General features: G+C 38.9%; 1 protein-coding gene and 1 pseudogene across 1 annotated transcript; one reads left to right on the top strand and one right to left on the bottom strand.

The window, feature by feature from the left end:
- Positions 1-28,078: 28,078 nt before the first annotated feature.
- Positions 28,079-28,715, top strand: LOC128108897 (myosin regulatory light polypeptide 9-like; annotated as a pseudogene).
- A 130,371-nt stretch (positions 28,716-159,086) lies between these two features.
- On the bottom strand, positions 159,087-273,615 carry Grxcr1 (glutaredoxin and cysteine rich domain containing 1). The gene is made up of 4 exons (XM_052735907.1): positions 273,232-273,615; positions 202,853-203,095; positions 166,357-166,422; positions 159,087-159,285 (listed from the first exon to the last, which is right to left on the bottom strand). Exons 1-4 carry the CDS (start codon positions 273,613-273,615, stop codon positions 159,106-159,108), a joined length of 873 nt encoding a protein of 290 aa, XP_052591867.1. The 3' UTR covers positions 159,087-159,105.
- Positions 273,616-288,358: the final 14,743 nt, after the last annotated feature.

Here is a 288,358-nt window from a genome sequence, read left to right as displayed (position 1 = left end):
AATGAAAATGCATGCTTTCATTTTTTAGCAATAAGCTTCTTCTCCAAAACATGTCCTAACCCACAGACACATTATTCTGGAATCCACAAAGAGAACCCTTCTGGGTCTTGGATTACACATCTCCATTCTCCCCAAACCCTACTTCCCACAACAAATCCATGAAATGTGCAATAGAACCTTCTCCTGCCTTCATCAAGCTCAAACCAAGCACCAGGCATTTTCACCCTTGAAACTCAGCAAGACTTTAATATCTGTAAATGTGCTCAGGCAAGCCTTCTTCACAGGGATTGACAGACCACTTTTCTAGCCTCCAAGAGACATGGAGCAAACTCTTGGTTCTGTTATTAACACTGCCCTTGATAACCTGGTACTTTTCTCTAAAATGTCACATACGTGTTACATAATTTTTCACAGTAGTAACTTAGCTATCAACTGATATGCAGACTTCACACTCTGCCATCAGATAGTTTTTGACACCTCTGCTTCTGAGCAAGGTCAAGATCTCATATTTTTATAACCTTCCTATATGACTTGAAAATGACTTAACAAAAGATCAAATGGAAGTTTAAATGGTTCATAATGAGTAACTGGTGATAAACGCACTATAGGAAATTTGCTGATCTACTTGTGATACCTAGTTCCTGTACCAGGTTACATAGATCCACTGGATCTGCCATGACCATGGCCTAATAAAACCCAAGTGGTTACTTCTCCTTACACCCACAGAGTTCACCCTTCTATGTCATCAACTGGATAAATCGCAAAAGAAAACACCCAGTGCGTTAAGGACACTACATGAACAAAACAACATTTAGGGCTGAAATTTCCAGGCAGTGTGTTACCTGGTAAAAGAAATATATTTGTCTAGAAATTTCTGGTATTATAAGATCTTTTCTTCCTTTTTATTTCCTACATAGCAAAAATTAATTATGAGATTCTATATCTGGAAACTTAAATTGTCTGAATTTTTCTAGTAGTAGTCCCATTTGCAGGATGTTATAATACATTTGGTGAATTCTTACTTCAATAATTACTTATTAAATATATATCATGTGTGAGACACTATCTTAAACATTTGGGTATAGATATCAAAGACACAAAATATTATAGAAAATGTCTGTACACTGGGTTGGATGGAATAAAATTACAGTACTTAAGTAATGGTAAATGAATACATAGATGAACTAGGGAAGAGAAAGAGAAACTTTATGTGTAATATTGAAGAAGAGATTGAAGAAAATAGAAGAAAGATGTTCCAGGCATGAAAGTATCATGAGTCAAAACATGGGTTTTAAAATATAGCCTGGTTGTTTTCAAAGATTCCATAGACAGTAAGAAAGGATATCGGACATAGTGGTCTTTATGGAAAGGATATGGAAGTTGTGGAGCTGGTTTGTATATGTTTCTTGCATTGTGCAAAGGCACATGCATTTGCCTGTGAGTGGTCTAGAGATAAAAGAAGTTTCAAGAGTGAGAATGATAAGATCAGAAGTGTTGTCCTAAAAGTTTACGCTGTGACATGAGAAAGGAAGTTCTGACAATGCAGAGCAACCAATGCTTTAAGCAGCATTCTTAATCACTCACTCATTCATGAAGTATTTATTGAGTGCCTCTGTAGATGCTCATGGTGGAGTCATGTTCAAACAGACCCACTGCAAGTTAAAATACTTATAATACACACAATCTACTGAACATTATGTAGCTCAGCAACAGCCCACTCCAGCTACCATATATTAGCTTTCATGATTTTGTGGATGATGTGGATATACCAATAATCTGTAAAAGAGCAAAATTCAAGGTATGTTTTGTACTGAATCTATGTTTTTCCACAGCGTATCATATTCAAAGTTCATGAGTGAAAGTATGGCGAGTTGGACACTTTATGTCTATTCCAGCATATATTAGGAACACAGGTACAAGGGTGAATCAAACATTAAGATTATCCTACTAGCAACACATAGTTTAACAGAAAACCCAATGAGTATATTGTGGTAGATAATCAGAGCAATGGAATGAAAGTAGCTCTAGTAGAAGTTGATAAGAGGAAGTGTCATGCTGGCTTAGGCAAGTGAGGAAAGTGTTTCTTGGAATTCCATACATGAACTACTTACTTCAGAGTCAGCCTGGAGCTTATGAAAAAGTAAATTCCCAGAGTCCAGTCTCAACTCAATGGATGAGATGATAGGATTTTAGGAAAGTGAGATCTGTGATTCAGTGTGTGTGTGTCTCTCTGTGTGTGTACGTGTGTGTGTGTGTGTGTGTGTGTGTGTGTGTGTGTGTGTGTGTGTGTTATGCATATATGTGTGTGCATCTGTGCCTGTCTATATACATCTGTGTGTGTATCTGTGTGTGTATGTTGTGTGTGTATGTGCATGCCTTTGTGTGTGTGTGTGTGTATGTGTGTGTGTGTGTGTGTGTGTGTGTGTGTGTGTGTGTGTGTGTCTTTCTGTTACTTTGAAGGGTCTTATAGTAGAATAGGGTCCAGTCCAGTCACTATGGCAGTATGGTAGTGGAGAGAGACTGGCAAACTAATAATGAGTTCACGATTTAGCCAGAACAGAGAGAATGGTCTATCAAAGGACAGCGTGATAGGCAGTAACCACAATACTACCTATAGACAAGTCTGTTTATTTTAGCACGCACCCAAGAAAGTCTTAGGCAAGCAGAAGTTTGAAGACTCTGGAGTGAAGATGAGGTGCTTAACTGGAAGGATACTGGACAGGCGAAAGATCATCTGGGCAATGAGGATAGCAAGAATGGGAATATTTAAAGGCTTTTAGGATGTAGCAACAAAAAGACAGCAGTATGATGCATCTTATGAACTTGATTTTATGCTCCATTGCCAAATAATAATTTAATATACAAGATAAACAAATTCATGGAAGAATTTAACAATTTATAATGCCTGGATTTATTACTTTTACTCACATAAAAACATTTTACATCCCAACTGAAGATTTCTTAGGAATAAATCAGCGAATGCAGAAATTGAAGTTCATGACAGGTGGAGAAAAAGATATTTTAGGTTGGTGCAAACAATTATGATGAAAGTGAGACATAATGCAGATGTACCCAGATGAAACACCAGTAAGATAGTTTAATTCCAGGGGGGAAATTACAGCTTTCATATTTCAGACCAAATGCTACTCCAATAGAACGGATATTTTTTATACTAAATATTTGAATTCTCCTGGGAATGCAGCAAATGTTGAAAGAAAACTAATGAAAAACACATGCCTCTAGCAGAGCCTTCATTAATCCCAACATTCAAGTATCTAATTTTAAAATGCAGAGAGTTAGTATAAAGGGCTTTATGATGATCACTCAAAAACAAGTTTCTTTGACAAGGTTATGTAAGACTTCCCTGAAAAGACACTGAAACTGTTTGTTTTTTACATGCCCCAACTGAGTTTACCACTCCCAACTAAGCTTATAAATGCTAACTAAATTCGTTCTTCTTCTGTATACCACACTGCAGTGGTTTCTCCAGTGCCAGTGGCTCCAGTTTCTAATTCCTAATGGCAAATCTCATTTCATACCATTAGTATGCCATATTTCCTTAGATACTATCCCTCCACTTAACTTCAACTTCATACTAAATAATTACTTAATATTAAAAATATCAAGTATGACAGCACATTAATTAGTAATTCTGGGTAGTGATGTGTAGTATTGCTTGCAATATTCAATGTATTTTCCCACATTTTAAAATAGAAACAAATAATTTTAGCAACCCTTTCTTCACCAAATCTCACAGTCCTGTGTTGCAGCCATTTAACATATAACCTACCCCTTCTTCTTCAACCTATACACTTACAGTTTTCACCATAACTCTCTCTTTCTGCAGTGATAAATTATTATAGACTGAAGTATTTCTGTTTGAACACATCCTAATACAGTTCCCAGGAATAATACTTTGATCAAAAGGAATAAAGTTCAGTGTTAGATGATCAGACCCCCACCCTCTGTAGCTCAGTCTTTCAAAGTAGGTCATTTGCCAAGAATCAATATATGAGCAGCCGTGTCTTTTCAAAATCAAGGATGAGAAACACAGGTGAATTTTGCTCTGTGGTTGGGGATTTGCTTTCCTCCCTCAACTGGACAGCTAAGGACTGCCTGAACTCCTCATATGGGCAAACTGCTTTGCTCCCTGACTCTACCTGGACATAAACTGCCCATTGCCACATTTGCATACAAGCCATTTTTGTAGACGCATCTGTGGAATCCTCGGTCTATAACAAGCTGTCTGTGCCCTGTGATTCTCTTTTAATTGTAGTTACTCATTCAGCGTCTGTCTACCATGAGAAGAATGCTCATGGAGATGGGGCCAGTCCAACTTACCAACTGATCAACACAACATCTATTGTCAGGCATATGGTATTCATCACATTTTTGTTAAATGAAAGAAGCAATATTAAAGGGGGGGAGAGTAAAACAATTACCACCTTTCAGCAGCATCTGTGAATCAGCCAAACATCCTTGAACATTTAGTTTCCTCTTATCAGCCTGCATATTTAATTTTGCCATCTTTATTCCTGAGCTAAGACTTTAAGTGATAAGCATCAAGGGAAATATTCACAAAAGGTTGATTGTGACTTACAGATATTAATAACTTAGGGCTTTGCAACACGAGAAGCAATACCTTTTCTGAAGCTGGAGAAGACATTTAATTCTAAGAAGTGTCTTCCTAATAAATCAGAGCTTCAACAAAGTTAATTAACTGGAAAACATGTGCCTTAGAAAACCCCATTAAATCTCCCCTAGATTAAATGCTGATGAGGGGCTGGACCAATCCATGCATTTAATCTCTGACTTTGCATTCAATACTCTGGAACAGAAGAAGTTTGCCACCACTGGAACCACCTGGGTACACAGCGCTAAGAAAGATGTTAGAAAAAATTCTCACACAAACGGATATGAGCTCCTGTCAAGGCTTTATTTCTAATGTGCTCTGGGGAAAGAAACTTAAGAAGGCCTTCTTGATAATAATAATTCAATAGAGATTTTATACTAAGGCAGATAAAAAAGGAGGAGTCTGATCAGGGATAATTCTGAAATGAGGTTGGAGATGTTTAGTTAAAGTTTAGTATACTGTTCACGGATGAAAAGTAGGATTGTGACAAAACTAGGTCCCCATAAAGATGTTAATCCCTTCAAACTTAACAGAAAGCTATCCAAAGATTTTACCACAAAGCCTACTTAGGAGAAGAACCTGTAAATTACATTATACAGAAAAAAATGTAGTGTTCATGTGATGCCTATATAATATATACATATGTAAATATATAGCAGTATGTATATGTGTGTATGTATATTCATGTAAGTATGTATGTACATAGATTTATAGCTTTAGAAACAGTGTAACCAGAATGCTCATTCTCTTTACTATCTAAAGAAGTGAAATAAAGTTGGGTTGGAGATGACTATCACTGACTACAGTGAAATGCTGTATTAAAAAAATGCATCAATTTCATTGTTTTAACAGAAAGATATGTCGACTTACTTTTTTTCAATAATGTGTATGAGTTTTCCCTTCCTGTAACTTCTTGAAAAGGTACAATAAAAACCCAAAACAAAACAAGTTCTAGTCCCAGTTGTACTACTAACCACTTACCTACGCACAGGTAATCTTCTAGAGTCTCTTTTGAACAGAACACAGTTCTGTTTTGCTCTGCTTGTCTGCTGGGATATCATCTGCTCCAACTTTTCCTTCTATTGTCCATCTTCCTTCCTCAGTGTGGTAGAATTACAGACATGCACCATCACATACAATTCAGAGCTCTAATATTACATCTGAATCTCCTGTTCATATCTAAATCTTTAATAGTAAAAATTAAAGTTACATTTATGTTCCTTAAGTCTTGGAAAGAGGAACATAAAGAATAAATACCATACATTTCTTTTCCTATCTCTCCCTCAACTTCCCCCATGGACATCAGTCATCACCTTAAGTCCATGCGGGGGAGCCCAGGGTTCTGGGAATCTTTGTCCTGGCTGCATAACTCATTATGCCTTCATCTCTTCTCAAGTGACTTAGATTCTGTGAGAAAGGCAGAGAGGATACTGGAATGGGTAAACTTAATGTCTTGCCAATATAAAAATTCAGTGGCAGACCTAGATTTGGGAGCCAGGTGTCCAATTTTCCTTCACATTATAATTTCATTGTACAATAAACCTATGGTAGATGACTCAAGGCATTAGCAAATAAAATGAACCACAGGAGAGAACCAGAAGAACACAACATCACTCACAATTCTAAAAGGCACATGTTTGTGGGACAAACTCACTATCACAGTCATTTTGTAAAATAAGACCAAAGCTATGCGGGGTGCTGAACTTGAACCATGCACTAGGCTAAGTGTTTTACATGCATATTCATTTCTTTTAATCTTCTATAAACTTTCTTATTTTATAAAAAAATAGTAAACAAAAGTCTAGGCTAGGCTTTATATTAGACTCACCTGCTGTGGGATGGTCTGTATGTCAAATGTGTTGCTGATTGGTCAATAAATAAACCACTGATTGGTCAGTGGCCAGGCAGGAAGTATAGACGGGACAAGGAGGAAAAAAACTGGGAAGTGGAAGGCTGAGTCAGAGAGACACTGCCAGCCGCCATGATGAGAAACAGCATGTGAAGATGCCGGTAAGCCACGAGCCATGTGGCAAGGTATAGATTAATAGAAATGGATTAATTTAAGCTGTAAGAACAGTTAGCAAGAAGCCTGCCACGGCCATACAGTTTGTAACCAATATAAGTCTCTGTGTTTACTTGGTCGGGTCTGAGCAGCTGTGGGACTGGCAGGTGAGAGAGATTTGTCCTGACTGTGGGCCAGGCAGGAAACCTTTATCTACAAATGGCATCCAACGTGGTGGCAAGAGTTTCCACCTAAAAACTGAGAAAAAAGATTCTAAAACGGAGCTATAAACAGCTTCCTAATTGTCTCTCTCAAATGAGCGGCAGCTGCCGGTTTGAGCTACTGGCGGGTTCCTAGCGTGTGCGCTCGATCTGCAGTATGGCGGGAATGAGACCTTTGCAAGTGGCACATTAAGCTGCATGGTGGATTTAGACTTTGCTAGCACAAAACAAAAAAAAAGAGTATTTTGGGCTACACACTGCTTGGATAAAAGCATAGAGACCCACAATAGCTCCCAGAGCTGGTGGTAAACTACTGCCGCCATGTTGGGAAGCTGAGGTGGGCGGAGCCAGCAGCCACAGCTGCTGCAGCTTAAAGCAATAGATTCACAATAAGACAGATTCAGATGTAATAGTTTAAAATGTGTGTAAAATATACGTAGGCTTGAAAGATACAAAAAAGGTGATATATACAGTTATATAAACAAATACATAGTTTTAAAAAATAAAGTCTTTAAAGAGACAGTAAAATTAATATAAAAAATAAGCCACGTGAAGATGAATATTACACAGAGAATCTGGATTGTGTTGTCTTTGGGATTTTTAACTGCAGAAAAACATTTGATTGTAAAAGCTGTTGAGTTATGCCGAAATGTATATTTTAAAGGTACCTTGACTTCAAAATTTGGATATAAGGATATGTTGCTTTGGAAAGGAGATTCTGCTTTTGTTCCCACAGAAAGCCAGAGGCTATGGATTTGTTCCAGATTAAGATACATCAGGTTTGACCAGCCAAGACCCCCTGAAAGGTCTCCGATGACACCATGGCCCAGATGATCCAACATCCAGAATGGTTTCAAGGCAACTGGCTCAGATGATACAGCCTCACGGACTACTCCATGATCCTAAAATTTTCTTTGTTTCCCCAGAAGATACAGCGCCCCCCTCCAGCAGGAAGTAGTAAGAGAAGCTACGCCCAAATTCCCAAATATGCCAAGCTGACTTTGGAGATGTGTAAAGGTTAAAACCTTCCTTTTTAAGAAAAGAAAAGGGGAAGTGCTGTGGGATGGTCTGTATGTCAAATGTGTTGCTGATTGGTCAATAAATAAATCACTGATTGGTCAGTGGCCAGGCAGGAAGTATAGGCAGGACAAGGAGGAGAATAGAGCTGGGAAGTGGAAGGCTGAGTCAGAGAGACACTGCCAGCCGTCATGATGAGAAACAGCATGTGAAGATGCCGGTAAGCCACAAGCCATGTGGCAAGGTATAGATTAATAGAAATGGATTATTTTAAGCTGTAAGAACAGTTAGCAAGAAGCCTGCCACGGCCATACAGTTTGTAACCAATATAAGTCTCTGTGTTTACTTGGTCGGGTCTGAGAGGCTGTGGGACTGGCGGGTGAGAGAGATTTGTCCTGACTATGGGCCAGGCAGGAAAACTCTAGCTACACTCACCCAATGGAGTGGGGTGGTGGTAAGAAAATGTCAGTGTATTAACATTATCTGTCAGTTTTCTCTTCTAGCTTATGTAAGGTTAGGACTGTGCGCCAGGAATTTTATCTCCCGAGTGGTTCTATAACATAGCACAGTGTTTGAGCCACCGAATGGAGTTATTAACCCAGGGTTAACCATGTAAAACCACACAGCTGAAATATCTCCACCTAGGCAGCCTGTCTAGAATACCTACATCTTCCAGAATTTACCCTGCCTCTATTTTCTGTGCGCTTGAAATGTATTTAACACTCATAGAGTCTGGTAGTTTCACAGGTGATCACACATAGCAGAAGCAATTCTACTAATGTATCAAAAAATACAGTCCAGTCATTTGTACAGACAGGAGCTATACCCTGGACTTTCTGGCTGTACATCCGGGGACCGTCATTCCTGGTTAGACTACCTGGAGTGTAATATGTGCCAGTTAGAGTACTTAATGTACACAGGCAAAAGGCAGAAATGACAGAGCGATGGTAGATGCCCCTGCTCACAATTCAATATTGTTGCCCACAGGTTGTTGTTTTATAGGAAGAAGTAAATTTATGCTGTGGCAATAGATTTTCTCAGGCAGACATAGAAACTGATACATAATAGTGATTTGGACACTGAAGAAAATTCTGTTTATAAAGCTTTAGATAATGCTCTAGGCTACAATTCCAGGGCAGCCTGTTTACGTAACACATGCAAGGCCTGGGTTTGTTCTCCGGTATAGGGGGTGAAATAAATAAATAATAAAAAATAAATCTTCAAGCTCATTATGCATAAAATAATTTTTAAAGTCTGCATGGTGGTCTGGAAATCATTCACACTATTATTCCTGTGGGAAAATAAATTCACAAATTATCTTTTGGGTGACAGCACCAAAGTGAGAAATTGTCTACATTGTCTAAACACCAGATGTTAACATTATAAATGCTAATTTCTATGTATATAAGAGAGATGTCTTTGAAAGTGTAAATGTAAACTGAATTTATCTGTTTAAAACAAACAGATGAGTGTATATCTATTTTTTATCCTCAGAGTCCAACAGAATGGCTTTTAGATCTGTCCTGTAGCATTAAAAATTATTTCTTGGAGTAAATAGTCCCCTACTCCAAGCAGATATCATCTGTTATGTTGGCCACATATGGTGCTTGGTTAGTGAAAGGAGCGTGAATTACATAGGTAGCTACTGTCTGAATCAATTAGTCATCAACCATTCAAGCACGTCAAGCCCTGTTTGGACTTCCGGGGCCTTTGCACTAAGTCAGCAAGCAGCTGTTGTTCCCTGCTAGGCTTAAAGACTACAGATGTTCTCACTTTTTTCTCTTTTTTTTTTGTTTTTGTTTTTGGGTTTTCAAAACAGGGTTTCTCTGTGTAGCCCTGGTTGTCCAGGAACTGGCTCTGTAGACCAGGCTGGTCTAGAACTCACAGAGATCTGAATGCCTCTTACCCCTGAGTGCTGGGATTAAAGGTGTGCACCACCACCACCCTGCTGTTCTCACTCTTCTAACTGTTGTTCTCTCCCTTCTAGCATACCTGCTGAGCCATTCCATTCTGCCCCATCAAAGTTCCAGAAGATTCTCTGCACTACTGTACCTGTAACACCACAGGCAAGCTCCTATATGTAACTTTAGCTTGCTGAGAGGGACCAGCACAAAGAGCAGATCTTCCTAGAACACCTCCTAAAAGCCCATTTAGAACTTCACCTTCAGAAATCTGTTGAGCACATCTTGCTGTGTCTTCCTCTTTAGAGAGGTCTATGGTGATATTTTATTTGTATTAAAATGTTATTTGTATGTTAATAAATAAAGTTGCCCGGGGGTCAGAGCTATTAGCAAGCCATAGGAAAGCAGGGCAGTGGTAGCGTATGCTTGTAATTCCAGCACTTGGTAGGCAGAGCTGGGTAAGTCTCTGTGTGTTCAGGGATACAGCCATTATTGGATACACATGCCTTTAATCTTAATACCAATCATGGAAAACCTGGAGGCCTATACAGACAGGCTGTGAGGAGGCGGTCATGTGGTTGGGTTTACAAACAATGAGAAGGCAGGACAGGAACTCTATATAAAGACTTTAACACAGGGGTAGCTCTGGTTCGGAGAGGTAGGACCACCGCAGGAGGAAGGGTAAGGTTTTAGCTCTTAGCTCTGACCTCTTGGCTTTCTTCTTTGCATTGGTTCTGTGTTTCTTATTTAATAAGAAGGTTGGATACATCTACATTTGGCGCCCAACGTGACAAGAATTCATTAAAAACCGCTTGGCTTGGCTTGGCAGCAGGTCCGGTTTCCAGCCTGGGCGGCCAGCTGCCTAGCTTGGGCCCAGGCCTGACTGACCCGCAGCTGGAGCTACTTGCAACTGCTACAAACAACTCAGACCTGCCCTGCTGAACAGGGCCCCTGCCTGTAAAGCCAAGGCTTGACTGGGCTCAAGCGGCTACTCTCTCTCTCTCTCTCTCTCTCTCTCTCTCTCTCTCTCTCTCTCTCTCGCTGGATTCACACCTCGAACACCAGGTGGCTGTGAAATTCCCTGGGATTCTACTGTTCTACCCAGACTTGGTAAGTCAATTAACATATCTATTTAAAAGAGAATTTTTTTCTACATTAAAAAAAATGGGCTTTATGTGTACATTGGAAGAAAATTGGGCTTTGTTTGAAATTTTAGGCACTCTGACAATGGAACAACTATATGAAAAGATTAATATTGATCGAATTATTCAGTTTATTACTTTTCTTATCCTCATTTTACTATTTAAAAAGATCGTCAACTTAAGTGCCAGGATAACAGTCTTAGAAAAACTTGTTAAACCAGTAAAAATGAATTATAGAGAAATCCAAATTCAGACAGAAGAAATAAATAGTGAAGTTGTTTCAAAATTGGATCATAAGGTTACAGAAAGAAAGCCAGTTTTCACACAATCACCCTTAATTTATCCAGTAGCCGTACACCAGCTACCTGATGAAGAGAATGAACAAAATACTTGGGTTCCAGTTGAAATGTTAGACTTACGAAGATTTAAGGAGGCAATAGCATCTTATGGCATGCACTCCCCATATGTAAAGCAAATGTTAAACACCTGGTCAACTTGTAATAGGATTCTACCAAAGGAATTGGCACAGGCTGTTCTTGAACCCGGACAAAATCTCCAGTGGAAAATGTGGTTCAGTAATGAGGCTGAAAATATAGAAAGACAATGGAGGGATAGCGGAATACAAGTCTGCCAGGATCAGCTTATTGGCGAAGGCCAATATGCTTCAGTACAAACACAATGTTCATATGATGTCCAAACCCTAGTTCTATGTAAAACGGCAGCTTTGAATGCATGGGACAGAGTTGAAGAACCAGGAAAAAAAACTGAGTCATTTACAAAGGTTATACAGGGCCCCAAAGAATCTTTCACAGATTTCTTACAAAGATTGACTTCAGCAGTACAAAAAATGGTCCCGAATTCAGAGGCTAGTCAGATAATAATTGAATCTTTAGCCTTTGAGAATGCAAATGCAGCGTGCAAAAGAATAATTAGGCCGTTAAAGGCAAGATCTGCACCTTTGGAAGATTGGATTAGAGATACAGTTAATGTAGAGGCTTATGACCATGATGATATGTGGGTAGGAAAAGCAATTTCAAAAGGTTTGAGCAATGTTAGATGTTTTGGATGTGGAAAGCAAGGACATTTGAAAAGGGATTGTAAACAGGTCATTCCTAGAAATAATGTTTCTTCAAGGAACACTGGCAACAGAATGCCCCTTCCTTCTGGAGTATGCAGAAGGTGTGGTAAGGGAAAACACTGGACCAACGAATGTAGATCAACAAGGGACAGACAGGGTAACCCTCTGCCTCAAGCTTCGGGAAACTCCCAGAGGGGCCTCAGGCAGGCCTCCACAGTAAATCCAGTTCAAACCTTTCCTGCAGTTGTAGAGGAAACCCCTACTCAAAGCAACTAAATAACCAAATGTCTATTGGAATAAATCATGTTAGTCGAGATGATGAAACAGAGAAAATAGGAAAAACAGGAAAAAACATAAAGAAAATTTTTTGGCAAACTTCTATTAATGAACAAAGACCAAAACTAACAATAAAAATAAATGGTGTTTTGTTGTCTGGTCTGGTAGACACAGGTGCTGACATTACCATAATTGCACCAGAATTTTGGCATCCAACTTGGCCTCTTCAGGAGGTAAACATTCAACTCTTAGGAATTGGGACATTATCTAGAGTGAAACAAAGTGTAAGATGGCTTGAATGTATAGGTCCAGAAGGACAGAAAGGAAAATTAAAACCATATATGGCTAACATAGCTATGAACCTGTGGGGTTGAGACTTGTTACAACAATGGAATACTCAGATTAATATCCCTCCAATCTCAGAAACAAATCATAAATTAGTACATGTTTCTGAGAGAAATATTAAAAGATATTATTCTAATGAGTGCTCACCAGCCATCCATGTCATACAAGAACAGGGCACAACAACTGATAATCTTCCAAAAACATTAACAGCTCTACCTTTAAAATGGTCAACAGACAAGCCTGTATGGGTTCAGCAATGGCCTTTAACAACAGAGAAACTCCAGGCTTTACAAGAGCTGGTGGAAGAACAGTTAAATGCTCATCATATTGAAGAATCAACCAGCCCTTGGAATTCTCCTGTATTTGTTATAAAAAAAAATCTGGTAAATGGAGAATGGTAACAGACCTTAGAGCAATTAACAAAGTAATTCAGCCAATGGGCTCTTTACAATCTGGAATTCCTTTACCTACTCTGTTACCAAAAGGCTGGCCTCTCACAGTTATTGATTTAAAAGACTGTTTCTTTTCAATACCCTTACAAGAAAAAGACAGAGAAAGATTTGCTTTCACAGTGCCTACTTATAATAATTCTCAACCAGTTAAAAGATTTCAATGGAGGGTTCTCCCACAGGGAATGTTGAATAGCCCAACTTTGTGTCAATATTTTGTAAAACAGCCATTAGAAGTGGTACGTAAAAAATTTCCTAAATCTATAATTTATCATTATATGGATGACATTTTATTAGCTGATTCAAATGCAGATACTTTAGAAAGAATGTTTGAAAAAGTAAAGAAAATTTTGCCTTGCTGGGGATTACTAATTGCTTTAGAAAAGGTACAAAGAGGAGATTCTATTAATTATTTAAGATATAAAATAGAACTTCAAAAAATTAGACCTCAAAAAGTGCAAATTAGGAGAGATCGACTACAGACTCTTAATGACTTTCAAAGATTATTTGGAGACATTTCTCATCTAAGAACTATTGTTGGGGTAAAAAATGATGAACTGAATAATTTGTTTAAAACCTTAGAAGGTGATAAGGACTTAAATAGTCCAAGAGAATTATCACCTGAAGCTGAGAAAGAATTGGCCTTGGTAGAAAAGAAAGTACATGAAGGGCACGTAGATTGTATTGATCCAAAGCTGGATTGCATTTTGGTTATTTTACCTTCTAGGCATTCCCCAACAGGAATATTAATGCAAAGGGAAGATATTATATTGGAATGGATATTTTTACCAAATAAACCAAATAAAAAATTAAAAACTTATGTGGAAAAAATCTCTGACTTGATTTGGAAAGGAAAATTGAGACTTCGTCAGTTAGCAGGAATAGACCCAGCAGAAATTGTTGTACCTTTAACTAAGGAGGACATTGAAAAATTATGGATAGAAAATGAAGCTTGGCAAAAAGCTTGTAGTAATTTTTTGGGAGAAATTAACAGCAAATATCCCAAAAGCAATAGAATTGATCTTATAAAGAGAGCTGATTGGATCTTGCCTCGAATTGTGAGGAAAAAACCCATATCTGGAGTTCGTACATTTTATACAGATGCCAACAAACAAGGAAAGGCAGGTTACAAATCAGAAAATTTAAGTAAAGTGGTTCAAAGTCCTTATAATTCAGTTCAAAAATCAGAATTGTATGCTATTCTTTTGGTATTAATGGATTTTTCAGAACCTCTCAATATAGTAACTGACTCTCAGTATGCTGAAAGAGTAGTATTACATATTGAGACTGCAGAATTTATCCACGATGCTTCAGAATTAACTTCATTATTTATTCAATTACAAGATACAATCAGAAAAAGGAGTCATCTTTTATATATAACTCACATCCGATCCCATACTGGTCTGCCAGGCCCTCTAGCACAAGGCAATGATGAGATTGATAAATTATTGATAGGAAATGTGCTGGAGGCCTCAGAATTTCATAAAAAACATCATGTAAATAGTAAAGGTTTAAAAAAGGATTTTTCCATAACCTGGCAACAAGCCAAAGAAATAGTAAAGAAATGTCCTACTTGTTCCTTCTACAATCAAACACCATTACCAGCAGGATGTAACCCAAAGGGTACTCAGAGGAATGAAATCTGGCAGATGGACGTGTTTCACTTTGCAGAATTTGGAAAACTGAAATATGTACACCACACTATCGATACTTATTCAGGATTTCAATGGGCAACTGCTTTGAGTTCTGAAAAAGCTGATTCTGTAATCACTCATTTGCTAGAAGTTATGGCCATTATGGGTATACCTGCACAAATCAAAACTGATAATGCTCCATCATATGTCTCTGTTAAAATGAAACAGTTTTTTGCTTATTATAATATAAACCATGTTACAGGTATACCACATAATCCTACAGGTCAAGCAGTTATAGAAAGATCAAACAGAACTCTAAAGGATATGCTAAATAAACAAAAAGGAGTAACAAAAACCCCCAGAAATAGACTACATAATGCTCTATTAACTTTGAATTTTCTCAATGCCAATGAGAAAGGAACAACAGCTGCAGAGAGACATTGGATAATAGAAAAAACTACAGAACTAAATCAACCTATATACTTTAAGGATGTGCTGACCTCAGAATGGAAACCAGGGTATGTGTTACGTTGGGGACGAGGTTTTGCTTTTATTTCTACAGGAGAAGATAAGCTGTGGGTACCATCAAAATTGATAAAGGTGCGATTTGAACAAGAGAGACCTCTTAATTAGAGGAGGTGATAGTTCATCAACTATCGTAAACATCCAATTTAAACTAACTTACACCAGTAACACATGCCTTTTCATTTAATCAGATAACTTGTCAAAAAGGAACATCCCCAAAAAACCTTGGGGAAAGGTTTTTGTTTTTGTCTTTTAGGAGAATGAAGGTTAAGGAATTTGAAGAACACTGGACAAATGAGACAACTGAAGAAAAGGAACAAATCATCTATCCTAAGAAACAGAGTGAAATGGCGTATGGGTATGTTATCTAAAAAAATTTTATGTCTTCCTAAATGTTTGTTTCTGCTTTTCTTTAAAGATTTAACACTATTTAACTTCTAATAGTCCCAGTTCAATTAAAATTTAAAGCTGACTTTGGAGTTGGAGAATGGCTCTCTCCTTCTTTAAACTCAAGCATGTTGTTAAAAGGAAAATGCAAACTCCCTGTATCATGCCAGAGGAAAAGAGCCATCTTCTGCTATGGGACAGGAGAAAAGCCAAATTAATTAAGGGACTATTCTATTACGAATCTCAACTCTTTGATTCTATTCTGATTCTTTAAACTTTTCTTAAAGTATGAATTTTATATCAAAATTTACAAGATCAATATATATAGATATATATACATTTTAAACTTTGTTAAGATATAAATGGTCATATAGAGTACTAACTAATTCTAAAAAGTCGCATATATAGTCTTTGTGTTCGAGTCTCTTATCAGTTTTTTGCAGGAAATCACGGTTAGGCCTAACATCAACTGAAGTCTCCAGGAAGAAGATGGGGCCCCACAACAACAACAATTCCACGTGGACAATAATAACATCACTAAGCTGACAAACATCATCTACAGATCAGCTTTGAACTACAAAGTGCTCAGAGCAATTTTGAGAAGAGCTAGCTGAGATGATCCAGTCTCAAAGACTACTTGAATAAGGATTTGAGATAAACCCTGAATTTTGGCATTATACACAGACTGGATAACGAAGGATATATTTACCTTTCCTAGAATTTGACAATTAACCTAAAATTTTTCTTTCAGGATAAAGATACCTTCGCCCATACCCAGCAGGAAGCAATTTCAAGAATACGACGCCCACATTCCCAAAGAGGTGGTGTGGGGCGGTTGGTTTTTTTGGTCTTTTAATGGGTTTTGGGTCTGGGATAATTTTCATTGATTAGGGGGGTTGGTTACAAGTTGTTGTCAAGGGTTAGGAAAAAGGCTAAGCAAAGGAGATTAGATTTAAGGTTCTTATTAAAAAAAAAAAAAGAAAGAAAAGAAAAATGTAAATACTTTACATTGGATTGGATTGTTTTATATTGTATACAAATTATATATATTGAAATTGATATTGTTAGAAAATGTTATATATATTTTTCTAATTGTACCGTTCATCTAACAATGTAATTCAATTTTCTGATCCTTGAATGTTATTACCAACTATTAGGATATAAAGAAATGAAAGTTAGTAGTTAGATATTATAATAGAACTTGTAGTTATATTAGGTATGTTTTCAAGATTGAGTAGATATATTTTAGATAGACAGGTTATCTTCAAACCCTTCAGAGATCTACAGAATATGGCATTTAAAATGTTTTAATAACTTAGAAAATTTTTCTTTTTTGTTATGACTATGAGACATGTCGGCTCCTGGCAGTACCAATCTACTTCAGAGAAAATATGGGCATTGAAGAAACTGCATATGGAGTTAACTTTCACTGTGGCAAAAGTTAGCCACTGGACAACCAAGTATCCTCGAATCAATAGGACAAAATGGACAGACAGGACATAAAACAAAGGATTACTGATTCTTGCCAAAACAAGTGTGGTTATGGCTTTATCAAAAGGCATCTTCAGAGGCCAGGACAATATGGCACCATCCCTGAAGTGGCCTTCACAATTTGAAAAAGGTACAGTGCCCTTTTCTTCGAAGGCAGCTGAACAGGCAGTGGGCCGATGGCCTCTGATGTGCAATGGAACAGCAGCTGAAACAGTTATTCTTGAAGAGTAACTAAGCTCACGCCTCTCAATAGTAGACTGGCATTTGATAGAGGGATATGGAGAAGAATGGGATGCTGAGATGAAGCCATATATACACAGCCAAGAAGAATGGACAGCTGAATTAAAAAACCATCAACAATTTCCAGAATTTAAAATCCTGAATCATGACATGACACTAGTGGAATTCAGGTGTTTCTGGTACATGGACTACTCTCACTCAATGTGAGGTTGAACTGTTGACCTTGTGTACATCCTACTTCACAAATGAGTCTGTCAGATATGCTAAGCCTATAGGCTGAAGATGATGCCCCAGCACTTCGGAGAAACCTCAGGTGACTGTCCAGACAGCTGTCTGTTTCTGTCAACTCACAAATTTTTTGGAAGTTGCTTATGTGCACTTCCTGTTTTTATTTTTGTTAGCTAATATTATTTCCTTCTTGGGTCTCTGAGGGAGTTGAAGATTAGTTAGTTATAGTTGAAGGTTAGTTAGTTATAGTTGAAGATTAATTAGGATACATTTTGGACTTACCAAAATAGGATAGATAATGAAATTATTTTCTTTGAATTTGTCAAATACAAATGGACTAGACATTGTTTAGGTATTTATTACTTGTATATATTATATATAGTTATTGTCCTTTTGTATATAGTTTTTCTTATATTAGTTATAAGCTTTTTCTTTTTTTTTCCTTTTTATTAAAATAGAAAAGGGGAAATATGGTGATATTTTATTTGTATTAAAATGTTATTTGTATGTTAATAAATAAAGTTGCCCGGGGGTCAGAGCTATTAGCAAGCCATAGGAAAGCAGGGCAGTGGTAGCGTACGCTTGTAATTCCAGCACTTGGTAGGCAGAGCTGGGTAAGTCTCTGTGTGTTCAGGGATACAGCCATTATTGGATACACATGCCTTTAATCTTAATACCAATCATGGAAAACCTGGAGGCCTATACAGACAGGCTGTGAGGAGGTGGTCATGTGGTTGGGTTTACAACCAATGAGAAGGCAGGACAGGAACTCTATATAAAGACTTTAACACAGGGGTAGCTCTGGTTCGGAGAGGTAGGACCACCGCAGGAGGAAGGGTAAGGTTTTAGCTCTTAGCTCTGACCTCTTGGCTTTCTTCTTTGCATTGGTTCTGTGTTTCTTATTTAATAAGAAGGTTGGATACATCTACAGAGGTCCCTCTACCTTCTTTCTAGAAAGTACCTAGTGTTACTTTATGCTGAGCACTGTAGGCAAGCATCAGGAATATCCAAGGATGGTTCCAGCATGTCAGTAAGGTACAGATCCATAGAAAATCACACACCACAGTTGGATCTAGAATCCTTGCATTTTAACAACTTATTTTGAAATAGAAAACACATTCATACCCTCTAAGAGTAACAAAAAATGTAATAGTCAAAATTTTTTCTACTTTCTCTCTCACACATTTAGTTCTCTCAAGAAGAAACTAGTGCAAACAGGTATTGTATAGCCTTCCAAGGATAAATATAGGAATACATGAAAAAAATTACCCAAGTAACCTGAAAATAGCTATTTTTAGGAAGTATTATTCCTGATGTTTCACATATCAGTTGATTGTTGCATGAAGAACTTTATATTTTTTTTTACTTTGGCAATACATTATTTCACTATGAAGATATAACATAATTTATATAACCAATACTCAAACGCAAAATATTTTGGTTGTTCCCAAACTTTCTCCATTATAAACAATGTTATTTAGATAACCTTATATATACTTCATATGTATTTATACACATTGTGTATGCATAATTGTGTGTTTAAAATTGTTCTAATCTGAGTGACCTGGAAAAAATACATCTATTTCCTCAATCTTTCATCAACATAGATCAGTTACCAAACTTTTTTTGGCAATCCAATGTAGGATAATGTGAAATATCAATATCTGAGTTTAATTTACATTTTTAAATTAGGAGCAAGATTAGATCTCTTCATTTTTAAAATCATTTTTAGTTGACATAGCATTTCCTTTTTTTGTGAGTTTTCTGAACTTATCTGTTACCAGTTTTTCTTTCAGATAGTTGTTGTATTGATTTGTAGAAGCACTATCAACCTAGAAGGCTGGTTCTCTGTGAAATGCTTGCAGATTTTCCCTACCGTTAATTATACATCTTTTGAATTTCCCTGGCAAAATGTGAGCATTAGGAAACCAAATTTATCAATCTCAGCATGAGTAAAACCTTTCAAATGACAATCCAAAACAGAATACATAGCTGAAGAGAAAAAGAACACACACCTGACTCTGCACAGAGAAGAGAGAAACTACAACTTGCTGGTTTGCATATTCCACATGTATTAATTAATAAAGGAGTAGATGCTGAAACAATAATACTAATTTATGAAGTAGTTGGCTGTTACTCTTATCAATAATCTATATGTTGATTAGTGTTTCACTGCTATGATAAAATACCTGAGGCATTGAATGCATGGAGGAAAGGTTTACTTTACTTCATGGTGTCAGAAATTTAAAAAGTTACTTAGCTGTACTATTTCAAACCTATGAAGAGATAGAACATCATCGTTGTGTGTGCATGTGTTGGAGAAGAATGCTAACAAGCTGGTCAGGAAGCAAACGAGGAAGTGGAAGAGAGGAAGGAGAGGGTACACATTATGCATGCTTCAAAGGCACAACCGTAATGAAACTTCTTCCACACTGCTCCTGTTAAAGATTATTAAAGTTTAAACCATTCCCAACACCCCATTAATCATGAATCTATTAATCGACTAAACTACTCATGGGATTGAAGCCCTATCCAAAATGTTGTACCTTCAAAAAATGACAGAAAATGACCCTGACAGAGAGTTTGGATAGGGTTTTTGAACTGAAGTGCTTTATGTGGGGTCCTGAGGTTGCTTGTCCTTCTTCATAACATGAGAGTTGTCTTAAGGATTTATCATGGAAAGAGAGTTTCATAAGAAACAGCTGATTCTAACATAAGTGGGATGGAATCCTGCCTGATTCACTTTGGGAAAGCTGTCAAGTGACTACCCATATTCAAAGGGAGACAAAAGAGGTTCTGCTTCTTGATTATGTATGAGAAGGCCCTGGAAGATCATGTGTTACCAAAAGATTTGGACTACCAGAAATTACATTCTTGCCTGATCTGTTCATGTAAACCTTTGATACACAGCAGGCAGAGTCTGCAGTCAAGACTCACAGGCAGGGGAGGGGTTGATTAGATGGGGTACTTGTGTGGTTTTATTCGTTAACAGTTAAGAATTATCCCATCTCCAACATACAGAGCAGGTTTTTGAGCCTTGTTTGTCAATCACCTTGGGGTGACACCAGAAGAAATAATATTTACCTATAAATATTACTTCCCACACAACTTCTGCTGATGATATTTGTCTATTACTTTTTCCTTTATCAATAACAGGAAATACTAAATTGGAAAGGAAATCCTCTCATCCTACCTGATGATGCCCTTCTGGGGTGTAATCAGTGCTTAGTTGAAAAATAAAATAACTTAAATGAAAAATAACAATCAACGTGAAAGAATACTTCCAGGTTTCAATAGCCATACATTGTTTCTTTTGGCATGATTAGCATCTTTGACTAATTCCATTTTTGAGAGCTTTGTATAAAGATTCAATTATGTTATATGAAACATATGTTACTCAAGGAGAGCTTCCTTGAGCTGGATATGTTACCTAGGAGCAGACAAGGCTGCTTATTGATAATTGTAGCTTTTAGAGCATCAGAAGCAGCATATTAAAAATAATAAAAAAAATCACACCCATCCTAAATTAAGTAGTGAAAGTTGAAGGTCTATTTGTAATTTTTCTTATTCTAGGTCAGAATATGGAGTAAAGAAAATTGTATGGGGCAAGGAAAATTACTGCAAAAGAACATGATTTTAGAAGAGACATTTAGATGGTCTAAAAGCATTAAGGTGCCAATAACCTATGCATGTATCTTTTTAAATAAACATGGGAAATCAGGTAAAAGGACAGGCCACGCTGGGAATTTATAAAAGATAATTATTACAATCATCCTAGTCAATGTCTGCAGTGAAAAGGTCTCCAAAAGACTGGCCAGGTATGGTAAAGCAGCCTTGGCCAAACTGCTCTTTATTTTCTGTTTCTTTTGGTGAAAGTGTTCTGGTTGTACTAGCAGGTGTAACGGCCTCAATAGAAAGCACCTAAAAAAAGGAATAGATTCTGATCACTGAACAAGTAGGTCATTGAACTCACACTCTGAATTTATGAAAGTCTGTGACATAGATTTGCAAGATCTGGGTCAAACACAATAAAAAAGAGACTCTAGTGGGTAGACCTAGTGAAGCAAGAAAAGAGTTTTGGACCGTAGACTTCTAGACTCATGTGTGATTTAATTTCAAGCTTTCTCCATTATTTAGAAAAGATTATTTTCACACTGATTCCTACACTTCTTCTTTCCAGATTAACTTTAAAAGATCCAAGCCTGTCTAAGAAAAATAAAAATGATTCCATAGAAACAATAAAAGATAGAAGAAGAAAAATGAGGTCAGGATACAACAGCATGTTTCAAAAGATGTTTTAGCACATTGAATGGAATTGATATCCAATGCACCCTTGCTTCCCTTCCAATAGTGATCCCAGCCATCAAGGCCTCAAAAAGATTCAGCTATTCCTGAATTCTTGAAATATCTGAGTGCTTGCTGGAAGGGCAATGGCAGTATGACTCTCTGACAAGACTGTCACTTTGGATGTTGCAAGTTGCCACCTCACCTTATAATGTTTTACACCAGCATCTGAGTAATGGGGGAAAGATAATTGGAAACTGTTCTTGAGCAAAAGAGTACCATGTCATCTGATTTTACATTTTATGCCCTTTTCATAACAAAAGAGACCATTACTAAATCCCTCATGCTGCCGAGAGCATGTTTTAAATCTACTGGAAAACTTAACTAAATTACAGCTCTTATACTGATTTTTTTTGTGTGTGTGTGCCCTATATAATGCAAGTCAACCCACGTTTCAGTTTTATTTTGAGATTTATACTCAGGTCAGCTTTTTCTGCAATTTCATTCCATTTTCTAGATGCATTTCTTCCCAACAGCAAGAAGGTTGCTGTTTCCAAATGATTATTATAGCATGAGAGGAAAATACAGAAGTGCATTGTTTCTCTAGATTAACTACACAGAATAGAGCAACTTCCTAATTTTCATGAAGCAGAGGCATATAACAAGCTCCATCAAATTCCATGATATTCCCAGCAAGCACCTAGTTTCAATCTAGAGATGCAGTAACCTAGCAACTGTACTACAGAAGCCTCATTCATGGAACCCAATGTGGAGATGTAGCTACAGGACTTTGAACCTAAGTCATCTCATCAGCCATAAAGGAATGAAACCCTTGGGAGATTTGACCCCCAAGATGAGTGCATTTTTCATGATGAAGAAACAGAAAGCTGCCAAGCCATAGCTAGTGGTGGTCAGTTTTATAAATGGGTCTTGTATTCAAACTCTTTCCTAGTCATCTCCAAATTATTTGATCACTCCCCAAGACTAAAAGGAATCCTGCACAGATTCCATCTCCTTGTTTCAGGAAATCTGGCAAGTTCAGCTTCATATGAATTAGACTTTGTAGCTGCCATTAAAAAAATGTCTAGTGAGCCTAACGGAGAGATTGAGACAACATGTAGAAAGTGAGAGGAAGCCGGGTGGTGGTGGCACACGCCTTTAATCCCAGCACTCGGGAGGCAGAGCCAAGTGCATCTCTGTGCGTTTGAGGCCAGCCTGGGCTACAGAGCAAGTTCCAGAACAAGTGCAAACCTACACAGAGAAACCCTGTCTCAAAAAACCCCCCAAGATTACTGAGGTCAATAAGGCCCTTAGCATAGATGGGAACGGAAAAACATACTAAAGGGGAGGTATCAAAAAAGATGAAAATGATGAGCAAATGTTAGACATGTATCAGTTTGAAAGTCATCACATAAGCACTTTAAAAAGTGACTAACTATGAAAAGAAAAAAGCAAAGACTGCATCCTCTGCAACATGTTCGGCTCCAGATTTGAGCTAAATGAGACCTGTAGTCAACTTAGAACTCCATCTTCCTTACACAGAGCATTCCCTCTGCTAAGGGAGTAAGTGTAATCAGAAGTAGATTATAATAATTCTGTACACATCACACCATTGAATATGGCTCTGTGCTCACTTGCAAGGTTGATACTTCTTGAGAAGAATCATGGAAACATTGCTGTTTCCCTTCTAGAACCTTCTAGAATTTACAGAAACACTATAAAACTCAGAATCAAAATCATGACTCACAGTTAAACTTTGAATTTTAATATTTCTTTCATGTTTATTACCAAATCATTAGATAAACATGACATATGATTTTATCTTATACAATTATTCCTTCTCTTTTGTATTTAACCTTTATACCTTCACCACTCAACATCAGTAAATACACAGAGAGAGAGAGAGAGAGAGAGAGAGAGAGAGAGGGAGAGAGAGAGAGAGAGAGAGAGAGAGAGAGAGAGAGAGAGAGAGAGAAGAACAAAGGAATGAATCTCAAATTACTATAAAAGTGTCTGATTACTGGGATTATAGCAGATAAACATGATCTGCTCATTTTAAGTTACATCATTTGTTCAACATCTGCAATTTGAAGATATTTTTAAAAGGATATAATTAAGTTTAAGACTGAGTAACGAAATCTGTTATTCTCAAATAATGAATAAATCCATTTCTATGTAGAGGTCATAATAAATAGCTCCTGTAATATACTATTAGAAGAGGGCCTATTGAATGAACAAGATGAAAAGACTTTGCATGGGAAGACCATATATGAGAAAGCATCCCTTTAAAATGGGAGTAAGAGAAGGTGGGAGTAATATGCCAGCCATAATGAGGCCAGGTTACTTTGTGTAGAAAAAGTAGACAACAAGATTGTTTAAAGAGGGATGCAAAGCCTACAGTATGAGCACTGGGTTGAACAGTGACAATTGATGCTTTTTTAACAACATGGATCCCAACAATAAGTGCCTGAGAAGATGAATGAAGTATTATTAAGATTTCCTTTAAATGTATGCAAATGAGAGGACCTAAGACTATGTTATTTTTATGAACACCTCTTCCCAGGAAGAAAACTAGGGGTCAGCACTAACATTGCCTTGAAAAACTGACACCAGGACTTTCTTGGAGAGAACTGAGCATCAACTGCCATATAACCAAATTAGTTCTGATAGAACTTTGCTACTAGAAGGAAATTCCAGAAACTGAATAGGTGTTTTCCTTATTCGCGTTCTCTAGCTTGTTTTTCTGATGGTTTATTTGATTTGTCCTTTCTTGGTATGTCACTGTGTCTTATATCAAGCAAAAAAATGGCAACCACTGCAGCAAGAGAGAGTTATCTATCAGAAGAGCATCCTCTCCCTGATGTTGAGACAGCTTCACAATAGCAGTGACTAGTCCTTAGAGGGCTATTGTGAAACAGAAGGGAGAAAGCCCCAAGGCTCAGAACTGAGCCAGAACACATTGAGAATCAAATGCCAAGGGCATGATGTTCCCAAGGCTGCAAATTGACTCAGTTTAATTACCTTCTGTACAAGGCTGAGGCCTCCCGGAAACCATGGTTAGACTAAGGGCTCAGATAGGAAGGCATTGCTAAAAATAAGGACACAAGGTCAAGAAGGAGAAAAGATGAGCATGCCATGCCAAGGGTGGGGAAGTTCAGGTGACATCCAAGGCTCAATCTCTTCCAACGGGGTCATTTAGGAATTCTCGGTCTTACATATGAAAATACGTGTAAAATTCAATAGCCCCAGAAAAACTTGGTTGATTGACCAGCACAGCATTTTAAAAAGCCTGACTATAAATTATGTATGTGCTGCAGCTAGTTCCAACACATTTCTGCTCCATGGGCTTCTTAATTAAGTACAACACTGTTTGGATAATGATATTGTGCCACACAGATATATGTTTATGTTATTGTAGCAGAAACAAATAATTTTAATACTTTTTAAACAATGTCAAACTTATGGACAACTGTAAATTGTAAATAGAGTAAAGTAATTACTGGATTATTTGATATTATTTGAGATGTCCCAATGACGCCCAATACTTGACAACAATATACTTCTTGACGAGGGATGTTCTTTACACAGTCACATAACAGTCCCCCAAATAAAGAGATTGGCACTGGGCTTAGAGTCTTCTAGTCCACCTCAAAGTCTTCCAAGCTCCCTCAGTGAGTTCGGTTGGAATGGCCCAATTAAAAACGGCCCATATGTATTTGCCATGTCTCTTTAGTCTTCTTGGGTCTGGGCCTGGCCTCAGTTTCTCCTTGCTTTTAGTGATCTTGACACTTTTGAGACCAAACCAGTTGCTCCCAGGATGTCACTCCTTAGTGTTTCTTCTTAACTCTCTTCTTGAAATCCAAGGTCAAGTCTGGCTTTCCCCTGCTTAAAACTGAAACTGTGTTGAACAGGAAAGGCATTTCATTATCCCAGGCTGCCCACTTTCTCTTGCCTCCTTTCTTTTGTTACCTTTCTAGATCCGATTCCACACCTCCCCCTTACTCCATGCAGCATGGCCCTTCAGGGAGCTCTGTTTCACCAGACTTCACCTTTTCCACCTTATGGAACCCTGCCAGTGGGAGGCAGATGTGAATAGAGTGAGAAGTGTTTACCCTATGGAGTTTTAACTTCTCAGATCCTCTCTGCAGAGCCCAGGGTTGCCTTATATTCAGCTGCACCTGCTTCTTGTTTTTGGAGGTGACTTGCTATAGACCAGAACATTTTCTCTAAGAAATTAAAAACTGTCCCACACACTTGTGCTTTTGGGAGGTAGAAGCATAGCTAGTATCATTGAGAGCACAAAATTTTCTAACATGTGTCCTTAAACACTTATAGAAGTGTAACTATGGGAGGAGAATCTCTTTCTAGGCAGTCCAAGTATCAGTGATAACTGTATTTTGTTCAGATATTACCTGCCCCATCATATCACATACAAGCCAGCAGTTCTACTAAATATCACTTATTTGTCACATGCCACTGTGACTTTATGCTGCTATCTCACCTCAATTTCCATCTTCTGTTTCAAATTAAAACAGCTTCCTCTTCCATGAATTCTTCCTTAAGACATTGTTAAAATTCAGTTATCTATGTATCCTGTATCCACTACAGATGCTTATTGTATTGTATATTTTGTTAGCATGGAAGTCATGTTTAATTTTTTGGGTATCTTCAGTACTTTGTACCAGCAGGCAGGTGATGTATCTTTTTCCACATAAATAAATTGATGCTCAAGGCAGTAAAAGAGCAAGTGTGGGTTTTGGTTTTCTGTTGTTGGTTGGTTGGTTTGTTGATTAGACTAAAAAAATGATGTGTTCCAGGCAGCAGTGCAAAGAGTTATAGAAAGGAACAGATAGGAAATAGGTATTAAACAGAGAAAGAAGGAATGTCAGCCACACCACAGTAGCTAAGTCTTCCTACTGCTAGTAAAGAGCCAGGGATGTATGCACTGGCTGACTTCTAATACCAAACCTGACAACTATGAGCCAAGCCTGTGGAAAGCCCCAGGGAGCACCACTCAGAGCCTCGTACCAGTAATTCTAACAGACAAAACCCAGATCAAACCTCAAACATGGTGCGACACAAATGCAAGTCAATAGAAAGTGTCACACACAGATGTGAAGCTGGCATCTGTGTTGGGAAATCATTCCCACAAGATTGTGGGAACTTGAACTTTAAGAGTAATACAATCTTACAAAAAGGTACAGAAACGGGAGTGGATCCGGGTCTGTTCACACAGCAGTGGTTTAATACTTTAGGAGAACATCTCTTAAACCTCAACAGTAACTACCAACTATTTATATTTTCACAAGTGGCACCATTTTAGAATAAAAGTGTCTAGAACTGATGACAATGCAATCTCTCATTGGACAATATTAATCACATTTATTATGCAGTTTTTTACTTCAAATGCTGGATAATCGTTCTAAAACACCACAGTAAATCTTAATGGCAGCAATATTTTCACAACTATCGGTTCCATATTGATGTCTCAAAGGCAGTGAATGAGTGTGCACCAGTCATAAGATTCAGCTTGACAAGTATTCATTAAGACAAGCGTTGTTAACATGGGCAACTTTTCTTTCTGTCTTGGGTACATATTGTTTTTTAATATTTCAGTTGATTTTTTTCTTTTAGGAACTGTTAGCGGTCCTTGTGGAGTAGTCCACCAGAGTTAGTGTTTGTTTTTGTTTGTGTTTCCTTTGCTAAAATATTAAAATGCATCATGAGAAACTAGTATGATTTTTGTTTTGCAAGCATAATACTTAGATAACATTAAACCTTGTTTGATCTGTGTTTTTTGTTAATAAAGTTAATAGTTGTCTCTATTTGATATGGGTAAAGTCAATAGAGCAATAGTTATAGATTTTATATGGATAAAATTGATGAAGCGATCCTTCCTTGTAGTTAATATTTAATATTTATGATGGATTCAGGAGATTGCCAGATTCTGCCACTTCAGAATATTTTGAGCCACTCAAGATTTCCATATGTACTTGATACATTATAATATGATACATTCTGAACTATAACAGGCAATAAAGTTCACTTTTCACAAAGTACTCAAATGATTATTGAGATATTTTTGTTACATACTAGAAATTATCATGTACATTTACCAAGTAAAATTTCAGTGAACTGGACCAATGAGCCAAGCCCGAGGACCTGAGTTTTATCTCTGAGTACTGTATGGCAGAAAAGAGAACAGAGGGTGGGAGCAGTCGGCGGGGCTTCGCGGAGACACTCTTTATTTTCGCGGCTGAGAAGGAATTTAACCATCACCATGTCAAGCAAAAGGGCAAAGACCAAGACCACCAAGAAGCGCCCTCAGCGCGCAACATCCAATGTGTTCGCCATGTTTGACCAGTCCCAGATCCAAGAGTTCAAAGAGGCCTTCAACATGATCGACCTGAACCGGGATGGCTTCATCGACAAGGAAGACTTGCACGACATGCTTGCTTCAATGTGAAAAAAATCCAACTGATGAATACCCGGATGCCATGATGAATGAGGCCCCGGGGCCCATCAACTTCACCATGTTCCTCACCATGTCAGGAGAGAAGTTGAATGGCACAGATCCGGAAGATGTCACCAGAAATGCCTTCGCTTGCTTTGACGAGGAAGCAACGGGCACCATCCAGGAGGATTACCTGAGGGAGCTGCAGACCACCATGGACGATCGGTTCACAGATGAGGAAGTGGATGAGCTGTACAGGAAGGCCCCCATTGGCAAAAAGGGGAATTTCAACTACATCGAGTTCACACGCATCCTCAAGCACGGAGCCAAAGAAAAGGACGACTGAAGAGCTTCAAATTCCAGCCAAATCTTCCCTGTTGCCACTTGGGGTATTTCTGAGATCTTCCTCCTAGATAACCTGTTACATGCCCTAGCTTACCGCTTTTCCCTTTCTTGTTTTGTATTTATATGATCTCAGCCTCTTTGGGCCACATGTACCTTTATAATCAGACTGGAAATGGGACTTTCTGTCATTATCCAACTAGAAAGTAAGGTCATTAACTTACAGGCAGTCTTGTCCCTCCTGTGTATGACTGCAGCCCACACAGAGTCAATATATTTTTTCAGAGAAAGTTATCCACTCAATTTTTTCTGAATGATAATTAAACTTTCTGATAAAAAAAAGAGGACAGAATCCTGTATGTTTCCCTCTGACCTCCACAAGTGTGCTGAGGCATGTACACACACACACACACACACACACACACACACACACACACACACACACACACATATATATATATAAATTTAAAAATCTTCTGTGAACCAAAAATAAATGATTAAATATCAACTCACTTTCCATTATAAACTTTCAATTCTGTCAAAAAGCCACAGAAGGGAAACTTTTCAGTAGTGTAATGCTGTAATTTCTAATAACATATTTATATTTTATCTTTATAGAATCATCACTGCAATGTGTTTGTTTTGTCAAATTATTCTAGCAAATCTATTTTCAAGAGAACTGCAGAAGCATACAGGGTTATATGTCAGGTTTATTTTGAAATTCATATACTAAAGAGAAACAAAAAGTCTTAATATCACCTTATGATAATTTGTTTCTATGAACCATTTGTAGGCCAAGGACACATGTGTTCCAATAAAAAGATTCTGATGTTTTAAGCCAATAATAAGATCCTGCTTCAAAAGCTTTAATAAATACAATGACTTCTCTGGTATGAAATTCAGGGAAAACTTGAACAACACTTCATTTATCAGTTTAAAAAATAATGAATAGCTGTGAGTGCATATAGTTCATGTATTTATTTTTTCAAATATTTGTTAATGAATTCCTATATAATCCATTAGGTATCCGATATGTAACCCTTGCATTTATGTTTTCAGAGGTAAAAAAGGGAACAGAAATTGTCATCTGGAAATAAGAGAACTGAAATGATAATAAAAGATAAATCTTAAAATAAATAAATTAGGATTCAATTATTTCCATAGAGCAGAGAAACTGATTAATGCCGGTCAATAACTAATCTGTGAATTTTGCTCTAACTTTCATTTAATACTCACTACGAATCACCTGTCCAACAGAGAGAAAAACAGATCAATGTCACTGTCAGTGCCTAGCTGAAAAGAATGAAATCAGAAGATATCTTCCAACAAACACACTGTGCTCATCAGCTGAAGACCTCTCAATTTGTAACCTGGTAGAGCAGCCAGTTTCTGTCAAATTTACAAAAACAAGGAGCAAGTTTGAACCCCAGTTTTATCATGATAACAAAATGCTTCAGATATGTCTAATTATTCAATGAGCAAAAGCTTCAGTGTGATCATTGATCAAAATCTTAAAAGTGAGGCCCCACATGTCAGTTCCTCAACTCTTTGTATTAGCCATTCCAAAATGTTAAGTTGGAGCAAGAGCATCACAAATGAAACAATGATCCTCCTGGACTCAACTGTGTATCTTTTTTTATTTTATAATTTAATTTAATTTTACATATCAGCCTCGTCCTCCCCCCTTCCCCCCACCCGCCTTCCCCCCAGCCCACCTCCCATTGTCATCTCCTCCAGGGCAAAGACTCCCCTAGGGATTGAGTTCAACCTGGTAGATTCAGTCCAGGCAGGTCCAGTCCCCTCCTCCCAGGCTGAGTGAAATGTCCCTGCATAAGCCCCAGGTTCCAAACAGCCAGCTCATACACTGAGGACAGGTCCTGGTCCCACTGCCTGGATGCCTCCCAAACAGTTCAAGCCAATCAACTGTCTCACTTATCCAGAGGGCCTGATCCAGACCTCAGCTATTGGTTCATAGTTCATGTGTTTCCATTCGTTTGGCTATTTGTCCCTGTGCTTTTTCCAATCTTGGTCTCAACAATTCTCGCTCATACAAACCCTCTTCTTTCTCGCCAATTGGACTCCTGGAGCTCCATCTGGGGCCTGGCCTTGGATCTCTGCATCTGGTTCCCTCAGTCATTGGATGAGATTTCTAGCACGACAATTAGGGTGTTTGGCCATCCTATCACCATGCCTTCTTCGCAATAACAACTCATCCACCCTGGCTTCACGGACTTCTCTGTTCTTAAACCACTTAGTGAGGTATAGCAGAGTGAAGAGTGGGCAGAAATTCAATGTTTAAGAATGCGCAAGTAATAATGAGTCCTGAAATAATGTTTCAGTAAAAAAAAAAAAAAAAAAAAAAAAAAAAAACATATTATACAAGATCCTTTCCTCTGCAGCTGATCAGTAGTCTGACTCAATGACTGCACAGGTGATCAATAGTCTAACTCAATGACTTCACAGGTGATCAATAATCTAACTCAATGACTTCACAGGTGATCAAGAATCTAACTCATTGGCTGCACAGGTGATCGATAGTATAAGTTAATGACTGCATAGATGATCAATAGTCTAACTCAGTGACTGCACAGGTGATCAATAATCTAATTCAATGACTACACAGGTTATCAATGGTCTAACTCAATGACTGCACAGGTGATCAACAATCTAACTCAGTGACTGCATGGGTAAGGCTTCTGAATACTTGTGGATGGTATTTTTTTTAATTTATTACATTATTCAAATAAAACATATCTATTTTAAGTGTACAGTAAAAGGTGTCTTGAAATTATATTTTTTTCTGTTCATCAACTCTTTGGATTGACTTTTCCATAACATTAAGTTGGTGCAAGAGTGTGTTTGTATGCATGTACGAGTGTGTGTTCTCCTATCACTACCACCATAAACAAGACAAAAAATATTTCCACTGCTCTTCCGAAACTTCCAGACTGTAATGTTAAAATTTCAGTCCCTGCTGACACTAACCAAATTTCAAAGTTCCATGGCCCGATTGTAGGATACCACTGTTGGAAATATCCTTTATCACAAAACACTTAGCCGAGCAATGCTGCTGAAAATCTCCTTTTCTCAAGGGTTACATTTCAAATTCCATTTTTAACACACAGACCAAGACCAAACAAGTCAAACTGCACGGTGGTTTCTCGCTTTTGTGCGTGGGATGGAGGCTGCCTTCATCTCTAGGGTACCAGTGCTTTCTGCCACATGCTACACTAGAGTGTCCTTACTGACAGCTGGCGTCACTCCGGACTGTTTCTTCTTCATCCTTAAAATGATGCTTTATTCTGCAACCCGCGCTGGGCTTTCTGAAGGTTAATTGGGTGTGATTCTTCTGTCTCCCCATTTCAGGAATCTCCTCGACTCTAACTCTCAATTCATAAGCCCTTTGCTCTCCAGTGGAGGTGGAGTTGATCAGCCAGGTCTCCTTCACTCTGGGCTCCTCCTTCTTATGAACTGCCAGTCGCGACTGCCACCTTGCTCACTCTTACATCCCACACAAACGTTTAGTTGTAATATTGATTGAATCCTCATCTGTTTCCTAATGTGGCTTATCTCATTGAATTCATATTACTTAAATATTTCACTAGTGAATCATGAAAATAAAATAAAATAAAAGATCCTTACTTCAGATTCTGCATCCTGGCTGCGACAGAAACTGGACAGGTTTATGCCATTACACATCACTAAAAGATTCACAGAAAGGCCATAGGGATTTGGGGCATGAGAAGTGTGCACCATTAAAACTCACAAGCATCCACACCTTCTGCTTGCGGGATAGCTCTGGATTTCTATTTTCCTCTGGTAATGTTGTTGTTGTTGTCTTTGTTTTATCTACAGCAAATAGTGACTGAAACAAGTTTATGCATTATAATACACAGGAGTGTTTATGGCAGTCCTCTTTGCCTTATTAGTTCACTGCCTTCTCTAATCATATCCATTCTGTATTGTTTTCTCTTTATTACTGTGAATCTACAATAACCAGACCAAGAATCTTGCCACTCCTCCCCCATCTCACAACTCATTTCTGCTATTCAGCTGGACACTAAAAAGTTATTTTGCAGGTTTGGAAGTTGTAAGCAGTAATACCAAAGCATGCTCAATCCACCTAGTGAGTCCAGGGTTATTTCCCAACAGTAATCATATAAAATGCAGAGACACATCAATTATACTCACAAATCTTTGTGTTGTAAAAATAAGAAAAAGTGGGATGTGACATATTCTTTTGGCAAGTTAGATTAACTCTTCAGTTTCTTAAAATAAATCTAAATGCATTTAGGTTTAAATAAAATAAATGCATTTAAAATGTTCTTTCTTTTAGAAGCATATGTAAGCGTCCTGAATAATCACACGGATTTTAAGACCAAGAGTGTAATAAATAAATCTAGCCTGTAACTTCTAAACACTTAAGACAACACATAGTAGGAGAAAAAGGAAATTAAATCAAATTTGAGAGGAAACCAACTTCAATCTAATAACATTGTGCTGATAAATAAATGGTAATAGTAAAAATTCAAATCAATGAGATTTCTGATGTCTTCATTAGCTATTACAAACGCTGTTAATTTTTGTCAAATCTGCCTGCAAAACTAAGAAGCCTTAAAGTAACACAGAAGAAATTCAAACACCATTGTAAAACAAAATAAATTTTATGGAGACAAACTTGAGCTAATTTAGTACATTGTTAATGGCACATGCCATTCTCAACTCTGGACATTTTAGAAGTCAGGATTGATACTTAGGATAAAGATGTAGCTACTAAAGAAATATAAACACAAATCTGGTATAAATCTAGTCTTCCAGGAGCTTATGTACAATGAGAATACACACACACACACACACCCTGCACAAATACACATATGCACACACACATATAGTCCAAATATCAAAAGGAGAGGTAAGACTGGGGAATAAGGCAAAAACACATCTTGGTAAATCTATTGACAACAGAAGAGGATAGAGATACTGATTTCAAAGATTTATATCTTCTTACTCACTAGTAAATACTTCTTTTGGAGTTGGCATAACTTCAGGGTCTTTATGAAAAGAACAAAATAGAAAGAGATTTTTAACATACCTATCACTGAAAGTAGTTTGCCAATTAAGACAAAAGACATCTAATTTCCTGTTTAAATATTACAAGAACACTCTGTAATGATCTCTTAGATCAGAGTCTATTTGGTAGGTCATGCAATTTCTATTAGTAATTCTGTGTAGACAGTTTTGTTTATCAAATATACATTAGAGGAAATGATTTCTCTCCCTTTCAAGTCTAGACTTAAGGCACTGCAGATGGATTCTTTTAAATATATGGAAACTGGCTATGTTTATTTTATGAATCAGGAAGTCTCATAACTCTCAAGACCCATAACCAATTTGTATCTCTAAAGTGACTTTTTATAAACTAGAATAAACATGCCATCTCTCTTTTTGCATACTATGGGCTATTTATCCAGAGTCAAAAAAATGTATTTGAACATATTCATTCAGCGTGGTTAAAAATATATGGCTGGGTGATGTACATAGAGTGTCTATCCATCAAATAAAAAAAATAGGAAGTGTTATGCACTCCATTTTAACCTGTCCCAACCTTTTGATTTTTATATATGCTTGGTTTTTAAAAAGTAATTTTTTATTAGTCATGAAATGCAAAACCTATTTCCACACTTTAAGAATAAACGTGAAGAGCTCGTAAGCAATGTAGAATTTGCTACAGTTGTTGTAAAAAGACCAGCAATCAGGGCTGACCATCAGGTACTAGTTAACCAGAAGATGTGCTCGTTCCTGAGGAAGAGCATTCCTTAGTTGCCTGTAGTTCCTGTGTAGGGTTGAGACCTCATGGGCTTGCTCCATCTATGATAGTATGTTTATTTTTGCTGTCCTGTTCAACTTGTTCAAAGACAGTTATTTACATTACACAGATTGAGCAAGCTGTATTCATGTATTTAGGAATATGCACACACACACACACACACACACACACACACACACACACACACAAACAAAGGCATCTTCCCTGGGCAGCTGATCTGTGGTGATCTAAAAATGCTAGCTGGGAAGGCCACGAAAGTGAAGTGGCATACCTCCACAGTCTCTGTTTCAGTTCCTGCCTCCAGGTTCCTGCCCTGGTTTCCCTTGATGATGAACTCTAACCTGTAAGATGTAATAAATATATTTCTTTCCAAGTTGTTTTTTTTCATATTTATCACAGCAACAGAAAGCAAAAAAAGACATGGGGCAGAGTTATTTTCGTAAACAAAACTAGGAATTAGCCTAAATTCCTCTCTCTGTCTCTCTCTATCTGTCTCTCTGTCTCTGTCTCTTTCTGGCTCTGTCTCTCTGTCTCTATATCTCTCTGTCTCTGTCTCTCTCTGTCTCTCTGTCTCTCTGTCTCTCTCTCTCTGTCTCTGTCTCTCTCTCTCTCTCTCTCTCTCTCTCTCTCTCTCTCTCTCTCTCTCGCTCTTCCTCTTTCCCTCTCTCTCCCTTTCAGTAAAGCCAATAATGACTTGACATTCTGGTCCTTCTGCCCCCAAATGCCAAATTTCTGGGGTTACAGATCTGAGCCAACAGGCCTAGTTTCTGTCATGCTGAGCATCAAATTCAGGGCTTCAAGCCCACTAGACAAGCACTGTACTGAGCTATCTTCCCACCAACAATTTTCAATTTTTCAGAATTAATTAAATACCCTAGAACAGCTTATCCATTAAACCACTGAAAATTCAACATTACACAGACAATGAAATAGAAGAAAAATCATATGTCAAAAGCATAGCCTGGCCAGGTGGTGGTGGCACATGCCTTTAATCCCAGCACTTGGGAGGCAGAGGCAGGCAGATCTCTGCAAGTTCGAGGCCAGCCTGGTCTACAGAGTGAGTTCCAGGAAAGGTGCAAAGTTACAGAGAGAAACCCTGTCTCGAAAAACCAAAAAAAAAAAAAAAAAAAGCATAGCCTGATAATCAAAACACTACTAAGGAGTGTTTCATTAACCAACAAAAGCTCAAAATATTCTCAGGTGTTTATATAAATAACAAATGCTTTGAAGGGTACACAAGATATGTTATAATACTTGTTAAAAAACAAAATTGACAGAATAAAATGTTCACTTTCTGTTGCATAAATATATAATTTTAATTTTTGTGATCTTGAAAATACACAAATTTCTGAAGTGAGTGATAATCTACATGTGTTTGGCTTCCACGTGGAAAGTATGACTATTTTGTCGCAGCTATCACAATCTGATTTCTCTTGTCGTATGTAATATACGCAACTTCCATTTCTGTGAACTAGGGGGTGACAGAATGTCAAACTTTCTGTGTGGAAAGCCCTAAGGGTAGGCGATCTGTTGGGAAACTCTTCAAATCTTGCAACTCAGGAATGCCGGAGGTGAGGACCCACAGCTGTAGCACCTGGAGGTTGGTAGAAATGCACACAAGCCCAAGCCTTTTCTCACACCTACTGAACTTGAGGTAGCCTTTGAAAGGATTACTAGAGGTATCCAACACAAATTATATAACAGAGAACTCATCAGTAGCCTGTGATTCACTGCCAGGTATCTTCATTCTTATCATATGTTTAAAGAAGGTTGGGGAGATGGGAGCAGAAAAGTTAAATGAAAACTAAGAGGCTAAAGCCTTTGATTCAACTCAGTATTACCTCTCTAGAGTTCATGACTCCAACTGTTCCCATTATGAGAAATCATCTCAGAGACGGTAAGAACTCAAATCACAAATCTTTCAAAAGTTTGTAACGCAGCTCATAGTCAGAGAGAAAGAACATGACCCTCTGTGGCTTCTGACACTTATATTGAAAGTGGCTAATAAAAGATATTCTGCACATGGAACGTGTTGTTTCTATAAATATTTATTTATACACATCCAAGGGAAAGGTCAGAGTGAAAGGCAAAGAGAAATGAAATATAGCCAGAGTAAAATCTAAGTATTACTGGACTATAAAATGGAAAAAGAAATGCACAAATCGCAAGTGTGACATTCCGGATTCATTCCAAGTCTGAAACACACTGAAGTTAAAACAAAAGGCAAAAATGTTTCAGCAACATGATTGGCACTGTCACATCATTCATTTTTTTTCACTTAATTTCAGCCCCAACATGTTAATAAATAAGGTGTAAATCAATATAATAAATGAATAATATGTAAATAGTATTACCCAACAATGGAGGCACTCAGCAGAATTGTGAGAATAAATGTAAGCTTCTTTTAAGTATGGAAAGTTCCATTTCCTATAACAGCATAGATTATATATCCTGAAAACCCTTCTCAACAAAGGAAACTGAAATTCTGCAGAAAATATGATAGATGCACTTCTAAATTCAAAGCTGCACAAGCAAAATGTAGGCAAAACTATGAAGGTCTTCAGGTGAAAAGTTTATGAAATCAAACAAATAAACACAAGAATTGGCACAAGCACCTTGGCCATAGGGAGCTAGCTGTTGGTCTCAATAACTTAGAGTCTAGAGTTTTGATGCATGTAGAAAGACAGGTGCCAAACAATGCAAAAAATGAAAGTTTGAAGTTGCTGCATCTACACAAACTTAAGATGCCCAAGAGCTCTGTGTCTAGTAAAAAGTCAACTTTGGAATTGCATATACCTGAAACAGAAGGGTATTCAGAAGTGAAACAGGGAAATGAAAATGATTCATCCAGTGAAATAGGAGAGTGCAGGCATGAGAACGTGGGCTCAGGTTGCAAGTACCCATGCACAAGGGTGCCGTAGCATGCACCCATAAGCATTGTGTTTCTATGATATGATAGCAGGTGAAGACATGAAAATCCACAGAAGCTTCCAGATTAGCAAGGTTAGTATATCCAGTGGCAAAATTAACAAAAGAGATCCTGTTTCATCAAGGTGGACAATGAGAACCAACACAAGAGATTGTCCTCTGACCTCTGCATGTAAGCCATGGGACATGCACATCTGCATACAGACAAATGCACGCATGTGTACACAACATACATCTTACACACACACACACACACACACACACACACACACACACACACACTGTTACAAATGGAATAAATTACAGGAAGATATGTGAGAAAAACTGTGCTGAGAGTACTGATGATAATAATAGGCATAATTTCTGATAAGATGTATAGGCAGCAGATAGAGTTGTTACTAAGCAACCATGGCACAGTAGGTGGGAGGCATTAATCCTTACTAAGAAAAGTAAGGTCCTTCGATTGTTCTAAAGAGTCAAGACACTAACCAATGAAACATTATGTCCAAAATGTCATATTATAATACAAGTCAAATTAGTCAAACAGAGGACTGTGAGTAACAACTAAGTCAAGTAAAAGAACACATGAGACTGAAAGAGCTTGAATATCCAAAAATTTAAGAGATAATGAATATACAAACAAAAGAAAAAATATAGAACACCCAGATTTAACAGGGGAAATAATTCTTATACTTTGGACATTTAAAATTACTTTTAAAAACTTGTTTGTATTCCCCAGTGTTGTCAAAATACCATAATTGTTAATATCCTGATTACTATAGGATACATTATAGTATCATTACTTTTTTATTTTTGAGATTATAGTATAATTACATTATTTCCCCTTTCTTTCCCCCTCCAAGCCTTCCCGTGTCTTCTTTTTCTTTAATTATTGCTACATATAAATTATATATATACATATATATATATATATATATATATATGTGCTGCATTCATAGATAGATAGATAGGTACCTAAATACACATACACACACACACATATATATATATGCATGGACACACAACCTGCTCAGTCTGTATAATGTTACATGTATGTATATAAGATATATGTGTGTAATATCAAGAGGAACGGGATTTTTCAGAGATTGTGTCTCCTATAAATGTCAGAAGCCAAATCCATGAAATCTCACCAACATGGCTGCCTAAACATGAGCTGAACAAGGATGACATCAATAAACATGTTACTTATTGTAGGTGGGCAAAAGCTCACAGGGCTCCACAAAATTTTAAGAAATAATATTAACTAATCCAGTAAATATAATGATAAGTAGAAGTCTTCTTTTAAACCTCTAAGCCACACAAGGAGATGTCACTACAGCTTGAAACTTAAGAGGTAATTTCTTATATCTGGTAAACTAAGAGCTATAAGGAGAAAATATCTGCAATAAAATTCAAAGGGAGAAAAACAAGCATTTAGAGCTTTACATAGATCTCTTTATTTCACTTGGCTCAAAAACAATAAAAAAAAATGTATGAATAGTAGTTTAAACTATCCAAGAAGAATTAGACTAGATTGCCACAGTCGGGGTGAACATTTCAATGGTTGTTTTGCAGTTCTACACAGAATTGTTTATTCCACTCCACTGACTCACTAAGAAATTTCAAGCTTCATTACCTGTTGTGCTACGAGAAACACACCTGTGGCAGCTCCCCACTGACCTTGACAATAGAAGTATACTTCATGGAGGTTTCTGTACTACTCCATCCTTGCTGTCTTTATCGCATATCTTTAGAATGGTTTTGCCCTTCTTGCAAATCAGTTTGAAACCTATTCAAAGTACTGAGGCAAAGAACTGTGTTTTATTATATTTTTATTATTTAAAACAATTTGTACGTAAATATAAACTTAGATATACTTTGATCATATTCTTCCCCTCCCCTGAGTCCTTCCAGACCATCTCCCCTTCTCCCTATCCCTACCCACCCAATTTTAAGTTTTCTCAAGAAACCAAAAGAAAAACAAATAAAACAACAAAACCAAAAAAAAAAAAAAATAAAACATCACCAGTACCACCAAAACAACAAAACAAAACAACACACACACACACACACACACACACACACACACACACACACCAAACTGTAACCAAATTAATGCATGCACAAACACTCTGAAATACATTATATGTTGGTCAACTCCCCTCAACATAAGCCTGCCCTGGAGTGGTGGATATACTCAGTGTCACTCACTCCACTGGAGAAAGCTGATGTCTTTTCCTTCTATTGGTTTGTCTTGTCTCGTTAAGTTTTCTTTTTAAGAAAGGGGGTAGTTAGCACTCAACTGGAGCTAAATGTCTGCAGCAGTGTGAGTCCTGCTATAAACATAAGAAAAAGGGAAACTGATTCCCAAATTCCCAAGGGCAGAAAGGAAACCCAGCACAGATCAGGACTCTTCCCTTTGACCAAAGTGGGCAAAGTGTAGTTGGTCTTAAGTCAAGGGAAGCAGGCTCAGAGAAAGAAAATCAAGAGGCTCTTGTAAAGGTGCCTTGACCTTGTCATCAAAGCTGTCACTAATGAAGAGTTTGTTGTAAGACACAAAAATACAATCAACAATCAGGATTACTTCACACAGAGCACGCTCATACTTTGACCCCCAAGAAATTATCTTACTTTCTCTTGATTTTGGAAATATCTTAAACATAAATGTTGAGGAAGATATATATATAGATATATATATAGATATATATATATATAACTTATATATAATTTATATATATATATATAAATTACAGATGTGACTATAGTTCTTACTCAAATTTTCTTGTAAACTGCAGTAATCATTATCATATTTTAAGGATTATAAAAACACAAATGAATAAGACAACATGGTAGCAAATCCAAGTTTTTATCACTCTTTTTAATACATTTTTCTTTAAAAAATACTTTAGACTGATATCACTGAGAAATGTCACAGTATTGTTTTAAAAAGTTACAGAGTGTTGAACTTTAATGGCCAAATAAAATCTCAGGAGAGAGAAAATAATTTTAACTCAATGTATTTGCCTTCAACACAAATGAAAATGGAATTGCACTTGAAATAGCAAGAACTGTAACATTTACACACAGAAATAGAAACCCATCATAGGTCTGCAGCAGGACAGAAAATAACTAGAATGAGAAACAAGTCAATTGCATACTATGAAATTTAAATGTGCTGTAAGTAATTAAAATTAATGTAATTGAAACTGCCTCACGCCATGTTTCACTTAGGTCATTTAAATGTTGCACTAGAAATACCTAAAATATTTTGGGTAAAACAGAAAATATAAGTAATACTTTTCATCTGTTTTAGGTGACACCTTATAGACACCTGGTCATAAAAGATAGAAAGATCCTACTAGGGTAAGAGGGAGTAGATATGATCCACAGTCTCTTATGACTGAGGCAGATTTAACTTACGAATGTAACTAAAGTATTAATTTGTTGAGAATGTTTCTAAATCACCACATATTTACTATCTCCTCCCATCCAAGGCATGCTATGATATTTAAAGTTTCATTGAGATTAGACAGAAGGAGACATGTGAATAATAATAACTAATAATAGCAATAACAACTTATTAATATTGATAATATAGACAGATCACACACAGATAGAGATCTTACATAGATATTAAATTATTAAAACATTAAAATTGTCATTGATCTTGTGAAATGTTTCAGGCATCCATCATGAATTTAGAGAAATATGTAATTCAGTAGACAGAAGGGTAAAGAGATGACTCAATCAAAAAAGTGGAAAAAAAGAATAATTTATATCAACTTATTGTAAAATTCCATTTGCTTAGATGTGACTGACATAAACCACAATTCTCAGTTGCCAGACAGCATACAGATTTGAAGAGAATGTGAGTTAGCTGTGTTCCCATTAGAACACTCTAAGTCAAAGGTGTGCCCATCAGCAAACTAAACAGAAACATACATAGGGAAGGAGTACAGGTGAGAGAAGGGGAAAGCAGTAAACTTCCCTTGAGTAAGTAGATGGATTTAATTGTGAAAATGTGTTTAATCCCACTGAACTCTGAAGCCATGTGAAATGTGGTTTAGACTATCCCACAAAAGGTATGAGAATTGTGACATTCACCATTCACTTGCCACCTTCAAATCTTTATGCTCTGGTTGAAGACGTTATTTAATTTTAGTTACCAACATAACTGAGTATGTAGGAATACATACTCAGCATTGGGCTGCTTCAAGGAGTAACTGTAGGGTATTTTTGAAAGAAACTGGCATGTGAGTGGTGAACTGAGTGTGAAATTTTTGCCCTCACTGGGAACAAGAACCACTCAACCAGCTTGGGATCTACAAAGAAGATAAAATCAGAGGGAAGGATAATTTGAATTGATTCTCCCAGAGCTTGGATCATTATCTTATCATTAGACATCAGAATTTCAGAATCTCAAACTCACACTGTAAGACATGAACAATGCCATCCCTTGTAGTGCTTAGACCTTTGGCCTTGGAATGAAAATTCCACAATTTGCTTACCTGATTGTAAGGCTCAGATCCCTAGATTTCACGTGGTCTCTTGTAGGACTTCTCAGCTTCTAGAACCATCATCCAATTATCCTAATAAACAATAATTGTAGATATGATTTCTGGCAAATCTTACTAGGGATAGGTGCTAATGGTCAGCCTATGCTCTGCATAGTGTGTTTCAGATAGCTATCCTGGAGCATGGTAGCAGAACTAAGGATGAATTCAAGCTACCTACAAACTTGCATCTTTATGCAAGAGTAAAAGAGGCAGAGTAAACAGCAAAAAAGCCAGGCTTGACTTAAGGAGTTCCTTCAGTGCTGGAATCTTTAGTCAGCCATTTCCCCAGAAGCCAAGACTAGATGTATTAAAATGTTACTTAATCAAGGATTCTTTGAGATTAGTGTAAATATGTGCAGAGGATAATAGTATTAGTGTGTAACTGGAGTAATGGAACCGGAATTCTAGTTTAGGCCAAAACAAAGGTAGAATTGAGAATTATCTAAGGAAGGCTGAGACAGCACAACTTGACCACTGAGGGTCTATGAGCAGCTCACTGCGCTTCTGCAGTAAAACTGAACTCAGAAGGGTCTGAATGTATGCAATGTTTTCTACTTCTTATGGTCAAGTATCAGATGTCCTGATAGCCCTGTTTGTATGGAAGCTATCCTGAGCCATAGGAAAAGAAAGGAATATATTAAAAGAAAAGCAACAAAACCACAACACTAACAAATGAGCATCGACTGTAAGAGAAAGAAAGGTGGACATGTGTGGTTCTATCCTGTTACTTCCAAGTACTTCAGACAAATGATATTTTACTAAGCTCAGATGCTGGCATGTATCACTCTTGTTGACTTCATAGCTGAATCACCATATACAAGCTAGAGCTTCCATGTTGAATTTAGCAGGAAAATGAGTTACCTCAAACAAAACATTGCACTTGAAAATGAGACAGATAGAGGAAGGAAAGGCCAACCAAAACCAAGTAGAAGAGCCATCTTCTAAATAATATTAAACAAAGACTTGTGATGTTGTAAAACAAGTCAAGGGTGTGTTTATGAAGGTGACACCACAGTGCATCACATCTTTACAGAAGAAAAAGAGAACTTTATCAGATAGTACAAAGAAAACCATTTTAAGTTGAAAATCCTGCCATAGCCCTATGAAGTTTGTAGGCTTTTTGTATTTATGTGTTTTTGTATTATCTATCTGTCTGTCCATCTGTCTGTCTATCTATCTATCTATCTATCTATCTATCTATCTATCTATCTATCTATCTATCTATCTAACTATTTTAGTGGTGTTTTACAGCATCTATGTCCATGTCAAAAACAATTTAGAGAATCCAGGTCTCTTCTTCTACCACATGGGATCCAGGGATAGAATCAAGATTGTCAAGATTGGTAGCAAGTGCCTTTCCCACTGAGCCCTCTCACATGCCCAGTGTTTGGAGATGTTTAAACGTACTGAGAGGTCAAGGTCAAAGGCATTATCATGGCAAAATTCCACTTAATTTTTCCTCTAATGTATTAATTCTTTGAGAATTTTGCATAATGTACTTTTATCATATTCACTCCCTCCCCCAACTCTCCCCAGATCCATCACCCCTTCCCCACCATCCAACTTTGTGTCCCGCGCCCCCCCCATAAAAACATCAAGGACAGTTTGTGCTGTCCATATATACTCTTGAATATATGGCCCTCACTGCAGGAGCTTTAACCCAGCATGGGCTGCATCCTAAAAGAAAATCATCTCTCCCTCTCCCAGCTGCAGTCAATTGCCAATAGCTGCTGATCTAGGTGTGGCAATTCATTCCCATTTCCCTTCTCTGTGCTGAAATTTAGTCTGGCCTGAGCCTGCACAGGCCTTTTGCATAATTTCCAAACCCCTATGGATGGATTCTTACATGCAACTACCCTGCTGTGTTTTATAATCTTCCTGATGCCTCTTCTCCAATGGTCTCTTAGCCTTGGAAGAAGTGGGTGTGATATAGATGTCCCAATAGCACTGAGTACTCCACAGTCTTTTGTTGTCTACACCTTGATCGGTTGTGGGACTTTGTTAATTGCTATTTACTGGAAAAAGAAACTTTTCTGATGAGGGTTGAAAGATGTATTAATCTATGGGTATAATGATAAGCCAATAGGAATGTATTTAACAATAAGTCTATTTATCAGAGTAACAGTAACATGTACTTCCCCAAATCCTATCGCCTATTCAGCCACAGGTTGTTGGTTCAAATACTGGTGCCACACGTGAGTTTCAACTTGTAGATTGGGCCTTAAATCTAATCAGGAAGTGGTTGGTTTTTTCCCATGACATTCATGCCACTGCTGTAGCACGTCTTGATAGGTCTGTCCTTATTGAGGCTCACATGGATCACAGCTGGTTAAAACCAATGATTCTATTCTCCTCAGCACTATGAGAGCTACCCAGTAGGAATTAAGTTTCCATGTCAATACCAGCTTGATTTCTTCACGTTCTATGACTCAGGTGTATGATAACTCCAGGAGTAGGATCTTAGCATCAAGTTCTGGAGCACTGCCAAAAGTTATCAATATTTGGGGAGACTATAGGACCTCACTGCCAATAACTAAATAGAGGATACATTCTAGATACTGGGCTTTTTATTTGTTAGCCTATGGTGTTTGGTACAGACTTTTTGACCAATTATACGGCAACTCCAGTTAAATTGTTTTGATGTTTATGTATGTTTATATTCATTAGTAGTTTCAAAATATGACTTATTTTGAAGTTGTAAATGAAACAAAATTTAATGATATAATATTAAGAATGTATATATATTTCTTTTCTTGTTGGTTAATTTCAAGATTTCATTTTAATTACAACATTTCTCCCTTCCCTTTCCTTCCTCCAAACCCTCCTACTTACCCCTTCCTACTCTTCTTGAAATTAATGACCTCTTTATTCATTGATTGTTACTGCATGTATACATGTATTTTACGTGTGTGTGTGTGTGTGTGTGTGTGTGTGTGTGTGTGTGTGTATGTGTGTGTGTGTGTTGGGAATATATATATATATTCTGAAGTAGAACCTGTTTAGTATGTGTAACATTACTTGCATGTATGTTTTCAGGGCTGACCATTTGCCACTGAATAGCTTCACCTCTCAGCTTTATTCAGTTGCCTGTAATTTTTGAGTAGTATTGAGGCCTTGGGGGCTTTACCCCTTGTAGTTTGGCTTGTTCTTTGGTGTCCCTCATGATCAGCTCATATTTTGGCAGTCATATTAGTGAAACTATACTGGTATAGTTTCTAATGTTACTGGGAGATGCAATATCACAGCAAACTCTCTGATCCTCTGGCTCTCACACTCTTTCTGCACCCTCTTCTGCAATATTATTCTCTGAGTCTTAGGAATGAGAATGTTTTGTAGATTTAGCCATTTGGACTGGGTTTCCACAATTCTGCGTATTGGCTGGCTGTAGTTTTCTATAGTGGTCTTTATCTGCTACAAAGAGAAGTTTCCTTGATGAGGGGTGAAGAGCACACTTACCTGCGGTATGAAAACAAGTGTCTATAGGTCCTTGTTAAGGGTTATGTTGGTTCAGTAGGTTAGTAGTTGTAGATTCTCCTCCAGTAACCATAGCACTCGGTAGTTAGCTGAGTTTCTACTACCAGGCATGGTCTCCCTCTTGTTGAGCAAGTCTAAGTCCAATGAGAGAGCAGCTGGTAACCACCAAGCTGTGTGTGCCACTTCTTCACACATAGGGTTACTGTTCATGAATTTTAAGATTTTTGTTGTTAGATATCGCTCCCCATTTTCCTTCTCCTACCCCTGACTTTTAGTTTCATGAGGTCCAATTTACTAATTATTGGTCATAGTACCTGTGCTGTTAGTGTCCTGTTCAGAAAGTGCTTCCTTGCACCAATGAGTTCAAGTATATTTCCTACTTTCTTTTCTATCAGATTTAGGGTATTATGTCTCCTGTTGATGAGGTCCACGATCCATTTCATGTCCAGTTGTGTGCAGAATAAAAGAAGAATAAATCACTGCCCTTCATATGTTTCAAAGAACCCAAATAAGGGAGTTGAGATTATATATGTTGTCATGTGTTGTTCCAAGCTATAAACCACTCAAGGACATTACGATACTGGGTGGCATATCTCAAATTCCATGGATAATTGTGCTAGGAAAAGATGTGCTTGGACTTGAATTTGTGATGTGCATTAATTTAGAACATTTTGTCACTATGTCTTTTAGTAACTTTGTGTTATTTTTATTTCAAAATATAAGAACAGAAGGACTTTTAGGCAACATCTATAGTTAGGACATGAATCTAACAACCAGAATATTTTTGAAAAATCAGGTTATCCAAAATATTGTCCTTAGAAAAGGTAAAATACCCTTCTTTATTGAGTCCACAATAACAAAAGTATGCTGCCTCCCGTGGTAAGTCTCCCTTGATATATGAAATACCATTCATGTGGTGGAGAGTGCACCAATGACATTCTTACTAAGTTGAAATTGGGATTGTTCAGAAAAATCAAAGAATAAAGAAGGGGTAGAATTAACAGTTTTATTACAGGTTAAAACACACAGGTTTAGTTCTGGAAAAGAAAGAATTATAGGAGAGATTTTCCTTGAGAAAATGTTCTATCAGAATCAAAATTAGTTGTTTCCATTTCCATTTATGGATACATAAGACAAACAGGTTTAAGGAAAGAAGGGAATGAGACTGGCTGACTGAAACAGGACTTGCTGGTTACCCTGAAATATGCTGTTGAGAGGCATTATTGAACACATGCTTTGCATGCTTGATATATATATATATATATATATATATATATATATATATATATATACACATATATATATATGGTGTCAAAATCTATCTAGATATGTCTCAAGATGCTTATGTTTATCTTCAAATAAGGATAACAAAAATAAATGATATTTCTACTTTGTTGTCCTTTTCTCTTTGGAGTGCCAGAATTGCCAAGTTACTATTAACTGGTTCTCTTCCACCTGGATCTGTTGTGCTGAAATCAGCTTCTGCTTAAATTTCTATTTTCTCACTGTAGAATATACTTGTTAGAGGTGGGGTGTGGAAAATAAGTAAGATTGGTGATTTTGAAAGATTTTCTACAGCACGGTTTTTTCTTCTAATAAAATCATATGTGTTGGTCTGTATAGAGGGGCAGAACTGCTCTGGATAACACAGGGGAAAAGAGGAGGAAAATCAGAGACTGGAGGCAGAAATCTCACCTTCCTAAGCTCCCTTTAACACCTTCCCTTCCCAGAAAACTCCGGGATATCTTGAGAAACCCCTATGGTTTTTTTTTTCAACTTAATTTAAAAATCACTGACCTAAATAAAAATGACATACTACACTCTCGTAATGTTTTACAGCTCAAAAAATGATTAAATATACCGTCTGTTCCATCCTGTCTGCTTCAGCATTCAGGTTTTGTTTTATGATGTCATTTAAAAGCACCTGGTAATGGCTTTTTAAGGGTCATCATAAGCCTAATTGTATTTCATATAATGAAGAAAATAGCTTCATTTAAAATAAAATTTATTCTTTATAAAAATATGAGAGGGTTTAATTTTTCATCACTTTTGGAAAACACGTGGGATGAAAATGTTTATAGTAAACAATGGAAAATTCTACTAGAATAGAATTTGACATTTGTCAGGGCTGACTTCTCCACCAAACAAACACAAGAGGCACATGGCTTCGGGCTCAGAACAGTTTTTGAGGCCTATAAAATAATTTTTGCTTTATTTAAAATCATAATTTTAGATGAGATGATTCAAAGACTCCTGTTATCGAGGGAAGTATTCCTGACTTAGGGTGATGGCAGGTGGACAAACACATAAAAGCAGACACTGAAAACACGACTGGCAGCAGCTGATTAGTTACTAACACATGGCATCACAGAAGGTCCACATAGATGAAGAACGAAGATGAGTGAAGAACAGAGTGAGCAACCAGAGACAGAGAGGCAGGTGCTGTGGTTACAGGAAGGAAAGTTTCTCCTAGTCCTCGTGTGCGAGCCTTGCTTAGACAATCCTATAAGTTGGTGAGCAACGGAAGCACGATCCTGAGTGTCAGGCAAGACTGTGTCTGATTCCTTTGATACATGACTAGTAGATAAAGGTTCAATGTAAATCACTGTAGTGATCAAATACTTCTGCTCTGATTCTGAACATCCTCTGCAGCGTTTGTCTACCCCATAGGCATCCAATTTTAACTTTATTGAATGAATTGATTAGCAAACAAATGGAGTAATAGACAGAACTGTTTTTTTGTCATCACTCACATTGTTTTCTAAACTTACCTTCATTCACTGCTCCTAACTCAGCAAGTCCTGCCCCTCCTGAAATAGAATCAACTTTCATATCATTAAGCAAGATGGGCTGGAGGGATGGCTCCGCCGTTAAAGGTTAGGATCAAAACCAAAAATCTCAACTGTCTCTTATATCGTCTCTGAACTCCTAGAAACTTTTATTCTCTATAATAACCATTGAGAATTAAGCCAGTGATGCCTTCATTATTACTTATTTAGACCTGTCCTTCTAGTTCTACATTATGGAACTCAAAATTACAGAATGTGGCTTGTGCCTAGTTGTTTCTTTAGTTCTGATTCTAATGCATTACCTACCACAGTTCTAGAGCTTTGGGAGTTTACTATCAAGACACGAAAAGATTTTTATGTCTTTTGGGTAGTCACTGTTTTTTAGATATCTGCCATCTTGCTATAATTATAGTCCATGAAAGGAGTAAGACATTTTTGGGGAGCTTTGAGTGTATGAATGAGATTCATAAGGTCTATATCCCATGACCTAACACCTTACAAAGTTCCCACCTCCTAATACCATCATTTTGGGGCAAAAATTTCAACACACAATTGGAGGAGGAAATAAGCATTAATCCCATAGGAAATATATATCATATCCTTTTCACATTGTGGCAGTTGGATTTCCAATTGTGAAAGTCAGAAGATATTTCCTGCTTTTCTGATCATATACAAACTTTTCTGTCCAAAATCTCCATCCATAACCTGGCCTCTTAAGTTTCATCTCTATCATTCTAGGTTCAGGTTACATCGCAAATCTTTTCCTTGTCTACATTTTCACACTTGCAGCTCCTGCTCATTATTCTTTCTCAATTATAAGTATTTGACCTAGCATGCTTCACAATTTGTCTTGAAGTAGTGAGTGTGTGTTAGTAAGCATGCATGTGTTTGAGAGTGACCAGAATATGGGGGTACACACATGAGTTCACATGTGATTTCCCACAAGGTGAATTCTGTTTGACAGAGATTAATGTGTAATCGTCTCTGCATAACTAATAACACTTAGAAGTATGCCTTGCCCAAAGTGGGCAATCAATGGATGGTATTGAACTGATTTTTTCCCTAAACTGAAAGAGGAAAAGTTTTTAGAACTTTAATATCAGGAAAAAAAGCATGCCAAATTAGATATGTCTACACAATATTAAGCCAAACATTAACAAATAATGTTCTGAACATAAACTCATTAATCACCTTTATTTCCTCATTCATATCTGAGTGTGCATATTATTCATCCTAATATGAAGAAGTATTGTTATTCTTGGAAGAACTGCCAAATAAAAAAATTGATTTTCCTTGTAATAATTTATTTTTCAAAGAGAAGACGCTTCACTTAATAGTTTCTCGGCTATAGGAGTTTTTGAAATACCAAGTTAAGCAACATTGAACTGATTCCTTTGCCACAGGATCTCAATACATTTTTAATGTACTGCAAATATGAAACGGAGAAATTGTATAGAGAATTCCCTTAACATGCTTTGCACTTTTTGTCCCAGAACATATTACATATTAATGGGATGATGTGCAGTGAAGTGATTAGGGAGATGCTCTTCATGACTATTTATTGGTTTTAACATGACTGTAAATCCATCAGAGAGGCTGCAACATTTTTGCAAGAGACAAAAATTTAATAACACATGAAGATATCAATATGTTAAAATTTCTTTCTCTAACTCTAAAGGTGCACTCAAAATGGCATTTACAGTATCAATGAAGAAAAAAACTATGCATAAAACTCAAACTCATTAAATACTTGATTAAAATACCATTCTTTAACACAGAGTGACAATTGAACAATTTTCATAAACATTTAAGTTTGTGGCAAAACATTTTGCTTTCATGAAGCCTAATATTAAAAAATATATATATTTTATAATTTAGCATAAGTTTTTTAATTATTGTATTCAATAAAGATCCTTTACATGAATATCAAATCTATTTCTGAGGAGTTGTTTTGATAATATTTGCATATTATTTTATTTTTTAAGTTAGTAGCATCCTAACAAGGGCGCAAGGTAATCATGTGACTCTTTGAACAAGGATTGGTGATTTAAAAGACTGTTAACCACTACTAGCTCACTTATTTGAAAAACTCAATTGTCAAATTGTTTTATTTGAAAAGAACCATGACTTAAATTGTTTTTCTTAATATTTTTTTTTCTACTTACTGGTGGGAATTATTGCGAATATGGAATATTTGGTACTCAGCAATAGGGAAAGCTACATTAATCCATAATACCTCAAAAGTTTATGCCAACTGAAACACTATTCAGGTTTTTGTTTATTAGTATCTTGATTCACAAATTAATATCTAAAACTTTGTATTTGTTTGGTTGACTGGGAATCATAAAAACAATAAATTAATGATTTGAGGCAAAAACTATCTTGTGGAATAAAAACCCACATGAGTAGACACTTTCTACATGTTTTTCTAGCCCATAAACCTTCATTCATGCAGCTAAGACCCAACAGTAAGTTCACTGTTTTTATTCAGGGAGAAGATCTGCAATCCATGCTGAGCTGTTTTTTGCTCGTCACTTGGGACAGGAGCAAGAGATTGAAAGACAGCCATTAGGTATCCATGTGTGAAAAATACTGAAATGAAGCTTACATTCAGCAGCTAAGGAAAACCACATCATCCTATTGTCCAAATCTAAGCAAGATGTACTCCACAGAGGGGGAAAATAATTAGTGCAAAAAGACACAGATACTGGGAAGAGAGAGAGACAGAGACAGAGAGACAGAGAGAGAAAGACAGATAGACAGACAGACAGAGGAAGAGGAAGGAGACGAAGAAATGTGGTGGTATATTGTGTCCCCCAATATATTGTGCATCCTAGTAAAGCTTATCTGAGGATCAGAGGGAAAAGCCAGTCACTATATTAAACACAGAAGTCAGGAAATGGTAGCACAAGCCTTTAATCCTAGCATTCAGGAGGCACAGATTCATCCAGATCTCTGAGAGTTCAAGGCCACACTGGGAACAGAGCCAGGAACGGTGTCACATGCCTTTAAATTCCAACACTAGTTAACTATAAAGGTCTGGATGTCTGTACAGACAGACAGGAAATGACAGAGCTAGGCAGAAAGAGGAAGTGATGTAGCTGGGTAGAGAGAGGAAGTGAGATGGCAGGGACAGAAAAACATATCTCTGTGGGTATACAGGAAGTAGCTCTCTCTGGAGGCTGAGGGTTGGTAAGGTGAGGTTGGCTGTGGCTTGTCCTTTTCCTTTGATCTCTCAGTTTTAACCCCAATATCTGGCTGTGGGTTTTTATTAATAAGACTGTTTAGTAATTTGTCTTACAAAGAAAAGGGGAGATAGGAAGGGAAGAAGGGAGGGAGAGGAGAAGGAAAAGAGGGAAGGAGGGAAGAAGGGACGGAGGGAGGATGTGACTTCAAAAATTTCTTGGTAATAAATCATCAAGACATTCTTGCATTTCAGCATTTCAGTTTTACCATGTTTTGTGCTAGTTAAATATTCTGTAATTTAGGACACACTGAAAAGGCTATTGTGACTTTAGGAGGGGGTTTTTCCATTTTTTTCTTAAGCTAGTCTACATAGATATCTCTTACTTGTACCTTATTTTAAATAACACATTCACAGAATTAGCTTGAATATAATCACCTATACAGCAAGATTTTGTCAATGCTTTCCAACCAATGATGAGCAAGAACACATCTCAAGCCCAGCAAGTCAGCTTTATTGCACAGTAGAGTGAGAGGGATGATTTCCCCAAGGGCATGAGGAGCTATAAGGTGAAGTGTTAGAACTCATTCATTATAGAATTAGTTATGATTCCTAGTTATGATTCCATCACATCTTCTCTGCAAGTCTTTCAAGCATTGGCCTTGCTAGAGTAATTTAAGCCTTATATATTTGATTTCCTAGATAATTATAATTTTATTGTATTATGCTTTCATGAAGGTTATTTAGACACAATATGAATTTCCAGGAAAAGGATTCAAACAAAGAACATGGACTGATGCTGTGGGATAATGCTGTTGTACACTGATTTAATAAAACACTGATTGGCCAATAGCCAGGCAGGAAGTACAGGCGGGGTGAGAAGACTAAAGGAATGCTGGGAAGAGGAAAGCAGAATCAGGAGCTGCCAGCCAGACACAGAGGAAGCAAGATGTGAAGGCAGAACTGAAAAAGGTACCAAGCCACATGGCTAAATGTAGATAAGAATTATGGGTTAATTTAAGTGTAAGAGCTAGTCAGTAATAAGATAAGCCTGAGCTAATGGCCAAGCAGTTTTAATTAATAAAAGCTTCTGAGTGATTATTTTATAATCGGGCCATGGAATTGAGGGAGCTTGGCAGGACCTGGAGAAAACTTTCAACTACAGACTGATAGCCTCAATGTTAACTGAAACATGGCCCAGAGCCTGATGTAGCTCTACAGATCACCGCATCTGTCTAAGGATTCCAGAATAACACCAGTTCTAAAGTCAAGCTGGCTTAAGTGAAATAGAAACTCTCCCATTACAAGTTTTGGGGCTCTGTTGACCCAATTTCTCCATAGCAAAGTTTCAGTGTTTCTGTGAAAGCTTAAAGAGAAGGGAACTACTCAAAGCCCTGGGATACAAAAAGTCACTGCTATTCACAAACACAAATACAATCTTTTCTCACACAAACTGGTCAATTATCTTAGTAAAGAATTTCATAGCCTTTAACAAACGTACTCAAAAAAGAATATAGGAATGAGTTCATGCTATATAACACATATCAGTTAGAAGTCAGAAGTTTCCATGTGTTTATAAACATGTTCTTTCATCTCTTCATTCCACCTACTCCGTATCTGTTCATTTTACATACTAGAGTAAATTGCAGCTTAGTAGCTCGATTATGCAGGTTGGCCTTGCTTACTTACTCATTTCATACTGTTGAGTCCAAGAGAAAAGCAATATCATGACCTGCCTTAGGTTATTGGAGAAATACACTTATTTTTTACAAACTCCGCATTTGCTGTTCCAGTGTGAAATGGCTCTCTTGCGATTAGGCATGGATGTATGCACCTCTGTGTGCTAGGAGCAGTGAGAGAGTACACTTGTCTACAAGTAGGGGTGTAATCACTCAATCAGGAATTTTCCTTCCAGTTTCTTCTACAGCACAGGCAGGGGAAAGTGCTAAAATAAATCATCCAGATAAAAATTTGAAATACATTAAATTTTAAAAGAGTAATACAAGATATTGCACTTTCTAAAATATATTGCCACTTCTATATTTATGTTGCTGATTTTAAGATTTCTCTTTTGTAATTCAAAGTACATAACAATTGGTTTGCCTCCAGCAAATAAATATCAGGCAGATAAGTGAAAAATGAGGTGTAGATTCCAAAAGGAAGAATGTTCATAATTATGACTGTGCATTTTGAAATAAATGTTTTATAAAAAAATGCTGTGACAATTTTAATAAATGCTTTTTTAATGTTTTTATGTTTTGATATTATAATTACATAATTTTCTCCTTCCCTTTCCTCCCTCTAAATCCTTCCACACATATGACTTTACTCTCTTATGTTTTCATTAATTGTTGTTGTTACATATATATAAATACATATTTCTAAATATATAAGTACAACCTGTACAGTCTGTATAACTTTTATATATTTATATATATATATATATATATATATATATATATATATATATGTATTTTTTCAGGACTGATCATTTGGTATTGGATAACAAATCAGTATCCTAGAGAAGATTCTATTATTTATCTTAGCTACAGAAAGAGAGAGAGAGAGAGAGAGAGAGAGAGAGAGAGAGAGAGAGAGAGAGAGAAGATAGATATATGATTAGGAACATATATAAATATGTGTGTGTGTGTGTGTGTGTGTGTGTGTGTGTGTGCGTGTGTGTGTGTGTGTGTGTGTGTGTGTGTGTGTGTGTGTGTGTGTGTGTAATTTTAGCTAAATACAAAATAACATGATTCCTTCTGGCTTTTAAAAACACCCTTAGTGTTATTTATACATTTTAAGGATGAGAAAACAGAGATAAATATCAACATACCAATCATAAATTATTCATGTTGTTATGCTAGTATTTCCTCTGACCTGAAGCACTCCCTTTTGGAGGGAGAGGAAAACACCTGAGACCCCAGGAAAGACAGAAATATAGAAACTCAAGAAATTCAAGAAACTTCCAAGGCTCTAGAAATCCACAAAGTGTACTTCACAGGGAGGTGCAGGAATGCGGCTCTCCTTTTTGCAGCCCATGCTGAGGTAGGCTTTCCCATGATGCAGTGGCATTTGAGTCACTGGTGCTACTGTGACTCCTACTAGATTAGTGAATCACCAAGCTAGACATGACTGAAAATCTTTATCTGTTCTGTCATCCTTCCCCATGATCCAGAGTGAATAGAAGCCTGTACACGTAAATTACTCATCATATAAATGGAAAACTAAGATCTAACCTTAGAATACTCTAACTCCAAAGTTTTGGGGTTTTTTTTTTAATTTGTGATTTATATTATCTATTTATCATGATGTTGGAATAAATAAAAGCATCATTTTAGTCAATATTGGTCTTTATTGAGCTTAGAATTTCCATAGTAATCAGTAGTATATTTTGGAAGCAACTAGTGTAATTATTAACATCCTTATATTTTCCCACTCTGCTTGAAAAGATACCTTTTCAATCACATAGGGAATTCTTGGGTCAAGTGTCAAAGATGTTGAAGTATATCTTCTAAAGCAACCTGAATATTTGAACTCAGACTTAAATACAGTTTGATAATATAATGGGAGAAGTTAAAATGGAAGATATAAGATTAAATATTTCTGACCTCTGTACATATCCTTTATCTCTTAGAATAAATTGGTGCAAAAAAAATAGGATCATCTTATGGTCTATGGAGTCATCTGTCAACAGGGGGAGAACAGCCAGAACTCTTTAAAACAACAAAAAACAGAAAGATTCATGAAATATTAATATGCTGATTCCTGCTTGCATTTATTATTTTAGCTTAAATAAGCTAAGGTAGTCCCACTGGGAGCGGGGGGTGCTTATTCCAGATTTTTTTCAGGATAAATGTAGCTCTGTCCACAAAGTGTCTATAACATGCACAGATGTACAGTCAATTCTGTGATAATGAAAAAGCCTGTGATCCAGGAGAACTTGCACCTCATGTCTCTTTCCTATGAACCTTCCTTCCCTTCCTCGCTGGAGTGCTTCCTTGTCCCCCAAACAACAGATACAGATAACTGTGATAGTACGCACCGTGAAGGAAGGTCAGAGCACTGTATCAGCCTCATTAGAAGCAAATCTGTATTTGTTTTCTATTTATGGAACCAGAGAAGTTCCAACTAAAATTCCTTTCATTGTAACTTACAGAAAAACGTGTCCCTGCCTGTAATTCAACTTAATAAGCAGATTTTATTTGGAAGATTCCGTCTTTAAATGTTACAGAGGTGGCTCTTAAGTACAGATCGAAATCCTACTGCCTTAACTACAGTTCTCAATATCCAAAAATAAAACTTCAACTGCCCCCAATAGAAGTTCAGATGGATGCTTCTGACGGACCCAGAAGTGGCCAGGGTTCTAGATCCATTGTGAAAGGGAGTTATTCTTCACACAGAGAGAGAAAGCAAGAAGCCAAGGGCACTGGGAAACAAGACAAGCAAAGGAAAGGGAGTGAGCATCCTTTTCATGTGCAAAGCTTCAACTCAACCTCTTATCCAAGGTATAAGAGCATTGACAACATGTTAAATGCCATGAAAATGATCTTCACAGAATGTGTCTTCCTTCCCCTCCACCTCTGAGAATGGAAGGTGGGCCTCTGCATAGTTCCTTTGCCCTCACGTAGACATAGCCCACCCACAGCTTTCATTTGCTAATGCCATATGCCTCTTCTGTTTTGCCCTGGGACATTAATGACTCAGGACACTACCATACGCCTCTGGACAGTAATGAATGAATCCAGAAGGGATAGAAATTTAATACTCCATAATGGTCATATTTGTGCAAAGGAAATGAGGAATTAATGGATATGCTTAGCTGCTTCCTCATTCTAGCTGTCTTTACTGTAGAATATGTGTGAGTGCATAGCTCCTCATATCCACTAACAATGAGTCATAGCCACCCAGCGGCAGTCAGTGTGATAACATATCCTTCCATTGACTTTCAGACCTGTTTAACTCTCCTTGCCCCTCACATACGCTATCTGGCATTGCTCTTCCTAATTAAGAAAAAGGATAAGCTTTTGCCTCAGGCATTACTTACTCTCAGGAAATCAGACAGGGTCAAAAGGAGGTAGGGTTATTTAATATATTGATTTTTTTTATTGAGTAGAATATAGGTACTGAGAAAATGAAGAAGCTAAAGCTATTATTTTCCTCATCTTTGCTTCAGAAACAGTTATTGAGTGACTGCCAAATGTCAAAGCTTCTTTTTGCTATGAATACAGTGATGAGAAAGGAGAGCTCCACACTCAACACTCAATATGCTTACAACCACTGGATAGATGAGAGCATTGTGTCCACAAATAGAATGAAAAGTACTAAGAAGGAACTCTGAATAGGAAGGAACAACATTTTGTGACTGAAAAAAAAAAAGAAATCTCTAAGATTCTTAGATGGACCAACTTTGGAAGAATTTTATCAGACAGATTTCTTAATTGTGAACAACAAAGGCTGATGAGTATATGGCAGGTCTTTTACAGCATTTCCAGGATGAATACAGAACCAAGCTCTGAAACCATGCTTCCAGGACAAAGTCTCAAACCACATAGAAAGACAGACACATCACTATCTGAAGATGCTCCTAGATGCACCCATGAACAGAGATATGCCCGCTTTGGCAAAGTATTAGGTTTTGCAAACACTGGAAAACATCTGCAGCACCCACTATTGTCATCAAACTTCAGTAAACATCATTTTATTTGCAGAAAACCAAATGAAAAGCACCACTCAGAGTGCTTAGAAACTTTCTAAGACAATGTCTGAGCAGTAAATTCTGAGCATCTTCTCATAAAAGTATTTTCATCTATGCAAATGAGCCTGGGATTTGGAATTAGAATGTAGATGTCAGGCAGATGGTATTAGTTCACTGTTCAAATCCTAGTGAGTATATGAAACAGGCTCACAGACTGGGAGCTTAAATGGTGTGCTGAAATTGGTCAGCTCTGGTCTTGACTACATCACGCTGTGTGAAAAACTGCATGTGAAAAAAAATCAAATTGCAAAACAGTAAGTCAGAGACACTGGGCCTCACCATCCATTCTGAGGGCATGCCACCAGTTGACCTAGAGGCCTCTCATTAGACCCCAACTCTTACAAGCTTCACCTCCTAACACCACCAAAAGGGTCCTAATACTCCAGTACATAGACTTTTCAGAGACACATCTAAAGTATATCTAAAGCAAGGGGATGGAAAGAGGGATTTTCATAGAAAAAGAACCTTATTAGGACAAGTGTCCTTTAGCAGGGTATGAAAAGGTTCAGGGTAAAAACGAGTTACCATACGAGAAACTACAAGTTTTACTTGAGCTACACTGGCTGTAGCAGAGTTATATTGAAGACGTGCTCTATCTCCATCACAGAGGTCAATGGCAAAAATGACACACCAAGGAAGTTGGAGAGCTGTATGAGGCTAATAATGGAAGACCACACACCTTTTCTGTCCTTTAGACAGCATTCCTGTCTAGCTGCATATGTTCTGCGTTCAATGGGGAAACAATTTGGAGGCTCTGTAAACTACAGTCGTGAGCTTGGAAACTCATTTTCTCTGTATTGTAAAGAGTTCAAGCACTCGATAAATATTTATGTAGAATGAATGGATGGCACAAAAATAAATTTTCATACAGAGGTGTAGGTCTTAAAAATTGGAATATTTTATTAGACCTGAACACTTTCATTTGGATGCTAATATTCTGAAAATTGGGACTATGTAACTAATAAGCATGTTCTCCAGCTTTTTATGGTATTTTGAAATAAAACTGCAAAATATTTTTCTACACTCTCTAAGTAAGTCATAACTATGTACACTTTCATAAATCGTAATATAAACCTCAAATAATTATTTATATAAGTGATAAATTTGTCACAGAATTTCTGCTGTTATTTGTTATACATATTTTTATTTATTTTCATATTGGAAATTAGATTTTTAAATACTTCTAGAAACATAGACTTGGGAGATATTTAAACACAAATAGTATGGTATTAAGGTTTTGGATAAGTGGTGTCATAGACCTTTAACACCTTTTGTGTTAGTAACTCCAGTCTGTTATTCTCTACCTGCAGTGACTCATAGTAGAAAAGTCTGTACTCTTTCCCACAGGAAGTAATAAACTTAGCTGGATATAGCAGGTTACCTACCTACTGCACATTTTCTGTACTTGAGTCCAGATGACTTACCATGAGAATGAATTACTAGATACTATACTTCTCACATCAAAATTGTTATTATGGGATGAAAAGATGGTTCAGTGGATAAGAGCACATACTACTATTGCAAAAGAGCCCAGCTTAATTCCCAGCATCCATCACATTGGGCAGCTGACAAGTGCCTGTAGTTCTGGCTCCAGGGGCATAGGAGATCCAACACCTCTGGACTCGACAGGCACCTGCATTCATGCACACATAATCACACAAAGATACACACATAACTGGTATTTTTAATTGTTATTTCCATGGTATAATCATAAAGTAAAGTCAACTGTCAACTTAAATATCTTTCTTTGGCTCTGATAGAAATACTTGAGTCAGCAAATGCAAGTGATGAAAGATTTATCTCGGCTCATGCTGTCAGTGGTTTCAGACCATGCTTACCTGGCCTCATTGAAGTAGACTTGTAATGAAGGCACAGCAGCATCATGGTGGGGAAATAATGGGGGTAAAATGAATGGTGTAGAGACACTTAGCCTGGGGTGTCTGTGAGAGGTGAAATGATGGAGGGATTTAGGGATGGAGGAAGGGAGGGAGGGAGAGAGAAAGGGACAGAGATGAGGGAGAAGAACAAGAGAGAGAGAGAGAGAGAGAGAGAGAGAGAGAGAGAGAGAGAGAGAGAGAGAGAGAGAAACCTGCTTCTTCCAACTAGACCATATCTAGTTTCCATCACCTCTCCTAATAAGCCATCAGTGAAATTATTATCCACCCTATCCACTAATTCCCAAATCTCACTCGCTGGTGACTCATGAGCATTTGAAGTGATGTTTTAGAGTCAAGACACAGCAGTCACACAGCTATGTGGAATACCTGAAATTAACAGTTCTAACAAGGGGTCTGGAAAGATGGTTCAGTGGTTAAAAGCACTGGATGCTCTTCTAGAGGACCTGGGTTCAATTCTCAGTCCTACCTGTAACTCTAGTTCCAGGGGGTCTAATACCCTCACACAAACGTACATGCAGGCAAAACAGCAATTCATATAAAAAATTAGGAATAATTCTAACATGATCATATAAAATAAAAATAAATAAATCATTAGAAGTAATTCTTACATGATCTTGTATTAAGAAATCTGGTGCCATTTTGCTTTTCTACAATATTGCCAGATTATGATCATTCTTCATTTGTACAATCAATACAAAGATAACTGTAGCTGTGACTATCACATATAGTAACTAATAAGCAGAGATCTTCTGAGTCATCAAGATCTGTGCTGAGGTTGATAAGTCTTTCATTTCAGTGTTTTTCTTCAAACCTCATGTACCAATAGCTGCATGGAAGAGAAAAGATCATTATCACTCAGCTTTTTCCTAAGTGACAGAATCAACACTAGTGGCAACTCTAACACATGGCTGCACCCGAGAACATCTACAAGAACCACCAGAAGATATCACATATACACAGCAGGACACATCATATAGAGAGACGTCATTTGATAGGCTTTAGTGTGTCACTGATGTACATATGTATGTTTTGCTTCCAATATTGATAATAAAATATACTTAACTTCCAAAGCATAATCCCTCCCACATACAGATCTTCAAGTAGAGACAGTATTAATGTAAAAGTCTGGTGCTTGCACAGAGTTGCTACCCATCAACATAAGACATCACATCCATTCCTTACATCGGATATGTGGCCAATGCTTTCATCCCACTGGGTGTAAGAGCACTGTCTAGAAATATCCATATTAAGATTGAGCAAATGTTGTTAATCTACCATTACCCTATTACCTAATAATAACAATAATCTTCCTGTAATGGAGCCTGGTGCATTCTGGAATTTCACCTTTAACCTAGTGATTCAGCTTAACTCCAGGATCTGGTAAGCATCCTGTGGATTAACAAATATGTTCTCGGCCAGGCGGGGGTGGCGCACGCCTTTAATCCCAGCACTCAGGAGGCAGAGGCAGGTGGATCTCTGTGAGTTCGAGGCCAGCCTGGTCTCCAAAGCGAGTTCCAGGAAAGGAGCAAAGCTACACAGAGAAACCCTGTCTCAAAAAACCAAAAAAAAACAAAACAAAAAAAAAAACCAAATATGTTCTCCATGCATCTGTAACAGTAGTAATGAAGTTTGCTGCAGCTCTTAATGTGCAGAACCTACAATGGTGTTCTGTGTCAGTAACCAGCACTTGAGACAATCTGTTTTCATCAAAAAGTAGTCTCATGAGGATTCTGCAAGGGTCCATAGAAACAGTTGAGAAAAAAGCACCTGTTTCATTTCTGAATCAGGAGGATCCACATTTCTTGCAGTCTCATGAGAATTCTGCAAGGGTGCATAGTAACAGTTGAGATGAAAGTACCTGTTGCATTTTGTATCAGGAGGATCCACATTTCTTGCAGTCTCATAGTTCTATTTTATTATCTGAACCTCCTAATTTTCTTGATTTTTCATGTTAGTAATCAATTTCTTTGAGGCATCACACACATTTTTCCCCAAGTGTCACCAGGGATGCTATTCCAACTTGATCCTCAATTTGTAGATCTGCAAATCTGGTCTAGTTAGTACTCCCAGAAGAAAGATGCATGCCAGCAAAGCTTGCAAATACTGCTTTATAAATTAGAAGCAAAACATTAATGTACACAGGGAATATTTACTATCCAGAGGCATAAATATTAATGTCTATAGTGGGCTGTGACTGGAAACTTCTAGTCATTTTGATTTATTATTATTCATTTGTCAATACTACCAGTTTACCAATAATAAGAATATTCAGAATTCAATAGTCTTAATAAAGAGTCTTAACACAAAATGTTTCTACCAGAGTTACAGGAATTGCATAATATGGAAAAAATGCCAACACCCATTTCACAACTTTTCACATGTTTCCATCTCATTGAAATGATGGACATAGAATTGAAAGAAGCTGCATATGGACATAAATCATTGTCTTCATTTTTGATCTTCCAGCAATTATATTACAGAATCAATTTAGATTCTCATGCAATTGAACTACATCTGTCACTCAAAAGCCCTCAGATGAGGACTTGATGTGACTTTTGCCTTCACTAGCAATCAAAATTAATTATCAACAGCATTTCTACTAAACACAGGTTATATTTAGGGGATAGAAAAGAAGAAACTAAAATAAAAGATAAAACAAGTTTATTTTTGATTTTCAGGGTATCACCTATCCTATTAACAGTGTTAATAGAAAATTTTGTTCTCCCCAGTATTCCTCTAAAAATTTTTTAAATGGCTGTATGTCTTCCTTTCTCCTTTTTATGAAATATTACTTCTTTACTGCCGATTAAGTTGGATGCCTCCAAGATGTGAAGAAGCACATTGAGCACAGAGAATTACAGCTGCATCATACAGAAAGACTGATTCGCCATTAGATGTTGAGATTCTCTAATAAGTTGTTTCTGAAGACTGAAGGGTTCCCCTTTTGTATAGAAAACATGTTTGACATTCATGGTCTTCTTCATTCCACTGACCAGTGTGCAAAAGAAGTAGGCAAGCTTGCCTCACCTGAAGAAAGTCAAGCCACTGGTTCTTCCTGGCTCTCTCATTGCTTCTCAACAAATGAATCAAGTCTAAAATGCAGGTCAGAAAATTCTTTTATATTGAAAAAGTCTCTGAAACAATTACAATATTGTCTCTGAACTTCATATGAAAGCAAGTTTTGTTTCAGTTCACCTTCTTTTTGTCTCTAATGTACATATTTGGTGAAAAGTGATGTGTATGCACATGACTATGCCTATATCTGCCCATATTTATCACATCTTGGAGCTTTGTACCCTTGTTTTCCTCCTGTGCTGGATGCTTCTATTCCATTCTGCTGATCTATACTATCCACTCACTTAATGCCAGTTCCATAAAGGATTTGCATTATCACATGGGCCTTAACGTGTGGACTAGGGCAAGAGGAGGCTGACAACCAGTGCTGAACTGCACCTATTTCAAGTCTGAATCCCTAATTTGGGGATCTAATAGACTCCTTCAGTTCAAATCTTAGATAGAAGGGTCATTAGAATGACCCTTACACTTCAGTCAGTATGTGCCCATTAGGGGAGTTCACATTTACCTCATCTTGAAAGCTCCCTTTGAGAATCAATACACTGGTCAGGTACTTGCAATTCTATATTCTTCATGCTGAAATGCATGACGAATTAAAGGGCAGGGATAGAAGTGCACCATAACTCTGGATTATCAGGTTTTACCAGATAGTAACTAAATACTAAAAGAAAGTGGATTATGAAGACATGTCCATATGATACAGGAATCACTGAAGCAGCTTTTAATGTCCTAATTTTGCACAAAATATCGGAAGAAATAATGACAGTGACACAGTGTATGTAGAGTAGTGCTGGGTTCTGAGTTTATGCTCTGAATATAATCGAACAAGTAAACAAGATGAAGTAGAAGGCTATTTTTACCGTTAAATCATAGTTAATAAATGTGAGTAAACACCAGATATGCAGTAGTCAGCATTTAGAAATACCACATTCATAATAGGTTTACGCATGATGACAGATACTAAAACTAGTGGGCAAAATTATGAGAGAATATTTATAGATTAGCTATGTATGTTGCTTCAAAATGATTATTTTTGAGAAAAGAAACCAAATGTTCGATATAACACTTTTAATCATTTGCTTCCTGAAATAAAGCTTCCAATTAGAGTACAAAATCCCTTCTGTGTATTATTTTGTAAGTACAAAATCTTAATATTAGTGTGGGAGGAAGACGTCAAACACTCGGATTGAGTACCATTCTACAAAGTAATGACACAATACTCTTCAAAACTTGATATGATCATTAAGGATAAAGAAAACCAAAGAACAGGAGGCTGATGTGACAGAACACCAAACACTATGTGGTCAGATAAAGGGTACAAATAAAACAGCAGACCAGACCTGAGCATGATACACAGACAGCAGTTTTGCATCACTACTAACTTCCTGGTTTGGGGTTGGTGTATTAGAGCTCTACAAGACAGGAACATGTAGTTAATCTATTTTAAAAGCATATAGAACATTCCTGAGTATTTTGCAAGTCTAAAACTATTTTTTCAAAGGTTGAAATACTCTTGAAGGATTGGAAATATAGCACTTGCCAAGCATGTGTGAAGCCTTAGGTTTTATTCTTCGATCACAAAACAAAGAGCTAGTTTCAAAATGTGAAACAAATTTTGACCATTTAAATACGGCTTATGTATATTTATGCCTATGTGTGTACATGTATTAAAATATGTGTGGTATATATGTGCGTGTGTGTGTGTGTGTGTGTGTGTGTGTGTGTGTGTGTGTGTGTGTGTGTGTATTTCCAGTTTGATGACCTCTTTTGAAAACCAGATTCATGAAGGCCTTATTTTTAGACTTCAACAAATACACGAAAGACTAGCTACTGATTTCTACCTTTTTCTTCTCATTTTGACAACTATAATGAAAAAGTTGCCTTAACAACTAAAACAATGCTCACAAACATAAATAAGGTCATGTCCCCTGACTCTTGCCACTTTTCCTTTCTCTGACGATGGCCAGATCCTAGTAGGAGCACCTGCACTGTGGAAGTCCCCTTCTCTACCACACACCTTTTTTCCTTTGGTCACTAACACCACCGGCTTTTTCAGTTAGAATCTTGAACCTACCCCAACTTCTTAACTAGGTCAAGCGCCTCTGTTGTAGGCATAATAACACATGGTCCTCCCTCTTTAAATAGCTATCTCAAAACATGTGTCTTGTGCATAGTTGTTTAACATTGTCATTCTCACTAACTAAAATTCCAAAAGCAACATAAGGACTCCAGCATTGAGCTCAAAGTAGAGTGTTCAGTAAATAGTAGTCATGTGAATGACATAAACAAGCCTTACATGAAATATGAAAATGTTGTTCTTCCAAACGCTTTAGATAGGATTTTCTAAAATGTCCACATAAACTTAAAAGTATGAGTTTATTGTACATCAAATAAACATGGTTTAAAGATACTCAATTCGTTGTCTCTTTCTTCCACAAAAACACACGATCTAATAGTCAACAGATTCTTGAAACTAGATGAAACACAATTTCTTCTAAGTTAATTAAGATAAAATATTGGTTGTGTGTATTTGATATCTTCAGATTTTACAAGGGGATTTTCAAATAATACTTCACAAACAAAGGTTCTGGGTCAGTGCAATGGTACAGCAGCTAAAGGTGATTTCTGTCAGCCCTCAAGACCTGAGTTCAATCCCTGGGGTCCACGCAGTAGGAGAGGACCAATGCCTGCAAATTGTTCTCTTACCTCCACAAGCACACACACACACACACACACACACACACACACACACACACACACACACACACACACTGTACATACATATTTGTACACACAAAAACACACTCACACACAATACAGAGTAAATTAATGACAAAAATTTTAAGTTATTTTTACAAATAATACAAGTAAAATATATCATCACAAAATGAAAATATAATCATGATAGAAGAGATTTTAGGTGCTAGAACCAATGTGAAACCTTTCAGAGGACTCAAAATTTACTTGGACAGGTCTACCGGACTTGGCTTTTACACAGAGGACAAAGAATCAGCAACTGAAGACCATCTTAAATACTTCCTTCAGCATCAGGTCCATTATGCTGGATTGGAACCTCTTTTACCTTAAAATGATTATAAATTTGGAAAAATAACACTTCCATATGTATTGTGTTTTTATCTACTAAAATCAAATAGATAAAATAGCAGTGAACTCATAGAGCTTTTTATACAAACACAAAACTATTATGCATCCATGCTTAATACCTGGTGTGTGTGTGTGTGTGTGTGTGTGTGTGTGTGTGTGTGTGTGTGTGTGTGTGTGTCTGTGTGTGTGTCTGTGTGTGTGTGTGTGTGTCTATGTGTTCCTTTTCTGTGCCCATTTCCTAACATGAGATGCTCCCATTGCTAGAAAATATTCTCAGGGAAATATACTTCATGGCCAAAGAAAAAGGTTTTCAAATGTTATCATAAAAATAGCACTTAGTTTATATGGTCAGCTTTGCTGAAATCTTCATGTTCAGGATTTCAAATACCACATCAGAGTAAAAAGGGCTGGTTTGGGATACAGATTTAGTTGATTCCTCACTGCTTAGGGCTTTCCTGTATTGTCAGAGCACATAGGTGTTTACTGGGCTTTTGATAGTTTTGCCACAGTGAAGGAAAAGCTTAAAGGCACACACAAGGAGGCCTAGATGACAGACACACAAGGAAGTCTAGATAACAGACCGCTCTAACAGGATCTCGGTTAGCAGTGAAAAGGTCCCAGGTCACCTCTCAAAATTCAACACACTATGATAGAAAAACATATTACGTTTACCCAGAAAATCTCCATTGACTTTAAAGTCTCTAGTCTTTAAAAGTAGATAAATATAATGGCTTATAAGGAATAGGGAACCTTATGTGATTGCTAAGGACTAAATCATAAACACTCTGAACTGAAAAGCTGAAACCCAGATGCCCTATATTAACACATTTGAAGATAGAGCCTATAAGGGGTACCTAGGATAGAATGAAGCCATCAGTCCTGAACCCAATGGGATTGGCAGTGTGTCTCCACCATACAGGGTCACACAAATATAAACACTCAATAGACTACAGAGGCAATATCTGTGAGCATCCTGGGACTCTAAACTGTGAGAAATTATATGTTTGTACTTGTAGTTACCCAGTCTGTATTTTGGGGGTGGGGGTAAGCCAGCTCTAGTTTATTAACTAAAAGAAAAGTGTTAATACCCCAAACTATAAAACCACCAGAGGAAAATATAGCAAAAACCCTTTCTGACACTGGTCTGAGAATGGATATTTTAGGTAAGACTTCAAAAGCACAGGCAAAAATAACAAATATGATTACATGAAACTAAAGGGTTTCTGCACTGAAAAGGAAATAATCAACAAAAATAAATGCTGACCAGAGAATTAGAGCAATATTTTAAACATATACATATGAAATATACTTAGTATCACTGGTTAAGGTCTAGAATGTAAAAGGAACTCAAACAACTCAACAATACAATGAGTTATTTAAAAGAGGACAAGAGACGTGAATAGATATTTCTCAAAAAAAAAAGGCATACAAATTACCAACATGTATGTGAAATAATTTTGTTCAAAGCATGGAGAAATGCAAAGTAAAACCATGGTGAAGCATCACACACCACTGTAAAGACAATAGTGTCAAAAGGACAAGCAAAGTAAATGTAGGCAAGGGTGTGGGTAAAGGGGAGCCCTCATACACTGTTGGCAGGAATACAAATATAAGTTAAATAAACAGTCATTACATTAAAAGGAGTTTAGTGAATATACAGTTCATAATTCATGACTCAACATATTAAAACTCAGAAACCCAACCCCTGTGCCATTTGCTGTGGAATATTTTAATCATCCTCTCTCTTGGTTTCAGGGAAAGTGTTTTTTGCTTTAGATAGACATAAGACAGAGAAATAAATTCCCCCTTGTCTAATTAAAGGTATAGTTAATTTATCCCCATTTTTGCAACACAAATAGCAAAGTTCTGATTAATCAGCTCTAGAGCAAAAGTAAACACTGTGCTTCACTTAATTAAAAATTAAATTTCTCTAGAGAGTTGATTACAGCAGGGGTCCGGATATGCCTCTGCTAAATATGTGCTACTGGCAGGACAATGTTACAGACAGGCAATGGGGACTTGTGCATCAGTACAAACAAGAATGTGCCCAGACATTCAATTAGAATCTCCACATTTTCATTCTCAATAGGGAATGGGTGAAGAGAGAGGGCTAAGGGCATATGCAAAAAAATGAAATTATTGGGACCTAGGTTTTACTTCCAGTTATTATTTAGTAGAAACGTTTATAGATAATCCCCAAAAGGGAAAAGCCAGGTAAGCTATACACATATACAGTCACCATGCACAATCTCAAGTGGCAGAAATAGATAGCATTCCTGGTTTTACAACAGCGTAATTTACAAACATCATGCAATTACTTCTACACTGTATCTAATTGCAAATAGCCATTCCATCAAGAGGACCATTTCATTTTATAGTCCTGGGTGCACATGAAACTCTTAATTTGCTGTTTCTGAAAAAAAAGGGAGAAAGAGAGAGAGAGATACAATCTAGCTACATGACTAATAAAGATTTAGCCACTTAGGTAGATATCAAAGCTCTAATTGATACAAGGATAACATAAAGAGAAAAGAGAGTTGATAAAAAAAAAACTGCAAGAAGCTGAAAGGGGTGATCCACTGAAGAAGACTGACCCTCTAGGTTGTAAGAAGGAACATGCATCCTAAATGTGATTTTTTTTTCCCAAACGAAAGCAAAAATACTAGTTTTCCCATGCAGCACTTTCACTCTTGCATGCTTAGTGATTATGAAGCTAAGCTTGGAGTGAAGCCTTCATCGCATCTTCAGCCATCAGCTTACTTCCCCTTTGGCCCCCATGTGTGATCTCTACCTGAAGCAGTAAACGTCAGCAACTTTCCATATTTATGCAAGTAACCTGGTACAGTAGAATGAAGCCTGAACTAGACTTCTGGAGATTCCCTGCTAGGTCCTACATACACAATCATAAATGACATGGCCTCCATCTGAACTCCAGGCAGATCGCATGGCATCTTCTGTATTTCCAATTTGCTTCAGCAGTGATGTTAACAGCACTCTAGCAAGCTCACAGAGAAGACTTAAAGGTCAAATCATCCAGCTCCCTTCCTAGTATCTGAACAATGTCTATCCACATTGATACTTCAGGTAATGTATTGGTTGTCACCCCACCCCAAATACCCATACACTGAAATCCTAATCACAAATGGGTTGATATTTGTAGGTTGAGTCTTTGGAAGCCATTAAGTCATGAGGGTGGAGGAGTCCTCAGGAAGAGTAATGAAATTGTTTCTTCTATGCTCTTTGCCTCAGAGACACACCAAGGAGATTGCCATCTATAATCCAAGAAGAGGAGCCTAGCCAGTACCCCATCATGCTGCTGCCGACTTCACAGACTCTAATCTCCAGGGAAGTGGAAAATAAATGTTTGTTGTGAGCAGTATGTGCTTCTTGTTATAGCAGTATGGCTACAGTAATACAGCAGACACCATGGCCATGCAAACTATAGATTCACACAGGGCCTGTGCTTACCAGGCAGGGTCTTGTGCTCGGTTTAATGTTCTTCTGCCATTGGTTCAAATTTTTTAAAATAATTTATCACATAGTCACCTTATTTTTATGCGTGGTCTACCCATTATATATATTCAGTGCTGATCTCTAATTTAGGGCCTAATCTCTGATTGCTATTCTATTCTATCCCAATCTTCATTATATGATCCTGTGGATACTTTATTAACTCTCGATTTTATTTCAATCAAGAGTTACTTACTCATTTACACCAAAACATCTACTTTTCCCAAGTGGCCAGAATACAATCATGGTTTCCAACTCAAAAAGTTAAGAGAATAAAATGATCTTTGAAAAGGCCTAAGAGAACACTTCAGCAGGTAAAGATGTCTGCCACCAAACCAACCATATTTGCATCTCCCGGGCCAACAAGATGAAAGAAAAAACTGAATGTCCACTAGCTGTCCTCTGGTCTCCTCTGGCCTCCACATACCATGGTGTGCACACCCACACACACAGAAACACATACATTTGTATTTATAGACATAGATGCATGCACATTAAATAAACAAATAATAAAAATATGTAACATGAGCATGGAATGCTAAATGTCAAATTCTTTTCTTGGTATATATCATATGTTAAGGAAATACTTTTCAGTAAGTTTTATGTCCCTCCAATAGCAGCATGCTGCCCAGGAAATAGCATCCTGTGAGCTGACTTTCTTGAAATGTGAATGAATGCACTTCAAGTGTTTGTTTCACTTGAAACACAGTTCAAAGTAGCTGAACTTATGAAGAGATTATCAAAAAGACACCCCTAATAATGTGAGCTTAGAGTTGCTTTCCCTATATCTAGCTAAAAAAAAAGTATATGCACTTCACCAAATAAACTTCATAAAAATATTCACATTGTTGGGACTACAATTCATTGTTTTTATTAAAAGCAATTTTGATCTTGAAAATTATTTAAAATCATTATGGCCTTCAATAAATATATTTCAGTTCCAATAAGGAAATCCCTTATTTCTCTAATTCACTAGAACATAATGAAAGTCAATACATTAATGCTGTGAGACCTTGTTTCCAGGGAGCATTTGAAGCAATTACCAAGAAGGTTACTCTACATTTCAGTAAAGAATACGTTTGCAAACATTTTGATATAGGAATTTCATTTTTTAGTAAAAGAACAATTATCATTTCCTTAAAAAAAATAATTCCTTTCATTTTCAATGCATTTTTTACTTTACAAACTATTTTCATCATCAAAGTTTAAGATCCCTTATATTACTTATTTATTGTGATAATTATAGTTTCTTATTGCAAATAAAGAAATTTGACTTTGAGAAGCTTTCTGATCAGTGTTCTGACTTCTTTACTCTCAGATAACTGAACATTAATATGTGAACAGAATATCTGTTTTATTCCTGGTTTATTTCAAAAGATACATTGTAATAGTTCACTGTGGTTACAATGTAATTCCATATTGTAAATGCTAAAGCATATGATCAGATTTAGAATGCAACCATTTGTTTAGCTCACACACACATACAAAGGTAGTCTGAGAGTTTCACTGAGCTAGGTCTCAGCTGTGTTCTCTCATGTCTGTAGTGCAGGCTAGCTGATGTCTCATCTTGGTTCAGTGCTGTTAGTGATGGTTCTGACCCATTTGTCTCTCATCCTCCCCTTGGAACTGGTGAGTTTGCAAATGCATGCTTTGTTCATGTTGATAGCAAAAATCACTATCAGAAAGCAAAGAGAACAATTTCCTGGTGTCTTGACTTAGACTGGCCCAGACTCACTTCTACCTAATTCCATTTGCCAACAGAACCATATAGCCAACCTTTAAACATGCTGGAAGTCACTGCAAAGACTAGCAACAAATGAGGGAGATTAAAGGGAAGTGAAGAATAAGAGGCAAAAAAATTCATCTCACAATGTTGTTTAAGTCTTTGTGTTCCTCAACCTCCTTGTTTCCCAATACAAATAAATAAATAACAGTGAAAACATCTTAAAAGAAAATAAAATCATTAGGGATGTGGAGTCACAGTAATTACAAAATCATGTGAACACGGACTTATACTCATTTGAGAGATCATGTGTCAAGTATCATGATTCAGTTATAAAACAGACATACAGAGTTCAGAATTTATTATCATCTATTAGTCTGCATTCACTTCATTTCTCTACATGAAGACCTGGTCCTTATAAAATTGCCACTCATGTCATGGCACTGACTTCTGTGGAACATGAGCTTATATGTTCTTTGAATGAGAAGAATGTTTAACCTGATTTCATCTCCTCAGGAATACTGTGTTCTCTCTCTAAAATATTACTAGACATAATATCACATGTCATCTGGGGTTAAATTCATTTCAGGTATCTTCTAAATGTTTGAATATTCAAACTAGCTCTATATTTAGTATAATAATAAATTTAAAATTCCGCCATTACATTTTCACTTGAGGTTGTATGTACTTTACAAAAAAATATCCAGATAGAAATCACCTCTTCTGACATGTCTTCTTAGAGGCTTGCTTACTTATTTAGTTATTTATATTCTACTATATTTTGTCATATTTTTGAGTCCTGAGGAAAACATCCTACCTCATACATAAACTAGCTGATTTTAATATAAATCTGAAGAATGGATTAAGTGTGTATTTAATCATAAGTGAAATATGCTGCTTCATTTAAGCATAAAATCATCTAAATGAACCTTAAGTTATATGATTATAACAATTTAGTGAAACTTTAAAGAATTCATTTCCATTCATCTGTGACTACATTAACTATGTAATGGAAATTCAATGGAGATGTTGGAAAGAAACATTTTATGAACAATGGGTAAACTGTGATTTTAGGGAAATATTTATTTCCTTCTTTCCTATAGGAGCAGATGCAGAGACCCACAGCCAAACATTAGGCAGAGCTCCAGGAGCTCCTGGGAAAAGGGGGAGGAAGGATTGAATGCTCAGGGAGGTCAAGGACGTCAGGAGAACATGGGCCACAGGATCAACTAAACAGGGCTCACAGAAGCTCACAGAGACTGAAGCAACAGCCAGGGAGCCTGTATGCATCTGAGCTAGATCCTTTGCATATATGTTATGGTTGTGTGGCTTGGTGTTCTTATGAGGCTCCTAACAGTGGGAGTGGGAGGGGGTCTCTGACTCTTTTTTCTGCTTTTGGGAACATTTTCCTCCTACTGTGTTGCCTTGTCCAGCCTTGATGGTTTGTGTCTAGTCTTTGTATTTTGTTATGCCCTGTTCAGTTGATATCCTGGGAGGCTTTATTTATGAAGGGAAATGGAGAAGGAGTGGATCTGGGGGAGAGGGGAGATGGGAGCAGGGGCTGGGAAGAGTGGAGGGAGGGAAGCTGTAGTCAGGTTGTATTGTATAAAAAAAGAATAACTTTTTAAATGGTATAATATATGAGTTCTATGAAATAACTATGAAAAAGTAATTCTTTCTTTAAGTAACCAGTGTATTCTTTTATAACTTAGTAATTGTAAAATAGAATAAAATACTAAATGGGTGAAATAGCAAATGATGCTCACGATGCATTATTGTTTTCAACATAAGAAATTATTCAAACCTGAGCTCTGAAACAGGGAAGGAATTTTGACTTCGTGAGCATTTATTCAGTAATATTATTTCATCATATGGCTTATTTTCTGAAGCCATAACTGGCTCATCTTCAAATTGAGCACAAAACTACCCTAATATTACACTGTGAGGAGTTAAAAGGGTGTCTATAGCATGAAATCACTGCAAATCAAACTGAACACTAGACAGACTTCTGCTGTGCTATGTAACAAAAAGCAAATTGGGTATCTGAGAAACGAAACACTGCCTAAAAAGTCAATGTATTTCCTGTAAATAGTACAATTGAACAGTCTTTGATGAAATTCCACCTTTAAGTATCCATAAATTCCTTTGTTCATAATCCTTATAACAATAAATTTGCAGGCGGTGGTGGCACACACCTTTAATCCCAGCACTCAGGAGGCAAAGCCAGTTGGATCTCTGTGAGTTCGAGGCCAGCCTGGGCTACCAAGTGAGTTCCAGGAAAGGCGCAAAGCTACACAGAGAAACCCTGTCTCGAAAATAAATAAATAAATAAATAAATAAATAAATAAATAAATAAATTCTGTGTCAAATCATGCATTTAACATAAGAAACAAAGAAAATATATCATTTATAATATTTAATAAAAACTTTTCCCAAACTGATAATACACACTCTATAACTACAGAAAATACAATAAACATGTCCTAACAGTGAGAGCAGTGGCTGTCTCTGACTCTGCTGCCTGTTTTGGGGACTCTTTCTTCCTACTGGGTCACCTCCATCCAGCCTTCATAGGACAGGAGGTGCCTGGTCTCACTGTGACTGGGTGTACCATGGCTGCTGGTATCTATGGGAGGCCTTCCTTCTTCTGATTTTCCTTCCCTTTTGTCAGCCTGCTTTTGCTTCCTCCTCCTCTTCTTCCACTGCTGTCCTTTCACCTTTTTCTCCCCAATCACTGATTGAGAATGTTGTCACTTAGAATATTTTATTGTATACTTATAGTCAAAGAATGGACCTGTCTCAAATCGACCTGAGGTTTCACCTACAAAAGTATTTTCCCAGAGCCAGTATGGATTATATGATGCCTTAGTCACTCTTCTTTTGCTTTGAAGAGACACCGTGACCAAGGCCACTCTTTATAAAGGAAAGAAATTGGGGCTTGCTTACAGTTTCAGAGGGTTAATTCATTACTATTATGATGGGGAGCATGGCAGCACACAGACAAGCAGTCCTGGTGCTGAGAGCTTTCCATCCTGATCCATAGGCAGAAGGAGAGAGAGAGAGAGAGAGAGAGAGAGAGAGAGAGAGAGAGAGAGAGAGAGAGACCTTGCCTAGGCACGGGCTTTTGAAACTTCAAAGCCCACTCCCAGTGACACACTTTCTCAAACAACACCACACCTACTCACACAAGGCCATACATCCTACTCCTACCAAAAATTCAAATATATGAATCTATGGGGGCCATTCTCATTCAAACCACCATATCTAGGAAATGTAATCACCCTGCTATATTTTGAAGAACACTCAGGTGATTGAAGGGAACCAAATATTTCTCCCCAAAGTATGGGAGATTATGAGTTAAAGACAATCAAAATGAAAGGGAAATCTCTGCCTCTAAAATCAGAACAAGAGTTCACAAAGGCAAATGTCTTCTTCTTGACAGATTTCTATCCCTTCTCCACAGACTGATGGGATTTTAAATTGTCTTTACAGTGCTTGTTTTTCACATCGAAAGCATCTGTGGGAGACGTTTTTCCTATAATTTATCTGCCTACAGTTTTCTCTCTTCAGAAATCTGGCATCACTTCTCTTTTGACTTGTCATCTATTAAAACTGACTGTCCATTGTTGAAGTACTATTTAAAGGTGACTCATAAAATATGGCCTTGGACTTCCTTTCTCCCATGTGATGAGGAATTCTGTGTTAATAACGTTGCTTGTTTTTGTCCTCTTAATTTGTCTTTGGTTGTAGAAGTCTGTCCCAGCTAAGGAATGTGGAGGAAGCATTATCCATTTTCTTTTTCAGTGATGAATCTTATTATACATCCTAGTTTCACGTTTAATTGCTTTGTATGTATTATATGTACATAAATTATGTGTGCCTGTCCTTGTATGCACATTCATGTATATGAGTGAGGACACACATGTAAAGGTCAGAGGACAACCTCAGGTATCAGCCTTCATCTTGTATCTACTTTGAGAGTCTCTTTGTAGTTCTGCACTCTGTACAGAGGCTACCTGGCCTGAAAACTTCGGGGGATTCTCTTCACCTACCATCATACCATACAAGGAAGGACTGGTGTTATAGAGCTACACTGCTTTGTACAGATTTTACATGGATTCTGAGGGTTTGAACACCAGTCCTTATGGTTTTTACAGTCAGTGCTTTACTTCCTGAGCCAACTCCCTAGAGTCTCTCTAACAGTAACCCTAAAACTATTGCAAATCTCCAAGATATTTGGTTCTCATAGCCTTTTTGTCTTCCTACTAAGCAACTTGTTTATTAGTGCCATATTAGTGATCCTGTATAAACTCTGTCTTTTGTTCCTAATTCTTCAATTTTACTTTAATTTAAATTTAATTTGTGATTTTTTAAATTCATATATAATAAAACTTAAGAAAATAAGAGGAGTTATATATAAGCAAAAATTGCAAAGTTATTCCCATCCCCCCCCAAAGGATTACTCGGTCTAAGGTAGAAAACCTTGTTATGGAATGAATCTTGACAATGTCATGGTTTTAATAAAACAATATGTGAATAAATTTGAATGGACATGCATCATTAATATAGCAAAAGTTCTTGAATTATATTGCTGATGGTTGAGGTTAAGGTTGTTCCCCTTATTCCAGTCTTATAAATAGCTATGAATAGACATATTTTGGCACATACTAATTTTTCCCATTCCATGTTTTCACATATTACTGTAGCAAAAAGTATAAATGTTTAAAGACATTTGACATATTTTTCTCTTAAAAATTGAAAAGATTAGATCGATGCACAATTTCATCTATATTAAGAGAATGCAAGTTTTACTTCATTTTTCACTTGCAATTTTTATGGATTTGGTAACTACTAGACTATGATAAATTTAACACACCATATCATTGTTGTTGGATTAATTTGCATTTCTTTGATCAACAGTGATTTAGAACATTTCCCACAGGTTCAAATCCTAGCTGTATTTATTTTATGGCAGTTGTTTATGACATGTCTCTTGTCCCATTAGGAAGCAGGCTATGAAGCTTGAAAAAGCAGTTTCAGAAGAAAACCATGAAAGGAATCTTTCCACCAGAGATATACTTATTCTATGTGACTTGTTTCCATTAATTTTATATCATTCTCTGTACTTTTAAAGAATTCGGAAGTTACAGTATTCAAGGGGCAATTAGTAAGTTCTCTGTTTCAAAATAGATTACTATAATTTTTATTAAATTATAAAGAATTTATCTTCATTCTATCAAAATATAAAACATTAAAGAGTAAATAGGGTTTCCCAATGCTATTGAAAGCTTTCTGCATAAAAACATTTTATTGATTTTCTTTTGTTAGTGTGATAAAAAATCTGAAGGGAGGCTAGCTTTGTCAATGAGAGGATTTTATTTGACTGAGTTTGGGAACTGAAAGTCCAGACAACATAATGCCAACTTTAGCAAGTGCCTGATGACAAAAAAACAGAAGTTTAAACAAGAGGAAGAGATCTCATCACCAAACGGAACCCAGAAAGACTGGAGTGCCACAAGGACTTTCAGGGCCATCTCCACAACTACACAAGTCTCAAATCTTAAAGGACCATCAACTTCCAATGCTACCACAATCTTAAAACATATGAACCTTTAGGAAAAACACATTTAAGCCATTTTCACACCATAGAGAACGCTATGACAGGGACTTCACATAGGAAATGAAGAACGAGGGTCTCCAGTTGTAACACTACTGAACATCTGTCTTCTTTATTCTGCTTTGTTTCCACATACATGATAAAACTTTCACAAGTAAGGAAACATCTTTCCCAGTTATTAAGCATAAAAAATAACCATCCAAAATTCTGTAAATGTGACTGTTTAATGTCACCATTAAAATTGAATTATCATAGAATTCTATTTAGAATATAAAATGGATTATTGAAGACATAAAGCAGTGGTATGGAATCTGTAACTACTAGCTAATGTCTAATTTTGAGTATCAAGAAAGGGAGATAATTTTTTTCTGTCATGTCCCAAAGTTTCAGACTCACGTATAGAGTTCACTTTAAACTCACAGTCAGCTCTCCACATTTTGACATTGTTTAAGATCATTTTCAGCATCACATTCAATCTTCCACCCATTGTAACTTCCCTTTTCCTTATAATTCTCTGTTGTTCCAATGAAAACAAAATATTTTCCTTAGATTCTTACAAGGTATTTAATTCCCACCATAATAATTTCACCACTTCACAGCATTTTGACAGCTTCAACACTTTGTTTCAAAGAGTATCCCCACTTTTCGTTATGTCTTCTGCTGTGGGAGGTCTTTCTGTATGCTGTGAATATGTGTTGCTCCCATTGGTTAGTAAATGAAGCTGCATTGGCCTATGGCAGGACAGGATGGAGCCAGGCGAGAAATCCGAGAGAGACTGAGAGAGAGAGAGAGAGAGAGAGAGAGAGAGAGAGAGAGAGAGAGAGAGAGAGAGAGAGAGAGAGAAGAAAGTTGGAGTCAGAAGTGATGTTCCAAGCCACCGCCAAGAGAAGCAAGATGTGAGAGAATAGGTAATGCCACGAAGCCACATGGCAAAACAGAGTAATAGAAATGGGTTGAGTTAAGTTGTAAGAGCTAACTAGCAAGAACCCTGGCCATAGACCAAACAGTTTGTAATTAATATAAGCCTATATATGTTTATTTGGGACCAAGTGGCTGTAGAACACTGGAAAACATCCAGCTACAGTCTTCATTTTTAGGTAGTCATTTCTTTCTGATTAATCATGTTTAAGTTTCTTAGATTCTCTACTCTATGTCCACTACTTCAGAGTAAGACTCCTCAAACATCATAATCTCTTTGTACTTCAAATATCTCAAAATAAATCTGGCCTTATACTAACAGTTGTATCATAAATGTTTGTCTTGATATCTGCAAAGTTTACATAGACTCTCCCCTCTCTCTTGAAATAATGTAGTAAAGTATCTATGAGATATTCTCCAGAAATTTATGCTAAATTATGTCCAAGGTAATATATGATCTGGTCTCAACAAAATCTTTTGTTTTCCTGATCCTTGATCCTGAAATGGTCAGCCACTGCTCAAGCATGGAATCTATTGTTACTCTTAGAATTTCATTGGTTCTCCTTTCTGTATTAACCAACCGCTTGAATCAACATGCAGTGTGTCTGCTACCACCTCTCTTTTTTCATGAAGTAAACTTTGGAATTAAAATCCATTTCCAAATGCTTTCACAACACAATGTATAACACAGCGTGATATTCAGCAAATGTTTTCTACACCAAACTGAAATCTCAGTTTCTACCAATATAAAGAAAGGGGGGAAAAGATTCTGCTTTCAAATGCAAGAATACATCATTGTCAGTAAAATCAATAAAAATCATTACTCAAAACCAGCATAATGGTGCATGCCTTTAATTTGAGCACCGGGCAGGCAGAGGCAGGCATCTCTCTGAGTTCAAGACCAGCCTGGTCTACAGAGTGAGTTTCAGGACAGTCAGAATTACAGAGAGAAACCCTGTCTCAAGAAAACAAAGGAAAGAAAAAAGAAAACCATTACTCAATAAATTAATGGGACTGAAGAATCAACGTAATCAGGCCCTATCAAGTATGTTTAGCCATTTTATAGTTTCGTCTTGATAAAAATATAGGTTTATTCTAGTTGAATGAATCTGTCATCTTCTTGATTATTCAATAGTTTTTGTTGGTATGCTATAGTCTAAAGAGACATGAATAATATAGTTTACATTATTTTCTGATCTGTTCAACAAGGAAACATTGAACAATAGTCATACTTTTGAATGATTATGAAATACACATAATACTTCAAGCTAATTATGTAAAGCCTATATCTATCACTGTAATGTGGAACTTACTCTTTTAATGTGGGGCCATTCATCAGCATGTTTAAGATATGGAAGCTTGAAAGTACTATGATTAAACTTTTAATGGCATAATGTTTAATTCACCCTTGTTTCTTTTAGAAATATTTTATACTTGATAATTCATCAGCAACTTGGAGAAGTGCTTTAGAAAATTACATCATTCATTTCTATATACCACTACAGGTTAAATTCTGGCAAGTAGTTCATTTGTCAATGATCTTGAGCTTGACCAGAATTATGTTTCTATATCTAATGTTCTAGATAACAGTAGTCTTTGATAATGCTCAAATTGGATGCAGACTGTAAACTGTATAAACTATGAGAGTAAACATAAAGTTAAATAATTTGATCAGATTACTAAGACAATATACCTAAGTGTACCCTATTAAACTTGCATTACATGTGGAAATAAAATGACAGTGATTTTTTTAAAGAACAAAATAAGTCATTTACTATTTTTACTGAATAATTAGCTAAGAGATTTTCACTTGTTTTACTTCCTTATAAGGTAATACTGGACTCTGAACATTCATTTTTATAACTGTAGTCTAACCCTTTAATCCTAAATAATGTTCAGCCATCACCTCCTTATCTGAAGGGAAAATTTTTCTTCATCCTTCCACACTAATCTCAAACTATAGCACATTTACAAAGTATTTGAGGGTGTTTCTAGGCAGATATTACTACATGTTGTATTCCCACACCACTTTTCTCAATGACTGTAGTGCTTATCTTGTTTAATGTTATCTCCCAGCCTGTGTGTTTTCCCTTATTCTTAGACTGTGAGGTTCTCAGAGGCAGAAACTGTATTTCTTTCAGTGCTTCTAATGATAAAGACATACAACAAAATCAGGACGAGTTCCTTGAATTCATAAATGAATGACTATATATTCTATTCTGTGTCTGTGTACAGATGCATATGTGTGTGTGCGCACACACAGACAAGCATAGCTCCCAGGGCGAACCACAGTACATTCAAAACAGATTAATACAGCAAAGTTTTGTAGACAACAACAAGAAAAAAAGACATTTACCAAGATACAACTATCAAAGAACCTCAAGAGATACTGCAATCCCGTTAGGTAGTAAAGAAGTTTTTACTAGCTTAAACACAAAAAGAAAAGGGAAGGGACTAGTCACTGGACATAAGATGACAGAAAATCAAGTTGAGTTAGATGCCTGAAGAGAAACAGGCCATGTCTCTTGATTTACTTTCAATCAAGAGACAGAGCCAGCTGCAGGCTACATAATGGAAGGCAACCAGGGAATAAATACCCTGCCTGGCTGACTTCTATTACTTCCCTTTATTCTCTTGTTGGTAATCTTTTTTGTCATTCTTCAGCTGGAGCCTCTTCTCCTAGCCCCAGAGTGTTAGTGCTTCAAAGCCATCATACAGAGGAGCATGAGTGGGTCTAGAGGGGCAGATGGAAGGATCTGACATTACAAGATTGTGTGTTGAAGATTAGTCCAATTAATTAGTAATTATGACATTGTACCCCTCTTCTTGACCCAGATTCTGAGTAAAGTGAAAAATAAAGTTCACCTTTCATTAATAACTAGATCTTCAAGTGCTGAGCCTTACACCTAAAAGGCCTTCTCACTACAAGCAGTACAGCTATAGAAGAGGACATGAGTTTGAGCAGGGGCTATGGGGAGTACGAGAGGTAGATAGATATAATCAAAATGCTTTGCACTTGTATATGAAATTCTCAAAAGTAGATTTTAAAACTCATCTACTTATACAAACCTAAACTGAAATGGTCCTATCAGCTGCAATGGTAGCACAGCAGGATTTAGAACTTCATCCCAAAGAGGGAGAAAAGACAGACAACATTTAAGCAAAAACACAGAGAGACTTATCTCAAACCATAACTATGACGCTACACTATAACAATGCAATACAACATGTATCACAGGTCGTTTCCCCTCATTTCCTGACTCCAAGCTGTCTACTAGGAAGAGACAAAACCTAGCTTCAGAAGAGGAAAGTAAGCTGTGGAAAAAGCGAAGCACATCCAGGAAGTGTAGCCAACCTCATCCTAGGAAAATGAGAGAAAAAGGGTAGGCCTCTATTAGCAGGGTTCATCCTCCTGTGCCAAGCTGACTGTATAATGAATTTGGCACCAATAAATCAGACTATTTTGGAAATTGTTGCCTCGGTGTTGGACATTTATGCCAAGATTAGAATCTGGAATGATGCACATCAATATTTTACATGGCTGAGATAACAGTCAACAGGTGATGTTAATGATATTGATTTGGAGTATTCCATCTGGCATTTAGAATGCCAGTTAGCCCACACTTAGCATTAATTACTCTCTCACTCCCATCACTTTTTATATAACATGACTTTGGCCTTTTGATCCTGTATATGTTAATGAAAATCAAAAATCTGAGATGTCATTATAATTAGAAAAGTAGGATTTTTAGAGGGAAGAATATGACTTTTCCATCACATAACCACTCTACTCTTCATAAACATATTATTTACATTATTTATATCTTTAAATAACAATATCATTATAAAATTTGAGATAATTTCAAAACTAGACATAGTAGAATATCTTGAGAGTAGACCTGGATTTTCAAATTCTAATTGGTTACTGCATCTAAAAGGTCTAATATTGAGAGTTGTTTTGGTTTGATTTGGCTTTTTAATTTTATCCTTTTAAACACCAAGCTATGTGTCTTCCTGAAATGGAAGCATAAGAGATCGTTTCTGCATTCTAACCATGGACACTCTATATAACCTGATGGTCTGTTGACCATTCTTCTTAAAGAAATGCTCTTTTACTAGATGTGGTTCATTTTCCATATGTCTGCCTAATAGTGAATGCTCTTATCAAAACAAATGTGTCTATTTAAAGAGATACTCTAGATAGATGGAACACCAAGACAGGGAAGGTACCACAAGACAAGTTGCTTTCCACTGCAAGAGAGACTTCTATTAAAGGAAATGGCTTTGGTAAAACATGACGTGATGTAAACTTGTGATGGCCCCCAAACAATATCAAATATGCAATATTGAAAGATATTTCATAACTCAGACCTAAATATAGAATTGGTGTGAATCCTGAGAAATAAAACCCAGTATGAGTAGACTCTTACTGCTTCCTTGAAAAAGCATAATGCTCATAGACTCAGAGTACACCCATATCTAGTCATGGTAAATTTTGCAGCATACCTGCTCTTTGAAACATTCAGTGGAATCAAGTTGAAAGTTAAAGGAGGGATTGTCTTATTTTATATGAAATTATAAACTTCTCCTCTTAGGTTATCAACATAAAAAAGGAGAAGAAGAAGAAGAAGGAGAAGAAGAAGAAGAAGAAGAAGAAGAAGAAGAAGAAGAAGAAGAAGGAGAAGGAGAAGGAGAAGGAGAAGGAGAAGGAGAAGGAGAAGGAGAAGGAGAAGGAGAAGGAGAAGGAGAAGGAGAAGGAGAAGGAGAAGGAGAAGGAGAAGGAGAAGGAGAAGGAGAAGGAGAAGGAGGAGAAGGAGAAGGAGGAGGAGGAGAAGGAGAAGGAGAAGGAGAAGAAGAAGGAGAAGAAGGAGAAAAGAAAGAAAGAAAACAGGGAACTGGGCCCTCCTTCTCAAGGGCAGAGTAAAAGTCACAAGAGTCTTCATTAGTGAAGTGTAGCTTGAGTTTTCCTGCCTGGCCCACAGTCAGGACAAATCTCTCTCACCTGCCAGTCCCACAGCCGCTCAGACTTGCCCAAGTAAACACAGAGACTTACATTGCTTACAAACTGTATGGCCGTGGCAGGCTTCTTGTTAACTGTTCTTACAGCTAAAATTAATCTATACCTTGCCACATGGCTCGTGGCTTATCGGCATCTTCACATGCTGTTTCTCATCATGGCGGCTGGCAGTGTCTCTCTCACCCAGCTTCCTGTTCTCTCAATTCTCCTCTCTGTTAGTCCCGCCTATACTTCCTGCCTGACCACTGGCCAATCAGTGATTTATTTATTGACCAATCAGCAACACATTTGACATACAGACCATCCCACAGCACTTCCCCTTTTCTTTTCTTAAAAAGGAAGGTTTTAACCTTTACACATCTCCAAAGTCAGCTTGGTATATTTGGGAATTTGGGCATAGCTTCTCTTACTACTTCCTGCTGGAGGGGGGCGCTGTATCTTATGGGGACACAAAGAAAATTTTAGGATTATGGAATAGTCCATGAGGCTGTATTGTCTGAGCCAGTTGCCTTCAAACCATTCTGGATGTTGGATCATCTGGGCCATGGTGTCATCGGAGACCTTTCAGGGGGTCTTGGCTGGTCAAACCTGATGTATCTTAATCTGGAACAAATCCATAGCCTCTGGCTTTCTGTAGAAACAAAAGCAGAGCCTCCTTTCCAAAGCAACATATCCTTACATCCAAATTTTGAAGTCAAGGTACCTTTAAAATATACATTTTGGCATAGCTCAACAGCTTTTGTAATCAAATGTTTTTCTTCAGTTACGAATATCAAAGAGAACATAATCCAGATTCTCTGTGTGGTAGCCATCTTTACGTGGCTTATTTTTTTATATTAGGTTGAGCCTATTGATTTTTTTTTTAATTTATTTTGCAATACAATTCAGTTCTACATATCAGCCACGGATTCCCTTGTTCTCCCCCCTCCCGTCCCCCTCACCTTCCCCCCAACCCCCCCCCCCCATTCCCATCTCCTCCAGGGCAAAGCCTTCCCCACAGACTGAGGTCAACCTGGTAGACTCAGTCCAGGTAGGTCTAGTCCCTTCCTCCCAGGCCGAGCCAAACAATCCTGCATAGGCCCCAGGTTTCAAACAGCCAACTCATGCAATGAGCACAAGATCTGGTCCCACTGCCTGGATGCCTCCCAAACAGATCAAGCCAATCAACTGTCTCATCCATTCAGAGGGCCTGATCCAGTGGGGACCCCTCAGCCATTGGTTCATAGTTCATGTGTTTCCATTCATTTGGCTATTTGTCCCTGTGCTTTATCCAACCTTGGTCTCAACAATTCTCGCTCATATAAACCCTCCTCATTCTTGCTAATTGGACTCCCAGAGATCCACCCGGGGCCTAGTCATGGATCTCTGCATCCAGATCCCTCAGTAGTTGGATGAGGTTTCTAGCACAACAATTAGGGTGTTTGGCCATCCCATCACCAGAGTAGGTCAGTTCGGGCTGTCTCTCGACCACTGCCAGCAGTCTGTTGTGTGGGTATCTTTGTGGATTTCTGTGGGCCTCTCTAGCACTTTGCTTCTTCCTATTCTCATGTGGTCTTTATTTACCATGGTCTCCTATTCCTTGTTCTCCCTCTCTGTTGTTGATCCAGCTGGGATCTCCCGCTCCCCCAAGCTCTCTTTCCCTCAACCCTCGCCTTTCATTACCGCCACTCATGTCCAGGCTGTTCATGTAGATCTCATTCCATTTCTCTGTCATTGGGTGATCCCTGTGTCTTTCTTGGGGTCCTGTTTTCCAGGTAGCCTCCCTGGTGATGTGAGTAGCAGACAAGTCATCCTTGTTTCATGTCTAGTATCTTGCTATGAGTGAGTACATACCATGTTTGTCTTTCTGAGTCTGGGTTACCTCACTCAGGATGATTTTTTCTAGATCCATCCATTTGTCTGTAAACCTCATGATGCCATTGTTTTTCTCTGCTGAGTAGTATTCCATTGTGTATATGTACCACATTTTGTTTATCCATTCTTCAGTTGAAGGGCATCTGGGTTGTTTCCATGTTCTGGCTATTACAAACAATGCTGATATGAACATAACTGAACAAGTGCTCTTATGGTGTGGTTGAGTATTTCTTGGGTATATGCCCAAGAGTGGTATAGCTGGATCTTGGGGGAGATTGATTCCCAATTTTCTAAGAAAGCGCCATATTGATTTCCAAAGTGGTTGTACAAGCTTGCATTCCCACCAGCAGTGGAGGAGAGTTCCCCTAGCTCCACATCCTCTCCAGCATAAGGTGTCTTCAGTGTTTTTGATCTTAGCCATTCTGACAGGCGTAAGGTGGTATCTCAGAGTTGTTTTGATTTGCATTTCCCTGATGATTAGGGATGTTGAGCAGTTCCTAAAATGTCTTTCGGCCATTTGAGTTTCCTCTGTTGAGAATTCTCTGTTTAGCTCTATAGCCCATTTCTTAATTGGACTGTTGGGCATTTTGATGTCTAATTTCTTGAATTCCTTATATATTCTGGATATCAGTCCTCTGTCAGATGTGGGGTTGGTGAAGATCTTTTCCCATTCTGTAGGCTGTCGCTTTGCCTTGTTGACCGTATCCTTTGCTCTACAAAAGCTTCTCAGTTTCAAGAGGTCCCATTGATTGATTGTTTCTCTCAGAGTCTGTGCTACTGGTGTTCTATTTAGGAAGTAGTCTCCTATGCCAATGCGTTCAAGACTACTTCCTACTTTCTCTTCTAGCAGGTTCAGAGTAGCTGGGTTTATGTTGAGGTCCTTGATCCACTTGGACTTAAGTTTTGTGCACGGTGATAGATATGGATCTATTTGCAGCCTTCTACATGTTGATATCCAGTTTTGCCAGCACCATTTGTTGAAGATGCTTTCTTTTTTCCATTGTGCACTTTTGGCTTCTTTGTCAAAAATTATATGTTCATAGGTGTGTGGATTAATGTCAGGGTCTTCAATTCGATTCCATTGGTCCACATGTCGGTTTTTATGCCAGTACCAAGCTGTTTTTATTACTGTAGCTCTATAGTAGAGCTTGAAGTCAGGGATCGTGATGCCTCCAGAAGTTGTGTTATTGTACAGGATTCCTTTGGCTATCCTGGGTTTTTTGTTTTTCCATATGAAGTTGAGTATTATTTTTTCCAGGTCTGTGAAGAATTGTGTTGGTATTTTGATGGGGATTGCATTGAATCTGTAGATTGCTTTTGGTAGGATTGCCATTTTTACTATGTTAGTCCTGCCTATCCATGAGCATGGGAGATCTTTCCATTTTCTGACATCTTCTTCAATTTCTTTTTTCAGGGACTTAAAGTTCTTGTCATATAGGTCCTTCACTTGCTTGGTTAGTGTTACCCCAAGGTATTTTATGTCATTTGTGGCTATAGTAAAGGGTGATGTATCTCTGATTTCCTTCTCCGCTTCTTTGTCCATTGTATATAGGAGGGCTACTGATTTTTTTGAGTTGATCTTGTATCCTGCTATGTTGCTGAAGGTGTTTATAAGCTGTATCAGTTCCTTGGTGGAATCTTTGGGGTCGCTCAAGTATACTATCATGTCATCTGCAAATAGGGAAAGCTTGACTTCTTCCTTTCCAATTTGTATCCCCTTAATCTCCTTATGTTGTCTTATTGCTCTGGCTAGAACTTCAAGTACTATATTGAATAAGTATGGGGAGAGCGGACAGCCTTGCCTCGTTCCTGATTTTAGTGGAATTGCTTTGAGTTTCTCTCCATTTAATTTGATGTTGGCTGTTGGCTTGCTGTAAATTGCCTTTATTATGTTTAGGTATGTTCCCTGTATTCCTGATCGCTCCAATACCTTTATCATGAAGGGGTGTTGGATTTTGTCAAATGCCTTTTCTGCATCCAGTGAGATGATCATATGGTTTTTTTCTTTGAGTTTGTTTATATGGTGTATTACATTGACGGACTTTCGTATGTTGAACCACCCTTGCATCCCTGGAATGAATCCTACTTGATCATGGTGGATAATTGTTTTGATGTGTTCTTGGAGTCTGTTTGCCAGTATTTTATTGAGTATTTTTGCATCAATGTTCATGAGGGAGATCGGTCTGTAGTTCTCTTTCTTTGTTGTATCCTTGTTTGGTTTAGGAATTAGGGTAATTGTAGCCTCGTAGAAGGAGTTTGGTAATGTTCCTTCTGTTTCTATTGTGTGGAACAATTTAGAGAGTATTGGTATTAACTCTTCTTTGAAGATCTGGTAGAATTCTGCGCTGAAACCATCTGGTCCTGGGCTTTTTTTGGTTGGGAGACTTTTAATGACTGTTTCTATTTCGTTAGGGGTTATTGGACTATTTAAATAGTTTATCTGGTCTTGATTTAACTTAGGTATGTGGTACCTATCCAGAAAGTTATCCATTTCTTTTAGGTTTTCCAGTTTTGTCGAATAGAGGTTTTTGAAGTATGACCTGATAATTCTCTGGATTTCCTCAATGTCTGTTGTTATGTCCCCCTTTTCATTTCTGATTTTGTTGATTTGGATGCTCTCTCTCTGTCTTTTGGTTAGTTTGGATAAGGGCTTGTCTATCTTGTTGATTTTCTCAAAGAACCAACTCTTTGTTTCATTAATTTTTTGTATTGTTCTCTTTGTTTCTATTTTATTGATTTCAGCTCTCACTTTGATAATTTCCTGGCGTCTATTTTTCCTGGGAGACTGTGCTTCTTCTTGTTCTAGAGCTTTCAGGTATGCTGTTAAGTCTCTAGTGTGAGATTTCTCCAACTTATTTATGTGGGCATTTAGTGCTATGAATTTCCCTCTTAGTACTGCTTTCATAGTGTCCCATAAATTTGGATATGTGGTGTCTTCATTTTCATTGATCTCTAGGAAGTCTTTAATTTCTTTCTTTATTTCTTCCTTAACCCATTGGTGATTCAGTTGGGTATTATTCAGTTTCCATGAGATTGCAGGTTTTCTGTAGTTTTTGTTGTTGTTGAAATCCAACTTTAGACCATGGTGGTCTGATAGAACACAGGAGGTTATTCCAATTGTTTTGTATCTGTTTAGATTTGTTTTGTGGCCAAGTATGTGGTCAATTTTAGAGAAGGTTCCATGGGGTGCTGAGAAGAAGGTATATTCTTTTTTGTTAGGATGGAATGTTCTGTATATATCGATTAAGTCCATTTGAGTCATGACATCAGTTAAGTCCTTTATTTCTCTGTTAAGTTTCAATTTGGGAGATCTGTCCAGTGGTGAAAGTGGGGTGTTGAGGTCTCCCACTATTAATGTGTGGGGTTTTATATGTGATTTAAGCTTTAGTAATGTTTCTTTTACATATGTGGGTGCCCTTGTGTTTGGGGCATAAATATTCAGAATTGAGACTTCATCTTGGTGGATCTTTCCTGTGATGAGTATGTAATGCCCTTCTTGATCTCTTTTGATTGATTTTAGTTTGAAGTCTATTTTGCTGGATATCAGGATGGCTACACCCGCTTGTTTCTTAAGACCGTTTGATTGGAAAGTCTTTTCCCAGCCTTTTATTTTTAGGTAGTGTCTATCTTTGAATTTGAGATGTGTTTCTTGTATGCAGCAGAAAGATGGGTCCTGCTTTCGTATCCATTCTGTAAGCCTATGTCTTTTTATAGGTGAATTAAGTCCATTGATATTGAGGGAAATTAATGACCAGTGATTGTTCATTCCTGTTATTTTTTGGTGGTGATGTGTGGGTACTTCTATACGTTGGGGTTTACTGCTGTGGCTTTATCTGTTGCCTGTGTTTTCGAGGGTGTATCTGACTTCCTTAGGTTGGAATTTTCCTTCTAGTGCTTTCTGTAGGGCTGGGTTTGTGGATAAGTATTGTTTAAATCTGGCTTTGTCATGGAATGTCTTGTTCACTCCATCTATGGTGATTGAAAGTTTTGCTGGGTATATTAGTCTAGGTTGACATCCATGGTCTCTTAGTGTCTGCATTACATCTGTCCAGGTTCTTCTGGCTTTCAAAGTCTCCATTGAGAAATCGGGTGTTATTCTGATGGGTTTGCCTTTATATGTCACTTGGCCTTTTTCCTTTGCTGCTCTTAATATTCTTTCTTTATTCTGTACGTTTAGTTGTTTAACTATTATGTGGCGAGGGGACTTTTTTTGGGGGTCTAGTCTGTTTGGTGTTCTATAAGCTTCTTGTATCTTCATAGGCATTTCCTTCTTTAAGTTGGGAAAGTTTTCTTCTATGATCTTGTTGAATATATTTTCTGTGCCCTTGAGTTGGTATTCTTCTCCTTCTTCGACCCCTATTATTCTTAGGTTTGGTCTTTTCATGGTGTCCCAAATTTCTTGGACATTTTGGTTCATGACTTTGTTGGCTTTAGTGTTTTCTTTGACTGATGCATGTATTTCTTCTACTGTATCTTCAACGCTAGAGATCCTCTCTTCCATCTCTTGCATTCTGTTGATTATACTTGCATCTGAAGTTCCCAATCGTTTTCTCAGATTTTCTATTTCCAGCATTCCCTCTGTTTGTGTCTTCTTCATTTTTTCTATTTCCCTTTTCAGGTCTTGGACTGTTTCCTTCATTTGTTTCATTGATTTTTCTTGATTTTCTCTCAGTATTTTATTGTTTTCTTCCAGGACTTTATTGATTTCTTCTAATTTGTTTGCCCTTTCCTCTAGTTGTTTACAGCGTTCTTCACATTTTTTTGTCTTTTCCTCTACGCAAGCCTCTAGCTTCTTCATGATGTCATTCATAAGGCTGTTTTCTTCTGCTTCTTCCAATTTCTGATGTTCAGGTCTAGGTGTTGGAGGAGGGCTAGGGCCAGGTGATGCTGTATTGCTATTCATTTTGTTGTATATGTTTCTGCCTTGACGTCTGCCCATCTCCTTGTGGTTCGTTCTTGGCCTTATCCGCACACTTGGTTCAGACAGACCAGTGTTCCAAAAGGGAAGTCCGGAGCAAGATGGGAGCTGGGGGCCAGCCTCTGAGTCTCAGGAAGAGGCTTGGGGCTCAGGCGGATGGGCGTGGGGGCAGGGCGTGGAGACTGCAGGGTCTGCCAGGGGTCTTGGAGAAGGGGATCCTTCCCGGTGGGGCTAGCAGGGAACCTGCCCGGTGGCCAGAACCTGGGGCCGAGTTGGGCAGGTCTTCCCTGGAGTGGCTGGTGCCCAGGGATGGGGTCTGGGGCAAGGAAGGGTACTCACGAGTGTTCCAAAAGGGACGTCCGGAGCAAGATGGGAGTTGGGGGCCGGCCTCTAAGTCTCAGGAAGAGGCTTGGGGCTCAGGCGGATGTGCGTGGGGGCAGGGCGTGGAGACTGCAGGGTCTGCCAGGGGTCTTGGAGAAGGGGATCCTTCCCGGTGCGGCTAGCAGGGAACCTGCCTGGTGGCCAGAACCAGTATTCGAGCCTATTGCTTTAAACTGCAGCCTTCTAAGCCTGAAAGGGCGCTGGCATTATGGCTGCTGGCTCCGCCCACTTCAGCTTCCCAACATGGCGGTGGTACGTTTTCTGCCAGCTCTGGGAGCCATCAACTTTCAGAAATAGTGGGTCTACGCTTCTATCAAAGCAGCGTGTAGCCCAGAAACCTCTTTTTTTTTTTGTTTTGTACTAGCAAAGGCTAAATCCACCACACAGCTTAATGTGCCACTTGCAGAGGCCTCATTCCCGCCATACTGCAGGTCAAGCATGCACGCCAGGAACCGGCCATAGTAGCTCAAACATGCAGGCTGCTGCTAGCTTAAAAGAGACAACTAGGAGCTGTTTTCAGCTCCGTTTTAGAATCTTTTTACTGAGGTTTTTAGGTGGAAACTCTTGCCACGTTGGACGCCAGTGAAGGACAACAGTAGTGGCCCAGTGACAACCCCACAGCAGCCAACATCAGCAGATCCAGCATTGTGATGCTGTGTCTGGGGATTGAAGCAGGATAATGAGGGAGACTTATTTCTGAGTGCTCATGTGACAGCTATCTGTGGAGCTCTTAGAAATAGCCGAGGGACATGTTGAGAAATGTTAATTTCTGTCATTCAAGCACACAGAGATGATGTCTTGGTAATGTGGATATTTAAAATTGCTCATGATGATGTGTGGTAGTCATAAACTGGGAAGGCCAGAGAACATTTGTGTTACATAAGCCTCATTTGTTATGCAACACAGCCTCATGAAATGCATTTCTTCTTTGCTTTAACAACACTACACAGAGAGATAAAAATCTCCATTTTTGTGATCATTTTCCCCCTATGCTTAGAAAGAGGTTATAGAAAGTACTATTTAATAATAAAAAAAACTCCTTTTCCCAAAGAAAAAGATTAGATTTTCCTTTAAATATATTAGTTGGAAATGTATACATCTAATTCTTGTTTTGTAAACAGTCTTGGTGTGGGGATGGACTAATCTACTTAATAAAATATCAATTCAAAAACAAAACAACAGATCACAAACTAAATAAGTCAGAAAAATTATTGAAATTTCCTTTTAAAGATTCCAGGGAGAATAAAGGTCCTCTGCCATCACTGGATCCCAAGTCCTTATGCCTACCCTAGGTTTGTATTACCCTGCTTCTCTTCCATTTGTTTAGTTTTTGAGACAGGGTCTCTCTAGGGAGCTCACAATGTAGAGCAGGGTGTCCTTGAACTCATATAGATCTGCCTGCCTGACTTCCCTAAGTTGTTTTTTTAATTATTATTATTCACCTGTTACTCCTTCACCACAGGCCCTCTTCAGTTAGGTATACTCAATCCTGAACATTCAATTTCTTTACAATTGCACCATAGTTTTCTCACACTTGGAGTCTCTGCTATATTGATTTAGCAGGACACCTAAATACAAACAATATATAAGCTGCTAACACCATTCTGCTAAATAGGTTAAACACTCAGGTCTTAGACATTATTTCTAAGAATTCTAAGGACATTATTTCTAAGTATTCTGCTGCTCTGATGATTGCTAAAGAGGATTGCATCACAGATGTCTACCGTGAACATGAATATGTGAACATGCAATGACCTCCTATATCTCACACAGCCAAGACACATATAAAAATAAAATCAAATTCCATTTCTCATCTTCTTACTCTCTAATGGGCCTTAAGTAAACTATTTTTTCATTCATATTCCATGATTCGATTGCGACCAAGTGTTTCCCAATCATAAAACACAATTCAGTTAGATTTTCTCCACTTCTAGATCTCACTCTTTCAGCAATGGTTTGATTTTCTCTGTAACCCACTGGCCCGGGTCAGTGATTTCACCTCTTCAGGACCTCCAGTAAAACTTGTGTCTTACAGAACTGGCTCAGGTCCACGTCAGATGATCTCTAAAATGTTTCCTCTTCAGTCATCTAGTTTTCACACCGCAAGTCCAAGTCTACACCATCAATGCAAGCCAACAAGCAGACAAAACACACCTTATTTTCTCACTGAAGGAAGTTTCCATTTCAGAAATGCCTCTGTGTGTGTGTGTGTGTGTGTGTGTGTGTGTGTGTGTGTGTGTGTGTGTCTGTCTGTCTGTATAATCACATGTACAGGGTGCGCATGTATGTCTTTGTAGGGAGGCCAGACAGAAGTCAACTTCAGATGTCTTTCTTCATGTACCTTTTTTTGTGACAAAGTCTTTCTCTGGGATCTCGCCTCCCCAGGTGGTTAGGCTAGCTAGACAACAAACCCCAGAGGTGCATCTGCCCCTGCTCCTCAGAAGTGAGATTTCAAGCATGCACCATGATGCCCAGATTGTTTGTTAATTTGTTTTCTTTTCCACTTTTTATTTTAAGATTATAATTGAATTACATCATTTCTTTCTTTCTTTCCTCCCTCAAAACTATCCCATACACCCCCTCTCTGTTGTCTTCAAATTCATGGCATCTTTTTTAAATTATTTTTACACGCATAAATGTCCATACATATATGTTCCTAAATACAACCAGTTCAGACTGTACAATGAGACCTTTCTATTTGTTTTCAGGGCAGACAGTTTGGCACTGTGCTGTGCTGTCCTCTCGGGAAGGCCGCTTCACCCATTCCCAGCTTTCCTTGGTTGTCTATGGTTCTGTGAGTAGGACCGAGGCCTGGGGGCTTCTCTTCATCCAGTTTGACGTGTCCATTTGTGTCATCCTTATTTTTAGCTCATACTTGGGCAGTTCCATTGGTGGGAGTCTATGGGTGCAGCTACTGATGGAGACACACTCTCAGAGCAAACTCCTTGATCTTACAGTCTTTCCACCCTCTTCTCCTGTGTTTCCTGAGCCTTAGGTGTGAGAATGTTTCATAGATATATACATGGGGGCTGGGCTCTTCAACTCTTCGTTTTGATTGGGTGTGGTTTCTGTAATGGTCCCCATCTATTGCACAAAGAAGTTTCCTTGATGTGGGTGAGGCCTACATTTATCAGTAGGTATAAGGACAAATGTTTATAGATTCTTGTTAGAAATTATACTGGTTTAGTAAATTAGTGGTTGTTGATTGTCATCCAAAAACCATAAATTCACTAACACTGAGCAGTTAGCTAGGTTTCCAGTACTAGACATGATCTCCGTCTTGATGAATGAGTCTTAAGTCCAATTAGAGAGCCGATGGTTACCACCAAGGTTACCACTACTGCATACTTAGGGTTATAGTGATGTGCTGGTTGATGTGATTCATAGGCATCAGAATTGGGTAGGACTGTTTGTTGCTTCCTTCCTTTGGGAGCTTGTGTGGTACCTTCTGGTGTCATAAAAACAAGTCTGCAGGGAGAGTGTTTTCAGGTCAGTTCCATCTCAGGCTCTTTTTCTGAATTGAGTGGTGTCCTCAGCAATAGATGTAGTTGTTTTTTTTTACTCTTTGCTCTTTGAGGCCCACCACATAGCTCCCAAATAAATACATGGAGACTTATTCTTGCTTATGAATGCCTGGCCTTAGCATGGCCTATTTCTAGCCAGCTTTTCTAACTTAAATTACCCTGTTTCTCTTTAACTATGTTTGCCTCTGGGATTTTTACCTTTCTTCACTCTATATATCTTTCTTTCCTTCTTACTCTGTGACTGGCTGTGTGGCTGGGTGACTGACCCCTGGTGTCCTCCTCTCCTTCTCCTTTTCTTGTTCCTCTCCCCTCTTCTCTGGGGCCTAGATTTCTCCTCCTATTTATTCTCTCTGCCTGGCAGCCCTGCCTATCCCTCTCTCCTGCCTCACTATGAGCTTTTTAGCTCTTTATTAGACCAATCCGGTGTTTTAGACAGGCAAAGTAACACAGCTTTACAGAATTAAACAAATGCCGCATAAAGAAAGCAACACATCTTTGCAACACTAAACAAATGCTCCATAGCATAAACAAATGTGACACATCACTAACTAATTTTCCACAACAAACAGGCACTTAACCTTTTACCTCTGGGGATGGAACAAGAGCAACAACAATAGGATGGATGGTTGGGGAGTCTCCAGGACAGCCCAGATCAATAACTCACAAGCGGGCTTCTCATATATAGTATTGGAATTTTTAGGTTTTCTTTGGCATTTGGAGATAGCACCATCAGTTCAGAAACCCAGCTACCACCGAGAGCATATTCAGGGCTTTGATTGGGCACTCCCCAATATCTACCCCATCTATGATCTGCGGGAGCATGTGGAACCATAGCTGCTGGATCTCCATGACTCGGGACAACTTTGAGATATCAGAGAGGAGTTTTGGCAAGGGTCCAGTTTTGATGCTGTACCAGAAGCTAGAAGCCTTGAACTTGACCAACAACATATTAAAATAATGAACATTTGCAAGCAAAGCTGTGTGGACAAAAGGGTCTTACTGCATTATACACAGCAGCTTCAAATGCCACCAAGATGAATGACGAGGTGATGGAGAAGCAGAGGAGCAAAAGGAGGTTTTTGTTGTTTGTTTGTTTGCTTCTTCTGTTTTGTTTTATTTTGCCATGTGTTTGTTTGTCTGTTTTTTAATTAATATTATTCTTTGATTTTTTTATTTTTAGCTTATTTTTATTATTTCTCAGTTAGTTTTCCTTTGGGGTGGGCACTACAAGGTTGAAGGGTGAATGATATGGAGAGATTAGGAAATGAGTGGGATTGGGGTGCATGACAAGAAATTCCCAAAGAATCAATAAAAGATTATGTTAATAAAAAACTATACCTGTATGTTTAAGCCAGTTCTTTACACGAGTGCTGGATATGAAACATAGTTATCCATGCCTGTGTGATATTTTACTATTGCTTGCTCTGCAGCTGGGATCCCGCTGTCTCTGATCCCAGGGGCAGTGGTTGAGCAGATGCAGAATCAACGGCATAGATTCTGGGGAAATGCAAGCAATCTCATTAATTAAACAAAAGGCTGGGGTATTTATGTGTGTGGGGGCTCTGCTTCCAGCTGCCATGCTGTTTCCTGGTTGGCTCTGGGCTGCATGTCATCCTCTTTTGGTTTGGAGTTTATGGGTCAGGTTTCACCAGGCCAGGGTGCTCTCTGTGCATGTCACAGCTCTTTGTTTGCTTAAGGCATGGCCTTACCAGCCTCATTTGACTGTCTGGGTTAAGTCCAGTCAGAGGAATGCCTCATTTTAGGATGTTCAGAATAGTGCATAATCCCCTAACATCTGCCTACACACTTCCCACTCTTTCTTCTGAACTCAAGCCCAACAACAGTAACCTCTGAAAATTTCCAGTGCAGTTGTGCTGTGTGATGCTCCCATGAACATCCCATCCTTTATATTGGGATCTTGCTTAGACTTCCCATTGACCAGAAATATATCTATTTCTCTTCAAAAGCTCAGGTCATTCCTCCCCTACCTTGTCTATTTTCAGCATGCCAGAAAAACGTCACTATCAGAAAACAGCAAGAAAGAGTAAGATTCCAACCTGGGCTGGGACTTTAGAAGCTATGTGCTAATTTAGCTTCTTCCTGTCTCATTTCCTACCTTCAAAACAGAGAGTGGAGGTGCAAGACTTCAGTGTCATAAGCACCTGTAAATGCTCATTTTCAATCATACCAGAATGTACTTTACTCTATTAGTGTAATAGTCTATCTTCTCTCCTAGATACTCTTATGAATTTCTGTGTCTGTTAGAGAGCCTAATAGTATGACTATCATTTAAGAGCCACCATATATATGTGTGTGTATGGATGTATAATAGTCTCTCATATATATGTGTGTATATATATACATATATATAAGACACAGACACATACATATGTCTGTGTGTGTGTCAAACATATATATGAAAATGAATTCCCACTATTTTCATAAAGTCGTCAAGAACTCAGGCTCCCTCCCCACAGGCTCATTTAACGAAGGTCTTTGGCCCATCTCCAGTTGCAAAGACAGAAAATTCAAAAGTCATTACTTTGGGACACAACACATAACTCTGTGATGGTCAGGGGACTCACAGAGGCCAAAATATTTATGCCTTTGACTGAATGTTCACAGGTAAAGAAGTATCTAAGTAGGTCCTTGATTTCCCACTTCAGAAGATCCATTTCCAATCACACATCTCAAACTTGTTCTGAAACAAAAAATGACATGCTTTCCCATCTCTGGGTCTACTGCTTTGCCATTGGATCCCTCAGACACGGTTTCGTTTTCTTTCCTGAAGTTCAGCTGCTATCATCTTCTGGTTAATGCTCCTTTGAGCTAACAGTAATGCACTACTCCCGAAGATGTTCCAACTTCAAGTTCTACTGACCATTGTTCTCGGGATCTTCTTATGCATGCCCGCTTCAGGGTAGTGCTCGTAGATTATAGAGTTCCTGACTATTCTACTAGGTAAACTAGAAGAAAGGGAATATTATTAACTAATATTAATCAGTTGATCACTGTGCTCATCGTTATTCTAGACACCTAACAGCTAGTGCATTAATTCTCATAACTCAGAGGGCTGTTTTATCCCCCATTTATGTGTAGGGAATCTGAGCACACAGAAATGAAATATTTCACCTCAAAACTATTAGTTAATGAGATAAGTGAATTAATATGGCTTATCCTTCTTCCTTATGAAATAAAGTTAACTTTGTTTATTTTAATTTAAAAGAAAATAATTTACCTAAGGAGGTATCAAATAATTTTTAATTATTATACAGATTTCAATTTAAAGTGGTACTAGACAAAAGCCATAAGATTTGTAATGTTCATCTAACTAACAAATATAAGTGTGGAAAATTGTTCCTCAGTCTCAGTGGAGTTCTAGAGAGAAAATCCAACACAACATAACCAGTGAGTGCACAAAGTTCCTGTTCTTATACACACTAACAATAATAGTTGTAGAAAATATTAAAATAAAAATACACCTCAAACCAAATCAGGTGTACCCTTGGGACATTTGTGTTACCTTCTCCTTACCAGCCATTCCCTGGCCCCCACTCCACTTAGCAGCCATATTGTCATAGAAAAGAAATCTCTGGAAGTTGATTCATCTGCTAAATTTAAAGGAGATATCTTTGCTGTTAAATTTAGTGACCATGTGACTCTCTCATAATATATTAGAGAATTGTGTTAACTATATTGTCTAGGTACTTCTAAAGCTGGGTATACTCTAGATAATTTAATAGAAAACTGAACATAATACACGCATTTTATATGGGACTAACAAGAGTGTATAACAACATCATTTACTGGAGTGTTAAACAAATATAGCTCTAGCACTTGGATTATTGCCTAGTGCAGGAGACATGGATCAGCCCCTGAAGAACTCTGATTAAACAGAAATGAGATTTGTCATTGAGCTGAGGACCATAGAAATTGCTTTTTTGTTGTTTTTTACAGAGCACACTGTGGTAGATTTAATAAACTAAATGATTTATGATTGCTTATATACAATCACATCTCTCACATCTTCCAAGGAGGAAGAATAAAAAAATCTATACCAATATTTTTGCAACAAAAATGAGGAGAGGGCAATCATTCTGCTGACTTCCTCTAAGAGTAGAAACAATATTAATAACCCTCATTATTTTAAGAAACAGAAGATGTGATCTGATTCCACTGAAAAGTGGCAGTGTGAGAAAATACTTCACTGACTCCAAAAGCAAAGTCAGTACTACACATACATTTGTGTAGCTCTCATATTTGGAGGGATTTTATTACCTTTGGCCAAGTTAGGAACTAAGTTTTACATGAAGTTAATAATATTTTCCCATGTCACTCTTAAATATTAAATCACGCTATGTAAAATATGAACATTATATTCAGAGAAAATGCTGCAGATTTTATGTTTAGATACTCAAGTATGAGCAGAATCAATAAGCTTGTTATTCTCCACTTGCCACATTCCAGCAAATGAACACAGTGAAGCTGTACTTCATGGCTAGATCAGTAGATTTCCTTCTCAGTGAGATCCCACCAGAGAGGGCATTGTGAATAGACTGGCGGCAATCTGGAGCAAGAAGGAGTCATAAGTCTCCTCCACACTTCTTTCTTTCTTACTTTGGCACTTCATTTCTTAAGATCTCAATAACATCTGCAAATTAAATCTCTTAGCATCAGGGCTTCCTGGGTGGCTCCAAATTTTACAGACCTTCATGATGGTGTTTCAGTCGTGTGGTGTCATGCCTAAAAGTAGAAATAACTGCCTCTTCTAACTAGTCTTACTAGTCAAGAACATCTCTTCTTGGTTCCACTGACCATATGTACATCTTTATAAGTCATCCATTTTTAATATTTCTTTGCCTGATTACACTGAGGCAAATTCTATTTTCTGTTCAGTTGTTGCTTGCTACAGTGAGGTTATGTGGGTGTTACAATTTGTTGACAGTGTCAATGAATGATGTAACCCCAGAATCCCTTCTCTGAGGCTATCTTCTCTGAAAGTCACTTCACAGGCACCATGCCCATAACCTGTGACTTCTCATTTAACTGCATTCCTAATGCCATGTAAAATCTTCATCCTCTCGCATATTCTAAAATATCTAAAGAGTAATTACAGCACTCAATACAATACAGATGCTATTAAATAGTGGTCAGATTACATTGTTTAGAGAATAATGACGTGACATCAGCACATGCTGGTGCAGATGCAATATTTTTCAAAACTTTTGATCCATGCTTTATTAAAACTACAACTGTAGAATTCATGGCTAACAAAGTTGATTGTACATGTGTTCACTAGCACAACAAAAAAGACCCAATTCAGCATAACATTCTATCTATTTTGAATATTTAATTATTTTGGGGGTGAGTAAATTTTTATTAAATGAACAAGTGCAATATTTATAGCATGTTGTTAACATGTAATAGATTACTTAACAGAGAGACAGAACTCCTGCTCTTTATTGTATTTTTTAAGTATGAAAACTTTATTTTCATTTTAGCCTCTAATATTTTAACAAAATAAAATATAATAAGAGAAAACAAAAAACATCACATTGAATTTGGATAAGGCAAATCAACATAAGATTGATTCTCTCCCCAAGAGAAGGCACTAGAATTAGAGACCCTCTCATTCACATTCTTGGGAGTCTCATAAAAATACTAAATTAAAAGCTATAATATATATCAGAGAACCTGGTGCAGACCCATATATGCCCTGAGCTTGCTGCTGTGGTCTCTCTGAGTTCATATGAGCTTTGCTCAGTTGATAGAGGGGAGTTTGTTATCCTGGTGTCCTTCATCCCCTCTGGTTCTTACAATCTTTCTGCCTCCTCTTCCATGGGGGTCCCTGAGTTTTGCTGTGATTTGATGGAGACATCCCAGTTAGAGCTATATGTTCCAAGGTCTCTGTCTTGGCATACTGTCTGTCTGTGGGTCTCTATATTTGTTCCCATCTACAGGAGGAAGTTTCTCTGATGGTGACTGAATTAAGCACACTGATCTATGAGTATAGCAGAAAATCATTAGGAGTTCTTTTATTGTTACTTTTTTCCTAGATCAGTAGTATTTGGTTTTATCCTAGGTCTCTAGGCCATCTAAGTCTCTGGTTCTTGGTCATCTAAGCAGTGTCTTAGTATGGCTTCCATCTCATGGAGGGGGCCTTAAGCCAAATCTGACTTTGGTTGATTACTGCTCAAAGTTTCCTGCCTGGGTTGTCCTGGCATATTTTGCAAGCAGGACAGTTTTGTGGATCAAAGATTTTGTAGCTGGGTTTATGTTTACATTTCTCTTTTGGTAGCCTGCAGAGCACTTTCCCGTACCAAAAACACTAGAAGATGGAATTGAAGGCTCTATGCAGGCACCAATTCAACAACTCCATGTTCAATGAGTTGTGTGGGTGTTGTCTTCAACAACTGGACCTTGCAACTGCCTGGGTTGTTTGGGGATTTCCATGGAACCCCTTTGGCCAACAACTCAATTGGATGTAACCCAGTCCTAGTACTGGAAGCTTTCTTAGGTGACAAGAGATGGCCCTTTGAGACTCTATCTCCCTCATTATTTGGAGACTTAGTTAGGATCACCTTCATAAATTTTAGGAAGTTTCTACTACCCAATCTTAATTTATTTTACTTAGATTTAAATGATTTTCTTTCCTCTCTCTTCATAGTTAGTTCATAATGAATATGTGTGTATGAATAATGTTTGTTTAATTTTCAAAGTACTGGACTATGTGTAAGAGGATATCATGTAGAAAGGTTTTGTTCAGACTGGAACTATAGCTCAAAAAGTAGTACACTCCTTGCCTATCATTCACAAAATTGTGAATTTACTCCTAGCACAACATAAGTCAGGAGTGGCGATAGATAACTATAAACTCAGAACTCACAAGGTGGAGGCAGGATCATCTGAAGTTCAAGGTCATCCTCTGTCTGCAAAGCTCATTCACAGGTCCCTGGACTGTCCTGCCTAGCATAGCTAAGGAGCCTTTGCAACCTCCTTACTCTGTTGAGATCTTGAATTCTAATCTGGAAGGCAAGAACGCTGAAAGTCGTCTTCCAACCATATTTCATTCACCCCTAATCATCATTTCTGCCAATAGACTGATTCCCCACTATTTTCTGATCTTTATAAATTTCTATAACTTGTAGTTCTTATTTACCCAGCGCACTGGGGAATTTGCATATCTATCTGCACCTTCTATGTTCTCTTTTCACATAACAATAGGTTCTTGGGAAATAAATCACTGCTAGCCTAATGAGGTGATCAGATTGCTTCCATCTATAGTGTCTTAAACATCTAGTAATAAGGGTCAGGATACTGATTGGAAGACGTGTAGACAACAATTAGTGAAGTACTTCTTGCTAAGCCATGGACAATTTTAGCAGGAAAAAAACTGATGTTTTTGTCAGAATGCTTGTCAAATGAATCATGAGAGCTATGCTGTTTGTATGTCTTGGGAACTTCACAGTCTCAAATTTTATTCACATGGTTGCTCTTCATTCTCTCTCACAGCACATTCCCAGACCTCACAGCTGCCTCCTCTTGGCTTTGAAAAGAGTGGTAGATTCTCAAGAGCAAAGGATAGACTGAAACTCCTTTCTGCTGCATCCACGTTGTATGGATGTAAAAATGAGAATCTTGCTAGCACTTTAAAACTAATTCTTCATCTGGGAAAATCTAAAGACATCAAAGACCAGTGCTGTGGAATGACTCCAGCTCCATGAAGACGCCTTTGGCAAAGCATAGAGCATGCGCAGAGTCTCCACATGTGGCTGAATTGGAACATTTCCATTCACCTTTGAGATAATGCATCTTTAGAAAACTTCAGCCCGACATTTTTTCAAGATTAGTGTAAAAAAAATGTAAAAGATGGGTGTGTTTTTGCAAGAAAAACTGCAAGTTATTAATATTACTAATAATCCAAGATATTTAAATATTTACAAAATTCCCCAGAGAGTTAGAATGATCAGTTAATATAACTCATAGTGAGAAGAAAAAGGGATTTTCCAAATTTTAACTATAGAAAAAATATTATTCTGAAACAAGTAAAATGTCACTAATAATAGAGTTGAAAGTTAGTCTTTACTACCAATAAATCCCAACATAACAACAACTAAAGAGTTCAGAGAATGATCTAGAAACCATTTCTTCCATCTAGCATAACTTTCTCTAAAAATAATGACAAATGCCTGTAGGCAGCATGCGCTGGTAATTTAATGGAGTTCCAAACTGTCCTTCCATTATTAAAGCTCACTGTGACGATGACCTTACAGTGTAAGGTCTATAAGAAGACCCTGAAACTCAGAAAGGTCGAGTGACTTAGCCATATGGTGCTCTGAACTCTGGAGCTGAAATAAGACATGAGCTGGTGAGATTTCAAAGTCAATATTAAGTAAAGAAAGATCATTTTACTTTACTGACTGAAAAACTCAAGACACCACTTCTTTATGCAAACCTACGTATCCTGCTTCAATTTGCTTGCACATCTAAAAAAGTTATTTATTCAAACTGCTCAGCTGCTGAACACTCAGGCATTAATTACAAAGGTAACAAATGCCCAACCCAATAAAACTGCTGTAAGGTGTTGTTTCCACTGAGACACAGATGGGCAGACTGTATGTGGTAGCAGAGTTTTACTAAGGTCAACGAGAAACCATATATCAGCAAGGCCAGAGACCTGAGAAGGGCTGGTATTAGTCCAGGCTAATGGCGTCGGCACTAAAAGGCACTAAGTAGTCTCCCATATACCCTTAGAATATTCACTTATTTTTAAGGTCACAGAATTAAATGATTCACAGTTGTACTCTCAGTTCTCCTTGGAATGGCATTCTTCGGTCATTGTTGCATAATTAAGTGATTCTGAAATTTTTCCTCATTCTTTCTCTCAATGAAGTGTTTGCCACCAGATTTTGGGCTTGGTGTCAGTTCTCTTACTTTATCTAAGTATCTATCTGCCTCTGTTCTATTCGTCCATATTTTAATGTCCACTTTGTGGTTAATAGTCAAGCCGTAAGCTGAAATCTAAAGGAAATGAAATGTTACTTTGTGTGTCAACCATGGCTAAAAATTTTGAAATTAGTATGTTCAATTTAAAAATCATCTGAAAACATACAAAACACAATAATATTTGCTTTGGTTGGTAACCCAATTGTTTTAAATTTTTGAGTTCTATTTTGATTATTTCAATTATGTCCAATTTGGGGCAGAGAGAGGCATTAATTACAAATTAGTGTGCCTAAGTGTACAGAAGCCCACAGAGGGCAGAAGCATCAAATCCGCTAGAGCGTTACATGGTGCTAATATCTATCCCAGATGGAGGGACTGACCTCTTGTCTCTGCAAGAGCAATAATAACCCTGAATCACCTTTCCAGCCCATAATTAAAAGTAAATGATAATTCAGAATTTGTAAGATCCTAAGATGGTTATTATGTACAAAAAAAAAAAAAACACACAAAAGGGGAGGTTTTGCTACCTTATTTTTCTATTGGATTCATAACTGCAGAATCCAAGTTGTGAAATGACCTTGCCAAGGTGACAGCTAAGGAAACATGACAGAACTTGAAGGTAGATGTGATACCAAGTCCTCCCTCGCCTGGCTACCCAAAGTATAACATGAGAACCATCTGCTCTAACTTTATTAGGACACATATTAGAAATTCAGATTCCCAGGCCCTGCTCCAATATGCTGAATCAACTCCACGTTGTACAAGACACACTGGTCTGTAGCAGACTGTCAGTTTTCTTGATGATCCATTGGCAAAGCAATGTAGCCTTTGTCAATTGAATCAATCTAGAACTGAAGCAAATTCCAGGAAAACTGAGGAAACTGTTTTAATCTTATGCAGCTTTTAATGGTTAGGCAGTTTCTTCAGAAGTAATGCACAAACACTTTTATGATTACAATATCTATATATCCATGTGTCTATGCATAAATATACATGGATATGTACCTTAGTTTCCTATTGAACTGCTTGTGTTCTGGGATGTTACAGAAGATCAGAACGCTAGCCCAGTGACTGCTCAACTTTCGTACCAAATGTCATGAAAAGCACACTAGCGCCACCTCCTGAAGCTGTTGAAGAAAAGCTAGTGAAGTGTTCTACACTTGGCTGCCTTCCATCAAGGTAGTTTCATTAAAATTTTACTGCTGAGTAATCACCTTTTCCAAGTCCTGATTCCTTTCCGAGCAACATTTTTCCTATGTTTATGATACCTTAAGAGTACCTTTATCTTAGCTCACTACAACTGCAGGGGAAAGATCTTAAAACCCCCTTCAACATAAAATAGCTTCTACCTACATCAAGTACCTTAGCACAGATCTGTAATTGTCAAGAATATTATTTCAGTCTATGACAAATCAGTACTAGGATCAATATGAAAGATGCACCCTAGTAATCAATAAATGATATGCAATAAATTTCTTCAAAGCACAGGTGCTTGAGCCTGGAGGATACTGCCATAGTTGGTGTTCATAAGGAAGGAAGCACTCTTTCTGGTATTTTCAGCCTAAAAAGAACTAATATCACCAAACACAAATATCCTTTCTATCTCAGAAAGGCAAATTCTCTTTCAGCCTTATTTATTTCTCCTCCACTCTGATTTACATTCAGAAAACTTTCTACATATTTCCTCACACTGAAGAAAATAGTAACTGGTCTCCAAAAAAAGCAACTATTTAGAAATCCATAGAAACTGAGGCTAGCTCCAACTGAGTTAGAATGATAAAGACCAGCTGAAAAGCTTTTGAAGATCTCAAATTTTCTTCCCCAAAGCCTTGATGATTCCAAAAGTTAGCAAAGATAATTTTTCTTGCTCTGATTTTTTTGTTTGTTTTCCTAATGGTAACAATTAACTCTAGCATCTATAAAAGAAACCTTATTAAGAGAACAAAATTGGCTACCCTAAAATTTCACCTCTGGAATACTGTGTGACATAGAAGGAGGAGGAGGCAGGTAAATAAAGCAGAAGGTGAAGGGAACTATTAGAAAAACTCATTATGGAAGATGCACATTGAAGAAAATCTCTATGTCTCACTTTTTACACAGTCTCTATGAACTGATAATGTCAATTAAATATTAGTAAAATTTCAAAAGCTGAACTGAAAAAAAAAGAAAGTTAATTCCGTAAAATAGTACATACCTGCAAAATCCTAAAGTGTCAATTTAGTTTGTTAAGAAATAGCTAAACAGCCAGGTAGTGGTGGCGCACGCCTTTAATCCCAGCACTCGGGAGGCAGAGGCAGGCGGATCTCTGTGAGCTCGAGGCCAGCCTGGTCTACAGAGCAAGATCCAAGAAAGGCACAAAGCTACAAAGAGAAACCTGTCTCAAAAAACCAAAAAGAAAGAAAGAAAGAAAGAAAGAAAGAAAGAAAGAAAGAAAGAAAGAAAGAAAGAAAGAAAGAAAGAAAGAAAGAAAGAGCTAAACATAAAAGCCTCTAAGTAATGGGCAACTGACTTCAAAAATCCAGATAAGAATTTGCATGCAATTGTTTCCATTTTACTCTTCATATTGCATTTGATTACAATAATTTTAAAAACATGTATACATCCAGGGTTTGATTAGTTTCTAATTAATCTCTGATTGAATTTGGTTTTTTCATTTGCAAAGAAATTGCACCAATCAGACTTAAACAGCAAAATCTTTACTCAGGACTGCTTCAAAACAGAAGAGGTTGAGTGGAATCCTGTTGAAATCAAAGGGCTGGGGGCCCTGGTGGGAAAAATACTAGAGGTCATGGGGGAAGCTGGTAAATGTTATTAGGTCCTCTTGTTAGTTAGTTAGACAGGCATTATCAGTCTTGAAGTATATTAAAGATGAACTCCTCCCCCTAGTCATCTTTGAAATCCATCTCCTATTGCCTGAACCAGAGAAAGGAAGACATCACATCAGCCTCCCCTTAGGCTTCCTGGCCAAAAGAATGAAATATCTCTAGCCTTGGATGAAGATAACCACTCATAACTCTCAATTACTTGGTTAAAAGACCACCATCACAGGCAATTTGACTCATGAGAGAGCATACTAAGAAGATGCAGTGCCTGTGGTGTGATGGCTTGCGCAGCCTTGGTGCAGTGGGAAGGGGCTTGGACCTGCCTAGGCTCAGTGTGCCAGGCTCTGCTGACTCCCCATGGGAGACCTTGATTTGGGGAATGTGGGGATGTGGGGTGGCTTGGGAGGGAGGGCTGGGGGTGAGAGGAGGGTGGAGGTGGGATCTGTGGGTGGTATGTAGGGTGAGTAGAAAATTTCTTAATAAAGAAAAATGAAAAATTAAATAAACCACAATATAGATATCTTCAAAAAGAAGAAGATGGGATGAAGAATTACTCTCTTAATGCAATACTGTATTTATGCTTCCCAGAAACCCATACTCCTATGCAGCCACCTAAGGAACCTATACAATTAACCATGTGCATTTTTGTCAGTTTGAGCTCAGAAACCGTAACTTCCCTTTTTCTTCCTTTCTGAATTTTTTTTTTCCTTTCAGATACTGGCCACAAACCTAAACATGATTCCCTGACACTCTGGGCTTTTTCATTTCTTCTCTAAAGACTTCCTTGGCTCCCAGCTCTTTCACCATGTAGCTGAATGGTAGTTATCTACATAGCCGAACAGAACTTGAGACAGCACACACAAGGCCTGTATGAGCTCAAGCCACACCAAAAAACGCTAGAATGAAGAGAGGAACTGGGTACGAAGACACACCCCTAGCTAAGTAGCTATTGACAACTGATAGCTGCTGGTAGAGGAGAAGTCAGACTTTTTTCAAGGGCATGGCCCCTGGTGAGTTGACCATATGCCAGCAGAAGGCCACACATCCGAGAGTATGGATGGCATCGGGGACACAAATTTGGTAGGGAGGGATGGGAAGTAGATCAAGAAAGAGTTGTGGATGAGAACAAATATGATTGAAATACATTATAGGACAATCTCAAAGGACTAATAAAGAAATGAGAAAATGAAATTTCTGTTCCTATAGTATTGAAGAGGTAACTCCATCCTTTGTCTCTACGTAAGTTTATCTCTTTCGTCCCTGAAACTTCAGAATTTCTTACATTCTTTATTATTTTAGAAAGAACTATCTCAAAATTATGTCAATTAGGTTATGGTTATGATATCATTGCATCAAAGTCATTGCCTGTACCTATTTTTATAAGGTGGTTGACCCATCTTCTATCCCCATCAGCAACATAATGGCTTCCCTTTTCTTCATGTCCTCAGCAGCACTTACTATCTTTTGTCATTGATATTCTTGTTTGATTTGCAATTCACTGTGAATACAGATGCTAATTTTACACATTTTTAGTCACTACTGCATCTTTTCTAGAGAAATATCAATTCATGTCCATTGTCCATTTTTAGTTGGGCTATTTAGATTTCTTCCCCCCCCACCACCACTATAAGAGTTTATTAAGTAAGGGAAGGGAACCGAAGGGGTGTGCATAGGCCTATGGAATTACCGTGCAGGAAGAGAGAGGGACCTGCTTTCATAGGTTCCCCCTCCACACATGCGCATATGGGCTTACATAGCTACACCACGCATGCACATAGATTGCATGTCCATGCTGTACTCAAATTACATGATCATGCAGTACACATTACATAGGATGTAAGGCCCTGAGATGACTAAGCATCTTGCCTGACTACTGGACAGCACATGTGCAGTCATGTAGCTGGGGGTTTCTAGCAATTCTAACATTCCAAACTCTTTGTTTTTTACAAAAAATGGCAGGTGAACAGGAATGGGGGCATCATGTCTCCTGAAACTGCTTCCAGCGGTCTAGGTGGGCATCGGTTAACTTTTGGGGTTAGGGAAGGGGACTTTTGAGGTAGCCGGACGTCCTGAGGTAGTTGATTGTCCTCTGCTGCTTCAGGCTCTGTGACTGTTTGGTTATGACAAGGTGCTGGCAAGGCAGACAAGGAAGTTTAGAAAAATTTACCTTGGAGGAGTCCTCGAGGGGTCCCGGCGTGTGTGAAGGGGGGTCCTGAGACCGTGAATCTGACCTATCCAGGTGGATTCAAGCTAGCTCTGTAGCTCAGAAGAATTTTTAAACATATTAAGAAGCAGCCATGGGGAATTTAAAATCTTGAGCTGGTAGCCATGATATCATAATGTTTAGTACTCTGCTATCAGAATTTATTTAGATTTCTGTTGTTGAGTTACAGGATTTTCTTATATGTATTGAACATTAAAATATCTATCCTTGGCAAAAATGCCCTCCCATTCTGTGCATCGTCTCTTCCACTTTGTTGGTTATTACCTTGGTTGTGTATAGCTTTTCAGTTTAGTGAAATCTTCTTACCTGTCTATTTTTGTTGCTATTGCCTGTGTTTTAGGCAACATAACCAAAAAAAGAAAAATTTAGTTACCAAGACCAAAGAATCTGTCTCCTTATGTTTTCTGAAAACAAAGTTTCCTCAAAAGTTACAAACAATATTTGGTATCAAAGAACTGGCTCAACAGTTCAGAGGGCTTATAGCTCAATCAGGGTAACTGGAGTTCAGATCTCAGCACCTTCCTCCAGTGAGTCATAGCTGAAGATATTACTTCCTCCAGTTATAGCTGAAGCTCCAAGGAATCTGACACTCTCTTAGGCCTCCATGGGCACTTATATGCAGATATGCCCATACTGTCACACAGATACATAGAAAGACAGACAGACACACACACGCACACACACACACACACATGAATAAAAATTTAAAGTATTTTTTAATTACAAATAGTAGTCGCATGTAATCTAGTAATATCATTTCTGGATACAAGGTTGGATTTCTACATACATAGATTTAACCAAGAGTAGACTAAAAAAATCACCAACCCACCCTTAATAAGTATTTGTTCTGCAACAGAACAAGTAGGCTTTCTTCTTGCTATTACTCCTGACATTATTCAGGTTGTCCAGACAAATAATATATACACAAATTTAAAGTGCTTTATTAGATGATCGCTATGATCCCACAGGTCAAGTGGTCCCATAATCAACATAAGCATGACAGAAACCCAAAGACCAAGAAGCAAAAGCCTCAGGATGGCAGTGTCTAATGGCGCAGCCCCAGTGCAAGGCCTAAGCCTGAAAATACCCAAGGAGGATGGCCAGTACAATTCTGCGTTAAAGAGCGAAAAACTTGTAATGTGCTGCAGAAGGGGTGACATCAGCACAAACATAGCCATTTGGGAAAAGAGAACACAAGCAAGAGAACGTGTTTCACCTTTGTTTCCTTTTCCTTCCAACCAGGTTAGACAGTGAAGCTCATTCAGACGGCAGCTCATTCACCTCGCTGACCTCCGATGCCGCTCACATCTGGAGACACACTCCCTGACTCTCTGAAGCATCTTCTCTAGGCATCCTTCCAACCAGTAAGCTGGCACCCAGAACTTTATCATGACATAGTGTAGTACCTGCTTACCTTACATTTATAATGTGTTAGATAAGTCATCTAGAATGATTCAAGCTCTATTGGAGAGGGTGCATAGCTTATAGGTCATATGCACATACTATGCTGTTTTGAACAGGGATTTAAATATCTATTGGGACTTCAGGGTGTCCTGGAACCACTCTTCCAAGGAAGATACAGGGCTTACCACATACTTAAAAGAAATAAAGTTACATTATTGAAATTCTATTTGTCAAATATACATGCAGGCAGTGTTATTTACAAAAGTCAAGATGTGGAAACATTTAAATATATTAACAGATGAAAGGATGAAGAAAATGTTAATAAGCACACTCATACTGTTCAGCGTAATCAAATATAGAAATCCTATCATATCCAACAATATGAGTAGGCCAAGTGCAATAATCCAGTTGTATAAGGACAAATGATACCTAATTTCACTTATAGAATGGTGGCTTTGTAAGAAACCAAGGGAACAAGAACAGGGAACTACTATTTATTGGATTTATAGTAAGTTATGCCAGATGGATACGTTCTAGAAATCTGCCATCAGAACACAGTTCCTGCTGTCCACAGTGCTATAGCAAGCACTTAAAAATGTGTTAAGAGCCGGGCGGTGGTGGCGCACGCCTTTAATCCCAGCACTCGGGAGGCAGAGCCAGGTGGATCTCTGTGAGTTCGAGGCCAGCCTGGGCTACCAAGTGAGTTCCAGGAAAGGCGCAAAGCTACACAGAGAAACCCTGTCTTGAAAAACCAAAAAAAAAAAAAAAATGTGTTAAGAAGGTAGCTCTTCCCACAACCAAACTAAAGCAGGGGAAATTATAAGGGATGCTAGATATGTTGATTGTCTTAATTGTACAAATGTTTTCATGACATAGTTATCTCACAAAACTCATTGATTTTATTTACACACACACACACACACACACACACAAAATTTCACAATGGTAAAGCTGTTGAGAAAGAGGCCCATAGATAGACAGACAGACAGATAAACACGTTTAAAATTGTATCAAAGAAGAACAGGTAGTTTTCCATGCCAAAGAACAGGGCTGAAGTAACTCTGCCTTTTGTTCTGGAAAGTACATATCAAATATCATTGAGAATAACTTGCTTTGCATTCAGAAAATAAATCTGCTGTCACTAAAACATTGCAAAGCAATTTTAGTGCATACAGCAATCATATTTGAAGGTTTGGTTTCTTTGCTAGGTGCACTGGAAAGGCTCAAACTTTTTCCAAAACTTTTCCCTGCTATTAGCAGGCAAACTCAGGCATATCATTCTCAGAAAGGTTACAGAAGAAAAGAAGAACAAAGAAACATGAAAAAAAACCTCAAGTCTCTCTTGAGAATTAGGCATAACATTTCCTCTACCTAACACTGACCGAAGAAAGCCATGTGATTGAGCCCAGCATTCGATGTGAGGGTGCTGCAAGACCCATGGCAACGGGAAGGAATACAAGAAAGAGGGAAGAGTCAGTGATATCCACGTAGTTTATCATAGACGGAGTCATTAAATATTAATTGGAAACTTGCAATACACCAAGAAAGATATGTTTTCTGTCACAGAAAGTACAGTATAAGAAAAGTCTGAGCAAGTCCAAAGGTTTATAAGAAAATATTCACAAAGTATATTAAAGAGCAAACACTATCAGTTGAATGGAAATACAGAAAAACCATCCTTGGCAGAAGAACGATTGTAAGTAGATGTGATGTGAAAAAAATACATGTTGAGCAATGTTCAAAGTTCATAAACAACATTTGTTTGGAAAGGAATAGTGTTTCGGGAGAAAGCACAGGTCCAGTATCCTTTTCTAAACATCCACCCTCATCCCACTGCTGTGGGATGGTCTGTATGTCAAATGTGTTGCTGATTGGTCAATGAATAAATCACTGATTGGCAGTGGCCAGGCAGGAAGTATAGGCGGGACTAACAGAGAGGAAAATTGAGAGAACAGGAAGCTAGTGAAGGAGACACTGCCAGCCGCCATCAGGACAAGGAAGATGTAAAGTACCGGTAAGCCACAAGCCACGTGGCAAGGTATAGATTAATAGAAATGGATTAATTTAAGCTGTAAGAACAGTTAGCAAGAAGCCTGCCACAGCCATACAGTTTGTAACCAATATAAGTCTCTGTGTTTACTTGATCGGGTTTGAGCGGCTTGGGACTGGCGGGTGAGAGAGATTTGTCCTGATTGTGGGCCAGGCAGGAAAACTCTAGCAACAAATGGCTTCCAACGTGGTGGCAAGAGTTTCCACCTAAAACCTGAGAAAAAAGATTCTAAAACGGAGCTAAAAACAGCTTCCTAATTGTCTCTCTCAAATGAGCGGCAGCTGCCGGTTTGAGCTACTGGCAGGTTGCTGGCGTGCGCGCTCGACCTACAGTATGGCGGGAATGAGGCCTCTGCAAGTGGCACATTAAGCTACATTGTGGATTTAGCCTTTGCTAGTACAAAACAAAAAAAAAAAAAGGTTTCTGGGCTACACGCTGCTTGGATAAAAACATAGACCCACGATAGCTCCCAGAGCTGGTGGTAAAGTACCACGCCATGTTGGGAAGGTGAGGTGGGCGGAGCCAGCAGCTACAGCTGCTGCAGTTTAAGGCAATAGATTCACAATAAGACAGATTCAGATGTAATAGTTTAAAATGTGTGTAAAATATACGTAGGCTTGAAAGAGACAAAAAAAGGTGATATATACAGTATAGAAACAAATACATGGTTTTAAAAAATAAAGTCTTTAAAGAGACAGTAAAATTAATATAAAAAATAAGCCACGTAGAGATGACTATTACACAGAGAGTCTGGATTGTGTTGTCCTTGGGATTCTTAACTACAGAGAGATGTTTGATTGTAAAGGAAGCTGAGTTAAACAAGTACGTATATTTTAAAGATACTTTGACTTCAAAATTTGGATGTAAGGATATGTGGCTTTGGAAAAGAGTCTCTTTTGTTTCCACAGAAAGCAAGAGGCTATGGATTTGTTCCAGAGTAAGATACATCAGGTTTGACCAGCCAAGACCCCCTGAAAGGTCTCTGATGACACCATGGCCCAGATGATCCAACATCCAGAACCGTTTCAAGACAACTGGCTCAGATGATACAGCCTCACGGACTACTCCATGATCCTAAAATTTTCTTTGTTTCCCCAGAAGATACAGCGCCCCCCTCCAGCAGGAAGTAGTAAGAGAAGCTACGCCCAAATTCCCAAATATACCAAGCTGACTTTGGAGATGTGTAAAGGTTAAAACCTTCCTTTTTAAGAAAAAAAAAGGGGAGGTGCTGTGGGATGGTCTGTATGTCAAATGTGTTGCTGATTGGTCAATGAATAAATCACTGATTGGCAGTGGCCAGGCAGGAAGTATAGGCGGGACTAACAGAGAGGAAAATTGAGAGAACAGGAAGCTGGTGAAGGAGACACTGCCAGCCGCCATCAGGATAAGGAAGATGTAAAGTACCGGTAAGCCACAAGCCACGTGGCAAGGTATAGATTAATAGAAATGGATTAATTTAAGCTGTAAGAACAGTTAGCAAGAAGCCTGCCACAGCCATACAGTTTGTAACCAATATAAGTCTCTGTGTTTACTTGATCGGGTTTGAGCGGCTTGGGACTGGCGGGTGAGAGAGATTTGTCCTGATTGTGGGCCAGGCAGGAAAACTCTAGCAACATCCCACTCCTTAAAGGGAATCTTCTTCAAGATCTCACATTTCATTCCTCTCTCATTTTCTTAGTTGACCTAGTTTCATAAGCAAATTTAAGCATATAGCACACAAAGCAGTCACTCTCGTGCTATTCTCTTTGTATTCAGAACTACTAGCTCAAACAGGTTTCCAAATATCTTTAACTAAGTAGTCTAGAAGTATTTCAGAGACTAATGACCCTATTTATTATCCCTACCCATAATACTCCCTGTCTTGTCTTCCTTCTCACAGTAATTAGCCCTACTCAGTCCCTTAGTCAAGTCCTAGATTTCTCAATTTCTTCCTTCTTTCTGATCCATCCATCGACATGTGATCATTTAAATCAAAGAGTCTTACCTAATAACATTTCACATTCACCTCTGTGCAGACATTGGCACATCCTTACTTTATCCATCAACATTTCCCGTGTGCGTTATTGCAAAATTCTCCAAACTGGTTGCTGATTTCCAATTCTATTATTGCAAGAATGCACCATCAAAACAGGCTTATTTGATTTATCATCCTTTTACTCAAACAATCTCAAAATCTTTCTCCTATTGTCAGAATTGTCTTATCTGAACATTCATTCATTTCAGTGCTGCATTTTGAATGCCTATTACACAACATGACATATTTAAGAGTGTAACAAGTGCTATAAAGAATGCAATGAAGGGTAGTGAGTAACAGGATAAAAAAGTAACCAGGTGTGAAATGCCTATTTCAGACTTCAGTTAAGAAAATAACACTGGAAGACACAGCAGTGACCTGTGTCATGGCTAGTAGGAGTGAAGATTGAAGATAAGATTAAAATATACTGTGATCCAATGTATATTTTGAGGTTTTGAGGTAGAAGTCACAAGTTTGAATTATGGATTTGGTGTGAGAGATGAAAGAAAGAGGAATCAATGGTAACCCCTTTAATTGCTGAGTACATCGCTTTGAATAAAGGTTGGGAAGTAAATATTTGAGGGAAATCTTTTGAAAAAGGAAAGACTACACCCATAGGATGGTGTTACTCGTTTGCTTATAATCACTGAAATGACAATGCTCTGATCTTGGTAATATAGGAAAGTTTTGTGGTATCGTTAAGCTTTGAGGTTACTATAAATGTACCCATAACTGTACATTTATGTACATAATGAAGAATTATTCATTACTTCTAAGTACACATCCTGTCATGTTTTCAGAACGTCATGAAATCATTCAACAAATCCTTATTAAGTACCTCCTACACCAAAGTCCTGCTGTCCTACAGCTGGTGTGTGAGTCTAGCTGCCCAAGACAAGGAGAATGGGAGTGGTAGTAAACTAGTATTTTAATCGCAGAAGTTGAGCAAGAGGGGAGGGATAGAATTGATCAGATCCTCAGTGTTCTTCTCTTATGATCACTTTATTCCACATTTGTGGATTTACTTTGAAGAGTTGTTTGTTTTTCCACAAACATTCTGATAAGTAGGTGTAGAGACCTGTTTTCAGCATGGTGAAAGGGAGAAACAGGCAATTTGTTAAGAAAATCTCACCCTAGACTCTGGCATCCAATGTGGGTGGATTCCCCATGACTCTAGCGGACTAGTGATGAGCAAACTCAGACATGCACTTCTTTCTCACAGACACAGACGATGTTAAGGGAAGTCAATTTCTGGATTATGATCTCCATAATCTGCCTTTATAAAAACTGGTCTGACTGGGAGCATTTCTGCATTTGTAGCGCCCCTTTTGTCTATCTTCATGAGAAAGGTGGAACCTCACTGCTAGAGAGTCAAGGTAGTTTGTCCTCTAAAGAATCCTGTTTAGGCCGGGCGGTGGTGGCGCACGCCTTTAATCCCAGCACTCGGGAGGCAGAGCCAGGTGGATCTCTGAGTTCGAGGCCAGCCTGGGCTACCAAGTGAGTTCCAGGAAAAGGCACAAAGCTACACAGAGAAACCCTGTCTCAAAAAACAAAAAAACAAAAGAATCCTGTTTAGAAGCTTGATTCCTTGTCTAATGAGCCTAACAGTCCGTTGAACTTTTGAATGAGGATTCTAAGAAGCAGCAAGGCCGTTTGGAAATGCTGTCTCAGTCAAGATTAAGGTAGTTGACTTGAAAGGCTGGTTGTGAAAAGGCAAAGCCAGTTCCCCTATCTCTGCTTCCTCTGTTGCACATGTGTCTAATCTGCTTCCAGGAGTGTGTTGTCTGCTGTGTGGCGATGGAGTCCACAGGTCCAGAGCAGAGACCATTTATGTGAGAGAAGCTGTGGTCGGATTTCCAGCCAAAAAAACCTGTGAGCTCAGTAAACCTCTTTATTTTTTTATCACATTACACAACCTCACGTATTTTACCCCACAGCAACAAAAACAGAAAAACAGACTCATAAACTCACCCAGTCAGATACTTGCATATTTCTAAATATTCATTTCAGGTTTCTATATGTAAAATACTCAAATGCCACAAACACTCAGTCTTCTCTTTTCCCACATATACACTTCTGTTAAGATGCATATATGTTGTACTCTGGCTGGAAGTGGAATTTTCTGAACAAAAGTATGAGTTAGGGTGAATAAGGATAATTTTGGTTTCATCATTTTTTTCCCTTCTCATTTTAGGCTATTTCAAAGTATGTATGTATTTTGAGATAAAATTCCATACAATTTAAAGCACAAAAAATATTGAAAATAGTTATTGACCATTATATATGTATTTTTATCAATTATTTGTTTTATGTATTAGCAATACACATATCTAGGATTCATCATTGAATGGTTTAAAACAAAACAGAAAATCCCTTCACACCTATGTAGCAATAAAGGCTTATTTGGTTGTTCAAATGTTGCAAATATTTTCAAGCACAATTGTGACTTTCCTGAGACAGGAAACAAAACCTTCAGGGAAAAGTTCCCTTTAAATACTCTCAGAGTTCCTGTTTCATTATCTCTATAATAAGGTTAACTATCATATCAAATGAAATCATAAAATTTACTCATCTTATTTGTGTCTCTTAAATGTGATTACTAAGAAATAACATTTATTCCAGTTTTAAATTGTTAATTTTATAAAAATGTTACCTTTTATAAAAACATAGGCAAAATTATATTCTACTTTTAGCAAAATTAATAGGATTTATTTTTAACTGTTTTATTTTAATCCTTGATTTTTAATTTCATTGACAAACACAGACAACTGAGTCAGATATATAAACCTGCTAAATAAATACTATTATTAGGATGGTCCCCAGTCCTGTGACTATGTCTGTATTAAAAGGGGACATCTGGACACATACAGCAACAGACATGCAAGATGATGTGTAGACACACAGGAAGAACATTTGAAAATTTCCCTCTTTAATTTCAGAATAAGAAGCACACTTTATTTATTCTCCTTTCTCATGTTTTATTAGTTGTCTCAAAAATTGTTTTCTGCCTGTCTGAGACTCTATAGCCGCCTACCATCACCCACACCCACCCCGTCATTCTCTCACATGTCCAACTTCTGGGCCACCAACAACTATTACAATACTGGACATATTCAGGAGGTTGTATTATTTGTTTACCTGTATGGTTACAAAAGTGGCTAAGGCAGATGAGATCATGACTTTTAAAGAGAGAAGGGGCAAGTGGGTCAACATGAGATTGGTAGGAGGAGTGGATAATGGAGGAAAAATAATATAATTATGTTTTAATTCAATAAAAGATTATTATGAACAAAAGCATACAATAAAATATGGACAGCTTGGAATAATAGACTCCTTTTTAAATGCTATATCACATGTCCCTGAAATACAATGAATTGTACCTTTACAAACTACTTGAGCAATTATACCAGGTCAAGTATTCCTATGAAAAAATTAACTTTTAATAAACTAATTATCTACTATGTTTATTTGAGAAAATAGAACTTAAGTGATAGAATATGCATATTGAGTCTTGATAGTAGTTTTAAATGAGTGCATTGTTTTATTTTATTTTTGTACATAAAAATAACATTTCTGAAAGAAAATTCTACTTTGCATGCAAGAAAACATTAATCTTCAAGATAAACCTGGTATGTTAGTTGACTAGAATGAGATAACAAAACACCCTCATGCACATTTTAATCAACAAAAAATATTTTTTCACACAGTTCTAAAAGTCCAAAGTAAAAGAATCAACAACTTAGGTGTCTTGTGAGGATTCTCTTACTGACTAACATAAACTTATCACAGGACCTCTGTCCAAACATGGCCACACACGTGTGTTGGTACCTTTGTCCTTGCTATAAAGCCCCTACTTGTAGCAAATTAGGACCCACTCTTAAGAACTCACTTAGGCTTATTTACCTTCCTGTGCTTCTGTGTTCAAATGCAGTCAGATTGGAAGTTAGAGCTCCACATAGCCACAAAAGTCAGAGAATGGACATGAGTCAATAGGTAACCTGTGATACTTTAGGAATAAACAAAAAACAATGAAAACAACTACAAATACGCAGCACAGCTACACCCACCACCATTGTGGGAACTTAACAATTACTAATGTATTTAATCTCTTCAGTAAATCTTTGGACCAGATACTGCTATCATCACTATTTTATAAAAGAGATCATTTAGGCACAGAAACCTTAATGAGCCCAAATTTACCCTGATAATCATGTGGGACACTGTTAATTTAGACAGGAGTCAAGCACCAGACTCTAGAGACAGTCTTCAATGAATCCAGTAAAATCCCAAGCAGTAGAACATTACTGATGGGTCACTGAATCCCAGCTTGTTTCTTGGCTTTATGAAGAGAAAAGTAGTCAATACAAACAAATATTTCATCCTGAGGTTCATTGGCTTTTATGCAAAAGACTTTTCTTTCATCTGACTGAACCATAAGAAGAACATTAAGTCTTTCTGGAAAGAATATCAGCTGTCAGGTGCTTCATGTGTCTGGAATTGGCTTTGCTAATGTGCACATAGTGCAGATGTATTTGCCTGTTGGAACCACTTACAATTATTCTCACAGAAAAAGCTGACATCAGCACTGTGTGTGCAAGAACAAGCAAATGGAATAATACAGAAATTGAAGCTATGGAGCATACCACTTTATTGAGCTGATTTGGTGTCTAAATGACTTGTTAATGAACTCATCTGAATAATTCATTAAACATTGTATGAATGTTATACTTAGCCATTTAAAAGTATAGTGTAAACATACACATAGAAATGATAATGTCAGTGGAAAATGGCGATGTTCAACAGAACAGATGACAATAGTTCATTTATTTTCCAAAAGTTGACTTATTCAAACTTTAAAAAGATTAAAAGAGTTCCATTAGATGACTTCATCAAGCAGTACTTGAAAAGTCACTTGTCTTTAGAAAAATATCTAGGGAATTTGCTGAATTAAAAGAACATACAATATTTTGGTGGTACCATAGCCTATGTATTGGGGGATATAATATAAATTAGTCAAGTATAGTTTCACTTAATGTGTTTATTGGGGAGAGGGATATAAATGCCTTGTTCAAAAGTCACCTGATAACCAGCCATGAACTCCAAGTCAATTATCAAATTACATAAAATAATTACCTAAATATAATATCACACACACACACACGCCTAAAATAAAATTTTGTCACTTGAGTTGACAATGTCCACCCCCAACATCCATAGACTAAAAGAACCCCACTACCAGGCATGAGAAACATCCTTTCAAACGTTGGTCAGGGGAGTCCAAGAGACTCACATAACAAAACAGGATGGTACTGCTGCCCTTGGCTACCTCCCAGAGGTTGAAAGGAAGTCCCTGTTTCTGAAGACACCATGCACTTCATACAGAGGAACTGGAGGACTTGAGCTAGATCTGACCTGAAAACTTTGACACTGAAAGCTGTCACAGGAGGGAAGCAATGGATAGTTCTACCCAGCTTCGATTCTTATGAATCACAACAATGACACAATGGCAAGACATCCTTCAGGTATAATAATGGCATTCATATTTGACAGTAACCAACAGCTGACACCTGCTCAACAAGGGGAACCATGCCTGGAACTAGAAGTCTAGCCAAGAACCCTGATCTGGTGAGATTACAGATCTTAGAAATGAACTTACACTGTCACTCTACTCAACCAACGTAATTCCTGGTATATATCCTTATTCCCACAAACTAGTGTAGCTCTTACCCTCCTTCAAAGAAACTTCTTTTTGCAACAAACAGAGACCATTAGAGAAAAAGACAACCAGTCAAGAGTAGATGCAGAAAGTGTAGGATTCCACCAGCCCTTCTTCTTGAATGCCCCCAATGACTTAAAGAGCTATTATTTGCCTTTGAGTCCAATTGCTGTGACAAAACACCAACCAAATGTAACTTGGAGGGGGTGGTATTTTGTTTACATGGAACAGTCCATCACTGAGGGAGGTCAGGGCAGAAATTCAAGGCAGGCTTGTGCAGGCAGGAACTGAAGCAGAGACCATGGAAGAGTGATGCTTACTGGCTCACTTTCCATGACATGCACAGTTAGCTTTCTTCTACAACTCAGGACTGCCTGCCTAGGAGTGGCACTGTGGGGTGGGTCCTCCCACATCAACTTATAACTTTTAAAAATGCTCCTCCAGACATGCGCACAGGCTATTCTGATGGAGATAATTCTCTAGTTGAGGTTCTCTCTTCCCAGCTGTCTCTAGCTTATATGAAATTCAAGAAAAATTAGCCAACAATTCTATGTTCATCTATGTCTAATAAAAAGAAAATTGTCCAAAGATGAGAAGTTGTCTTCTGATATAAACACTAAAATTGAGGACAGTTTGTCTCTATGTCACTCTGTTTAACTTAGAATGGAAAAAACACCTGCATTTCTTGAGGGGGGCGGTCCACAGTTTGCTAATCTTTTTCTCTAGTCCCTATTGTCCTTCTTCTATTTTCCTGTGTGCATCCAGAACTCAGACTCTGGCTAAAGCATCCTGCTATCTACTCTCTTAAAAATTAAGCTTTCACAAATGTGCAGCTGGATGTTTTTGTCTTATAGTCTGAGCTTGAGCTTGGCTAAGTGTATATTTGTTTAGCCAATGAGATATTTAAAAAAAAAAACAGTGGTCACCTAGCACTACACTACTCTCATCTGTGAAGTAGAGGTATGATAGAGAACAAGATCAATAAAGTGTGTGAGCTGCCCTAGTGATCTAGGCAGGTAACAAAAAGAGTAAGTAAAGAAACTAGAAGATATCAGAAGAGATAATGATATGCAAATAATGAAAATTGTAGAAATGATGTGTCTAGGCAAACAGTAATTATCCTTACCTTTATATCTTTTGCTCTTGGGTTTCACAGTTCACAGAAGGGCAGCAGTTTGTCTCATCCATAAAACTCCTCACAAAATGTTAACTACAATTAAAAATGCCAACTGTATGATATGTATAAAGCCCAACAGAGCAAACTTAAACTACTATAAATTTATTCCTTTCATAAAAGGCAGTATCTATTTGATTTAAGCCAAATGATTTAGGGGGAAGATCCTTGTGATTCATCTAGTGAGATGAGAGAATGCATACATTCCAGAACTGTGACTATCAGTCCCTATGACAGAGTAATGCTGCCATAGACATCTCAATTTGCCAAAGAAACTGTAAAACTTAAGGTTAAAAGAAAAAGAAATCATTACATGAGATTACATGAGACCCCACCAACTAACATGCTCCAAAATAGGTGACTCAGCCCTGTCACTGAGCTTTTTATTTCTTATCCTACGGTGTCTAGCAGGGACATTGTTCTTTTACCACGTTACATGGTTACTCCGTTTAAATTCATATATAGATGGAGACTTCTACAGTGGTAGGTTTCCCTATGACTTTTTCCAAAGGTCTTCTATAACTTTTCAGACAAAATAAGATGAACTTCTGGTGTTGGTTTCCTCCACAAGAAATATCAAGGTTCATTAAAGAAAGCTTTAGAACGTACTTCCAATACCCAGGCCAGGTCTCATTTTCTTTCTTGGCTGTTACAAGTTCACAGCTGCACCTTTCTCTGGAGATTTTACTCAGCAGTAGGGGCCACCTTGCAAGCAAGATTATGGTTTCTTCCTTTCCTGGGTCTTTCCCATACCCACAGCCACGCAAACCTAAAGCCAACGGACTGACTGACTCCAGGATGTAAAACGATTGCCCCTTGCTTCAAGGCTCTGGAACTCTGCAGTTCCATCTCAGGGCTGTCTGCTGGATGCAGCACACACTACGTTCCTATTCAAACTGCCGCTTTCTCCAGCTGTGTCTGCAGCCTTACGTTGGGTCCCGCGTTTCTTCTTCAGTACAACACACGCACCTGAATCCCTGCCTCAGGCTCTGTGACTTGGAAACCCCTGTGGAAACACGCTGCTTTTGGATGCACAGCGCTGGAGGACTGGAGAAGATACTGTTTATGGGAAAATAACCTCACCGGGTTTCCTCGTGGTTTGTGGATTGTAGTACAACTAGTAGCAGCCGCTTCTGGTGTCCTAGATATGTCATTTCTCCCCTGACTCTCCTAAGCTCGTTGTAATTTCTATACATCGTTGACAATAGGCGTCCCCGCCCCTCAACATCTGCTCTTCGAACGTGTTCGTTCTTTTAGTCCACAGAGTGCTTTATATCCCCCTACGGTCCTCTAAAGCGAGGGCTGAGCTCTGTCTGAAAATAACTCTTTAAGGGAAAAAAAAATGAAGATACTAAACCGGCAACAGGAAACATAAAGTGTTGCATCCAAGACGTCTCTACCTGAGTTTAGAAAGAGATTTTTAAGGTTCTAAGCTCACCGTTGTTCTCAATCCTAATACAATTAGCTAAGAAGTTGCTCTTAATCCTATGCTCTGCATCCTATGTTCCAATAACCATTCTGGCATTCTGATTTTTTTTTTTCTTTTAGATTAACACACAAATTTGTTTGGGTTTGTTTTTTGTTGCTGTTGTTTGGTTGGATGGTTTTGAGGGGCATTATTTTTTGTTTGGTGTGTGTGTGTGTGTGTGTGTGTGTGTGTGTGTGTGTGTGTGTGTGTGTGATTAATATACCAAATGCACATACATATAAATATATAGGTATATATACACATACATATACACACATAAATTTAAACATATGCCTACATAGAACTCTTTTCATCAATGCTACACAAACTCTATAATTCAAGTTCAACGGTGCTCTGCTAGATCTGGCACACACTAAATACATATATAAATGTGCACACACACATATACACATACATTTACATACATGTGTATATTTTTTAAAGTCTTTTATATATAACTTTAAAAGTTCTTTCCAATATAAATTAACTTAAATTCTCTTTCTAGTGAACTAAGAGAAAGTACTTCTTTCGGTTTTGTAGATAGATATTTAAAATATAACTTCGGTATTTCCTGAACTGTTGTGAGGTTAAAAAGCAGACAACAGTCTAACAACTTTTGTGGGGTTCCTATTTCAATAATTTCACTCTGTTGACTCTATCTACCAGAACGTAATTGCTAAATTCACCCTTTAATGCGTAGGAGAGCAGTTCAAGAAAAGTACTGTAGGGAACTGTGACCATTTCTGGTGTTTGGGATCACTCAGATTGTGCAGTCTGGTTCATACCTGAAGTTTTGTAAGAAGCTAAAATGTTTATTGTGACATGAGAGACATGTTCTCTAACATTTTCCTTCACAGCAGTTACCTACAAGCTTCTTTTTCCCACATTGAAGTTTTCCCACAGCAGCTTTGCATAGGCAGGAGAGCTGCCATCATGTCATTGTCAGGAAAGTCAAACACACACACCCCGATGAAGCTGTTGGCAGAGCTAACGGTGAATTACAGCTTGGCAAGGCAGGAAGCCGTTAAAGCAGAAATGCCTTCCACACTCTCAGGATCAGCAAGTTTTACACTCAACCGCTTTTCTCCACTTAATGGAGTTTCCGTGGGAATTGTAGTTGCATAGTTTGCATTAGACAAGTCTTTATTTAACATGTGAAAACATGGTTCTTAGAGGAAGATGTAGAGAGAGGTGGGGAATTTGGGCCATTAGACCTACCCAGAAATGCAAAAAGAAATTCCCTTTAAATCCTGACAGTCACACCTCTAATGGATATTTGTTTAAAGAAATGTTTCCTTAAATGAGGTCTAAGTTAGAGAGTTCTATAGGGATTTGTTGTCGTCATAATTATGTTATTTTCCAGTGCTAAGTTCTCAGAGGTTATCACAATTTTATAATAGATTTAATCAAATCTCCAAACTGAGGTTCAGCCTAATGCTGATCAGTTATCATAATGAGGAAACAATGTTATCCATTCCATACCCAAACACTCCCATAGAGCCTAGATCAGTGGTTCTCAATCTGTGGGTCACAGCCCCTTGGGGGTCAAACAATCTTATCACAGGGGTCACCTAAGATCATCAGAAAATACATATATTTACATTACAATTCATAACAGTAACAATCTTACAGTTATGAAGTAGCAATAAAAATATTTTTTTTTGGTTGGGGGTCACCACAACATGAGGAACTGTATGAAAGGGCTGTCACATTAGGAACATTGAGAAACACTGTCCTAGATGATGTCATTGACTTCAAAGGGATTGAGATTTCTAGAGTCTGAGTCATAAATGATAATAAAATGTTGGCATTATGCTTCACTGACACATTGTATTAAATGTTTTCTGAACAGAAACAGAGGAGGAGTAGATTGAGGGGCAGGGGAAGGTGGAGGAGGAAATGGGAGGAGAAGAGGCAGGGGAAAATACAGTCAGAATGTAAAATAAATGAATACATTTAATTAGTAATAATAATAATAATAAGTTTTCTTTCACAACTGATTCTTTCAGTAGTCAACTAGGGCTTTTTATCTTGGCACCAAAACAAAACTATTAATGAAATTATGTTAAAACTACAGATGCCATTTTGAGTGTGAGGGTAAATATGTCAGAAAATGTATCCTACTGCTGTAATTTTAGTCAAAATATATAACTTTGTTTCAAGATATTTCCATTCATGGAAAGGGTTAGAAAAATCTCTGTGGTCCTTTCTGAATTCAACCAAAAAGCAGAGATTATTGTTATAGTACCATGGCCTATATATTAGTGGATATGATATAGATTAGTCAAACATAGTTTCACTTAGTAATGTGCCAATGTGTTTATTTGAGTGATAGAAATGGCTTGTTAAAAGTCACCTGATGTTGGATCAGTCATGAGCTTCCAATCTACTGTGATGTGTTTAAGTCTCCAGCATTATGCACACACCCACTGGATTTCTACAACTGTGAGACACTGAAGAGTAACATGGACTGATAAGCAGAACCAATGTATCTGGAAATTTTCAGTTGATTACTTAGGAGTTTCTAGAGAAATGAAGGAACAAGAATACAGCTAATTGAGATGAAAATAAAGACTTCTGCTGAGGTCCACATAGGTGGGAAATGCCATAGCTGGGATTCAATGGGAGCAATCTGAAATGAGAAAGTACTACTGAGTTTGGACATAAGAAATATTGATCTGTCTTTATGTTAACCCCTGAAAATTAGAAAAAATAATCCTATTTATAACAATTATTCTGCCACAGAATTAACAAAGCAAATTCTAGCCCTTTGTCTTTTTAGAAATAGTTTATCATGATATTCATATTAATTTGTTTCTTTCTGTACCTGTGTAATGTTATAGGAGTGGTATTCAGCAGAGGTCACAGACTAAATGCTTTCAAAAGCTAAGAAACTATGACATCAACATTTACAGGACCCCTGCAGACTCCCAGTCTATGGGCAAAGAACTCATTTTTTTTCTTTGAATGTCTATTCTTCTTTAATCTTTCCACTTGTAATTCTAAATTTAGATGATGGTGCTACCAATAACAAATACCTATTACCCCACTGGGGATTTCAAATCAAAGCATTCCTTTTCTTTTACCATTTGAGTTAATTTTCCTCTTCATTTTCTTTCCCTGTAATCATTTTTAAATTGCTCAATAACTGCTATATCATCCTGTCTTATTTTTTATATGCCTCTTCTTTATGAGATGACTTTGGTATTGTATGTGTAAGTGTTATAGCTCTAAAGGGAAAGGTGCCCTGGCCATTGGAAGCCAGGCAATACATGTAAGTGTTACAGCTCTGGGGGAAAAGGTATTGTGGCCATCAGAAGCCAGGCAATATCTACAGCTCTGTTCTGGTATGGCATGGTTTCCCCACAGGAATGTAGCATGTCTGCTCCTCTCTGGTAAGAGCCATTACAGCTCTGCTCTGCTCTGCTCTGGAGAAAGTTACTTCTCTGCACTGCTCCACTCCAGCAAAAGAAGGTTATTACCCAAACCTCAGTCAAGGGATTTATTGGGAGGGAGTAAACCAGGAGAGTGTCTCCTTCAAAGTGCATAGGTTCAGGGCTTATATAGGGTTTCTAAGGGGGGAGTTTTTCCTGAGTAATGATTTTCAGAGTAGGAACTGGTCAAATTTCCATCCCTGAGCTTGGACAAGCTCAGAGATTGCTTGTTTTTTGTGCTCAGGGATTGGTTGGTTATTTTGCTCAGAGATTGGTTGGTTTTCATACTGAGTTGGTCAGGGGCAGACTGTGTTTCTTGCCTCTAATCTCAGGGTCAGGGTGAGTTTCTTTGGCTCTAGTTTCAAGATCATAGTGTGTTTTTTTGACTGACTCTTTTACCCTACAATATACCTGTTGGCACATGCTATAAGGTAAGTGATGTCCTTACCTCTTGTGATGATACTGGATCAGCTCTCAGACCACTCCCTCTGTTCTGCTTTCTATCACTGGAGATCTGATCCTCACAAACCCTCACAAACTGTATTTCAGACTTCTCAGAAAGATGGCATCCAAATGGGCTCCATGATGGGAGGCCGCTAGAAGATGTAGGGAGAAGCCAGGACATTTTTCTCTCTCCCAATACCTCCTCTGTGGCCCATCAATTCTGGTTGTGCTTTTTGCTTAGTAGTTAACATACAAAAATGTAGTAATAGAGCTAATGTCATAGGTTCTTTATTTTTTAACTTATTATGAAGTTAGATTTTATTTTTTGAAAAATGTTTTTTCATTAAAATATAATTGTATATCTTTATGAAGAACAATGTGATGGTTTGAAACAATGTGTAACAGGGAATGGTCAAGTCAGGGTCATCGTACCACTCCTCCCACTGGAGAGGACCTATCCTTCTTGCTATGGCCAGTTTCTGCCCTCTCTGCTCAATTTTATGTGGCTGCCCTTCCATCTCTCATAAAGCCATTCTCTTGCATTACAGTTTTCAGTTCTTAAATTGGTTTCTATACTTCAGCTTGGCATTGACCAATGCACTTCTATTTTGTTTGATCTTTAGGGATAGATTATACTCTGAACATTTTGTTAACTGTCAAAAACATAGCTTCTATGTTTCCAGAAATACCCCAAAATATACAACAAAATATGAGGTCCTATAAATTGAATCTGTGGGCCATGCACACACAGAGAAATACTTCTCACTTACTCTGAAGTCTGTGAATTTACAACAGGTTGCCAACTTTCATAGGAAAAATCACTAAATACTCGTCTTAAGCAGGATGCGTTTCATCCTAACAGAAAAATATTTCAGTTTTTCTCTTAAGCTATAAAGAATTTCCAGAAATTTTTAAATAAAGTATGAGCAAAAGAAGTTGAAGAAAAAAAGTCTACGACTACCCTTTCCTCATATTTGACCTAATGTTCAGTAACAAATCAGCATGAAGACAGCATGAACACCTCCCTTGGGATTCCTGCCTTCCTCAATGACAGGTAGTGTCAAACATGGCCTATAATGTGATACCTACGTGATAATGAATGATGGTTAATACATATTTCCAGGTTCAGACCAGCATGCATTGTTCAATTGAAAAAATGCTTTAGCATTCATTTTATATTTTATACATGCACAATTTTGTACATATATTTTGAACTGCATAAAATAGGATCTGTCACTTAAAAACAGAAAACCTATTAGATGAAATACTTTACAGGACATGGAAATTTTCTTTAAAATACCTAAGAAACCAGTCATTGGTTGGCCACTCCCACAGGTTCTATGCCACCATTACCCCAGCACATCCTGCAGGCAGGGCAAATTATAGATCAAAGGTCTTATGGCTGGGTTGATGACCCAGTCCCACTACTGGAAGCCTTACCTGGTAACAGAGGAGGACTGGTTCAGGCTCTGCATCCTCCATTGCTAGGAGTCTTCACTAAGTTTACCCTCATAGATTCCAGGGAGTTTCCACTGAACAAGGCTTCCATATCACCCCTAAAATGCCTTCAAATTCCAGTATTCTCTCCCTCTAGCTCCCACCCCACCCTTGCCTGTTTTTATCTCCACCCAACCCCAGTCCACCCATGAAATATATACATAGAGTATTTTCCCACGTTCTTGTCCCCACCCTCTACCCTTAACATATATAGCTGTAGGTTTATACAGCCATGTGAGGATCATAGCTCAGCCAGGTCATCATGAGTCCAACTAACAGACATCCCCTCTTTTGTTTGTTTGTTTGGTTGGTTGGTTGGTTGGTTGGTTGGTTTTTCGAGACAGGGTTTCTCTATGTAACAGCCCTAGTTGTCCTAGAACTTGCTCTGTAGACTAGGCTGCCCTCGAACTCACAGAGATCCACCTGCCTCTGCCTCCTGAGTGCTGGGATTAAAGGCATGCACAGCCACCACCTGACTGACATGCCCTATTTTTAATTGATACATAATTATGCAAATTATGGGGCACAGTGTGATAACTTATTACATTTATATAAAGGGTAGAACTCAAACCACAGCAATTAGTGTTGCCAGCTTCTTAAATATTTAGTAGTTCATTACATTGGGAAGCTTCAGGCTCTACTCATTCTCTAAACAGTGTAATAATACTATTGTAAATTATTATAATAACATTATAAGCACAGTTATTCTTCTATATGAATAAATGACATATTACCATCTCATCTGATTGTTTGGTATCCATTTAAAACATTCTTACATCCCCTTTCTATTCTGCCTAGCCTCTAGTAACTTCTATTCTACTGTCCAGGAGACTAACATGTTTAGCTTCCTCATGCAACTCAAACAGTGATGTCTATCACATCTCTACTGCATGGATGTACTTTAGAATTTTATTGTTTATACTACATAGTTACAATAAGAAACTTCTAAATAAATATTTGAGATTTTTCTTATCCAGTTCTATCAAGATAGGCATGTTTTCATTATGCTTTTACTAAGTCATGAGAAGCTAAAGTTAGATAGTGAAGAAGTTTCTCCCATTGTGTGTCTCCAAGAAGTCCAATGGGCCCTTCCTGATTTAATATTGAAAACCTTTTCTTATGACCTATTCAAATTTTGTCTTTCAAAATATTAGCACCACTGGAAGGGAGTATTGAACAAACTTTTCGTATTTCAAGAAACTGAAAACAAATTGCCTAAGCCTCAGGCATAAAACTGATCTATCTCTATTTTCTCTCTTTTACTGTACACCAGGATTAGAATGAATTCCATCTTCTCAGAACAATTTAAATAACTCTGGAGCTCAAACCTCTGACAGGTGAGGACCAGATGGAAAAGGATGGTAAGGAAAAAAAAGGGTTGGATGCTGTGGGATGTTCTGTATGGCAAATGTGTTGCTAATTAGTCAATAAATAAAACACTGATTGGCCAGTGACTAGGCAGGAAGTTTAGGCGGGACAAGGAGGAGAATAAAGCTGGGAAGTGGAAGACTGAGTCAGAGAGACACTGCCAGCCGCCATGATGACAAACAGCAGGTGAAGATGCCGGTAAGCCACGAGCCATGTGGCAAGGTATAGATTAATAGAAATGGATTAATTTAAGCTATAAGAACAGTTAGCAAGAAGCCTGCCACGGCCATACAGTTTGTAACCAATATAAGTCTCTGTGTTTACTTGGTCGGGTCTGAGCGGTTGTGGGACTGGCGGGTGGCAGAGATTTATCCTGACTGTGGACCAGGCAGGAAAACTTAGCTACAGTTGGAAGAGATACTCAGAGCTGAAAGGATGGAAATCTGAGCCAGTGTGAACACTGTAATTTCTGATGTCTTCTTCTTTGGACATAGTGTCACTAAGAATACTAGTTCTGGGCAGGCTGGGGAGTATCTGCTTAGCTGGAATGATGCAAATGTGAACTGAATACCGGTTTGTTGTTGTTGTTTTCCCGATGGAAAGAGAAACCTCATGAATCTTTCTTTTGTATTAAATAGGTCCCTTACATGTTGACAGCTTCACAAGAGGAACCTCAAGAGTGTGATATGTGCTGAGAATCAAATAACGCCATTCTAGCTCAAGGGGTTAGTACTAGCTTAGCATTTAAATATAAAGGATCATTCCTAGCATCTTGGCCATTGCAAAATATTGTATACCAGTCGGCATAAGTCAATCTAGTCACCACTAGTTCCATTCAGTTGTAATGGCAGTATACACACACACATAGATATAGATACAGATATAGATATATACATATATATGTCACTTTGTGTATAACATCATCTATGTTGTCAAATAGTGAAGCAACAGGTACAATAAATCTAAACAATTACTAAAGCATCTCTTCCCAAATTGCCTTGCTTTCATCTCTGTATTATACATATCATGCATATCATCTTCATTACAATTTATTTTACAAAACTCCGCATCATTTCAGTTTTTTACCAATTTCCACTATAATGTCATAAAAATTCACATATTGTCATCATGGCTGTATCCTTTTCAATTACACTTTCCCTTGATTTGATTCTTTGCTCTTTCTTGAAAATGTATCCTTGTCATACATATGTCTGGGTAGTTCTTGACAGAACCATCCAAGATAAAGGATAGTGTGTGTGTGTGTGTGTGTGTGTGTGTGTGTGTGTGTGTGTGTGTTCACAAAATATATTTCTTTACTGGGCCTTATGTTAATTTCTAGTTTTTAAATTTATTTGACAAAAACAGTGAAGTATAAGTATATTTGAGGTCTATTGGGAAAACGTATTATTCACAGTTCATTTTCTATTCGAACATTGCAAGTTCTTTCTATAAGCCTGTAAGAAATCTTAGTTTACTAATTACCTTAATAAATGTATTGAGAGCCAGGCGGTGGTGGCGCACACCTTTAATCCCAGCACTCGGGAGGCAGAGTCAGGAGGATTTCTGTGAGTTCGAGGCCAGCCTGGGCTACCAAGTGAGTTCCAGGAGAGGCACAAAGCTACACAGAGAAACCCTGTCTCAAAAAACCAAAAAAAAAAATAAAAAAATAAAAAAATAAAAAAAATAAATGTATTGAGGAATGACTAAAATTGTAAAGTACATACATTTAAATTCTATAATTAGATAAGTTATCATCTCAACAGTCTAAATATATGCTTTCGAACCCACTGTCAGAATCAAGGCAGAAAATCTCCACACGACATTCAGCATGTCCCACTTATTTTTCCCTTCTCAATCCCCAAGCAACTTCTGATATGTTTCTGTGGTTATACACTGGAGGTATTTAGAATTATGATATGTGTAAACTTTGCTCTCTGGTATTTTTATTTTGCATAGCAATTTGAATATTTATCCATATCATACCATGTTTTGACAGTTTAGTCTTTTCACTGCCAAGTAGTATCCCATTATATGAATATATCACAATTTAGTATACCCTGTCACCCACTGATATTGATGGATATTCACATTGTTTCTTGGTTTTCACAAAAGCCACATTTGATATCCATGGATAAAACTCTGTCTGCATACATCTTTGTAATTTTATGCTAGGCAAATATTTCAAGTATAAAAATAAAAGTTAATTTAAAATTGCATTTCTCATATGTGGTAATGCATGCCCATGGACCCAGCAAATTTGACTTGGATCACATATCAAGACAGTATCTCTACCAAAAAAAGCTATATTCTTTAAAAATAAAGCATTAAGAAAATCTAAAAGGAGCCAAAAACTGTGAGAAAATACTTGCAACTTGAATATGTGATAAAGAACTATTAACATGTATGGTGCAATTTAACCTCAAAATTATTTTCCATTGTTTTTACTTTTTTATTTTGGAGATTGTAATTACAACATTTCTCCTTCCTTTTCTCCCCTCATATAATCCACTCTGCTCTCGCTCAAGTTCATGGCCTTGTCTATCATTAATTGTTATTGCATGCATGTGTATATACATGCATAATCATAAATTCAATTAAAAAAAGTCAAATTAAAATTTTTGAAACATTTGCACTAGAGAAGACATAGGTGTGACAAACAAGAATATGCAAAGATACTCCTTGTGATTAGTTACTGGAGGAATTCAAGTGGAGACATACCATTACATCCATGAGGATGACTCCAATTACAAGGAAAAAAAATTGTAGTTGATACCACATATTGGGGAGTGGGCATGACAATACTCACCTGTTGACAGGGCTTTCGTTTCATCACCGCCATATTGGGCAACAGAGGTTTCTTGAAAACTATCACATGCAATATAAGATAGCTCACAGATCAATGTCCCCAGCTTTTTCATTAGGGAACTGAGCAACAGCTAAAGAACCTCAGAGAAAACAGGAAAGTAAAACACCAAATATCAGAGTGGCAAAGAATTCCGTTTTCACGTACAGTTCCACATCGCATCGTTCACAGTTGTGCTTGGAGTGACAGAAAGCTTGAGTTAAGTCGCATGGTCCCGCCAAGGCTGGCTTTGCTTCTAACAGAGTAAACAAGTGTCCTTTCCACCTCCTCTTTAGCACCAGTTTTTCACACTTCTGTGCTTGTTGGTGCTTGGCTTGCTTAACAAGGTCCCTGAGCACAGTGCTGAAGTGCTGTGCTCCTACACAGAAGACTGGGCATGTCTTATCGAGAAAACGTGCTTGTCAGATGAGTTTTGTGGAGAAAAGGGCTACAGTTTTATCAACTGTGAGTTCAATGCTTAATAACTAGTAATACATGCTGTAAAGGACACATTAACTGAGCATATGTGTGGATGGGTTGATGAAAATGCTGTGACAAGAGTGTCATAGGAACTTAACCCTGTGTTTTCCACTAGGAACATGGCCTTAATAATTGCTAATTCATCACTCGTGAGTTTTGAAAGGTCATAACTACTATAATGAGTCAACTCTGTATTAACTAATCAATTCTAAGTTGGAGCCACATTTAAAAGGAAAACATAAAATTATCCTTTCTGCATGGACGATCTTGTGAATCCACCCAATAAAATAGAATAAAATCAACTAGAATATATTATTGGATGTTTTCAGGATATAGAATCAATATACAAAGAATGGTTGTATTTCCATATAACAAGAGCAAAAAAAAATTAAAATTTTCAAAAACACTTAACAAATAACACTAAAATATTTATAATGCGTAAAGATAATTTAACAAAAGAGATAAAAGAATAAAAGACATATATACAAGTAACCACGAAGTAATGTTAAGAGGAAATTTTAAAATGAGACTGAATTGGAAGACTCAATACTAAAAAGATTTCAATTAGCTCAAGATTTATTTAAATATTTAACATAATTGCAACTGAAATCTGTAACAGGACCTTTTGTAGAAGTGATTGTTTCAACTTTACAGGGAAAGCCATAAGATTTCTATAAGATCTAGAAGAGCCAAAAGATATCTTTGAATAGTTGTATAAAACATTAGTTCTCAGGTCCTCATTTGTTGCATCTGTAGAATGGTAATAAAATATGTGCTCCCCAAGAAGAGGTCAGGGTACACAGTGACAGATGTTTGCAGAGTCTTGTTTCTACACAACACAATACTCACCTATACTTCCACATAGAGCAACAATAAATTATAATATGCAAAGAGGCTACTGCTAGTGCTCACACTGCGCTACGGCAGGTCACCACCAGGGGACCGTTATAAGACCCACATGTATTCACACTCTTCCCATTTCTAAATGATAATGGAATGCTTTCTGTAAAAGATAAGGGAAAGGTGAGTTTTGAATATGTGAGAGGATGTGTTATATATGTAGGGGTTGGATGCAAGCTCTCTTACATGAGTGCGGAAGCCGAAGGAGGTTGTCAGGACCTAGAGCTCACCTGAAAGCCACCAAGCTCCAGTAATCCTCCTATCTGATCCCCTAAAGAGCTGGGCTTGTGGGTGGCAATGCCTGGCTTTTTATTGGGGTACTGGGGATTTGAACTCAGGTCCTCTGCTTGCACAACAAGCACTCTTACTGGTGGAGGAGCTGTCTCCTCAGACCCCAAAATAGGATTTTACCTGAGAAAGTGCTGTAAGAACCAAGGCATTGCAAAACGTAAATTTCAGATTGTTTTAACTACACTCAGCCAAAGAGATAATTAGAAGAAATAAGTTTGCCACATTATGGGGAAGACTGATCTTGAACAAAATGCCTCCTGCTGTGTCCCAGTGACAGAGTCTCACTAATTAGGATGGATTAGTATTGGTAGGGCTCCCATGAATGGGCTGAAGACTGGCTGACGTACAATCAACAATGAAGAAAGATAAATGATAGTGTGCTGAATTGGGGTGATGTGATTAATTGAATCTATAGAATGCCAGGCTGTCCTGCATTTGGTTTAATATTTCCCTGAATGCATTCAGGGAAGAGACTTTTTTTAAGCCCATCAATTTAAATGAGAAATGAATAGTGATGGTGACAGATGTTTTAAACCCAAGAGAAGCCAAGCAAAAGGTAATATTGCTTCCTCACATTCTTAGAGGGCTGTTTAAAAAGGAATCTCACATTTTGTCATTTAACCCTTGTACAGTTATAATGAATTAGGGAGAGCTGGTATTACCCATCATTATATAGTAAAATCTGGAAAGCTAGAGTTGCTTGTCTAAGGTCTTATAGCTCGACAATGTCAGCATCACTCCAGCTACCTTCCCTTTCCTCAAAACCTTCACTGACCGACACATTCTACTCCTTCCCCAATCTTCCGGCTTATCACTGAAAACAGTGCTTTGGTTACAATTGGTAAGGATGCTACCCAACCTATCCTAATGCTACCAGAAATTCTGGGGAATCCTTCATGGTTGCGAGATGATACTGAGAAAATTGGGACCCTTTCCTAATGTTCTTGGTCTCCTTGATTCAAGAATATAAGAGCATACTCAGAAGAAAGCTCAAGGACAATTTTATTAGAGTTTAAAGGAAAAACTCCAGAATAGGCAAACATAAATCTTAGCAACTACCCAGAGAAGGTTAATGAGAGGATGGAAAGGGAGGGGAGGGGAAGGGAGGGGATACCATGTCTTTTAAGCCCAACAGACCTGCTGGTAAGCCACATTCCAGCAGGCAGCTGCATGGAAACAAAGAGATCTGTATACAAAGAGTCTAAAAGTCCAAAGTGCCAGAGAAAGCATACATAGGCTCTTGCCAACACTCAAAAAGCAAAGAAGAAAAAGGAATAGCATAAGAACATTAAGCTGAGCAAACAAAGGGGGGATAGTCAGTTACCAACATTCTTCCTTGGTCTCTGCTTGAGTTCCTGCTTTGGCTTCCCTCAGTGATCAAGGATGTTATCAGGTTGTGTAAGTCAAATAAATCCTTTCCTCACCAAGTTACTTTGGTCATGGTCTTTACAATAGCAATCAAGAGCAAACTAGAACATTAACAAATGATGTAAGCATGCCTGCCATTTAATTGCTTTTGTCTTTAATTTCTGAGCAACAATGAATCTTTACTTTCATATCAACTGTCTTTTCAAATATTTGCATTAAAAGCTAGTAAACACTTTAGTAGTACTCAACATCAATGAAACTACCCTAAACTTTGTTTCATATCTAATTATTAAAACCTGATCTCCTTATATTTGCATTTAAATATTTAACAATATTAATAATAATGTGAGTAGAAGCACCCACAGATGATATTTAAAATCCAGAAGAATAAGACCCATTTTTCCTGTCATCCTGGCATATTGTATTTGAATGCAATACCTCTTCTGCCTTTTCTGGCTAATTATTCTCAGTGGCACTTTAAGATCAGAATCAGAGTATAATTATTCTTTCTCTAAAAACCCCTGAAAGTAAAATGACACTCACAAAAGAAAATTTAAATCTAAGAACTTGTGAATAATAACCTGCAGCAAGCCAACTCAAACTATTTCATTAAGACTTTCAAATTTAATTTTTTTTTAATTCTTCAAGGTTACTAAGACATTTCAGAAACGAGGGGAGGGGAAGGAATAATGGAAGCAAGAAAATCTACTTCTAAAACAATGAAAGTAAGATTTTCTAGAATTTTGTGAATTAAATGAAATATGACTCATATCCTTTCTTGTTCTGTGAAAACACAAGGATTTTGACATAGAAAAGATTGCCTACCTCACCCCCATCCAGCCCCAACTCCTTAAATAATGACTTTCTACAATTATTCTACAAGTCCTACTTTGAAAGTTACTTCCACAGGCAAAGTTTCTATAACTCTCTAACTTATTTTCCTAGTAGGTGATCTGACTTTATTCACTTTCATAATTTATAATTTACCTTTAGTTTTGTATATTTCTCTGCAAAATTGCAATGTAAATTCAACTCCAGGAAGCTCAGGAGAATGTTCTCCGTGTCTGCTATTGTATTCCTAAGAATTCCTATGATGTCTGAAATACATATACAAGAACTATTTAATGAAAAAATAACACAGAGTTTGTTAGGAAACATCAAGCAAAAGATTGTCACTAATAAACCAACGGCAAAAACAAATCTCTTGTAGTATATGTCAATAAATAATATCAAAATCACATCAATGGAAAGAGCTGAGAATCCATTTCCCAACTCTGTCTGTCCTTCGTTATTGGGAAATGTGGTGTCATTAATTCTTTTTTCCCCAAATGTAAGTCTTTATTCCTGCCTGCTGAGAATATACTCAGATATTCTGGACCTAAGAGTAGCCCTGAGCATTCTCATTAAGTACAATATAACAAATTATTGATGAACATGTTTTTTGCTATGAATTCTTGAATTGTGTCAAGCTGAATGACGCTGAGATTTTGTTTAAAAAAAAAACACATCTGCAACTAAATGAACACAGATACTAAAAGAAAGAAATTGACTAAAAACAAAAGAAGAGGATGGAGAAGGATTAGAGGAAAAGTCGAGCACTGTCTTCAACTCAGATACAAATGGGCTGAGCTCCAAGACTGGCACAACTAGAGAAGTGTAAAAAGGATCTGTAGTTTGATGGTGGTCATATATGAAGTTAACTTTAATAGCTTGACTGTGCTTATGTAGGAGAATGTCCTTTTGCATAGGAATTATGAACCAAAGTATTGATGTTAACAGAATATAATAACATTAACCAAATTAAACCTTCCTTCCTCTTCTCCCACCTCCTCCTCCAATTTTAGATGGTCTTAACTACTGATCCCCCTGCCTTGACCTCCAAAGTTCTGAGACTATAAGCAAGTACCACTACCTCAATTTTTAAATAATTAAGAAACACTAAAACCTATGTTTTTCCTTTAGTTTTGAATTTGTCAAATTTTTTTCTTTAAATAAAATGACACAAAAGCTAAAAACAACTGAAATGTCTATCAAAAAGTAAATGAACAAATAAATTCTGTGTATTCATAAAACATGTATAGTACTTGATAAATAAATGTATAAAATCCATACATGCAGTTAACATGATGAATCTCACAGGCACGATGCTTAAGGAAATAAGACACATATGTGCATGTGTCTTTGAGTGAGATTTGGTCTGTAAGGAATCTTAGAATCAACAAAGCTACTTTATAATAAAATAAAGTGAAGCTGATGTTATCTGGCTCTAGAGAAGCAGGGAGGGGTGTCTGAGAGGACTAGCAGCATGGGACACAGGCAACCTTCCAGAGTGATGAAATGTGTTCTATCGTAAGACACTGTTAAGTAGGTGCATATTGTCAAATGTCATCAAGCTATACCTCTAAAATACTATAAATCCTACTTTCTGTAAGCTTTATATCATTAAACCTAATCTTAAAATAAAATAAATACTGCTGATAATAAAAATATCAAAAGGGAAAAAAAGCACCAAAATTTCAAGAAAATCATTTTTTTAAGTTACAGCTCTTCTCTATGAAAGTATTTTCAATAAAAAGTGATAAAATGCTCAATCATCTGTTTGTTTGCTGGAACTCAATCAGCTAGTAAATGTAATAACCTGGTATTTAATTTACTTATCTCTCTTAAATTTCAAGTTACATATTTAATAGAATTCCATTGTAAACCAGTTTCTAAACTAAACTGTTTCATTATGTAAATGTGTGTATTTAATGTGTTCCTTATCCTCATAGCTTGAATTTATTTTAATTATACTTTGTTAAAATAATGTTATGTGTTTTGAAGCCAAACAATTCAATTAGTGCTTTTAGCTTGGTCAAGGAAAGGAATCCTGTAACTTCATTATCCATTATTGCTTAAGGTATCTTCAGTATTTAATACCAAAAGCTTTATTATAACTCTAAATTAACTGAAAACAATATTCTATTTCCTAAAACTAAAAGCATTTTTAATTGCTATAGGACTATCTTTTCAGAGCAATTCACCAAACATCACAGGGAACAATGGTCCTTCTTTACAAAAGAAACAGAGTATATATGTGTGTGTGTGTGTGTGTGTGTGTGTACAGACATGCATGCCAGCAAAACATTTATACAGGTAGTTTTTAATTTAAAGAAATACATAGTAGCCCTCCCCCCTCAAAGAGAGCCACAGAAGAGGAAAACAGAGTACGTGACCTAGGCTGTGCCAGCAAAGCCCAAGGGCTTGCTCCCACTGGGCCTTATGTTGGGCTGTAATTGTTGAATATTTTGCAGAGCACTCATTGTAAGGAGCTCTGTCCAGAACTTACATTTTAGAAGTCATAGAACCCATGTTTTAGAACTTAGAACCCATACTTCTACATAATTCTTTTTTCAGATTCATTATGGTGGAATGAAAGGGGAAACTTCTTCAAGATTTTAAATGTGAAACATTCTGCACTATAATTTTGTTCCTAAATTAATGGGTGGATTATTTGTGCCCTCAAGTGCCACTTTTAAATTATTTAAACCGAACTGAAATTTTCTATAGGCTGATTTGGGTCATAAATGTTTCCTATTGAATGCTTTTGTGGTAATATTTTGTGTCTTGCCCTAAGTGAATAAAATTAGTATTAATGCAATATTACAAAAGAAATGTCTAGAAATGATTCCTTAAGTGACTGTCACTGTGTTTGCCCTTATGAAATTGATGAAACAGATATTGGCAACAATATGTACTTAAATTTTTTTGAATAAAAGGCTTGCACCAAGAATATATTTTTCCTCTGTGGTGTGTGTCTCTCATCTTATATGAAAGCTAGTTGCAATAAACATTCCTCTGCCAAAGCCTTAACTTGCTTGCTAAATCTGCTGTTGCTAGCACAGGTTTCCATACCTATTACAGTACTTTATGTTGGTGATAATATAGCTACCAGTGTGGCCAATTACCTTGCAGAAGAGAAGAAGGCAATCTGTCATTTTATGTGAAATCCAGTGTGTTCTCTCTGGAGTAAAGCTTTGATTGCATTGCTAAAAGTTAGTACTATGCTTCATTTGCCCCGCAGGTGTAGGAACACACTACTCTGAAGTCTTGCTAGAACCTCATTTTTACCATTAAATTTAATTGTCTATCAATTACTGGTGATTTTTAACAAGCCCAAAACACGTTCTGAATTTCAGATTTTGTTTCACATCATCTTCTGTGGCTAAGAGAAGCAGATTAAAGACAGGAAGTCAAGTGGAAATTTTGGAAACACAAAGTAGTGAGAAAAATAGGCTAATGGAAAAGTCTAAGTCAGAAAGAGAAAAAGAAGTGAAATTATTTTTTTCCCGGAGCCGCTCTATTAAATTGAGTTAGATGCTATGAATTGAACACTACTGTTTAAGTGGTGAGATTCTTCTGCTATAGCTTTATGGTTGTAGGTCGGAAAGCAACTTGAGGCACAGTACTTTGAGGAAAAAACAAACGAAATGGGCAGGGAGACGAACTTTTCTGTCCAAACACACGCTGTGTCACTGGTTCCAAAGGCAAGAGTTCTAGGTCTCCAAAGACTCCAGGAAAAATTTGGGAGCATGGAAAGCTCTCACTAAATCTCCTGGCCTGACTTTCTGTTACTTCCTCTTCCCTGTCCTTTCTCGGTGTGCGTGTAGACCATGATGAACTCAAATTCCTTAGGAAGACTCTGATATGGGCAAGAGAAGCCCAAGTTCACATAAAATTATATAGATGAAGAATCAGGTTACACCAATTTAAGTCAAATACCTCCCCATGGGGCCAATCAACTGTCAGTGAAGATTTCCTGAATATTATATAGCTTGGGAGGTGGTAGATGTCAAAAACTTTCATATCAAAGGAGTGTTTATTTACTCATTAGTTAAACAGAAAGTAGGCCATCCATCGTAGAAACCTGAACCTGATCAATTTTAAATTAAATAGCCCTTTCTGTTGGGAGGCCCCCAGGCAGTGGAGCCAGGACCTGTCCTTGGTGCATGGGCTGGCTTTTTGGAGGCTGGGGCCCATGCTGGGACACTTTGCTCAGCCTTGGTGTAGGGAGGAAGGGACTGGACCTGCCCTTGGCTGAGTCTACCAGGCTAGGCTGATTCCCCAGGGGAGACCTTGCCTTGGAGGAGGTGGGAATGAGGGGTGGATTGGGGGGGAGGGCTGGGGGGATGGGAGAAGGGAGGACGGGGGAATCTGTGGCTGATATGTGAAATTAAGTTAATTATAAAATAAAAATACTATTAAAAAAATAAATAGCCCTTTCAAGTTAGGTCCTTTAACAACTTGCAGTCTTTGGTTTTGTTGATTGAGAAATTTATGAACGCATATAATGTGTTTTAATCAAATATACCCCCTCTTACCTCCCTATAGTTCTTACCTAACCCCCCATCCATCACTTTTCCTTCCCACCTTCATGTGTTGATTTTTGCTGTTCAAACAATAAACCAACACTGAGTCTACTTAGTGCTGTCTGTATTTACATGTAATAAACGTGTGAGTAGCCTCTGAAGGGCTGCATATCCTTACAGAAAACTTGCTCTTTCATCCTTAGCAGCCATCAGTTGCAAAATAGCTTCCTAGCTTCCCATATGAGCCCCTGCCCCAACCCAAGCTGGTATTTGGATGGGTTGGCCTTGTACAATTATTATGCATGCATCTCCCACCATTGCGGTTCATGTATGCAACATCCGTGTCATTTCTGGCAAATACTGTTTCTCTGCAGTTGTGTACAACCTTTGACCCTTGCAACCTTTCTTCCAGCTCTTCCACAATGATCCCTTAGCTTTGAGGGCAGTGTGATATAAACATATCATTTAGGGCTGAATATTCTGCAGTCTTTTTTTCTCTACACATCAGCCATTGTGGAGATATATTAATTGTCATCTACTGCAAATAAAAGCTTCATTGATGAAGGTTGAGAGATGCTTTAACCTATGGGTATAAAATTAGAAACTTAAGTGGCAGTTTATTTCTATGTCCATTTAGCAGAATAATAATATTAGGTTCTCCCTGTGATGTATGATATATAGCCAGCCTGGGGCATAGGTTTGGGGCCCAATCAAAAATATGAGACATGAGTTCCACCTTGTGAACTTGGTTTTAAATATAGTCCAAAAGGTATTTGGTTACTTCTATAACATTTGTGCCATTATTACACCAGTGGGCATATCTTGCCAAGCAGGTTGTTACTGTAGCTCACAGCATTCACAGTTGGGTGAGACTGTTAACATTTTCCCCAGTAGTCTACATATAATTTTCCAAAATTATAAAAAAAAAAAATTGGTAAAGCACTAATAAATTAACCATCTACGTTTTGTCTTCACACCTGTATGTTCATTATATAAGACATCATATAGTACATAAATTGTGTATTTTTCTGACTCCAGAGTCTATGTTGCTAGAGTTTTAACATTTGATTTTTATATCCAAACAAGTTTCCTATGCTATTTAAAGTTTAAAAAAACAAACCTATCTGGAAGGTTTACTGATAGTTTATCATAGTTTCTACATAATTCTAAGGTCTATGTCCTATGATCTTCTTCCTTCAAGACTCTAGGTTAGGGCTTGCCAATGAGAAATATTCAGATAAGATTTATAGGATTAAGCCAATATTAATTGTAATATTAAGAAATAAGCCAATATTTTCTAGAGACATCAGATGAGGCTCCGTACTTCCTAGTCAGTCAAGAACTCCAGACTCCTCCATAGCTTGTACAGAGTAGTGTCCAATTCCCAACACAGCCAACTTTTTTAAGTAATAATAAAACATTGTATGTTGATGCAAACATCATAATGGTTCCTGAGAACTATGGCAGCTTCCAACTAAGAGATTCTAAGAATCATCAATTTGAAATCTTAGGCTGAGCACTTCTACATTAGAGGCCTTAACACCATCTCTTCTGTCGGTAACATATCTCTTTAACAAATGCATTTAATCCCGGCAGACCTCGAATTTATGAATGACCTCTGTTCTTGATCAAACCATGACTGACCAAAAAAAAAAAAAGCCTAAACTATTAACAAAGTTTTCTGTTTTATCATTGGGGGGAGGTAAAAAGTGTGATCAAAATATATTGTGTGGGGAAAAAAAATTTTCTTTCAAGTTAAAAAAATGTTCCCATTGGGAAAAAAAGAAAAGAAAAATGTTGTTTGTTCTCTAGAGTCTATGTTACTGATCATTCTAAAGTTAAGTTCAATGGATGTTAATGCTTCATTTTCACTCCAAACCCCCCTTCTGTTCGTGTGCAGTCTGATGACATCATATAGTGAAACAAATTTTTCTAAAGTTTTCAAATTTTTACTATTCGTTGGTGGTGCCTCTTTTGAGAAAGGTACCTATATTGTGAGCATGTTATTTCTCTTTAAAATACCCAGGATATTCCAGAAATATAATGTGGTGGTGGTGGTGGTGGTTATAAACTCATTTGTGAAGACTGACGCTGACTAGGAATGGTGTCGTGTCTATAATCCTTGAATCTAGGAGGTGGAGACTGGAGAACCAAGGGTTCTAGGCTAGCCTTGGCTGGAGAACAAGATTGTCTCAAGGGAAAAAATTAAAATCCAAAACTACTGTTTGGGCATCATAAACAGCTACCACCAACACAGCTAACTTTCTTATCTTCCATTTTAGGAGTGATCTTTTATGAGAACGTTCCATTTTAGAGGCTAAAACATCTTTGCCTTCAGAACTCCATAGAAACCCTCACTATTCCTTGTTGATTGTATCTCTTTTTTTAGTGGCATATAATTTTATTTTTTAATTAAGAATTTTTTTTATTCATTTTAATATACCAACTACAGATCCCCCTCTCTTCCTTCCTCCCTCCCCTAGCCTTCACCCCCCCCAACCCACTCCCCATTCCCTTTACAAAACATGACTCATCTTTCCAACACTCTTTGTAAAGCTTGGATTTCATTAAAACCATTTTTGGTTGGTAGCTTTGCCTTGGATATTAAACTGCTATTAAATTGATATTGGAGCATTAGGAGAAACAGCCACAGTCTAAATAAATCAAATACAATGTAGAGGCATTAGGTGGCCTGTGCAATGGGGTGGAAGTGTTTGCATGTTTGCATGAAATTCCACAGAAGATGGATGGAGAGAGTGAGTGCAGCTAAGCAAGGGCTCCCAATGAGCGGCCAAAGGCAATAAGTCTTATTTACACTTCAGTAGTTAATCCAGCTCAGATTTGCATGGTCTTTAAATTTCAGCTGTTGAAACCCCATTTTTCACTTTGAGACCAATAGCTTCAACCCTGACTTTCAAACATTAGACTCAACATACTTGTTAATAGGGTATTGCACTCTTAGTAGAATTTATAAAAGTAATGGAATAAAATTGATAGTTAAAACTAAATTAGTCACAAGGGCAGTTGATATTTACCAAGGCTTCTTTCAAAAAAGTCTTTCTAGCCAGGCGGTGGTGGCGCACGCCTTTAATCCCAGCACTCGGGAGGCAGAGCCAGGCGGATCTCTGTGAGTTCGAGGCCAGCCTGGACTACCAAGTGAGTTCCAGGAAAGGCACAAAGCTACACAGAGAAACCCTGTCTCGAAAAACCAAAAAAAAAAAAAAAAAAAAAAAAAAAAAAAAAAAAAAAAAAAAGTCTTTCTGAGAAATCTTACATCTACCAGTTCCTTGCGGTATTTTGTTTCATCCCATCTGCAGTTTTAACAGAAAATTTGATTTTTAAATGTTAGTAATTTTTTTTGTTCTCTTATGATAGATCAGTGTCAGCATTAAAACGAAGGAGACATCCAGGCTGTGGTATCTTGAGTAACACATATTTCACTAACATCCAAAAAGCACTTTCCAGCCATGAAAAATGTCCCCACAGTTCACCCAGACCTGCAACATTGGCACAATTTTGAAAAATGTCAGCAAGACTGAAAAAAAAAAATGTTATTTCAGCTACATTTAACTTTCAAAGTGTTGACTTGCCTTATTGTTTACTTCTTTGGGGGAGAAAAGTTATGAACTAAATCGTGTGTTTTTTATTTTAATATTTTTAAGAAATAACAAATTCTAAAGCCTTTTCATTTATCAATCAACCCATGAGCACTTCTTTTAGAAACTTGAATGTCATTAAACAGCCAGATTTCACAAACACTCTGATTCAACACTTGGATTCTCTGAAGACAGTTGCTTTGGGGGAGAGAAAACATGAATGAAAAATAAGATTTCTATTTGCATGCTCCAAATTCATCCACAAAGATAAAAAAGAAAAAAAGAAAGAACAGTGGTCGCAGGAGGATAGCTGATCAGAAAAAAAAGTAATTATAGAAAACTGAAAGCTCCTTAAAGAACTAGACTGACGTCCCCCACGAGCGGTCTGCAAGCTGCAAGCATAAAACGTGGTAAAATTCGTGAAGGAGGTCCTATCTGCACACTAAAGCGCTGTTCTAAAACCTTCCTGGGAGTTGTATCAAAGCACAGGTGGTTCATTCAAAACTCAGAGACCAAGTATTCACTTCTTTTGCAAGGGAAAATCAGCGAATTGTTTAGCAGAGTTGTCTTACAAATGGAGTCAGAGAAATCACACGAGGAATGATAAATATCCACACACGTGGATTTCTCCATGCTACTTCTTCTTTGGAGCTTTAGGAACATATAAGGACGTAAGACTAGATGAAGTACAGAGTAAGTTTTCCAGTGTGTTTGTTTATAAAGCTGTCTGTTCTGCTCAAATAATGATGATGGGGGCTAGAGAGATGGCTTAGCAGTCAGTTAAGAGCCCTTACTGTTCATGCAGAGGACTCAGGGTTCAGTTCCCAGAATCCATATGGAGGCTCCTAACTACCTGTAATTCTAGTTCCAGAGGAACTGATGCCCTAATCTAGCCTCCACTGGATCCCCACACATGGGATGGACATCAGCTCACACATGCAAACAGACGTGTACATCGAAAATAAAGAAATAAGTAAATCTTCAGGTTACCTTCACTGTCTCTTACACTCTGTATTAAAGATTCCCAGTAAAAGAAAAGTATCAGTGTGTACTGTATTTATGAAAAAAACACTTTTGTGCAACAATAAACCCTGAGTATAATTTGTATATTATATCATTCAGCTCTACATTTTATTTGTATTCATAGCATATAAATTTCAAGCACCAAGAAAAGTGGAAGACCTGCAATGTTGATCAATGTATTTCAGAATGAAGAAAGTAACAGAAGACATCATAAGCTGCTCAGTACATTATACACCTGGTACTGATTAAAGCTATTATGCAAAGGTTGAGACAGTTTATTTTTTTGTTTGTTTTATAATGTAAAGCTCTTTAAGTCTGTTCTTGAAATTTTCAATTCTGATCATTTTTATCCATCTCCTCCCTTTAGCATCTCAACCAGGTTTAGTATGTAAATTTCATTTTTCCTATACAAAGCATTAAGGGCAAGTTGGCAGACAACAATAATTTCATTGAGAAACAGTGAAAAACTCCATTGTATAATTGAGCTTGTGTTTGGAAAATTCTAAGTATTGTCAGAAAAATTCTCATGAGCCTTTGGTGCAGGGGAAGGATCGTCGAGGTCGCAGAAGAGGAGTCAGAGTGATTCTAAGAGCCAGATTAACAGGAAGTTTATTGTTTGTGATTGTGTCTTCTAGAAATGTCAGAGAAGCTTCACCCATGAAGTCTTATCTGCATGGTTGTCTAAACAAAACCCCAACGAGGGATGCAAATAGATATGCTAATATTGGGGGGTGGGAATTCTCAGGAGGCCTCAACCCTAGAAGAAGAACTATTGGCAAATGAAGAATTTGGAAATAGCAGGAAAAATCTTCCCAGGAAAAAGCACCCCCATTTAGTTATCTAATATCAAGTGGTCAACACTGAAATCATACATACAGTAACATTGTATTGACTGAGCAGATTATGTGTGTAGGAATAGAGATAGATAGATAGATAGATAGATAGATAGATAGATAGGTAGGTAGGTAGGTAGGTAGGTAGGTAGGTAGGTAGGTAGGTAGGTAGATAGGTAGATAGGTAGATAGATAGACCATGAATTGGGAGGGTACATGCTGTGGGATGTTCTGTATGTCAAGTGTGTTGCTGATTGGTCAATAAATAAATCACTGATTGGCCAGTGACTAGGCAGGAAGTATAGGGGACAAGCAGGAGAATAAAGCTGGGAAGTGGAAGCCTGAGTCAGAGACACTGCCAGCCGCCACAATGACAAACAGCATGTGAAGATGCCGGTAAGCCACGAGCCATGTGGCAAGGTATAGACTAATGGAAATGGATTAATTTAAGCTGTAAGAACAGTTAGCAAGAAGCCTGCCATGGCCATACAGTTTGTAACCAATATAAGTCTCTGTGTTTACTTGGTCGGGTCTGAGCAGCTGTGGGACTGGCAGGTGAGAGAGATTTGTCCTGACTGTGGGCCAGGCAGGAACACTCTAGCTAGAGGTACATAAAAGGGGTTTGAGAGAGAAAAGGAAAGAAAACATGAAGTTTTTATATTTTAATTTCAAATAAGAAAAGAAAAATAATTAAAAATAGAAAAACTCACATGTTTAATCCAAGTTGGAATTAGTCTCTCTGTGTAGAACATGAACGACTTTGTTGTACATGAAATGGAAGTTTGAGTGGGTCACTCCACTGTATTCTACACATGCACTTTTTACCTTGTATTATTCTTGCTGCATCTCACTCTATAAATAATTTATGTTGTTCTGAGGAAATTAATATATACCATCATCGGGAGAGATTTCAAATGTTCTGAAGTGAAAAGAACATGAGATTTGGCAAGTTCCTTATGCTCAGAAGGTTGTACATTTCATTCTTAGTTTCTTATTTTAGACTTTTCCTTGAGTCTAGTCCGTAAGGCCAAGAGTTCTCTAGCACTTTCCACTCACTTAAAAATGAGTCTCCAGAAGCACTCTCAGTACTGCAAGCCTATTCTGAAAGGATTCAAACTCACAGCATGTTTCCCAGGCCTCTTCTGATTACCATATTATCAAAGGGTAATTTTACATGGAATGAAGATGGATCAACACTGTATCCATGGGTGTCATTAATCCTGTTTTTTTCTGAGTCATTAAGCTCTGTTCAGGACAGAAGTGGACAGAATAAATGGGGGGTAGGGGGAAAGAGCCTGAAATTCCTCAACCTGACAACAGATCTAGCTGTTTGTGTATCTGGATCACATATCAAATAATTTACTTTGCCTTCATTTCTTTCTTTTCCTCTTTGTTAGGGGACTATTTGAACAAGCTAAAACAGAAGAAATTACAAGTTTACAGATATCAGTGTAGTCAGAGTCAGTCTTCCTGGGACTGCTATCTTTTCCTGTATTTTCCCCCTTTACCAGCTTTGGAGAATAATAAATGTAAAAGTGTCTAACAATGGAATGTTCATTCTGCAGATCTTAGTGAGGAAGACAGTCTGACTCAAGTGTTATGCTTATCAATGATAATACAAAGATTAAAATGCATTATTAAAACAAGCAAGGTAGTAAGTAGTCTCTTCAGAAGATGTCGAGAGTTTTTCTAATCAGTCAACATTCCCAGCACACAATGATTTAAATATAGCTACATAAATTATTCTATTTTATTTTAGATGTTTTGTAATGCTATTTCTAGACTCAGGAATAAGAGCTTCAATAATGGTCACATACAAAGCAATTTTACAATCAACTTTTCAAATCCAAATTGCCTCTGAATCACTCAGAAATACAATTGGAAAAACATAATAATTTATCACAAATAGAGCAAAATTGGTTGCATAAAGACAATTCTACTACAGTAAGAATGATAAAGTAGATTATATAACAATTTTTAATTTCCTACATAAATAAATATAACCTCTGACAAATACATAGTTTAATAAAGTTATTAATAAATATTTACTTAAATTATATTGCGCAGTCTCCATTGCTTTTGCTAGTAGATTAAGACAATGACTAAAGTCCCTCATGTAATAAATAACTAAAAATATATTGTAATCCTAAGTACCAATGTGGTGATACAGAGTGCTGGTGTTTAACTGTCATTCTTTCATAAGTTTTGAATTTTTGTGATACTCTTCCTTTCTAATATGTGTTTACTGATTTCTGTGGTGGTATTGTGTTCCCCAAAATATTGTCCACCCTAATAAACTTATCTGGGGTCAGAGAACAGAACAGCCACTAGATACAGAGGCTAGAAAATGGTGACACACACATCTTTAATCCTAGCATTCCAGAGGCAGAAATCTGTCCAGATCTCTGTGAGTTCAAGGCCACATTGGAAACAGCCAGGCATAGTGACACACACCTTTAATGCCAGAAAGTGAGCCTTTAATCCCAGGAAGTAAAAGCAGAAAGCAAAAAGGTATATAAGGTGTGAAAACCAGGAACTAAGCTGGTTAAGCTTTTACGCTTTGAGCAGCACAGTTCAGCTGAGATTCATTCTGGATGAGGACACAGGCTTCCAGTCTGAGGAAATAGGATCAGCTGAGGAATTGGCAAGGTGAGGTGGCTGTGGCTTGTTCTGCTTCTCTGATCTTCCAGCATTGACCCTATTACCTGGCTTCAGGTTTGATTTTATTAATAAGACATATTAAGATTCGTGCTACAGATTTCTTTCTCTCTGTCATAATCTTTTTAGCCATTCACCTTTCCTCCACCACTCTCCTCTATCTGGTTGATGCTACATTTGAGCCAAACTTAGATAGTTCTGTGTTGCTAGACTTGAAGACTAAAAAGCAGTGAGAAAATATTTATGTGGTGGTGGTGATGGTGGTGGTGTGTGTGTACAGAATACAATTCATGCAAACACAAAGTTCTGAAATAAATATTGTCAAAGGGGTACATTTTAATACTTTTTCTTTACTTTCCAAAGAAAATCTGCAATAATCATGTATTATTTAATATTCAGAAATAACTGGTTTTATGCACTAAAAATCATTTCTACTCTAGTGGAAAGTAGTGTTCAGGTATAAGCTTGCTACAATATTACTTTGATTTTTTTATTTAATCATTTGCATTCCCATCTTATTAGCAGGCACTACGTGTGTCTCATTTGAGGGTTCCTTCAAATACTTCTGTATTTCAAAATCCCGAAAGATCCTTGATCTAGTGCCTCACAGGTCTGTTAGTGAAATGATCCTCATACCTACTCAAGCTCCCGACTGAAGACACAGCCAGCCGGGTTGCCACTTCCTGCACAGGCATCACTTCTTGCACGCTTGTAGCTTCCAGTATTTTCACTTCCTGTTGTGCTGTACTTGCTACCCTCCCACAGTAAAGGAACAGAAGGAACAGAATCTGCACTTCCTTTAAGCTCACACTTAAGTTCCCAAATGCAGCTCTCTAAAACTTAATCCTGTGGCCACCAAATGCTGAGAGTGTTCTTATCAGTTGACTGCTGAGCTGAAAACCATTCCATCCAAAGCAAGAGCTCTTAAACTTTTGAGATTTTCTCAGATAACCCATAGGTAAAAGAAAGAAATTGTGGCTGAATTAAAGAAGGAAGGAAATTGATTGCGAGATGTTGGCTGATAGTTAATAGAGCTTTGATATAAATATAAAATAAAATATAAATTTGATTGAGAAGTTAATTGTCAACCACATACTTGAACATAAAAAGGCAAGTTGAGAAAGGTAATGGAGAGATACTCGCTTATACCTAGAGAAATACATCTAGAAATAAGAAAGGAATGATGATGATACTGTCTAGGGGTCAAGATTCAGTTTATTTTCTCTATCAGTTAAAGAATCAAAAGGCATGAAACATCTCAATCTCGACAGGTAACTGTGGTGTTCTATTGTGTACTCCAATATATTGTGAGCCCTAGTAAACTTATCTGGGGATCAGAGAACAGATCCAGCCACTAGATTAGACATAGAGGTCAAATAGTGGTGGCACACCTTTAATCCTGTCACTCCAGAGGCAGAGATCAGTCTGGATCTCTGTGAGTCAAGGCCACACTGGGAACAGCCAGGTATGGTGGCACACACCTTTAATCCCAGCACTTGAGATCTTATGTCTTTGCTTGGGAAAGACACACACCTTTGCTGTGGGATGGTCTGTATGTCAAGTGTGTTGCTGATTGTTCAATAAATAAATCACTGATTGGCCAGTGGCCAGGCAGGAAGTATAGGGGACAAGGAGGAGAATAAAGCTGGGAAGTGGAAGCCTGAGTCAGAGACACTGCCAGCCGCCACGATGACAAACAGCATGTGAAGATGCCAGTAAGCCACAAGCCACGTGGCAAGGTATAGATTTATAGAAATGGATTAATTTATGCTGTAAGAACAGTTAGCAAGAAGCCTGCCACAGCCATACAGTTTGTAACCAATATAAGTCTCTGTGTTTCCTTGGTTGGGTCTGAGCGGCTGTGGGACTGGCAGGTGAGAGAGATTTGTCCTGACTGTGGGCCAAGCAGGAAAACTCAAGCTACACGCCTTTGATCCCAGGAAGTGATAGCAGGAAGCAGAAAGATATATAAGTCATGAAGATCAGAAATTAGAGGCTTTTAGTGGCTGTTCAACTGAGACCCTCAGGGGTGAGGACTCAGAGGCCTTCAATCTGAGGAAACAAGATCAACTGAGGAGTGAGGAAGGTGAGATTGGCTATGGCTTGTTCTGCTTCTCCGATCTTTCAGTTTTCACCCCAATATCTAGCTCTGGGTTGTTTTATTAATAAGATCATTTAGCAATTCATCTTACAGGTAACAACAAGGAAATCTCAAACACTGCAGACAGAATCAGCAGTTGAAGAAAAGCATTCACTAGGGGTGAGGAAACACACACATGTAGCAGAGAAAAGAGCCCTCTGCAGAGCTGACAACCAATGTCTTCTTGAGGACCAGGGATTTTGAAGCCTCTGGAGAATTCTCCTCTCCTAATTTAGGATTGGTCAGTTTGAAGAGAGATGGGGTGGTTGATTGGCTGAGAACTGTGTGTGATAGTGTGGCAGGTCCTGATCTGGCCTTGACCTTCTTGAGCCAGTCCATCAGCAGGGACCTGCTGGTAGGAGACAAAAGCTAACAGGGGTTCTGTTTTGAGCTGTCAAGCTTTTGTCTCAAGCAAGAAGGGAAATTCACCACCTCTGTTACCTAGTTATGGCCCCTCTCCCAGTGGGAATCCTTACCGAGGAGTCTGTCTAACTTCTAGTCTACCAATATCTTATGGATAGCTGCTCTCACCTGTGAGTCGGCAGCAGGTCATTACTTTTCATCTGCATTTGTATTTTCTCCTCTTATTTCATGTCACATTTGCTCTCAGCTAGCATCTCAGTGAGTTGGGATTTCCTCGTGATCCCAAACCTGCTCCCGGGGACCTCAGCCCTGTGCCTGTCCTGTTACAGCACAGTAGTCTCTCATTACCCTTTATCTCTGGCTGTGTTCAAGACATCCTCCTTCCCACAATAGCACTATATTGTATTGACAAGTAGAATCCACCAGTCCGCCAAATGCTAACCTTTTGCCTTTGAGTCTGATGACAACAGAAGCTAAAAATGGGTCCGTGGTGGTTTCAACTCCTAGATCAATGGAGTCGTTGTTACTTTGGTCCCTGATGGGAGGACTTCAGTCAAATTGCTAAAGTCAAATTGCTAAGGCAGTTTTATCAATAGCTCACTGTACCAAGCAGGATCTATTTCCTCTTCAATCTCTTCATTCTCAGACTTAGGAAAAGGGTTTTTGCATAAATTTTTATGGAAAATACAGTGCCTTGGGCTTTTTTATAAAGATTTCTGCAGCTGGAAGTTTTCCTGTGTCCCGCCTGGTCTGCGGCTACTCAGACCCAAGTAAACACACAGAGGCTAATATTATTTTTTAAACTATGGCCATGGCAGGCTTCTTGCTATCTAGTTCTTATATCTTAAATTGACCCATTTCTATAAATCTATACTTTGCCACGTGGCTTGTGGCTTACCAGTACTTTTACATCTTGCTTCTCATGGCAGCGGCTGGCAGCATCTCCTCTGCTCTTTTCTCTTCCTGTCTGTTTGGATTTCCTGCCTGCCTCTAAACTGCTTTGCCATAGGCCAAATGGCTTTATTTATCAACCAGTCAGAGCAACATATATTCACAGCATACAGAAAAACATTCCCATCAGATTTTCTTTTCTCATCTCTCTCTCTCTCTCTCTCTCTCTCTCTCTCTCTCTCTCTCTCTCTCTCTCTCTGTGTGTGTGTGTGTGTGTGTGTGTGTGTGTGTGTGTGTGTGTGTGCATGTGTGTGTTAGCTTCCTGTGTGCAGGAACCCACAGAGGTAATAAATGGGTAGGTATCAGGTTCCCTGGAGCTGGAGCTATAGGCCATTCCAAAATGGGTAAAAAAACTTAATCTGATCCTACAGAAAAGTAACAAGCACTCTTAACTGCTGCGTCATTTCTCCAGACACCCCATCTTGCTTTTCTTTTTATTAAAGAGGACAATATGTTGGTAAGGACATACACTGCTCCTCAAATCTCAAGTTGTTGTTTCTAAGCTCTCACACTCGTTAAGTATATAATTATTTTCTTTATACAAATGAACATGGCATGACAAGAGTAGTTTGATTGCCAATGTTTTCATTGCCTTCATGATGAATGTGGGTTCCTCTGAGCTTTTCACCATCTGGACCAAAATGATCTTAAAATCTGTATGGAAAGTACTAAAATAAATACTTCCTATGTACTACTTTATCATTTCAGCAGCTCTATTTTGTATGTATTAGCATTACATCAGGTTTTATAACTAAGAAATGGAGGAAGATAAAGGACAGACAAGTTCCTTCAAGTCATGCAGCATGCAAATGGTGGAGCTAGCTGCAAAACTCAAGCCAGGTGTTTAGAATCCAGAGCCTGTTCTCTTAAATTCTATGATGCATGCCTATCACTGTAATCTTTGGATTTGAAGCAGCAGTGAATGCTTGCATCAGCCAGCCATGATGGCAAGCATTTTGCTTTCCTCTTACTTGGTTTTATAGCAGGTCTTCACATCTGTACTTTTGCTGTTAATATACTAGCTACTGTCACAGACAGTGCCTCGAGCTACATCAGCCAACAAGGCTCACATGTTTTGCTCCTTTGAGCATCCTATTTTTGGTAACTCTGCTACACATCTAAAAATCCATAATTTGACACAATTCGTATTCTAAATCTCTTCCACATGCTTTATCTCTTCAGCCACTTTGGAAAGAATAGCTGTATCACATGAGTCTTTGTATCCCTTACGATTCTTGGTGTGTTTCTTAATTGAGTGTCCATAGGGTTAAACTTGACCCCAAAAAGTCAGGAAATTTTCTCTAATTATCACCATTCAGATTACTGTATATGCACTCTATAAGTAAGTTGCAAACCCTTCCTCGAACCCTATTTGTATGGAGGAGAAATACAGATACCAGAACTACTTGCATATTTATAACAATTCAAGGAACCATAGTAACTACTGAAGAATATGAAGAGCACTTTTACCTTGGGGAGAAAAAAAGAGTTAAAATTCTCTTTTCAAGGAATAAAACAAAACCTAAAATCACCTCACTAGGAAGCAAAAATGCGACAGGAAATAGACTGACAGTTCTGTCTCCAGGTAAAATCTACAACAAACAGCAAACTCAAAACAAACCTGAGCTTCAGAGAAATCAGGTACCATGAGGTCCTCCAGGATGAACCTCTGAGACTGGGTAATATTTCTTCTAGGATCTCCGGGCTTCACATCTTTACTTAGCATATGCAAACCAACACAGGAAATAAGAGAATATACCACTGACAATGTAAAGACAGTTATTTTCTATTAGTCTTAACATTTCTCATCCAGGGCCATAAATTGATGCTGTATCAAAACAGCATTGTCTGGATTGTGTATGCAACATTTTGCTTTCTAACTAATCTGTGTGTGTGAGTTTTAGACATAAGGGAACAGTAAGTATACAGACTAAAAGGTGACAAGCTCAGAGCATGGAATGCTAAATGAAGCAGTGTGAGGAATCAATGTGGACCTTTTCTTTTCTAGGTACTGATTGGCACTGATATTAAATTCTAGTTTTTTCAGAATATCTTATATTCTTCTATGAAAGCTATATTCTTATTCTAACTCACCTTGTCACTAAATTATGCATTTTTTAATTTTCCAATGTATTCTGTCCTACGTTTAGTGAAAAAGTTTAGAAAGTGCTAAATAGATTTACAGCAAGTGTTGCCCTCACAATGCTCTTTCTTCTCCGACAGGGATAGTGTTTTAATAAATGGATACTTCACTACAGTTTAAACCACTTTCCCTCAGTGAGTTTATACAGTTTGCCAAATGATCTCCAAAGAGGCCAGGGCTCCCTAAAGAGAAAGATGCTTCCTGATAAGAATCCTTTGTGGTCACTTCCATCAAAATGGAAACCCAATGCAGCAGTATGAGCAATGAGACTATCTCTTTCTAAATGAGATGAGACATATCTGTAAGAGAATACTTGCAAAGGGAACCCTATTTTCCAACATAATTGGTCCTCCAATTAAACACTGCCTACATTAGATGGTGGCCTAAGCAATAACAGCTGCTTAGAGCCTGAAAGGTAGTAAGAAAAACAATGAAAAAAAAACCTTAAGCATTTTACCCACAATACCCCTGGTTACTGCTATGGTACAAGACTTAGCTCAAACCTTGTTAGCAAACTTCCACTTCCTGTATTTTCAAGACTTTCAGGCCCTCCCAAAGCCCTGGGTAATGCATTTCTTGTGATGCCTCCTGCCTCATGATTGTCTGCAACCTAGAGAACTACCCTTGTCTATTTGCCTGCTTCTACTACCTGAAGACAAATATATATATATATATATATATATATATATATATATATATATATATACCAAAAGTTTCTTTCTTCCCACATCTGGTGTTCTTATAATTGTGTTACATGTAATTGTGTAATTAAAAGCCACACTAATTTTAATTAAAGGAAAGATTCTAACTAAACATTGCACGGACTCATTAAGACGCAAGAACAATGAGAAAGGAAGCTGTCTCATCTATGAGAACTAGATTCAATGCGCTGAAAATTATTCTGTAAAGCTGGATATTAAGAAAAAGTTACTTTCCAGTTAATAATGAATAAGGAATCAAAATTTCAGGAGAAGTGGTGATAGCTAGTCTAGTCGTCAACTTGACTGTGTTTGGAATGAACTACAACCCGGAAATGGAGGGAACACTTGTGATCTGGATCTTGAGGCTGGAAGGCACAACTTTAATCTGAGCCACACCAGCAGGAAGCCGCTATAAGGGAGAAGGAAAAGGGTGTGTTCATTCTTCACCTGCTTGCCCTCGCCTTGTCAGCACATCCATCCCTTCACTGGCATTGGAGCCTATTTCTTCAGGATCCCAGCTTATACAGAAGACCAGCTGAAATGCCCAGCCTCGTGGGACTTAGCAGCTACTAGATTCTTGAACTTTCCATTCACAACTAGCCATTGTTGGATTGCAGCCTATAAGTCATTGCAATAAATAATCATTTATATATATGGACAGAGAGAGAGAGAGAGAGAGAGAGAGAGAGAGAGAGAGAGAGAGAGAGATTCAGTCGATAAGTTCTTTGACTCCAGAGAACCCTAACTAATATACAAATGGATTTAAAATTATGAAATAATATTACAAGGAGAATATTACAAGAGCATTGTGAGGGTAACACTTGCTGTAAATCTATTTGGCACTTTCTAAACTTTTTCACTAAACATAGGACAGAATACATTGGAAAATTTAAAAATGCATAATTTAGTGACAAGGTAAGTTAGAATAAGAATATAGCTTTTATAGAAGAATATAAGATATTCTGAAAAAACTAGAATTTAATATCAGTGCCAATCAGTACCTAGAAATTTGCCTAGCGCCTCACTCTTCTTTTATGAGTAAATCCAAATTGGTTTCTGTACCATGTGTTAAGTTCTGCTCATGAAAGACAAAACAAGATCAATGTTCCAAATATTTACGTAATTGATGCTAATAATTTATTTTTAGAAGGGCTTTTGGAAAAGAAAATAATTTTTAAATAAATATGCAGTAATGTGTATTAGAGCATTTTTGAAGATCCTTTCTTGAGTTTTTTTGTTTTGCTTTGCTTTTTAGCTTAATAGATGAAGTCTAGATTAGATCTCATTATCATATATCCTTTGATTGTAGCTGGAGAGCTTCTCTCCAGGTCCCACCAAGCCCCCGCAGTCCCACAACCCATGTAAAAAATAATCATTCTATCCACAACATTTGATGGTAACCAGTATTACCTGCCCTTTGAAATTAATAGTTACAGAGAATAATATGTGAAGTTTTAAGGGCATAGGAATTCAGAATACAATTTTATTTTTGTTGCAACTCTTTAGTTATGTAGATATTTGTGTTTAATAAATTGGTTGTTTGCCTGACTGATTTCCTACCTTATTCCAGAAAAATATACAGCTTACATGAACACTGAAGACACAAGAAATTAACTTTGATGTCAAGACTTATAAAAATTAACTTTCGGAAACAGTTTCAGAAGTGTACAATATTGATGGCCAGATGGAGAGCTCAGCAGTCTAAGCATTTGCTGTTCTTCCTAAGCTCAGTTCCCAGCACCTATGGCAGGGGGCTCTGAACTGCCTATAACTAACAGGAAATCCTCCTCTGACTTCTGAAGGTACTCACACACCCACCAGACACACACACACACACACACACACACACACACACACACACACACACACACACAATTAAATAAAATTACTGCATATTGTGAAGAATGCATAAAATACCTCCTAAAAGGACACATGCATGGAAGGCATAGACTAAATATTAGTTCATTTCTTTAGTCAATAAAAAATGATACACTTCTAATGCATGCTTTTTGTGTTAATACTGTAATTTATTTATGTCTCTGTATTGAGCTGTTCTACATATTCTACTTAATCCCACATATAAAAATGTGAGTTAAGCGCACGCCTTTAATCCCAGCACTCGGGAGGCAGAGCCAGGCGGATCTCTGTGAGTTCGAGGCCAGCCTGGGCTACCAAGTGAGTTCCAGGAGAGGCGCAAAGCTACACAGAGAAACCCTGTCTCGAAAAACCAAAAAAAAAAAAAAAAAAAAAAAAAAAAAAAAAAAAAAAAAAAAAAAAAATGTGAGTTAAACATAGTATATATGATAGTCTTTCATTTCTCTGTAATAAGGCTAAAGGGTGTTTTAATTGCCTAAACCAAGCTGCCTCAACAGCCTTACACAAGTTGTCTCAACAGCCTAATCAAGTTGTCTCAACATCCTTACACAAATCTCCTCGCACTGTTCTAATGCTCTATCTTGACTGTGCCTTAGGCAAAGGGAAAGGGATGCTGGTTGTAACTGCAGAAACTGAACCAGGGCTCAAAAAGGAAAAAAGAACAGAGAGAGGGGGTGAAAGAGACAAAGAGGAGAGACAGACACACAGACACACAGAGAGAAGAGTGAGGAAGAGAGAGGGGGCAGAAGGAGCTGAGGAAGACCTACTACTTGCTAAGATCTTAGAACTACTTAAGGCACTAAAACAGCAACAGAAAATATGTCCTGTCACACCAAACTCCTCCCTACCACTTGACAGCAAACATTAGCTCTTGGTTAAACATATCTTGTAATCTGTCTTAGCTCTGATCATATTTTATTTCATTATTCTCCCTCATCCCCTCACCGTGAGACTATGATTCTACAGATTACTTTACCTATTCTGTAACTTCAGGCAAATAGAGTCCTCTATGATAAACGTTGTGTACCTTTGTTTTGGGTTTAGTTCATTCAATAAAATGTTCTGGAGATTCATCCATATTTCTAGAAATAGTAGTTCTTACTTTGCCTTACTGGGTAGGTAGTGTGCACCTCTACTAATATATTACAAATTACTAATGAATCTTACTATCAATAGACATTCAAGATAATTGGATGTTAAATTATGTCTCTACTGGGGATGGAGAAATCAATCAGTAGTTAAAACCGCATCCTGCTCCTCCAGAAGACCTGAGTTTGGTTCCTAGTACCCATGTCAGAAAACTCACAACCACTTGTAACTCCAGCTCCAAGGAATCCAACATCCTCATCTGGCCTTTGCAGATACCTACATTCATCTACACCAGCATATACATGCATACAAATAATTGAAAAACAATAACAATAAATATTATAAAAATACAGCTCTTGTGAAACTCCTGAACAGTGTAGACAGGTTTTACTTCTTTTGAATAAACAATGGGTAAATCTTTGAAAATAGAATGAGAATATGCTTAGCTTTGCTAAAACCTGTCAAGTGTTTTCTTTAGGGAGTAGTATCAATAACATTTCCACTAGCCATGGAGCAGCTTTCCCTGTGCTCAGCATTCCTATCCATAGTCAACATGGAACTTCAGCTGCTCTGAGTACCACATTGCAATTTAAATGCTTATTACCCTGATGAATGATGTGATATATATTTTCCATGTGAATTTGATCATTCATATGTCTTCTTTGGTGAAATATCTATTGCAAAATTGTCTAGTACAATGTCATCAATGTCATTTTATTTTCTTTTATATATATATATAAAATTAAATATTATAATGCTGAATTAGTGAGCAGATTTGGGGACTCCCTTCTTTTTGGTAATGTTGATTTTTGGAAACTTTGCTTCCTTTCCGAACACTCTGGCTGCTGCTGTCCACAGCCTCTTTGTCTCCAACTCAGTAGAACTGCAATGCCTTTGTGAACTGTGCACAGCATAAGCCAGGAAACTCCCAGAGGAAACTCCAGATAAATGTGGGGTTCATTTGAAGGATTTGAAGACTTTCTTATTCCTTTCTGTTGTTAATTGCTCTCCAAGGTCTTGAACACATGTTTATGTGCCACAATTTGAGTGTGTATGTGGCATCAGCAGAAATCCAGGCACACTATAACCTGTCCCACTAACATGAGATGGTCATTGTCCACATAAAATGCCTAATCCTTCTTTCAACACAATTTTCTCTGACCTTAGGATGCACATAGATTGGTCCTTTGCCAGAAACACTGTCCTGTTGCTTTTTACTAACAAGTTTCCAATTGCCCATGTATTGGCAGTCCAATACATTCTCTCTGTTTCTGACTCATGCATGTAGGGCCTCCAGTTACACATTTCATAGAACACTCACTGCCTGGGTGTTACAGGGTCCATTTCCCTACGTTTGTGTCCTTTGTTCCTTCTTTCTTGTGTTACAAGCTTCATGAAAACAGAATTGCTTTCCCCCATGCCTGATGGACTAGAGACTGTCCCACAGGCATTTTTTTGCTCTTTTTTGATGATTGGATCATGGGTATTAGGGAGGTCCTGGTAGTTTGAATGAGAATGGTCCCCATAGGCCCAGTTAGTAGAACTGCTTGGGAAGAATTAGGAGGTGCTGGCTTATTGGAGAAGGTGTGTCACTGGGAATGGGCTTTGGAGTTTCAAAAGCCCATGCCAGGCCCAGTGTGTCTCTCTGCCTACAATTTGTGGATCAGACGTGAGCTCTCAGCTACTGCAACAACACCATGCCTGCCTGCCTGCCGCCATGCTCCCCATCATGACGGCCACGGACAAACACTCTGAAACTGTAAGCAAGCTCTAATTAAATACTTTCCGCTATAAGTTACCTTGTTTCCTCATAGCATTAGAACAGGAACTACGACAGGGGTGATTCCTTCAAGAGAATAGGTAGATACAGATAGAAGCAGAAAATAATTCCACAAAAATGCATTGTCATCTACTCTACTCATATTGTTTTGTTTCAAATATTCATGCTCTAAGCAATTATTCTGTCCAGCTCAAAAGACCCATGAGTAGCCCTAACTTTATGAGTGGCTTTCCATGACAGTGACACAAAGTGATACTTCAAAATAAATTCTTTTAAAAAATTTAAACACAAAGCCAGGTGGTGGTGGTGCATGCCTTTAATCCCAGCACATGGGAGGCAGAGCCAGGTGGATCTCTATGAGTTTGAGACTAGGCTGGTCTACAGAGCGAGATCCAAGACAGGCACCAAAACTACACAGAGAAACCCTGTCTCAAAAAAAAAAAAAATTAAACACAAAGTAACTTGAAATATCTTTTGACAATGTCTGTCTGTGCGTGTGTGTGTGTGTATGTGTGTCTGTCTGTCTGTCTGTGTCTGTGTGTGTGTGTGTCTGTGTGTGTCTGTGTGTGTTTATTCATTATGTGGGTGGGGTATATGAATGCCATGGGATGTATGCGACAGTGAGAGGACACCCTCCTTATCTGTCCTCATCATCCACCTTGGTTGAGTCAGAGTTTCTTGTTCAAGCATACATAAACAGGCTAGCTGGACTGCAAGATTCTAAGGATTCTCTTGCCTCTGCATCTTATCTCACTGTAGTGACCCAAGGATTACAGGTGGAACCACACACCTGTACGTGGCATCATGCAGGTTTGGGGTACCCAGACTCCAGTCACCATGCTGTGGAGCAAGTACTTTACTCTCTGGATCATCTCCCAACTGTCCTGGCAGATTTGATACCATCCTCCAAAAATCTATTTAATTATACACTGATCATATATAATTAAAGCCATCTGCTCTGGAACTATTACACAACTTAAAAGAAATTATGGCCTAAGAATACATGGTACATTATTCCCCACTGTTCAAAGCTGTATGCTTCCCTGAAGTTGAGGAATGCATGCAAATGCATTATACATCTAGAGAGTTCTCATAAACCATCCTAAACAAGAGAGCAACACTGCAACAGGCACTGAGATACGTTTTATTTCCTTTAAAAACCAGAAACATTTTGGTAGCCGGACTTTTGATATGTTAGAGTGATACTGAGTTTCCATAATTTCCACCAGAAACCAGCATCTAGCACAGGGCTTGGTCCATGGAAGTTGTTGAATAAATAAGTGTTTATTTAATAAAACAACAAAAATAACCATAACCAAAAATTAAAACAAATGTAGTTATAATATACAAACTTTATTTTTAATCCAAAAACATAACTTTCTTTAAAAAAAAAAAAAGCTTAGAAACCAAATTTTAGCCTTTGTTTAATAAAATGAGGCTTTCCCTGGGCAGAAAATCCAGTTATCCAGCACAGTTCTTACAGCGCTGAAGACCATTCTCGTTACAAGCTGTACACTTCAGGGCTTTGAAAGCGTCCGTAAAGCAATTTCGAAACACTGACATCTTGCTTCCATGGCACACGGAGCATGGAAGGAAGCCAAAGCCTCCACAGGAAGGACACTCATGTGGATGCTGTACTCTCTATATAGGATGATGAGAAACAGGAGAGAACAGAATATATGTTAGTGAAAGCAATTCAATCAGTATTGTGAGATGCTGTAAAACAACATTGGTATGAGATAGTTGTGGCTATGCACTTGACAGCATCAGCCATTAATATCCATGGGACCTAGGCGAAGGACAAGAGCAGAATTCTTTCACTGCCTTCCTTGATGGCCATCTACAGCAAGGCTTGGTTTATAAAGTCTAGGAAATTTTAGGCGAAGTGTGTTGGATGGCACATACTTTCAAGAGTTTCGTCATATGAAAACATTTTGCCAACTAAACATAACAAAAGATTATTGTTTTCATGAGAAGAAAATACTTCTAGCTTTCTCTTTTGAATCTCTTAACACTTTTCTGTCTTCTAGAATAATACATCCAATAAAGAATTTGAAAAATCAGAAAACTATGAGCTAAAGTTTAAAGGATCCACTATCAACCAAAGAGCCCTCATTACATTGCCAGATTGAATAATTCTTTAATCGTTACAAAGCACTTTTATTACATGCTATTTCTTCCCTCTACCCTTCCCCTCCACATAGAGACATCGTCTTCAAGAGAGACACAATGCAAGCATCATTATCTTCATTTGATAGTTAAAAAAACAGACACAGATATCTTGAGACATTTACGCACATCATAAACCTTTCTTAATAGCTGTCAGCCTTTCTACCTTTAGCAAAAATAAAGCATCTCAAATATAGAATAAATACAACCAGGCTCTGTGTGGAAGACAGTATTTAATAAAACATTCACACTCATTCCAATGTGCTTCTTTGCACATGTAAGCTTTCTCAGAATCCATTGCTGGAACTCACCATGCCCAGGGTGATTAGAAGCCAACACAGAATGAACACAAACAGAATTGATGCTAAGTTCCTGACTTGCAATACAGGAATTGGCAGCAATGTTTGAAAGCCTGGCTTTGTGCAAGGTTAGAAAATGTAGGCAACACACACACACACACACACACACACACACACACACACACACACACACACCTGCAAAATGACAAACTCAGACAAATGTATTTGACCCACACAGATACATACAGTTTTGCAATGGAGAGTCAAAATTACACATTAAAAACTCAGTTGAAAAAAACCTGAACTAACTGAATCTACTCACCAATTCTCTACTATATACAACTAAGAATCTAAAAAACAAATAAGTAAATGTAATTTTATCCTCATAAGTAATTTCAGAATGTAATTTGGAAAGTAAGCATCAGAATATAATCAACTGCATGTATACATCCTCAGATCTCTTTTCATGTATATATTTTCTCCAAGACCCACTTACTGCTACCCTTTAGTTTAGCTGCTATAGTAAGACACAAAACCTATGTAATGTCTCTTTTTTTTTCATTTTTAACAGCACAGAATTATTTTGATGGAAAGTAGGTGTTGCCAATCTCAATGACACAAATTGGAAACTGGAAATGTTATGAAGATTGAGGAGATTCAGGGATCTCCCAAACAGATAGATTGAATGAAAGTGGTAATTGGATGATTTTGTAATTGTTCTGTGCAAGAACTGATCCCTATAAAGAAGGTTGGACTTGATTTTTTTGTAATGTTAAAATGTCTTTGCAAAGACATTTCAGAAGGAAAGAATATTCTTTAAAAGATAAATATAAGGAAATTCTCAAATAATGACATCATTGAATTTCAGAAATAAAATGATCATGTCAATACATGCTTGACATCACTATAATTGTGAAAGGATACATTCAAAACTATCAAGTTGGTCTTGTTAGCACACACTTGTAAACCCAGAACTTCAGAAGTAGCAGGAAGATAAAAAGTTTAAGATAATCTCTGTCTGTATAGTGAGTTTGAGGCAAACTTAGGAGATGATAGATAGATGATACCAAGGCAGACAGACAGACAGACTGACAGGCAGAGAGAGAGAGAGAGAGAGAGAGAGAGAGAGAGAGAGAGAGAGAGAGAGAGAGATGATAGATAGCATGTCTTATATAAGAATTGCAGCAACTGGACAAAACAGATATTAAGCCAACCTATAGCTTAGAAGAGAGAGCAACAGCATCTGGAATCCAGGACTCTGTTACTGCTGGGTTGTAAATAGTTTTAGCTTCTTAGTAGAACAAGATTGCCACATATTGCACATAAAAATAAATAATATCCAGTTAAATTTGAATTTCAAATAGATCACAAAAAAATTACATAAACATATATATTTCCCTGGAAATAAAGTACAAAACATTCATAGTTTACGTGACATTAAAATGTAAGTGGGAATCAAGCTTCTTTGGCAGACTAACAGGGCAGGTGCTGTCAAGCAACAGGAGGAATGTTTGGAAAGTAGCTGTTTATCAACCAATGTAAATTATTTGGTAGTTTTTAAAAATGTGCCTCAGCATTTCAGCAACAAATATAAAAAAAAAAAACATCAGGTAGACTTTATCTGAAACCAACTCCCACTGTGTCCTGGGACACTTGTGCATGATGAAATTTTAAAATAGCATATAGTTTTCCCAAAGAATGCATTTATGATGACAAAGATGAGCAAAGCCGAAATAAAGCATGGGCTCTAGTCAGCCACCTCATCTCATTCTCTCCTGTCACTCACTCACCCTGAACATTGGGCTGTCAGTACATAGACCTCAAAATTGTAGTGCAATGGTATTAGAATTTATTTTACATCACTGATCTGAAATAGAGCCTACAAAATTACTTTTGATGAATAAAAACATGAAACGTTAAATCCACTAGTACCAAGAGTCTACTCTAACTTCATAATTTATCTGAAAATCACAACCAATGAGTTTTCTAAGAGAAAATTAACATATCAACACTGAAACCTACATTCTCATGTTGACAGGGTCACTGGTATATCAAGGCTATCCTAAAAGCCTGGCTTCAGAATCCTTGAATTGTAAAATGAGATCTTTGATTACTCAGTTATTGACAGGATTCAGTGAACTAATCCACATAGGACAAATAGAAGGCTGGCAGGCAAACAGTGAGATTAGATTTGTAAGCCATTATTTTATTAATAAATCACTACCTTAAGTCATATGCACCAGCTGCTGTCTCCAGATAAATTGTTCATAGTCACATGACTCAACCTTATCCTCTTACGCTGAGTTATTTGATTTAAATGCATCAGTATTAGTTTTCTGGTCTAAGAGCTTGCCCCTGTAAGGGGAAAGTAAATATGCCTTTAATTCATTTGTTAATTTTGATAGTTATGGCACAATGATGAAACTATTCTAAGACCGCTTCTATTCTCATTTTTTAAAATAGCTATTTCAATGACAAATGAGAGGCAAGACATGGCTTTTGTGTCATGTAAATCTGGTCCACTTGGCCTGTTGCTCATGTGCAGGGATACAGACAATCTCCATCAATACATCCCAGCCACTCAACTTGCCAGAGAAATGTTCACTTGAACAGTATACATGGTAGCTAGGATTCTTGAACCAGAAAATGTAAAATTGTTTGCTTATTTCCTTCTCTTGGCCCCATACAGCCCCTAAGCCTTGTTCCTCACCTTCACTTAGGATAACTGCTAAGCCTTGAACTTGGACTAGGAGGACCAAGAGCAGCTGTATGACTGGCATGTGGTACCCAATAATACAAATCAGAACCGAATAACCTATCTAATGTCTTACTATAGAATAAACAGTTGTCCATCTTCTAGGATGTTCCATGAGAAACAGACCACGGTGTTAGAACAGCTTATTCCCTGCACCTAATACACTAGATAAATTTCTCGACCAGTCTTGTGTCATGTCATGATAAAGTCATATGTCCCACTTACCTATATGTCATTTGAATTGAGAGTCACAGGAGCATAGCCTTATGATTAATATCCTGGCTTTAGAGTCAGACTGATCAGATTCAGGAATGAAACATTTTCTGTAACATCTTGAGCAAGTGATTTAGTCTGTTTCTGTGCCAATTCCCTTAATGGTGTCATGGGAATAATAATATAACCAATTTCAATCACTCAGTATATATAAAACACCAAGTGTATTACTTGCTACACAATCAGGATTTAAATGTTTCCAGCCCTGTGAATATTTAACTCCTGCCAAAGCTAACCAGAGTGCTGGATGTTCATATTTGAATATTGCATCCTCATCCACTTTGGTTGATCATCTAATGCTTCTCTAGGGCCTGTCTCTTTATCTAGGTTGACTTCTATTAAACCCTAGTTCCCTCATAGGCAGGATTTCCTAGATGAGACAATTCTCTACCAGTTTTACCCTTCAGACAAGGGGTCCAACCAAACTGTAACACCTTACAATGTCTATAACAGTAGAAGCCAGTAGCACACCACCCTTTTCAAAACTAGAAATAATCTTAGTATTTGCATCTTAATTGTACTGATCGTAAAATTGAGATAAACTTTAAAAAGATAAAAAATGTTTTCCCAAAGCCCTGTAAGCTGAAAGAGAAAGAGTGTTTACATTAATCTAGTATGTAGATATTAAGTGACAGAATAAAAGAACCATGGATAAAAGGGGATAAATGTTCAGAGCATCTAAGTCAGTTGTACATCTGTACAAAGGAAACTAAGGAGGTTCATTCATCCTGTAAGATTCTAAAAGACGCTACTAAAGTATGGCATTAAAATGCTTGTCTTGGGGGCTTCTATTGAAGTGAAGAAACATCATGTCTAAAAAGCAAGTTGGGTAGGAAAGGGTTTATTTTCCTTACACTTTAGATTTGCTGTTCATCACCAAAGGAAGTTAAGGCAGGGACTCAAGCAGGGCAGGAACCTGGAGGCAGGAGCTGATGCAGAGACTAGGGTGGGATGCTGCTTACTGGCTTGCTTCCCCTGGCTTGCTCAGCCTGCTTTCTTATAGAACCCAGGACCACCAGCCCAGAGATGGCACCATGCACAATGGGCTGGATCCTCCCCCATTGATTACTAATTAAGAAAATGCCCTACAGCTGTATCTTATGCAGGTATTTGCTCAATTGAGGCTCCTTTGTCTCTGATGACTCTAGCTTGTGTCAAGTTGACATAAAACCAACCAATATAATGCTATCGACATAAGGCTATTTATATTTAAATTTGGGTCAAAATTATACAAAATTTAAAATTCCATTTCCTTAGGAGATATAAGCAAGAGAATCGGGAGCTCAAGGTCATCCTCAGCTATATAGTAGGTTGGAAGCCAGTGTGAGCCAAATAAGACCCTGTCTCAAAAAAAAAAAAATCAGTTCCTCAATCACACAACCTTATGTTACAGATCAATAGCACAGGCAGGCAGTGGCAACTATCTTGGACATTTAAGGCAGAAATTGGTTCCATTGTGGAAACAAGAGCTATGAGAAAAGGCTGTCTTGGAGAGGTATGCAGCTGCTAAACTAAATGCTTTCAATGGTCACATATCATTATAAAATCAAATCAGGTGTATTCTATAATACAATTTGCATAATATTAAAATGTATTCAGAAAACTATATAACAAATAATATTCACTATGCAATTTTTGTGGGTTAAATAAAAGATACACATTAAACTAAATTAATGACTTTATGGAATTGAAGTGATCTATAGGAGCAAAAAGAAAGAAAGAAATCTACCTATGCAAATATTTTTATCTGAATGGAATTTTAGAGAGGCAAGTGCATACTCTCATTTGATGCCTTAAGATATCGGGACTCCAAGGAGTGAAGCTACATGTCCAAAGTCATATGACTATCAGGGGAGCTGGACTGCCAGGTGAAATTCTCAAATATTCTAACCATAATACTTCAGAAATTACAAATTGTGTATGCTAAGGAAAATTAGGAAATCAGATCATACCATATTTTCTTCCTACATCCCCAGAACACTCCATGTTCAGAAGCACTTTCTCTGTCTGCCACCTTTATTGGACCACTGTGTATAAATGTAATGCAATGGCTATTATTAGGACAGAAAATTAGCTCAGAACTTTTGTGAGCTACTGTTCTACGCAAGCAAATCTTTGAGCAGACACGGCTGTCCCCCAAAGGACGGTGCTCGGAAACCATAACTACTCAAAAAATTTGTCAAATGAGTGAACACATCTTGTTTTCCTTCTGAGAAAGACTAAATATCAATAAAAAAAAATAACTGTTAAAATCAAGGAGTGTGTAGCTCATTTGGAATGTAAATCAAATACCCCAAAGAAAAATGATAAAAGGAATCCTTTGGCAACCATACAATATGAAGAGTCATGGAGATAAGAAGACAGGACAGACTCGAGAGTTATTTTTAAAACTAGTCCTATAGATAGAGACTACAGACCTTCCAGGTAGTGAAATGAAATGAGGAACTGGAACAGTAACAATCTAGGTAGACTGAACTCGCATAAGTGAGTGGTTCTAAGGGAAGTGGAGAGGCCACATAGCTCTTACTTTTGACTGATGTAGAGGTGTGGGAGAGAATCAAAAATAAAGCACAACAGGAATGGACAGTAGAAGCATGTGGATGCTGGCCTGCCTTGTTCACCTGGGAAAGCTCTGGGTAATTACGAATATATAATTTTCACTCTTAAAACCATTTCCATCTGGATGATAAACCATATGGTCTCCCTGTGTGCAGGAAGAAACAGGCTGATACAATCATTTACCGGGAAAATGCTAAAAGTTTCCTGGTTGCACATTAATTTAATACACTATATATTTGAATAATTGTGTCTCTCATGCTGTAATTGTAAAAGGTAGCAACAAAAATTAAAAAGTGTGTCTTACAGAAATAGTTTTTCCTTTTCCTTCATCAATGATGAATAAGTCCATGGGAATAAGTGTGTTTTAAGACAATTGTCCAGCTTAATACCTCCTCAACACCTCTATTATAGAGAATTAGTCTCAGATAAAGCCAACTAAAGAGTTCAGTTAATAGGATGAGGTTGTTAGAAGCAGATATTTAATTCACCCTAGATAGAGCAAATGCAATGGCAGGTGGTACCCAATTAAAATTGTCCCACATACACCATCATGTATTTGTATGAACATGGGATAAAAATTCAACTAGGAAACCAACTACAATCAGAATGTGCTTAACATTTTGATTACTAAAAATAAGTCGTCCAAAGCACAATTACCTCAATTTTGGTTAAGAGGTCTTGCAGTTCTCCTGATTCATTCATTGACAAAATTTTCTCAGCACCCTATTAATCAGAGGGGTAGGGACAAAAGAAAATGCATTGCGTTAGTATTTGAAAAGCCAAAGTCATAGCCAGGAAAGGTTAACTCACGAAGTAATGAACGCAGCCTTCGCCCTCAGCTCCGAGCACACTTAGAACTCAAGGCCAAAAGGCGTTGCTGGCACGTACCCACTCCTGTGTCAAGGGCCGGCGTGGGCACTGAGAAGGCTGCCAAAGGGGGCACGCTCTGGGAAGTACTAGCTGTCACAACGGGTCCCGACGGGCATGCATACGGCACGCCCATGGACCTAGCGCCAGGCCTTCTCCCTGGGAAAAGGAGCTTTGAGCCAGTCCACAGCCTGGATTGTCTCTGCCCTCTCCTAGTCTTCCTGGGCATGGCCCTGCTTACAGTCACGCATGTACCAATGACAGCTAAGAAAATCACCGTCATTAAACCAGCACCGTTGTCAGAGAGCAAACACCATCTCCTTTGACACAGTAGACTCCACTAGTAGCCGAAATTGACCCTTAGTAAAATTAAATAGCAATCCCAAGGTCTCCTAGAGAGAAAGCATAAAAGCAGTCGGAACACAGGCAGGGGAATTGCTCCAGAGCTGACGTTACTGCGAAAGTAAGAACAGGAGCCATATAGGCACTTTCCTCCACATCTGTCGTGGTTCTCGGAACTATCCCAGCTGGCTCTCTTTTCTATATTCTACTTAGCACTCTCCTATTCCACTTCTCAAAGCACAGGGAGGGGAAGAGGAAAGTTTGGGTAATTATTACTAATAAAAGCCTGAGCCCACCTCTACCGTGCTCACATTGACTCTGCACTGCTCAGAGTAGACATCTAATCAATGACCAGGTCAGGGAGGAAGAGTAAACCACATTTTTATATTCCTCTTTGTGATAAGCATGGCAAATACTCATGTAAAGAAATAATAAGATCTTAGCTCCCTCCCATGGGAATCAAAGTATATTTTCTGTGAATACATATAAAAGAATGGTTAATTTGCACAATGAAAGAATTAACGCTAAAAGAATGATATGTTGGGAAATCCCAACACGGGCTAAAGATCTGCTTGCTAAGGCTGCAGAATGCCTTCTGGGGTTAGGGGCATTTGGTCATTTGATGACTTGTTCAGGTCAGGAAGAATGTGTGACTTATCTAAGGAGAGGCAGGTTAGTTCCCTGTGTTGCCTAGGAACCTCTCTCCCTTGTTTCATTTTAGTTTAGTCTACATTCTAACACATATCAACATCAGAAATGTCAAGTCACTGTATTAAAATCCACTACAGACGAATGCACAGGGAGACAGAAAATGCACGGAGCCTAGGAGGTAGATTATATTCATTTATTTGTTGATAGTTTCACCAGGCACACAGGCAGACGTGACAGTCAGCATGACATGGATGACAGAAGCCCATTGCCAAAACATTAAAGGCAAAAACTTAGAAAAAACCGGTAATATTTTAGTTTTGTAGCTTTCCATTTCTTTTCCTGAGTTAACCAGGCTAAAATGGGAAAATCCTCCGGGGAATCTGGCACAAGAAGTAAGGCAGCAAGAAGAATATACACCTCATTTTTCTCAAATGAAAGAAAACGCACCCCAATGATGGCAAACAAAATGAATGCCCCATAAAAGCAATGGCCAGTCAGCTTCCCAGCTCTTTTCTGAGCAATGCATTTTGCCTCCATCAGTTGTGCAGAATATGCGCTGAGAATGGATCTAGTTCATTGCCTTTAAATGCATGGAATTTTCTTTTCATCGACCAAATAATTTCCGGAGCATAGATTCTATCTCACAGAAGATGGCCAAGCTTTGTTGATATCAAGGTCTGTGCAAAAAAAGGCATGATCCCAATCGGCAAGATAACTGGATGTCTAGTGGACAGGTGGTGTGCCAAGTGCTCACGATTTTTGAATGGTTCCCCAGTTTCAGGGAGCAAACAGCTGAATACCTGCTGCCCTCCATCACCTGCTGCAGCCCAAGGGTCTCCACAATTCCTACTCAGCCAGTGCTCAGATCTGTACCAGGAAGTCAGGTTTCTAGTCTGTATACCACAGGCTGAGCCACAATAGTAACCAAATTGTCTGGGTCCCTACTGGGCCCCACATCTCTGGCTTTGACCCTTGTAAAGTGCAAGATCTTGGAGTTGAGATAGAAGTCTAGGATCCCTCTGTCTGATCCAAAGAGCAGTAGCCAGAATGAAGATCTCAATCTAACTGGGTCATTTCCTTCCAGGTTGAGGTTCAGAGCACTGATGATGGAGGACTCTCACTGCTCCGCTCTTTACTGCCTTTGAGTATTCCAAACTTTCATCCACTCCTTTTTTTCAGTCAAACGAATCCAAACTATTAACTGGCTTACCAAAGATACCCATGTGTCCACAACAGAGAGTGTACCACCTTAAACACTGATGCTCTTGATAAATAACATTTTTCTGGTTTGTATTTGGCTAAGAATAACACGGTTTGATGTTTTCCATCTATAACTCTGCCATTTAATGATAAGCTACCAGAATTTAACCATACTGTTATGTGGTCCAGTTTACCAAAACTTCCAGGATAACTTTATCAGTATATATTTTTCATTGATTTGGAATCATTTTCTTTTAAAATAAATATAATCTTGAAAAGGATGATAACAGGATAATAGTAATTAGTGTATTATAGGCACTTAGACATTGCTGCAGAGTAATCAGAATTATCACAAACTTTAAAAGGAACTAAAGTTTGAAGAGTTTGCACCGAGACAGAGGGAGAGGGATGGAGGAGAGAGAGAGAGAGAGAGAGAGAGAGAGAGAGAGAGAGAGAGAGAGAGAGAGAGAGAGAGACTACTGTTCCCTTCTGTACTGAAGGCTTGCTGACTACTGAGGAAAAAATACCCACAACTCTTAGTCTGGGAACTGTGAGAGGGGTGTGGTTACGATTTGCTGTTCACTGAATTCCCAGGAAGGTCAAGTGAGTGAATGGCACTTCACACTGCGAAGACCAAGGACCCTATATCCACCTTGAGCATGCCAGAGAAACTGAAGAGAACTACTTTAGTTTAGTTCATTTTCAGTGCCGTGTTGTATCCAATTATTACCCTGCACTGTGTGGGCCAGGATAGGTTCTGTCCCATAAATATTAATGAATATACACACATATTCATTGTATAACACATAAATGCCTATGTTGTTTGGGTTTTATTTATATTTACTTATTTATACCACTTCATCTTACTAAGAACACAACTTAAGTAACAGATCTATATCACAGCATAATAAAAAAAAACATTGAATAATATTTCAAAAAATACATGCCCAAATGACAGCTATGATTAAGGCTTGCACTGGACCCTCAATTACATCCTCAGAAGAAACAAAGTCCGTCTTAGCACAGGAGTCTAGACACCAACCCAGGGAAGAGGTGAAATGACTCGTACAACAAATAATATCCTTGCTTTTTACTGACCATAAAAACTTTTTGCTTTCAGTAAATGCTATTAGAGAAATTGCTCTTGAAACCAACCAGTAAAACTTTTAGCCTCCTGCTAGCTTTAAAGAGGATTCTTTTATTTCTCACTTAATTGACTCCCTGCCACGAATTAGTCTCCGTTTTGTTGCATACCCCACGCCGCTCGTCAAACAGCCTTCCCATGACTGACATAAAGCCCACACCCTCGGCATGACCCACAAATGGCAGCATTGCTGCTTGACCAATCCTCCCAGGGTTGTCTCTCCCTACTTCAAGTTCCTGAATATTTCCCCTCCTCCTTTCCTTAAATTCTACACACAGTCTCCATCCATTGCCTCAACTTTCCTCTGTCCTTCTCCTCACTCACCACTAGGAAAACTGCAGTAAGTTCTTCAAACCCCATGAAAATGCTAAGTCTATAGAAAGCATCCTTGAGATGCTCGGGAAATTCGGTCATCCTCAGACCACACTTGTCACACCGCACAGCAAGCTGTGATGATATCCTTAGGTACACAATGTTCTATGTACCATCAACAACTCATGAATATTTACTGTATTATTTATCTTCAAAACTGTGCAGTAAGTACAGCATTTCATTTTAAACAGGTCTTTCTTATAATCAACACTATCTCAACAAAGGTAAGCATGTCAGGGAAATACCCATGGCATATTGTGAGGTGCAAGAGCTCATGATAATGTGGCTTCATGGAAGAATGTCAGCTGAACAGAAAAACAAGCGGGTGAACACAGTGGAGCCACTCCCAGGTCACTCTCTGGAGAGGACCGGGAGGCCAGGACTCAGAGATCCTGCCTGGTAAGTAATCCTTCTGCTGTGTAATCAGGAGAGCAGATGGCACGTTTGGCACTGAAAAAGCCCAGCTAGAACCAAGCGCCATGCCTGCCAAAGGGTGTGCTCAATTAGTGTCTGCTGCTGTGATTGCCGTGCCCACCGGAAATGGGAGTTCACATCCACTCTGCTTGGAAAGGGGCCACATGATCCTAGCTGATGAAGTGAGTATTTCCTCTAGGACTCAGCTCTGGATCTTCTCCAGTGTGTGCCAAGCTCCACGGCATCTCTGGAGTTCTGCATCAAACACTCAGACCTGGAAACAGTACAAAACAGGTGTAGCAATATCCCACCAGTGTCAAAACACACAGAAAAGGCTCCTGTGGGTATTCTAACAATAAAACAAACAAAAATAAACCATGGTTTTCCTATGTCCCAGCAGGAACGCTTAGCGGCAGAATTAACTAAAATAATTGACTTATTGAGTAGTTATGTAACACAGACCCCTGGGAGGGTGGTCAGAAAATTGCTGCCAAAGACAATGTCTTTAGTTTTAGTCAATTAGGGTTGATCCACTATTTTCAGTGCAGTTGAAAAGTACAGTTTTCTAGGGAGGCCAATCCTGACTTTTCATAGCAAAATTACATCATCAAAATGTAGGGTCATGGGAGTAGTTATTTCCCCCTTCTCTGAAAGTCACCTTTCCTCAAGTTAATATCAAGTTAAATGAACTTGATGCTATTATAAGTCAGTTTTTTAAGTGTAAATATTGATGATTACATTAGCAAAAGTCTGAGGATTGTTCTCCATAATAGATTCAAGATTTTTGCTTGTTGCCTGCCCAAATTCTCTTCGCATAAACTGATTTTTTAATGCAGTAGTTAAGATCACTCAAGTAGCACAGATTTAAATTCTAATGCCTCCATTTACAAGTTAACTTTCACAGTTAACTGATGTGCTCTAAGATTCAATGTACTCATCAATAAAATAAGTATAATAATGACAATGAAGTTGCAGGGACACCATGAGATGAGAGATAAGAGTATAGAATTGTGCATCATACTTGATTGGGAATTCAAACACTAGTCATCAAGTGCCACTCGTGGAAGTAAATTCCTAAAGAATTAATGTCAAGCACACAAAGGTCAGTCCACAAACAAATAATGAAAGATTTGTAGAGGCCAGAAAGTGTTTTCCATGAACTTAGATGATGTTACTATAAGTTGAAATATAACATAATGTATTTTTTTAAAGGGGAAAGAGTGGTTGAGCTTAATATGTGTTTATTCCTCATGATAGATACTGGAAAAAAAAAAAAACCTAAGTTTGTGGTTTATTCAAAGCAAAAGTGAGGGAATGGAAAGATTGTTCCCTTTCAGAGAACTTAGCTCTCAGAACCCCTAATGTCGATCACAATCAGCTCTAACTCCAGTTTCGCGGGGCTAACACCTTCTTCTGGCTTCCACAGGTTTCTGGAAGCAAATGGTACACATATACTCACATAGACACACACACACACACACACACACACACACACACACACACACACACACACCAATCAATAAATCTTCAGTAAAAAAAAAGTGACATGAATTTTTTGAGGATTCTTTGCCAGGCTGTGAAAGTTTTCAGCTCAGTTGTAAGATGACCAAAGTGTTGCTCATTATGGGAGATTTATCTAGCTTTTAGTTAGGGTTCCCTGAAGAGTCAAAAACAAATAAAAACCTAAGAATAATTAGTTAACAACATTGCTGAAAACTGAAAATTGAGTTGATTGCTTTTCTGGAACAATATGGATGTTTAATCAGTCAGCAGAAAAAATATTTGAGGAAGATTCACATTGCGACAGTAATTGAGAAATATAATTAGATGATCAAAATGTCAATTAAAATTCCATTCATTGGAAGGAGTTCCAACTTGAATGGGCTCTCTTCCCATATGAGAACTGAGGATATTTGAACATGGATTGGTTACTGAAGACAGAGACTGCAGAGCTTACATTCAACAGACTCTTGCATTATTCATATTACTCACAGTAAAATGATCAAAGGCCCGAACAACAAACACACCATACCCAGCTGCCACCACAGAGGACTTTCTCATGGTGCATTTAATGGCCCAAAATAAAAGAGTATCACATTTTAAAGGTTTTGCAACAGTAAAGAAGCATAGATCGTCTAATGAGAGTTCTTTTTAAATTCACGATGAAAACACAATCTAGCCTCTAAGATCCTAGCAGGCAACTAATGGCATGCACACACACACAAAAAGATATCATTAAGGAACTTTCAATAGAGGTCCACAGTTCAGAACTGTAGACTTGGGTGATGCACAAAACACCTGTCAGCGTTGGAAAATGGTTATTCAAAGCTGGGGAGCTCACTGAGAAGCTATGCTGCTGTCCACCCTGTAAGAGAAGGAACCACAAGGAACAAGCTAAGAATAGTTCAGTAGCTGTCCAAACATCATCACTGCATGGAAGAAATATTTGAATCAACCATCTCAACTGGCTAGCTTTATATCAACTTGGAACAAGTTAATAGTCATCTGAGAGGAGGGAGCCTCAATTGGGAAAGTGTCTCCATATGATCTAGCTGTAGGTAAGCCTATGGGGCATTTTCTTAAATAGTGATCAAGGGACGGGGCCCAGCCTATGATGAGTTGGTGCCATCCCTGGACTGGTAGTCCTGGGTTCTATAAGAAAGCAGGCTGAGCAAGCCATGAGGAACAAGCCAGTAAGCAGCACTCCTCTATGGCCTCTTCATCAACTCTCTGCAAGAGCCCCTGACTCCAGGTTCCTGCCCTGGATGATTTCCTGTTCTAACTTGCTTCAGTGATGGACTATGATACGGAAGTGTAAGCTAAATAAACCCTTTCCTTCCCAAAATGCTTTCAGCATGATGTTTCATCACAGCAATAGTAATCTTAACTAGGACAAAAACTGGTACCGGGATAATGGATTATTACTATGATAGACCAGACCACGTGTTTTGGGAAGGATTGTGGAAGGACTTTGGACCTTTGGGCTGGAAAACCCACTGAGTGTTCCAACCTTGGTGAACTGTTCTGTGGGAGGGTGAAAGACAAGAATGGTAAGAGAAATGCAGAGGATGTAGGCCTGGCTTGTAAAGTTCCAGAGGGAAATTTGAGAGTCACTTAAAGAGTCTTTCAGGGCCATTCACTATTTTGGGATGAGAATCTGTACTTTTGGTTAGCTGAGGCTGGAGAATCAACTTGTGATTAGCAAGAGATGAGAACCACTAAAGTAAAACCCTTGCTTTACTGAGACAACTGATGCTGTGTAGAAGGAGCTAAGGAATTAGCAGTGATTAAGAAGAGACCAGCATCGGGGCTGGAGAGATGACTCAGAGGTTAAGAGCACTGACTGCTCTTCCAGAGGTCCTGAGTTCAATTCCCAGCAACCACGTGGTGGCTCACAACCATCTGTAATGAGATCTGGTGACCTCTTCTGGTCTGCAGTCATACATGCAAGCAGAATACTGTGTACATAATAAATAAGTAAATCTTTAAAAAGAGAGAGAGAGAGAGAGAGAGAGAGAGAGAGAGAGAGAGAGAGAGAGAGAGAGAGAGAGAGAGACCAGCATCATTAAGGTGAAATTTTCTGGGAAGTGTTTCCTCAAGGTCAGATTATAGATGCTGTTTCAGAGGTGGCCAAGGTTATACCCTTTGCCGGTTGCCCAACTTGATCATATGTAAGAGTCACCCAGGTGGTACTGATTTTGAAAGCATGAAGAGAGTGATGGAAAGCAGTTAAGGCTTGTCACCATGAAAAGAGCCCAGCTATTACTGAAAGTGTAGCCCAGTTCTAGCCGAGAGCCCGGCATTTTGGAGATGCCAGTACCATGAGATGACCAAAGACAGCAGCAAGTATGAAGTGAAGCCAAATGGAGCCTAGAAGACAAGCTATGTGTGCTTCATAGAGCAGATCCAGCGAAGTGACCCGAGCCCTTTGGAGGAGCCCAGAAAATCATAAATGAATCCCAGATAGTAAACATTGAGTTATTAACACTGTTGGAATTTGGTTTTGCTTTAAACTGGTGGTAAATGTGCCCTGGTTCTTCCTCTTGAAGTAAGAAAGTATTCAATTTAATTTTGATTTTACAGGAGTACACATTAAGTTTGAACTTTTAAAAGAGATTTTGGATTTTTAAAGAAATTGAACTTTTTAGCCAGGCGGTAGTGGTGCACACCTTTAATCCCAGCACTTGGGAGGCGGAGGCAGGTGGATTTCTGTGAGTTCGAGGCCAGCCTGGTCTACATAGTGAGTTCCAGGAAAGGCACAAAGCTACCCAGAAAAACCCTGTCTCGAAAAACCAAAAAAAAAAAAAAAATGAACTTTTAATGTGTTTGAATTTGTAAAGACTGTGGGTCTTTTAAAGTTATTTATGTTTTATATTGTGATAGTAATAGTAACATGCCATCTTGGGGATAAGTGAGAAAGGCAAGGTTTTACTTAGGAGGGATGTGCTTGTGTGTCAAGTTGACAAGGGGTCAGTTGTGTTAGCTAGCTTTATGTTGACTTGACATAAGCTATGGTCATCTGAGAGGCAAGAGCTTCAGCTGAGAAAAGGCCTCTATAAGATATGGCTATAGGCAAACCTGTAGGGTATTTTATCAAATAGTGTTTGGATTGGGAAGACCCGGCCACTTGTGGGTGAGGTCACCCCTGGGCTGATGGTCCTGGATTCTATAAGACAGCAGGCTGAGCAAGCCATGAGGAGCAAGCCAGTAAGCGGCACCCCTCCATGGCCTCTGCATCAGCTCCTGCCTCCAGGTTCCTGCCCTGTGTGAGTTCTTACCCTCACTGCATTTGATAATGAACTGTTATATAGAATTGTGAGTTAAATAAACCCTATCCCTCCCCCAAGTTGTTTTTGGTCACGGTGTTTCATCACAGCAACAGTAGCCCAAACTAAGACCTCGACCCTCTATCTTGCCTCGTCAGACATCCTTCTCCTTCTACCTGAGCCCAGCACAAAGTCCTCGAAAACAGAAAACAACAAGCAAAAGTTGCAATAAATCAAGTGAATTCATTCTTGGAGTCCATTCCTGAGTGGGTTTATTTATTCCATATTTTAAAATAGAGGGAATACCTATGTGAGAATCTCCCCGTAGTCCTGAAATGGAGAAAGGGGGTGAGATGTGTTGGGAACACTCTAACACTGAAATTGCAGTTGTGGCCTCAGTCACACAGTGAATCCTGTTTCCTCTGATAATTAGCTTTGTCAACTTGGACAAATGACTTAATCCCTTAAAACTTGAATTTTCAATTGGAACAAAAATGTTTCCAGTGTATAGAGTTTTGAGAAACAAGTGAGGCAATTTATAGTAAGTGCTTAGCATACTGCCTGCCCCACATAGATACTTTGTAAAAAAAAAATACTTTTTTATTGTTTTCATAAGCTTAGTATTTATGAACTATCTGCTGAGTCTAAATCCAAAATGATTTCTGAAACTTTACATAAACTTGCTTTTATTTATCAATAGTAAGGATCTACTCAAGAATCTCATCTTACAGGTGCTAGACACATACTCCGCCACTGAACTATATACATAATCCACTTTTCATTTAATTTTGGAATTCTAAGACAGAGTCTCACTGATACGCCAAAGCGATCCTTGCACTACAAGGCCCCTGATTTAGCCTATCCAAGTAATTATAAGCATCTACCATCAGGCTCAGTTGACTTCCTACTTTTTAAATTAACTGTAGCGATCTTTTCTCCATCCCCATGGCACCCCCATTGTCCATCCTTCCTTTAGGTGAGAACATCTCCTGAAAGCCACTGGAAATGGTGTCCAATGAAGGACTAAGTTTCCCAGCCTCTGGGAGTAAGTTCTTGACACTGAAACATGGGCAGAGGTAATGCATGCAATGTCTAGGCCATTCTCTTCGAGACAGTCTCCTCATCCTTTACTTCCTATTCTTAAAGTCCAACAACCTAAAATCGCATTAATATGATAGAGTTAAAACATCTTTAATTATAAAGGTGGGCTCCTCCAAAGGGAGTTACAACAAAAGAACCGCTCATGGGTAGAGAAATCTGTATCCATGGGAGCCTCACCCAGCACTGCAGGCTTATTAGAGAGACAAATCAGTCTCTCATGTGGGCCAATGTTTCTGACTCATAATGATAGATATATAGCAATATAAATAGATAATAAGAGAAATACATATGTGTACATAGATACATTTATTTGGAGAGAAGAGAGAAGTGTAGCTTGGATGCTTGCCCCACACACAAAATACTTCATCCATTGAAATCTTAATGCCAGTGTTTTTGCTTTAGGAGGCAGAATCTTTGGGAGATGATTAGGGCATGAGGGCACAGACTTAATGAATAATACCATTAGTGTCCCTTTAAAAGAAAAGCCAAAAAGCAACCTTGCCTTGTACACCATGCTAAGCTGGGGGAGAAAAAGACTATGACCTAAGAGAATGTCTTTCAGCAGACAATGTATCTGTGCCTTGATTTGGACCTCTCCACCTCCAGCCTACAGATCCACAGGAAATACATTTGTGTTGTTTGTAAGCTACCAAGCATTCACTTGGACTAAGACAAGTGTCTATATGTATGCATATATGTCTACTTCTGTATAGGTGGAAATAAAGAGGTAGTCAAGATAGAGACAGAGATGTTCAGAGAGAACAGAATCTGGCACAAACTCCTGGATACTACCAAAATGTAATAATTTATTTTAACTTCAGGGTTAATAAATAAAATATGATAATAGTAATAACCTTTACAGAAAGTTATGTGTATGTGTGTGTGTGTGTGTGTGTGTGTGTGTGTGTGTGTGTGTGTGTGTTTCTGTCCATCCCTCCAAGAACTCTACCTGCCAGATGGTACTCTGTTTGGAAATAAAGAAGTTATAATCCACAGAGGACGGAAACACCCAGCCCCCTAGTAGCAAATCCTGGCAATCCTGTGCCATCTCCCTCTGTTTTGGCCTCCACGGTCTGGTCTCCAAAGAAGGGGAGTTTGGGATTATCTCTAAAGCACAGGACTCTGTGATCTGGCTCCCTAGGATTTCCTGTGTCTGGATGGTTTGAACAGTGCCAGGAGGATTTCCTAAGGGTGGGACAGAAGGGATGGACCCTCAGGAAAAACCCTTGATGTTCTCCAGGCACCATTTATTTAGTCTCCATTGCATCCTGCAAGAGTCTTTCAAAAATCTTAGGTCCTAAAATTACCAAAACTGGGATATAAAGATACCATGGGAAATCAAGAGTTACAAAAGCACATATTCGAGATGACAGAGCTACCAGGCAGCAAGGCCAGAACTGAAGTATAGGTGTGCCTCGCATGCAAGCTCAGACTTGTGTTCATTTGGGTTCACTTTTTCATTTGCAGATGTATTTAAAATAGCATCTACCTTTGAGTATATGAGAATAAAATACTATATTAGCACATACCAAGGCACGGTTTAATAAAGAAAATATTAAGTGCTTGATAAATAATATCTATTACTGTTGAATATTAGTGCTGTCATTTTTACTTTTACTGTAGCCACACACAAAGGTAGTACAATATTATAAATATTGCCAAGTATACTATGATGTCTGGCAATAGAAAACAGGCTTTAGATCCTGTCATTTCTTGGGCCTTACTGACTTTTCACATTTTGTTTAAGTCATCAGTAATGGGTGGAAATACAAACTGCTTACTAAATAGCATAGTTATGTCTGTATCAGATCCATCCAGAGAGAAAATATGAAGTTCCTTTGTTTAGAAGATGAACTAGCTAAAAAGGCACTCATCTCATTAGATGGGTTCTTACCCATCTAACTACCACTGACCTTAGAACCCATTTCATAATTTAAAGCATATCTAGAGATAAAAATCAATATTCTCAAACCACAACAATATATAAAACTAGAGAAGGGGAAAATATATTTGTGATAGTAAAGATTAAATTAAAAAGAAAAACCTGGAGAAAAGATATTAGCGATATAAAGTGTTACAACCAAAACCATAGAAGAGTAAGAACATGAAGATAAAGAGAGCCCTAGAAACATTTTTAAATGAAAAGAAAGTGAATAAAATATTTAAAAGTATAAAAACAACCTGTAAGATATTATGAGGCAGGTAAATAAAAGCCAAAAGATTTTATGATAATATATAAATCAGGGAAGTGATCTGAGCTCCAAAAGCGAACACTCACATTGTATAAACTGTGACTGTACCATGAGATACTCAGGTGTTCACATCAGCATCCCAGTGGGGCACCCAGCCTCCTTTCACCACCCTGCGCTCAACCCATCACTAAGTCTGTTGATTGGCATGCAATGGGTGTTTCTCATGAATCCAAGGAACAGGTGCGGAATGGTTGGCCTCCCTGCCTTCCACTATGCCTGACATCTCACCCCATGTCTTACCTGTTATTGTTAGGGCAGCCCTACAGAACAAGGCAGGAATCTATAGGCTGGCATCTCGACAATTCTGTTACAGACTCGCCTCCTACAGTAGCACCTTTTTATTCAACACCATAAGGTTGAACAATATGGAATTGTCACAGATGATTGACCATCAATAATTGTAACAGTTAACATTTAATAATTCTGAATTAGACAACAAGAAAGCAATCGTAGAACTAAAACTAAAGGCTACACTTCAAATACTGAGACATACCCAATCAATCTTTCAAAGGCCAACACAGCCTCTGGGTATATTTAGAAATTAAAGATCCTGGGAAAGACCCTGAAAATTAAAATCTCATTCAATATAGACCACACATTTCAGTAGCTACTTTTTCTATGTGTCTGGGATTATTTTGTTTGCTTGTTTCTGGGATTATAGCCTATATCCATAGTGACTTGCAGTAGAAAAAAGCATAACACTGGTACATCTAATTCAGCATCCACAGCATTCAACTAAAATGTAAGGCAGATAACACAAGTGCCTGGAAATTATAAGCAAGATATTTGAAAGTTGCCAGTAAAATATGTATACCATCAAGGACACCCCCCCCCCCAAGCCCACCAAACACCTCACTGTCGATATTGACAAAATCCAGGACTTGAGCATGCTAGATAACCATGCTGCCACTGGGATATGCATTCAGACCTTTTGTTTTTAAGACAGGGTCTTTATATGCAACACAACCTGACTTCAAGTTCAAGATGTTTCCGTGTCAGCCTGCAGAGCACCTGGGATTATAGGCATGGGCTACCATGCCTGGTAAGGATTTGCATTTTTAAGAGCATGGACGAAAACAGTTATCCTTCAAGAAAATGGCACATAATTCAGGCACCTTTCCTCACCATGTAGAGTTTTGTCATTGATACCCAAATTCAGCATTTTAAGCTGGATCCTTTACAACAGTAAAAAGTCTCAAATTACAGCCAGTTTTGCTGGGTGACTAGGCACATGCTGTAGTCCCAGCACTCAAGACATGAAGGCAGGAGGATCATCCTGAGAGACATAGTAAGTTCAAGTCCAGTATGGGATACATTAGACTTTGTCTCAAGAAAAGAAATCACACACACACACACACACACACACACACACACACACACACACACATGCACACCTGAGTGTATTGAGGAGGAAAGAAACTTACAAGCTTTGCAAAGTTTAGGATCATACTCTATGCTGTTACTATCCACTGAGATGTGATGAGCTTTACCCCCAATTACCTTGAAGAAGATGAAGAAAAAGAAGGAGGAGGAGGAGGAGGAGGAGGAGGAGGAGGAGGAGAGGGGAGGAGGGGAGGAGGAGGAGGAAGAAGAAGAAGAAGGGAACAAAGATAGCCATATTTAAAAAGAAAGAAAGTAGAAATTTATTGTGAGTACTCTTTATTGCAGGTACAGTTAACTGGCCTCCAGAGAAAGGTAATGTGGCTGTGGTAGAAAGGCATCCAATTGCCTTTGAGGGAGAGTTGAAGCGAAGGATGAAATTGCATACAGTCCATGAATATGGCATGAAAAGTTATGACTTGGGAATAGAGCTCTTAATGGCTCTCTATGTGCTTTGGTACTAGTACAATCACAGTAAGCATGCATTAATGCCTGTGTATATGTGTGTGGCTGTATGTAAGTACGTGTGTATATGTCCGTGTGCCTCTGTGCAGGGATGTGAAAGAGTACAGTAAAGAAACAAGTCAATGCAAGGGTGAAGAAACCTGAAGAGTCCCTGCAGAAAAATATGTCCTTGATGAAGCCATGGTTCTTGCAAGTTGTCTTTGATTGCCAGTCTCTCCTCTAGCTCTCTTCAGCCGCGCCCGCCCCCCAATCTTGAATCAAATCTAAGCAGTCATACATACCACAAAGGCATCATACACAGAGAACAGTGGCATAAAGATGAAATATACCCAAGGTACAAGCAATCATAAGAATGCAAAGCCCTCTACCCTCAGCCCCCTTCCCTGTCAGGAATCCATGAGGATCTTGAGGACTTTGAGCTAAGGATGACGTCTTTCATCTCTGCTCACTGGGAACCACTTGGCATCTGGATTGTTCTTCCCTTAAGTCATTTGTTTCTATGTTCTGTTGATTCAAAATATTTTATGAAAACTTAGAGAGGTCTAATATAGACAAATCAATAGGATAAACTGTATTTCCTGGCAAGGAACCTAAATATGCTAATTTTCATACAACTTTATATTTTTAAGTCAGCTCTCAAAATTTAACTTGTAAAATACAAAATTCTAAACAATAACTATAACCAAGAATCAAAACATTGAGCCGGGCAGTGGTGGTGCACGCCTTTAATCCCAGCACTCGGGAGGCAGAGCCAGGCGGATCTCTGTGAGTTCGAGGCCAGCCTGGTCTCCAAAGCGAGTTCCAGGAAAGGCGCAAAGCTACACAGAGAAACCCTGTCTCGAAAAACCAAAAAAAAAAAAAAAAAAAAAAAAAATTGAAAAACACATCTTCTGTTTAAACTTAGATTTCAAAGACATTCTTTTAAGTAAGACCCTCTGCATTAGGAAGAACTCAGAACCCAGGAAACGTTGAGAACACAGATGTTTCCCTCTCAGGAAAAGCCTCACGTGTGAAAGTCTAAGCACACCAGTCCAGAGATGAATCCTGAGGCTTTACAATCAGATCAATGAGGACCTTAGTCATTTTCCCCTTTGCTTCTTCATTTTGTTCTTTTTCCATTTTCGAGTGTGTGTGTGTGTGTGTGTGTGTGTGTGTGTGTGTGTGTGTGTGTGCGCGCGCACATGCATGTATGTCCATGCATGCTTGCATGTGTATGGCACCAGTCTGTGTACATGCATGTGAAGGCCTGAGGGTAATGTCAGTAAACTTCTTCAATTGTTCTTCCACCTCATTCATTAAAGCACGGTCTCTCATTCAAACCCAGAGCTCACCAGCATAATTAATCTTGCTACCAGCTTGCTCTAGAGATCCCCTTCTGAGACTGCATCTATAGGCAGGTTGCCATGCCGACCCAGCATTTATGTGGTGTTCTAGTTTCATCCTGTTACTATGACAAATGTGATTTCATCTTGAAGGTCCGTCATTGAGTGAACTCGGAGCAACAGTTCAATCAGGAACTGGAAGGCAGGCCCGCGTGCTATTCCATACAGCATTACCTCTGACAAACGAATTCATAACAAAAGAGGTACACCAGAAGCCATGGAACATGCTGCTTACTAGCTGGTACTCAGGTCAGGTCATACTCAACTAGCTTTTTATATAGTTCAGGATAACCTGCCTAGGGATGGTGCTGCCCACAGTGGGCTGGGTCCTCTTACAACAATTAGCAACCAAGGCATTCCCCACAGATATGCCAACCAACCAAACTGAATTAGGCAATTCCTGAGCTGAGGCTGTCTTTTCAGATGACTCTAGGCTGTATCAAGTTGACAGCTAATCACTAAGCAGTACAGGTGAGTTCTAGGAATCCAAACTCTGTCAATCTTGTACATCAGGCACTTAACCACTGAGAAATCTTGCCAACCCTCTCATTTTCCTTTGCGAATCTTGGCCATTTTGATGACTTTGCATCAGATCATTGAAATATTTTAACTTGACATTCATCAATATGTTTGTGATAATGGTCTTTAAGAATCATAATTTCCATATCTGCCCTTTTCAGACACACTTAAGTAGTCTTCATGCTCCACTGGGTTACATGTCCATAGAGCACATTGTTATGCAAATAAAAATGTAAGGACTGATGGAGTAGAAGTTCCTGAAAAAGTTTACTTATATATTAAGAACAGATCTCTTCATAGATGGAAAGGACATGAGGAAATGAGCAAGTGCATTGGCTAGCTTATTGTCACTATCAGCTTTTTTGTTTTGTTTTTGCTTTTGCTTTTTTTTTAGCAAAACACACCAAGTGAAAAAAATGTTTTGTTTATGCTGTGGAACATTTGCTTTAATGATGTAAAGATGTGATGCATTCTTTTATGTTGCATTTATTTAACTCTGGGAAGCTGCATTACTTTGCCTGTCTAAAACACCTGATTGGTCTAATAGAGATGAGTGGTCAATAGTGAGGCAGGTGAAAGGATAGGTGGGGCTGGCAGGCAGAGAGAATAAATAGAAGGGAAAATGTGGGAAGAAAAAGATCTAGGAGCAAGAGAAGGAGGAGGACTCCAGGGGCCAGCCACCCAGCTACACAGTCAGCCACAGAGTTAAGAGTAAAAGTAAGAAGTAAGAAAAGGAAAAAGCCCAGAGGAAAAAGGTAGATGGGATAATTTAAGGAAAGCTGGCAAGAAATAAGCCAAGCTAAGGCCAGGCATTTTTAAGTAAGAAGACGACTCCGTGTGTGTGTGTGTGTGTGTGTGTGTGTGTGTGTGTGTGTGTGTGTGTGTGTGTGTGTGTGTGTCAGAGACAGAGAGAGAAAGAGAGAGAGAGAGAGAGAGAGAGAGAGAGAGAGAGAGAGAGAGAGAGAGAGAGAGAGGGATTTATTTGGGAGCAGGGTGGCAGGCCCCCAAAAAAAGAGCCATAAGAGCTAAAAGAGTAAAAAAAAAAAAAGCCAACAATAAAAAGAAGCACAGTTGAACTGAACTCTGGGGCTAGGAGTGACTATAGACTCCGGTCAAGAAGATCTTATTCAAAATGTTGTTCCTCCACTTGCCATCTTGACTGTTGAGTAGGTTCTTTGAGCCTTCAAAACAGATGTTAAGTCTCCATTCCTTATAAGATCCGAAAAACAAACCAAATACACTTCCATCAAAATTTACCACCAGGCGGTGGTGGTGCACGCCTTTAATCCCAGCACTCGGGAGGCAGAGGCAGGCAGATCTCTGTGAGTTCGAGGCCTGCCTGGGCTACAGAGTGAGTTCCAGGAAGGGTGCAAAGCTACACAGAGAAACCCTGTCTCAAAAAAAAAAAAGAAAAGAAAAAAAAGAAAAAGAAAAAGAAAAGAAATTTACCCTGGGGTCCAATGAGATTATTGGATTTACTTAAAGAATATGAATAAAGGATTATGGGCAAGAGTGTTGGTGACCCCGATGCAGTTTCACGAGGAAATCTTCACCCAGCATGAATGATGGTTTCCCCACCCCATAACACTGGATCCCCTTCTGCTAACCTTCCTCAGACTATATCCTCGATTCCCTTCCAAGACTGCTGTCCATGTGCCTTGAGGCATAATTGTGTATAGATGGCTGGGAGATGGGACTAGAAACTCAGGTAAGGGTCCGTGGACTCATCCTTTGAAGTTTCTCATAAATGGGAGAGAAAGACAGAGAATAAATATAATTCAAGTCTATTACAAGACATTACATAAAAGGCACTAGACCTATGGGCAGTCATGTCTTTTTAACATAGAATGTGTGTACGTGCAAATCACTTAAAATATAAATGACATACAAGAAAGTTTGACCCAAAGAATGTCAAAGTGGCTACTAGCTACACACAATAAGAGGCTGAGCTAATACGGCTGGAATTAAGGAAAAGAAAGAAGTGAACGACATTCGGGAAGATGTAAAGTACTTAGTCTTTAAGAGATTGTGACCCAAGGTTTTACTATTACGGTGAAGCAGAAATGCAAGCCTATATATCCACAATGTAATCTACCGACATTTCCTTAATGCACTGACTTAAAATTTGTGGTATTTATTGATGATTATGCTTTCATACAAGCAGTATATTATTTTGGCAACTTCCGTAATTGCAATTTTGAGCATATATCACAGAGTCATCTTCATAACATCATAATTAAGGATGCTAGCTCTCTACAATAAATCTACACTCAGTATTTCTGAGCTTGCTATATAAATTCACAAGGAAGTGACTACTTCACTACAATTTGGGGGACAAAAAAATAAAACTTGGTCACAAAAAAAAATCTATAGGCTTACTGGAATTACGCAGTGCATCTTCCAAATCACAGAATATTTATATGTCAAGATTTCTTTCCACACATTAAAAACACAAGTTAGAAAATATAGGATGATTTATTCTCCAAGCAACTTTAGGTCAAAGTTAAAGATGACTTATTAGGGTCATAAAATCACACTGGATGTTGGAATTTATGGCTTTGCTTTGTTCTCTGACGTTTTGTAACCAAAGCTCTTTCTACCCTGCCATAATGTATACTTTTAATCAGACAGGATTAGCCACAGCAGAGCAGACCACAAGTCACAAGGACAGAGGGCTATAACTCTATTTATGTTGGAGATGGGTTTCTGTGGCGCTACATCTAGAACAGGATTTATTCACCAAATTAAATTTCCACTTCGCTTACTTAGTAGTTTTTCTTCTAAGAAAGTCATTTTGACCCCTAAATTTTATCCTTAAAAACATAATTTAAAATGTGTGATTTTCCTGCATGCTTCTAATGTAACAAACAGTAGGCTAACAAAAAAATATGTGCTTCTAATTTATAAAAAAAAAAATTATCTTTGAGTGGATTGGGAGGTGAGAACAGAGGAGGAGACAGGGGAGGGAATATAAGAAGGGTGGGGATGGGAGGTGGGGGACTGCAGCTGGGATATAAAATAAATAAACAAATTTACAAAAATAAAATTGAACATTCAAAAGAAAATTATCTTTGATAAAGTAGTATGATGAAGAAATCTAAAGGGCTGAGCATTTTTTTTATCTGAGGTGTCCTCTCAGAAGCCTGGGGTAACAGTGTAAGTCTTGTCTGCGTCAGTACCGAGTACCAAGTTTGGTTTGAAGCACCTCGGAGTCCTCAGAGTCAATCAAACCTTGTCATTATCTGGCTGTAAAATTCTTGATCTTACAATCCCAGGAACAACTCTTTCAGTTCTTCAAAGACGATGCTGTTTGGTTGATTAAACTATCCAGGCATGTGACATGTAGTCTTTTCCTTAGAAGGGTAAAATCATCCAACATTTGAAATGTCACTGCCTGATTTACTAAAATTCATTTTACTAGTGCGGAGACTAGCATACAAATACTGTGAATTCTCCGACGTACTCTTGGTTTAACAAGACTCACACCACCTGTGGCTTTTCCTCAATCCTACCACTCAGCTGTCTGCCCCTTTGCATAGGTTTGTAAGTTTTCTCAAGCAGCTATGGGAACTTAGCGCCTCCTAGTGGCCAGTGGTAAATAGTGCAGAAACCTATTTCCAGCAAAGTCTGAAACAGTAGGAAAACATTACGGGGCACGCTGCTTCTTTCCTCGCTAAACAGAAGAGTTATCCCCACGAGAAGGACTTTAAATGGATCGTCTCTGCACTTGAAAAACATATATGTAAAATGTGTTTAAAATTTTAACAGCAGTATCTTGTGTAAATTGTCCAAAGCAGAGACTTTAAAATAGATCGTTGAACGCTCTTCGTGGACATATGTTGTACTGTTCTGAGAGCACAGTCCCACAGCAGCAATATTTCACATCCAGCATGTGCGATGGCAAACCTCTCTGTGAGGCAAACCTCTCTGCTGGAAGTACTAATGCCTAACAACAAGGAAATATTCTAGGCTGTATCATCCTGATGAGACATTTGATGTTATTAAAGTATTTTCTTTTTGCTTTGTGTGAAGAAAACTGATGCTGGGGAAAGGAAGGACAAATGTATATGCCACAGATGTCCATAGAGTTCACACGAGGAGGTGATGATGAGTGACAGACTGAGAAATCACTTGGACGGCACAAAGGTAGGGGAAGACTTCTGCACACACACACAAAAAAAAAAAAAAAAAAAAAAAGCAAGAAGAACACTGAGGAACCATGAACCATGACCCAAGAGGCTTGCTGTGATGCCCTCACAGGCCATCTCCTTGTATGGCGCCTTAAACTACAAAGAAACAGAGATAAGGGGTGTGTGTGTGTGTGTGTGTGTGTGTGTGTGTGTGTGTGTGTGTGTGTAGTAAATACATACATATATATGCCTAGCAAAAAAATAAATAAAATTTAAGAAAACCTGAATAACACACTGTAAAATATAATGGCACCACAGTAAAGGAGAGAGAGGTTAAAAGAAAGAAAGAAATCAAGGTGGACAATTTCTAAGGAATGACACCCAATATTGACATCTTGCCTCCACATGTACACATTACTATAGCATTAATATATCTGTAAGCACAGGCACACAGGCACACACACACACACACACACACACACACACACGCATACACACACTCATTCACTCACAGATGAAATGATAATAATAAAGGTAAAATTTTAAGATAATAAATTTAAGTGGTTAAACTCCCTTGCTGGAACATAAATGTTTACAAACTGTGTCAGTAATGGGAAATACAAGATTACTTTTGTTCATAAGCCAGACTATTGAATCCCAGCTATAAGCAAAGAAATATAAGACTAACTAAACAGAAGCCGTAAGTTAAATGTATTAATATGAAACAAGGACAAGTTCAAGCCAAAAGCCATTGATTAACTAAAGCTGACTATATTATAATAGTAAAATATTAAAATAGTAAAATATTAAATAGTAAAATAGCAAAATATTACAGTCACAGAATATTAAAGAAAAAGGACAAGGGACTAACAGCAAACACATCAGCACACATTTAAACATTTGAATCTTAACTGATAAAATCACACCACTGCACTTGATAAAGACATGACATGAAAGCAAGAGCGAAGTATGTGAGTGATGCAGCTATAAGATCTAACTGAAAGCAAGATGTGGTGGTGCGTGTCTGTCCTCCCAACACTCAGGAGGAGCAGCAGGAGGATCGGGAGTTCAAGGCTACTCTTGGCTATGTAGCAAGTATGAGGCCAGCCTGGGCTACATAAACCTGTCTCAAGAAAAAAGTAAAATAAAGGCACAACTTGAAGACTGTGTGGTATTTATGTTCACATGTGTACATATCAATGTAAAAAAGAAAAGTATTCTTTTCAAAAGACTATGAAACTCCTATGAAAACCTTACCATATTTTAGACTGCAAAGAAAATATCAATAAATTCCAAATAATAAGCACCCAGTGGGTCATATTGTCTGATCACGATGTAATAAAATTATAAATAATAACTATAAAACAAAACCCATTAACTTTCTTGGAAATTAATAAATTCTCTGAAGAACTTTTATGTAAAGGGGCAAAAAAAATTAAAATTTCTACCGACCCTAATTATAATGAAAATTAAGACGTGACAGATCAAATTCATTTGTATTATGATAGTTATTTTAGGAGATAAGTTCACATCAATGAGTTTTCATATCTTAGACAAAAAAAGAACTAATATTTCAAGAAACTGCACAGTGAACATCAGAAGTATCCTAGCAAGACAAGGGGCAGAAAATAACAAAGACTGGAATAGAATCAATTAATTACAAAGCCAAAACTTACCTTAGAACTAGTCTGTACTGAGCTCCCTCAAAAGCTATTTAAGTTTTCAAACAATTATTTCCTTCAATTATTAACTCAAAGCTTTGTACAATACCAGAGCACTTAGGAATCATTAATACAAATATGGAGAAGCATAGTTTATCTATACCTGGTGTCAGAATTTCTTTTAGAAAGTGTCCTATACATTGCAAGAAAAATAGTTTAAGTGCTTGCAGGTGGGAGATAAGTGTTTTAAGACAATTAGGAATTGGGGGAATGGTCTAAGACAGTTGTTCTCAGCCTGTGGGTACAACCCCTTTGGGTGTCACATGCTAGGTCTCCTGCATCTCAGATATTTACATTAAAGTTCATAACAGTAGCAGAATGACAGTTATGAAGTAGCAATAAAATAATTTTATGGTTGGGGGTCACCACAACATGAGACACTGTATTAAAGGGTCACAGCATTAGGAAGTTTGAGAACCGCCGCTCTAAGAACACAGAGGAAGCGCTTACTTGTTCGCATGGAGAGAAAATGTAGAAAGATCAAAAAGAGGTCAGCCAGATGGCTCAGCTGGTAAAGCCACTTGCTGCCAAGCCCAAGAATCTGAGTTCAATCCACGGTGGCAACCCAATGGTGGAAGGAATGAACCAACTCTAGCCAATTGTCCTCTGACCCTTATGCACCCGTATCAACATGTTTCTACACACACACACACACACACACACACACACACACACACACACACACACACTGAATCAATCCATCTATCTATCAATCAATGTCTACTGTGGTGATAAAACCTTTAAGAGATGAAAACTAGTAGAAGATCATGGAGGCTTCCTGAGTACATTGACGCTGCCTCATGGGAGTGGATCTGGTCTGTTAGATTACTTCCCCAAGAATTGGGTTATTGTAAAAAGAGAGAGCCCACCCTCTCCCAAAGCTCTTGTTTTTTAATATCGGCATGTAACCCTTGCACATGTGTCTCTGACACACTCATGTCTCCACCAGACATCTCTTCGCCAGAGTTGAGCTGCTGTGTGCTCTTGAACTTCCAGAACTGAAAGCTGAATAGACTTCTTTTCTTCATGAGGTTCCCAGCATTAAGCATGTCATATACATGGAGTGGGACAGATTATATTTGAAGACAGAGCTCTCTCTCTCTCTCTCTCTCTCTCTCTCTCTCTCTCTCTCTCTCTCTCTCTCTCTCTCTCTCTCTGTGTGTGTGTGTGTGTGTGTATGTTTATGTGTGTGTATGTGTATGTGTGTGTATGTGTTTGTGTTTGTGTGTGTGTTTGTGTGTGTATGTGTGTGTGTGTGTGTTATGCGCACATGTATGTGGGTGCATAAGCCTATGCATGCAGAAGCCAGAGGAAGCCATTAGGAGAAAGTGTCTCTCACCAAACCTGGAGCTGAGCTGGCAGCCAGTAAGTCCCAGTGACCCTCCTGCTTCTGCTGCTCTCCTTCCCAGCATGGTGTGTAACCCCACACAGTGTTACGGGCCATGTGAGCAATCCTGGATTTTATGTGGGAACTCAGCTTAAATCCTCTCACCCACCCAGTCATCTCTCCAGCTGCTGAAGACAGGATTTGTAAGGAGATAACTGGGCTAAATTGGTTCATAACTTGGAAATTAACTCAATAATATTAGTGTCTTTGTAAGAGGAGAGAAAGACACGGGAAAATCGCATAAGACACCCCAAGAAGGGAGCCATCTGTAAGCCAAGCACAGAGGCCCTGGGAGATACCAACTTGATGAAGTCTTGACCTGGGACTTTGACTCCCCAGATCTATGGTTAAAGCCACTCAGCCTTGTGGCATTGTGTTCTGATGTCCCTAGATCACTAAACACAAGAATCATATAAGGAGGGTGAAGTTGGTCACACAGAGATCAGTAACAGTGTGACCCTGATTATTCTGGAATAATCTAGGCAAATAATTTTTTAAATAAATATCTTTAAAAATTATAAAGTCACTTTTGAAATGTGTTATAACACAGACACTTTAAGATCCTTCCAAGGCTATTCACATCTGGTGGGAACTAAGGGGATATATGTCCTGGTGTCATTTTCTAACAGAGTCTGGGTCTATTTCACACAAACAAGGCCTACCAGTTTCATGTAACAGAGATAGCTCATAATTGTCCCTGTTGTAGACATGAACACTGAACAAAGAGTAAGCTCCCTCTATCTGCAAAGCAATGGGTTAAGAAAGAGTGACTGGATTTCTACTCTGTTTGTCAAGTTCTTGACAAAGGAAACCTCAGAGAAGGAAGGTTTCTTTTGGTACCCAGTTTCAGACAGTTTCAGTCCATCGTAACAAGGATGAACAATGGTAGGAGTGGGTCAGCCATGGAGGGTGGGAACAGTACTGCAACTGTTCACATGACAGACCAGCCCTCAAAATATCATCCTGTGGGAGAGTCTCCAGATTCCAGCCTAATGTGCCCAGAAGACTTTCCTACAATTCTCTCATTCATTACTCCCTCCCCTGGTCATAACTTGATCATATTCTGATAAATATTAAGTTGCATATTGACATTACATTAATCATTTTAATTTTGCTGCAGACTTCTGGTAAGTGAAGGCCACACACCTTACGCGACTTCTAAATTCTCCTAAGGTCCTATTCAGTATGATAAGGTTTCATGTACATATTGGCTAGTTACTTCACAAAACGTCAAGTTATTCAATGATGAAGCTAAGCGTACATATATACTGTTTTTCCTTGGCAGAAAATGTAACTGGACATTTTATTCTGTGTTTATATTAAGGTAATAATTTTAATGGAACGAGCTGTAGTACATTTTTTTTTTTTCAAGACAGGGTTTCTCTGTGTAGCTTTGCGCCTTTCCTGGAACTCACTTGGTAGCCCAGGCTGGCCTCGAACTCACAGAGATCCGCCTGGCTCTGCCTCCCGAGTGCTGGGATTAAAGGCGTGTGCCACCACCGCCCAGCATTTTTTTTAAGTTACCTAGAATGACTACAGTGGAGAACTGCTCTTTAACCTGAGCCTTAGTGTCCCTAGAATGACTGAACATGGCAATCTTCGGGACAGACCTTATTTCCATTTTTATTGCCCCTTTGTCTAAGACAGTGGTTCTCAACCTATGGGTTGCAACGCCTTCGGGTATTGAATAACCCTTTCACAGGGGTCACATAAGACCATCAGTACATCAGATATTTACATCATGATTCGTAACAGTAGTAAAATAATAGTTATGGAGTGGCAATGAAGATAATTTTATGGTTGGGGGGGTCACCCCAGTGTGAGGAACTGTACCAAGGGCTGCAGCGTTAGAAAGGCTGACAACCACTGGTCCAGGAAATGACTAAGATTCTGTGTTGTTCTGCATCACTGCTTTCAGTCAGTCAGAGAAAAGAATTGATTTATTTCTTATTTTGACTCGTAAAAAGTCATAGAATGTAGGTCTTGTCCTATGTGACCCAGTGACAGACTTTAATAGACAGTGGGAGCCAGATTCTCAGAGAATATCTTGCTGCTAAGAGGAATCCTCCTCCCCCAGGTCCTCAGGTGCCTGCCTCACCCACTCTTGAATCACTTAACGGAAAATTTGAGGACTGACGTTTAAGCCCGGCTCTTTTCAAGCTCTAGAGCACAGCACACTCCAGTGATGGTGAGATATATCAGGATCCCAATGAGCGGGGAGAAAGGGACTCTGATGCCTTTGGTCTTTTGATTTCACAGCCCCAGTGGAAGGTTACATACAATAGTAAGTGATGACCATCATCTGCGCTGTGTCAGGAAAACCCAACAAAACTTTTTTCAAACTTAAATCCTGATGTGTTCCTAGAGATCTGTGTTGTTCAGAAGTCCTTCAGAAAAAAAATTCACAAAATTACTTGGGATTTTCCATCTTAGGTTTCATCACATAGATCTTTCCCAGCACTAAGTGGAAGTACACTTCCTTTGAGAGAATCAAGGATCATTACTAACCAGGCACAGTGACCATTATTCTCTCCTGAAACCTCATGATTAGGGAAACCAGTGGTGTAGAACCAGGAACACATTCCCATCCACTCATTGCAATCTTATATATGTCCCAAAGCACAGCTCAAAGTCTGCCTCCTTCTTGGAATTTTCCTTAATGTTCCTAGTTAAAGTATGTTTCCCTCCTTCTCTCTAACTAGCATATTCCTATTGTTAATTGAGCACTTACAACAAACAGTCCAGCATGGAGAGAGGCAGCATGCGTTCGTCATCCCCAGCACCACACACTTCTTTAGTTTTCAGCTTGGATGGGAAGAACTGTGTGTTTAAGTCTTCGGACTATCTGTCACATTTCACAGTGCCATGTACACAAAGAGTGCTTGTGGTTTGCTCAGCAGCTAGACAGCTTGTTCATTCAAGGTTTTCAAGATGATTGATTTTTAAGGTACAAAGCAAGAAGAAAATGTTCTACTGAATTCAGATGCCACTCCACACAGAAGGCCAGCACTATGGCCCAAGTACCATAGAAACTCAAATGACGTAAGATTGCCAGAAAGAGATTCAAGACATTTGGTTTAGTGTTTCTCCAAGTTACTCCACTGAACCTTTTTGTTTATTTTAAGTCTTTCGAGGGAAAACATATGTAGCGTACAATAAAGTGTACAGAATGGAAGATGCCATTTGCATTTGGAAGAGAGTTTGAAACCCCTCTCACTTCCATCAGAGCCCCCAAAGGAAAGGAGGAAGGAGCTATTAGGGTACCATAGAGATTAATTTGAAAAGCAAAAGTCCTCATCCAGCCTTCCTAATGCCTCAGATGGGCAACATGAATCAGAGAGAAGAGCTGAAATCAAAACAAAGGGATCCACTCACTGGCCCCTGGAGACCATGAATACCAGCCCCTGTTGGTTTCCTGGTCAAATCCAAAGAGGATGCCCACAATGAGCCTGTGGACCACTTGCTTCTACACTAGCTGTTGGCCAGATGGCGTGCTCCATTTTCCTCATTTCAGCCAATCTTCTCATCTGACACCATCAGGATGAAACATATGGCTGGGTCTTTAGCTTAATTTTTTTGTTGTTTTGTTTTTGGAGGGAGAGGTATCTTGGGTTGAGCTCAATCAAACTGGGAGCCCCAGGTGTGATTAAAAACAAAACAAAACCATAACACAGAGTGAGCTGATCCTACCTGGGCAGACGGAAGCCTGCGACTGGGCCCAGGGGCTGTAGTTTGTTAAATCCCTGGGTAAGGTACTCACTCAACTGTAATCATATATAATATAATATCCCAGTAACAAACTGTCTGTTTACAGAAAATGAGTGCTAAGGGCCAGACACTCTCAGAGACAACACACACACACACACACACACACACACACACACACACACACACACCCTTCCCTTCCAGTTTGCTAGTCAGAAGACAAGTGAATGGGATAACAGTTTGACCCAGAATTAAGCCCAGGGTTACAAAATAGTTACCATTTTTTTAAAGGTTTTGAGTCATTAGTTAAAATTGTTTTTCCTAGTCTGAATCTTTTCTGAAAAGAAACCTAGATTTGAAAGTTGAATTGTAATCCATATACCTAAGACATTTATTTTTTATTCAGATCTAAAGAAAGATATATTACAAATGATCTATCCGATTTCTGTTTTCTTATATGTTTAATATAGTTCTTATGTTGTGAGAGAGCCCTCTGGTGGCCGAGAAGACACTAAATCTTGGCTCATTAGAGCTAAAATTGAGCCCAAATCTTCACTGAGATACTGATTTCAAGTATGATTGGAAATGTATGCCTAGAAAATTTCTCTATCAATTTCCATTCACCTTATTTATATTTGTGAATTTGATTCACTTTGTAGTGTTCAAAGTATCTAGCATATTTTAGATGCAACTTTAAATCTAAAAAAAACTGGTAACATGCCAGTACATTTCCTGTCCAACAATATTGAAAATAATTAGTAACTGATATCTAAAGTAAGAAGCACATTATTTGGTTCCTCTGGAGCTCTAGTACATGGTATGACCTGTGCTCTCATTAATTTGCAGCCCAGTTTCAAACAGGCACAACTGTATTAGATTTTTATTGTGGACAAGTCCAGTGCATCAGCTTAAGCCTGAAACTTTCACAATGGACCACCAGGCACTTCACCAGCCATGCAGAGAATCACAGCAGTGAGAGAGAACAAAGTCCTGTGCTTATGTGACAATGTGTTTCTATGTATAAAATGATAAAAAACAAAATGTGCCCTGAAGAGACACTGTGGAGGATGCTGTTCCTTGTTGTGTAATTTAGGCAACAGTGTCTGCCTGCCTCAAAAATCCTCCCAATTGGCAGTATATTTCAGGAGAAAATAACTGCATTGTGCTTTAACAGGTTTCAGAGAACTTAATCTCTGACTTTTCAAAACATGGAGTTGACTGCATGGGAGATCAATTACCATCAGAACTTTGGCATTGGCTGCAGATACCTCAGTTGGTAAAGTGCTTGCTATGTGTCGTGGTTTGAATGACTCCCAAAGGCTCAGATCTTTGAAATCCTAGTCACCATGGAGTAGAACTGCATGATAGGATTGAAAGGATTAGGAGGCGTGGCCTTGTTGGAGGAAGTGTGTCACTGGGGGTGGGCTTCTAGGTTTCTAAAGCCTGTTGCTCTCAGCCACTTCTCCAGCACCATGCCTGCCATGCCTGTGGCCTTGCATGCTCCCCGCCACGACGATAATGGACTAAGCCTCTGAAATTGTAAGCAAGCCCCCCCTCATTAAATGCTTTCTCTTGCAAGAGCTGCCACAGTCATGGTGTCTCTTCACAGCAACAGAAGGGGGTGACTAAGACACCACACAAGCATGAGAAGTTGAGTTTAGTCCTCAGAACCCACGTTCTGATGGGGAGGACTTGGAAATACCAGCAGTGGGAAGCAGAGGCAAATACCTGGGGCTCACTGGCCAGCCAGCCTGGCTGAGTTTCCAGACAGTGAGAGACTCTCTGTCACAAAAAACAAGGTGAGCAGCAGTCGTGAAGAACAGACATCACAGGTTGCCCTCAGTCTTCCACATATACCTGCAAACACATGCACTTGCACACCAATGAGTACACACAAGACAGACACTAAAAACAGGGAAAAAGGAAATGTTTGCATTTCTTCGATAAGAATAAGACCAGAGAGAAAGGGTAACAAGCAGCAAAAAATAATGTAAGGCTGGAAGGGAAGATTTGGCCAAGGCCACAGCAGGATGCTGCTGGTAACATTATAGAACTGGAAAAAAAAAAGTGGTAAGTTGACTGTGTGGTTGTGAAAATTTGAGAAAATGTAGTACTTCAATTTACATTCACAAAGCTGGGTTTTCTGTAGCAAACACAAACACCATTCATGGGCATATGAGGGTTAGGGCATTTTTAATAGCTTTGCTCAAACAAAAGTACCTAGTCCCTCAATCTGAAAATGCAGGACAACAGTGGGCATATTTGAGCAAAATTCAGGCAAAAGCTTGGAATTAATAGAGCAAAGTCCTAATTTGTTGCAGGCATGACCACAAATGTGCACATTATTTATTGTGTGCTCTGAGACAGCATAATATAGGCACAGACAGTCCTCCCATAAGGAGGTAGAGTCCATTTCCATTTTCAATCTGGACTTGATTATAGGTTCTATTCAAGCCAGTGACATAAAAGCACACGTGACATGAAGAGGACTCAGAGGTCTTTGCTCCCTGGGGCTGGCCCCTTTCTCTGCTGGAAAGCCCTTGGCAGCGTTTCGCACACAAGAGCTGGCTACTGGAGAAGCTTGTGAAGGAAATCTCGAGATCGGCCACAAAATCTGAAAACAGAACTGCCGTATGACCCAGCTATACCACTCGTGAGCATGTACCCAGGGGACTCTGCATGCCACTAGCACATTCAGGTTTGAGCTGCTCTATTCACAATAGCAAAGAAATGGACTCACTCTCAATACCCATCATCATGGAAATGTTGTACGTATGTTCAATGGAATTCAGCTATGAAGGAAAATAAAATCAGGAAATTTTCAAGAACATGGAAAGAACTAAAAACATTTCGAGAGGTAACCCAATCTCAGAAAGACAAATACTGTTTATCTTCTCACTCATGTGAATCCTAGCCTCAAACTGGTAAATATATGTGTGTTCGGGTAGGAATAAATAATACATAATAAGTGTAATAAGGATAAAGAGGTCATCAGTTTGAGAGGGAGTGAAGAGGGAATAGGGGAGGTTAGAGGGGAATGAGGAAGCGGGGAAGTGATGGAATTATATCTTAATTTAAAAACTTCTAAAGAAAGGAACATTTGGGTGCTTTGCTCTTCTCAGTTAAGTCTTCAATCTTTACTAATAACTAGAATGCATATGATTTTAAAGTTTTTTTTCCAGTAGTACTATACTTATCATGGATGGAGCCTGCTGGACCAGCCCCTGTTCTGGAAAAGTCAGCCTGTGAATAGTGAAGGGAGAGTGGGAAGGCCTAGGATCCCTTGCACATTACTGTACATACACTTCACACTTACTCTACCCTGAACTCCAAACAAAATTCTGTGTTCATTATAAACTATCTTTAGACCACTGTAACTCGTGTTTTCTTTTATAAAAGTATTTTTAAACTTGTTAGCTCCTTTGTAAACCCAACTTAAGACATAAACAAATTGCACAACTCTACCAGAATAATTTCTTTATAGTCTTAGTTGCTGCATTTCAAGCGTAATCCTTAGAAATGTCTAGAACTGTTCCTGGCGTCTCTATTCTTAGGCTGAAAAGCTATGCTCCATGGAAAATGCCTTCATTCTTGAACGGGGCAATGCCGTACTTTAAGTGGATACAGAGCTATGGCTGTGAGACGTCACCGTCAGCTACTCAAAGAGGTCTCTGTAGGTCAATGGCTGTTTGCTGTCATGCCATTTATGATCATTCTTGTTTGCAGCCTCTTTGCAATGTGAACTTTGTAGATTTCCATTGCAGATTTGAGGGTTGATTCAGACAAAGCATGATTTCTAGCCCATTTCTTAGTGGAATGACTAAAGTATGAGAACATAACGTTTTTGTGGGACTATGTTCTAATGCCAAAATACCAGAAGAATTACCAAGACCAGTTCTGAGCTGATTGTACCCCCACTGCCCCAACCCCAGAAAGCATCCCTGGGCACTGAAAATTTATTTACTAAAGTAATTTTTTTTTCTCATCAAGTTGTTTCTTTGCTTCTGCCTTCAGTTCTTAGTTTTGTTGGAGTCGGGGACCATAGGGAAAAATATTCTTGTTGATTCTTCCATTCTTGCTTGTTGAGCTCACTGGCTTCTCTCAGAAGAACACAATGAATTCAGTCAGTATCACCCACCTCGGTCTTGGTGATGATGGTAAAGCAGCAAGGAAGCTACCAAACACTGCCCTGCTGTGGTATATTGTGTCCCCCAATATATTGTGCACTTCAATAGACTTATCTGGGGTCAGAAGACAGAACAGCCACTAGATAGACATAGAGGCCAGAAAATGGTGGCACACACACACCTTTAATCCTAGCATTCTGGAGGCAGAGATCCGGATGGATCTCTGTGAGTTCAAAGCCACACTGGAAACAGCCAGGCATGGTGCCACACGCCTTTAATCCCAGGAAGTGATGGCAGGAAGCAAAAAGCTATATAAGGTGTGAGGACCAGAAACTAGCCTGGTTAAGCTTTCAGGCTTTTAGCAGCGTTCAGCTGAGATTCATTCCAGATGAGGACTCAGAGGATTCCAGTTTGAGGAAACAGAATCGGCTAAGAAGTTGGCAAGGTGAGGTTAACTCTGGCTTGTTCTGCTTCTCTGATCTTCCAGCATTCACCCCAATACCTGGCTCCAGGTTTGTTTTTATTAATGAGATCTTTTAAGATTCTTGCTACACCCTGCTCTCCCTGCCCCGTCTCCTTGTCTGAGGCCTGTCTCCATCTGCCCTGCCCCTGTTTCTGTCTCTCTCTTTCTCTGGCTGTTCTATTTCTCTCTCTTTAAAGAAAGCTGTGCTGTATAGATGATTCCCATATCTCGATCGTTCTCACTCACCTAATTTATGACTTCCTGTGGCTGTTTAAAACACCACAGATGTTAGGGAAGTCACCAGCAGCAGCCAAATTTTCCTCCCTCAAAACAATGTTTCATAATCTGCCAAAACCCAGCAGAGGGCATCCTTCCATTTCAGATCCGTGGATCGTGCAGAGGGAACTCATCAGAGTGGCACGTATTCCACGGATGGTTCTGCATCTAGATCCAAACAAGGGCTGGCTGGGTTTGGAGGAGAATTGTTATACAAGTTATTCAGGACCCCGCCATTTTGAATTGTAGGATTAGAAATTATTCTCCCTTTCTGAGAAGGAAGAAGAAGGTGCTTCTGTTTCCTGACTCCCTCCAGGTACACAGCAGCCGTTTCAAATGACAGAAGCAGCAGAGTTACCCCTGTGGCCTCTCTCTCCTAGGTGCTGAGTGTGCACATACATAGATCAGAGGGAAGACACAATTGAGAAAGAGCCAGGACCATGACCTCATTTGTAACAATTGCCTCTATCCCTCCAACTGAAAGACAAATGGCAGGCCAGGTATCAGGCCCTGGGACATTGCCTTAGAAGCATACAGAAATTGTTATGGATTCTGGATGGCAACAGAAGAGGACAGGAGCAGCATATGAGTGAGGCCAACCTCATACCTGAGAATGCTGGCTACTGTGAAACATTCGTTACAGATACATTACATCATTTTATGCTGTGGAATATTTGTTTAGTGATGCAAAGATGTGTTGCATTCTTTTTATGTTGCATTTGTTTAACTCTATGAAGCTGTGTTATTTTGCCTGTCTAAAATACCTGATTGGTCTAATAAAGAGCTGAACAGTCAATAGCTAGTCAGGAGAAGAATAGGTAGGGCTTCCAAGCAGAGAGAATAAATAGAAGGAGAAAAAGAAGAGAAGAGGGGGGACCAAGAAAAGGAGAAGGAGAGGAGGATGACAGGGACCAGACACACAGACACACAGCCAGTCATGGAGTAAGAAGGAAAGAAAGTTATTTAGAGAAAGGTAAAAAGCACAGAGGCAAAGATAGACAGGATAATTTATGTTAAGAAAAGCTGGCTAGAAACAAGCCAAGCTAAGGTTGGGCATCATAAGTAAGAAAAAGTCTCCATTTATCTCCATTTATTTATTTGGGAGCTGAGTGGCAGGCCCCCAAAGTGCAAAGAGAAAAAAAAAAAGAAAAGAAAGAAAACTACACTGGCCGTTGTCCATTTAATTTTAATCATACAGTTTCACTGAAATTGAACTTACACAGTGTGGTGGTGGGACAAAAATGACTCCCCTAGGCACATAGGGAATGGCACTATTAGGAGGTTTGGCCTGTGGGAGTAGAGATGACCTTGTTGGAGGAAGTGCATCAGTGGAGGTGGAGGTTTCAGAACCTCAACACAGGCCCAGGGGCTCCCTGTCTCTTCCTGTGGATCCAGAGGGAGAACTCTCAGCTACCTCTTCAGCACCATGTCTGCCTGAACACTCCCATGCTCCCCGCCATGACAATAACGGACTAAACCTCTGAACTATAAGCCAGCCCCAATTAAATGTTTTCCTTTATAAGAATTGCCATAGTCATGGCAACTCTACACAGCAATAAAATCCTAACTAAGACACATAGTAAAAAAATATTTTACATTATCAGAATGCCTCCCTAGTTAAAAGGCAAAAGTCTCCATCTGTCTTTTGTGGCCTCCTTGTTTTTTGTTGTTGTGTTTTAAGATGGGGTCTTAAGAATCCCAGACTCGCCGGGCGGTGGTGGCGCACGCCTTTAATCCCAGCACTCGGGAGGCAGAGCCAGGCGGATCTCTGTGAGTTCGAGGCCAGCCTGGTCTCCAAAGCGAGTTCCAGGAAAGGCGCAAAGCTACACAGAGAAACCCTGTCTCAAAAAAACCCCCCCAAAAAAAAAAAAGAATCCCAGACTCACCTCAGACTCACCGTGTAAGTGAGTGCCTTGAACTTCTGAATCCTCCTGCTTCACCTCCTAAGAATACATGCTAGAATTACAGGCGTGTGTCACTACACCCAGATTATGCAGTGTTCGGGTTAACCCAGGGGATTTGTGCATACTAGGAAAACACTCTACCAACTGAGCTACATGCTCAGCTACAGTCTACAATCCTCGTAAGTTACATTCCCCTGGGGTGTGAAAATATCATATCCTTTGTTTATCGAGGAAGTCAGGGAGAGGAGAAATGAATGAGAAGAAGCTGCATAGCCAAGTAATGTATCCAGTCAATCTAAGGTCATTGGAACATCTACATCATGCCAAGCCCTATTCTAACACTACATAGTAAAGACCCTTTCCTCAAAGGGGTCTTTCACAAAGCAAGGGGTTGGAATGTCAGACAGAGATAACCTAGACTGCTATCCATTCCCCCTTGGTTAGCTATGTTACTTGGAGCAAAGGTTTTTATTCCTTTGGGAAGGAAGAAATTCTTAGTATTTCTTGAAAAAGCTGCACTGTTCCTCCCATCAAATTCTTACAAGCAGCCTATGAGGTCAGCCTTATTATCATTCTAGTGTCACATGATGAGTATCAGAGCAGGAATTTAAAACAATGCTGCCTGGAGTCCATCATTTGCTTCTCATCCAATGACCATGGGGAGGGCTGAGAGTTGAGTGTCCTAAGAGTCAGACATATGCCTCACAGAAGGCTGAGAAGGCAATATAAGATATCACTATCACTGCCCTTGTTTTTAATGCTACTGTCAAAGCCACTATTTTCTGAGACCTAAGGGTATCTGTTGAAACACACTGGATAGAGTCAATACTTCAAGTCAAAATTTCTTTATTTCAAAAGGCAGTGCTTTTCCAGTTCCGACTAAAATAAAATTGCATGTCACCATAGCTATGTAATCATGGATCCTTGGCATTTACCTTTCCCTTAGATAACAGGCTACTGTATTTTAAAAACGGCACCTGCAGCCTCGGCGGGTTTGAGTCAAGGTGCCCCGTGGCGAATGAGGGGGACATGCCATGCAGACACGGTGGGCAGCAGCCAAGGGGGCAGGGTGGAAAGTCACTCACACCGTGCGATAGCTCTCACATGGAGGGCTTTATCATTAAAGGGGGAAGAGAGAGAGAGAAAGAGAGAGAGAGAGAGAGAGAGAGAGAGAGAGAGAGAGAGAGAGAGAGAGAGAGAGAGAGAGAGAGCAGAGATGCATGCAACTGCGTGGCAAGAGAGAGGAAGAGAGAGAAGAGGGAGGGGTTCTTCTTTTTTCTATTAAGAAAATTTTTTCATTCATTTTACACACCAAAGATCCCCCTCTTCCCTCCTCCCGCCCCCCCCCAGCCTCCCCTCGCAACCTATCCCCTACTCCCCCCCACAAGAAGGCAAGGCCTCCCATGGGGAGGCACATCCACTAGAGGCAAATCCAAGCCCTTCCCCCTGCCCCAAGGCTGCACAAGGTGTCCCATCATAGGTAGTGGGCTCCCAAAAGCCCCCTCCTGCACCAGGGATGAAAACTGATTCTACCGCCAGAGGGCCTCCCAAGCTGCTCAAGCTACACAACTGTCTCGCCAAAACCTGTCTTAGGTAAGTTGCCAGGAATCCCCAAGGGTTTTTTCTTAAAGGGGACTTTACATAGGATGACCTTGTTGGGGCAGGTCTGAACGCTAACATAGGCTGCCTCTAGTAACAATGGCTGTAGTCTCTATAATAGTCATAAGTTCCCTGAAACCAAGCAGAAATCCCTCTCAATATGGATTTTTCTCTATCCCTCAAAGTTAAAAGTTAAGCTCAGATGCTGAGCATGATCAAGATCCAAGTATCCTTCTAAGGTTTGAAGCCTTTGATCTCTGATAAGGGATCATCTGGTCGGCAGGGATCATCTGGTCCGCAGCACCACTCCGTGGATGGTATCCTTCTAGGCTCTTGGTTCTCATCCTCTGAAGAGCCACGTCCTGGGGTGTTTTCCCTAAGTGTGTTCATAGATCAAAGGGAGTTAACAACACTAGCAGTGTTAATCAAAGGGCAAGAAGGAGGCACATCTGTTGTTCTTCTGTAAGCAGGGTTCTCTCTGCATATCTGCAAGCCTGAATCTGTGTCATGCTGCCATATAACCAAACTCAAAAGCGATATTAAACAACACGCAAATAAAATTCTGGCTCCAGACCTCATTAGAGTGCCGTCCTTTTTGTTTCATTAGGTAAGAAGCTGAATATTTGATTCTAGAGAATTAAGAACATTTGCAAATGTTCCACTTATAAATGTTCTATTTTTTTTTTTTGTTTACACTAAAAATGTAGTTTTATCTTTGGTCAATTTTTAAAAGTCAGAGTTAACTAAGCACTTCAGAAAGTATTGCTATTCAACAAAGCAATTTCACGCTGATTTCATCTCACTCAGCTTCTAAGGGATGAGTAACATAGCCCCACAATGTTTGGAATAGAAATAAAACTCCAAGTCCTTCGGTCTGAGCTCCTCCAAATAACAACTGTCTGGGTGGACATGTTGCAAGTCATCTTTTCACACAGTTTGTGGGGAGGATGTGTGACAAAGGCAGTTTTCCTCTGCAGTATACTTACCCCAAGATAATGGCCGTCAATGAATACCACAGGAAGGGAAGGCACTTCGGAGACCCGCCTGCATCGTTCATCCAACTCTTTCCCGTAGTCACTGTTCAGAGCTATGTTCTTCTCTTCGAATTTTACCCGATGGTTTTGGAAGATCTTTCGAACCAGCTCACATCTCTCGAAGGTTGTTCTCACCACGCGAAGGCAGGTTGTATAAATCACCACCCGGTCAAATTCCAGGTCGACTGACGGCTGCTGAAAAGGAAGCAAGGCGGTGTAAATAGACTTGCTTTGACTCTCCTAGATCTTACTCTGTGTGCCCAGTTTGAATTAACAGCGTTGGGTAATACATTTGTCTTATACATTAAAGACACTCACAAAAGTTGAATGAGCACTTTGTAAATTCAGAGTCACAGGTTTTTGTTGTTGTTGTTGTTGTTTTATGTTTTGGGTGTTGTTTTTTTTCTTTTTTTTTTTTTCCAGAGGATTGTTTTTTTTAAGACAGGGTTTCTTCATGTCTGGAACTCGCTCTGCAGACCAGGCTGGCCCGGCATTCACAGAGCTCCACCTGCCTCTGCCTTCTGAGTGCTAAGATTAAAGGCGTGCACCACCACCACCACCTGGCAAGAGTCACATATTCATTAGTAAGAGAATGGATGAAGCTGGAAGTTTTTTGTCATATGCAGAATCTAGACTTATTATGTATGTGTGTTTATTTATTATATATAAAGAACAAAGGAAATGATAGACGGGGAAGATGGAATACATATACATAAAGGCATAAAGGACTATTTAGGTAGAAAGGAGACAGAGGACAGTGTATGACCAGGATAAATAAGAATAAAGTATAACCCTGCTGGTGAGATGGTTCAGCAGAGCTTACAACGATCCCCCATGACCTAAGCTCCATCTCAGGGACCAGGGACCCACATGGTACAGAGAACCACCTCCCACAAATTGTTATCTAACCTCCATATTTAAAAAGAAGTGTGCAATGTGCATGTGTGCGAGTGGGTGTGGATGTGGGTGTGTAAATGAAAGAGCACAATGAAGTGACATATTTTATGTGGTAACTTTAAAATAACTAGTAAACCAGTAAATAAATAATAAATAAAATTCAAAAAAGACCTGAGACATATTGCAATTTAGAATTGAGCAAGAAATAACAACACAATTTTTAAGTGATGCATGTTGGCTGGTTGTCCTTTCATAATAACATGTCAAGTGAGTTTACTGTTGATGAAAACACACAAGGGGTACCGTGTGGTAAAATAATGAACAGCCGAATTTTCATTATGGAGATGTTGTTCAGTGTCTGCCTCTGTCTCTTCAGTCCACGAGGGAGAAAGCTGAGTGTTTGATAATGAGATATGGCTACAAATAGCAGAGATTAGCATTTAACCAGTTGGAAAGTCTTAGACTTTTGAGCCAGAGGATCCTGTGAGTAAAAAACCCTGAACCGTGGGATGATTCCCAAAGCTGAAAGAGCACAGCATTTGTGGACGTGCTTTATGAGTGGCAGGCTTCCAATGTGCAGCAGAAAGGCCCTATCACAAGGAGTAAGGATTGAGGGGGCGGGGTAGGAGTTTACAGAAGACAGCACAAATGGGAACTGAGAATAGAGTGAGTATTGGGACACACAGGAGTTGAGGCAAGCAATACCCCAACACAGGGTGACAATTGCTCCATCTAAGAATCTTTTTTATGCTTTCTGATAAAATCGGGTGCCTGAAGCCACTTGCCTGAGAACCCTGCCCCAGCAGTGAGAGAGTGAACCAACATGAACTCTTGTCTTTCTTACATTGTGACAATTGTGGGAGCCCACAAGGACTCCAGTTTTGCAGCTCGATTTCCAACCTGACTCAAGGTCAAAGAGTCCAAGCTTGTCTTTACTCTTTAAGGCTGGATAATAGGATGTTTGGCCAAAGGCATGGCTATTAGATGTCTTTTTTTTTTTAATGTCTTACTCTTCAAGGCTCAATAGCAGGATGTTTTGCCAAAGGCGTGGTTGCCAGGTGTCTTTAGAATTAAGAAGATGTTTACACTTGTTTGTACCTTGAACCATGGTATCCTTGAGAGGGGGAGGTTTTGCCCCCACCCTGCTTTGGGTATAAAAAGGCTCTGAGAAATAATCTCGGAGCTACTGTGGTATTGACTCAGAGCCCTCCCAAAGCTATCCTTGGTCTCTCTCTTTCTTTTATGTCTGTGTCTCTGTTTTTTTTCCTATCTGTTATTTCTCAATCCTCACTCCCCTTTTCAGGACTGTTTGACAGGTCAGGTGGGACCCGACAGACGATGGAATAAAACTTCTGAAACCATGACCTGAAATACATGTTTGCTCTCATTAAGCTGATTATTGTAAACATTTTACCATACTGATATGTAAAACAAACTAACACAGCAGGGTTAGGGTTATTAAAAACAACAACACAGCTCTTAAAACTCCCATGAAGCCAAAAACCAAACTAGAACCCATTCCAGACAACTAAATGCTAAACCCAGTCACACAGACCTTCACTACTTTGTATTTAAAAAGTCAGATAACACGCCGGGCGGTGGTGGCGCATGCCTTTAATCCCAGCACTCGGGAGGCAGAGCCAGGTGGATCTCTGTGAGTTCGAGGCCAGCCTGGGCTACCAAGTGAGTCCCAGGAAAGGCGCAAAGCTACACAGAAAAACCCTGTCTCGAAAAACGAAAAAAAAAAAAAAAGTCAGATAAATCTTCTAAGGTACAAATGGAAAAATAGTAGTGAGGAAATACAAAGTCATAAGGATATCAATACAATGGCCTCCCCTCATAGAATGAGAGGACTTTCCCCTGATGACAAACTTCTATAAAGATATAGCAATGACCTACTAAATGCAGTTATTGTTCCCCACATGTACATGATGGTGGGACCATCCACTGGAATATGGGAAACCTATGGTGGCCACATCCTCAAAAAAAGAATGATTCTTCTGAAATTGGGAATAGCTCACATTGGGGGAAATATGTGGGGACTTAGGAGAGGCATGATCATATTTCATTGTGTATACATATGAAGTTATAAAAGATTAAAAAAATAAAAATATAGGGCTGACTTATTTCTCCAACAGAGTATAGCAATTGAGCTAAAAACCCAGAAGCCTGGGAGGAACAGGAGATTTTCACAACTGTAAAGGCAAGAGGAAGAAAAAAATGGTAAGAATATACAGGGAGAGTGACATCTAAAAGATTAAATGGTTCAGGAAGTTGTTGAGTTGTAGGCATGTGACCCTGGTGTTGTAAAACGTAACTGTTTTGTACATAAGCTTAAAAGTCTGAATTTAGGAGATTATCTGACTTATAAGTGGTTTTACCTGACTAAGAAATGTTTGAAAGAACCTTATATGGACCAATGCATCTGAAAGCTGAATATGGCCTATGTTCAATTTCTGTGACTATAGCAAATGCCAGAGGAAATGAACTTACCGAGAGAAAAGGTTTATTTTAGCTCACGGCTTGAGAGGTTTCAGTCCAGGGTTGACAGACTCAATTCCTTTGGGTCTATGGTGGGATTGTGTGGTAGAGTAGAACTACTTACTTTATGAGTCAAAAGTGAGCAAGAAGGAGCCATAGTTCCATCCCTAACAATGTTAGAGGGCACACCTTAGTGGTCAAAAGGCCATCTTCTAGCCTTCTCTCTTTTAAATATACTACTGATTCCCACCAGCTCCACTCTTGGACTCAAGCTGTTAACACCCGGGCTGTTAGGGAACATTCAGGATGTCATTTCTATTGTAGTACAAAGCATTAGAGTAGAGAGCGCAGGGCCTTGTCAATCAGACACACTTGGGTACTGACCCAGGCTCTCTATGTGTGCTTGGGAAGTAAATAAGTTAGTAAGGCCTGGTTTTGTTATCTGTAAAATGTGATAATAACGACATCTATCTAATCAGTTTACTGAGAAGATTGAGAGACACTATAAAAACAGGTAAGAAGGGTTTAAATGGTAGCTCAGTGTTCAAAATTAAAAAGATAAAAAGGGTTACACTTCCAATATGGAGTGCTGAAGATTGAAAATACACCAAATGTTAATGTTAGTGGGAAAATGTGGGTAACCAGGGACAAAAGTAGATCATCATCTACACATTTTAAATTCAGAATCTTTGGAATTAAGCAGGAGCTCTTGGGTCAGCTGCTCCTCCTCACATTCACAGTCATAGAAATAGAGATAAAAGGTGACAGATTTATATGGTCTAAAGAGAACTACTGTCGAGGGGCCATCTCTGGGTCCCTGGACCCATCACAGTTAGGGTTTCCACCTATGTCTGAAGCTCAGGTTACCGCCCAAGGCAATGCACATTCCCCAGTCCAGACCCAGCATGGTAAAGCTGACCCTGCCCCAATAGGAGACCTGGCCCCCTCCCACTTGAGAAATCCCACCCCACCCCCTCACCACAGGCCTGAGAGAGCTGACTCCATCCCTCATCTGAGAGCAGTGGTCCCAGTGCCCTGATTTACCACCTCAGCTGCCACCTAGGCTCACAGACAGGTCCTGGAGTCAGCACACTCCAACATCGACCCTATCTATGATCTGCCGGGAGTGTTTGAAGAGACCAATCCTATGCGACCATAGTCACAGGATCTCCATGATTCAGGACAACAGCAGGATATCTGAGAGGAATGTTGTTGGGGGTCCAGTTTTGATGGTGTACCAAATCCAGAGTCCTTGAAGCTAACCAACAACTTATTACACAATTTGCAAGTAAGCTGTTTGGACAAAAGGGTCTACTGCATGATACACAGAAGCACCCAGTGTCACTAAGATGAATGAAAAGGCAATGGAGAGGCAGGAAAGACAGGGGAACAAACGAAGTGCGGGTTTTTTTTTTCCTTTATATAAAATTATCATTTATTTTTATCTTATTTATATTCTTTTCAGCTTTCCTTTAGGAAGAAACTACAAGAGTGAGGGATGGATACAGAGGGACGGGGAGATGAATGGGATTGCAATGCATGATGTGAAATTCCCAAAGAATCAATAAAAATAAACAATTTGATTAAAATTTTAAAAAAGTGATATGGAGATAAAAGAGCCACTGTTTGCAGCACAGCCTTTGGAGGATGACCAAAGGTCTCCTTTCTCTGATCATGGGAGGATCATTTCATTTCTTCCTTTATAAGTAGGCTCCCATTTCTCTCTTCATTCTTTTTGCTTTTGTTTGTTGTTTGTTTGTTTGTTTGTTTTTTTGAGACAGGGTTTCTCTGTGTAGCCCAGGCTGTCCTGGAACTCACTCTGTAGACCAGGCTGGCTGGAACTCACGGAGATCTGCCTGCCTCTGCCTCCCAAATACTGGAATCAAAGGCATGTGCCACCATGCCTGGCTCTCCCTTTTTGCTTATCAGATCACTTGGGCTAGTACTTCTAGCATTTTGTTAAGCAGAGATGGCAAGAATGGACAGTTTCACCATGTACAAGACCTTACTGAGAGAAAAAACACTTGGAGTGTTTTTGTTTAATTTTGATTTGTTTTGTTTTGTTTTTTTCTTAATTGACTGCATTGTTAGCTATGAATTTCAAAGGAATAGCCTTAGCTAGATGAAGATATTGCCTCTGTACTATGTTTTTTTAGAAGCTTTTATCATGAAAGGGTGCTGAATTGGATGATTATTAGATTGGGAAGGATATGTTGTAGCCACCTGCTCCTCCTAACAGAGAACTTGGGCTTATATCCTTTTTCATTTTATTTTTTTATTTTATATAAAATTTTATATAATTTTACATATCAGCCACAGATTCCCCTGTCCTCCCTCCTCCCGCCCCCCAACCCTCCCCCCAATTCACCCACCATTCCCACCTCCTCCAAGGCAAGGACTCCCCTGGGGATTCAGCTCAGCCTGGTAGATTCAGTTGAGGCAGGTCCAGTCCCCTCCTCCCTTCACCTAGGCTGAGCAAAGTGTCCCAGCATAGGCCCTGGGTTCCAAAAAGCCAGCTCATGCACTAAGGACAGGTCCCAGTCCTACTGCCTGGGGGTCTCCTAAATAGCTTATATCCTTTTAAAGTAACTGTTTGTCTTCCTTTTAGTCTCTAGAACAACTGATCTGCTGAACAGGGCGCTAGGCAAAAGGTCTGTATCATATATGCAATCAGTAGAAGTCCTTAGCAACATGGAGCTTACAGTCTAAAACAATAAAAGACCACAAGTATACATAAATAAATACAGCATTACAACTTGCTAGGTACCGTGATGTAAATACACAGGAAAATAGGAGAACATTGTACACGGTGCCTTCTCTACTGGCTGTAGAGGTCCATTTCTGACATTTGTGTTGAAAGTGAGAGGATACGGATAAGTAAAAATCCAGGGGAAAATACTACGTGCAAGTGCAAGTATGGGAGGAACAGGGATGCTTGGAACACCTCAAATGTCCTTCCTTAAAGCATAAAAAAGGGGAAATTAAAGATTGCTAAACTCTTCTAGATATGTTTGAAGGGTTCATATCACCTTGCATTTTACGGCCATTTTAAATCTTAAGAGCCTTTAACCTAAGAGAAATATGATATTCATAAAGGAAGTTACAAGTTGCACTGAATCATATTTTTACATTTCAAAACCATGAATGGAGAAGGGCCAGTGACACCGTTGCACACGAGGAGCGCCGCACAGATTTAGCCAGGGCTGATGGAAGCTTAATCTAGACAAACGGTTTGCCCGGAGTAGTGTCGTCCACACTCTGAATAATTATAGTCAGTCTCACTGCCAACTCCTTCAGTCTGAGAACAGAGATGAATGAACATGGGCTAGTCTAGAGTCAGGGACTATGGTTACATATTAGAGTAGGGTGTTGGGTCTAGCTTAGAAGTACACCTGCCTAGGGGTAGGAATATTTGGAGTGAGGTTTGAAGATACTTTCCAGTTTTATAATAGGAATTCTAAATGATAATTTCTTTGACCACAAAAAAAAATTGTCTATATTTGTTTCATTTTTCTATCCCTCAACAGATTTGTCAAAGCATCTGGCCTGGAATCTAAAAATAGCTTCTCAGTGGCACACTATCCCTTCTCTCCCTCCCAGAGGGTTACCATGGGAATATCATGAGGATAGACGGGATAGAAGTCTCTGGGACAGCGGAGATAAGCTGCTGTTGTGCAGCTTGCTGATTCCCAGGGAGACCCAGAGAGTAACAAAGCCAAATCACCCTTCCAATGTCTGAGAACTCCCCAGCTCCCCACTCAGCACCACTATACCCCAGCACCTCTATTGTGTCCTTTCTCTCTTCATACCAAAGTTGCTACTGACTCATACTCTGTTGTTAGACAGACTCCATTGCCCATGAGGTAGACTGTAACTTAAAATCTTTGCCTGCTTACCGAGTTATATCCCACAATTAGTAGTAAGTTACATCATACCAGGGACATTTTCAGGGGTGTGTGTGCGTGTGTGTGTGTGTGTGTGTGTGTGTGTGTGTGTGTGTGTGTGTGTTGCCATTCATCTTTTGAAAGGATTCCTTTGAGATAAGTAACATATGCTCTCTTTTGTCTTCTTCCTGAGAGCAAGCAGGCAAAGAGATTGGCTCTGAGTTATGCAGCATGTCAGAAGGCGACCTGGGACCAGACCCAGATTTCTTGATGACCTGACAACAAGCCAGTCTGGAGATTTTAATCAGCAGATGGGTAGCGGAGCAGGACTGTAGCACAAGCTTAATCTGCCTGGTGTTTACTTTCCCTCTCCATGAGACCCTGCAAACTCTTGTAGTCCAATGTGGGTTAGGAAATGCATCTTAACATCATCATGTTAAGTGGGTAAGCTCACCCCCCACCCTGATTCTCATTCTTATCGGGCGACAGGACTTGAAAGCCCACTGTCCATCTGCACCAGGTTCCCGTGTCCGCCAAGACCCTGGATCTGCTTCCAGTGATGACTTTCTACCCTGCATTCCCTTTGCTGCACAAAATGTGATTGATGGTGAAGGTGTAGAGTTCTGAAGCTCTGTGCGTTATTTTTATTGTTGTAAGTGATGAGGATAATGACCCAGATTTAACAGATGAGGAAGTCTAGGCTTGTTAATAAGCTTAAGGAGCCCAGGTAACTAACTCAGAGGAAAAGGAGCAAGGTCAGATCTGAGTGTGTCCCTGTCTTAGTTAGGGTTTCTATTGCTGTGAAGAGACACCATGACCACGACAACTCTTAAAAGGAAAACATTTCATTGGGGGGCTCTCCTACAGTTCAGAGGTTCAGTCCGTTATCATCATTGCAGGGAGCATGGCAGCATGCAGGCAGACATGGTGCTGGCTACATCTTGATCAGAAGGCAACAAGAAATGGTCTGAGTGTCACACTAAGGGAATCTTGAGCAAAAGAGATCTCAAAGCCCACAGTGACACACTTCCTCCAACAAGGCCACACCTACTTCAACAAGGCCACACCTCCTAATAGTACCACTCGCTTTGGGGGCCATTTTCTTTCAACCCACCACAGCTCCCTTTCCAGAAGATGATGCTATATGAGCCTGCAAATAATAAATGACCAAAGAGAGACAGTGTTCTAGAACTGAATGGCAAGTTATACCAGGCTGTGACTGTCCCAAGGACAATCCTGGAAATGCCTGCTTCTCCCTCCATTTTTAATCCTTGGTTAAATGTCACTACCCACAGGCAGACATTCCTCGTTACATCATGGGCAAAAACTGCTCTGTCCTCTCACCTAATCTCACACACTTCAATGGCAGGCTTTACACTGATACGCAATGATTACAAACCAAACCTCCTACTGAGGACAACTGTTACCTATATTTGTTTTAGGCACATGGAAACAGTCAACATATCAGATGTCACAAAATCCTTTTCTAAGCTCAGCGCCCCACTTTGTGACATGCAGAAATAAGCAAGCACACTCTACAGGTGAACATTCCTAGAAACAGAGCTTTCTGTTTTGTTAATTTTCCAAGACTGTACAATAAAAATGTCAATGAATTCCCAAGAAATTGTCTGTTTGTTCAGATCAATTGCTGAACCAGCCTAGACAGTAAATGAGAAGTCAATACAATCCTACACACCAAAAATAAAATGACTATTCAAAGAAAGGCCTCCTGAAACAGTGCTGATCTTGTAGCAATCTGACTTTGTGTGAATGAAGAATGAAAGTTGGTGTGGGTGGGGTGGGCATTGGAGGTCTGCCATTCAACAGTAAGCCAGTTCAAGGTTTCAGAAGAAAACCTGTACTTTAATCTTTTCAAAAAACCAAAGAATAGGGCAGCAGGAATGGCTTGTTTTCCAACCCAGAGGTAACTGAAGCTTGACCCAGCCACCCCATTAGCCAGTGCTTGTCTCCTCATGTCACATTCCATTTTATTCTTCTGCATCTAGACAATTCCACTTACTGGCATTGCTCACAACACACGTTAGATTTGTGTTCACATGTGGTGTCAAAGTGATCCCATGCACACTTTCACATCTGAGAAAACCCAGACCTACACAGTTGAATTATTTGAAACACACATGTTTGTTTGCTTTTGAGGCAAGGCCTCACTTGCAGTTCCTCCTGCTTCAGACTCTCACATGCTGGATATGGATGTGGTGATATATTGTGTACCTAATAAGTTTGCCTGAAGATCAGAGAACAGAACAAGCCACTAGATAAAACACAGAGGCCAGACAGTGGTGGCACATACCTTTAATCCTAGCACTTAGGAGGCAGAGATCCATCTGGATTTCTGTGAGTTCAAAGCCACGCTGAACTACATGAGATTGACTCAGTCTAGAAGAGAAACAGAGCCAGGCAGTGGTGGCACATACTTTAATCCCAATACTTGGGAGTCATACGCCTTTAATCCCAGCACTAGGAAAGTTGAGACAGGAAATGATATGGGTGGGCAGAGAAAGGTATATAAGGCATGAGGAGATGGGAACTAAAGTCTTTCGGCTGAGGAAAGCTTTTTAGGTTGAGGAATCCTAGAGGCTTGTTCCTTTATCTCTCTGATCTTTCATCATTCACCCCAATATCAGGCTCCAGGTTTTTTATTAAAAGACCATTTAACATTCGAGCTGCATATGGGCATGAGTCAGCATGCCTTGTTTCAGAAACAACTGCTGTGCACTGGGATGAAACCCACCTCCACTATGGCTTGGGCACTTAGCTATGATCATAGTGTCATTGTCCAAGGGATACCCAGAAACCTGATAGATCAAGTTCTGTTCCTGGATTTGTGTATCAGGATGTTTCTAGAAGAGATGTACATTTGAATTTAAATTAGTATTTAAAAAAATGTAGTCAGACACCATGAAGTCTGGGGAGGGCCTGAGCAGGCCAGAAAGACAGAGCAAGGCAAGACACATGTTCTCTATCCAGCTACTTGGCATCCACCCTCCCCTTCCCTTGTGATTTTTGTTCTTGGGATTGTGGACTTGACTCTCAGCCTTTCAATTGTATTGAGGTTTTCCTGGATCCCCAACTAGTAAATGTCAGATAGTAAGACTTCACAACCTCTATAATCCCAAGGCTAACACCATATGAAAATCCCTTGCTAGACATAAATACCTTTCTGTGCAGAGACAGGTAACGACTGGGTCTTACTTAGGTTTCTATTCTAGTGATAAAATACCATGAGTAAAAAGCAATTTGGGGAAGAAAGGTTTTACTTCATCTTGTATCTTGTAGTCCATCATAGAGATGAAGACAGGTCAGGAGCTTAAGTCAGGAACAACTAATGCAGAAGCCATGCAAGAGTGTGGCCCACTGGCTTGCTCCTTGTGGCTTGCTCAGTGTGTTTTCTGGTGGAGGCATTTTCTAAGCTGATGTTTCCACTTCCCAAATGACTCTAGCTTGTGTCAAATTGGCACAACAGTAGCCAGCGTGAACAGATGTACTCTTTCTTGATCCTGTTTCTCTAGAGAACTCTAATGGGGCAGCCACATGAACTCAGGAGACAGTTGACTTTTCTAGGACTAGGGTTTCTCTTTTCTAATATGGGAGTCACAATAATCTAGCCATAAGGGAACTGTAATGCCCAATGTAGAATGTACCTACACACACATTGTTAATTACATAATATTACAAGCATGCCAGTGTCAGTATTGCTCAATCCTATGACCAGGGAAGAGACTACTTCCTGAACCTACAATCTCTCCTGGAAACAATGTTCCAACAAAAGCCTCTCATCTGTTATGAATAAGCTGTCCTCTGTCAGGGTATTTGCAAACACTATTGATTGGTGGTTAATGTTTTCTCATCTCCACAGATAAAACCTGCATCAAGGAGAATGCCAAGAGAATGATATTCAATAGCATCCAGTCCCCAAACAATAGCCAGACAGTAAATCAATCAGGGGCATCCTGCTAACAGAGAAAAGTTTTCAAGTCTATTGTTTTGAAATATGCCATTTTCAAATCCAGGAGAAAACACTGAACAATGACATCAGAATAGGTGACTAGAAAGTGGTATGCTAAACATCTTTATAACTAAACCTTCATCTTACTTGGCAAGAACCTGGTACTTTTACTGAAAATCAAAGGAGTCCTGTTTTTCCACCTCCCCCCAAATAATCAATGATCAATGACGATGTCTTCAACTATCCCAATCAAAGAAAATAATTGAATAATCAGGTAAATGTAACCAAATCCCTTCAGTGGATTTGGATGCAAAGAGTCTAGGGGCTGGAATGCCTGTACCCCATTTCAGCTCATGCTTTTATAAATTCCAGTGTGGTGAAGAGAAGTGATCACAGCCTTTGTGGAATTCCCAGAATAGACTGAGAATGGAAAACAACAAAGCCAGTGAAAATTCGCAAGTTCAGAAAACTGAACCTAGCCTCAGGCAAATTCTTTATCCCTAGCTCCTTAGCCTTCTGTATTGAACACTTCTGTCCCTTGGACTGAGTGACGAAAATGGGCCTAACTCATTCTAGGATTTGAATATTGCACATGAAAGAAGTAATTACTGAAGAATGATATGGAAAATTAGAAGTATGTGTAAGAAGTGTGTGTTTTAGGAGCTGGCTGTAAGACAAGAACTCTTAATATCTTAAGTTCACAAGAGAAAGCACTGAGTTACAGAGAAGCAGTGTGTCCTGCCTAAAGCCAGACGGCTAGAAAAATAACGAAGCTGGTATTTAATCCAAATAACAGAACTCATGACTTTATATAAGCTTATTAACTGTTTATTGGCTGTGACTATTTTTACATCCAATTTTATTTGGTAAAGGGTAAGAGATTAGAGGGACCAATACAGGATTTATGAATCATAAACTTTCATGGATAGAAATTTTAAATAGCATGTTCATTCATTTCATTGTTGCAAATAACTACAAGCTTAATGTCCTAGAAAAACAAACATTGCTTTACAAGGCTGGAGTCAAAAGTCTCCCATGAACAAACATCAAGGTGTCAGCAGCGCCACACGTCCTTCAGAGCCTTGCCCTGGTCCTATTCCTGAATCGTGGTCCCTTCCCCATCTTCAAAGCATGTGACCCCAGGCTGTGTTTCCTCTTTGGTTCTGACCCTCCCGCTTCCCTTTCATAACCACCTTATGAGTAGAGTGGGCTTGTCCAATAATCCAGGCCACTTTTCTTATTTTAAGATCCCTAGTTTCATTATATCTTGGAGATATTTTGACTGAAAGGTAAGAAGTCATGGTTTCTGGTGACTGTGGGACAGATAACTTTTGGAAGAAGGTAGATAACTATCATCCAGCTCCCTTCCACAAGCAGATAGATAAATTTACAGATGATAGATACAGATAAAAGATGATAGAGAGATGATAGATAGGTAGATAGATAGATAGATAGATAGACAGATAGACAGATAGATGATAGATAGGTAGGTAGATAGATGGATAAGGTAGGTAGATAGATGGATATATAGACACATAGATATATAGATACATACATACATAGATAGATACATACATACATAGATACATAGATGATACATACATACATACATACATAGACAGACAGATGGACAGATAGATACATAGGTAGATAGGTGATAGATAGATAGATAGATAGATAGATACGTAGATAGATACGTAGATATTAATTTTAAAGACCAAATCACACAATGTCAAAGCCAAAAAAAGAAACCTGAAGGTAATCCAGTACAGCTCAAGCAAATGTACAGCAGCGTCAAGAACATTCAAACCCGTGGTTGCTTACCTAGGCCACCTTCTTTATTAAACATGCATCCACATATTTTAAAACTACAACCTGAGTGCAAGTATGGTAGGTAAGCATGAAACATCTTGTTCTTCTAAATCTAAAACCTTCATAAAATCATCCATGAGTAAGACTTTTCTCCAAGCTGCTACTTAAGAAACCGAAGGACACAGACACAAAGCAAGTGCCCTAAAGAGAGGAGATGGTTTGTTCTTATCAGTCGGGCATGATTCACCCCTTCTGCACTCTTTTCTGTCTCTTGACTTGCTTGCGATAGGCTTTGCTCCTAATTGTCAGAAAAGCCTGGGACTTTGCTATCAAAGTCAGATACAGAGCATGACTGGGTGTGGGAGATCCTTTTCATGGCAAAGGAGAACACAAATGAAAATGTCTGCATTAGGCCAGAAGTTGAGACTACCTCAGTACTGCATAAGGATTCCAGATAATAGTGGCTCAGCTTCAAAAAGAACAAACCAATAACCATAAGACTTCAAAAGTAGAAAAATGTTGCCTTTCCATCTCCTCTAAAATTTCCCTAAATTGAATGACATCAATAAAAACACCTAAGCTGTGGGGCACATGAAGGCTATGGGAGCAATAGGCAGACCAATGCACAAAGCATTAAAGGTCTTTCTTCCCTAATATATGCTCTAGTATTCAGAATGATTTACAGAACTGTAAGAGAAGTTTAGTGTTCATTACTGTAGCTTCAAATGAGAAAGGAACATGGGTGTTTTTAAACAAGAATGATCGTATCACCGTGTCATTATCAGAAGGATGAAAACAATTATTTCCAGAAATTCCCTTCATTAGATTCTGCCTAGTTTTTTAGAAGAAGCCCATATAAAAGCTGATAATAGATGCCAGAGAGTTAGCCATGAAAAAGGGGATCTAACTAAATTACTAAATAAACCGGTTAAGTCTCATTAAGCGGTAGATTTCATTGTGAACAATTTAACCAACAATCCATTCAACATGGATGGGATAAAAACATGCCATTGAATGAATCCTATATTCCAAGAATATCAACTGAATGTATTTCTTATTATCATTTTCACAATGCACAGTATAATAGTTTTATTATTCCTTTTCATTGACAAGGAAAATGCAATAGTAGGATATAGTTAGCTTTCTCATGGTCACAAAATCAAGAAACTTTTCTCATTGGTATATAAACTGTCTCTAACAGTATTCTCTGGCGTGTCTGTCTTTTCCTTCTCCATGTTTCGAATAATCATTCTTTTTTTTAGCATCCTGGCTTCAGTGAGCTTCTCTCTCTCTCTCTCTCTCTCTCTCTCTCTCTCTCTCTCTCTCTCTCTCTCTCTCTCTTTCAGCCTGGTACAGAATTCCAGCAGCTAACTGAAGGTGGGAGAACCTCAAATGTATATCATCAGCTCATGATTTTCTCCTGCAAAAACCTGAAGTACAGCTGTAACATCTTCATCTGGATATACTCTCAGGAGATTGAGTTCAGACTGTCCAAAGCTAGCAGCTCATTGCCACTAAACCCATGCAGCTAAATGCTTGCCACAGGGTGATCATCCAGAGTTGCTTGCTGTAAATCCTATACCTAATGTGGTAGTTTAAATGAAAATGGCCCCCATAGGCTCATAGGGAGTGGCACTATTAGGAGGTGTGGCCTTATTGGAGTACTTGTGGCCTTGTTGAAGGAAGCACATCACTCCAGGTGGGGTTTGAGGTTTTAGAAGCTCAACCTAGGCCCAGTGGCTCATTCTTCCTTCCTGCTGCCTGTGGATCCAGATGTAGAACTTGCAGTTCCTTCACTAGCACCACATCTACCTGCAAGCCTCCATGCTTCCTGCCATGATAATAATGGACTAAGCCTCTGAACTGTAAGCCAGCCCCAATTAAGTATTTTCCTTTATAAGAGTAGCTGTGGGCATGGTGTCTTCTTATTTCCTCACAGCAATAGAAACCCCAACTAAGACATCTGGTAATCAATATGTCCTATCAGTTCTACATCATATTTTATCTTTTTTTCCCCTGATTTGATACCCCAAATCAGGCACCTGGATTTCTCACTTGCATTGCAAAAACCTCTTGACTGGACTCCCTGCTCCCAGATAATCCCTTTCTAATCCATTCTCCACAATTCTTTTACGAGTGTCATTTTCTTTAATTTTGTAAAGATTTAATTTGTGTGCGTGTGTGCGTGTGTGCATGTGTGTGTGTGTGTGTGTGTGTGTGTGTGTGTGTGTGTGTGTGTGCGCGCGCGCGCGCGTGCGCTCACACACTACATATGAGCAGATTCTGTGGAGGCCAGCAAATGGGTATGAGCTCCCCTGGAGATGGAATTACAGGCAGTTATGAGCCACCCAAACATCAGTGCTGGGAACCCAACTCCAGCCCTCTAGAAGAACAAGAAGTGCTCTTAAACACTGAGCTCTCTCTTCAGCCCCACAAGTTTTCTGCTTGTTTGTTTTTGTTTTTATAAGACAAAGATGAGCATGTAATGCCTTGGCATAAAAGAATTGCTTCCTTAGCTTTGAGAATGAAATTCAAACACGTACTCATAAAGACTTCTTTATTCTGGGTCCTCCCTCCTTTTTCCTTCCTCTGGGTTCTTATAACTCTCTTTCAAATATTCATTATTTATGTGATAAATATTTATACAGTTACATGATCTAATAATTATCAGTTCTATATGCAAAATTCCCCAGACCAGCAAAACTACTGCCATTCTCCAAAGTCTGCCAAATCTGTTAGTGGCTTGACTTCCCCTAGGCAGCTCCAAAGGCTGGAACACACTTGCCTCCATTGCTCACTTGACATCTTGTCCTCACAATAAACAAGTTCAGGTCAAGTAGCACCAGCTTCAAGACTCCCCCAGCCTTCCATTCAATGGCATGTGATCCAGTCATCTCCTACATTCCCAGCACTTCATCTGTTTATTATGGCCTTCCTAGAGAAGAGGTCCATGCTATTTAGTTTTACATCCCCTAGACTTAATGAAATGTCTGGCACATGATCACAGAAACTGCAATGTTCTGCATGTTACTGTCTCTCAAAATTCACATGTTAAAGCCTGGTCTTTTGTAATTGGGTTTGGGGTCTTAGGAGATAATGGGATTAGGATTTTCATAAAAGAGGAGGGACAGGGAGCTGGTTTGTACCTTCTACCATAAAGGTATGTCAAAATCTCCATTTTGACAGCAGATCTGTAGACACTTTGTTCTCAGAGTTCCAAGGTCCAGCACCAAAAGGAACAAGTGTTACCTGGTTTAAGGTAGTTTGCTTTAGCAACTCGAGCATGGACAAACACTGTGCATCTCCCAGTGTGGTCTAACGACGTAATACAAAAAAGACAGTGAAAGGAAAATAAAAAATCTCAAAATGTTTTCATCCAAAATAAAAAAGCAGTATTATTTCATTATCACACATCACAGCAACTGTCACTTAAGGAGACATTTGTAATGGACTTTTTCACATCTTAGAAACAATTTATATATATTTTTTTCTCTTCTCATATCCAAAGTAAAAACATAGGTTGTTGGTGTGGGTTGACTCTTCCAATGGGTTTACATTGTTCAGAACAGGAAAGAAATAGAATCTGCACCTTTGATTAAACTGAAACTCCATTCTTGGCCCAAAAGCTTCCTTCTGGTTCAGTATTTCCTAACTGCCAACCCAGGCCTGGACATCAAGATGCACTAGAAGAATTCTTATGGCCACATTTTATCATTTTTAGTAACATTTTTAGAAGAAAAAAATCAAAGGATTGGAATTTAACATTAAGAGGAAAGAATGTTCTAGTTCTACTCAAACAGATGATTTTAGACCCAAAACACTAGATAATCAGCTTGTGTAGTGATGTTCAGACACAAGCAGCAGTGAGACCTGCTCTATACCATCTCTATAGAAGGAGAGAGACAGTAGCACTAACATGTTGTTCAATGACCATACAAGAGCTTGCACGCCTGGAGAAATCCCAGCCTTCTACCCTGGGGATCACCACTGCCCACCTGGAAACACCTGCTGAAATAGGGTCTCAACAGCCCATTAGAAAAAGATACACTCACCCTGTCTTGAAAAACCAAAAAAAAAAAAAAAAAAAAGAAAAAGATACACTCTAAAATAGTCAATATGCAACCCTACTGTGTCTTCCATGGCCACTCTGTGGGAAGAGAAAGCATCTTTCCCTCTGGTTCTAAAGCTATGAGAACATGAACACAGAAGATGCCAGAAATGGTACTCTACCTAACCAGCTGCAAATCAGAACAAGAAAAAAGAAGTAAGAGGATCATGACAGTGTTTCAACTTTCATTCTCCATTCCCTGTCATGATAGCAGCTTCTTTAAACCCATTAACAATTTCATCTCTATGTGACTTGTTCTGTCATTTTTAATATAGCAGTTTTACTAATTATTTGAGAATACCATACATCTGTACAATGTACTTTGGTCAAATGCATCCCTTAGTCTTCCAAATAAATCCAAATTTCAAAATCATCCAAGATCCAACCCTACCCTCCTCGTCCCTTCCCAACTTCACATCCTTTATTTTTTTTAATAACCCATCAACTTCAGCTTGTGCTATATAGGAACAGGTGTGAGGCCATCCACTGGATGGTTGACCTACCAGGGATGATGCTCCTAAAGAAAACTGACTTTTCCTTCCCCCAGCAGCCTCATTTGTCAATAGTTCCTCACTCAGAGGCTTAGGAATTCCTCCCCATCCCTGATGTAAAGTTTACTGGCTTTATCTTATGCACATATTACAAAGACAACCACAGATACTATGATTGCATAAATGCAACCATATTTTTAGGTCTAGAAGTCATTGTTAGGCATGTGGTACTCTCTGATCTCTGGCTCTTACAGTCTTTCTCTCCCTTCTTCCACAGTGGTCTGTGAGCCTTACAGAGGGCTGTGATACAGATGTCTCAATTATGGCTAAGCACTCTACTAACATTTGTTAGCTGTATTTTGACCAGTTGTGAGTTTTTGCATTAGCTACCATCCACTGAGGGGGAAAACTTTTCTAACGAGGTTTGAGAGTTACACTAATTCATGGACAGAGAGATAGAAATTTAGAGAGTGGTTTGATATGATATCCATTTAGCAGAATAATAGTATTAAGTTCACCACTAAGATTTATGAGTTCCTGAGATACGGGACCACAATCATATTTACAGTCCAGGCTTATATTTCCTCCTATGAATCAGGTCTTTTTTTTTTTTTTTTTTTTTTTTTGGTTTTTCAAGACAGGGTTTCTCTGTGTAGCTTTGCGCCTTTCCTGGATCTCGCGCTGTAGACCAGGCTGGCCTCGAACTCACAGAGATCCGCCTGCCTCTGCCTCCCGAGTGCTGGGATTAAAGGCGTGCGCCACCACCGCCCGGCTGAATCAGGTCTTAAATCCATCAGAAAGTTGGTTACTTCCATGACATTTCTTCCAGTATTGCACTCATGGTATGTCTTGCCAGTATGGCCCTTATTGTAACTCACAGGGTTCCCCACTGAGTAATACTGCTGATGACTACACCCACATACCAGCAGCTTACATAGCACCTACAGAACTGTGAAATCTAGCTGGCAGAGTGGAAGCTTCCCAGTCATTACCAGTTTGATTTACCTGCATCCTGCGACCAAACTGTACGGAATAATGGGGAAGGAGGTATAAACAGAACATAATGAGGGAATACAGCAGAATATAGAGGAGGGTAAGTGATAACTAAGACTAAAAATATTTGAAAAAAAAGCCACATGGAAACTTATTATTTTATAACTTTCATATATTATAAATATTATATATTTTGTAATATATACATATTGGAATATATATATTTGGAGTTCTACAACACAGAAGATAATGCTCCCCCACAGAAGCCATAGGTTGCCAAATAAATAACCTAGTGCTAAGTGTAGGAAACCTTCCCTTGAACTCTTGGTCAGGTATGTCATAGAAACCCCCAAGACAACAGGCTATTGCCACTGATCTTAGTTGCCCACCTTGGTGGTAAGATCCTAATGCTGTTATGTCATCTTTATTTGGGTTTCTTTTTATTATTTTTAGTGTTTCTATAATAAGAAATTTGTGTTTTCCAATTAGATCACTGCATTAATGTATTATAGTCTGAGTGGTGTTACTGGAGTTTTCCTGGTCCTGCCTGGCCCATGGTCAGGACAAATCTTTCTCACCCACAAGTCCTGCAGCTGCTCAGACCCAACCAAGTAAACACACAGAGACTTATATTACTTATAAACTGTATGGCCATGGCAGGCTTCTTGCTAACTGTTCTTATATCTTAAATTAACCCATTTCTATTAATCTATAAGTTGCCACGTGGCTCGTGGCTTACAGGTATCTTAACATCTGCTTCTCATCGTGGCAGCTGACAGCATCTCTCTCCCTCAGCCTTCTACTTCCCAGAATTCTCCTCTCTCCTTGTCCCGCCTATATTACCCGGCTACTGGCCAATCAGCACTTTATTTACCAATCAATCATCCACAGCAGAGTGACTTACAAACAGCGTGAATTTACTTTTTCAAAGTTCTAGCTACTGGAAAGTCCAAGATCAGTAGCCCATAGACTCTGTATCTAGTGAAGGCCCGTGCTTCAGAGACAGTAGCTTCTCACTGTGTCCTGATAAGGCTCTCGGAGCAGAAGAGCTATCCCCGCCCTCCTCTATAGAGAAAGACACTCACTAATCCCACTCTGAAAGTGAAGCGGAGTGAACCTAGCTCCTTCCAAGGGCCCCACCTCTTACTACCATCATTCTGAGGGTTTATTTCCAGCCAATGAAATCTGGGGACACATCAAGTTCAGAAAACAGAGTTGGGGCAATAGCTCAGGCAATGAAGTACAGAGGCTAGCCTAGTTGATGAGTCCCAGACGAGTGGGTCTGAAGAAAAGCAGGGTGAACTGGACTAAGGAATGATAGATGAAGCTGTCCTCTAGCATCCCTGTCACATGTGCCAGGGCATGTGAACCTGCACACACATGTGTACCCACACACGCATGAAGGCACACACACACACACACACACAGATTCAGATCTCATAACTAACCAAGACACTGATACAATACCCAAAATTCTACCAGAGTGAATAAATCTTACGGGTTGGCTTTGTTCTTCACAACTTAAACCAAAAACAAACAAACAAAACCTAAAACAACTTTTCAGGAACTGCATTTTTTGAGGGAAAGATAGCCACAGTGGTTTCCACGTACTAGGGACATCAATGCGTCTCTACACTCACATGTCACAAGGGCTTGGATACAATGAGTGAAGTCCTCAGGACTGTTAGCTTAATTGCCCCTCTCTTAACTTCTGATGCTCATGATATCAAGAAGTCTGAATTTAGAGGGAGAAAGCCCCATCATGAATCCTACTTTTAGTTCTCTCCAGTAAGATGACCATAACCAGTTGATTTCCACATTTAGAAAGTAAGTAAATTTTGCCTACAGGTCCACCTCATCCACCACCTACAAGGATTGAATATGGTGGTGGCACTTTGTGCAAAGGTACCCAAGTGGTCATTGCCATCACTGGCACTTCTTTGTGGCTTGCTGCTTCAATCTTTGATACTTTTCCTATGACCCCTCTCACAAATGGTTCATAAATTAATTATCTGATACCATCAACTTTCTCCTCCTGATTCCCAAGCTAATCATTCTTCTCCTTTCTTTAAGTCCATTTGCAGTCTAATGGATATTTATCTTTTAAAATCTTAAATTATCTTGATAGAACCTCAAACTTAGCAACTCTGAAACCAGCTTTTACAAAATTCCATATTCCCTATGATCTTCCCTGTCTCGCTTTGGACTGTTTATCTTCTGTTCAGTCGGACTCCCATCTGGTCTACTGTGGTACTTAACTGACATCCACAACCACTGGAATATGTCCTTATGAATATCCTCTCCTGCCCCTTTGCCTTTCCCTTGTCACCACATGCAGCTCTCAGCTCTCATAGCTCCTATGGCCTGTTGACTATTGTACTGTGTTGCATTTGCCTTGTCTAATTCAAGCTTCTTCCCAGGACATTACCTCCTTCCTACCAATATCAGTATAATTTTCAAAAATCCCTTCTAAAAAATTCAAATATGTCACATGTGTATATATATATAATATATATTATATATTATTATATTATATATATGTATATATTGTATACATATGTCGCATGTGTGTACATATAAGTGGAAGTGAAGATTTTTCCTAACTCATCAATACATTTGTTATAATTTTGCTTTTATCAATACCTTATTAGTGAAAACACATAAGTGACCCATATTCCCTGCCACATAAAATCCAAACTTCTCAGCTTGGCTCAAAAACTTCTCTATAACCTTCCTCAAACTTCTTAATTTTCTCTTACCTTTATCAAAATGTCTCCAGACACTGGCAAAGGCCTTCCAGAAGCAAATCTCCATCAATTGAGAACCACTGACCTGAAGCAATGTGTGGAAATATGGGTGTTGAAAGAATATATTGGGAAGGAATGTGTGGGCATACCATACCTGTAATGAGGTCCATGCTCTTGTTCTCCACAAATGTTTTCCTTCTTTCACTTTTCCATGGCTTGGGCCATGTTGTTCCCCAAGTCATTGCATGGGTGCTTACTAAGTGTCCCAGACCTGCAGTGGAGATTCTGACTCAGCAGCTTTAGAACCAAGCCTAGGGCCCTTTCTCTATCTCAAGTCCTTCCTGCAACAGTGTGTTTTTTGAAGTTTGGAAATGAAACCCAAACTTGAAGTCAAAACATCAGAATTCCTTTCTGAAGACCAGAATAACTGATTGATAGTAGGGAACTGAACCTCCAAGACTTTATTTCCAACACATTTTCTTTATTTTCTATATCCAACTCTCCTTTTGAGTATAAAAAACAGTAGCCATTTATGAAGCAACTCTGAATATCATAAATCACTGTGCAAGTAATTTCCTGTGTTATCACAACTCTGTGATGTGGTTTCAGTTTTTGAAAAGATGTAAAAGTTGAGAGTCAAAGGCATAAAACAATTTCCCTGAATCATATAGCTAACATGAAAAAAGAGAATTGAATTTAGGTACCTTTATCTCCCAACCCAATAAGAGAATGCTATACACACCCTTGTCAAATCTCAGCCTTTCTGTGAAAAACATTGTAACTTCTTGCCTCCAAGGACCATCTCACAACTTTCTCTTCAATCTCTGTTGGTCTTATATGGTTTAATTGTTATACAATGCTGGGGCTCATATCCAGGGCCTTATGCATGTTAGGCAGGTACTCCACCCCTAAGATACATAGCCAGCTGCTATGCCCTTTAATAATGCATTTATTAATGTACTGAGCAGATTGTGCTGAGTCAATTTGTCAATGTATTTTGAGTTTTTATTATTACTATTTATTACATATAATTTCACTCCTAAAATAAAGCTGAGAATGGGAGGGAAGAGTGGCTAAATATCCCTCTAAAATTCCTGTAAGATGCAAGATGCATTCCTGTAGCTTCTGAAAAATGTAGTCCATGGATCACAGCATCAGTGGTCCTGGAGTGTCTGTCCCAGGCTCCATTAGCACTGGTTCTGATGCAGTACTTCTACCTCAGTAAGAGGTGTTTCAAATGCTGAGTGCAGACTGCTAGTAATGAATTCTGAAGTTTCTTAGTTGTTCTTGAAATAAAGTTGAACTTTAAAATAGCATATTCTGTTGTTACCCCACTGAAAATAAACATTCTATGGAAAATTTGCCTAATTTTATGACTGTCAGGGGATGAGACTTGTCACATTTCCCCCTCACTTTCTTCTCTTTTCTGAAGGAGACTTCCTAATTCAAACCTCCCACAGAGGTGACTATGAGTCAGGTTCAGGTACCCGCACTCTCCTTTCCTGATTTTGTAATTTTTTTTAAAAAAAATGTGAAGCGACATAACATGAGACCTCACATCAAAAATACAACTCACTTCACAACATCAATATTATTGGAACTAGACCTCAGAGCGCTAAACATTTCCAGCTGAATGTGAACAATGTTTCATCAAGTTTACCAGATATAGGATACTAAAATCATCTTATTTTGCTGCTGGCTATAACTGATGAGTGATTTCATTGTTGTTAGCACACCAGCTACCAGAATAGCTCTCTGTGAAGTGCTGGAGTCCCACACAAGTAACGTTAGCTTTCCTCTCTCTTCGGAAGGCAGAAGGAGGGCAAGCTGGGAATGGAAGCCTCTTTAGAAGACTGAGAAAGTGTGTTCACAGATCACTCTTGGCAGTGGGTCCAAGGCAAATTCCTCAGACAAAGGCCTCACTCGCTTGAGAGTTCCTAGGCTGAGCCCACCCCTAATCTAAAATCAAAAATGAGGAGGGTGATGAGTGTGTTGCCACCTATTTTTCAAATGGTGCTTTATTTTTGTTGTGGTTTGGACTTGCAATAGTGAAGACACTTTTATCCTTGTTAAATTTTTCATCCTTTCCCCGCTGTTGTGTATTTTGATATGACAGGTTGATTTTAAGCCCTTCACTCACTGTCGCTAAAGAGAAATTTGGCTGAAGCAACCCCAGGAAGCCACACTCTCTCATGTGGGGACAGTGTTGGGCTGGGAATCAGAAGTGCCTGATCCCAGTTTGGTGGCATCTTGGGGAATTTTGTGTAGGCCATCATTCGCCTTGATACTAAAGAAGAGTGTGTTAAGTCATGGGATCACAAATTCAAAGGTATTCCTGGAGCCCAGCAGGTAAATCAAATAGGAATCAAATGAGGATGTGGTTTACTAAAGACCAGCAGACACTCTGAGGGACTAGATTTAACTGTGCCCTCAAAAGATATTCAATCTTCAGACTAGCTATGATTACAATATGTGATAGTTTTTCACACGTCTTCCAGCTTTAACCATACATAGTATTAGCTTCATTATCACCAAAGCTAATAATAACAATTGTTACAGAATAATATTTACATTTATTTAGTGCTTCCTATATGTCAGGTTCTATGCTTACAGGGACTCACTGTGGTCCTCACAACAGCCCAGGTAGGTAGGATCATTGTAAAAAATTCCTCTTTTCAATAAGAAGAAGCTGAGGCACCGAGAATGAGGACCTTTCCAGAGAGAAGCCACTGACATTTTTTATATGTGTAACAATTACTCTTCTCCACAAAACAGAGTAAACCAAGGAATAAATCTCACAATTGGCTATTCATATTACCACCCTTAATAAAGATATTTAATGAAGGGTAAAAGTAATCTTCAAGAGTTAATCCTCCCCTCCACACCATGTAGGACCTGGGAATTGAACTCAGTTCATCAGGCTCAGGAGCAAGTACCTCAACACATTGTCTAGAATCACCCCGTTATTCTACAGAACATCCAAACATATTCCTTTCGTTTGACTGTATTTTGGCTACTCATTATCTGACCTCCCTCTAATCTACCACTTACTGCCTTCTACCAACCCCCGTACTCTCTTCCTGCAGGATGCAACTTTTTCTCACTTGCAAATAAAGACAAGATTAAGATGGGGCAAAATCATAAATAGTTATAATTTTTTTCATCATGCTGTTCATCAAATCCTCTCCTTCCTTAGATTAGGAAGACAAGACAGAGCAATTGACCTAATTGGTCCTTCTCCTTCTCAAAGAGTGGGAAGGTAGTCTGTGAAGAAATACATCCTCTCAGCAAACCTTGGGAGCTGGATTCCCAGTTGTATGATATCATGGGCACTTAATTCCAGTTATATTTAACCTTGGTTGTGATTGCACCTTACTACAAAAGGGAAGAAATCTTCTTTCATCAAACAAAACACAACCACCAGCACATGTGGCTCGTGTTCTTCTGAGACCTTCCGTGCTCTGGTGCCTGATCTAGTTGCCATTTTAAAATTCATAACTCACTGAACCTCCATCCTGCTCTGAGTGATGCCAACAGTGCAGCACAATCCTTCCTCGTGTGATGATTCTCAATGATGATGATCAATGAACTGTCCCCGGCTTTACATGCCAGAGAGACCTCTTTTTAATCCATATTGAAAATTGCCTTGTGAATTCTGATATGCCCTTTAATGTTCCAAGTTTCCATAATGACACTGAGTAAGAAGGATGTTGATCACTCCTCTTCCATCTTAGGGACTAATTTTCCAAATAACGAGTACAGAGGTAAAGGAATGAGCTAGAACCCCATGTGGACATTATAACACAGTCATCCCCCGTTCCAGAACTGTTCCTGACCCAGAGGCAGCACTCTGACAGCCCAGAAGAATAGCTGAATAGGATATTATTCATCTGGCATGGTAACAACTCAAGGGCTTCCTGGCCATTGTTTTCACCACTGGGCATTTGACAGGATGCCGACATGGGACCGTTTCTGTCCCGTTTTGGTTGTGAGCTAAAGGAGGGAATAAGTGAACAGATGCCAAAAGACCCCTTGTCCCAAAGGCTTTCCTGAGAAGTAAGCAATGAGTGTGGTGTGTATGAAGCTTCAGCAAGAGCACCATCTGGGAGCTTGTTAGAAATGCAGACCCTTAGTCCTTGCCAAGCTTCTAACCAGACCTTGCACGTTAGCAGCATCTCCAAGGTGTTCCTATGCTGAGGACATGCTAAGGAATGAAGCTACATCTTCACTAACTTCTATCATCTAAACTGAATAAAAAGGTGGAAGCCCAAAAAGGAGGAACACAGCCGTTTCCTTAGAACGTGCTGTTGGAGGGCACAGTACCTTTCTGTCCTTTACTTAGCTGGAGTCAGAAAGGAAGCCTAAAAAGAAACACTCAGAATTGGCTGGCCTATTTCTCTTTTAATTAATTAAAAAGTCAGCAGGCAAGAGGCTGGCTAAGTGGCCATGGCTGTGTAATAAAGCTGTGGTGGTAGAGAGAAAACTGCACTCAAATCAATTCTGAGGGTTAATGTGTTTTTCTTTGTAGATTAAATGTGAGCCCGGAAACAGGGAGTGTCCTGGAGCTGTGTGAATCCTGCCCAAGAGAGACAACACAATGAAGATACATTCAGAGATGGTATGTAAGGAACCAGAGAGCAAAGGCAGTGCAGATCCCTCTGGTATTAACATTAGCAAAAGGATGCAGCATTAACATGAGGCAAAAGGATGGCAATTGAGATTATGGTCCAAGGATATGGAATTTCATTTGACAGAGGAATAAGTTCAAGCTATTTATTTTACAACATAGTAACCAAAATTAATAACCATGTTTAAAGCACATACTTCAGTCCTAGGACATGAAAAAAATCAAACTAGTTCAGATATGGAAGCTTCATCCATCATGGATAGCTTTTATAGAGCTTGAAGATGCTATGGAAACTAGAAAATTAATCAATAGTTATACTCAGCTACAAACCCTGTGAACTACAAAATCAATGACCTGGTAAGTCATGCCCCCTGGTGCAATCATAGGAGTAACCAGCCACTTTCTGACTGGATTTAAGTCTCACTCCACAAGATGAAATCCATACCTGACACAATTATCAAGCTGAAATTTAAGAACTAGAGAGGTCACAGATCCTAGGGTAGAATCTAGAATTATCACACTGCAAAATGGACATAGTATTAAACCAATCCATAATGATTTATCATACCCATAGAATAATACCCACCTTTCAACCTTCATGAAAGAAGCTATAGAAGTTTTTTTTGAAGTAGATGATGATTAACACAGAGATCCATAAATGCCCAAGATGCAGAGAATAAGAGATTGAAAAATGCTTACCTCTAAAGGGAAACTATATACCATACACCTTCTCCCAAAGCTCAGGGATAGCTGTAGAAGAGGAGGCAGAAATGTGTAAGAGCCAGCCAGAGGCAGCAGATAGCTACAAGGGAACATTATCTCCTAGACACAGCAGGTCAGCTGCACATATGAACACACACAGTGGTTGGTACAGTGTTTATAAGCCTGCGCAATCCCAAACCAGATCAAACCTCAGCATGGAAAGGGAAGTTGGACACAGAATCCCACCCCTACCCATAAAGCTATTGGCATTTCTTAGCTTCTGAGAGCAGGATAGACATTTTTGTCTAAGAGTATAGCCCCAGGTCAACCACTCTTCAATGGAAGGCCACACATCAAAAGTCTAAGTCTAAGTTCTTTAGGAGGAGACACAGCTATGATGCATGCTGCCTGAAAGTGGAATCACCCATACATTAGAGAGAGAGTGGAGAAAACAGTATAGATAATTTTTAGCTTACACTATGACATATGCAGCTCGTTTCATGAGTTTGTTTTCCATTAAAGAGAAGGGACCAGAGAGCCTCTTATTCTGACTAGTGCTGAGCTGCTGTCCTCAAACCTTAGCTTTGCCTGGAACAGAGCATAAAATTCATAGAATGGGGCTCTCCTGCTGTCCCCTCGGCCTGTCAAATATCCAAGATCACTATAAAAGAAACAATCTAAACAGAGACCCATTTTCTTAAAACATTGTTGGCAAAGTCATGATTGTGTTAAAGTCTCCATCTGCATCCTGAAACATGGTAGGATTATTACAGGTCCTCTTTTGTCAGTGATGTTCCAAAGTCACTTTGCTGTTACAAATTCTCAAGTGTTCAAGGTACTGGGAGATAATGAGGTGATGAACCTCTCGATCCAGATAAATAACTTTACACCATCTCTGTCAAACAAACTTGCATTGTTTTCAATGAAAAGTAAGATAAGAGCATCCGGATTCAAAAACCATTCTTGGGGGGAAAATTCAAAAAGTGTTTATCTTTCAACAGGCTAGAGTAACAGGGCAATATTCATATTTCACATGTTCCATGCCACACTCAGATATACTAAGACTGGTGGCTGCTCGCTCTAGATCTTCTGCTGGACTTAATTCACTTCTTTCATCTTTAAGTGGATTTACTGGCTTCACCAACCTCTGATGACTCTGATAGCTAAAGAAAAGAATGGAAGAAATTCATGTTCCTCAGGGCATGTTTATGTGCCAGAGGCCATGCTAGGTCTTTTTATTTTATTAAATTTTAAAAGTGTATAGAGAGGAATATTAGATCAATTGTCCATTTATATTTTAAATTTATTGTACATCTATTATATTCCAAGGAGTACGCCTCCCCATTCTGGTGTTATAGAAGCAAACAAATGAGACAAAACAAACTAAAAACAAAAAACATCTTTTTCTCATAAGAAGATAGCCATCTAATAGATATTTGGAGTATGTTACCCAGCTTGTTCAATAATAACAATGAGAAAACAGCATCCATTGAGCAATTTCAAGTAGGAAGAATCATAGGGAAAGAAATGTCTTCTCTTCCAGAAACTAGAAATGCTCATGTAAAACAACTGATCTCTTGGTGGTATTGCAGAGGCTCTCAGTGAGTCACAGTGCTATGAACTTCTTCAAGTCCATGCTTCTACACCGTAGTCCTGCCGCATCAGCCTTCCAGAAGCATCCACCTCCACTTCCAAGTCTGGCTTTGGGGGTGAAGCTGGTCACGAGGTTGACTTAATCTGCTCCTTCAGTACCAGCCCTGCTCTTGGTATTTAGATCCTACCAAAACAAGTTTTCTCTCCATCTCACTCCAGATTTCCAATTAAGTCTCCAGCAAAGAAAAGGGGGAGGGGCGGGTACAAGTCCAAGTGATTCTATCTCATCCGTTAGTGTGAGGAAGGAGATGGACAGCAAGTTTTTACCTATACAGATTTGGAAACTTTTTTAAAAATGTTAGTTACACCCAAGAATGTCATTTTGAAATGATCATTAAGGAAAATGCTAAAAAAAAAAAAAACTACATTATAATCATAATCAAATGGTTGAAAAAAAACAAGTCTGTTGAAATCAGTGAAATTTAATTATCTGTCATAATTTATCCTTAGACGAACCACTAATTCAAGGTCCTGATGTAGTCTATAAAATGCCTCACTTTTAATTTGCTTCTGCGGTTGAATAATTCTAAAGTTTTTGTAGTACTGTGTAAAACGAGAGTGGGGCTTATTTTATTTTCAGGTATCTGGTTTTCATATTCTGGTCCATTAGCAACATGCCCTCACTAACCCCCTCTGAAATTTCACCCTGACATCTTCTTTTCATCTAATTGTTTTTCCCTTGCAGAACACATGATGCTGGTCCTAGTTAATGGGGTGTTCAACTAAAACATATGATCTATGTACCTTGACACATTGTACAAAATGTGAAATGTCTCTTAAATGTATTCAGACACGTTATTCTTTTGGAAATATCTCACAAGCTCTTTTTTTTTACTTTGTAGGGAAGGTCAGAGCAAATGCATTCATTGCCACATATAAAAGAAATACTAAAAGCTTTGAATAAATTATATAAAATGGCTAAAAGTTTCTGTTAATGAGAGTATTTTGCTTACAGAGCAATAGTACAATTTAGGGAATTGAATAAAACATCAGATGGCTTGGAAATGACATCAAATGATACAGGACAATAAATTAGGGTCCCTCTCAAGAGTCAAATCCTCTCCATTAGAGGAGTCTGCTGTTTATGGCTTGTTTTACTTTATCTCATCCAGGTAATTAGTGACAACACTAGCATTACAAGTAATTCTACAGCTTTCAGAGGGTAGTTTATTATGAACATTAGTAATGACAAGTAGCTTACCTTTTAAGATAGGTAGAGAAAACTCAAGGTCATCACCCATAATGACTAAATGTTCTCTTAGTGAGTGGGGCATGGACTTCAGTGGTATCCAGGACATGACACTTGTAAGTGAATAATGTCTATAATGTATGTCTATAAAGAAGGGGAGAAAAAAGAAGAGAGACAGAAAGTCATGAGAGGAGAGAAGGGAAAGAGAAAGGAAAAGACAAGGGAGAAGAAGGGGAAAGGCAGACAGGACAGCAACACTGTACACATGAACCCAGAGTGGCTGCTATTTACAGGCACAAGAACCTTGCAAGATCAAGCCAGACAAAGTCCCAGCATGGATGCCAGAGGGAGTCAGGAAGTTCCACCCTTGTCTGAAGAGCTATTGGCAATTGATGGCTGGTGGGAGTGTCATTTTTCTTCAGGGATTTGTGCCCTGAGGGGCTGCCCATGCTTCAGAAGATTTTCCCACACCTACATACATACAGGCAGCACTAAGTAGACTCAGTGGGTTTAGGGGGGGGAGGTAGGACATGATCTTAGGAAGAAAAGTGGGGGGTAGGGAACAGAAGAAAAACTGGAGAGATGGGAGTGGGAGTGGTTTGATCAAAACACATTATATCTGTGAAATTCTCAAAACAGAAAAAGAAATGAGGAGAAAGAGAACAAGGATGGACCCACCCTGGTTCTCCTATAGTCAAAAAAAAAAGTGACTTTCTCCATCTGGGCAAAGAAAGGCATTTGCCTGTATAAAACCTGCCCCTTGGAAGGCGTGGGGATGGGGGGTGGGTTGTGGGGGAGAGGCTGGGGGAGCTGGAAGAGGGGGGATCTGTGGTTGATATGTAAAATGAAAAGAAAATTTCTTAATAATAAAAAAAGAAAAACTTAAAAAAAAATAAATAATAAAACCTGCACCCTCTTGTAGCTCACATTCTGACTGAGCAATATTCCAGAATTCTCCTTCCCTGCCAGTCCTGCTTCCACAACCTACAGAGACTCCTTTCTTGAGTCTGTCCTCCGCAGGAGCACAACTTTTCATCTAAGAGTTTACTGTCTGGAGCCCATAAGAAGAGGTAAAACAAAGCTTGAACATTCTGCTGGGGTGGTTACACACAGGAGTCAGAAGCATCTGATCCTGGGAGACAGGAAAGATAATGACACTAGACCTTGGACTCAGAATGGAGAATGAGGTGGGGGAAGGAACTACTCATCTTATGTCATCATATTAGCAGACAAAATTCCAAGACCCTGAGGAACTAGAGAACCCAAGCTGGCTTTAAAGGTCAGTAAATCATATCAATGTCAAGATAAAGGCAAAGGGCACACTGGATTGAACAGTTTGTTGCCTCAATAAATTATTCTTTAATGTATTTAGATATAAATCTATGCCTTCATTCTTTCCTTTCTCTCTACACTCAACAGATGTCAGGAATGGACACAAGAGAGGCATCTGTGGCAGTCAAGCAGAGCTGGCCAAGAAGTAAGGGGAAACCATTTACCACTTTTCTTCCATCTTCTTTCCAGCAACCCAAGCATAGGAACCCAGGAAAGGGAGGGAGTGAGTGGCAAGAAGCCAGTGTGTTTCAGAGGCAGGCCACCACATATTTGTCTCAGTCTGCCTAGCCTTTTGTAGAGAAGCAAATCAACGTTTCAATAGGAGAAAAGTGTGGAGTCATGGTGGTATTTGTTTGAAATCTTAATGAAATAATAAAAACACCATTAGATAAAATGTGTAGAAAGGCAGAGGTTTGAAAAAGTCAAACTCAAGAAACAGAGCAGTGTACCAGAGGCAGATGTTGAGGAAGGAGGCAAGTGGGAAGAGTGTTGGTCAAAGAATACAAAACTTCAAAAAAAAAAAATGTAGGCATAAATTTGAGATATTATAACCCTTAGTGACTACAATTAACAACATTCATATACCTGAAGATAAAAAATACATTAAAATTGTTGAGACTTGATTTTAAGTATTTTAGCACCCACAAAAATGGCCAGTACATGAGGTGATATACTCATCATTGGTTTTATTTAGACACTCCATAACATACATTAAATACACACATATATATATATATATGTATATACACCCACATATATACCAAAACATGAGGTTCCATACTTGTGAAACATAACCATAAATATATACATATTACCAATCAAAATGAAATTTTTAAGCAGTTGAAAAACAAAGTCATTTATTTGTGTTTCACCAAATCACAGTATTCAGTAAAAGGTTTAGAGGTAAACTCTGTGTGTGTGTGTGTGTGTGTGTGTGTGTGTGTGTGTGTGTGTGTGTATGTGTAAACATGTGTGGCGTGTGTAGTGCCCCCTATATATGAGTGCCAAATTCTTGGTAGACAATTCCCTCTGTCCCCCGTTAGAGCATTTTCTGCAATGAAATTTTCAGTTACCAGAAACCTGATACAATCCTGGATCTGCAAATTTAGAAAACCCTAAGAGGAAAAAAAAAAGAAGTCTAAAATGAGGGCACAAATGGATTCTTTATAGGAAACTCACTGGCATTCATTTTCTGGAATAGAGGTTAGAAAGGAAATTAATGCCGATCTGAATGACACATAACCCTACTTCAAAGTAGACTGGGAACGATTTATCAGTCTCTACTTGCTGAAAAGATCAAAGGAGGGGGAGGGAGGCCAGGGGGAAGAATTATCAGAGGCAATGATTAGAGATAATAAGGGTCCAACCAGGACTAAGGAGATGGCTTAGGGTAAGATGTAAGAGAAGAGTAAAACTCAGGAGTTCCCAAAAAAAATTTCATGAAATTCTATCAAATAATGAAATATATATGTGTGTGTGTGTGTGTGTGTGTGTGTATAAATTATTGTAAAACTAAATTAGAAGGGAGAGGGACAGAGAGGGTGAAAATATCAACCCTGCAGGATTTCTCTAGTTTGATGGGAGAGGAGGACCCCAGCTTGTGACACACAGAAGTGGATCTACAGTAGTCTGTACTCCCTGTTAAGTGACTGTCTGCCAGCCCTATGTGATATGTTTCTAAGCTCTGTCTTCTCTGTCATGTTTACCACACATTAGACTGCCGTCTGCTATTTCTATGTGACACCTTGTCTCAACATACACATCATAATTCCACACTTGGCTCTGTATATCATTCTTCCCCGTGTGTGCTGGGCGTGATGGCGGTAGCAGTAAATCAATGCTCACATTAGATCATCATGAGCCGTGAAACAAAAGCCTTCCTGGGTGAACTACTAACCATGTCACCCGAAATATTAGGAATCCTCTTTGCTGAGCTGACTGTGTGGTCCATACTCGCTGCCTTGGCGCCATGCTCACCTCCTGCCCCTCCCCCCTCCCCTTGCAAATTGCTGACTCTGGGGAACAAAGGCAGTCTGGGAGTTCCTTCATTGCTGCGCCTGTTGCCTTACAATAAACTCTCCACCAGTGATGCTGAGGAAGCAGATGATGGGAAAACCCTACTAATTTATGACCAGCGGTGTCAACACCCTACCCTCTCACCACACAGCAGCAAGACCTTTACCTACTCTCTCGGAGGACCGGGTGCCTGTTACCTTATGACACAAAGGCCAAGGTGCTTCGTAAAGGGCAAAGCCCCACAGGCACACTGAAAACATAAATGATAACTATGCAAATGCCACATCTCCTATCATTCACAGCATTTTGACTTCTGAGAGATATCCAAGTCATCCAACCGACTTTCAAGTCATGTAGAATAAACGGACAGGAGCAATTATAAAAACCAAGCTCTATGAATGTGAAGTTTCAGTCTCCAGATATAAAATAAAGCATGAGTTCTAAGAACTGACTTCTTTTTCCAAGCTTGTGGTATATTCTTGGATATGGCCATGTACCTGCTGACCCAAAAAAGACACTGTATGCTAAGAGATATGATATGAACTACCAAGAACCATGGTCTGGTGGGCTTCTGTGCCATTCAAAAGCAGCCTTCTCACATCATGAGCTCTCCACTCAAGGCCGTGTTCTAGAACCACAATGTCCTTTTCTTAACAGGAAAAGAATTAAATTTTATAGCACACCATAAAAGGATGAGCAGAAGCAAGCTGGGTGCTTTTTAAACACCATATCTGAGAAGCTGGACCATACCCTCAAACTCAAGTGCCCATGGGAGATAAGCAAGCACTTTGATGTTTCTACATGAGCTAGGTTCAGGAAACAACAGGGACTGGGGGAAAATCCTGGGACCCTGGGACTTGCAGCTTGGGAAAATGATAAAGAGTAAAAGTGGGCCAGCCTCAACCCAGCTCCAGCTGGTACCAAATGAGGACATTCTGGCAGCCTTATTTTGTCATGGCCCATTTTTTTCAAGAGATGAGACTAGTCCAGATTCTACATAAGCTCTCCTGACTTAAAAATATTGGGTATAGATGAATTTCTAAACAGTCTTATTAAATAAGAAACACAGAGCCAAATACAGAGTTAAAAGCCCAAGAGATCAGAGCACTAGCGAAGAGCCAAGACTACCTTTAGCTTACCACTCGGTGCCATCACTTCCCCTGAAAGATCTCAGCTGAGAAGTTGGTGAGGTGAGGTTAGCTGTGGCCTGTTCTGTTTCTCTGACTTTTCAGCATTCACCCCAATATCTGGCTCCTGAGGTTTGTTTTTTTTTTAATTAATAAGAAGAACATTTAGAGATTCTTGCTACAATTGGGAACAATATAAGTTGTTTTTAGCCCAAATATTTTCAAATGGCTGTTGGATGTTATTAAAATGGCATCTTAATGAGCTCTCAAGTTGAGCCTAAAATAGATTCATCCTAGTATGTAATATGTGTAGAGGGCTGCAGGAAGAACGATCTTCTAGGACTTTTGTCGCATGAGTGAAATGGAACACCTGCTGAGAAGGAACTCGTGTGCCCAAATGAAAAGGCTGAAAATGAGAATTATTGTGAAAATAATAAGAAACAGCAGGAGTCAGGACAAACACCTTAGTGTAATTTTGCCCCGTCAACGTTAAGCACAAATAACTGCACTGCAGGTGGCATGGCTGTTCTCAGGGCAATGACTGACAATCAAAAGCAGTGATTTAGCACGGGGTAAGTCTTTGCCACAGTGAGAGAAGGAAATGAAGTTAGGACATAGAGGAGAAAATGGTCATGAAGCCCAGTGCTACAGACTGAATGTCCCCTAAAGACTCCGGTGTTTGAAGCACAATAGTGGAGCAGTATTGAGAGATGTCACAAGGGCTCTTCCCTCACAAATGAATTAATGCCACAGGGGGAAATGGCTTTCAGAAATGAGTTTATTCCTTTAACATCTTCTGCCATGGAAGGAAGGATGTTCCTCCCCTGTGACAGATGCAGAATTCAAGGTACCATCTTGAAAGTGGAAGTTCACAAACTGCCAATCTTGGACCTCTCTGTTTCCAGAATTGTAAGTAATAATCATCCTCCACTCTCTATAAATTTCCAAGTCTTATATTTTGTTATAGTAGATTAAAATGGACCAAGTTACCAGTGGAGACAGTTCATACTCTCAGGCATTGCTTCTCAAGGTTTTATTTTTGTAGAGACCTTGCCTGAGCATCTTGTCACAAATACACTCTGACATAATAGGTCTGAGTGATGCCAGGAGATCCACATTCCTAACACCTCTCGGGTGGTGCTGATACTGCGCCCCTCAGCTGACTGGCTAAGAAGGTAGGCCCTGTATTTTCCCAGGAATGTTAGTGCTTTAAAGCTAAAAGTAAAATGATTAGAACTAGAATTGATGTGTAGTTTGTTAGAAAGCAAAGTTTAAGCACTACATAAAGACAATCAGAGTCTTTGCCCTTCAGAGTTAGAATGGCAAGGACAATGCCCACCAGGTAAGTCTTGGAGAAATGTTGTGTACATATAATGATGGATCCAAAGCATCCTACGTGCAGATGTCGATATGGGCTGGCTGTCCTAGACTCTGAAAATGCCCACTCTCCAACTAAGTTCCATTTTAGGTCTTAGAATAAAGAATAACTAAACATTAGTGTGACTATTTTGTGTCTTCTGTTCTTTTTAATTGTCCAAATATTTTCTTGTTTCCCTACTGCAGAATTTGGTTTGGGCCTAGTAAAACCCAGATGATCTTACTCTACCCAGAAATAGCAAAGTCATTTTTTAAATATTTTAACTCCATTTATTGTGTGTGCATGTGTGTGTACACATCGGTCAAAGGACAACTTGTGGGAGTCAGTCCCTGGGATCTAAGGGACTTGGTGGCAGACACTTTTCCTCACTGAGTGCTTGATCCAAAGTCTCTTTTCTTCTAAGGAAGTTTTTTTTTTTTTTTTTTTTTTTTTTTTTTTTTTGTTTTTTTTTGTTTTTTTTTACAGTGCATTCATTCACCCTGAGAAACTCTTAGCTGAGAAACCTGTTAACCTTCATCCTGACTAGCCACCTGTTTTTGGACACTGTTTAATTAACACAAGTGTCCCTGGCTTCATTTGTCACTGTCCCCCATGGAAGGGAGAATAATCATAATGTCTGGAATTACTGCCAGTAAAATTCTCGCCCGTGTGTCTCAGCTGAGCAGCAGACATACAACATTTTCATTGGCAATTCCTCCAGCCCTTCAGTGGGGATTAATTACTCTGCAGGAGCTGTCTGCCTCGTGTGACAAAACAATTTTCATTCATCATCTGTGGGTGTGAGATTAATGGAAGCCACGATCTCACTGGAAGGAGGCACTAAGCTCTCATTTGTGCTATCAACATTGGAGAAAGTGGGACACAGTCTTCTTTCTCTCCATACTGCTTTTAGCAGTAAACCAGTCCAGATTCTCATAAATGCCAAGTACAGTACTTTTAGATAATATGTATATTTGTGATATATACATATGTGTGTGAACAATTAAGGTGTATTTATACCATATGTAATACAGATGTTCCATAAATATAACACATATATAACATATATACAACACAATATATGTATACCATATATTGTATAGATAATATATACCACGTATTGCAAAGACATTGGCAGCCTCCACAGGCAGGGAATAAATTCAAATTGCAGATGCCAGCCTCACATAAGTCCTATTTTCAAAAGGTAAATTGTGGGGGCCCACAAAGGATCCCTAGTAAGGTCAGAAAGTCTGAGCTTGCTTTGCCCATTAGGGCTGCATAATGGGATGATTATGGACAAGGACGTGGTTACCAGGTGTTTTGAAGGGTCTGCACTTGTTGATACTTTATACCTTGACCTTGAAAGGGGGAGGTCTTTTGCCCCTCCCCTTGATGATGTATAAAAAGCCCATCGTGAATAAAGTCGAGGTGACTGGGTATTGACCCAGGGCCCTCCCAAAGCTATCCCCTGTCTCTGTCTTTCTTGCTGTCTCTGTCTATATTTCTAATATTTCTTCATTCCTCACTCCTCCCCCCAAGAACCCTTCAACAGGTCGGAGCTGGACCTCCAACAGTAAATTATTGAGTTTTGTTACATAAAATTATCTTCTTGGTCCTTGAAGCAACCACATTAGGGTAAAATGTTACAGGAAGTGATACCACATATCTTTCATCAGTATGCCCACTTATGTATTGAAAGTATCCATTTAAACTTAAATTATCTGAAAGACAGAAGAGGCCTAGATAAGGACCACCTGGACAGATTTGGGATCTTAGATTGAGCCAGTGATCAGATAATGGAAATTTGGTGGCTCTGAGTCACATTATCTACCAAATGATGAGGTCATCAGCAGCAAAAATAAAAGTGCCCATGACCTTCTTCACAGAGAAGGAAGGAGAAAGCAGCATGAACTTCAGACAACAGCAGTAATGAGCAAGCCTATCACCCAGGTTTGGGTGTCAAATACCATTCCACGCTGAGCATAATTGACTGAGTCATGGACTAAGCAGGAAAAATACCAAATAAATCTGTAATAAGATTCTGTCCCAAAGTGTGAAAGTGCTCAGAAAATTGATGGGGACATGTTGAAAATATACCTGGGTTTTTAAATATTTATTTATTTTATATTCTGACCTCAATTTCCCCTCCCTTCTCTCCTCCTAGTCCCTCCCCCCACCTCCCCTCTGCTCCCCCATCCACTCCTCCTTTTTTTTCTATTCAGAAAAGGGCAGGCCTCTCATGGATGTCAACAAAACTTGGCATATCACATTGCAGTAAAACTAAGTAAGCACTTTTCCATGTATTAAGGCTGGACAAGGCAACCCAGTATGGGGAGTAGGGTCCCAAAAGCCAGGAAAAGTCAGAGACAGCCTCTGTTCCCACTGTTAGGGGTCCCATAAGAAGATCAAGCAACACAACTGTCACATATGTGCAGAGGGCCTAGGTCAGTCCCATGCAGGCCCCCTGGTTGTCTGGGCAAAACCTGTTTTAAGAGGTTTCCACCTACCAAACCTGGAACATTTAGAAAATTAAATAAGGACAATGGTAGGTTACAACCCAGTGAATAAGAACCCACGAGTACATGTATTGAAATAGTGGATAAATGAAACTGTGGGGGAAAGGGTGGATAGCATTCCTTACAGAAAACACAGGCTAATATCTGTAATTTTTAAAGAAAACCATCATTTTGAATAGCTTTGAACCCACTTGTGGTCCAGGCTATCTTCAAACTTGCAGCAATCCTGTTTCAGCCTCCAGAGTTGCTGGGATTACAGACCTATGCCACTAGGTCTTTCAGACTGCAAATAAAATTCTAGAAGTTGACTCAGGTAAGAATCATCAATTACTATTTTTAACCTTGTATATAGAAATTTGATGAGGAAATTTACACACACACACACACACACACACACACACACACACACACACATATAAACAACATATTGATACATGCTTAAAGTATCTCCAAAAATTAACTACAATGGGAAAAACTTACTATACACTAGGGAAATAATAAAACACCATAATAAAGTGATTAAAATTAACCTCATTAACTGAGGTAAAGTAGAAACCATGTGTCTTCAGACATATTCTATGCAGGATGTGATATCCTAGTATTCTAGTCAAAACTGTGTACCCTAATTCTGACTATAAGGAAATGTCAGAAAAATTCAAATAGAGTAACAGTCTATAAAGTCCTCTGAAGGTCAACCATGTTAAAGAAAGCAGAAGGCTGGAGAGCAATCATCTCAAGGACACTCATCTGCCTCACACTTGAATTATGAGTTCTTTACTGGCATGTGCAGTGTTATTTGGCAGTTTTTATTTACTGTGCTTTCTCTTGTTTAAAAAGTTTGTACATCAGGGGTGGTTCTCTTGGTGTCTGAAGATCTCTCCACCACCCTTTTGCCTATCAACCCAATCTGGTCCTGATGCTGGGAGCTTGCCTCTGAGGATCTCCTGTGACTACTCTTGAGTTAAACACGGTGTTTTGTGAATTCTAAATCATCTGATCTCCTAGGTTATAAATTTCCTATTTCACATTTCTAAGGTGATGGGATCTCTGTTTCATGGCACAAGCATCCACTCTTTATTTCCCCTATGCGCTATACTGTGTGTATCACATGATGATAGCGAAGTACAGAAGAGCGTGGAGCATGCTGCTCAGACACTGCAGGTATAGTCACTGTCCCAGGTAGAGTGTGGAGGAGCAGAGCTCCAAACCCCACTTCTGAAAACATTTCAGGGCTGTCGCTTGAGTATAAAGTTAAACACACCCCAAACCAGGGAGCTGTGTACTTTAGTGATAATGAGTTCTAACTTTTTCGTGTTGACTTTGTTTCACAAATTAAATTTGCGGCCAGTAAGTGGTAACACACGCCTTTAATCCTAACACTCAGGAGGCAGAGGCAGGTGGATCTCTGTGAGTTCGAGGTCAGCCTGGTCTACAGAGTGAGATTCAGGACAGGCACCAAAAGAACATAGAGAAACCCTGTCTCGAAAAAAAAAAAAAAAAAAAAAAGAAAAGAAAGAAAGAAAACAAATCAAATTTGCTTATTCACTTGGACATTTCGAATTACAATGAGAGAATATTCCAGTCTGCCAATTTGTAAAATGAAGAATGGATTCTGTCGGATTGTCTACATTCTTTTGATTACAAGTTTCCTCCCAACCTGTAAAGCATTCCTTCCCCCAAAGCGTCTTACACACACCCTAATGCTAGAACATCTCTTCAGATCCCTGGGAATTCTACTTAAATACACCTCCATTGTCGATATCTTTAGTCTGAACAGGATGCTAAGATAGAAGTTCTTATAATTACACCAGAACAATCACCAAACACTAATCATTCAGGAAAACTAGGCACACAGTCCCATTGTTGGCTCTATCTGACCCTTGAGATCCTCACTATGAATCCAAACAGCTTCCCAGTTTAATCTCCCATTTCCCACACAAAATCTGCTACACATAAACCAGTCCTCCACTACCACCTAAACATACCCCGTTTCTCTGCCCTAGACTAGCTTTTGGAAAGGTAAAATAGGTCACAGGAAACCTAAGTGCTATGCCAGACACTGTTCTAACCCCTGTAGAAGTAGTAATTAACTTGACCCTCCCCATAACCACATGGATTGAATATAATTACTAACTCCAACTTGTAGATGACATAACTAAAATTTGACTACGATTAAACAAAGACTGAGCAGGATGTGGCCTGAGTTTTGAACCAGTCACTATGGCACACCACTGTACAAATGGTCAAACTCAAAGACCCTTTCAGTTACCATAGCCAATGTATTTTCTACTTATGTCCATAATCACCCATACCATCTTGTACCATTTTAGCTTTCTGAGTGTTTGCCCCTCTTTTGTGATCATTATTTGTCATTTATACATTTGTATCTTATCTTTAATTCTTAGGAGCAGGAGTCTGTTATACTGGTTTATGGCTGGATTTTCCTTTAATTATGCTGTCTTTGCTTTGTTGATTCTGTACATCAGAAGCCTATTTAGATACCCGGCAGTTTTTAAAAACATATCCACTCAATTGTTTTGAAAGTGCTTATATTAGATTGGTTTCTAATTTTTTGGCTATTAGGTTTAGCTGTCCACCAGCAGCAATATCAATATCGCTCTTTCATGTGGTGCACAATGATTCACAGGACATTCATTATATAGCTAAGGATGTATCCTAGCCACTTAGAATATGAAACAAAAAGGTACAATCCCTCCCAGATGACAGCCAGACAGGGCAGCAAACAAGTGTCTGTGTTGGAACTCTAGATAATGAAATAAGAACAATGATAGAAGTTACAAAAGCTGCAGAAGAATCAAGGCTCATGGAAGCTTTTCTGGGGGTTAGTTTAATAGACTGAACCACAGAAAGTAAGTATCAAAGTTTCAATAAAAGATATCACCATGCACCAAGACAAAACTTAGGCTCTACTAATGAGAACAGGGGATAGGAACTAGGCAGGTAGGACAGGGACCCAAAAGCAGCAGTTCAGTTCTGAGAATGTCATTGCTGGAGGCCAGAAATGCTAGAAATGAGTTCTGGTTCCTTGTCATCTCTCACCCTTGCCTGCAAGCTATATATGAGGACATGACAAGGAGGAGGCACTAGACACCTTGTGGTTGGACCATATGGACTGACTAGCTCATCCCAATCCCCATCAGGTCATGCCCCAGTTTTTGCCCTAACTTCTTCCAAAAGGCTCCAGACTATCGGCCTGATGATGCTCTATTTCCTGAGGCCTGTTCCCACTGTACAGGAGCTCTGCCCCAGACCCCTCTCCTAAGCTCCTACCTACGAGTCCACATTAAATTTCTCCTGAAACTCACCCTCCTTGGTCCATGAATTTCATTCCTTGAATTCACAAGTTAAGAACCCCAAAGCCACTTGGAGTTGGGGTGGCTTTGGTGTCCACCAAGTTTTCCAAGATCCTGGTTCCCCCAAGATAAGCCTACCTGAGTCAAAAGGCCTCCCACAAACTCAAAGACAGCCCACATTTTCTCTTATCAATATGAAATGGCACGGTGTGGTTAAGAAATCCAGTCTGCAATGGTGTGTGGAGGCTGTAGGGGTTAGCATGTCCAGAGTAAGACTGGAGGGGTTAGAATAGGAAATCACAAGAGCTTCATATTATCTCCTTCTCTTTATTTCTTTCTCTCTTCCTCCCTTCCCTCCCCCTCCCATCCTCTCTCTCTCTCTTTCTCTCTGTTTCTCTGTCTGTCTTGCTGTCTCTGTGTCTCTCTCTCTCTGTCTCTGTGTGTGTCTTGTTCTGTCTCTCTCTGTGTGTCTCTGTGTGTCTCTGTGTGTCTCTCTCTCTTTCTCTCCCTGTTAGCCACATCTTCTGTTCCACCTCACACACCACACACCCTCTACATTCTATGTCATATTCCACAACTTCAACGAACAGTTTCATATAAACATAAAATCAATTTGTACAACTAGAAACTCAGTAGGAGCTTGTGCTGCATGTCACTGTTCTGCCCTGGGTTTTTTTTTCCCATCTCCCCAGCAGGGAGCTGTAACAGAAGCCCACTGAGTGGGTAAGCCCAGAAACTTAGAAAGATTTAGTCTCTTTCAGGAGCAACCCTGAATAACATTGAAGAGAAGTTCATAAATGCCTCTCCCTTTTCCCTGGCGGCATCGATTCTGAACGGCATTTATACCATCCTCAGAATGTCCCAGAGGTCCCAGTTCAAAGCCCAGATGCCTCTGCAGTAATGCATGCACCCATGTCTTCTGTTTTCCATCCTTTCTCACACCCCCTACCTCTTGCTCCAGGATTACCACCTCAATAAACTACCTGGATGCAAGTCCATATTTCACACTCTGCCTTTGAGAGAAACCTGGGCACCTCCATCAAATAGAGACGTTTGATTTAAATGTCAGTGCTACAGAGAGCCAACAGTCTGTCTTCAGCAGAGGAGAACCATGATTAGACTGTGCAATCATCTGAACCCAGGGCAAGACTGGAGACTGAATAAGAAATGAGAGCTTATTTCTATGTACTGCAAGGTAGACAGGGAGCTACTAATCAAACCCGGGAGGCAGATGACTTTTTTAATGAGAAAATAACAATAATGACTCTAAAAATTGACTAACCAGATGGTACTTTCTGATTGCATTTTAGGAAAGGAGAACATGCTGGCACTAGCCCTCGCTGGAGAAATTATTCAGTATGTACAGCATGTTTGTGAATTGGGGTATTGTGTTTTGTTTTGGGGGGTAAGGCAAGGGGCACTATTGCTCTTCCCCTTTTCCTGTTTTGACAAGCTCTTTAGCATTCTCACTTCCAGAGTTCTGGTAGCACTGGGCAGTTAGCTACACATTGGGAGGCTTGAAGGATGCTAAGAGTGGACTCCTTTCCTATAACCAACAGCCTTTAAAAGCAAGCACTGGAAACTGCAGAGCTCTACTTACTGGCCAGAGGAATGGAACATAAGTCATGTCTCTGGCCCTGAAAGAAGCTGTGACATATTAGACTGTCCAAAAGGTCATTTAATGGATAGCCATTTAAACCTGGTTCCAAGAGCCTTATAAGATAACAGAAGAGAAAGACGCTGTTTGGTGTAGAACAATCACACACCACTGCACGCTCTTCTAAGAGTCAACCTCAACAGGCCTGTCAATCACCTGAACAGGAAAATGTCCCTTTGGGTAAGCTGTGTATTCCAAAGACTTTATAAATAATATAAAGGCTTCCTACATTTCGGTTGTCACAAGGGTCCCCTCGGCCATTGCCCACTCTCACTCTTGAGAGTGTTCTCTGCAGTGAATGCTTTGGCCATGGCTCACTCGACTCTCTTGAAGATACCTCCTTTACTCTCTCTGCTTATCTTCTGCTCTTCACTCTCTGTGTCCCTTCAGAATTCTTCTGATGGAGATCACAAGATTGCAGGAGCCAAGCTTAGGAAAGTGAAGGATCCTGTGACAATAGCAAATCACTTCCAGCAGACAAAGATCCCTGTAATTTGCAGCATCTCCTGATTTCTGTGGGGAGAAACTGCTGCCATGGCCAACTGAAACCGCCACCGATCTAACAACTGACTTCCGAGTTTCTGAAGGACCAGTTCTCCCTTTTCTGCCACTCTCTGCTTTCCGAGGCAGTGTGTCAGTTAGAGATCCAAGTATCCTGAGTTTTCATCTGTTCTCTATTCCCCAGAACGCATCTTTTATTTCACCAGCATCTATCTTTTGTTTCTAGGTGATGTAACTTTATGTTACATTACATGTGTAGTATCTACTGGTGTCTGTTCTCTAGTCACCAAGCTATTGCACCATCCCCAGCTGTTGTCAGCTGCCCCTCTCTCCAGACAGGGAAGTACTTCCTCAAGTGACTGGGGGAATTTCACGTAGAAGGTCTGTGTGGGAAAGATCAGTCAATAACATAAGCCACAGAACTCACACTAGCCCTTTAGCAACAGTGACATCATTGTAATAAGAAGGCCTGAGGAGCAAGAAACCCCAAGGTTCTGGATGATTTGAAAAGTAAGTGTGTTCTCCAGAGCCTGAGATAGACCCAACATAGATCCCAACAAAAAGACAATAACTTTTAACTCCTACTGAAGGATTTGGAGTCTAATGACATGGGGTATGCTGGAGCTATTCCACAAAAGCAAAAGACCAGTTATTCGATTTTTCCATTTCCAATTCTAACAAAGAAGCACAGTAGATGGTGGAGTGTTTGGGGTTTCAGAATTCCTCTATCCAATGGCATAGAAGGCTACTGGTTCTGGTGTAAGATCCAAAAGGGATTTTGATAGCTCCAAACTGTGCTGTGGGATGTTCTGTATGACAAATGTTTTGCTCTGATTGGTTAGTAAATAAAACCCTGATTGGCCAGTAGTCAGGCAGGAGGAAGTATAGGCAGGACAAGGAGGAAAAGAATTCTGGGAAGTGGAAGGCTGAGTCAGAGAGACACTGCCAGCCACCGCCATGACAAGCAGCATGTGAAGATGCCGGTAAGCCACAAGCCACATGTCAAGGTATAGGTTTATAGAAATGGATTAATTTAAGATATAAGAACAGTTAGCAAGAAGCCTGCCACAGCCCTACAGTTTGTAAGCAATATAAGTCTCTGTGTGTTTACTCGGTTGGGTCTGAGCAGCTGCGGGACTGGCGGGTGTGAGAGATTTGTCCTGACTATTGGCCTGGAGAAAAAACAAGCTACAAAACTGAGGTATAAGGAGCCCTGAAGCTTAATTCACACAGCCTAGTAGATCTTATGATACTAGAATTATCTATAGTAGAGAAGGTCACCATTTGGAGTCTCCCTCTGGTCTGTCTCAATAAGAAAGCCATAGCAGCAACCCTAGGGCTCTGGAGCATGAGCATATCATAAACAGGAGGACATTCACAACATTTGAGCAAAAGCTACTGGCATGGCCTGAGCCCTGGGAAATGTGAACAGCTACCATATCCAGCCATCAGAATTCCCTATCAGCACCCTTCACATGTGCATGGGCACACTTAAAGTCACAAGGTCAGGCAGGCATTGTAGCAATTCGTCATAAAATGAGAGATGTTCATCTAAGACCAAGCTCAGGAGATTCAAAGATTCAAGCAATATGCAAGAAGGGACATTGCCCTGCCATGTACCGCACCACTCAGGCCTGCAACCAAACAGCTTCAAAGCAACACCATGAAGGTATAGCAAGCTGCTGTGTCTGCTTGGAGAGGCTATCTGGGGGGAAAGGAGCATGGTTCTCCAGCTTGACACTTATATCTAATCAGCTTCCATCCCTCATACAGTGCTGTGTTGCCAACAGCTACAACACCATTCATAAGACCAGAAACCATAGGACATATGCAAAGAGCCCATTCCCCATCACTCACAGCCACCCACCTGAGAAATTCTGCTTTACAACATTGCAATGGCAGGGTAGCCTAAGTCCTTGATCCCAGAAGGAAACTCTTCTTCCAGATGACAAGTTAGAGGTTCAGTAAACTGTAAACTCTGGTAGGCATCCTTTCACCCAAGGCACATCATGACATTGATCCAGTTGGGATAACAAGAAGTTGCCCGGAGTTGTAGAGATGGTTCAGCTATTAAGAACTCTTGCTACTCTTCCCGAGGACCAGAACTCACATGTGTAACTCCAGTTTCAGGGGATTCAATGGCCTCTTTTGGCTTCTATAGCCATACACACACCACCAACAACAACAACAACAATAGAAAATCTTTTAAAATAAATAAAATAAAAAAGGAGTTTCCATAACAGCAAAGGCAATTGACCCTGACTGTCACAAAGAGGTAGAACTACTCCACGTAAGGGGCAAGGAAAAATATATTTGACACTTGGTTGCCTCTCTTAGAACTCAGAGGGCTTTAAATAAAAATGAGGAAATACCACTACAAGATGAGGGTATAGTGTTAAGAGCTCAGAAACTGCAGGCATTGACAAGACAGCCTTTCCAACCAGGTAAGCCACCAAGATGAGCAGAAGTCCTAGCTCAGAGTCCTAGTAAATGGAGTGCATGGTAAGAAGGGGAACTAAACGTAAGTTTTCACTTCAAGACCAACAGCACTTTAGCAACTCTAGTCTATCCTATTAACTGTAGCAAGGCTGTACCTCAATGGAACAAAGTGTTAAGGAAGCAAATGAACCAAGAGGAGGGCTGTGCTGATATGTTCTGAGCTGGCCGACCTACTCCTAAGCTGCCATGAACATTGGCTGCTAAAGCTCACAGATGGGAGCCAAGGACGGACGAGAGCAGATGAAACAGCAGCCTGGACCTCCAGGCAAGTTGCGTTTGTATTCTACATCATCGAGTGTGTGTGAACTGATGCTGGTGTCTGCTCACTCCTTGTTCAGCCTCCTGGCTGCACTAGCTGCTTCCTGTACATCCTTTCTTCTCGAGAGTGTCCCTTATAACTTGTTATTCACAAGCATCTTACCTCCAGATCTGCTTCTTAGGAACTCAAGACAAAGAAAATCTCTGGAACAAAGGAAAAGGGGGAAGCAACAGGAAGATTTCAGGTGGCAGATCAAAAGGAAGACAGGAACGCTTGGGGTGAGATGCCTTCGTTGTCCTTTTAATTATTTGAGCTGTGTTTTCATCTCATTTGGTGTAATTAAAGGGTTTAAAAATCCAACTCATGCCGGGATGGTAGCACACACCTTTAATCCCAGCACTTTCAAGGCAGAGGCAGGGAGATCTCTATGAGTTCGAGGCCAGCCAAGGTTATGTAGAAAAACCCTGTCTCAAAAAACCAAGTAATAATAATATATAATATATTATATAATAATAATAATAGGTACTTATTGCCAAGGCTATAGGTTGCTCTCCACAAATCAACAGTAAGGCTTCATTACTGAAGACTACACTTATACAACTCACTGAACATGCAGAAGTTGAGCTGATGCCTACCTAGAGCCTTCACCCCCATAGTCCAGCTTTTTTTGGTATAGGAAGGTACTCAGCACACTACCAAAAGAGAAATGTGAACAGCAAGGCAGCCATTTGATCTGTAATGATGTCCTGCCTGCAAGATTCACTAGGGCAATGGTGGCACAAAGCTTATGGGAGCGAACCAACATCTGATTTGACTTAAGACCCACTCCATAAGATGGAACCCATACACAACACTGCTTGAGTGACCAAGAACCAGTGACTAGATAGCCCAAAGACCTGAGATAAAACCAAACACTTCTGGTCTTAAAATGACTCCTACTGACATTCTGCTATACTCATAGATCTGTGCCTTATTCTGCCATCATCAGAGAAGCTTCCTCCTGCAGCAGATGGGAACAAATACAGAGACCTACAGCCAGACATTACCCAGAGAGAGAGAGAGACATTGAAACATGCAGCTCTAAATGGTATGTTTCTGTCAAATCCCTCCCCTCAAAGCTCAGGAAATGCCACCAAAGAAGAAGCAAAGTCTAACCCAAGGGGATGGAGGATGCCAGAAAAAGGTCCTCTAAATCAGCTGAGCAAAACTCATATGAATTCACAGAGACTGAAGAAGTAGTCACAGGGCCTACATGGGTCTGCACCAGATCCTCTGCATATATATTATGGCTTTCAGTTTATTATTTTAATGGGATTCCTGAACATGGGAACAAGTGGGCCTCTGATTTTTGTTCCTGAATGAAAAAAAGAAATAAGGAAGGAAGGACATGACTGCTCCTAGATATAGTGAAGGAGAAAGTTTATTAGATATATGGGGAGAGAGTACAGCCAGAGGCAGAGACATCTGGGAGAGCCCAGAGTGAGCCTGACCCTGAACAAGGTCATATGAGGAGATGGGAATGGGGAGATGGGAGAGCCAGGAGAATAGAGGATAGACAAAAAGGTCAAGTAATCAAAATAGCTGGATTATAAAGGTAAGGGCAGTGGAGGAAGGGAAGCCCAGACCCTGGACTGTAAAAGTGTAGAGTAGAAGGCAGGTATGCCAGCCATGCCCTGTAACAGGTGGGGACTGAGGAATGCTGGGAGAACCTGGTGTCCAGGTCCACTTTGGTATGTTAAATAGGCACCTCAGTTAGCCATTTGTCCCAGATTTTAGACCTAACAGTGTCTACTCTTGGGCTCTTGTAGCTAAAAGTTCCTGGTCCTGCCTGGCTCTCAGTCAGGACAAATCTCTCTCACCCGCCATTCCTGCAGCCGCTCGGACCCAAATAAACACACACAGGCTAATATTAATTGAAACTGCTCATCCATTAGCTCAGGCTTCCTACCAATTAGCTCTTAAACTCAGCCCATTTCTGTTAATCTATATGTCGCCACATGTTCTGTGGCTTTACCTGTGTGCCATTACATGCTGCTCTTTTCCTTCTGTTTGCCTTGTCTAAGTCCAATGTGTTTTTGTATTATTTTATTTTATTTATTATTATCCCTTACAAAACTGTTTTCTAATGAGAGACAGAAAGGGAGCAGATCCAGATGGGAGGAGAGGTGGGGAGGAACTGGGGGGATAGAGGGAGGGAAAACTATAATCGGAATATATTATGTGAGAAAAAAATCTATGGGAAAACTATAATCAGAATATATTATGTGAGAAAAAATCTATTTTCAATAAATAGAAAAAATAGATACTTTCTAATACATACAGGCATTCAGCAAAAGGTTTTTCTCTTATTCCTGATATGGTAGCATGCTTTCAAGTAATTCAAAAGTAAAAAATAAGCTTGTTTGTGACTAGCAAAAGGAGACAAGCTGAAGTGAGTTTGCTCAAAGCCTCTCTGAGAATGTGTCTGCCTGGCTCTGCATGCAGAGAGCTTTCTAGCATTGTTCTCACATGTGAAATGACTTCCAGCCCAGTGCCTGCAGAGCCCCTGAGGGGACTGGCTTCTAAGATGAGGGGGAAGGAAGGAGCTGTGAGAATGGACGCAGTTGTTGTGTCTTATTTTTGATCTGCTATAGGAAAATATCAGGAAGAAATAAAGCCATGTGCATTGTGATGTGGAAGCTGCTTTCTTCTTTAGAGTGCTCCAGCCAGGTCAACTGCAGCATGCACCTTTTCCTTTCTTAATTTCTTCATTTTAATTAATTTTTAAACTTTGTGTATGTGAACTGTATCTATATCTTTTCCCCCTCTCTCTTCCCTCCAAGTGCTCCTGCATCCCCCATCACTCCCCCACAAATTGATGGCCTCTTTTTCTTGAATTATTATTGTTACACACACACACACACACACACACACACACACACACACACACACACACACACACAAAATACATGCCCAAAAGTTTAGTGTTGCTCATATGTATGTTTTTTAGATGTGATCGCTTGATATTGTATAACGGATCAGGGGGTTCATCTCTGTGAAAGACCTGTTCTTCTCCTCGTACCAGTCATTAATTGCCTGTAACTCTTCATCTAGAAGTGGGACTTTCTGAGATTTTTCTCAGTCAGCCTTGGCATGTCAACTGCTCCGTTTCCCTTTGATGTATTTACCTGTGATAGCAGTGGTGATTGGACTTGGGGCTTCAAATGTACTCAGCAAGTATTTCCCTTGCCTAAATGTATGTTTTTTAAAAAGTATACAACTGACATCTGACTATGGGTAGATCATATGAATAGTATAGATGACCATAGACAACACAGATGGCTAATACACTAACACTTCACAGTCATTAACATAAAATTGTTTTCAGGTTTTGTTGTCATTTTACTGTCATTTGAAGTTACTGCAATTATAGTATTAGATATATGAACATGTCAGTTAAAAAACCCTGGGCCTGGAGATGGAAAGAGATAGATGATAGATAGATAGATAGATAGATAGATAGATAGATAGATAGATAGATAGATAGATACTATAAAATAAGAACACTATGAAAGTAGTTTTGTAATTCAAGTGGTATGGTGGCATTATCTAACATGGGACAAACGACAACATAAAAATTAAGTATGTCAAAGTTCTCGCACAATGGTGAGGCAGCCATGGCTGCTTATCAACAGGTAATCCCAAGCCAATCTTCCTGCACTACCATCTACCATTACAGCAAAGGCATCACCAGGTTCATCCTTAGCTGCTTCTAATAGCCATGAAGAGTGAAAGGGAAGTAACTGTAAAAGGGTATACTTAGGATGCTTCTAGACCTTTCTTTTCCCGATAAAACCATAACCCCTGGACAGAATATTCTTATTTGCCACCTCTTCCCTCCTATTTCTTATCTTGTCTGGGCTTTCAAATCTCTAAGGGGGTGCCACAGGTAGCCCAAGGACCACAGAGTGTGATATAGTATCAAAAAAGGCCCATTAAGGAAAAACCTCTGGTCAAGAGAATAGAATCTCTGCTCTGTTTAAGACCTAACATTTCAGCTGGACTGGTTCAGTTACTCTGACTAAGAGACCACCCCTGGAAGGTGGGCTCACCTCACACCCTGCTAAAGAGGTGGGTAGAATAATTAGTCCCTAATGGCTGTATGTTTCCTTCCCAAAATCCCCACATCTAGTGCAGCAGATGTTTGTGATAGATAAATGATAGATAGATAGATAGATAGATAGATAGATAGATAGATAGATAGATAGATACAGATAGACAGATGGACAGACAGACGGACAGATCTAGCAGTAGTGCTTATGAGCCACACCTATGTAGCATCAAAAGTCTGTCCCCTTATACAAATTATTCAGAAAATTGTAAGTTCCTCTTTTTCTCTTTCTCTTTCCTAAGAATGCCTTCCTTGACACCTTGGGATTTTCCCCTAACCTTTTAAGCTTCCTTCCTCTTTCTCTAGACTGCTCCCCTGTCCCCTGACCCCCAGTGTGGCTGCTTGTCTCCAGGTATCTGACCTCCATGCCAGTTTAAATGGCATGGGTTTTTTCCCCTCCCCTTCCATTCCCCTCTGCCAGGAAGCAGCTTCAGTGTACAGCTTGCCTGCCCTGGGGTTTTCTTTTAAAGTCTAATCAAACCGTCCTTGAGCCTCCATTTGAGCTCATTCTTAATGTGGTTTAATAATGAGGCCAAGAACTCCAAGAGGGAGATGCCAATTTCCATTTCCCTTGTTCCCCTGTATCAACTGGAACCTCAGAATAAGTCTGGGTCTTTATCACATTATCAACCCACCAAACAGACTCAGCAGCTGCTGCTCCTAAATTCTTACGTCATATACCAAATTCAGGGTGTGTTAAGCCCTGTCTAGTAGCGTCCTCTGTGACTTGTAGCTAAAAACATTCCCTAGAGACAAAATAAGTCTGGGTTGGTGTAAAACAGCATGAGTTAGCAACCCAGAAGAGATTGCATTTGCTGCTATCCTGAAAGTGCAGGCTGGGCTCTGGGGGTGGCAGGTGTCAGGGAAGAAAGCAGAGACACAAGGTGTGTGGGTGGCTGGCTACACCGGCGAACACTTGGCCAGGCAGACAAGGGAGGGGAACCATGGCCCCCAGAGCAAAGACAGGGGCCAGAGCCAAGGCAGGGTGTCAAAAAGAGGAACTGGCCTCAGGCAAACAGGATCTTGTGGCAGAAGCTGAGCCAAATTTAGAGGCGGTAGCTGAGACTCCCCAAAGAGAAGTGAGTTCTGGCAAGAGAGTGTCCAGTGGCAGACTGCTTCCCACGCAGCCTTAGGTTTAAAAGACACGGTCTGGGGCCAACAAGATCTCACTAACACAATTGGGTCAGATGTCCCCTAGAAATGCTCCTGAGCTCTTATTATAGTTTGCATTAACAATGTGTGATGTTTCTCAGAAGGATAAAACAAGATTCTCTCAGGATAGGAAATGTGTGCTATTAATCTTTGCACCCTCATTGCTTAACAGGACTCTTCCCCCTCCCCAATAATACCAATTTTATTTTTAAAACAGGAAAATATATTAGTAGTGAACATTTGGGGAAACACTGATTAATGTTTTTGAGAACATAATATAATTTCATATTTTTTGTCTTCCTTTTCCTCCCTCCAAATCCTGCAATATACCCTCCCTGCTCTCTTTCAAATTCATGTCCTGTTTTTCCCTTAATTTTTGTTATATACATACATACATGTATGTATATTAATATGTATTATATATGCATATATATTCCTAAATACACCCTGCTCAGTCTGAATATTACTTGTATGCTTGTGTATTCAGGGCTGATAATTTGATATTGGATAATCAGTTGGTGTGTTCTTCCCTAGGAAACCCTATTTATCCTGCTCTCTGTGTTTTAGTAGTACCTTGCCTATAATTTTTGAGACACATTATGTAAATAATAACAGTGTTTACTGAGCACTGTTTAATTAGCCAAACATTTGACAAAATGCTCGTTTTAAAGAAGCTTATTAATACCATAGAAAACAATGACTACCGCAACCTTCTCTTTACCGATAAAGAAACTGAGATGTATAGAAGTGTATTTCTCCAGAATACACAGCTAAAAAGAGACTCCATTTGAAACAGACCATCTCCCTCCAGAGTACACTGCTGTTACTTACTAAGTGGGGAGAAATAAGCACATTAATCATTTAAGATACTACTAGAGAGGGATCTTTTTTTCCATCCTTTGTCTCACAAGGAAAAAAATGGACCTTTGGTTTCTAAACCCCTGAGACTCCTCTTGCTTCTAAACAACTGGCAGAACCATGTTTTCAAAACTCTGGGAAGGGAGGCAATGAAACTGGAGAGTTCTAAGAGTTAGAATAATCCATGGTAGAAGAGCTTCACGAGCTGCCTACAGCACCAGGAACATATCACAGGGTAAAGGACAGTGATGGAGATAAATACATCAGGACCCAGAGGCCAGGACTATTTTGTCCACCTTCTGGACCCTTATTGTGTTGTTTATCACTGAGTAGGGAAAGTACCCAAAAGATGATGAACAGACATTCTAGTCCACCCTGAAAAATAGAAACTAAGCTCTACTTTAAATCTGACACAGAAAAATCAAGTCAATAATATTCCATTCAGCCACTGGTGTCTCACCAATGACTAACAACAAAAAGGAGAAAATGAGAGAAAAGAATGTTACATTCAGCCACTGGTGTCTCACCAATGACTAACAGCAGGAAGGAGAAAGTGAAAGAAAGTGCTCATTCAGAAAGTGTAGCAGTTTCCCAATTTATCCCAGTGTGTGTCTAATTCAGTTCTCATTAGCATCCATCATCAACCCCATTCCCTGGGGGTCACTATTCCATCCCCAGAAGTCCTTCATACAATATAAAAGATCCTCCTTGAGGAGATCAACTTATAACTGAGGCAGGGAATACTGGCTTTTCATAATTAAGTAGAAACCTGGGAAATAAAGGAAAGGGATAGATAGACAGACAGATAATGATAGATGTAGTTGGGGTTAACCCTCCCCTCAGAGCTCAGGGAGACATGCAGAAAAGGAGTTCAGAAAGATTGCAAGACCCAGAGGGGATGGATGACTACAGGGAAAGAGTGTCTTCAAGACACTACAGGACTGACACACATATGAACTCACACAGACTGTGGTGGCACACCCAGGTTTGAGCCTGATGGGAACCCAGCGCTGACGTAAGTGGACACAAGCCCCTATCCCTAACCAAGAAGCGATCTCTAAGAGTCAGCCACTCATAAATGAAAAATTGGTTTTCTCCAATGGGGCATCACACTTATGGGCAGGACTGGTGCCCAGCAGTAGACAGACAGCACAAAATGAACTCCATAGTATTTTTGGAGTCTTTGGGTTGTTTTTTTTTTTTTTTTTTTTTTTTTGGTTTTTCGAGACAGGGTTTCTCTGTGTAGCTTTGCGCCTTTCCTGGAACTCACTTGGTAGTCCAGGCTGGCCTCGAACTCACAGAGATCCGCCTGGCTCTGCCTCCCGAGTGCTGGGATTAAAGGCGTGCGCCACCACCGCCCGGCGAGTCTTTGGGTTTTGTGTTTGTTTATTTGATGTTTGTTTTTTTGGGTTTTGTTGTTGTTGTTGTTGTTGTTTGGTTTGGTTTGGTTTTGGTTTTGGTTTTGTCTCATAATGCTTTGTTTGGGCTTTTCCCCCTTACTTCATAGTTTCAGATTTTATGTTTGAATGAATTTTGTTTGTGTGAATGTGTGTATGTCTCTATGTGTATATATGTGTTTCTTTTGCTTTTTTTCTTTGTTGTTTTTCTCTGTTTTGTTTTATTCTGGCTTATTTGTTGTGGGGTTTTTTTTTTGCCTTTTTGTTTTCTAAAGAGAGAGAAAAGGAAGGTGAAGTTGGATGGATGAGGAGGTGGGAAGGATCTGGGAAGACATGAGGGAGGGGAAGCTATAATCAGAATATATTGTGTGAAAAAAATATTTTCAACAAAAATAGAAAAGTTGGAGTTAATTCAGATAATCTATAAAACTGTGTTCCAAATTTCCATTTTTTAACTTTTCAGTGTAATTAGGAAGGGATGTGGAATCCCTAGTGAAGGAAGGTTTGTTTACATAAGGTAGCCTCATTGTAAATTTTGAAATTTTTTTTTAAATTGGAAAGTAATGCATGACTGTATTACTAGGCCTGACAGAAATTCAAGGAGGTGAACCTTCAGCCTGCAGGATCCTACTACTTCCCTTGGGTTACAAATGAAGCTGCTTGAGTTCCAGGGCGCCACTAACAGTGCTGGAGCTGACTATTTCCTCAATTGACCCAACAGTCTTCTTGTCATGAAAACAACCTATGTGCTTCCTAGAGACCAAAGTTAATATCCTTAGACTACAGAATTAGGATCCTCTTACTCTACAGTATTTAACTATTCAGAACCTGGAACTGAGTAATTTATAACAGAAAGAAATTTGTTTGGGCCTATGGTTCTAGAAAGCTAAGAATCTGAGAATGGGCAATTGAATCTAATAAGAGTTTCATGGTGCTTCATAATATGGGAGAAAACAGAAGGAGAAAGAACACATGAGCTTGAGAAGAAATAAAGCCAAACTACTGTAACGGCTGACTACTACCACGAGGAAATGAGTAATTCATTACGAAGACGCCACCTCCACGACCAAACCAGCCCCCACTATTTTAGGTAGTATGCTGATACTATAGTATCTCCCCCCACTTCCAAAATAAATATATTTCTACAACATAAAATACTATTCTTACTTCCTGATAATCTCTTAGTCTTAATTCATCCCAGAGTGAGCTCAAAAGTCAAAAGTTCTGCTTAAGACTACAGGAAAACAACTTCCTTTTATAAACCTGTAAAATCAAAACAAGTCATCTACCACAAAAATGCACTGAGGAGACAGGAAACAGATACTACCATCCCAAAGTGAGAGATGGGAAATCTGGAAGAGGAGAATGAACAGGAGAGAAAGAGGGAGAGGAGCAGGAGGAGGAGGAGGAGGAGGAGGAGGAGGAGGAGGAGGAGAAAAAGACCCTAAAAAAAGAACAAGTAGAAACAATCCCAAAAAGTTCAAACATGAAGAAGGCAGATGTTAGGTCTTAAAGCTGGAACATAGTTAGTCTTTTGTTCCACGTGATACCTCCTAGGAACATGGAGCCTCCCTGCTCTTGTGACTCTACGGCAGTTGGTCAGTGATTCAGATGTCTTAGACTGGCATTTCACACCAGTGCCTGCAGCTTTCCCAAGAGGGCCTTAAACACTGGAGAATCTACAGCTTGGGTTTCCCTCTGACAAGGCTCTACTCATCTTTCCAGCAGACCTTGCCCCTGTGGACTCCCTGTGATATCTCTGCCCCCATGGCAGAACACGTTGGCTGCTTGTGCTATGGCCAGGGCTATGGAGTGCTGCACCAGACTGTAGGAAGTGGAGTCCTGAGGTGACCCGGATGGAGAGTCTATAGACAGTTCTCTAAAAATCATTCTGTCCTCCAGAATCACTGGAGGATGCTGGAAGAGGCAACCTGTAAGATCTCTGAAATGATTCCACTAACACGTACCTTTCTGCTCACACTGATATCTTCAGTAACTTATATTTTTTGCGCAATACCCTTGTTTTGCTTTCTGAACACTTTTTTCCATCCTTTATATGGACAGGCTGTAAAATTTCCAAATGTTCACTCTGTTTTTATTTTAATCATAAATAATGCTTTTAAATTATTCCTTTACTCTCTTAGTTCCCTGTAGTCAAAAGAAATCAAACGCACAGTTCATTGAGGGTTTACCACCTAGAGGTATTTCTTCTGCCAGATGTCTTAGCTCACCATTCTCAAGTTCTGTGTCCATAGAGACCTCAGGAATGTCACAGTTCAGGAAGCTTCTTGATGCTTCATACAAGAGTGGGTTTGTGCCTAGTTCTCAATGACATGACCCTCATTGCCATCTGAGACATCATGAGAATGGCCATAACTGTCCCTCATTCTATTAGTTCCCTGATCACAGCCACTTTAGTAATCTCAGACAAGTCCCAGACTTTCCCAAGCCTTTTGTAATCTTCTTCACCCAAATGGCCCTTAAAGCTCTGACTACTTATTCCAACATATATTTCAAATAGTTCTAGCCCTTACCTCTTACCTAATTACAAAACTATTTCACATTTTCAAATACCTATATAAAACAGCTAACTTTCTCAGGACAAATTTTCTCTCTTATTCCACCACCTGTTGTTATTGGGAATTATTGAAACTGAGTAATTTGCAAAAGAAGGAATTTTATTTTTAGGTTCATGTTTCTGGAAAGTTCAAATTAAGTGGCCATATCTGTTGCAAACTCCGGCACAGCATAACTTAGTGGAAGTTGGAAGGAAAGACTATATGTGTATAAAAGAAGAAATTAGGGCAAACTCTTGTGATAGTTAACCAATTTCTATGATAAAAGAATTTATCCATTCATGAGGGCTCCATCCCATGACTCAAACAACCCTTAACCCATAATAGGCCCAGCCCATCTTCCAACACTACCACATGGAGAAACTGCATTTCCAACACATGACATTTAGCTTAGTAACAGCAGTGACACATAATCCTTCAAGGATTGGTGACTCTTACTCTGAACAAAATTTCTGCCACAGCAAGAGTGATGTATAAGAGTCATTTTTAAAGAGCTTGATAAGGGGTACTGTGTAATTCCCTGAGACTGATATGGACTTTATCAAAGCTACTGTTACATCATCTGTCCCTCTCCTCCTTCCACATTTTTCTCTTCTTTCCCAAACAACATTAATTTAACTCAAGAGTCTGAAGATAACTGGGAGTCTGGCTGACCAAGGCTGAGCACTACAAGGTTGGCTTCAAGCTCTCAGTTGGATCTAGGTCTTTGTCTCTCTCTCACTCATGCTTCTGGGACAACTGAATTTTCCAAACATGTCCTTATCAGGGTGGTGGAAGAAACGTAGAAAGTATGAGTGTAATCATGCATGTTTACTTTGAGCCTCCAAGGATACCCTATCTGTTACTACCTTATCAGCCAACACCTATATCAAAAGGTTAGAATTGCATTCTGTTCTCAGGTAGCCATGACACATATATGATAATATGATATCTCTATATAAAAACAAAATAGCATGGGACAAGACTTTAGTCTATTACACAACCTTAATATCCTCTGGACAAAATTACTTTAATATCAGAAAGAGTAGGCAGAATAATAAGTGACAAAATACCCGTATCATAACCTGTAAGTATATTCTTTTACCTGACAAAAGGATTTTGTAGACACTAAAAATCCAGACATGTTGGTGTAGTAACTCCAGAGAAAAACAGCTTATAGGAGAAAGGCTAGGTCTATTTTGGCTCATGGTTTCTGTCAGCATTACTTACGTTAGTTGCTTCTGAATTCCTGTTGAAGACAACATCATAGGAAGGAACATGTGGCAGTGCAAAATGGCTTAACTCATGGCAGGACAATGAAGGGGAAGACAAGAATGGAGAGGGACAAAACGTATACAAAAGTCAAACCCCCATTGACCTATCTAAAAAAAAAAAGTCAAACCCCCATTGACCTATTCCTCCAAGTACTAGATTTCTTTCTAATGGTACTAACTATTCAGCAACCTCACCTTCCTCAACCCCAACTTATGCATTTCTTGTCTTGACAAACTTTAAGTATCTCAAATATTTCTATTCTGCCCTTTCATCATTCTCACTGTGAATCAGGCTCTATGCAGCCAACCATAATCATGACATTACCTGAATGCATTGACATTTTCTCTACCAGATTAGGTAGTCAGTTACCCTTAAATATGGCTGGACACAAAGTCTCTGGGTCTGGCCTAAATAAAGAATGTTCCTTTACAATGTAGCATGAATGTTCTAGTCCAGTTCCCAGTAGAGTCTCTGTTCCCATCTGAACATGCTTCACTATCTGTATTCCTACCAGCACTTTGGTCTTCTGAGCTCACCATAGTCTTCCATTAAGCTGCATTCACATCATCCGTGGGCTTCTCTCCCCCACATTTCCAAACCTTTCCAAGCTCTTTCTGCAAAGCAACTCCAGTGCTTCTGAACCACCTCACTGAGGATAGTCATAGCAATGACTCCATTTAGCAGTCCTAGCTTATTCTGTAAAGGAAGCTTTCTGATGCTGAGATAAATAATCTCGGGGAAAGACAACTCAAGGAGGAAAAGTTTAATTTGCCTCACGTTTTCAGAGGTTTCAGTCCACAGTCAGTTGGCTTTGTTGCTTCTCATCCGGTGGTGAGATGAAGCATCATGTCAGAGAGAGTGTGGTAGAGCAGAGTAACTCACCTCATAATGAACAGAGAATAGAAGAAAGGAGCATACAAGTGTCGGACAAACAATAAAGCTATAAAGCATTCCCCATGACCTACTTCCATAAGGTCCCAGGTCCTTTTGTTTCTTCCACCTCTCGGTTCTACTGCCAGCTGGGAACCACGTCTTGAACGTAGGAGTTTTGAGGAATCATTCCAGATCCAAATAATAATGGTGGGTTGTCTTAGATTATTTCAGGGAGCCCAGAGCGATCACAAATGCTTATGTGGGGGGGTAAAGAAGAAAAGTCAGGGACGGCACACACTAATGGAAGCAAAAGTGAGACTTGTCCAGGGCTGAGAGCCAAGACATGTGGGCAGCCTGTGGAAGCCGGAAAATAATAGTAATACATTCTTAGATCTTCAGAGGGATTGTTATGCCAAAACCCTGATTTAATACTGTAACACTCAGTCTTTTGATGACCATAATTATAAAGCAATATGTCTGCATTGTTTTAAGCCTCAAAACTAATGGCAGTCCATTTCAGCAGCAACAGAAGACTAACATATTCAAGTGAGCAGTAATCATGATCCACCCTGTATTAAGCATAGATGCCATAAGCCTCAATTCTTACATAATCAGCTTGTTTGATCTGAGTGGCAATGTTACAGCTTCCATCCAGGGGGAAGTCATGAGTCTTGGATCAATGTAAACATACACGGATAATGGGAACAGGTTGGAAGGAATCCAGAAAGACCTTCATTACAGGGGAGGTAGTCACTTCTTCCAGATGCCATGCAAGCACAGCGCTGACAGCTGTCTAAGGAAAGTGCTCCCTAGACGCCCATGAGGGCAAATGAACCTGGTTCCATTCTATCGTGGTATGCAAATAAGATCGGATGCTCGGTGTCATGGTCTGGTACTGGGACTCTCCATGCTGCTTTAGCTTGAACCCATGAGGTCACTCCTGTCAATCTCTGGACCCCTCAACTTCCCCTGCGACTGCAGCCCATCTCGATCTTCTCCCTGTTCTACCTAAGATGACCATCATTTGTTCCCACCAGTCTGGTGCTCAGACTCTCTAGCTGCCCCTTCTCTTTTCCCAGAAATTATCCAGGGCAAATCCAGACACTGACTTTCACTATTCTATTCCTCTTGTGGACCAACAAAACTTCTACAGGCTTTCCATGTAGAGAAATTATAGACTTTGCTGGGCGGTGGTGGCGCACGCCTTTAGTCCCAGGACTCAGGAGTCAGAGGCAGGAGGATCTCTGGGTTCCAGGCCAGCCTGGTCTATAGAGTGAGTTCCAGGATAGCCAGAGATGCACAGAGAAACCCTGTATTGAAACCAAAAAAAAAAAGAAAAGAAATAAAGAAGAGAAAGAGACAGAGAGACAGAGAGAGAGAGAGAGAGAGGAAGAAAGAAGGAAAGAAAGAAAGAAAGAAAGAAAGTTACAGCCCATGAATTTTATATAGGAGGAAAAGATCAACTTAACTATTGCACAATTCCAACTTCTTGCTTAGAAATTGATAAGATATTGAATACTGCTGTTGTTTATTAAATTTGTAGAAAAGTTACAAGAAAAATTATAATCTATTTCTCTCCCAAGGAAATGTTATAAGGCAAATTTGTCAGAAGTCAGGTAAAATAATGATTATTGGGAAAATAAACTTGAGAAAAGAGACCTCAAATTATTAGTGTTTGTGCACATGAATAAACTTTTCTTAATTAAAATTTTCTGTATGTTATTTTATTTAGTTCACAATTTTGTAAATGTCCTCTAGGCAATAATGACTCAGGCATTGGCATATTTATATAAGTATATAATTTTATAGACTAAAATGCTTATATTGCTGTTGTACACATTTTGAAATATATCAGAAACTCCATCAGCATGAGCAAGCCACCAAAGTGAGGCTGTCTGGCTCTGCTGTCTCAATGCTTTCTTAAAGTCTCGAATCGTATGTCCAGTCTTCCAGCTCACTGATTCTTCCTTCAGCCTTATCGAGTCTTCTGTTGAAACCTGTTGTTGAGTTCGCCAGTTCACTTATTGTATGCTTCATCTCTAGAATTTTTAGTTTGAAATGATTAACTTTTATTTCTCTGTCAAACATATCATGTTGTTCATGAATGATTTCCCGAATTTCACTTAGTTTTTTGTCTGTATTTTCTTGTAATTCTCTGAACTTCTTTAAAAGAATAATTCTGAATTCTTTGTCCGTCATTTCACAGATTTCCTTTTCATCTTGGTCCATTTCTAGAGCTTTCTTGGTGTCTTTCGACGGTGCTGTGTTTCTCTGGTTTTTCATCATCCGGGTGTCCTTATGTTGATGCCTGCATATCTGATGAGACAGTGGCCTCTTTGAACTTTTGTTGGCGTTCTTTGGTGGCACTACATCTTTACTAATTCTAGTCTGGGATTCTGGATGGGCCGGCTGGTGGCAACCCAGACATTGAAATTTTCCAATCAGAGGAGAAAAAGAAAAAAGAATGAAAAGGAATGAAAGCTTAAATGATTTGTAGTAAAGCATCTAAAGAGCAAAAGGACAAGTCATTAGCTTCAAAAGGGATGAGAGACAGGAACAGAAAGCTTACTTATAGAAGTAACAGCATGAAACTTTCCAAACCTGCAGAAAGATATAAATACCAGGGCTCAAAAAAGTCAAAAGGCACCAGTCACATTTCATCAAAATAAAATCACCAGAAGCATATTCTGATCAAACTATCAATGTTCAGAATCAAGAGAGGATTCTGAAAGCAGCAACATAAAGAAAATCCCATACAAGGAACTGCCTATGAATCAAACATCTCAGCAGAAACATTACAGGGTATGAGGGGTGGGATTACACACTCAAAGTACTGAATGGAGGCCTGCCAACCAAGAGCACTGTGGTCAGAAACGATGCCATTCAGATATAAATGAGGAACAAAGACTTTCTCAGACACACAACTGAGGGAGCTCATTGCTGCGCTTGTCTTGTAAGGAATGCTAGGGACAGTAGTAAATGTAAACACTGAGTCAAACTTAGAATGCTCTAATCTGTATACTAATACGAAATTTAAAAAGCAAAATCATTAAGGGAAAGGAGGGTCATACAAGCATGAGGATATATGTTCCACCCCAGCACCCATACAATGGGCCGGTCAGTCATGGTGGTTTACACTTTTAATGCCCCACCTGGAGGGGCAAAAGCAGGGGGATCTCTGGACCTCATTGGCCAGCCAGAATAGCCAAATGAGTGAAGCCCTGGTCCTGGTGAGAGGTTCTGTCTCAGTATAAACAAGATGGACAGCACCTGAGGGAATACCTTGGCCTCCACATGGCATACCTGAGCACCTGCAAATACGTGCACATGCACACACATACCCAAAAATGAAAAAAATCGTAGCTACAATGATTCATTAAGGAATATACAATATAAAGAGTTATATATTATACATAACATCAAAAACTTAATGTGGGAGAAGTAGGAGAATGAAAGTGTGGAATGTTGTTATGACCACAGTTACATTGCTATCAGATTAAAATGTCTGTTGCAATTACAGAGTTTTGTAAGTACCATAGTAATCACAAGGTGGAAACCTATAATGATACACTAAAAACAGAAAAGCAATGAATAAAACATACTATTCGAGGAAAAACCATGTAACCACAAAGAAAGCATAAACCAAGTCAGAATAGTAACCAAAATGACAGTGGTATTTTTTTGTCTGTCAATAATTACTTTGGATATAAATGGGTTAAATTCTGCAATTAAAAGACATACAATAGGTATGTGGATTAAAAAACAAAAACCAAGACTCAACCAATTGGAATGTAAATGAAACATATTTTTCCTGTAAAAACAAATACGTCATCACGCCAGGCGGTGGTGGTGCACGCCTTTAATCCCAGCATTCGGGAGGCAGAGCCAGGCAGATCTCTGTGAGTTTGAGACCAGCCTGGTCTACAGAGCAAGATCCAGGATAGGCACCAAAACTACACAGAGAAACCCTGTCTCAGGGGAAAAAAAAATGTCATCTGAAAGTAAGAGGATAGAAAAAATAATCCATGCAATGGAGACCAACAGACAGCATGAGGAGCTATATTTTCATCAGATAAAGTAGACTTTATACCTGCAAGAACCGTAAAAAGATATCACGAAAGTTACTGCACCCAGAGGTCAGCTTAACAAGATAACAACTCTAAATGTATATACACCCCAAACCTGAGACCTGGAAGCATAAAGCAAGTGCTAATGGATATGAAGGAAGAGTTAGGCCACATTAAATGGCAGTAGGAAACTTCACTATCTCATCTTCTATGATGGACAGATTACAGATTTTCCAGACCAAAAAAAAAAAAATTATCAAGGAAACATACTTAAACTATACCCTAGACAAAACAGACCTGATAGATATTTACAGAGCATTCCATTCAATAGCTATAGAATACACACCCTCAACTACATGCACACAAAACATACCCTGGGCAAAGAGTTATCTACACACCTGTTTTATTACAGCACTAGTCACAACAGCTAAAACATGTAATCAACCTAAGTCACCATTAGTGAATAAATAAATATGAAAATGTGGCATAAAGATAACAGAATACTATTCCACCATAAAAAGTGGAAATTTGCAACAATGTTGATAGTCTTTCAGGTTAGCTGAAATTAAGCTAAATATGCATACAAATACAACATGATCTCATGATATATAAAATGCTGACCTTCCAGAGAGTAGAATAGTGGTTACCAGACACTTGAGTGACTAGCAAGAACTGAGGAATGTGGAGCTGTTGGCCAATGAATGCATAACTACAGTTACATAAGAGGAATATGCTTAAATGGAAATATTAGGCAGGTAACTAGAAAGTGGATAAGAAATTTCCTATAGCACTGGAAAATTTGGAGAAAGGAAACGCAGGAGGGAGGGGAGAGAAATGAAAATCAATGCTTACAGATTTTCTGTTTGGACGATGAATAATATTCTTAAATAGTTTATAAATAGCAAATGCTCCTGTGGGGACCATTATGGAGTTAGGGAGAAACCTGGTGCTGGGGAAATTCCCAAGAACCCATAAGGATGACCCCAGCTAAGACTCCAAGTAGTAGTGGAGAGGGTCCCTGAACTGGCCTTCCCCTGTAATCAGATCAATGACTACCCTAATTCTCATCATAGAACCTTCATTGACTGATGGAAGCAGGTGCAGAGATCCAGAGCTAAGCACTAGGTGGAGTTCCCAGGGTTCAGTAGAAGAGAAGGGGAAGGGATTATATGAGCAAAGGGATCATGATCATGATGGGGAAAATCCACAGAGAGAGCTGACATGAGCTAGTTGGAGCTCACTGACTCTAGACTGACAGCTGAGGAACCTGCATGGGACCAAAATAGGCCCTCTGAATGTGGGTGACAGCTGTGTGGCTTGGGCAGTTTGTGGGGCCACTGGCAGTGGGACCATGATTTATCCCTAGTACATGAACTGGTTTTTTAGAGCCCATTCCCTATGGAGAGATACCTTGCTCAGTCTCAATACAGGGAGGAGGGGCTTGGTCCTGCCTCAACTTGATGTGCCAGACTTTGTTGACTCCCCATGGGAGGCTTTAACCCCTCTGAGGAATGGATGAGAAAGAAGTGGGGAGAAAGGGAGAGAAGCAGAACTGTGGTTGGTATGTAAAATGGGGGAAAAAACTTACATAAAAAAATAAAAATAAAACAAAAAAATAACAAACGTACAGTTTAATAAATTCACTAAAAGCATCTGATGGTACACTTAAAATGGGTGAATAAAATTATTATATATGATTTATGTCTCAATAAAGATTATTACAAAAATATGATTTGAGAAGTCATAGGCTAGTTTCCTTAATTGTGTGGTTACTGTGTGCTGTTTGTAAGAGCTTATTGATGGTTACAAGTCATCTTGCTGAGTGTGTGCTCTCTCAGGATATTGTTCTGGAGTCTGACTTTAGACAGATTCCTAAGGTTGAGGTCATGTAACCAAAATCAAAGTTACACAAATTAAAATGTCATAACAATAGAAGAGTCTCACAAAGCGAGGACAGTGGGCGATATCGATAGAGCTAAAGGTTTCAACAAAATATATAGAAATTGGAAAAAATAAGTGCTAATTATCTGAAGATGTGTAGGATCAGAATTAAAAATCCTAGGTTACACAGATTAACCTACAGTCCTCAGTCTACAAGCAGAGCTAAACTAGAAAAAGAAAAAGAAACACAAGAGAAAGGAATACAAATGGAATGATGATCTACTAACAGAAAATTAAAGGGAGAATAATATATTCAAGAAACTAAGAATGAGTAGCAGAAAATATTATGTCAAAAAAAAAACCCACAGAGAATCCTTTGGAGAAGGGAAGCAAAACCAAATTCATAGATAATTCTTTCAGAACCTGCTTTGGACCATCATCTACAAAACTGACTACTCAGGGCAGGTCCACTGCTTCTTGATAAGTATGCAATGGGTGTCTTTACATTAGTGAAGAGAATCAAAACAGAAAGAAGAGATGGAGCAAGCTAGCAACAGCCCTACATGCAGACTCCAGCCCCACCCTAGACAGGAAATCTCCAAATGAAATGGAACAGAGGGGAACAACCATTAAGTGGATTTTACTTAATTCACTAACATTTTTCAAAAGGTATGTGTGTGTGTGATAATAATTCTTAAAAACTATTCTCAAGAGAGATGCAACAATGATAATTCTCTTGTTCCTTTCACAGAATTTCAATTACAACTAAGAATAATTAAGATGCTTACTGAGGTTCTGCCCAGTGTCTAATGTTATCAAGAGTAAAGAAATGTTAATCATGGGACTATAAGGTCTATCAGTCTGTAATTCTTTAATTAATATATCAGCAGTGCCAACTCATTTTGGAAGCTCTGTTTTTCCTGGTTTGGGGACAATAAGTCAAGAGTGTTCTTAGTGAAGTCTACAATATTTGAGATCATATCAGACGTCCTAAGGTTCATTCCTCGTTCCTGATAACTAGAAAGGCAGTACATCCTCACGAATTGTCTGTAAGAATTTTTCTGAACAAATGACACTTTAAATTCTACAAAGTAATTTTTTCTCATACAGAAAAAAGAGTGCTACAATAACTAATTTGTAAATACCAATACTATTTTTTAAGATTCCTGTGAGGAATAAATATGTCAGTACATACATGTAATATGAGTACTGCCCAGTGTTGAGGAGTTAATCAATGTTAAGTATGATTGCTGTTGCTTTTACTGAATGATTCAAGTAAGCCACCAAGGCCACAGACTCATCAAGAGTATGCCATGGAATAATAGTGTATTACCAGATCTATATTCCATGAACCAGAGATGGATAAAAGTACTTCCAGAAAGTTCTGTGACTATCATCCATTCTAATTCAGTGGACAGGTCTGAGAATCAAGCTTTCTTAAGGGAAATCTTTGCAATCTTGTAACAACTTAATCAATTAGAAACGATGGCTTTTGGCTTTTTGGAACCTAGTGCCTATGGTGAGACACTTTGCACAGCCTTGGTGCAGGGAGGAGGGGCTTGGACCTGCCTCAACTGAATGTACCAGGTTCTGCTGATTCCCCATGGGAGACCTTGCCTTGGAGGAGGTGGGAATGGGAGGTGGGTTGGGGGGAAGACTGGGGGATGGGAGGAGGGAGGATAAGGGAATCTGTGGTTAGTATGTAAAATGAATAGGAAATCTCTTAATAAAAATTATTTTAAAAAATTAATTTGTGCTTTTCAAAAATAAAAAAAAAGATACTGTTAAAACTGAGTAAATACTGTCTATTTCTTCAGACCTTCCCTAGATGAAAACCAAACATTAAACAAATGATAAAATCTAAAACCTCATAAACAAATGATGAAATTTTAAAAGATTAGATTATATCATAACATGATATATTTAGTCTTATAAATTATATATAATGTGTATATTTGTATTCATCAGTATTCAATCTTAAAAGGTAAATTTGGGCATTTTTATATTGATATTATACTTTTAAAAGAAGAAAAATATAAGAATTCATGTATTATTAGCTTTGAACCATGTACTTGATCTATAACACTAAAAACATGTATTATTAAAAAGTATGGATTGCACGCATTGTAATAATAATTTTTAAAAGTTATTATGAAAAGTAAAAATTTTTCTAATTATTACAGGGGACATAACAATAATTTTCTTGCCTCTTTCATCAGATTTTTTAGTAAAAATAATATACAAGAAAGCTCTGTGCATGATACAAATTGTTATGCCAACATATTACCTTTCATCTTGTTTTAAAACATTAAAATGCTTCTACATACAACTACAATAACAAGAGATATGCATGTATACATACAGACAGAATCTATGTATTCAAGGTCCTTCTTTGAACTCATTTTTCTTTGATAATCTTAAATTTGGACAAGAGGAAATTAAAATTATGGAAACTAAAATGGTATATTCTATAAGACTATCCTAAATTGGAAGATAAGGTCAAGGAACCATCTAAAATATAAACCCATAACAATATATTGGCAAGTCTAAGCAACTTTGATTATCTGCATCATGGATCCACACTAAGACACTTTATTTAATGTTGCTGCTAAGAACAAAGAGTACCTCAATTTCATCCTGCAAACTGGGCCATAATAGCAGTGTGCCATTCAGCACCCTTACAATTTGTTTTACACATGATAGCTGACTGGGGGAGGGGGAGGGGAGAAAAGAGGAAAAAGAAGTGGTGTGGGTATTGTAAAATTTTCCAATAATCAGGATTAAATTCACATTGCTAGATAGAAAACTATCCTTAGAGTAGAATTGCTAGTGCTATAGAGGTTACCAACCTCAGACTGCATTGGTAACACCTGTGGGCCTGTCTCAAGTTAACTAATTGATGAGCTTAGACTTGACTAGGAAACATGGCTCATCTTCAGCTCCAGGAGATCTTCCCAGTAACCCAACCTGATCAGAATCTCACCTCGATGCACGTCTCCTTCATTTTTTCCCATTAAATATTGACAGCATAGGCAATGGGAAGGACTCTTACTTTACCCTAGGGACCCAGGTAAATTTACCTTTTGAACAGCTGGTGAGTTATTTTCAAACTTTGACATGTGTAAGAATAAACTAGAAAGCTTCTAACAGAAGCAAATTCCAAGCTTTAGTTTGAGAGTTTCTGACCAATGCACATTTCAAGGCAAAAACTAGATTTTAGGTTTCTGGATTTCCACATTAGCCTCTCTTAAGCATTGTCTTCTTGAGATCTGTGGCAGGGGTCAAACAAAAAACAGCCTCTGCATTTGAAGACCTATAATCCAGACCAACTGGAGATCCTTGTATGATCCATCCCCACTCCCCTGCCAAACCCACTTGGCCACCAGGTGACTGATCACAGTCTCTTTACTTCCTGTCGCTACTACCCATCACCTTGATAAATATTGTGCATCCTCCATTATCTGGTATTCTGTGGTGTCAATTAACAAACAGAATAGAAACAAGTTCAGATATCCACTTGAGAGTCAAGTTTCTAAACAAGTACCACCAAGAAGTAAAAATGTTTTACAGGATCATTTCATCAACTCCTCTCTGTACAGCTGAAACCTGTGAGAAGTGGAGCCAAAGCTTTATGCCAAAGGAGTAACCACACAAGGAAGTAACAGAGAGGAAGCCAAGCGTCTCACGTGGACTCTGTATGGTTTTCTCTTTATTTATCACTTCCCCTCGAGTTTCAATTTGAGTGCTTTGAGATTTTATAACCTAAAACAGGAAGCAAGGTCTAACTGTTTCTTCAATCATGGCTCCTCGTTCACTAAGATGGGCTTTATATCAGCCAGATATTATATTAACCAGATGTCAGAGAAACTGGTCACTCAATTTTTCCTCCCTGAAATAAATCACTAAATTATGGTGACACCCAGGCAAGTTTGCTGCATAGCTTGCAGAAGTTAAGGAAAATGCAGATCCAAGAAGTCGCACCTGGTAGTGGTAATGGGTGTGGTGGAATGATTAGCTTCCACCGTCGGCCTCTATGCATCTCTGCTGCCTTCTCTACTAATGGGAGAGACCTATGGAAACCTGTTCATCTCAGTCATCCCAGGACAAGACATAGGGTGCCCTTTAAGACGTGCACGTTCTTTATCAAGCATCAAGGAGTCAAATCTGTTCTCTACACAATGCCCCCTAAGTCTTTTTGCTCATATTACACAGAGTTACTGTTCTTACAATGAAGTGAATAGAAGCCCTTTGAGTAGAGCAAATGGCAGCCTCGGTCCAAAGCCACCGCTCCTTTTACCTATGTTTCTCCCTGCGGAGATCAAATAACATTCATTTCATGGTAATGATGATTATGATAAAACTACAGATAACGCCAAAACTTTATAATTACAAATGCTGATTATTTTAAAGTTTGGGGTAGATGAGATTATCAAAAAAAGTTTGCCGGATTTGTTCTCATAAAATTGTGTACCAAGTCATGCATAGAAAACTAGGCGAGTAAATATTTAAGGTAATCTAGAAACTTTGACTTTGAAGTTTCCTTTGTCTCTCAATGTCTTATGCATTTGTAGCACTATTGGGGTGAAAGCAGAGGGAGGAAGCTAGAGCTTCCCTTGTAGGTTTTGGAGTTTATGGTATTTATTCGTAAGTGACAGTGTTCTGCAAATCAAAGTGCAGAAATAAAATAGCAGTTTTACGAACAAACCTTCAACCATAAAGCAGTTCAAACACTAAGAAGCTGAGTTAACCACAGGGAATGCACACATTGTAGAACCAGTTGTCATGCAGAAGCTTGGTCTACAGCTTGACAATAGTAATGTTCATAATGAGCAGAACTCATTCCCAGAAGGTTTTCTTTAACCCGGCTGCCATATCTCTACAAATTTATGCAATAACAGTCCCTATCTCGTAAAGCATGATTATCAGTCTCTGATTTTGACTCCCATCCATCATATATTAAATCATTCATGACTAAGTTCTGCATATGTAAATAACCACTACTCTTAGCTACTCTTTTTCTTTGGTTAAGATCTAAATTTATTTCTTTATATTCTCATGATTTGATCTTTTCACAAACTTCCTTTGAAGTAAAATATATTGGAGTGACATTTGGTTTGAAATCTTTTCTCTCTATCATCCCTGCTTCCTTATAGACTGTAGAAGAATTGAATAGTTTATTGTGAGAGTTCATTTTACATAAATATTAAAAATAATAGAAAATATAATTACAATGAAAACAATGAGTTGCTATGTTAAGCATAGTGATTATAAATACTATTCCTGAGCTGATATTTTTTAACAACAACAACAACAAAAATAATTCTACTAATACCTCCAGGAAATTTGAAACATTTTCCTGAATGTTAGATCATTGTCAAAGGCATCGGATCTATAACACATACCTATGTTCATGTACAGAACCTAACACATCTTAAGCTTGTTTACTATGAAGTCTGAATCTCTTTGTATTTTTATAGCGTTTCCAAATACTGCTTTAAAGCTATTATGAACAAATTAATGGAGAAATGGACTGCAAAAAAAAAAGTATACCATCCTTGAAAATGAGAGGAAGTCCCATTGGTCTTTATAACTGTACCACTGAACCCATTTATTCCAAATGTGAGCACTCAGCTTTTCTGGTGTAGCTATCAATATAAGTAGCAAAGGATGCTGATTTGAGGATGATAGAACAGAAAGAAATTGGCTTCTAGGTTTTGAAGAAACACTCTAGTCTACTATCTTCTTTCTTTGTTAAGAAACAGAGATCCTGGGCTAGTCATTACACATCAGAGAAGATCAGAAATCTGGTTATGAGAAGGCAATCTAGTTTGCCAAGAACAATGAGCCTATTTTTAATGGGTGGCTGTGCACATATTGTCTGGATAGTGACCCATGAAGTCTGAGGAATAAGATGCTGAATCTACTCTGGCGAACTGAGAGGTAGAGATTGTGAGTGAGGAGCAAAGCTCAGAGCAGGGAAGTGTAATGACTTACCTGTAACACTTTGGTCAAATTGTTAAACAGAGCCTGGCCAGCACTCACTTTGTATTTGACGCCTCTGACTGTACCATTTTTGCTTAAAATGTTGACTCTTCTTGTTCCAAAAGCCTTCTCACTGGCTGTCCTGGCTAATACCAGCAAGTTATCCTGCTCTTTCTCGTGCTCATGATCTTCTGATCCAATATGGCCGTTCTGCTGTCCCTCAGAGTCTCTTAGTCCATCTATTCCACACACACTGGCACATTCAGAATCCAGGGAGCCCGGTGGTTGTCCATCTTCGTAGACTTCTTTCAGAACTCTCCCACTGTGAGATGAGGCAATTCGAAACCGGACTTTCCGTGGCCTGTCACTTTCTGCCTTTGTCTCTCTTTTTAGCATGGTCACCTCCACCCACATGAACAGTTTACACCATTATGGACTGCTGTCAGTTCATCCCTTTGTCACAGCAACAGCAGCGCTGAATCCCAAAGACAGTAGCCCTCGAGTGATACTAAGAGCGAAAGAAAAGAGGATGCCAAAGGACATGCAATGTGCCTTGGCTATCAATAATGGATGTGCATGCGTGCTATGGTTACCATTAAACTAAAACCTGCAAAACGATCCCAGCCTTTAAATATTAAACATTCATGGTGGACTCTGACAGAACAAGTGCAAGAAAGTGGCCTGAGATGAGACAGACAGTAAGTATGTGGCAAGGACATAAGAGGCTTGAATGTCAAAGTAGATGATAGGTGTTGAAATGATCTTAGCAAAAACAACTCTTCAGTTTACTGTCTAGAATAGACATCCAAAATAAAATGTAAAATCAAATGTGTAGGACACAGGTGCCCCAGTCATCTCTAAGTGCTAGTTATTTCTCCCATTCTCTCCAGGCAATCTTTCAGAGAGACAGTGAGCGTGCTCCATGCCTGCATACAACCTGTGATATTCATTCTAATTAAGTAGCTGAGTAGACTGCAGCACCATTGCGTAAGGCAAATTTTCAGCAGACATCTTCATGCTCTTGGTACTTCACCGAAGGCAAGCTTTCACGCTCTGAAAGAAAGAACTTTGGGCTGGATGAACTTCTGCTAGGAGGGAGTGTTCTCTTTGATACAGGGAGGGGTTTGGAAGGAGATGTGGAGCAACTAAGGAAGAATGGAAAATCCTCCAAGCCGGCCAGATCAGCAACAGCAATCCAGGTGATGGGCACTGATAGTCTCTCAGGTATAGAGAAGGTCCTCTGCACCTGCTTGGTGTGTTTTCTATCCCTCTGGCAAGCACCCAAGAAGATTTTTAAGCTATAAGATTGTGTTGAAATGTTGCTAGTGAGTATGGTGAGCTACCTGAAAACCTAGAAAAGAGGAGAATCAACTAACCCACAGTACATTTTATGGTCAATGTGTAGATGTAATTCTGAATGGTTTTATTAAATAAGAAACACAGAGCCAAATGCAGAGTTAAAAGCCTAAGAGGTCAGAGCAGCAGCCAAGAGCTAAGACCAAGACCATCTTCTTATCTACTTCCTATGCGTCTGTCTTTTTATTGACTTTCTGTTCTGCCTTCTCATTGGTTGTAAACCCAACCACATGACCTCCTTGTCACTGTCTATCTATACAGACCTCCAGGTCTCTATGGTTGGTATTGAGATTAAAAGCATGTGTCTCCATGCTGGTGGTGTTCTTGAACACACAGAGATCTGTCTGTCATGTGATCAGGATTAAGGGCATGTGCTACCACTGCCAGACTTCTGCTAAATGTTTTGTTATTAGCTCTGACCCCCAGGCACTTTTACTTATTAACATACAAATAAAATCACATTTCAGCACAAGTAAAATATCACCATATCAATGTTTATGTTTTAATCTAAGATCTTTGTTTACATATGATTTTTCAAAATTCAGAAAATACTCAATAATTGAAGACAAAAATCTCACTAGACACATTAAAATTTTTTGCCTAGTCCAGTGTATTTCTTGGATTTCTGGATTTCTTGGCTTTTTGCTTTTAAAGACAAAAGTAACAAAGTGCCAGCTTTGGCCAATTAGAAATGAGCAAAGGTGATTAACCCCTTATAGTCCAAAGCAGTTAAGACAGAGAGTCTTCTGTCTGTAACCTCTGAGAAATCTTAGAACATATACCCTCTTCCCATATTGGCTTGGTCATGTACAGGTTGTGTCCAGGCAACAACAGCTACTGTGAGTTCATGAGTCCAGCAGTCCTGTCATGTCCAAAAAAAATGTTGCTTTGCTCCTGTCCTCCCCAACTTCTAGTTCCTATAATCTTTCTTCTCTTTTTTCTACAAAGGTCCCTAAGCCTTTCAGAGGGCAGGTGAAATAGATTACCATTTGTGGCTAAGAGCTCCACAGTCATTTCCTCTTTGACCAGCTGTGAGTTTCTGCATTCATTACCATCCACTACACACACACACACACACACACACACACACACACACACACACACACACACACAAACACACACAAAGAAACTTCTATGATGAGGTCTGAGAGCTGTGAGAAGGTCTGAGACCTATGAGAAGAGTGGTATGAATTTATAGGGTGGTTTCATATGTCCATTTATCAAAATAACAGTTGCTGGGTTTATCCTTGGGGTCTGTGAGTGCCCCAACCTTGGGTTTTGTGTTTTTTTTTTTTTACCAGATTTGCAGTACCATTAACTGAGGTGCTATGGGCCTTCTGGTGAAAGGCAATGCAATTTCCTTGAAGGGTGTGGCTCCTGGTAGGTCACTCATGCTGCAGTTGGATGGCCCCCACATTCAGAAGTACACGGACAGCACAAATTGAAGTCAGTGAGCCTTTAAGTTAAAAACACACACACAAAAAGTGGGCATGAAGTTGGAGGGATATCAAGGTGGATGTGGATCTGGGAAGAATTAAGACGAAGAATTGGTAAATATGATCAAAATGCATTGTACAGAAGTGTCAAAGAATTAACAAATTAGTCAGCGGTGGTGGTGCATGCCTTTAATCCCAGCACTCAAGAGGCTGACAGGTGGATCTCTATAAGTTCTAGGCCAGCCTAGTCTACAGAGTGAGTTCCAGGATAGGCTCTAAAAGCTGCAGAGAAACCCTATCTAGGAAAAAAATCACTTATTGAAAGACTAAAAATAATACAGTGAGCCTGTCAGAATCAACGAGAACTTCACAATCACCACTACTCTGTATATGATTATGTATTGAGAAATTATATCATGCATATATAATATAATGTGTGATTGTGATATATAAATATATATGTACACATAAGGCCACAGAGTCAAATATGAGCTCATACTATATTTATTATCTTACTCTTTTATTTAACAACATTCAGTATCTTTCTCTGCCATTATCTCTGAGAAATTTGATTTAATTATGCTAATGTCATATACCTTCCCCATTTGCTAATATATAGTCTAGAAAACCTGGACATTGAGATGTAACAGGCCTGTTCTTTGTATCACAGTAAGTATTCCCTCACTAAATTACCTGCTATGGAAGGCTAGCTCTGAATCTACTGGCTTTTAGTTCATCCTGAAAGGGAGATGACACACTTAAAATATTCTATAAACCACTAAACATACATGTGCATCTATGTGCACATAACACACACTTTTGCATGTATGTTTAAAATATCCTAAAATTTTTATTCTAATGAAGCATCTCTATCCTTCACATAGGCTTCTCATACTAGCAGAAACATCTTTAGCATAATAAACTATATGTTTGACATATAACACACCCTTAATTATTATAATTCATACCTGTCTTAAGTTAAAATGAAATTAAGTTATTGTGTTCAGGAGATAAATCTTTGCATTTCTTCATTCAATCAATGAATATTCCATAAGTATCTTAAAGACTGCTCAAATATAAAACCTAGAATAGATGTGGTAAATATAAATATGTAAAAATATGGCCTTTTTTCTTAGTTTAAAAAACATCTCTAGTCAACACAGAGTATTTTGTATGTATATGAACGCCTTTCCTTTGAAATAATTGCACTTCCTGTTTTTCAATATACTTCTCTACACTCTGGGACCTCATTCTGTTCACAATCGGCTCCTGTCCACTATGTGTCAGGAAAGTAACTGCCCACTGTCCACTATGTGTCAGGAAAGTAACTGCCCACTGTCCACTATGTGTCAGGAAAGTAACTGCCCACTGTCCACTATGTGTCAGGAAAACAACCGCCCACTGTCTCAATCATCACTCATTTTCAAGGCTCTGTTTATTGTTCATCACATTTCAATCCTTTTACAGCCTTGTATGCTCTGTCCACATGAATTTCTTTTTACTTCCTTCATATATGCATGTGTAGTTACTCATTTAAGCAATATTTATTGAGTACCTACCATATCAGAATTTCTGGATCTAGTCTACATGGGTGAATAAAATAGACATGATACCTGTTTTATGGCAAACTGATATAATATAGAAATAAAAACAGAATAATAAGTGTGAGAAGAATTACAAAGAATACAAAAGTAGATTCAATTAAAAAGGACATAGTAAAGAATCCTCCTGTAGATCAAGTCAAAATTTAAGAGGCAGAGACAGAGGTACCTTCAAAGCTGTGGAAATATATGTAAATGTCCTTGAGGAGAAAACCAATAAGCTTGTTCAGAAAATTAAAAACCATCACAGTGGCCGAAAACAATTACAACTTCAATTTTACAAAACTCTTCTTAAAACAGGACTCTCTCCTCTTAGCCTAGTCTTTAATTTCCTTTTCAAAACATGAAACCATGGACCAAGTCATATTACCAACCCAGGAACATATCAAGTGTTGGTATGCTTAATACCAGTGGGCACATATTTGCTTAAAGTAATAGCTTATAAACTATGGAAGCTCCACAGAGAGGAGAACATTATATCCATCAAACAGGGACGGCTGTGAAAAGTACTATTATTCACAAGTCCAATTTCTAAATATCCTTTCTTCACTTACTAGCAGAAGCACTAACGTAGGAACTAAATCTAAGTCTGGACATTGCTTGTTTGTGACAGTTTTGTTACTGGAATATCCAACCATGTCATAATTATAGAGAAGACACAGCATTAGAATATAATTGTTAAACTTATCCTGCTTCCAAAGTCTTGCCGCCCACCACTCTTCTACGTCTGGTTACAGTTTTGGACAGTGGGAACTCATTTTAACCATGTATCTGGAATTGGAACATAATTCTTTCCAATGCCCTGAAACACAGTAAAGGTGGCACCCCTCCATGTGCTGCTGACTTTTAGGCGTCACATTTACTATTCTGATTTTTACTCTTGGGAAACACTGACCGTGACCCAATCATGAGCTAGAACCTCCAAAGCTGTGAGCCACACAAACCTTTGCTTCTTATAGTTATCACTAGTATTCATTATGATAACTGGAAGCTAACATAGAAACAAACAGCAGTTGCCAAAACAGGTTTCAAGCAAATTCGAGTACGGAATGTGGGAGCTTGGGAGGCCAAGTCCTTAGAGTGTCATTTCATTTTCTATGCTTAGAATGGCCGCAGAGGAAGTGTAGAATTTTCAAACCTTTGAGGTAAAACAAGAATACCCTTAGAGAGTATCCTATTAATAAACTCACATAACAGAAATCTCTAACTTAATACAGACTTCTTATGTTATTTTTTATGGCTGATTTTTTTAAATCACTAAAATGTTAACATTCATAACCTTATACCAGTAAATGACATAAATCTAAAAAGAATAGCTACCAGACCCTAGGTTATTACAAATCAGATTTTACAATTTCATTGTTTTCTTTTGTTCCAGGAACATGATGCTAGAATGGTGCCCTGAAACATTCTAATTCTATTAGCCTATCATTGTTGCCAAGGTAACAGGGACTGTTGATACTGCTGTCTGAGAAGAAGGTTAAAACTGGCAATGAGAGGCACAGCAGAGTGGCAGCAAGCCAGAGAAAGCCTTTGGTCATTTAGGGAACTGAAGATGCTTTTGCTCTTCCATTGGGATTGGAGTTTGGACTCCACAAATAAATGGGAAGGGGTTTTTTTATTTTATTATTTTAAGAACAGAGGAGTGAGAGGTACCCGAGAGGTCAGTAAGAACAAAGTTCCTCTAAAGAGAAAGCATGATGGAATAAAAATTACAAATTTTCTGGTTGAGAAAGACATATCACTCCAGAAGAATGTGCTGTCCATTCAACTGTCCCAAAACGCCAGTTGCTGCATAAGCAACCAAGGGGGTGGGGACCACAAAGCATAAGGCCTATTTTTGTGACCCATAGGAGCTTATAAAATAAGTCAACACACATTCCAAAGTCTTTGTACATGTAAATCTAGAACTCTACTATAATTTGACTTAATTGGTTTAAGTCTTCTCTTTTTGGATTTGAAATCTTTCCAGAATGATTCTGCCAGTCTTACTAGAAACAGTAACAGCCATTGACCATTTATGTTGACTACCACAATATGAAAATATTCACAAAGTGTATTTCAGAAAATGCTCACATTCAAGAAATTGAGAGTCTTACATTCATTACAGAGAAAGGTTATGTTTACTAATTGAGAGAAGTTCCTTACCATTGCGTCAAACCAGCACATTAGGACATGGGCCCTTGTACCTTCGGGGCTTATTTACTCTACGTAAACTAAAATGCACAGGGGTCACTACTGGTTTATAGACAAAAGATGTTTCAGAGAGCAGGGACTGTATCATACATTATTTTTCATTGTGAGAGATTAAGAATTCTGCTGAGAGATTCCAGGACATTTCAGAAATGTTATCATGAAAACTATCTCTTTTTTAAAGTTCAGCTGGTTTGAAGCCCAAAGGCAACAGATATAACAGCCGAAGTTGGGGCAACTCAATGAACTCTAGAAATAAGCCTTGCTGCTTTAGAAGCTGGAGAATAAAATGTGACAAGGAAAGGACCATTGCTGCCATCTCTTCATGAAAAACACATCTGTGAGATTTGCAATTGTGGGAACATTAGAAGACCACCCCCTCTCGGCATACACATTACAGCTTCACCAAGAGTAGGGTAACAACAGACATCTAGGCAACTTCAATAGGCACAAGTCAATGAGGAGAATCCAGTAGATTGCTGGGTATTTTTCATACAAGATTAATTGAATCTTCTTTCCTGAAGTGATCATTGAGGTTTTGGAGTGAAGGGACCTAAGGTCCTGCCATCCATCAGATGTAGGTCCACAGCCACTGTAATTTGGCAATCATGTTCTCCCAGGCCATGAAATCCTGAAACATGTGGCCTTTGGTGCACATATGTGAAAAGCTCCAACTCGTATGCAGTCCATGAAGGATAGCCCTTGGGATTTTAGGATTGAAGAGAATTCCTAGTGTGTTTCCTCAATTCAAATGCGTGAATGTTTTTTCACATTTAACATCTCTGAGACTACTATATATCAGAGCCTTAGATCAATCAATGACAATCACGACATAGTTGTTGGTCATTGCTGCACATGGGCCTCAAAACTCACAGGGCATCACTGGCTCAGGAGGAAATTCTGGAGATAATAGGAAAGTGCATTTGTAAAAAGTGATATATTGATGCTAATGCTCTCGACTGCAGGAAGGACTGAGTTCACTATGTGGAAGAAGCACACACATCAATGCTGCTTAGCAGAGACACAGTTCGGAGGACTGCAACTTTAGGTGGGAACAAAGGGTCATTGTCTTAGTTAGGGTTACTATTGCTGTGATGAAACACCACGACCAAAGCAACTTGGGGAAGAATGGATTTATTCAGCTTACACTTCCACATCACTGTTCATTATGAAAGGAATTCAGGACAGGAATTCAAAGAAGCCAAGAACCTGGAGGCAGGAGCTGAAGCAGAGGCCATGGATGGGTGCTGCTTACTGGTTTGCTCTTCATGGCTTGCTCAGCCTGCTTTCTTATAGAACCCAAGACCACCAGCCCAGGATGGCACAATCCACCATGGGCTGGGCCCTTCCCTATTAGTCACTAATTAAGAAAATGCCTTACAGTTGAATCTTGTGGAGGCATTTTCTCAACTGAGGGTCTCTCCTTTCAAGTGGCTATAGTTTGTGTCAATTTGACATAAAACTAGGTAGGACAGTCACAAAATCCACTCATTTCACACGTATTGGACCTCATATGTATGATCAAGAGCAACACATGAGAGGAACCTATCTGTATAGACATCCAAATGTCTTCCATTTGTTTAAAATGAAAATTTCAGGTGGCAAAACATTTCGGATGACAATAAAGTCTATGCCACAGTTAAGTTAGCAACACTTTGATTTTTGTATTTACTATCAATTCATAAAACAAGGATGCATCTTCCACACTATACTTTAGATGTTACTGGTACTGGGCTTGGCACTTTGGTTCAGCAAAATATGGGAATGTATCACAATGGTCCCCAGCATTTAGAAGGACCAACAAGAAAGAACTTGTTTATCAGAAAGGAAATCTTTCTATCATTCTGTCAGGAACTCACTGGCGTCCAGAGAACCAGCATCCATTTCTTTTCTTTGCTCTCTCCTTGGGCACTACTGTGCTATCTAATAAAGTGGTCCTCTGAAAAGCATCCAGAATTTTCTTCTCTCTTTTCACTTCTCCTACTAACTCATCCTCCTCTGCCCTCACTCATCCTTCCAGGGCCCCAGCTCTATTTGTGACTCTGTGATAAAAGTCACAAAACTTGATTCCTTACTCCTCCAGGGGAACCAACTCAAGTCTTATAGACATTTTGGGATAATTATCTCAGAAACTACCAAGACACACCCTTGGCAGTACTGATGGCATCTTACAGTATAAATGCAATGGCTTATGAAGGAGTTCTCTCTGGCCAGGATGAGGATGGGAAGGGATGAATTTTATATATATACTAAAGAATGCTTCCTGCTGCTTTATTTCAACTTAAAATATTCATGAGATTTTGAGATTATGAAGCACCCATTTTACAGATTGGAAAACTTGAGCTAAGTGATTGAATTTCATGCTGGTTTTAACATGGACTGACAGAATGAAGAACTTTGGGGATATATTAGCTTAACTTTAATTGGAGGAAATAAGATACTGTTAGTAATGGTCCCTTGTAGTGGACAGCTGTTCTGTCTATGACCTTGAAGCACTGCCCCTAGAGATGCAGCAGGTGACTGCTCTACCTGCCTATGACCTCAAAGTACATGCCCCTGGTGAACCTTAAGACCTGAGATGCACAAGGCACACTCTCTTCTATCCCTCTGGAACTTGGATGCTGAGACAGTCTCAGGCATGGAATAACAGCATAGGACCTTGCCCCACATTTTCCAGGACTCTGTGACAATTCCTCTGTTCTGTCTTGTGAATTTTCCTTCTTAATAAATCTCTTTGCCCTTTAAGCAGACTCTGGATTTCTCACTATAGTCCTTCACAAGTTTACAAGTGTTTATGAGGCTTATGAAGTCTATTTACAGAGGAATCTGATTTGATTTTAAACAAAATAGTATTATTACTTATGAGTATATTTATCTGAATATTTATATTTACATGTACTCAATTCTAATAAGATATAAAGAAGGCTACAAAGACACATATGGATAGTTTATATTATAGCATAAATTATATCATCTAAAGCAATCATTGAAAAGGTATAGCAAAGTAAATCTAGGCAATAAATATCAAAATACTTACTTTCCAGGTTGTAATGAGATAAAATTATTTTTATTTATTGTTTCTCCCCTTTTAGCATATGTTATCCTAAGAAACATTAAAATCAAAGTTCCATGTCAATCAGAAAGTCCTAGCATTCAGCTCTTTGTACTTTTAATTTCTCTACTATGAAGCCCTTCTCTTTGTTTCTTTGATCAATTCATTTATTGAATCAACACTTTTCAAGCATATTTCATGCTTCTAACAGGGCCCCAGGCAGACCCAACACACAGAGGAACAAGGCCAGTGCTCACCCAATGCAGCCAATGCCTGCCGGCTCTACCTCTTCCTTTTCAAGCCCATCCAGGTAAAATACCAGCACAGGCCGATTCAAATGTATTTAACCTCCATGAGCCCCCAGGATACCCATAGTCATTCATGTTTAAAAGAGAATGGTGCTGCCTGGCAGTGGTGGCACATGCCAGCACCCCAGCAGCTGGAAGTCAGTGGCATGCAGATCTCTGTGAGTTCAGGGCCAGGTCTACAATGTGAGTTCCAGGACAGCCAGGGCTACACAGAGAGATCCCATTTCAAAAAATATAAAACCACCCCCCCACCTGCAAAAAAAAAAAAGTGTTTGTCTGTAATATAATTTTTTGTTCTTGTATTACACAGGAGAAAAAAAGATCAGGCATTTCCTAGTTCACAGTCTGTTTGAAACATCTTGTTAAAGAATGTATTTGTCCTTCATAAATAAATTATACTATCCACACACAGACCACAGTGTGTTGAAAAAAAGCCTATTATCAAACAAATATTTCTATTGAAAGTTATTTCATCTTTTTCAGAATTTCCCATTCCCTATAAAAGTCAAAGTTTCAGATAAGTACAAAATAGCATTTCAAAAGAAAAGAAGGAAGGAAGGAAGGAAGGAAGGAAGGAAGGAAGGAAGAAAAGGGAAGGGAAGGGAAGGGAAGGGAAGGGAAGGGAAGGGAAGGGAAGGGAAGGGAAGGGAAGGGAAGGAAGAAGGAAGAAAGGGAATTAGTCAGCTACTTAGCTTCCTTTCCTTAAAATATGGAGTTGTGAATCTGTTTGATATTTATAACCTTGTACTCTACACAGAAAACACTGACAGTAAAGCTTCAAAGAACTGAAGTCTGTGTATTTGTTTAACTTTGTGTGAAGATGAATCATTCTTCATCTCAGGTGTCTTGAATAGTATGTCAGTGATAAGTTCTCCAAAGCTAGTTTTTAGAAGACAATTGGTCTAAAAGAATTACCCTGGCACTGGAAGAATTATCTCAGAGATGGTGTGAGAAAACAGAGGAGTACTTGATAGGTTCATCAAGCAGCTGAAAATATTGAATCATTATAGAATGAATATAAATATTGGGTTAATTTTCCAAGACTTCATGAGGAAAACTACAAAAATGCTTGACATATGTAAGCAAAACCTATTACTAAAATCAGGACTTTTTTAAAATTACATTTTTAAAATACATTAATTTTGAGCTTTTTTTTTCCTGTGTATTTTCAAAGGAGCAGTCTATCCTTGTAGCTAGTAAATAAAGCATCTGTGTTTCTTAGACCTTTTTCCCATCACATCTACAGAGGCATAATTTGCAAACATTAAAATACACCCTTGTAATACTGCATAGTGATGAATTTTAACAAAAGTTAGATTTTTAAGTGACTGACTACTACCAGCTCTCTGCACAAAACCTGGAGGGTTTTTTTTTCCATTACATCAAAAGAGTTTTAAACATTATGCAAGAACTTTCACTCACTTCAGCTTGTGTCTTATTAATACACCATTCCATTTGGAGTCTTGAAAATTAATTGCTTCAATAAACGCTTCCACAGCTACAAGTAGGAGGGCGTTCTTTGTTTTTGAATGGAAAGAAAATGTATCGTTGGCAGTGAATGAGCAGAAGACCTAACTCACTTTCTTCAGTGAGTTTTAATTTCTATACCTTTTTTCTGGGTACCATTTGATCCATCTTGAATTTATAGTCTGTCAATACTTCATGTATTTAAAATTATGCCACTCTAACGAGACGGACAACTTCTAATTCATTCATGATTTTCTTTGTTCTATTTGCCATGGTAGTTTCAAGGATCCAAGGACGCTTTAGGAGAAATCAGGAGCAGAGACAAACAACTATATAGGCACATGGTATCCAAGTAAGGCTGACGGGTAAGAAACATGAGCTTTTGGGTATCCAACTGACACAGTACAGTTACTGTGGACATGGGATGATGGGTGTGATATGAGGTCACCCACCCAGACAGTGCATGATAGTCCCATAGCTGCTGGGATATTGTCCCCAACTACACTGGCAACAGCTTGTAGTCAAATGTTGACATCAGATATCCCTACCCAAAATAAATTAATGAATACACACGCCTTTGAATGAGAGTCCTGCCTGCCTGCCCAACTTCTGTCAACAGCATCCTTCTTCCCTCACTCTTGTGTCTGCTCTGAACTCGGTGGCGCCTCAGAGCTGCCAAGCAGACAGCTCCTGGTGTTTAGTTCACTTCCGTCCCATCGGGAGATTGCAATCAACACTCAATGGCATTCTGTAGCCTGTGGAGATATTAGCTGTCCCTGAAGCCCAGCTTACTTTCGTGCCAAACATTTGTTAAAAAAAAAAAAAATGGATCAAAGGCTGCCCAGTTCATCCTGCAACCATGCATACTCCAAAGGAGTCTCAGCCAATGGCCTCAGAAAGTGAAGCATCATCTGTAGTCCCATCCATCATTGGGTTTCTTACACCTGGAAGATATTTGCAAAGATCCTCAGTAATGCGCTGTAATCTAGAAGATAACTAACAGAGGTTGAAAATATCATCTTGAGAAGAATTTTTTGCTTGGTTGGTTTTGTTTGGTTTTGTTCTTAGTTTTGTCTTTTGATAGCATACTGAGTCCAATTAGTGCTGTCCATATGTGCATGGGTGTGAAGCATGGGAAACCAACCAGTGGCCACATTCTCCCCTTCCCAAGCAGCTACCACCTCCCAGTAGCTCCAAAGTGAAGGATGGGACCTGGAAATTACTGTTCCTTTGAGGACATGTTTAGTTTCCTTTCTGTCCTGTAATCTGGGACTCTAGGCTTTCCGGGAGACATAAGCCATTATAAAGTGATGGTGATACATTTTGCATTCTTCTCCTGCTGTCATTTCTAAGAGGCTATAACAGGTTGTGTCTCATACAGCAACCTAATGCTACATCTGCATAATAACTCCCATGCCTACAGCTCGGGTTCATTGCAGAAGAGGGGATGGAAAGGTTGTAACAGTCAGAGGATACAGGCATTTGCTGTGAAATTATGTCTTCTAGCAATGTCAGTAGCTACACCCCAAAAACTTTCACCAACATGACTATCTAAACATGAGCTGGACAAGATAATAGAACAACAGGCAACTAAGGAATGCTAAGAGTGGGAGACAGTGTTATCCAAGGAAGAGCATACCAATTGGTTATTCAATACCAAATGATCAGCCCTGGAAACATAGACATACAAGTAACGTTATACAGTCTGAGCAGGGTGTATTTGTGTCTTTAGGAATAGGTATGTATATAAGTATACATATATAACAACAACTAATGAAAAAAGAGGCCATGAATCTGAGAGAGAGCAAGGAGGGTTATACGGGAAGGTTTGGAGGGAGGAAAGGGAAGGGGAAATGATATAATTCTATTATAATCTCAAAAATTAAAAGAAATAACTGGGGGGTGATATTCAGCTTCCAGCAAGCTCTTGCATGGTGTCCAGATCACACATGTCAAGGTTCCTACAGATCCTCTCATCAGATCCCCTCTCAACTCTCTAGTTTGTGCATTCCCTGGCTTACTTTTGGGACCTCACAGTGCCTTGTAAGTGTTTGTGAGCTCAGGACTTCACTCTCTGTCCCCCATTTCTCAGCACTAGCTAAGTGATTTATGGATTATGCCATCTCTTGTGATCTACTAATCCCTTGCATACTTGTATTCTAGCCTGAATTCCTTCCAAATAAAGGACCAATTAATGTATAGTACTTTCCATGGCATCCAACAGTCAGTGAGCACAGGAGAAGGACTACCTACGGACTCAGGAGTCAACAATCTCCCATTCAAACGCTGGCTGAGTCAAAGCATGTGTTTTTTTCAAGTTTTATCCTGAATATAGCTTTTGTGACAGGGTGTTGTGTTTTGTTCTAAACATTATGTCTAACCACAAGAAATTGTCATTCCTGCATGTCAAAACAATTAGAGTATAAATAACCTCACACAGATCTACCTAACAGCATTGTGCCTCTCTCACAAGTGAGCAAGAAGAGTGGTGGTGTTAAACACTTAGTAAAGGTGTTCCCAGTGAATAATGCTCAGGAATTTTGATGAATTGTTACTCTTGCTATTTAACACAGCTACTTCATTATGAGGAAGAAGAGGACTGAAGGAGACAGAAAAGGCACAAGCTACCTGTTATAGTTTGGGTAGGAAATACCACCCAAAAGGCTCTTTTAGTAAAGATGTTCACTCCAGTTCGTAGCACTACTAAGAGGTGAGTAGATATTGAGAATATGGAATTCGTCAATGAATTAATCCATCAGCACATTCATAGCAAAATTAACTTTTAGGAGGTAGAATCAAGTTGGAAGAAATAGATCATTAGAACATCACTAAAGATATGCCTCTGGAGTATATATTGTATCTGTCCCTATCTTTTCTATGTATCTATCTATCTTTCTATCATCTATCTATCATCTATGATTTCCTATTATACCAGATACACTCATTCCTATTCTTCCACCAAGGAGGCGGAGTTGCCATGGACTGAAGCCTCAAAAGTGGTTAGCCAAAATAAATCTTTTCTCCAATAAAATAGTTTCTCTCAGGTATTTTTTTCACAGTGCTGAAACCTCCCCTGGCCTCTAGCCTGACAGTATTTTTCTGGGCAAAGCATGGTGGAACAGGACACATAGAGGACAGGTGACCGACCACATGACAGGAAGTACAGGTGCATCACAAACTGAACTTTGACACCCAGCAGTGGCAGTGAGAGCAACCAAAAGCTCTATGAGGACACTCAAAGGCAGAGGTACATAGATGAGACAAGAGGCAAACTAAGAACAAAGATAAAGCCACACACACACACACACACACACACTCCTTGGTAGACGTTATCAGGTGTGAGATGAGCCAAATCACTATTGCTTCTCTAAGTGAAGCCCCAATTGAGTCCAGCCTTTCACAGAGCAGCACAGCCTCACTGAGTGAGCCCCTTTCCTGTGCCCACAGTTTGCAAAGGGCTTCCCACTGACCAGTGATGCTTCCCCTCCACACATGGTCACCCATGGGAGTGGTCAGGCTCTGACAGGGCAGGCTAGCCAGTGTTCATGGGACTGTTCCTAGGAGTGACATTCCTAGGAGAGGCAAAAACCATAGTGGTGTCTTTCTGTTTTGTAAGTTCTAAAATCCAAAAGACCCTATAAAGTGATATGGAAGACAGTGACTAAAAGTGTGTGTCCTGCAAGCCTGTGGATACACAGAACCCACTGAAAAGCCAGACACAGTAGC

Source organism: Peromyscus californicus, unplaced genomic scaffold, assembly GCF_007827085.1.
Source record: "Peromyscus californicus insignis strain IS unplaced genomic scaffold, ASM782708v3 Scaffold_13__1_contigs__length_99412109, whole genome shotgun sequence".
In the NCBI taxonomy this organism is placed as follows: Eukaryota; Metazoa; Chordata; class Mammalia; order Rodentia; family Cricetidae; genus Peromyscus; species Peromyscus californicus.
Note: the sequence above shows the minus strand (reverse complement) of the source record. Positions and strands in the feature narration are given on the sequence as shown.

Bases quoted from the DNA above. Each gene is read 5' to 3' on its own strand.
- Grxcr1 (XM_052735907.1), bottom strand. From the start codon at position 273,615: ATGCTAAAAAGAGAGACAAAGGCAGAAAGTGACAGGCCACGGAAAGTC. The intron at 203,096-273,231 runs GTAAGTCATTAC...CTTCCTTTTCAG, and splicing joins ATTTGACCAAAGTGTTACAG to CAGCCGTCAGTCGACCTGGA. The intron at 166,423-202,852 runs GTAAGTATACTG...TCTGATTAATAG, and splicing joins TTGACGGCCATTATCTTGGG to GGTGCTGAGAAAATTTTGTC.